Source organism: Podarcis cretensis (assembly GCF_951804945.1).
Source record: "Podarcis cretensis genome assembly, chromosome: 11".
NCBI lineage: Eukaryota > Metazoa > Chordata > Lepidosauria > Squamata > Lacertidae > Podarcis > Podarcis cretensis.
In genome coordinates this window covers 66061778-66304868 of record NC_137180.1, presented here as the reverse complement: position 1 = coordinate 66304868, position 243091 = coordinate 66061778, and the positions used below count along the sequence as shown (strand labels likewise).

The 243091-nt window shown below is 51.0% G+C and overlaps 9 protein-coding genes, 1 long non-coding RNA gene and 1 pseudogene across 17 annotated transcripts; 6 read left to right on the top strand and 5 right to left on the bottom strand.

The window, feature by feature from the left end:
- Nucleotides 1-10099: 10099 nt before the first annotated feature.
- Nucleotides 10100-21976, bottom strand: LOC307226316 (alpha-2-macroglobulin receptor-associated protein-like). The gene is made up of 8 exons (XM_079995054.1): nt 21773-21976; nt 20306-20450; nt 18481-18605; nt 16938-17058; nt 15788-15952; nt 14455-14537; nt 11849-12025; nt 10100-10933 (listed from the first exon to the last, which is right to left on the bottom strand). The coding sequence occupies exons 1-8, from the start codon at nt 21959-21961 to the stop codon at nt 10868-10870; spliced, it is 1071 nt and encodes a 356-aa protein (XP_079851180.1). The 5' UTR covers nt 21962-21976; the 3' UTR covers nt 10100-10867.
- An 11566-nt stretch (nt 21977-33542) lies between these two features.
- On the top strand, nt 33543-38067 carry LOC307226320 (beta-1,3-galactosyltransferase 5-like). Of its 2 annotated transcripts, XM_079995065.1 has the most exons (3): nt 33543-33561; nt 34371-35172; nt 35677-38067. In XM_079995065.1, the coding sequence occupies exons 2-3, from the start codon at nt 34810-34812 to the stop codon at nt 36343-36345; spliced, it is 1032 nt and encodes a 343-aa protein (XP_079851191.1). In that variant the 5' UTR covers nt 33543-33561; nt 34371-34809; the 3' UTR covers nt 36346-38067. The 2 variants fall into 2 exon arrangements, with proteins under 2 accessions (XP_079851191.1, XP_079851190.1); XM_079995064.1 differs by lacking the exon at nt 33543-33561 and having other exon boundaries at nt 34036-35172.
- Nucleotides 38020-43063, bottom strand: LOC307226326 (uncharacterized protein). 2 transcript variants are annotated; one of them, XM_079995073.1, is made up of 5 exons: nt 42994-43063; nt 41565-41936; nt 40196-40345; nt 39117-39266; nt 38020-38548 (listed from the first exon to the last, which is right to left on the bottom strand). In XM_079995073.1, exons 2-5 carry the CDS (start codon nt 41908-41910, stop codon nt 38205-38207), a joined length of 990 nt encoding a protein of 329 aa, XP_079851199.1. In that variant the 5' UTR covers nt 41911-41936; nt 42994-43063; the 3' UTR covers nt 38020-38204. The 2 variants fall into 2 exon arrangements, with proteins under 2 accessions (XP_079851199.1, XP_079851200.1); XM_079995074.1 differs by lacking the exon at nt 42994-43063 and having other exon boundaries at nt 41565-42035.
- Nucleotides 43064-47465: 4402 nt separating this feature from the next.
- Nucleotides 47466-53421, top strand: LOC307226325 (B-cell differentiation antigen CD72-like). 2 transcript variants are annotated; one of them, XR_013843355.1, is made up of 7 exons: nt 47466-47730; nt 48005-48094; nt 48787-49089; nt 50844-51013; nt 51907-51989; nt 52806-53172; nt 53218-53421. XR_013843355.1 is itself a non-coding variant. In XM_079995072.1 (6 exons), the coding sequence occupies exons 1-6, from the start codon at nt 47502-47504 to the stop codon at nt 52927-52929; spliced, it is 999 nt and encodes a 332-aa protein (XP_079851198.1). In that variant the 5' UTR covers nt 47466-47501; the 3' UTR covers nt 52930-53208. The 2 variants fall into 2 exon arrangements, 1 of the variants encoding a protein (XP_079851198.1); XM_079995072.1 differs by lacking the exon at nt 53218-53421 and having other exon boundaries at nt 52806-53208.
- A 4249-nt stretch (nt 53422-57670) lies between these two features.
- On the top strand, nt 57671-76099 carry LOC307226322 (uncharacterized protein). Its single transcript, XM_079995068.1, has 7 exons — nt 57671-57987; nt 58074-58163; nt 69816-69905; nt 70715-71101; nt 71969-72138; nt 72993-73072; nt 73928-76099. The coding sequence occupies exons 1-7, from the start codon at nt 57918-57920 to the stop codon at nt 74064-74066; spliced, it is 1026 nt and encodes a 341-aa protein (XP_079851194.1). The 5' UTR covers nt 57671-57917; the 3' UTR covers nt 74067-76099.
- Nucleotides 76100-79564: 3465 nt separating this feature from the next.
- LOC307226327 (B-cell differentiation antigen CD72-like) lies at nt 79565-92629 on the top strand. Its single transcript, XM_079995075.1, has 8 exons — nt 79565-79984; nt 80072-80182; nt 84637-84726; nt 84998-85303; nt 87702-87883; nt 89073-89158; nt 90166-90307; nt 92216-92629. Exons 1-7 carry the CDS (start codon nt 79915-79917, stop codon nt 90302-90304), a joined length of 984 nt encoding a protein of 327 aa, XP_079851201.1. The 5' UTR covers nt 79565-79914; the 3' UTR covers nt 90305-90307; nt 92216-92629.
- Nucleotides 92630-96198: 3569 nt separating this feature from the next.
- Nucleotides 96199-127452, bottom strand: TESK1 (testis associated actin remodelling kinase 1). The gene is made up of 10 exons (XM_079994866.1): nt 127192-127452; nt 112504-112625; nt 111925-111973; nt 111598-111744; nt 111425-111507; nt 111216-111306; nt 109736-109819; nt 100350-100439; nt 99193-99340; nt 96199-98164 (listed from the first exon to the last, which is right to left on the bottom strand). Exons 1-10 carry the CDS (start codon nt 127435-127437, stop codon nt 97221-97223), a joined length of 2004 nt encoding a protein of 667 aa, XP_079850992.1. The 5' UTR covers nt 127438-127452; the 3' UTR covers nt 96199-97220.
- Nucleotides 127453-137702: 10250 nt separating this feature from the next.
- Nucleotides 137703-143291, top strand: LOC307226397. The gene is made up of 2 exons (XR_013843365.1): nt 137703-138420; nt 141021-143291. It is a non-coding gene; the product is annotated as an uncharacterized lncRNA (long non-coding RNA).
- On the bottom strand, nt 141496-151698 carry LOC307226364 (tubulin polyglutamylase complex subunit 2-like; annotated as a pseudogene). The gene is made up of 6 exons (XR_013843880.1): nt 150291-151698; nt 150121-150190; nt 149107-149238; nt 148795-148906; nt 147660-147817; nt 141496-145542 (listed from the first exon to the last, which is right to left on the bottom strand). The product of XR_013843880.1 is annotated as a tubulin polyglutamylase complex subunit 2-like (transcript).
- Nucleotides 151699-161669: 9971 nt separating this feature from the next.
- On the top strand, nt 161670-172962 carry CIMIP2B (ciliary microtubule inner protein 2B). The gene is made up of 6 exons (XM_079995035.1): nt 161670-162217; nt 165357-165571; nt 166850-167013; nt 168325-168463; nt 169654-169878; nt 170835-172962. Exons 1-6 carry the CDS (start codon nt 161895-161897, stop codon nt 170930-170932), a joined length of 1164 nt encoding a protein of 387 aa, XP_079851161.1. The 5' UTR covers nt 161670-161894; the 3' UTR covers nt 170933-172962.
- Nucleotides 172963-174008: 1046 nt separating this feature from the next.
- RUSC2 (RUN and SH3 domain containing 2) lies at nt 174009-227342 on the bottom strand. Of its 4 annotated transcripts, none has more exons than XM_079994673.1 (12): nt 227200-227342; nt 202770-204758; nt 194982-195746; nt 193989-194174; nt 192374-192517; nt 190528-190604; nt 184255-184429; nt 182771-182876; nt 182144-182190; nt 179908-180889; nt 177041-177208; nt 174009-174328 (listed from the first exon to the last, which is right to left on the bottom strand). In XM_079994673.1, the coding sequence occupies exons 2-12, from the start codon at nt 204652-204654 to the stop codon at nt 174148-174150; spliced, it is 4716 nt and encodes a 1571-aa protein (XP_079850799.1). In that variant the 5' UTR covers nt 204655-204758; nt 227200-227342; the 3' UTR covers nt 174009-174147. The 4 variants fall into 4 exon arrangements, with proteins under 4 accessions (XP_079850799.1, XP_079850798.1, XP_079850800.1 ...); XM_079994672.1 differs by lacking the exon at nt 227200-227342 and adding an exon at nt 214385-214500; XM_079994674.1 differs by lacking the exon at nt 227200-227342 and adding an exon at nt 206598-206863.
- Between the last annotated feature and the right edge of the window lie 15749 nt (nt 227343-243091).

Below are 243091 nucleotides of genomic sequence, written 5' to 3'. Positions count from 1 at the left end.
ATGGAACTGGCCCACTCATGAGGCAGGTGAAGCAGCCTCCTCGGGTGGCAGAAGGACCAGAGGCGGCCCCCCTGCCCACGCTGCTGCTTCCACCCTGCCAGAACGGGAGCAGACAAGCAGCAAGGCTTTGCGAAAGGCCCTCCTCCTTTCAACATTTTCGGGTGGCAGAAGCAGTTGGGTGGGTAGGGCATGGGGAGGAGAAGGTGGCATGTTCCCCTGCTACCTCAGATGGCTTCCAGGTTCCCCTGCTTCCAGGTGCCCAGCTCCCCTCATCCTTGGCCACTGGCTGGGCCTGCAGGGAATGGGAGGGCACCACACTCCCTGCCCCTGAGTGCCACTCTGGCATAGGGCCACCGCTTCCTTTGAGGGTGTTTCTTGTGTCTTTTCTCACAACTGCTTTTCCCCAGCTGACTCGGTTTGCCCCCTTTGCCTTCTCATGGGAGGTCAGCGTCTGCGCACCTGGCTAGGCGGGCATTGGAAATGTACCAGTCAGAGCTGGCTCAGTCAGAGGGGCAGGGTGCGACCATCCAGCCTGCTAAGGACCCTTGCCCACTCCTCCCTGTGCTCACCAGGTGGCACAGGGCATTATGGCCTCCTCTCCACCTCAGCCTGGCTGCCTTCAGAAAGACCCAAACTGTGCCCAGGGGAGCCTTCAGGATGGAGTTCATTTTTTGTTTTGGCAGAAGAAAGGAGAGAGGAAGGAAAGCCTGGCAGACTGGGGAGGAGGAGGAAGAGGAAAAGCCTTGGAAACAGACCCCCAGGGCTGCCCACACAGCATTCGCCTCTGGGGGTCTTGTAGGCTTGTGGGGAGCAGATCTGGGTAGCCATAGGAGGCTGACTCAAGCAGGAGTGTCCCCCGTCCGACCCCCCGCTTGCCTTCTGCTGGGCACTCCTCTTTGCCAAGCATGTCACAAAGCCTTCCACCTTCCCTCTCCAAGGTGCCTTTGGCTACACAGTGAGCTACGCACATGCAACACTCTCACAAATCCTGCCTATGCCTTGGAAAGTGCCTGGCTGGTGGGAGTGCAGGAGGGACCCCCTCCCATGTCCCTCTAGGCCAGTGGTTCTCAACCTGTGGGTCCTCAGATGGGTCCTTGTGGGTCCTTGGACTACAACTCCCATCATCCCTAGCTAGCAAGGCCAGGGCTCAGGGATGATGGGCATTGTAGTCCAACAACATCTGGGGACCCACAGGTTGAGAACCACTGAGCTAGGCATTGAGGGACTCTGATTCCCAGCAGCCAGCAAGGCCAGCAGTTGTGAGTGATGTTTCCTGCCCCTGCGCTGGAAGGTCCCAGGCCAGCAGTCACAGCTGGCACCACAGCAAAAGCTAGAAGCCCCACAGCCCCAGGAAGTCTGCCCCAGGCCATTGCTGCAGACGGATGCTAGATGGACCATTCAGGCCAGCTCCCCACTTTAGAAGCAATGCCAGGAAAGCTATGGGATCCAACCTTCAGGTGAAAAGGAGAGCAGCTGCTTGGAGAGGAGTAAAGGCAACAGAGCGTTGGATGGATTTAGAGAAGTGGGAGAGGATATTTTATTTGGCAATTATACTTCCAAATATCTATTTCAGCAGGGTGAAAAATCACTATCCTTATTTCTAGAAGCTATAAGGACAGGTGGTTGCATAACTTTCCAGAACAATCATGATATCTAGGAAGTCTTAGGTAACTTGGATTATTTTCTCCCATTATGTTTCCCGCTTAACAAAGACATTGCTCTCAGATTGTCTAGCAAACAAGAAAAATGCAAGGTTTACTCACATCAAAAGTCTTGCCAGGGTTCAGCAGATACAGTGGTATAAATAAGACAGGCAATAATCCTGAAATGTTACAAATATCCAGTTCAAAAGGGAGATTTTCTCTCTGGAGGAGGAGCAAAGAAACGTCTCTCCCCATTGCAATTAGGAAAAAGAGCGAATAGTGACAGGAAGAAGTAGAGCAGGCTTCCTCAAACTCGGCCCTCCAGATGTTTTGAGACTACAATTCCCATCATCTCTGACCACTGGTCCTGCTAGCTAGGGATCATGGGAATTGTAGTCTCAAAACATCTGGAGGGCTGAATTTGAGGAAGCCGGGTTTAGAGGCTAGGACATCAAAGAGTCCCCTGTTTGTGACTTTTTGTGATTTGGGCTGCAGATTCTCCCACACGGGTGTGGAGAGTGGCAGCTGCAAGTGGGGATAGAGGCCCCTGAGGGCCACACTGTGACCAGGTTATCTCTCGTTCTAGCAAAGAGGCAAGTGGCAGCTGCCAAGGAGGAGGCAAGAGGCAAGAGAGAGAAAATAGGTTGAAAGCAGCAAGACGTAAGCTGCCTTATAGTGAGTCAGGCCTCTGGTGCATCAAGGCTCTCCAAGATTTCACACAAGGGACCGTCTTAGCCTCACCTGCAGATGCTGAGAATTGAATACCTGGGACACTCCGAGTGCAAGGCACACCCTCTACCCACTGAGTCATGGCCCTTCCCCAAAGCAAGCCTGGTTGTGCCAGGCATGGAGGACAGAGAGGCAGCTGCCCCAAGTGCTGGGTGCAAAAGGGCTCATAGCCCAGAGGCCACTCTGGGCAGCCGGCGCCAAGGGTGCTGCACATTCACCACACCTGCCGTCTCCCCCTCCCTCCCTCCCTCCCGGGCCTCCATCTTCTTCCCCAGGACTCTTGCTGGCACTCACCTGACCCCACCAATTCTCCTCTGGAAGAGGCTTCAGGGCAGGAAGGGACACTGGCAAAGCCCTCCTGCACAGCTGGACATGGCTCTGGCAGCTGCCAGTCACATGGCAAACAGGGAGTGGAAGCAGGGGCAGTGTTTGTAAAGTGCCCCCCCATCCTCTGTGGGACCACAACATCCTACCCAAAAGGCTGAGGGGGCAAGGAGGAGAGTTGCCTGTTGGAAGAATTGGGGGGCCCATCAGTTGAGCAGCTGCTGTTGTGGCATCTCAGGAGCCCACCAGAAGGGCATGTGCCCAGGCAGGAGCCCACTGGGGGCGATGGGGGTGGAAGGAGAGGACAATCACCAGGAGCTTTTCTGCCAGTGACCCCTTTTAGCCTCCACTGGGAGTTCAAGGGGGCTCTCCACTCACAGACACCCACCCATCTGTTCCAAATACCCAGCCAAGGTTGCCCCACCCAGGCTGCCCCCTTCCCTGGGTAAAGGCTGCTCTCTGACCTCTCTGAGGGGCAGTGAAGCAGGCAGCTGTTCTCCCGGTCAGGATGCTGGACTGGGCAGGCCAAAGAGGTGGCTGTGGAAGGCTGCCACCCCCTCACTTCTTCCCCTGCCAGCCCCACTGAGGGAGGGGGGCTCATGTCAGAGCTCAGTGCAGAGCCCACACCACTTCCCAAGCACGGAGGGGGTGTTTATTTTTTATTTTAGAGCTAGATTTGTATCTCACCCAATCCCCAAATAAACCACTAGAACAAAACAGCCACTGAAATGCAAAAACGTGGTCTGTTGGGGTGAAATGTCTCCACAGCAGGAGGAATGCAGGTGCTAAAATCCACATTGTCCGAAGCAAACCAACCCTTGCTCTAGGCCTCTTTCCTTGGGGGCACAGCAGATGGCACCGGACCTGCCCTTTGCCCACGGGAGCAGGCAAAGAGAGCCCCTTCTTTTGCTGATCAGGGCTGTTCCAGCCCCCCAGCAAGTTGGCATCTCATGCAGGGCAGCAGCAGCAGCAGCAGCAGCCCCCTGTCCTTGGATGTAGGAGGGGGTCGCGGTGTGGGCTGCCCTTCCAGGGGGTAGGGGGCTGGGGTAACGTCCACTGGAGCTGGTGCCTCTTGCCCACCTGCAAACTGGAAGAAGACGACCCTTCCTTCAGAATTGTTCCCTTGGCACAAGAGCTACTTCTGGTACAAGAAGATCATGCTGGAGAGAAGTATGGAGGTGGCCCCTTTGTCTTGGGGGGGGGGGAGTGCAATGAAGGCTGGCATCCAGCACAGAGGGCAAAGGAACCACAGACTGTGGTCACAGGAAAGCAAGGCAGAGCTTCTTAAGATCTGCTGGAGAATTCTCCACCGATTAACTTCAAAAACATCTTTTTCCAGTCTGAGCAAAAGACATTTCACAGTCCAAATATTTGCAGGATTCCACCTGGCAACAGAAAGGCCCACATTTATTCCTTCTGGGAGGAGCAGCTGCGCTGTTTCAGGAAGGAGGTTTCAGAGCAGGCAGAAGTGCCTCTCACCAGTTAAAGAAATCTTAACATGTCAATTAAATCCAATGGGTTCCAGCTGATTTATGCATTCAAATGCACCCCTTTCCATGCAAGGAGAAAGACAATTCTAAAGGTTAACTCAGCCCCCTGCCTTCTGTTAGGTCATTTCTCCTCCTGCAGGAGGGCACTCCCCTTCCTTCCTTTCTTTCTTTCTCTCTCACACACCTCAAACAGCTCCTTTCCCACGGAGCCGCCTGCCAACTGCAGTTTTTATAAGCTACTTGTATTTTGATTTTTTTATTTAAAATAAATCTGCTGCCAAAGTAATCGGGGGCACTCACTGTATTAAAATGGAGTCATCAAGTAACTGATCAATTGATTGTACGGAGGGGGGGCGGTAATGCAGGAGACACGCTCGGGAGAGGGGGAAGGAGGTGCTCCTGCTAGCAAGGCAGGTATTAATTCAGCAGGTGCAGCAGCAGCAGAAAGGAAGACTGCACCGCAACTGGGGAAGAAGCACCCCTCACAAAACGGCAAAAAGTCGGCGGTCAAGGGGGGGGGGGTAGGATTTAAGTGGTTGGAGAGATTCCACGGCTGGTGGGAGAGCAACCACATACAGCTGTGCTCTGGGAAGCAGGAGGCTTGTGCCTGTTCCAGTGGGCAGGGTGTGCCCTCCTTCTGACGGGAACCGGATCCAGGCAGGGATGCGGGTGGCGCTGGGGTCTAAACCACTGAGCCTTTTGGGCTTGCCGATCAGAAGGTCAGTGGTTCGAATCCCCGCAACAGAGTGAGTTCCCATTGCTCTGTCCCAGTTCCTGCCAACCTAGCAGATCGAAAGCACGCCAGTGCAATTAGATAAATAGGTACCACTGTGGTGGGAAGGTAAATGGCGTTTCCATGTGCTCTGGCACTCACCACAGTCCTCTGTGCGCCAGTAGTGGTTTAGTCCTGCTGGCCACATGACCCAGAAAGCTGTCTGTGGACAAATGCCAGCTCCCTTGGCCTGAAAGTAAGATGAGTGCCGCAACCCCAGAGTCACCTTGGACTAGACTCAACCGTCCAGGGGTCCTTTACCTTTACCTAAACAACTACCTGACATTCAGAAGACATCTTAAGGCAGCCCTGTTCAGGGAAGTTTTTAATGTGTGACATTTTAGTGTATTTTTGGTCTCTGTGGAAGCCGCCCAGAGTGGCTGGCGAAACCCAGCCAGATGGGCGGGGTACAAATAAATTATTATTATATTATTATTATTATTATTATTATTATTATTATTATTATTATACCTACCAGGCAGGACATGGTGTGGGGCATTCATCAGAGGGTCTCAGCAGAGCAGCTTCCCCCAAGCCACCCAACCTGGGCGGCCCTGACTAGCTTGGCAACCCAGGAGCGCCCAGTTGTTCCACAGCTTCCTCCTCACACCTTCCTGCTAACTTTAGCGTGCGAAGATGAGGAAATCATGTGAAGAGGACAAAAAAGGGGCCTGTGTCACCCTGAAGCATTTCCCCTCCCCTGAGCAGATAACAGAAGCCACTTCCCTCTCCAACACCAGCCGGCTTAAAGGCTTTGGGTGTGTATGAAAGGGACCAAAGAATTCAACAGACACAAGTTTGGGTAGAAGGATGGCGGGGGAAATTACCCCACCAAACCTGACATTCTCTCGGCAAGCTAAAAAGAGGACGTTTGCTTTCAGGCAAATGGTGAAGAGGAAGAACAGAAGAAATATAAAACAATACACTTGTTTTATATTTGAATGTGGTTTGGTTGGTTCTGTGCATAAGGCACATTTTGCAGGGATTATGTCAGTATTGGAGAAGCACGGCAGTAAATGCACCAGAAACCAAGGCTGGGGTCAGGGACTCGTCCAGCTCTGGGCCCAGTCAGCACCTGGGAGGACTTTTGTCTCTGGTCTTCCAAAGAAAGAAAACAGCTGTGCTGTGGCAGAGACCTGGCCTCCCTCTCTCTCTGGCCTCACCAGGTCCCTGGAAGCAGCTGCAGTGACTGCTCTTCCACCCCAGACAACAGAAGAGCCCAGCAGCAGCGGGAGGCTTTTAGCAGGTGCCGATAAACGTACAGGGAGGGCGCCCGCCTGACGTCAATAGGCAGGGAGTTCCCAAGTGTAGGTGCTGCCACACTAAAAGACCAACTTCTTACAAATGCAGCCAAGTGGGCACCTAGGGCGATAGGCAATCTCGTAGGGAAACTGGTCCCAAGTGGCTAATGGTTAATTGAAGCCTGTGCTAAACATTTTAATGGGTTTATTGCTTAATGTTTTTATTGCTGTAAACTGCTTTGGTTTTTTAAAAAATGGCACAGCAGTCTACAAGTATTTTAGTAAATAAATTATGGCGGAATAATCTCACAGGCTGGACGGTGTCTATGCTTTTCTTCCTTGGAAAGAGGGAGAGGTGTCACAGTCAAGGCAACTGTCTGGACTGCACCAGTGCCAACTGCAGCAGCCTCTGCACCCCTTGGGCCCTGGACTGGCAGCCAATTCAGTCTTCCCTGCGGCACAGTAGATCATCTTTCTCTCTCTCTCACGCACAGACGCATACAGCACCCGGCGGGTGGGGGACAATCCATCACTGCAAGCAAGCAAGCTCCTTCTGGCAGTCCAGCAAACCAAGTCTGACAGGAAGCCCATGCACAGTAAATCAGGAGGAGAGAATTAAACGGCAGCCCAGAATCCAGAGGCTCCCTGGGCAGCCATTGCAGGGCTGCAAATGCACAGAGAGTGTGATTAAAGATGTTCTGCGCATCCTGCCAAGGGCCCAGGCAGCTGGGACTTGGATGCCAGCGCCAGCAGCTCCCACAACCCGGCCTTGACCACTGCCACCTCCTCCGTGGGGGTGAAGCTCACACCCAGGAAAACCAGGCCTGTGCCAAATGCAGAGAGGAGAGGACCGAGCGGGTGGTGATCACAAAAGAAGCCCTTTCAGTCAAGGCTCCCTGAGTAGGCAGTGGATCTTTGCAGGTGATGTTTCTCACCCCCAAGCCCAGATTTCAGAAAGGATCTTCAGGCAGGTTTGGATTCTGGACTCAAGTGCATCTTATTACCTTGAATCAAGGGCGGCCCCAGGACTGGCAGACAAAGGGGGTTGGGGTGGGGTGGTCCGCCCCAGGTGCAATCTCTGAGGGGGTGTCAAAAAGGCACCCCACGGGGGGCTTTCCCCGTCGCCTCCGGGCGTGGCGGTGCGAGCCGGTGCCATTGAACCGCCACCACAATCAGATAATCATGCAGCCCCCTCTGCAGCTATGAGCGGAGGATCCTGCTGCCACCGTGCGCGGATTGCCCCGCCCCCATGCAGCGGATCACCTTCCCCCTCTGGTGCACTGCATGGATCCTGCTCTGGGCGCCCATGCAGCTAACTCTGCCACTGGGCCCCAGCCACCTGCAGCTGCTTTCTGAAGAGAGAGCAAACCCTCCTCCACTTCTCCCGGCATGAGGGCACATGTGCCACCCACCTACATCTGCCTTGTGGGAAGAGAGGAGAGCAGATGGAGAAGGCAAGGCAACCCCTCCTGGGCCCAGACTCTAGTCCGGGGGGGGGGCAGTCTGAACAAGCTGGGGGGCCTTTGAGAAACCAAACTGAAAATGGGATGCACTTCAGGTGAGGGAAATGCAAATGACCATTTGCAGGGTGATGCCAATTTGCATGTGTGATAAAAATGCAAGAGGGGGTCCTAAACCGATTGGCAGATGGATAAATACACTAGACAGGAAAGTCCTCCAAATGGAGATGGGGTGGAAATCTGAAGGCAGCCCTATTTAGGGAAGCTTTTAATGTTTGATGTATTATGGTATTTTAATATTTTGTTGGAAGCTGCCCGGAGTGGCTGGGGAAGCCCAGCCAGATTGGGGGGGTATAAATAATAAATTATTATTATTATTATTATTATTATTATTATTATTATTAGGGCAACCCCCCTCGCCTTTTCCACCACGCAGCTGGAGTTCAGTCTCATAGATCTGGTCCTCCTCACCTGTTGTTTCTGAGGTCCTTTTTGCAACAAAACAGCTTTCCCAAAATGAAACTGGACACCCGCCCATCTCAGGCTTCAGCCCAGGGATCAGCATCTGAGAGAAGCGTCCAACCCTCTCTGTGCCAAGGGATGTACCAGTCATACAGCAGGGGGGGGGGGGGGACTCCCTTGTGCCAGGAGTGGGGGAGACTGCAGAGCTCAGCATCTTCAGGGCAACCTGCTTCCCACTCAGAAACAGCCAAGCAATTCACCTAACTTTGTCGCTAAAGCTGTTCCCTGCTGGCGGAAATATGAACCGTAGATCCATTCCTTAATGTTGGCTTTTGATCTTACAGTGGTATCTCAGGTTACAGACGCTTCAGGTTACAGACTCCGCTAACCCAGAAATAGGACCTCGGGTTAAGAACTTTGCTTCAGGATGAGAACAGAAATTGCGCGGCAGCAGCAGGAGGCCCCATTAGTTAAAGTGGTGCTTCAGGTTAAGAATAGTTTCAGGTTAAGAATGGACCTCCAGAACAAATTAAGTTCTGAACCCGAGGTACCACTGGTATCTTGGTTCTTCTGCTGTTTTATTCTTACGTTTGGTTCTTCTGCTGTTTTTTTCTTACGTTTGTATTATTGTAATTCAGTTGTGTTCTGCTTTGGAAATCAATACGACTGAACATCAGGCTAAAAATATAGCCTAAATAAATACAATTAATATATTAAACTGGGGGGGGGGTGAATAATGGCCAAGCCAAGAGGACAGCGGAGAAGAAAACATGTGTGGCTCAGAGCCAGGCTAGCCGCAATTGCTCAAGGCAGCCCACACAAATCCTGGCTTTGCAGAGCAGGAACAGCCAGAAGCCTGCCAGAAGCCAGGCCTTGAGAGGTAAAGAGGGGGAGGCTGAGGTGGTCCCCCCCTCTAAGTTTTGAATTATTGAATAACACTACAGAGAACTGAAGCCCAGTGGAGCAGCCGGCAAGAAGGCTGTGCCCCAGGATGCCCTCTCGCCCGGTTTCTTTTTCTGTCTTCCACAACATCTCCACCCGGAGAGGCGTGAAGCAGGGCGGACTCTTCTTTTTCACGCACACACACCCTTGCACAAAGCAAAAGGAGGGTGCTGTTGAGCAGCTCCCATTCATTGCAAGGCGGCTGGCCTAGAAAAAAAAGGCCCTGGGGAGCCGGTCTGCTGTCATCCCTGCCTTTGTCTGCGCCCCCCCTCCCTCCTGCCCACTTTGCTATTCAAGCGATGGAGACAGAGAGAAATGTCCTTGCACTGGGGGAGAAACAGGCTTCTGTTGCACCAGCAAGACTGTGGCCATTTCATACCCTTCTGTGTATTCACAGCAGTGAGCAACTACTGTATTTTCCCATGTATTAGACGAGGTTTTTTGACTCAAAAATCATGTCAAAAAACTGGGGTCATCCTATACACGGATAGTGGGGGGGGGGGAGCTGTGCGCGGCCAGGCAGCTGGTTAGCAGGCGCACAACTCCCCCCCAAGCCGTTGTGGGAGGTGTGTGTGCTCTAGGGAGCATGCGCGCAATTCCCCCTAAAAAAAAGCTAAACAATTTTGAGCCTCATTTTCTCTAAATTCAGTGCCCCTAAATCGGGGTCATCTTATACCTGGAAAAATACGGTAATCAAAACCACAGAGATGCTAAAACAAATTAATCAATGCAAAAATCACTAGAACGCCAGGACTAGGATCCCATATTGAGTCCCTGCTCAGTATGTGTCTGGCTAAAAGGTACCTGACTGAGCTAGTCTTGATCAAGTATTTTCATCACAGGGGTCTCCTCCAAGCACAGCTTCCTGCTGGGAGGGGCCATCCAGGGACGCTGGTCAGGACCCCCCCCCCAGTCACCTCCCTGTTTCCCCCCAACTGTGTCATCCTGTCAGCTGCTGGGAGATGGAAAGCCCAGAGAAAACGGCAAACACTCCAGCGCAGCGAAGCTCCTGCAGTCATGACAAGACCAAGACCTTAGTTGGACCATTTATTTCGCAAAATGTAACAGAAACACAGAATTAAACGAAAGTGCCCAAGCTACTCAGTGTCATTCCTAGCAGTGCAACTCCCTCCAGTTCCCCACATGCTCTCAAGGGAAACCACCCCACAGGCAGCCTCAGTTTCCCCAGGAGCCGGCCAGCCCCCCTCTTGGAGGAAAAGGTCTACCCTACACTCTCGGCTGGTGAGGAGGGGCAGAGGACCCTGGAGAGAAGAGCAGGACGTGGACTCAGCAGCAACAGGCACCCTCTCCTCCTCCTCTGCTGCCTATTTGGCCGGTCTCTCCAGGGTCCTTTTGCACCGCACACTTTGCACACACAACAACTTGGTCCGTGCAGGTGCCATAGCAAAGGCACACATGATCATGGTTCTTCTAGGCTCAGGGGATCAGGCTCACGGCTATGTCCACATTTTGCTCCTTCAGGAGGAGAAATCAACACAGTGCATGAAAATCTTTAGCAACCTCCCCACCTGCCAACGTGCTTCCCAGCAGTTAAGTGACTTCTCCAAACCTTCCCTTTCCTTCCACACCCCTCTCTCACTTCAGAGCCTTCTGTTCTGCAGTGCTTGGAAGGCTGAACGCCCAGAGTCTTCAAAGATTCACCGATATGAATGATTAGGAGAGAAACTAGGAAGGCGGCGGCTGTACCAAAGACAATTTGCACCAGAATTTTAAGTAATTATATAAACCTTGGGATATACTGATTTTGATCACTGTACAAAGATCCTACGAGAACACGGAAGTTTCAAAGTTCATTGTGCTGAAGGCCTCTGGAAATTCTGGTGGACAAGTCCTGAAGATGTTTCTTGACCTGAGAAGACAAGAGACAGATGCATGTCAGCGTAAAAGAATGGGTTGTTGGGAATCTGAATATGTGCAGCTTCGCACACAGAGTCAATTAGGGTTTGGCAGACAGCCAAGGCAATGTGAAGGAGTAAGTCTGCCTGGTGATACAGAGGAATGGAGACAGCTCCATGATTGGTCAAGCTCTCTCACGGTGAATGATGATTTCTGGCCTACTAACTGGAATGTGAGAGTTTGGGAGTTCTGTGGTTCAGTGTCAGTGTAGGAGTCGTGAGTCGTGTAAGAGAGAGCTAGCAAAAGATCCGTGTTCTATTCCTGTAAATAGTCCACTGTATATAATAAACACCTAACTACAAGTTCCTGGTTCCTGCTTGGTCCATCCTGTCTGCAGCCAAGTTGCCAATTGCTTTTGTGACCTCTGCGTTTACTCTGCTAGGTCTGGCTAAGGTCCTGCAACTTGTCAGAAAGTTGCGAAACACCAGTAGGTTTTGCCAATGTGAGTGCAGCTCAGCAAAGAGGCAAACAGCTGCTTGCTCCTGCTACTTTGAATATGGCTGCCCCAAGGAATCCTGCCCGGACACCTGCAAGCAGTGCAAGGCCAAAGCCATTCTGGAAGGGGGTCTGAGGAAGAGCAGTGAGGTGTTGAGGGGGATTGGGGGAGCAGTTCTTAGGATCTTGGGGTGCTGGAAGGACACTGCCCTGGGACCAGCAGCGCCTGCGCATTTGTGGACAAGAAGATCGCTCAGGAAGGCAGTCGTACACCCCATTGCATCTCCAGCACTGTCTCCCCTCAAACAAGGCAGGCTCAGATTTCCCGCCTCTCCCTGAGACCAGAGAGCACCCCAAGATAAATGTGCAGGGGGGGGTTGAAGAACGGGGGGTCCTGGACCCCCTCTCCCCTCCCAGAGGCTCCCCTGTGCACCTTGTAGCCCAGCTCCTTGGTCTTCTCCTCCAGCATGGCGGTCTTCTCCTTGTTGCGGCTGAGATGCTCCTCGTCTCCCATCCCTTCGATGTGCCTCATCTTCTGGTGCGAAATCTCCAGCTGCTTCTGGTAATGGCTGTGCTTCTCCACCTTCGCTTCAAAGTGTTTGAGCTCTTCCTAGAAAAGCAGGAGATATCGCTTCCTTTTATCAGTAGCTGAAAGAGCTCAAAGGGGTTTATGATAAATACGCAGGGGGGCACAGCGGTGTCCCGTGCCCTCAAGGAGGTCCTCAGCACCCGTGTCACAGCAGACCCCCCCCCGATCCTTTGCACCCTCAACCGCCCAGAGAAACAAGGAAGGACAGAGAGCGCAACCAGGTCATGCGGAAATGTTGTGGATGGCAGGAGAAGATACATTGTTTATTAATATCCTTCCTAACTTGCTCGGGATGCAGGTGGCGCTGTGGGTTAAACCACAGAGCCTAGGACTTGCCGATCAGAAGGTCGGCGGTTCAAACCCCCGTGACAGGGTGAGCTCCCGTTGCTCGGTCCCTGCTCCTGCCAACCTAGCAGTTCGAAAGCACATCAAAGTGCAAGTAGATAAATAGGTGCCGCTCCGTGTGCTGCTCTGGTTCGCCAGAAGCGGCTTAGTCCTGCTGGCCACATGACCCAGAAGCTGTACACCAGCTCCCTCGGCCAGTAAAGCGAGATGAGCGCCGCAAACCCAGAGTCGGTCACGACTGGACCTTATGGTCAGGGGTCCCTTTACCTTTAACTTGTGCTAGCAAGTTCCTTTACTTAGCCGAGTTACATTCCCCTTTTTACACGCACAGCAGATATCTGGTTGCAGGCTTGTGTGAGCCTCTCACTATTATACAATTCAGTCTGTCTCAGATTGAATTGTATGTTCCTGGTAAGATCCCTTGAATCCCTCTTAAAAGAATAGAAGCCACGATCTTAGTCAATAAAAGACGTTTACTTACATCAGTTCAGAATTGGATCCCTGAAGGCAGAGTTACTTACAAATATGTACATGTGGATCTACCCCATATGGGGGAATAGAATCATAGAATCATAGAGTTGGAAGAGACCACAAGGGCCATCGAGTCCAACCCCCTGCCAAGCAGGAAACACCATCAGAGCACTCCTGACATATGGTTGTCAAGCCTCTGCTTAAAGACCTCCAAAGAAGGAGACTCCACCACACTCCTTGGCAGCAAATTCCACTGTCAAACAGCTCTTACTGTCAGGAAGTTCTTCCTAATGTTTAAGTGGAATCTTCTTTCTTGTAGTTTGGATCCATTGCTCCGTGTCCGCTTCTCTGGAGCAGCAGAAAACAACCTTTCTCCCTCCTCTATGTGACATCCTTTTATATATTTGAACATGGCTATCATATCACCCCTTAACCTCCTCTTCTCCAGGCTAAACATGCCCAGCTCCCTTAGCCGTTCCTCATAAGGCATCGTTTCCAGGCCTTCGTTTCCAGGAATCACAAGACAGAGAAACCAGTAGGAGAACACTTCAATCTCCCAGGACATTCTATACAAGATCTCAAAGTAGCTGTTCTATTACAAAGGAATTTCAGAAATAGACTGGAAAGAGAAGCTGCTGAATTGCAACTTATTACCAAACTTAAAACCATGGAGAGACCTGGTCTGAACAAAGACATTGGATTCTTATCTCATTATACATGACAAAGCCATTTTTCACCTTCTCACCCCTTGCTTTTTTCTGTAAGACCTATTGCAGTCGTTAAGAGTCATCAACAGGCTCATCACAGCTATCTGCCAATCATCCAATCCCACCACCCTTCTGAGTAATACCCCTCCCCACCTTCTCACTATTTAGAAGGGTCTGGTGACTTCTGTTTCAGTGTATCTGAAGAAGTGTGCATGCACACGAAAGCTCATACCTAGAACTAACTTAGCTGGTCTTTAAGGTGCTACTGGAAGGAATTTTTTTATTTTGTTCCAGGCCTTTGACCATTTTGGTTGCCCTCAACCAATCCCAGTGCTTCTGCTCACTGAGAGCTAGCAGAGCAGTCCTAGCTAGAAGCTGGTCAAACAAAGAAGGAAGTCAAAAAGAGAGGGGTGTGCTGCGTGACTCCTCCTTTTGTTACCTGGACAGGTGAGGTCACGCCCACCTTCTAGCACATGCAAGGAAGGATGCTCCAGCCAGGAGGAAGAGGAAGTTTCAACTGGCTGGACCAAACATTCTCCTACATGTCCTCTCTAGCATTACAAGGAATGTTGTACTTGACTGCCTCTCATGGATCACATCCCCCAAACACACACACATGATCCTTTGTACCCTCAGCCACCCAGAGAGAACCAAGGAAGGACAAAGAGCATCAGGACCATGTCTTCCTCAAGGAACGCGAAGCATTTCTCAGATGGGAGGCATTTGTTACAAATCAGTCCGGGGCCCCTTCCAAGCTCAGCTCCTCCAGATCCAGCCTCGTTTCTGATTAACGCAGCGCAAGGCCCCCAACCGGAGCCCCTGCTCCCCCCGAATGTTAAAGCAAGAAGGCATTTGTGTCTCGGCCAAGAGGATGATCAGAATTAAGCCAGAAAAGCCCCCAAACCAGAGAGGTTGAAGCCAACATACCCGAAGTGATTCCAGCTCTTTCTCTGTGAAATTGGTGGATTTCGCCAGATCCCACAAGTCAATCACTCGGGGCTCCTCAAATTCTGGAGGGACAAAGGAGATTCCTGTGTGGAAACTCGAACAGCGGCAGCTGGACTGCAAAAAAGGCTTCACTGCTATTTGTTCTGCACTCAGGAAATACTTGTGCACAAAAAGAGAAAGTATCTCCCCTCTGTTAAACTCCAGCTGAGAAGCTCCTGGAGTTCTGTCCATCTTATTTCAATTGTTCAAAGAGTGAGAAAGGGAAAACCTCAGGAGAGCAGTTGGCTGCATCAGGATCAGGCAAAGGGGGTCCATATGGTCCAGCATGCTGGCTCCTACAGTGGGCAACCAGGTGCCCCCAAAGAGATGAAGCCCCCAAGCAAGACAGCAGCCCCACAGTCCCCCTGCTGGGATTTCCGGCCACAGCATCCAGGCACTTCGGCTTCCCTACCCCGTTGCCTTGACAACCACCCTCCCTGCTGCCTCCTTGCCAGCCCAAATGCCGCTCCCCACAGGCACCCAAGCGGGTTCCCCCAACGATCACCTGGAATCACACAGGGCTGCCAGGGAAGGGGGGGGGGTCCAAAGGACATCTTTCTCCAAGGCAAGGGGACCATTGTGGAATTTGTGAAGGCAACGCTGAGGGATTGGCCAAGACCATGCATAGGCAAACTATGGCCTGGGAGCAGGATACGGCCCAATCACCTTCTAAATCTGGCCCACGGACGGTCCGGGAATCAGCGTGTTTTTACATGAGTAGAATGTGTGCTTTTATTTAAAATGCATTTCTGGGTTATTTGTGGGGCATAGGAATTTGTTCATTTTCCCCCAAAATATATATATATATATTTTATAAAATATTTATTAAAGTTTTCAGAGAATTATCTAAAATAGAAAAAACAAGAAAGAAAAGAAAAAAGAAAAAAATACAAAAAATACAAACCACATACAATAACAGGCATAATTTCAATCCCTTATATTCATAAACCTTACTTTCCCGACCTCCTCATACCTCCCCTTCCTGTACTCCAATCTCTAATTCAATTCAGCAAATCCTTCCCCTAATCTCTATTTAATTTTTTAATCTTTCTTTTCTTGATACCTAATCATTACAGCTGAGAACCCCTTAATTTCTAAATCAACATCATTCTATCATTCAATATCCCCCCCCAAAATATAGTCCGGCCCCCCCACAAGGTCTGAGGGACAGTGGGCTGGCCCCCTGCTGAAAAAGTTTGCTGACCCCTGGCCAAGACCCGCCTGCGCCCCAGCCAGATAACCCGCAGGTGCAAGCAAGGGGGGGGGGACCTACCGCTCGAGTCGTCATAGCCCTGGTGAGTGACCCTGCGCAGCCGCTCAAAGCCCTGGTTGATGCTGTGCAGCTTCTCCTTGAGCTCAGAGTGCTTCTGGTGCAGCAGGTCGTGCTTGCGGGGAACCTCCTCCTCTTCCAGGCCAGAGATCATGTTCTTGTGGATGTCTGGGAGGAGCAAAACGGAAAATGCCATCAGCCGGAGGAAGCCGCAGGTGGGAGAAGGCTTCCAAAGCAGGGTGGAATAAAATGAATGTTTTTTTTAAAAAAAATTTAAAAATCTGGTATTTTAAATTTAATTCAGATTTTTAAAATAAAATGTTTTTCAAGGAAAAATCTTTCTAAAGATTTTCTGTTTAACATTATAGTCCAAAGGCTATTCATCAGGAAATAATGATTTGTTTTAAGTTTTTCATGTGTGCTAAAACTCAGTCTAAGGTGTGTGTGTGTTTTAAAAAAATTGTTTAACCACATCAGTTAACAAACATGCATACATATGCTATAATGTTATCGTTTTAGTTAAATAAATTGTTTAAATTGTTATGAAGGAAATAACAATATTCCAAAAAAGCACAGCAGAAAAGTTGTCCAAATATAAATAGTTAACTTATTAAACCTCACAATAATTTCAGAATTCTCTGCCTATGTATTTCAAATCCGTAATTTTTGATGTAACTGTAAAAACTACTCTGAAAATTTATTATTCCAAAAATGAAACCTTCATCTGGTTGTAAATATGCAAGAATGAGTCTTTCCGTAAAAAAAAAAAAAAAAAGGATTTAAATCAAGTCTTACTAACTAGTCATTTAAATCCTGATTTAAATCAAATCCACCCTGTCCCAAAGTGAGGGGTGGGATTACCTAAGGGGGTCAAGGGGGTGGCAGGAGGTGAAAGTCTCACACCAGTGGTTGATAAGATAAAGGATTAAGATCGGAACTATGATATTGGGAATAAACAAAAGAGAAAAAGCAGGAACAAGAACTAAAAATTTTTCTCTTAACCAGCCAGAACAAGGAAAGTCTAACTAAATATATAATTTGGAATGTATAATTGGCTTTATTATTTGTATTACAATGTGGCAAGATATGATATTCTATCAATTGGAGTGTTATTAATGAAAAAAAAAGGGGGTGGCAAGAGGGGTGCAAATACCTTCTGTCCGACTGACGGTCTCCAGCAGGATGTTGTAGTCCTGGACTTTCTCTTTGTGGTGTCTGAACTCCCTCCACAGCTTGTCCAGCTCTTCCTCGGTGAACTTCCCTGAAGATTTGGCCTTGAAGAGAGATCCAAGGAAGAACAGTAGCAGGAGGGTGTTACGGAAATTACGGAGGAGGAGAGCATCTTTAAATGCTACAAATATTATGCCTGAATGTATCCTTTCAAATTGACAGCTCAGGGAAGTTACCTAGCTTTAAAAACAATATAAAATCAACTCCTTTGCCAGTTCCCTCCATTCCAAAGCTATTTTCCCCTTGAAAAAGGACTCCAGGAAGTGCCCAGGGGTGACAATTGCTGAGCTGATTGTTGGCCAAGGAAAGCCTAATCCCATCCAAAGACTTGCCAAGGGGCCAGACATGCAAAGGAACTTCTATTGTACTTTTGGGTGGTGGGTACTTAAGACATATTTGTCTATGCTAATCTTCTACCTGGGTCTTGCCCTGCCATGTCTGCTTAGGCTAATCTTGTACCAAGGACCCCTCTGGACCTGTTTGCCAAGGTTAAACTAGTGTAACCCCTGTCTACCCCTCCCCTTTTGTGACATGTCAGGGATGTAGCAATGATGCTGTATGAACTGTATTCTGGGATATGGTGGGAAAGTTTTAAAAGTCCTTGTCTCCCCATCCTCAGGGTTCAAAATTCCTCTTTGAACCTGATGCGCAATAAACTTTGGTCTACAGCTATTTGCTCCAGTTGGTGGCTGGAATCCTTCCTTTATTCCGCAGGGACCCAAGGGCTCTGCCCGATGAGCTGGGGGACTGAGCAGCCTCCCACCTAGATTTTTCAGTATCAAGGGTAATCCCACACTTTGCCAACTGGGCAGGGATGCAGTGTTTTGTGGAATATCCTGTTTTGGAAGGTGTTGGACTGCAACGTGGGGCACACAAAATTTCTGCTGCTTTGTCCTACAAATTTTCTCTCCCTGGAAATCCTGTTTTGAGGCACCTGATTCTGGGGCGAGGCAATTGCAGGCCAGATGCCTTCAGTTCCCCAGAACAGCCAACAGCAAGAACATAACTGATCAGTGAAGATGTGTGAATTGGAACTGTCACCAGAAAATAGGGGGTGCCCCTTTAATGGATCCACTCCCCTTCTTAAAGGATTCAGCGTCTCCCAATGTCACTATCCGTCAGAGATGTATTTCCCTTGCAAGACTTAGGCTATGAGGCATCTACAGGGCAGAATTAGGGGAGGGCAGAACACTCCAAAAACTGATGGTTCCCCTTGATATCTATCTGTCTGTCTGTCTATCACTACAGCCAAGCTCTGGCATCAGATGTGAGTCTTTCGGGGGGGAGGGGCCTCTGCATTTGCAGGGGGGAAATCTGCAGGTGCACCATTAGGGTTCAATGCCCCCCCCACTGCTGATCACTTCTCCCTGTGCTGGCATTCCTATTAGACTAGCAAATCAGGGGCTGGATCCACACACCTGCTGACATTGTGGACACAATAAGACCACCCCCATTGAAAGACAGACCTTGTTCCAGAGCTTCTCCAGCCGGGGATCATCGAGCACATCGTTCTCCAGGCTGCCTTTGATGTAGTTTGTGTCTCCCAGCTGCGCGTCTTTCTTCCCATCCATCCCATACTTGGCCAGAATCACTGGAGGGGCAACAGAAGGGTGGCACGAATTTCAAGGAACACACACATAGCAAGAAACCCTCCCCCTAAATCCCCCCCCCCCCCGATCCTTCACCCTTCAACAATTTAAGAAATGTTTTCTGGGAAAACAGACACTTTATTTGAGTGTATTAAGACAGTTCAGAGCGCAAAAGCAAGGTCATCTTTAGCCTCCAGCTGGACTGTGAGACCCGCTTCCAAAGAGACAGAAGGAAGAAGTCCTTGCTAAAACCATTCCTCCACAGCCAGCAGTCTTTATATTTGAAAGTCTGAAGCCCTGTTGATAGATAGACATCTTGTTAGGAATGGGACCCAATCTTATGTCAATAGATTCTGTACCTGTGTCTGCAGCATTTCAATAGATGCTCTGGCAAGCCAGGAAAAACAAGGATCTGGTACTGTTCAAATCTCTGAGTGACAGACATGCAAATTTGTTGCAGAAACCTGAGCTCTGAGCTTGGCCTGAGTTACATGTGCAGCCCATTTTTGTGGCGCATGGTGCTTTTGGCTGGTCTTTGGCTAAGGGACTGGGCAATTTATAAAGCCTTTGAAAGTTGCTGCACACCTTTGTTCTGGGTGCTCACCTCCTTGCAAGTTCTGGGGGGGGGGGACTCTGTTGCAACACAAAAATAAAGATCTGCCTTGCTTTCTTCCTTGCTCCTGCCTCCATTCATTCTTCTGACTGATAATGAACTTGGGGGTACCAGGTCCCTTGGTGGGAGTTGGACTTTAAAGGCCAACACCAATTTTTTTGTATGTCAGAAGCAAGACCAAAAAATGCTGAGTGACACTGATCTGCCAGGCCTGTTTGCTCACTTTGCCAGAGGTGTGCAAAGTCAGTGGTCTACTGGTCATTTTCCAGGGGGCAGCTTGTCGCCCCCACAGGCATCTAATGTGCCATTATGGGAGACATAATCCTGGATTAAAGAGACTTTGGTCTGACTAAGCAAAGCAACGCATGCCTGCCCAGGACCACGAGGGCAGTCTTAGGGCCAGATTTCCACCAAGCATCAACTGTTATGGCATCCTGCTTAGGAAAGGTAAGAACATCTTGAGGGACCACGGGGGATGCTGGTGGCAGTTCTAGTGAAAAGTGCAATTTCTTGAAAGTGTATCTTCCATCTAATGGCAGGTGGAGACACCAAAACAGGTCTCCCCAGGCAAATGGCCCCCCTAGCAGCCTGGGAAGCCAGTTTGTTGTGCCCAGAAGCAGCCAGCAAGAAAGACAACAGGACATTTGCCTCCTCCTGGGAAAACCTAGCAGAAAGGAAGCTCAGGCAAGAGCTGAACTTGAAGCAGCTTGGAGCCAGCTCCACAACAGCCAGTGTTTGCAGCAGAGCTTTTCAGGCTCAGGAATTTTTGAAGAACACGGAGCCAGTTAAATTGCAAAACACTTTGCAGGAAGTTCTGCAGTGACTCAGAGGGGAGCTTCCATGCAAAGAACCCAGATGAATGAAAGCTGCTCCCACAGCCTCTTAGAACTCTTGACACCAGATGCATCAGTGAGTTTGTAGCCAACAGTGTTCTCAATTATCACCGCACCACAGCCTGTCTGAACGCATTAGACAGCTAAGGCATGCAGACTTCTAATGGCAAGGGGTGGCTTTCCTATTTATTTGGGGTTTCTTTTAAAAAGCCTCAGTGACCCAAAGCCGGGTCTACAGAACGGAGCAGTTCTTTACCATTTAGATTGCGCCTGAGCTTGGCTTCCTTCTCTCCGTCCTCGTCCAGCCCTTCAGCCTTCAGTTTCTTCCAGCTCAGCTCATCCTTCTCCTGAATTTTTAGATCGCTGTGTAGCTCTGCCAATTTAACAGCAGAGAGGTGGAGCTGCAAAAACAGAAGGCATTTGGGGAGGTGGGGGGAGAGGAGGGTCTGAATCAGTTGCAGTGAGAATCAAACTCAAGTGATGTTCAGCTTCCCTAGAGGGAAGATCTGCTCCATGAAGTGTCTCCTCCATTCTTTGGGTCAGAAACAGCATGAACAAGAGTCCTTTCTGGGGAGGTATTCGGCTGTGGTAGTGGGGAGGGGGACCAGGGAGATGGAGGAAGGAGCCAGACTGCCTTGATGCTGCCTCCCTGCTTCTCCCCTCTCCCATTGACAAGCCCTCTTGCCAAAATCACCCACCAAAGGGATCTGCCCTAAATGGACTAAAAAGATGCAGGCTTTTAAAAAACGAGGGAGGGACCCTACCTACGCCTGTTCAGACTGGATTCCCGCCCCCCTTGAATTCGCCTCCTCACCCCCAGGGAAGAGTCCGTAGGAGGGCGACCAGGCACCTTGGAGAGAGGCGGCTGAAGATTAACCCCTCCGGGCGCCGTCCAGGCGGGATCCGGCTAAAGATTAACCCTGCCCAGTGACCCGCCATTGAGTGGGGCACCAGCCCCGTCCGGCCTCAGCCGCCTGGATCCAGGAGACGTTGCCGGACCCTCTCCCAGCACCCTTCACAGCAGGGGGGGGCGACTCTTTCCCCGCCGGGGTCTTCCAGAGCCGCGCCAAGGAGCCGCCAAGTGGCCCGATGGAGGCCAGCAGGGGCCGCTCCTCCGGGGAGGGTTCCTTGCGAGAATGGAGGCCCCGACTCGACGTTAGGAGTCACTTTCGGAGTACGAAATTGGATTTCTTTTGAATTCCTCAGAGCGGCTTGCAAACGGCCAAGAACCCGAGAGACACAAGCAAGGCGCCCCTTCGACGGCGGGAAGGGGCTGGCCTCCCCTTCCTTGGGGGTTTCCCAGGCGAGGTCGGAGCCCCGCATTTCCAGGGGCTGGACTAGATGGTGGGGGCTCCCTTCCGACGCTCTGGGGGGGGATCCCGTGACGTCGGGGGGGGCAGGAACCTCTGCAGGACGATCTCCGCTGGGAAACCCCCCGAGGAGGAGAGCCCGACGTCAGGGGATCCCCCCTCGCCCCAGAGCGTCGGAACGGAGCCCCCCAAGAACCATCAAGCAACGCCCCCCCCCCCGACGGTGTGAAGGTGCTGGCCTCCCCTTCCTTGGGGGTTTCGCAGGCGAGGTCGGAGCCCCCCCGCATTTCCAGGGGGGTTCCTGGGGGGCTCCCTTCCGAGGGGGGCTCCCGTGACGTCGGGGGGGGGTTTTCCCGGCGGAGCTGGCCCAGCTGAGCTGCCCGCCTGACCCCCGGGGTCCCTTTCCGACTCACCCGCTGCGCCTTCGCCCACACCTGGCTCAGCTTGACCAGGCGGAATTCCGCGGGGGGCGCCGCCGCCGCCGCCGCCGCCGCCTTGGCCTCCTGGTTGGCCTCCCGCGAGTACTTGCCTCCCGCCGCCGCCGCCGCCGCCTGCACGGCCAGCGCCGCCGCCGCCGCCAGGAAGAGCCGCGCCCGGAGCATCGCGGAGGAAGGAGAACTACGCCTCCCGGGACGCACCGCGCGGGCGCACGGCGCGCCGGCGTGACGCAAAAAGACACGCGCGCGCCTCCTCTCGCCCGTCCCGATTGGCCGGCCCAACAGCCGGACACGGGCGGCCTGCTGATTGGTTAAGAAGGGGAAGCGGGGGGGGGGGAGGAAAGGTCCTCCTCCTGCCGTCACCCATAGAGCTATGAAGAGTGCAGAGAGAGGCGCTGCCGACGCCGCCTCCGGCGCGCAGCCGCAGAGTGGGGCGTCTGCCTCTCCCCCCCCCCAATTTTTTTTATTGATTTTCGACATTTATCACGAAAATGCCCTAACAAAAGACTCAACAAAGAAAAACACATTACACAACAATGAATATGAAGAAAAAATGTTTCTTCAGTTACCTAATTCTCATTCCATTGGTAACTGACTTCCTCGAATCCCCTCTAACTGAATCTCACTGTATCTCCTATACAGTATAACAGTTCTCCAAATTCATATTTCTAATCATATTAACTCCTTTCATTTACTAACCTCTTCTCCTTTACTAATATTTTAGTCCTTAATGTTTACTATCATATATTCTTGTTCTACCCCATAGCCTATTTATTATTTCCGAGAATTTTCTCTTTATCTTTTATCACAATATTTAGCTAGATATTCCTTAAATTTCTTCCAATCCTCTTGTATCTCCTTTTCGGGTCTGCGTAAAAGGCGGATCTACACGGATCCTCATGGATCCTCCACTTTTTAAAGAATAATTCCAACAAATGCAATGTCAAATCACACCTAAAAGGCACGCCTACAAACTGGACTATAAAAAACGTGGATCCAACATTTTCCGCGCTGCAGCACCACAAAAACATGGATCCAAGGCACGGATCCTCATGAATTCATATGATTTTTGTATTGAAAAAAAATAAAAACACCATGCTACTGTAGACCACATCTTAGTCTGTAGGAGGAACCAAAAAAATCACGCATCCACTGTTTCGTGGTGCCGCAATGGCGCAAAAACATGGTTAAAAAACACGGATCCTCATGAATCCTAATGATTTTCACACTAGATCATCCCAAACCCACTGTCAAATTACACATCATGTCCAGGGGCACAGCATCCACCACAAAAATCACGGATCCGTGGCTTCCTGGCCATACCGTGGCCCAAAAACGTGGTTTTGAAGCATGGATCCTCATGGATCCTCATGATTTTCGCATTAGGCCAACCCAAAGTCATCATCAGATCAAATATCATGGTCAGGGGCACAGCCTGCACAACAAAAAATTCGGATCCATGGCTTCCTGGCAACACCGTGGCCCAAAAACGTGGTTTTGAAGCACGGATCCTCATGGATCCTCACACTTTTTGCATTGGGCCAGCCCAAACTCACTGTCAAATCACACATCATGTCAAGGGGCGCAGCCTGCACCACAAAAATCACGGATCCACGGCTTCCTGGCAACACCATGGCCCAAAAACGTGGTTTCAAAACACGGATCCTCATGGATCCTTACGCTTTTCGCATTGGACCAGCCCGAACTCACCGTCAAATCACACATCATGTCCAGGGATACAACTTGCACCACAGAAACCTAGGATCCCCAGCTTCCTGGTCATAACACGGCCCAAAAACGTGGTTTTGAAGCATGGATCCTCATGGATCCTCATGCTTTTTGCATTGGGCCAACCCAAACTCACCGACAAATCACACATCATGGCCAGGGGCACAGCCTGCACCATGAAAATCACGGATCCATGGCTACCTGGCCACTCCGTGGTCCAAAAACGTGGTTTTGAAGCACAGATCCTCCTGGATCCTCATGCTTTTTGCATTGGGCCAACCCAAACTCACCGTCAAATCACACATCATGGCCAGGGGCACAGCATGCACCACAAAAAACTCGGATCCACGGCTTCCTGGCCATATTGTGGCACAAAAACGTGGTTTTGAAGCACGGATCCTCATGGATCCTCAAGCTTTTCGCATTGGGCCAAACAAAGGTAAAGGTAAAGATACCCCTGCCCGTACGGGCCAGTCTTGACAGACTCTGGGGTTGTGCGCCCATCTCACTTAAGAGGCCTGGGGCCAGCGCTGTCCGGAGACACTTCCGGGTCACGTGGCCAGCGTGACATCGCTGCTCTGGCCAGAGCCAGAGCCAGAGCCGCACACGGAAACGCCGTTTACCTTCCCGCTGGTAAGCGGTCCCTATTTATCTACTTGCACCCAGAGGTGCTTTCGAACTGCTAGGTTGGCAGGCGCTGGGACCGAGCAGCGGGAGCGCACCCCGCCGCAGGGATTCGAACCGCCGACCTTTCGATCGGCAAGCCCTAGGCGCTGAGGCTTTAACCCACAGCGCCACCTGCGTCCAGGGCCAAACCAAACTCACCATCAAATCACACATCATGTCCAGGGGCACAGCCTGCACCACAAAAGACTAGTATCCACGGTTATCTGGCAACACCACGGCCCCAAAACGTGGTTTTGAAGCTCAGATCCTCACGGATCCTCACGCTTTTTGCATTGGGCCACCACAAACTCACTGTCAAATAACATATCATTGCCAGGGGCACAGCCTACACTACAAAAAATTCGGATCCACGGTTATCTGGCAACGCCAGGGCCCAAAAACGTGGTTCCAAAGCACAGATCCTCATGGATCCTCATTATTTTTGCACAAGATCAGCCCAAAGTCACCATCAGATCAAACATCATGGTCAGGGGCACAGCCTGCACCACAAAAAACTCGGATCCACGGCTTCCTGGTCATACCGTGGCCCAAAAACGTGGTTTTGAATCACGGATCCTCATGGATCCATACGCTTTTCGCATTGGGCGAACCCAAACTCGCTGTCAAATCACATATCATTGCCAGGGGCACAGCATCCACCACAGAAATCACGGATCCACCACTTCCTGGCGAAAAAATGTGGTTTTGAAGCACGGATCCTCATGGATCCTCATGATTTTTGCACAAGATCAGCCCAAAGTCATCATCAGATCAAACATCATGGTCAGGGGCACAGCCTGCACAACAAAAAAATCGGATCCACGGCTTCCTGGCCACTCCACGGCCAAAAAACGTGGTTGTCAGGGGCTCAGGAGCAGAGGCACAGGGAAGAGAGGAGATGGAGAGCGAAGGGGAAGAATCCGAGGGGAGCGTAGGAGAAGAGGACAGTGGACCGAGGGATTCCATGAGCCTCTCCAGCGAATCGGAAGATTCACAGAAGGGGCCCCAGTGGCCAGGGGTAGGGGGTTCCCAAGGGGAACGCCCCAGGAGCAAGGGGGCAGCAGGGACTCCCAGAGCAGTAGCTGGAAATCAGGACCAGCTTCCCCACCAGAGCAGAGTGGGGGGGAAGAGTCCCAAGGATCGGGGCCAGTGCATTCCCCACCAGGGAGAGAAAATAAGGCAGGGCTGACCACGCCTCCATCAGAAAGTCGGACAACGGAGGAGAGGTCAGATCCGGCCAGTGTCCCAGAAGAGGGAAGCAGTGACAGAAGTAGTGTAACGGTCAGGAGGAAGGTCACTGGGTTGGCGCGAGAGGCAAGTTCAAATGTACAGGAGCGCGGGACAGCAGAGAATGAGGATTGGGAACCGGGTCCTAAAGCCCGCAGGAGGGAGGGGGAGGAGCTAAGCGACTCAGCGTCGGAAGAGTCCAGAAAGGGCAATGCCCCAGTGGGCAGGAGGACCCAGAGGAGGAGAGAGCAGCGTAAAAGGTGGAGCAGGGCTAGGATCTTAAACTGGTGTCATAGGGGAGGAGCCTCAGACGGGACTTCGCCGATCTAGGGTTTAAGACGTAGGGCTGCACGCTGTGGCTTTGAAATGGAAACTGAACTTCAATAAAGACTTTTGTACATTACTACAGCCTAGCGTTGGTCCTCTGTGAGCTGGGACCTAGAGGCAGCTCTGACAGTGGTTTTGAAGCACGGATCCTCATGGATCCTCATGCTTTTTGCATTGGGCCAACCCAAACTCATCGTCAAATCACACATCATAGCCAGGGGCACAGCCTGCACCACAAAAAACTAGGATCCACGACTTCCTGGTAACACCATGGACCAAAAACGTGGTTTTGAAGCACGGATCCTCATGGATCCTGACACTGTTTGCACTAGATCAGCCCAAACTCACCATCAAATCACACATCATGGCCAGGGGCACTGCCTGCACCACAAAAATCATGAGTTGCACTACAACAATCACAAAAATGCACTGTTAATTTCACCACTGCAATATTATTATTAGAGCCGATAGAAGAATATATGACTACCGTATTTTTCGCTCTATCGGACACACTTTTTACCCTCAAAAAATTAAGGGGAAATGTGTGTGCGTCCTATGGAGCAAATGCAGGCTCCTTGGCCTCAGCGATAGCAACACAAAGCCTCCGAAGCGCAAAGGGAGCGCTCCCTCCGCACTCCAGAGGCTACGCGTTGCTTTCGCTGAAGCCTGGAGAGCGAGAGGGGTCGGTGCGCACCGACCGCTCTCACTCTCCAGGCTTCAGGGATAGCCGCCTGAAGCCTTTGGAGCGCAGCGCAAGTTCCCGCTGCGCTCCGAAGGCTTGTGGATAGCTGCCTGAAGCCTGGAGAACGAGAGGGGTTGGTGTACACCGATCCCTCTTGCTCTCCAGGCTTTGCTTCGCTGGAGAGGCGCTGCACAGTTTTTCCTCTCTGCGCAGTGCCCCTGCACAGTGAAGAACTGCACCTGGAAATTTTTGACGCTGCTAAACCTCAAGAATATCCAAGGCAGAGATTGTGATGATCTTACCTGTGAATGTAAATTATCAAACCAACTAGATGGAGACCACCAAAGTAACCATGAAAAACAATCACCTGTCTTGCGTCAATTCAGCTACAAATGGTTTTGGGACAAAAGTTGGTTGCTTTGCGGGGGTGGTAATTATAAATGGAGGTTTAACTGCAAGTTTTCTTGCCAACAGATTTTGTCAGTGCAAACTTTGAAATAGGGGGTCTCCAACGTGGTGCCCATGGGCATCATGGTGCCTGCTGACAGCTTTCCTGGAGTCCACCACGTGTTTTTAGAAAAAGAACAGGATTAGTGGTGAATTGTGCCCAGCATGACTTCAGATTGTTCATAGTACATTTGATTGGCTGAAGGGGCATATGAAGGGGCAGCGGGGTGATGGTGCCCCGGGGTGCCATGCTGGGGGGAGAGTGACAGTACGGTCGCTGTACTAGCTGCCGCTTGTGCAGCGTCCGTGTGGGCTGCCGCTCTTGCAGCAACTGTACAGGCAGCCCCTCTCGCAGCGACCGTATGGGCCATACAGGCAGCTGCTCTCACGGCGACTGTACAGGCTGCTGCTCGCGTAGCGACTGTACAGGCTGCTGCTCGCATAGCGTCCGTACAGGCAGCCCCTCTCGCAGCGGCCGTACAGGCTGTATGGGCAGCCGCTTTCCTGGCGACCATACGGGCTGCCGCACACATGGCGTCCATACGGGCTGCCATGCATGCACAGTCCGTACAGGACATTGTGTGCTCACCCATCATCCATATTACCATATTATAGCTGCCACAGAATCTATCGGCATGCCACCAGAACCAGGGAAGCCTTGCCAGTTGCAGCTCACACAGTTGAAGTGAAATAAAAGACAGAAGAGTAGATCGGGAAGAAAGTTCCCTAGACTGCAGGAAAAGATAACAGTAGCTCCAGCATCTGATTCAGTGCAGGCTGCTGAGGGGTTTGACTCCTTAAGATCACCAACTGACTATGAGACACCTGGAAAGCACTCAGCCTCAGATGACCTCCACTCCAAAAAGTGGGAAAGAGGATTTAACAGTGACCAATATTGATTCTTTTGATAGCAGCCCCATATTCTCAACACAAAGTGAGAAGTGTTTGGACAAATCACTGATTTGTACATCAGTTCCCCCATGCCACAACTGTACCTTCCCCACACTCAGTCTACAAACCATGGGACTTGTGGGTTCAGTTGGCAACATCTGTGTGTATGACTATGACATAAACACAATGAAAGGATCAAACTGGATAAATGATTGCATAATAGATGCCTTTCTTGCCTCCAGGGTGATCATGGCCAAAGAGCTAGGTCACAATGGAACCATTTTCCCACTTACCGTACTTGCCACTTCATGCAGATATGTCAAAGATTGTCAGTGCAAGTTCTGAAGAACTGTTTGAGATTTGGAGTGCTAAGGAAAGATGTTTTGATTATTCCAGTAAATGACAAAGTCCACTGGATACTGATAGTAATCATTTTTAAAAAGAAAACCGTGCTCTATCTAGATTCCAAACATGGATTGAACCACTCTGTGATTGGTGCAATAACATGCTTCTTCTGTATGAGCTGGATTCAAAATATCCCTATAGTTTTGCAGCTGGTCATTTTTTGCACCAACTGATATACCCAGGCAAGGTAATTCTAGTGACTACGGTCCTTTCACATATACCATTGCCATCTGATTGCTTCTGCTGCCCAATTACAGTTCATACAAAAGGGTATGGCTGCCATTAGACCCTGGATTGCAAAAGAAATAATACAGTACTGTGGGAAAACCTATTTTGAAGGACAAGACAAATATTGATGCTGTTCCTCCCAAGAAGAGACAAATCTTGAACGAGAGTTACATTACTGTGTCTCGATCATGCCCAGAGGGATGGAAGGATACACTAACCTATTGCTCAGATATTTTACCTTCCTTGTTTGAAGGCTGCTGGTCACTATGTTTCTTGAAGGAAGGGTGCAGGAGGCCAGTGGTGACCTTACTATGGTTTACTGTGAAGGAAACTGCAAGGACTGGTACCACTGCTTTCGCATAGACATTGATTCAAAAGATCTTCCAGAGGTTTTCGTGTGTCCAGACTGTCAATCCACTGTGGCCAAATAGATTTTGAAACTGCGAACTGTCATATTCCACAGGTTGGTATAATACAGCAAAATCCAAACATATAGTTTTCATCATCATGGCAGGGATGGTCCTTTTCCATAGAATTCTTATTTATGGAGTTAGTTTTTATATCCTGCTTTTCTCTACTTGAAGGAGTCTCAAAGTGGCTAAAAATCTCCTTTCCCTTCCACCCCCACAACAGACACCTTGTGAGGTGAGTGGGGCTGAGAGACTTCAGAGAGAAGTGTGACTGGCCCAAGGTCACCCAGCAGCTGCATGTGGAGGAGCGGGGAAGCGAACCCTGCTCACCAGATTAGAGTCCACCGCTCTTAACCACTCCACCACACAAACGTATCTCTTAAAACTCTGGAGCAAGCTGTTCAGTTCAGCCGCATAGTGATACTGATTTGTGGAGGGAAGGTTGGTGATGAGCAAGATCTGTTCCCATTTCCCAACACAGAGACCATAGAGCAGTTTCTTTTGGGGGCTGAACCTGCAGAGTGTTTCTGTTCAGAATTTCTGTGGCAGAAATTGGCTAAGTGCCTTTATAAACATTCAGCTTCTCAAATCGAACCCCATCATGAAACTTTCAGGTGTAGCTGTTGGAGGTGGAGGGCAGAGAAGGTGCTAGTCCTTACCTCCCTCCTCCCAGCCCCATGATCAGTTGCCCAATGGGCTGAATTTCAGGGCTTTTGCATGTAAAGTGCAAGCTTGTTCTTTACTTGTAAAGATTCTTTAAACTTGGGAACAGATATTTGGCTCCATGACCAAAATGACCAAAAGGGTCAGCTTCTAGAGGACTGGAAAGATCATGATTGTACTTCCCCTACCCTCAGCCCTAACCCTGTTGAGTATTTTTTGTTATGAGACTGAGTGTTTGGGGCTGATGCTGTAGCATTCTTGTCTGGGGGTTTGATGGAAAAACAGAAAAGTGGACTTGACTATGCTACCACTCAGTGGATTTGTAACTGGCTGACTGACCGAACCCAAAGGGTGCTCATCAATGGTTCCTCTTCATCCTGGAGAAGAGTGACTAGTGGGGTGCCACAGGGTTCTGTCTTGGGCCCGGTCTTATTCAACATCTTTATCAACGACTTGGATGATGGATGCAAGGGCATCCTGATCAAACTTGCAGATGACACCAAACTGGGAGGGGTGGCTAACACCCCAGAGGACAGGATCACACTTCAAAATGACCTTGACAGATTAGAGAACTGGGCCAAAACAAACAAGATGAATTTTAACAGGGAGAAATGTAAAGTATTGCACTTGGGCAAAAAAAATGAGAGGCACAAATACAAGATGGGTGACACCTGGCTTGAGAGAAGTACATGTGAAAAGGATCTAGGAGTCTTGGTTGACCACAAACTTGACATGAGCCAACAGTGTGACGCGGCAGCTAAAAAAGCCAATGCAATTCTGGGCTGCATCAATAGGAGTATAGCATCTAGATCAAGGGAAGTAATAGTGCCACTGTATTCTGCTCTGGTCAGACCTCACCTGGAGTACTGTGTCCAGTTCTGGGCACCACAGTTCAAGAAGGACACTGACAAACTGGAACGTGTCCAGAGGAGGGCAACCAAAATGGTCAAAGGCCTGGAAACGATGCCTTATGAGGAACGGCTAAGGGAGCTGGGCATGTTTAGCCTGGAGAAGAGGAGGTTAAGGGGTGATATGATTGCCATGTTCAAATATATAAAAGGATGTCACATAGAGGAGGGAGAAAGGTTGTTTTCTGCTGCTCCAGAGAAGCGGACACGGAGCAATGGCTCCAAACTACAAGAAAGAAGATTCCACCTAAACATTAGGAAGAACTTCCTGACAGTAAGAGCTGTTTGACAGTGGAATTTGCTGCCAAGGAGTGTGGTGGAGTCTCCTTCTTTGGAGGTCTTTAAGCAGAGGCTTGACAACCATATGTCAGGAGTGCTCTGATGGTGTTCCTGCTTGGCAGGGGGTGGGACTCGATGGCCCTTGTGGTCTCTTCCAACTCTATGATTCTATTCTATGATCAGTAATTTTTACGGTAATTACAATCCTGCTTTCCCTTGTACCAGCTTACCTTGACTTCAGTAAGGCCTTTGAAAAGGTCCCCCGTGATATTATTGCAAAAAAACTAGTAAAATGTGGGCTAGACAAAGCTACTGTTAGGTGGATTTGTAATTGGTTGACGGGCTGAGCCCAAAGAGTGCTCATCAGTGGCTCACCTTCATCCTGGGAAAAAATGACTATTGGGGTTCCACAAGGTTCTGTCCTGGGCCTGGTGCTATTCAATATTTTTATAAATGATTTGGATGATGGAATAGAGGGCGTGCTAATCAAATTTGCAAATGACTGCAAACTGGGAGGGGTTGCTAATACACCAGCGGACAGGGTCAGAATTCAAAATGACCTGAATAGCCTAGAGAGCTGGGCCAAAACCAACTATATGGAGTTCCATAGGGAGAAATGTAAGGTACTACACCTGGATAGAAAAAATGAAATGCACAGGTGGGGGACACTTGGCTTGACAACAGTACCAGTGAAAGGGATCTGGGAGTCTTGGTCGACCACAAGCTGAATATGAGTCAACAGTGTGATGTGGCAGCTAAGAACACCAATGCAATTCTGGGCTGCATCAATAGGAGTATAGTGTCTAGATCAAGTGAAGGAATGCGACCACACTATTCTGGTTGGTCAGACCACACCTGAAATACTGTGTCCAGTTGAAGAAGGATATTGTCAAGTTGGAGCATGTCCAGAGGAGGGTGACCAAAATGTAAAAGGTCTAGAATCCAAGCCATATGAGGAGAGACTTAGGGAGCTAGATTTGTTTAATCTAGAGAAGAGAAGATTAAGGAGTGACATGATAGCCATGTTTAAATATTTGAAGGGATGTCATGTTGAAGAGGGAGCAAGCTTGTTTTCTGCTGTTCTAGAGACTAGGATGCAGAATAATGGATTCAAACTATGGGAAAAGAGATTCCACCTGGGCGCGGTAATCCAGTCAAGGGAAAAGGGAGGCATACTATGTTTAGGGCACCGTTTCCAGCCCCTTCCCCTTTTCGGGGTGAGCATAGTGGATCCTAAAAGGGGCTGCTCAGTCATGGATACAGCTGCTGAGCTGCTCAACTGCCTCATTCCTTGAGTCAGAATGACTGAATCTGTATCCACCGCCCACGTGTCAGTTCATGACTAGGGGCTTCACATTCCTGCCCCCGTGGCCATTTAGTGATCGCCATGGGGGGACGGTTTGGGGGGGTTGGGTTGGGTTTTTGGAAGATGCCTGTGCGTGAATTTGTTTTATGTGTGTAGATCAGTGCACGCTGACCAACGCACAGCCTTCGCCGTAGGGCTCTGTTCTGATGGCATGAGTAGTCACGACGAACTGGTGGATCCTATCTGCTGCAGCCTTCATCCGCCTTCAGAGCCGCTGTAACACACTGCTTGTTATCACCTGCCTGTTCTGCCGTTGAGGACTTCTTGGATCATTCTTTGTCTAGCTCCTTCCCTGTTATGTACTAAGCTTGGATCCTAGAACAATAGGCAAGTAGGATCCTAGAATGCAAGAAAAGACCAATCAGGTTCCAGGAGGGAAGCAGAATCAGCCAGTCAGACGGGACTCATTGTGTAAATAATGTATATAAAAGCCTCAGGTTTGGGGGGGAATTCAGTCACTGTTTTACAAGCTGCAATAAAGAGCATGAAATCACTACAGGACTCTGAGCATATTTAATTTTCTTTTACCAGGCTGTGCCCCTGGACATGATGTGTGATTTGACGGTGAGTTTGGGTTGGCCCAATGGAAAATGCGTGAGGATCCATGAGCCTCTTCTGACCAGCCGCTTTCCTTTTCTCTCTCCCAACGTGAACATTTGAGAGGGGAGACTGCCTCACAAGCAGCTGGCGCTGCTGCACCTCTACATTCTTATCTCTGCGGCGTCCCTGTCGCTTTCCGATAGGGCGGGATCCCCGCCCGGCGCCCCTCCCTCTCCTCTTCCCGATTGGTCTCTCGCAAGAGCCTCGCGGCAGCTATTGGCCAAAGACCCGTCCATCCGGGCCTGGACGGGAGCGCCAGCCCAGCCAGGGGCCTCTCTCTACCTTCGGAAAGGAGGGGGCGGCGCCGCCTTTTCGTTGCCGGGCAACCAGGTGCGCCGAGGGCGGAGCAAGTGCGCCCCGCCCCCTGCCCTCCCTCGTAAGGCCTCCAAGCCCCGCCCCCGGAGATAGACTGCCTCTGCAGCTGGAGGCTCAACGGGAGACCTAGAAGAGCGTGGCTGCTGGATCGGGGCCAAGGGGCCAAGCAGGGGCCCCCGGAGGAAGCCCCCAGGCGGGAGCCCAGGCTCAGGGGCCGCCAGCAGCCGCGTCTGTCCAGTGGGAAGGAAGTGTCCTCCTTGGGGCAACCTGGCCCTCCTTGTGGTGCAATGGAAGAAGCAGGGCCGGACTGACGTATGAGCGAAACAAGCTCTAGCTTAGGGCCCCACCCTCTTAGGGGCCCTAAAAAAAATTCAAGGAAAAAACCTGAAATTGTTCTTAACCTGAAGCACTACTTTAGCTAATGGGGTCTCCTGCTGCGCCGGGCCTCTGTTCTCATCCTGTTCTCATCCTGAAGCAAAGTTCTTAACCTGAAACACTATTTCTGGGTTAGAGGAGTCTGTAACCTGAAACGTAGGTAACCCGAGGTACCACTGTATACATCTTCCCACTTCGGGCGAACCAGAGCAGCGCACGGAAACTCCGTTTACCTTCCCACCAGAGTGGTACCTATTTATCTACTTGCACTTTGACATGCTTTCGAACTGCTAGGTTGGCAGGAGCAGGGACCGAGCAATGGGAGCTCACCCCGTCATTGCAGGGATTCGAACCGCCGACCTTCTGATCGGCAATCCCTAGGCCCTGTGGTTTAACTCACAGCGCCACCCGCATTCCTATATTATATTAATATACTTCTTCTCAATTATATTTCAGTTCAACAATTACGTTGATAAAATACATATTTTGTTATGTGCGAATGGCTTTAGATCCTATTAGATCGATCAATCATATATAGCACAGGCATAGGCAAACTCGGCCCTCCAGGTCCTTAGCTAGGGGATCATGGGAGCTGTAGTCCCAAAACATCTGGAGAGCCGAGTTTGTCTATGCCTGATATAGCATATATTCAACCCAAAAAACAGTGACAATTTGTTGTTGACAAAGGACAGCTGGACATAGAAAGGGCCCCATGACCTTCAGGAGCTGAGGGCCTCATCCAACCCCAATCAGGCCCTGGTTAGAAGAGCCCTCTGGATCAAGGCAAAGGGGGCCCATCAGGTCCAGCACCCTGTTCTCACAGGGGCCAAGCAGATGCAGTCATGGGGAAATCCGGAGGCAGGATTTGAGTACAAGAACAGCCCCCTTCCCTCCTGGGCTTTCCAGAAGAATTCTGGAATTCCTCCTTCTCCTCCAGGAATGTGTCCCATCCTCTTTTCAAGCCATCCAATTTGCAGGAGGGAGTTCCATAGTTTGACTAGGCGCTGTGCAAGGACGTATCCCTCCTTGTGAGATTTGCCTTTTTTCTTTTGCTTAGGAAATGCAAGAGGAGCAGGAGAGGCCAAGGCCGGGAGCATCGATAACCATCATGGATCTGCTGCCCAGCCGCTGCAAATCTGCCAAAGGCAGCAGGGTCCCCGCGTCCCGCTCTCTGGTTCCCCCACAAAGCGTCCTTCCTATTTGCCCTCCCTCCGGCCAGCCGAAATGAAGGGCCTGCAGGTGGCATTCTGGAGAGCCCCCCTCGCCCTGCCTGTGGCGCTCCAGTCCCCCTTTGGCCTTGGCTGCCGTAGTCAGAGGCCGGGTGGCGCTGGGCCTCGGCCCCTGCAGATCTCCTCCCTCTCGCGGCTGCCCTTTGGCCGGCCAGCCTGCGCCCAACAGCCAAGAGCAAAGGCCAGCACTCTTGCCCAGCTGCGTCTCCTTGCCTCGAGCGGCAGGATGTGACCAGAGGCTGCCGGGACTGCCATGCCCCACTCCCCATGGCCCCCCGGTGCCCCTGGGGCTCAAAGGGTCTGGCCTGCCTCTGTCTCCTGCTCTCCTCCATCCTGCTCTGGTGCCTCCTGCTCCTGGCCGATGGTGCGCAGAAGCTGCTGGGGGCCTCCAGCCCTTTCTTGGCTGCCTGGCAGGAGCCTCCCCAGAGGACCCACTCTGGAGCCGGAAACGCAGCCCGCCCGGGGATGGACTTTGGACCTCTGTTCTCAGAAGCTGGCTGGGAGCCGCACTGTGAGCCTGGACAGGTGCTCTTAATCCTTGTGACGTCGGCCCCAGGAAACGTGGAATCCCGGCAGGTGATACGGAGGACCTGGGCTGCACGAGAGAAGCCCCAGCCTTACCCATGGCAGGTCGTGTTCCTTTTTTTAAAAAAAATATATTAGGAATTTAAACAAAACATTATCTTAAAACATATCATCCTTAATTTCCCCCATTTTCCCTCCTCCCCCTCCCTCCCATAAAACAACCCCCCTCCCCGCCCCCCTTGACTTCCCTCAGTTCCAATCTCTGGTTTCTCTATAAATGCTATTCTCTTCATGTTACAAAATTGTATAAAACCTTAATTTGTCTAACTGGTTATTATCAATAAAAGGTTTGTGAGTGTTATTCAAAACCTGCCAAGGAGTCCAGTTTGCTTTGTTGCATCTTTAGATACTTTCTAAAGGGTTCCCATTCATCTTTAAAGTCACAGTTATCCTTGTCCCGTAGTTTATGTGTCAATTTTGCGAATTCTGCATAGTCCATCAGCTTCTCTTGCCATGATTCTTTAGTCGGGATTTCCTCAATCTTCCATCCTTGTGCTATCAAGACTCTCATGTCACATACATGAAGATATTTTTCAACTTCTTTGGCAGGTTGTGTTCCTGGTAGGCCGAGGCGCAGGTGAGGGGGCCTCTCGGCAGATCCAGCAGGAGCAGGAGGACTTTGGGGATGTCCTGGTGGGGAATTACCTGGACACCTATCGCAACCTCACCTTGAAGGTCCTGCATGGCGTCCGGTGGGCCCTCGCCCGCTGCCGGCCCAGCTACCTCCTCAAGACGGACGACGACTGCTTTGTCAACACGGAGCGGCTGCCGGAGTTCCTGGGCAGGCAAAACACCCTCCGGAGCGGCCTCTATGCAGGCTCCGTCTTTGCCCGGGAGAAGCGGAAAGTCATCCGGCATCCCTCCAGCAAGTGGTACGTGCCAAGGGAAGCCTATTCCCCGGAAGAATACCCGCCGTACGCCAGCGGCATTGGCTACGTCCTGTCCCTGGACGCAGCCGCGAGGATCCTGCAGGTGGCAGAGAGTGTCCCCCCCATCCCGGTGGAAGACGCCTACGTGGGCATCTTGGCTCATCGGGCCGGGCTGCGGCCAAAGTCCAGCGCCCGCTTTGCCAAGCAGAACGCCAGGTGGCGAGTGTGCAACTTCCGCTACCTGATGGTGGTCCACAGCCTCAGGGCGCCAGAGCAGGAGCTGGCCACGCGGAGAATGCGGGAAGCCCGGCACGCCTGCAGAGACAGGCCGGAGGTCACCAGGTGGTGAGCTGGAGAAGGCAGCATTGGGGGGCGGGGGCCTTGCCCTCCTCCTGTTCCGAGTTCGGATCGCAGAAAGAGCCTAGCGCTGTTCTCCTCAGGCTCCTTCCCCAACACCAACCTCCTGCTAGAGAAAGCAAGTCCTGCTGGCATTTTTTGGCTGAAAAGTGGGATGTAAAGGAAACAAACAATATTCTGTAGGCCCAGCAGAACCTGGATGTGCCAAGGGCCTCTTGGCAAAAAAGGGAGCCCCAGGAAGAAACGAGGCTCCACCTTCAAGGCTGCCAGGCACCCTTGGCCCATCTGACCCAACACGGCCCACTCTGATCGGCAGCAGCTTTCCAACATCCCAGGCAGAGGGAAGGCCTTGTCCCTGGACTTGGTCCTGGAGCGTCCCGTACCTGGAGGATGTGATCCAGCACTGGGTGCTTTCTTTGTGCCTGTTGCAGCAGCCGGAATGAGGACTGCGAAGCCTGCAGGAAACTCTGCATCAGTTGGGCAAAGCGCCCTCCCCTCACACATATAGTGGCACTTCAGGGAGCAGAGGGGGCGGCTGTTTTGCCAGGAGCCACTCAGGCAGATGTACACCTGACAGCCCACCTCCGGGCATGTGAGAGAGGGACTGCGAGGCACTGAATAGCTGCAATTCCTGCATTTTAGCTGCAATTCCTGCTTTTTAGCTGCAATTCCTGCATTTTAGCTGCAATAATTCCTGCATTGCAGAGGTCAGACTAAATGGGCCTTTGAGTCCTTTCCCAAACTACAATTTTGAGATTTTGCAAACAGGCATTATTAACAACACATGCTAATCCTAACCCTAATCCTAATCAACAACTAATCCTAATATTACTCATTAGGATTACTAATTTCAACTAGAAACTCATCTCAGCTCCTCCCGGTATTTTATAGCCCATCTGTGGTTTCTGATCTGTAAAGTGGTGCTTTTTGGGTGGAAGGGGAGGACACCCCCACCCCCCCACCCCCACCGCCTGGAAGAGTCAGCTCAGCTTGTTGGTGCTGCAAGCTGGAAATGAATGGGGCAAGATATTCTCTCCCCACGCTGGGGGGCTGGAGGGCAAGCACACACAGCCCTTGGCCCTTCAGAAAGACCCAGAGTCATGAGTCCTAATGGACGGAGGGTTTCTTCCCCCTTGGGGGATGCTATCTGCCTTTTATCTCCTTCAAGGCTTATAATTTTGCAGCAATCAGCTTCTGTTCAGAAATGGTTCTGGTTCTCCTGTGGAATAAGCCTGTGTCACACCACTTCAGACTCTAGGCAAAGGCTTATAAAAGTGAAGTAAAAGCAATACAGTGGCACCTCGGGTTACAAACGCTTCGGGTTACATGTTTTCAGGTTGCGGACCATGGGAAACCCGGAAGTACCGGAAAGGGTTACTTCTGGGTTTTGCCACTCATGCGTGCGCAGAAGCACTAAATCATGCCACGTGCATGCGCAGACACGGTGCTGCAGGTTACGAATGCTGCAGGTTGCGGACGTGCCTCCCTCCCGGATTACGTCCGCAACCCAAGGTTCCACTGTAAATAAATAAATCCCTGCACGTTGAAAGCTAGGATGTCAAGAAGAGTAGAATAACATGTCCCTCCCAAACATGCCAGGATATTCTCAGCCCTCCATTTCTGAACACTGCTCTGAGGTTTCTGCACAGGAAAGAGGCATAATACATTTCCTCATTTTTAAATTTTATTGAAAAAATAAAATTTTACAAAAGTCTGGAGGTTTTTCTCTAAGGATACAAACACTGACCTTGGAAAATGCCCCCCCCCCGGCACAGAGGGGCAAATGGAGTCCCTCGTGCTGCCCCTGTCCAAATCTGATGGAATCTCAAAAACTTGGGAGAGGGAGGTGGCTCAGGGTGGGGCCGAGCCGTGAGGCCGGAAGCCCGCGGCAGGTAGCAGCCAAGCTTCTTCCTTGAGGAGGGGAGAGGCAGGTGGGGCCCCCGGGGAACAGGGCTGGGACGGGGCCCCGTGAAGAGGGGTGCGGATGCCGTACGGATCGGCCGAGTGTGCATGGCTGTGGAGCAGCAACTCGTTCAGAGTCTCGCCCACCTGCACCAGGTTGTCCGAGATGACGTGCAGGTGGGAGACGGTGTCGCTGGCCAGGCTTTCCAGGAGGAGCTGCTGCTGCCGCGACGTGCGCAGGATCTGCACCAGGATCTGCTGCATGCTCTGCAGGAGGCTGACGATGCCGGGCCCTGAGAGGGGAGAGAGGAGGCGGGAGCAAGGGGGGAGGTCAGGGCAGACACCACCCAAGGGGGACCTCTCCAAAAACACCAGAGAGAACGGACACGTTTTCTGTAGATTTCAGAAGGAGATTTGGAAGCCCGGGGGGGGGGGGTTCCTATGCCATTTGTAAATGCATTTCAGGGAAGGCGAGCAAATTGCCTTGTACGAATGCATTCTCTTCCCAGAAGAAATGGAAAGAAGAGGTTCTGAGCTGAGCATCTGCAGACATGAAAAGTAAATAAGGAACTGCAGCAGTTGTTTGCGGGGTCACTTGGGCCCCAGGCAGTTTGTGTACATGGCTTTTTCATTTTTCTCATTCCCTCCAATAGGACCCCAAAATCTGTAAAAACAACAACATAAACTTTTCCCTAGATGGGGCTGAAATGCCACATGTCAAATCGCACCTTGCCACAATCGAGGGATGTTGGGAGAATGTGGAGTTGCAGAAGACGAACACACAAGTGTTGTTCAGTGGTGTTGGGGTGCTTTCAACCTCACCTGTTTTTGGAGCACTCAATCCAAAGAAGTGACGCTCACCTTGACTGTCTGGCCCAGAGGGCTGCCCATTATCCGCTGCTGCCTGTTCCTCTCCCGCAGTCTCAGGCGAGTCCTTCTCTGCAGCGCAGGCTGGCCGGTCCGGGCTCCCTGGCAAGGGCCTCAAGGAGCCCTCGCAGGCAGAGGGGGAATCTGCAAGATTCGGCAAAGGGCTCATGATTCAACTCCTGCAGGCAACCCCCCTCTCCTTAAGAGCAGAAGAAGAGCTTGCTGGATCAGGCCAGGGGCCCATCTAGTCCAACAACCAGCTGCCCCACTGGGAAACCCAGAATCAGGACCCAAGAATAAGAGCGACTCTCCCTTCCTGTGGTTTCCAGTAAATGATACAGTGGTACCTTGGTTCTGAAACAACTTGGAACCCAAACACTGCAAACCTGGAAGTAAGTGTTCCAGTTTGCGAAATTTTTTTGGAAGTCGAACGTGCTCCAGTTTTGAGTGTTATGCTTCTGATTTAAGTGCCACACTTCCGTTTTGAGTGTTACGCTGAGGTCTGTGTTTTTGCTATTTTGCATTTTTGTGGCTCTCTGTGTGTGTGTGTGTGTGTGTGTGTGTGTGACTGTATGGAACCCAGTTCGGCTTCTGATTGATTGATTGATTGATTGATTGCGTGAACTGCATTGTTTATTGCTTTCATTTTTCAGTGTACATTGTTTATTGCTTTCATTTTATGGATCAGTGGTCTCTTTAGATAGTAAAATTCGTGTTAAATTGCTGTTTGGGGTATTGTTTTTAAAAGTCTGAAACGGGTTAATCCATTTTGCATGACTTTCTATGGGAAAGCGAGCCGTGGTTTTGGAACACTTTGGTTTCGGAACGGACTTCTGGAACAGATTCAGTTTGAGAACCAAGGTACCACTGTATTCAGAAGCATTGCCGCCAGTGACCATGGAGGCAGAGCAGAGCCAACACGGCTTCGTAGCCACAGATCTCCCTCTCCTCCTCCAGGAGTTTGTCACTTCCTCTTTTAAAGCCATCCAGATTGGTGGCTGTCACTGCCTCTCCAACAGAGGAGCAGATTCCTTGGTGTGTTCTCCCCTCTCTGCCTTCAGCTATACACCTACCAGCAGCCTGACACGCAGAAGCTGAGCAAGTCAACCGTCTCCCACCACACAGATCCTGGGTTTTGCTGCCTGCCATCTCTTGTGGCAAGGACAGAGATGGCTTGGCCTCTGGGTCGCCCCTGTCCTTGTGGGGAGGCAGCATCCCTAGATCTGGAAGGAAAATGGACTCATAAGGCAACTCTCATAGGACAGCCATTGGCAACCTGGTGTCCTCCTATGTCCTCCCATTGGTTTGGACTACAACTCCCATCAGGCACAGCATGGACGGCCATAGGATACTGGCGGCAGCAGAGCTGTGCTGTCCAGAGCTGATGGGAGCTGTAGTCCAACACAATGGGCCACAGGTAACCAAGCAAGACAGCAGTCGACAAGCACAGATGCAAGCAGCACATTTGATTAGGATGGGCACTCCGTGGTTTTTTAAAAAATACATATTTCAACAAAGGAAGGGGGGGGAATGACAAGCAAACAAAAAAGGGCAAGGAAGAGGTAAAGAGGCAAAAGAACTTCAACAAGAGTGGTCTACAAGGCCAAACAGGAGATTGTTCTTGCAGAGAAAAAGCCCCATGCCAAGCTGAGCAGAAGCAGGGCAGATCTGGGGGGCTGAGGGCAGGATAGCCCCTCCTCCTCCTTGCATGCAAGCCACCAAAGCAGCCCCTCATCCTCACGGATCTGTCTCCACCCAAGGTGGCAAGTGGTGCTTGGATGGAGGAAGAACCACATGACACAGATAGATGCGAGCAGAAGAAAAAGGCTGGAATGGATCTGCCTTGCTGCTGGGAATTGGCGCAGGTCATAGCTCCAGATCCATTCCAGCCTTTTTCTTCTGCTCGCGTCTCTCTCTCTGCCAGCTTCTCTCGATGCCCATTTTTTTAAAAAAGCATTAGGCCTGGGTACGCCCCACACACCCCACATTCACCCCTGTGTTGCCAAGGCACTGGCATTCCCAGTTAGCTTCAGATGGGGCCAGTAAGTAGAGAAATTTTCATGGCTTGAGGCCACACAGCTCCATCCTTTGCAAATCCAGGGCATTTCTGGTCTTTCTCTTTAAAAAAAAAAAATGAGTCCCTCCCTCATTCTTGTGGATAAAATGTTTGAACCTGTACAGGTAACAGCACCTGCTCAAACTGAGAGGGTTTGTTCCTTCCTGTTTCTGACCGAAAAAGCCCCCGGGGGTGGGGTGAGCAAGAGTAGGGAGGCCTCTGCTGCTGCTCTCTCACCCCTCCTCTCCCACCACCTGCCTCTTTCTGCCACCGTACCTGTTCACGTCCCCCCAATCCTGGGTGGTGCAGAGAGGACCGGGGCTCCCCTGAAGCCCACCCAAAGCTGGCTAAGGAAGGGGGGCAGGGGGGAGAGGAGGCTCCCTTACCTGGCAGTCGCCTCTCCCCAAAGACAGGTCTCCCCGCAGCTTCCCAGATCCTCTTCATGGTCTTGTAGTGGGGGGGTGCCTGTGGGGCGCGTCGCCCCCCGGCCTGCTGCCTCTGGGTCTCCCACTCGGAGTAGAAGGCCTGCTTAAGGGCCTTCCACTTGGAGCGGCACTGGGCCACGTTGCGGCTGTAGCCGGCCAGGGCCAGCCGGCGGGAGATTTCTCGCCAGAGGGCCTCGTTGGGGCGCGAGGTGGAGGCCATCAGCAGCGTCACTTGCCGGCAGCCTCCGATGAACGCCAGGAGGCAGGTGATCTCCTGCTGGGTCCAGGCACGGCCCCTGGGCATCATTCAGGGCAGCTCTGTGGGGTGGGCACCTGCAGGGAAGACGGAAAGAAGGGGCTGGCAGAACCAGGGCGGGCACCAGGAAGGAGCCAGATGGGGCACCAGTCCCAGGGTCAGCTGGAAACCAGGGAGCTCTGCTGGGAGGGGGGGTTTCACCAGACTCCCCCTTTGCTGCCGCCATCAGGCTCCCTCATGCAGGCAATGATGAGGCCCCTGCAAGACCTCCTGCTTTGGGCCTCGGCTGCCCCTTGACCCCAAACAGCTCCCTCCTCTGGCAGCCTGCCTGCCTCCCTCTTCAGCATCCCTGAATGTGGCTCCTGGACTCCCCCCACCTCACAATTCCCAATTTCCCAGCAGCTGGTCCTGCTCACTTGCCTCCCACTGGGGTGACAATACTGAGCCAGCTGGACCCAGCCTCTGACTGGCCCTATGGCCATTTCCCACGTAGGGCCCAGCTCAGAGGGTCTCTGCTGGCATCTCCGGGTGGGCTGGGAAGGTGCCCTGCCTGAAACCTGGGAGAGAGCCTCTGCCAGCCAGTGTCAATAATGCTCAGCTGCATGGCTCAGCACAAGGCCAGCCTGGTATGCCCCTCCGTCTCGAGGGAAGGACACCTGTCTGGCATGCAGAAGGACTCGTTCTGAGCTGGAGGGACCAGGCAGACGAATAAGCCCTGCCTAGCTGCATGGGGGAATCGCAGTTCACGGAGAGCGGCGCCGGCAATTGCGGAGGAGATTTCCCCCTGCGACTCTATCTAGGCTAGGCTGGGCGAAGGCAACCTAGGGCCCCCTTCTCTGCCCACCCGACCCCCGGCCAGGCCAGGCCCCCGAAGGGACTGAAGGCCCGAGGCCGCTTCCGGCAGCCCTTTGTTTTTCCAGAGGGCGCAGCAGCTGGCGGGCGCCCCTCTGCACACGCTCAGAGGCCCTGTCTGCGCCGGGGCAGGACCAGGACTCCCGGGCTCCGCCCGCCCGCCCGCCCGCCCGTCCTCCTTCCCTGCCGGGGCTGCAGCTGAGCTGCCCGGCCAAGCGCAAGGCGCGCGCCCGGCGAGGAAGGGAGCGCGAGCCCGCCTCTCCCGGCTCCGGCTCGCCTTACCTGCCGCTGCGCTCGGGGTCCGGCTGGCCAGCGGCGGCTCTGCGGATGCCCGGCCGCGCCCGGTCCCTCGCCCGCCCGCCCGCCCGCCCGCCCGCCCGCGGCGACGAGGCTCGGGGCTCCGCATGGCCGGCCGGGCGAGGCTGCGCAGGAGCAGGGCGCGCGCGGAGGCGGCGAGGGCAGCAGCAGCAGCAGCAACGACGACCCCGCCCGGCCTGTCGGGGGGCTGCACCCGCCAAGCCTCTGCCAGCGAGCAAGCGCGACGGGACCCTTTGCCGGGGAACCCCTTCGGGGGCAGAACGAGGACCCCCTGGCTGCGCCTCTCCCAGCTGCGCAACGCGGCCGCCCTGGCTGGACCCCAACCCTCTCCACCGACTCCTCGGCTTCTGGCTGGACCCCAAGCCTGAGGGAAGAAGCCCCTTTCCTCCCATGCCAGCCTACCGGGACCCCAAGGAAGCTTGGAGAGGGTCCTTCTCCGCGCAGCGCAGCGTTAAACTGCGGAACTCGCCCCCTCGGGAGGCAGCGATGGCCGCCCACCTGGAGCGGGGCATCCCTGGAGGAGGCGGCCAGCTTTGGCTGCAGCCACAATGGCCGGGCTTGGCCTCGCTGGAAAGCAGAGGGGAGGGGCTCTTGCTCTGGGGCGCTGCTTGGGGGCAACTGGCTGGCCACTGGCCACTGGGAGGACAGGACAGGAGGCTGGACTAGAGGGCCTGATCCAGCTGCAGACTCGCTCTTAGGGTGGCAAGAAGGGAGAGGGCCTTTGCGGCTGCCTTGCTCCCTGCTGCTCACCTGGCACCTGGTGGGCTCCAGGGTGGGCTGAACCAAAGGCAGACTGTTCCAGAAGCTCTGCAAACACCATCTTGGTGGTCAAGATAGCCCCACAATTAACTTGTAGTGGTTGCAGCAATGATCTCATCTATATTTATATTTATTTGCTTTGATATTCTTTGTTTTTAATATTCTGTGCGGAGCTGCCCAGAGTGGCTGGGGAAACCCGGCCAGATGGATGGAGATACAAATAATAAATATTATTATTATTATTATTATTATTATTAGCTGACTTTGTCTTATCACTGAGCTTGGGGTGCTGGGCTCTGAGTCCAGAAAGAGGAGCTACCTGTAGGATTGGGCTATTTGGCACCTATCCCCTCATCTGGTCAGGTGAAGCGATGGGAAGTCCTGGCCAAAGCGATGTCTGCTGCTTTGTGTCTAATGAATACCTGCACATTGACTTGGGTGTGGACAAGCCGCCTCCTGGCTTCTGTGGCCGTCCTGCGTCTGTAAAGCCTGGGAGGCCCGGCTGATGTGCTGCAGGTCTGCACCTGTCTTGAATAAAGCACTAGAACTGATCTCTCCAATGTTTCCACATCCCTTTTTGGTATCCCTGCACCCAGCCACTCCCATGAGTCCTCCTTTGGGTCTGGCGAAAGCCCTTTGGGATGTTGTTGCTCCTGCTCTTGGGCCTGGAGTCAGTGGGGGGGTTCTTTAGCAGGGACCCTGTCACGGTCGCCACGTGTGGGGGGTTGGTTTCAGCTGAACCCCATCCCAAAGCCGAAGCTGTGCATTAAGTGGCGCACGCCTGTGGAGCACATCAGAGACACAGGCCTCATATCTGGTGCCAGCACACGCCTTCATTCCAGCCATTACTTTTGTCGAACCAGAGCGATTCCAGCTAAATAGTGACACCCTCCTTGCACTGCAATGCCCCACAGATGAATTGGATCCCAGAGGCACCCACAGATCAGGTGTTCATCCACAGCACAATGCAGCAATGTAACAATTAGACCTCTGCCCCCTCCCCAAATGGGAGGGGGTCCCGACTTGCAATATCACAACTGGCACACTCAGTGAAAGCACAGCCAGCAAAGGCGGCAGGGCAGAAGGCAGCCCTCCTTTCCGGAGGAAGCACCCTCGGGGCAGGTGGAAAAGGAGCCCGCCAGCAAACTTCCTGTTTCAAAAGAGGCAAAGTTGGGGACAGGCAGGGGAGGATCAGCGCTTATCCTAGGGTTACCAGATGTCCCCGTTTCTCAGGGACAGTCCCCAGATTTGTGAATAAGCCCATGGACAAATCCCATCCCCGGAATGTCCCCGGATTTCATTTAATGTCCCCAGCAGCTTCTCAGCAGCCCGGAGCAGTTGGCTCTGGCTGGCTTCAGGAGCTGCTCGGAAGTCCCCATATGATGGTGGCGCAGGGGCTCCAAGATGCAGCTTCTGGGCTGCCTCCACCTTCCCTGACCCCAGCAACCCAGCTGGGAAGGGAGGCTTCATGCTGCCTATCGGAGCTTGTGTGCAAGAAGGAGGGGGCAGGAATCTCTCAGTTAGGCAACGGGAAGCCTCCCTTCCCAGCTGAGGGATCCCCGCCCCTCCTGCTTGCAGCAAGTGGGAATGGGATTGGGGCTTCTCGGATGGGAAGGGAGGCATGGCGCTGCCGGAGCCTCGCCACCACTGCCGCTCTTGGCCCTCCTTCTCCACCTTCCATGCCTGACCCACCACCTCCACCGAAGAACCAACAACTCGGGCGCTGCCCAGGCTCATGGAGAAAGGAGATAGAAGAAGAAGAATAATAAATTTTATTTATATCCCGCCCTCCCCAGCCAAAGCCGGGCTAACAACAATAAACAAGGGCTAACAGCAATCAATTGTTGCCTCAGAGGAAGGGGAAACGTGGCGGTTGAGGTCAAGGCGGTGGCCGCCCCTCTGCCACCCCCATCGCTGCAGCATCAACGTCCTGAACGTGTAGTATTTATTTAATTAGTTAGTTAGTTAGTTAGTTAGTTAAAGTCCCCCAAATTCATTGAAAAAAATCGGGTAACCTTAGCTTATCCGCCATGCAGTTTTTGCAATCAGGATCACTCCCCTTGTTGGCGTCCCACAATCTTCCCCTGCAGGGGGGGCTGGGGGATGTTTTGATCCTGGGGGTGGTGTCCGAGGGCAAAAGAGGCAACCACCTTTCTGAAACGAAGCGCTGGCTCTAGACTTGACGGAGCTCCAGTGAAGGTGAATGGGGGAAGGTTCACGCCGCGCAGTTCAAGTGTGGCACCCCCAGGAGGCAGAGATGGCTCCCAAATTGGGCGGCGAAAAGAGGATGAGAGGAATCCCTGGAGGGGGAGAGAGCTCTGTCCATGGATCCTGGCCGCAGTGGTCACAGCTGGGGGCAGCAGCGCTTCCAAATCCCAGTTGCTGGAAGCCATAGGAAGGGGCTATTCTCTGGTGCTCAAATCCTGCTTGCGGGTTTCCCATAGGAGGCATCTGGATGGCCACGGGGGGGGGGGGGCAGGATGCTGGCCAGGATGGGGCGTTGGCCTGATCCAGCTGCAGGCTCTTCTTATTTTCAGATTTGTTTCTGGCAGCACCTGCCTGGGAGTCACATCTGCAGCGCCTAGGGCTCCAGGATGGAAGGGGGGGGGAGGGGGCAGGAATGAGAGAAAGTGACAAGGGGAAGGAAAACAAACACCCGAGAGGGAGGTTAACAACATTTCCCTTCCCTAGTGCTTGCAGGGGACTACATGTCGGGAGGGGGGCAGCATCCATTCCATAAGGGGTCAAGCCTTTAATGGGGGATGAACTGCAGGCAGAACCATTTTGATTATTTAAAAAAATCATGCCACATGTTGCCTTCAATTTTTTAAGTTCCTTTTGTTAACAGAGAAATCTGAGGGCTCTCTTGGACAAAAAACAAGGACACCAGCCAGGAATCCCAGAGCAAAACAGCAGCCAGGAGGCTTGGTCTTCATTGAAGACTGTCGAGACAGGACTCCCACCTGCCACCAGGTGGAACAAGATGGAGGCCCCAAACAAAAGAGAACCCAAACTTTTATTAGCTGCTCATCCCCATGTTACACCCCCCAAAAACTACATCACTCATACATCATGAAAAGGGAGGTCTGGTGGCAGTAATCTGAGCATCCTGGACCCTGCCCCGTGGTTCCCCTTGCCCTCCACCAAACACCCATCAAGTGGAACAAAAGAGATAATTACATTTCCCTCTTTCCCAGCCAAGTTCATCACACCCTATTAAGTTCAATTAATAATAATACCATATAGCTACTATCATAGGAAACATAGAATTTCAGAGTTGGTAGGGACCCCAAGAATCATGTAGTCCAGCCCCTACAATGCAGGAATTGCACCTAAAGCACCCCTGACAGATGCTCAGGGTTTGAAATATCGCTCTGTACAAAAGCACCACCAACAAATGCAACCAATTGGGGAAGGAAGCAGCTGAGAAAGAGGAAGCCTCACATTCTCTGCAATGCTCTGCTGCTCTGCTGTGCACGGGGGGGGGGGGGGGATGCCTTGGGTCCCTTGACAGGCTTGCATGAAACTTTGACTTTGCATGCCAAATAGACGAGACACCAAGTGCCGTAGGAAGTCTGGTGCTCGTGGTTGGTTGACAGACCCTGTCAGATTTCAGTTTCTTTCACTTACCATCAATTTCATCTCTTCTGAAGACAGCTCAGGAGCAACCAGCCAGCCAGTTCAGGCACAGCAGGGCCTCTCCCCACCCCAGGATGGCACAGGATGTGACCTACGCTGACCTGCAGTTCGTGAAGACCCCTCCGGAGAGGAGCCAGGAGAAAGGCACATGGAGCCAAGTGGAGCAGATCCGGATGCCCCCCTCCATGACTGAGCCCTCGGCTCCTCTTCCAGACCCCGGTGAAGGAGAGCTGACCTATGAGAACGTCCAGGGACCCCCCTGCCAGGGGGAGAGGAATCCCACTGCCACAGAGGGAACAAAAGGTGAGTGCCAGCCAGCTCTTAACCCACCTGGATCCTCCACCTGCAACGAGGAAGAGGAGGAGGACTGGGGGAACTTTGGACATTACTTATCTCTGCAGAGGAGGAGCCAGTCTGTTCCTTCCCCACAACTAAGAAGCTTGGGCCTGACAGGGAATTGGGGGCTGCCTTCAGCTCCCTGTCTCCGCACAGCCCTCCCTCCAGGATCTGGCTTCCTTTGAGGGTTGACCCCATTCCACAGGAACCCCAAACTGACCCCACTGAGGTTCTCTTCCAGAGTCAGACCGTCGGACCTGGTACGCCATCCTGGCATTGTTGGCCGCCTGCCTCTTCCTTCTCACCGCCGCCATAGGACTGGGGGTCCGATGTGAGTAGCGGGTGCCCCCTGCCCAAGCCCATTGAGCTGATAAATGGGGGAGGGGGGAAAGCACCCTTAGATGTTTCAGCCGTTTGATTCAGAGCTTTCCCTGGAGCCTGGGCTCAGAGACAGAGAGCCTGGCACCCTCCAGGCAGAGGGCCTTCTTGGTGGTGGCACCTGCCCTGTGGAACGCCCACCCATCTGATGTCAAGGAAATAAACAACTATCTGACTTTAGCAAGACATCTGAAGGCAGCCCTCTTTAGGGAAGCTTTTAATGTTTGATGTTTCATTGTGCTTCTAATATTTTGTCGGGAGCTACCCAGAGTGGCTGGGAAAACCCAGCCAGATGGGCAGGGTGTAAATAATAATAATAATAATAATAATAATAATAATAGACTCCAGTTCCCATCAGCCCTGGCCAGCATGGCCAGGGTCAAGGGGAGCTGGGGCCCCACATCATCAGGAGCACACCTTATCGTCTCCCCTGTTGTAGGAAATGTCTGTATAATACATAAGACATGCATAGCCCTTGTTTGCATATCTCTGAGCAGCTGTTCCATTGGGCCAAGCCAGCCTGTGTCTCCCCCCATCCAACAGAGGCTGGCTCCTCTCTGCCACACTGCCTGCCTGGCACCTGAAGGTCCCACCTCCTCCTCCTCCTCCTCCTCCTCTCATGTCGCCCCTGCTTGTGCTCTGCAGACTGGCAGGTCTCACGGCAGCTGCAGCAGGCGACTGAAGATGGCAGTGCCCTGGAACGGAGAATGGGCTCCCAGGAGGGCAGGCTGGCCCAGACCCAGGCCCAGCTGGAAGAGGCCCAGGAGGAGCTCCACTCCACCAACGGGAGCCTGTGGAGCTGCCTGGCTGCTGGGAACAGGACGCAGGAGCAGCTGAGGCAAGCCAACCAGAGCCTGATGTTCACGCAGAAGGAGAAGGATGCAGTTCAGCAGCTTCTGGACCAGACCATGAAGAGTATAGAGGACACCAAATCTTGCCAAAACATTGGTATGCCTAAGCCTAACCCAGAGCTGCCCAGAGAGGCTGGGGAAACCCAGCCAGATAGGCAGGGTATAAATTATTATTATTATTATTATTATTATTATTATTATTATTATTATTATGGCAAGGCTGGCAGGACACCCCATGTGTCCCTGCATCCCCTTCCCCTGCGGTGGTGGACTTGGCTGAGAAGCTCATATCTGCTCTGGCAAGAGCTCCAAGCCTGGCCTACATTTTACTTCCATCATCCTTCTCCATCCAATTTTCCTTTAATGATAGTAGATCATTAAATAGTAGATCAGAAGCCGCAATTTGGTTTTCAAATGTTTTGGAAGTTGAACGGACTTCCGGAACGCATTCCGTTCGACTTCCAAGGTACCACTGCACTTTATCTAGGGGGGCAACTATGCCCATGGCAGGATAGGGAGTACCATACGGTACAGCCTTGAGTTCCTTAGAAGAAGGGCAGGGTTTAAAAAAATCTCAAAAACCCACGAGGAGGACCAAGCTACACTCTGTACGCTTTGGCTGCAACTCCATTATGTGCAGAAGAATGCAAGTTGCAATGCTTCCTCCCGGTTAGAGTGAAGCATCTGGGGGAAATATAACAGGAAGGAAGGAAGAAAGGAAGGAAGGAAGGAAGGAAGGAAGGAAGGAAGGAAGGAAGGAAGGAAGGAAGGAAGGAAGGAAGGCTATCTCAGCTACCTCCCTCCGGGCCAAAGAAGACTCAGCTTTTTGTTCATTGTGCTTTCCTTTTGTGCTACTCGAGTGCAATTAGCTGGTGGCTAGGAAGAACCGGTCACTCTTCCCTCTTGCCAGAGGGTATCAGGGAAAGGTCCTTTCACAGCTCTCAGTCTTCTGATGAAGTGGCTGTGGCGATCACACAGGGTCCCCGGACGTTGAACGGTCTATTGATCCCTGTGCCACCACTGTGCTCGCTTCCCCGCTGCCACCAACCCGTTACTCTCGGGTACACACTGAGTCCAGACAGTTTTTTAAATTGAACCAAATAAACAAGGTTATTTTATAAACATTAACAAGTTTATGGTTTCTCAGAAAATATTCCTGTCAGTATCTTAACTTTAGTTTCTTTACGAGCCTATACCTTCCTAACACCTTCCTGACTGATTATCTCAACTGTTTGACTTAACAAATTCTCTCCCTCTCTCACATCAGACTAGCCCAACCCACAGACTTACCCCCTCTCTCTCTTCTCAAAACAAAATAAAAAAATTCCTTCCAGTAGCACCTTAAAGACCAGCTAGGTTAGTACTTGGTATGAGCTTTCGTGTGCATGCACACTTCTTCTTCAGACCAACACGGCTACCTATCTGTAACTCTCTCTTCTCAGACTGACTTCTCAGCCACCCTAACTCTAACTCCTAACTCCTCTCCTTGGGTTCCCATTGGTTATTTATTTTCCAATTAGTTAACCCTTTCCTTATGAACCCAGTATGATGTCACACACCTAGGAGGGCAAACGCTGCAGTGGCGCCAAACACAAGCGGTGCTTGGGGGCAGAACTGATGCCCTCCTTGAACATGGTCAGCTCACCCCATTTCCCACTTTGCCTGAATTAGAAATATAGGCTTGTTTCTGTCTGGGAATGTGTTTGAAAAGGGTTCTCTCCCTGCATCAGCCTGAGGCCTTGTCTCCACTGGGTCCCAGCTGGGTGCCATTTGGGTCCCACCCTAAGCCGGCTTGAAACCACGTGGCTTTCAGCTCAACGCCTTCCTTTGACCTTCTCTTGTCTTCCTTAGGCTGTTGTCCCCGTGGATGGAATCTCTTCAGGTGGAAATGCCTGTGGATTTCACAGGAAATGAAGACTTGGGCGGAAAGCGAGGAAGCCTGTGAGACCATGTCATCTCAGCTTCTTGTTTTAAAGCCCTGGAGTGCAAAACAGCTATGGGGTGCCACATTCATTGATAAGGTAATAACTTTGGGGTGTAAATGCCTCGGACTTTAGGGAATGGGGCTGCTGGTGCTGGGGAGTCAAGTCCAGAGTCTAGCAGATCATGAAGAAATATCCACCAGGACAGGGAGCAAGGGGGAAGACATAACCCCTTGATTTCTCAGTGCACTTGCCAAAGAAACACCATAGAACTGGTGGGGATTCAGTGGGTCACTCTAGCCCCATATGTAGATTGGGAAGAAGAATGTGCACAGGATCTGCTCCTGAAGAAGCTGTGAGCATTTTTGCTCCATATACATAACCTCCAGTGGGCCATTCCTCGCTGAATTGTGTACTTTTGAACTTCTGGGGGAAGGGGAGGTATATATTTGGGAGACTTTGTATACTGACCAGGGAATGTTTATATACTGACCAGGGAATGTCAGGGGTGCTAGACTCCTCTAAATTCAGAGAAAGTCAGAGAGGCCGAGCACAAAGGAATCCAAGGCAGCTGTGGTGAGAAACAAGACACTTTGGGGGTGTTGATGCTGTGAACCCCTCCATCACAGGCTCAGGTTGCATAAAGGTGCACTGCAAATAGACCATATGTCATAAAGACATCACAGTCTCCTCTGTGCCTCATTTCCAAAAGGAGACACAAAGCCTGGGTGAGCGCCTGGAACCCTTGGGATCTCACACCACTCAGAGATTGGGGCTCAGAGATGCAACACTATGCCTTGGCTGCAGATAAGAGCAGCCAACTCTCCAGTCCCAGAGCTGGGAAGGGGTGTTGTGGAGGATTCTGGGACGGGTGTCCTGGGGACTGTTAGTAACTGTATTGGTTCTGCATATATGAGCCTCTTAAAACGGAGGAAGGAGAGATCCATTGGGAAGGAGGTCTTTCCCTGTTAATATTTTATTCTTTCTCCTAGAGTGATCAATACTGGATTGGACTTAAAAGCTGGAGCTCTTTCGAAAGCTTTTGGAAATGGGTTGATGGTTCGGACTTTGGACAGTAAGTGGAATAGAGACTGTCCCTTTGCTCCCCATCAAGTCAGATTTGCTGAACAGAGCAGAGTTCCCCCTGTCAGCCCCCCCCCCCCCCCCCCCCGCATCTGCACCCTGCAGCCTTTCCGCTTCTTTTAGGGCTCCTCCTCACGGAAACACGCTCTTTACCAATGGAAACAATTCTGCAGAAAACCCAGGCTGACATTTGCTCACTGGGCAAAACTGGGCTTTCTGTGGAATTGTTTCCATTGGTATCCCAGGAGAAACTGAAACATTTCTGAGGTTTTCTGGAAAGTCTTATTTTTCCCCCAAAAGTGTGTCCAGCCTACCTATTCAGAACACAACTTTTCCAGGACAATAATTTGGGAGCAAAGCAATAATTCAGATACAAAATCAGTCCAAGTGACCCTGAAGGCTCTGCTCTGCCTCCACGGTCTCTGAATTCCAGGGGCTGGAACCACATGAGGGGAGCCTTGCTTTGGAGTGTCCCGTTGGGGGCGTCCGATGGGCCACTGTGAGACCAGAATGCTGGGCTAGATTTGCCCCCCTCCCTTGCCCTGATCTAGCATGTAAATTGGGCAGTGCGTGTGAGAGTGGATCTGGCTGAGGGACTGGATTAGGCCAAATTTGACCGGTGCCCCCCCACCTGCTGACATCACAGTGACCTCAGGTGAGCTTTTTGGAGCTGTACTTCCATCATCCTCAGTCAGCATGGATGATGGACAGGGTTGGTGGGAGAGCTGAAGCCCAGAAACTCAGATAATGATAAATGGTGAGGAGGGATTGGGGCTTTGTGCCTTGACTGTCATCTTTGTCTTTCTAGAGCTGAAAGTATTTGGACTTGTAGCGGTTCTAGTGGCAACTGCGTTCAAATGAGCCAAGGAGCCCTGCAATGGTGTCACTGTTCAACAAAAAAAAGATACATCTGTGAGAAGAACGCTCAATAACCACAGCCAGTGTGAGCTCAGTAGGGCCAAAATATGTCCAAAGACCCCCGACAGGCAAGGCCTTCTCCTTTTCCCAGCAATGAACCCCCTTCCTGCCATCAGGCCTAACTTTTCTACTACATACACTGAATGTGTGTCTTGTGCTACTTGTAACAGCCATGGTCCCCCCATCCACGAATCCTGCGAACCATAGTTTATTAGGGGTGTGGAGAGACCCCCTTCACAGAGCTACAGTTCCCAACTGTGTTGGCATCGCCGAAGAAGAAGAAGAAGAAGAAGAAGAAGAAGAAGAAGAAGAAGAAGAAGAAGAAGCTGTAGTTGTAGAGACCGATAAGGGAGAGACATGTTTTGTTGCAGGTGGGGCAGAGGAAGGTGCCTGGTTGTGTTGCTGCAGATGCACCAGGGCGTTCCTTCTCTCTTTGCTCCTCCCAGCGGTCATTCCTCCTTTGGTCACTGCTGTGGAGACACACCCTCAGGTTTGCTAGTAAAGATGAATTAGTAAAGGGAACCCTGACCATTAGGTCCAGTCGTGGCCGACTTTGGCCCTCATCTCGCTTTATTGGCTGAGGGAGCCGGCATACAGCTTCCAGGTCATGTGGCCAGCAGGACTAAGCCGCTTCTGGTGAACCAGAGCAGCACACGGAAACGCCATTTACCTTCCCGCTGGAGCAGTACCTATTTATCTACTTGCACTTTGACGTGCTTTCGAACTGCTAGGTTGGCAGGAGCAGGGACCGAGCAATGGAGGCTCACCCTGTCGCGGGGATTCGAACTGCTGACCTTCTGATCGGCAAATCCTGGGCTCTGTGGTTTAAATCGATGCATGTCTAAAAAGTGTGTCACCAACAAGAACAGTTTGGAAAGCTGTGCCTTCCAGTGTCAGGCTCCGAATGGTTCCCTTCAGAGAGGGACCTCCTATCGTCTCCCTCCCCGAGGCCGGAGGGTCAGGGGAACATTTCCAAGGTGACACAGCCTCTAGAGGGCCACTGCTAAAGCCATTTACAGTGGGACCTCTGGTTGCAGACGCTTCAGGTTACAGACACTTCAGGTTACAGACTCCGCTAACCCAGAAATAGGACCTCGGGTTAAGAATTTTGCTTCAGGATGAGAACAGAAATTGCACAGCAGTAGCCGGAGGCCCCATTAGCTAAAGTGGTACCTCAGGTTAAGAACAGTTTCAGGATGAGAACGGATCTCCGGAACAAATTAAGTTCTTAACCCAAGGTACCACTGTATTGGATTTGGAACAGATGAAAGGAAAGGGTGGTTTATGGTGAGCTGGCAAATGGCTTTATTCTCTCTCTACTCACAGAAAAGTCTTGTTCTTTTTGTTTTGTTTCATTCTTCAAATTGTTGCATTTTGTGTTTCTGGTATTGTATTATGGTTTGTTGTTGCTGCTTTTTGCTTTGTAAGACCACTCAGGAAACTGTAACTTTCAGGCAACCGTGTAACAAATTTTATTTATAATTATGAAGATTATACTCTTGTTAAGAATACAAATACTAATACTAGTAATAATAAACATAAGATTGGAAGTGAGTGTGAGCTCATGGCTGGTCCCTCTCCTTGGAGAAATGCTATAACAAATCAATGGACACCCCCCCCCTCTCTCTCTCTCTCTCTCTCACACACACACACACACAGAATGGGAACTTGGCCCTCCCCAGTGACATCCATTTGCTGGAGTCCAGGGCAGGACATGCTTGATGCTTCATGCAACACTGAACCATAATAGGGTGGGATTCAGCTTAGAGTAGACCCCTTGAAATGACTGATTTACGGCTACTATTTCAAGGGCTCATCTCCACTTCCACTGGTGCCAGGCCTGTAGCGTTCCCAAAGCAAAGGAAGGATTGGACTCTGACTAATAGAATACACACGAGGCTTGACCAGCAAGACTCTGGGAGGAGGTGCCAGTAATAAATCCTGTCCATCCCTCGGCCCAGGTCGTTTTATTCACAAAAGAACTTTTTACACAGTGTTTGTAAGAACCAATCATATTTCCTTTGAGCATTTCAAAAACCCCACATGGGACAAAGTCAGATCAGAAGAAATTCTTTTAACTACAAAGAACCTATTTCCTACTTGAGCATGCATATGTAGTTCAGAGTGAATAAAAGCGGAAGCAAGGAGGAATGCTTTTAGGAAAACCCCAGAGCTCATAAACAGCAGTAAACACTATTTACCATCTCCTTGTGAACTCTCTTCCTGGCCCTTAAGATCTATCTAAAGATTAAACTACATCCAGGCTACCTTCTATCTTGATGACCCAGGATGCCTGATGAACAACTGGCCTGTGTTTTAGAATGCTGATAGGTGCCTGTCAGGCAGAGAAATAGGACAGAGATGCAGAGGCATGGATTGGTCAGAAATCAGATCAAAATGGCGCAAACCCAGCCAAGGCCATGCTTTCATGGCGGACACAAATGGCTTGCTCCATATTTTTTATAATTCCTCATAGCAATCCCACCTGATCTCTACATTGCCTAGAAACCACATGAGGATGGAGGGGTTTTATCAGGCAACAAGCTTGGCATGCGTCACCAGTGCGATTCTGCCTTGAGAGACAATGGAGTGCGCCGCTGGGGGAGAAGTCAAACTGCTGCATTAGCAGCAGCAGCAGCAGCCAAGTGACCCCTCTGGGGCGCAAGCCTGGCTGGTGGGTCTGGGGGTCCTTCTCTCTCACCTCACTGACGTGGTCCAGAGGAAGGCAGAGCAAGACGCTGGGCACCAGCCTGGCTGCAGGCATTGCCGGAAAGAGGCGTACAACCATCTTAGGGACTCCACTCCAGATTTGTGAGCCTTTTCTTCCGCCGAAGGTGTCCTGCAAGGCGGCAGAGGTTTAGGATCAGAGTCTTCCTTCTCCTAGATGGGCTCTCTTCCCAGATGGACCAGCCCCACCTGCCCCTCACTTCCCTCTTCAGCACAGGCAGAAATCGCCTTCTTGACCCTGGGACCCCCTCTGGGTCTTGGCCACTCAATTTCCAGAGCCTGTCTTCACATGCAGGGAGATTCAGGTGGTAGCCGTGTTGGTCTCACGCAGTCAAAATTGTCCAGTAGCACCTTAGAGACCAACTAAGTTTGTTCTGGGTATAAGCTTTCGTGTGCATGCACACTTCTTCAGATACACAAAAACAGAAGTCACCAGACCCTTCTATAGAGAGGGAGGGAGGGGTGGGGTTTTTCTCAGAAGGGTAGTGGGAGATGGGTGATTGACTCAGTGGGTATGGTCAACCTGTGGTCTGCAATTAGTCCTACAGGAAAAAGCAAGGGATAGTATGCAAATGACCCAAAATAGCTTTAGCATGTGTAATGAGACAAGAATCCAATATCTGTATTCAGACCAGGGTAAGTCACATGCAGGGTAAGTCCCTAACTCCTCGTGGGTTGGAGACCCATCAGCTCTGTTAGGAGTTCGGCCTACCCTTGAGTAGGACCCTGGCAGAGACACATGCCCGACTGGCATGTTCCCTCCCTCCTGGTCTTTTGTTCGGGAGCTTCAAAAGCTTTCTTCTGCCTGAACGTCACAGCAACTGATGCCAACCGACACCGGCACACTTAGGGATCCGCAGAGTTTGTGCATCATGCGTGACAGACCTCAGCAACACAGCATATTGGCTAATCTACTTTATTTACATATAAACACACACGGAGCACTGCAACATGGCTCCCTCTCTCTCCAGCATCAGGCAGCAAAGAGAGAAAGAACAAAGGACAATAGTCCCACTTCACGGATCACAGGAACACAAACATCCTGTCTCTGTCACTTCCCACTTTGTGGTGTCAAAACATACACCGTCATGTGATAGACAACAATCCCATGATTGCAATCATGGAACAGGAATTCTAACAAGCTTCCCTCACATTGTTTAGCTGGCTGCTTGAAACCATTCCTGGGGTGTAGCCACTGCCACCTGCTGCCAGCTTCTAGGAGCCACAGGTAAGAGCCACTCTTCTAGAGCAGAGTGCAGGGTGGGGACCAAACATGCTCAAACGACCCCAGAAGGAGCAGGATACGTCCCCCACCAGAGGTCCTACCCCTTCCCTAGCACTTCAACAGTAGGATGAAGCAGCAGCAGGGGGGAAAGGCTAATGCTACACTCGGCCGCATCCACAGAAGTCTTGTGTCCTGATCCAAGTAAGTAACAGTACCGCTGTCTCCTGCCTTGGTGAGACCCCGCCTGCATCCCAGTTTAAGGAGAATAAGGACAAGCTGGAAGGTGTGCAGAGGAGGCAACCAAGAGGATCACGGGTCTGGAAACCAAGCCTGATGAGGAACGGTTGAAGGAGCTCGGTCTGCTTAGCCTGGAAAAGAGGAGACTGAGAGGAGATATGAAAGACGTCTCTAAATATCTAAAGGGCTGTCACATGGAAGAGGGAACAAGCTTGTTTCCTGCTGCCCCGGAGGGGGGGACCCGAAGCAATGGGTTCCTAGGACAGAAAAGGAGGTTTTTAAACAGAAGGTGGGTGGCTGTGGTGCCAGCATTGCTGGGGGTCAGACTAGATGATCCTTGGGCTCCCTTCCAAGCCAACAAGACTATGATTCTATGATTCATCTTTGGGCCTCAGAGTAATTCACTGGTCCGGGAGGGGAGGGGGCCTGGATCCGCAGGGGGGCAGCAGTGGGGATGTCCAGGTTCTGCTGACGGGGCAACACACCCTGCAGGGGAAGCCCCTTCCGTCAGCCTGTGACGCTGACTTGCCCGATTACGAGAAGGAGCAAAGGGGAAAGAGGAAGCCATGCTCTGATGCGCCGCGGTGCGCTGAGGGGGCCATGCAGCTGGCCTGGGTCCCTTGAGGAGATTGCAGGGGAGGAGGAAGGTAGGACTTTTATTTTCATACACTGCAGGAAGTCTCTCACATTTCACTTTCTCTAATTTGCCACCACTTTCCTCTTTTTTCTGCAGAGAGCCCAGGAGCTCCCCCCCAGCCCAACATCTCCCGTTGCCACTAGTCCAGGTGAGACAGGACCCCCCCCCCCCCCAGGATGTCACAGGGTGTGACCTACGCTGACCTGCGCTTCGTGAGGACCCCTCCAGAGAAGAGCCAGGAGAAAGGTACACAGAGCCAACTGGCCCCGATCCCCTCACCAGGGTCCCCTCCGGGTCCCCCCCCATGCCTCACCCCTCGGCTCCTCTTCCAGACCCCAGCGAGGGAGAGCTGACCTACGAGAATGTCTGGGGACCCCCCTGCCAGGAAGAGAGGAATCCCACCCCCACCGAGGGCACGAAAGGTGAGTGTCGGCCAGGTCCTTTATATATATATATATATATTGGTTTTACATAAATTTATACATTATAACGTAAACTATTTCAAAACATAAAATAAAAAGGTTCTTTTGCACCTTCGGACTTCCTCCCCTCCCTCCATGGCTTCCATTTCCAAAGAAAATGTTTCTTTTTTTGCATCTTTTTCTGTTATCTATCTGTTGCATATTCATAGTTTCCAAAGTTCATTTCACATTATAAATGTCATTGCATCCTTGCCAGTGATTTTAACTGTTTGCAGTGGTCTTTTTACTAAGTTAAAAATTATTCCAGTCTTTTAGGAATACTTGATCTTCCTGGTTTCTGATCTTTCCCATTAGTCTTGCCATCTCTACATATTCCATCAACTTGGTCTGTCGTTCTTCTCTGGTTGGCCCTTCACTCTCTTTCCATCTCTGGGCTAGAAGCATTCTCCCTGCCGTCCTTGCATACATGAAAAGTCTTTTGTCTTCTTTTGGTATCTCTTCAACTATTATACCTAACAAAAAAGCTTCTGGTTTTTTAAGAAAAGTTTTCTTAAACATTTTCTTTAACTCATTATATATCATTATATACCAGAAAGCTTTTATCACTCCACAGGACCACCACATATGGTAGAAGGTACCCTCTTTCCCTTCACAATTCCAGCCCAAATTTGAGCTACTTCTATACATTTTAGCAATTTTTGTTGTTGTTTATCAGCCTTCTTTTTGGTCCAGCTCTCACTTCCATACATCACTACTGGGAAAACCATAGCTGGAACTATATGGACCTTTGTTGGCAAGGTGATGTCTCTGCTTTTTAAGATGTTGTCTAGGTTTGTCATTGCTTTTCTCCCAAGAAGCAGGAGTCTTTTAATTTTGTAACTGCTGTCACCATCTGCAGTGATCATGGAGCCCAAGAAAGTAAAATCTCTCACTTCCTTTTTTTTTATAATAATATTTATTAAATTTTTGTATAACCAATAAAAAACATACATAATAACAAAGTATTTTCCATTGTCCACATTTCATTCTCAACTTTGGACTTCCTCACATCTCTTGTTCCTGCTTCCTAAACATAGATTTTACCAGCAAATTATTAACTTAATTTAATTCATATAATATAATTTTCCAATATTTAATGTCTCAAATTTTGGAATTTAACATACTCTTATTGAAGCTTAATCATAAAATATTACTTATCCAAAATTTATCTTTTCATCAACCAATTAAATTTAAATTTATAATCTTTATAACTAGTTTGTTGGAGCCGTGTTTTTGCTAATCTTACATCTTTCTTAACATTCATACAATTTACAATATTTTTGTAGATAGTCCTTAAATTTCTTCCAGTCCTCCTCCACCAGTTCTTCTCCCAGGTCTCGGATTCTGCCAGTCATCTCCGCCAGTTCCATATAGTCTATCAGTTGCATCTGCCATTCTTCCAGTGTGGGTAATTCTTGAGTTTTCCAGCTTTTAGCGATGAGTATCCTTGCTGCTGTTGTAGCATACATAAAAAAGGTTCGATCCTTCTTTTGCACACTCTGACCAACAATGCCCAAGAGAAAGGCCTCTGGTTTCTTAAGGAAGGTATACTTAAATACCTTTTTCAGTTCATTATAAATCATTTCCCAGAAAACCTTCACTCTAGGGCAAGTCCACCAGAGGTGAAAGAATGTTCCTTCAGCTTCTTTACACTTCCAACATTTATTATCAGACACATGGTATATCTTTGCAAGCTTGACTGGGGTCATGTACCACCTGTATATCATTTTCATAATATTTTCTTTCAAGGCATTACATGCCGTAAATCTCAAACCTGTGGTCCATAACTTTTCCCAGTCAGCAAACATGATGTTGTACCCTATGTCCTGTGCCCATTTTATCATGGCTGATTTGACCGTTTCATCCTGTGTATTCCATTTTAACAGCAAATTATACATTCTTGAAAGTATCTTAGAGCTGGGTTCTAACAGTTCAGTTTCTAACTTTGATTTTTCCACCTGGAATCCTACCTTTTTATCCAACTTAAAAACTTCTTTAATCTGAGCATAATGTAGCCAATCTCGCACTTTGTCTTTTATTTTCTCCATACTCTGCAACCTCCAGTTATCTCCATCTTTTTCTATTATTTCCCAATATTTCGGCCATTTGGCCTCCATACTGAGTTTTTTCAAGGCCTTAGCCTCCATTGGTGATAACCACCTTGGGGTCTTATTTTCCAATAAGTCTTTATATTTCAACCAGACATTAAATACTGCTTTTCTGACAACATGGTTCTTGAAATTCTTATGTATTTTAGCCTTGTCATACCACAGATATGCATGCCACCCAAACGCATTGTTGAATCCTTCCAAATCTAAAACATCAGTGTTCTCAAGAAGTAGCCAGTCTTTCAACCAGCAGAAAGCTGCTGATTCATAATACAACTTTAGGTCTGGCAGGGCAAATCCCCCTCTTTCTTTAGCGTCAGTTAATATCTTAAACTTAATTCTGGGCTTTTTGCCCTGCCAGACAAATCTTGAAATATATCTCTGCCACCTCCCAAAACACTCCATTTTGTCCACAATCTGCAAAGTTTGAAACAAAAATAACATTTTTGGCAATACATTCATCTTAATTGCAGCAATACGTCCTGTCAAAGAAAGTTTCAGTCTTGACCAAGCATCTAAATCCCTTTTAATTTCAGACCAACATTTTTCATAATTGTCTTTAAATAAATTCCTGTTCTTCGCTGTTATATTTACCCCTAGGTATCTCACTTTTTTAACCACATTTAATTCTGTCTCTTTCTGAAACCTTTCTGATTCTGAAGAAGTCAAATTTTTTCCCAAGACCTTAGTTTTTTGCTTATTAAGCTTAAATCCCGCCACTCGACCAAACTCATAAATCAGTTGTAATACCCTTTTAGTACTGGGCTCTGGCTCCTGTAGGGTCAAAACTAGGTCATCTGCAAATGCTTTCAGTTTGTATTGTTTCGCTCCGACCTGGATACCTTCCACCCACCGGTCTCCTCTGATCATATTCAAGAGCACTTCTAGGACCGATATAAATAACAAAGGGGATATAGGGCAACCTTGTCGTCTTCCTTTTTCAATTCTAAACTCTTCTGTCACCACATTGTTAACTATCAGTTTTGCCTTTTGCTCTGAATAAATTGCCTCTATCCCATTATAAAACCCCCGCCCCACTCCCATTCCTAACAAATTTTTCTTCATAAACTTCAAGGAGATATTATCAAAGGCCTTCTCCGCGTCTATAAATATCAAAACTGCTTTTGTATTAATGTTTGTTTGCAAGAGTTCCAAAATATCAATAATGTTCCTTGTGTTTGCAAACAAATGTCTACCTGGGAGAAAGCCTGCCTGGTCCTTGTGAATTACTTCATTTAAGACTTTTTTAAATCTACTTGCTAAAATGTCTGCAAATATTTTGTAATCCACATTTAGGAGGGAGATGGGGCGGTAATTCTTAAGTTGTGTCTTTTCAGTTTCTAGTTTAGGTATCAATGTGATGAAAGCTTCTTTCCACGACTCCGGTGCCTTCTTCCCCTCCATAATTTCATTGCAAACCTCCATTAATGGATGTATCAAATAGTCTTTCAATGTCTTATAATATTTGGAGGTAAGCCCATCTGGCCCTGGAGACTAGCCCAATTGCATGTTCTGAATGGCCTCCTCGATCTCTAATTGTGTTATTTTATAATTCAGGATTGTTCTATTCCGAAGAGTCAACTTTGGTAAACCATTCTTCTTTAGAAACTGTTCTATCTCTGATTCATTTTGCGGCCCTTGAGTATATAGTTGTTTGAAATATCTCTGGAAGGACTTTCTGATTTCCACTGGGTTCTGAATATTTCTTCCCTCAATTTCTAAATTTGTTACTGTGTTCAGCTTTTGTCTCTTTTTCAGCTGCCATGCTAGCAGCTTTCCACATTTGTTTGCCGATTCAAAGGATCTTTGTTTCATTAACTTAACTTTCCATTCCACTTCCTGGTTTATCAGTTTTGAATATTGTGCTTGATAATGTTTGATTTCTCTTAATATCTCCTTTGATTTCGGTCTCGATCGTAACTTCTTCTCGCCTTCTTTAATTTTCTCCAAGATCTTATCTTTCTTATCATTCTGTACTTTTTTCTTGATAGTATTCTGTTGTATCAGAAACCCCCTCATGACCGCCTTACTTGCGTCCCATACAGTTCTTTTTTCCACCGTAGTATTCAGGTTTATCTCAAAATAGTCCTTCAAAGCTTTTTGGGCCTTTTTAATAATATCCTGATCTCTAAACAAGTTGTCATTCATCCTCCATCTAAAGGAGCCGGTTGGAGTTAATCTCATATCCATCTTCACCGCATTATGGTCGGAGCAAGTCTTTGGGCAGATTTCCACTTTTTTTATCTTGGGTGCCAGGCCTCTGGTTATCCAAATTTGGTCGATTCTTGTCCATGTCAGTTGGGCTTCAGAAAAGAATGTTCCTTCCCTTCCTAGAGGGTTCTTTGTTCTCCAAATGTCAATCAAGTCCATGTTGTCAGTCATGTCAAAGAATGTTTTCGGTAGTCTGCCGTCTTTTGTCACGTTTTGGCTATGTGACTTATCCATATTGGTTGATACCACTCCATTCAAATCTCCCATCATAATGATGTTATCATAGTCCAGATAGTCCAGCATAATCTCATGCAGCTTCTTGTAGAATTCCGATTTTCCCTCATTTGGCGCATAAATTCCTAATAACAAAAACTTTTCTCCTTGGGTCTGGATCTCTATTGCCAAAATTCGTCCTTGTTCATCTTTAAATAAAAATTTTGGTGACAGGCTCTCTTTTGCGTATATCACCACACCTCTTTTCTTTACTCGGTCCGATGAAATAAATTATTGGCCTAATCTTTTGTTTATTAACACTTTTCTATGTAGCCTAGTCACATGTGTTTCTTGCAAGCAAATAACGTCCAATTGTTCTTTTTTCAAGATATGAAATATCCTTCTCCTTTTCTCCGGAATGTTGGCGCCATTTATGTTCCAGCTCAGAAGTTGCAGAGACATCCTGGTCAAATCTGTTATTGTTCTAGTGGTGGTATCTTTTTATCCTGGTCTACCGACCCCAAAGGTGTAGATGTGGGTTCAGGCTGTGGTCCAGCCCCTGAGGGTCTTTCAATCCCTTTCTGAAGGTCCTCTCCGTACGAATTCAAAAAATTATCTCTGTCTTCAGCTGTTTTAATTTTAATCTTCTTCCCCCTGAACGTAAAAGATAGTCCTTGTGGAAATTCCCACCTAAAGATAATCAGGTTGCTCCTCAACAGCTTGACTAATTCAAGGTAGGTGGATCTAAGAACCAAAAGTTGTTTAGGAATATCCTTGTAAATCTCTGCTCTTTTGTCCAAAATTTTGAGTGACTTTCCGTAATGTAGTCCTAATATTTTATCCCTTTCCTCCTTGGATCTCAGGGTAATCAAACAGTCTCTGGGCTTGTCCTTCCTTATAAGTTTTCCAAGTCTGAAAGCAGTCATAATTTTAAAGTCCTTTTCCTCCTCCAAAGGCCACCACTTGGAAAACTCTTTAGTTAAAAACTCAGTTAAGTTCCCTTGTTCAAGTTCAAGTTCTGGTATAAACCTCAATTTTAGGTTGTTTTCCCTGGCCCGAAGTTCAATCATAGACAGATAGGCCTGTTGTTCCCCAGCCTGCTTATGGAGTGGTCTCACCTCCTGCTCCAATACTGCAGTTCTCTGAATGGCTTCCTCTGCCAATCTCCGATTTTCTACAGTGGATTCAGATAAATTGCTAATTGCTTGAGCGTTCGAAATAACTTGTTCAGTTAACTTGTTAACAGAGTCTCTGGTCTGATCAATCTTTGCCGTTTGATCATCCACCTTTTTATCTAAGCCTTCCAATTTTTCAAGAATTTTGTCTAATACTGAAGCAGTTCCACCTGCTGCCATATCTTCACCCGACAGCTGCTCCCTTTCTTCTAGTTCCAAAACAGCAGGGACCGATGATCTGCGCGGCTGGGAAAGTAAATTCAAAGTTGTTTGCTTTTTTGCTTTACCCGCTCTTGTTTGTCTCCCAGTGCCGCTCATTCCACTTCTGTCCACGAGTCAAGGTCAAACTGAGTATGTTCTCATGGGAATCCACAAGCCCATGAGATAAACAACCACATAGGAGGAAAGGAAACCAAAAGAAAAGTCACATATAATTGTAAATCCAAAGATCCTCTAGGGGGAGTCCACTTGTATTGTAAGGAAGAAGTCAAATAATACTTTTAAAAGAATGTCCAAACAGCCTTTAATTTCTTGAAAAACCTTCAGCAGTTGTATTTAGCAGAGTTGGTCTCAATATATAACAATGTCTCAATAAGTGCAAGATGTAACAATTCAAAGCAACAGTTCCTTTTAGGCTCAGCTAATACTAGCTCCAGTAACAAAATATCAAAGTCTTGCAATCTGACAGTTCTAGTGTCTAGGCAGTCCAACTGCCTGGGATTCTTGATCAATTTGTAAATCCAACAGTGGAGGTATCAGGCAGTTCATAAATTAAAATAAAACTTTCAAAAGTTAAGTCCTAAAGTAGCTTAAGTAGATGTAAGAATTGATTGTCCTTTGACACTTCTAAAGGCTCCAAACGTCAAAGCCTTTGCTTTAGATCTTAAGCAGTGGCAAGAGACGGACTTCCTGGTTGCGTCTCTCGTTTTTAGCCAAATTAGCGAAAATTTTGGTCCCAAACCTTATCTTTTCTTGTCTTACTCACGAGTTGTTGGTTCCAAGCCGAATGATTCCAGGAAAAAAGGACAGCGCTCGCCGACAGCAGCTACGCGGCTTCACTCCGCAGAAAGAGCGATTGACTCACAGCACCGCACCCGCTTCTACGTTCCGGAGCCTCTTACGAGGTCCCTTCAACGTTTCGGGGAGCGCTCCTGGTGCCCGCCGAGTCCCACGGCCACAGGCTTACGCTGCCTGTGGTTTTCCGGTGTGGGTCTCCGCTGCGCCGTAGCGGACGACCCGTTCCTGCGGAGCTCCCTCTTCGCAGTTAGAAGAGGGCAGCCATTGCCAGACGCGCCGCCTCCGGAAGTCTGTCTCACTCCTCCATTTCTTCCCCTTCTATTTAAATACCAACGGTGCATCATTTTCATATCATTTTCCTTCAATGAACAGCAAGCAGCAAAATTAAAATCTTCTTTCAATAACTTTTCCCATGATGAAAACTGGATATTGTATCCGAAATCTCTTGCGTGTATCATCATTGCCTTAATTTCTTCATCTTTTGTAAACCATTCTAATAGTAATTTGTACATTTTTGAAAGTACCTTCACGTCATTTGAGTGCTGGCCAAGTCCTAAGCCACCTGCATCCTCCGTTGGAGCCAACAGGCATTTTGAACATATTAGGAAAGGGTTTAAACCTGCCCTCAAGGTCTGTCCCTTAACTCCCACCTGAAGGCCACTTCCCAGTCAGTCCCTCCTCGCTACCTGCCAGATTCCAGCAGGGGAATCTTCTCAGGGTCTTCTGAGCATAATCCCACATTCCCTATGACCTGAGAAGGGAGATTACTGACCCCAACATCAGGCGCCACCAAGCTTCTAGTCGCCTGGGCTCAGTTTTCAACCCAGGGGCTCCTTTTCGCCACTGGTGCCTCTCCCCAGTGGATCCTGGCCACCTTGGGATCTACCAGGAACACACTCCAGTTTTCCTCGTGGCTGGGGGGGGGGGCTTCTCTGAAAGGTCCCTCACTTCTGAAAGGTAAGGGCCCTGTTTCTCTTTCAAAAAAGGACCCCTTTGATAACAACTGGGGGCCTTGCAGCCACAGAACTGACAGAGGTTGGGTTTCTCCCACTGAAGCAAAAACCTCCATCAACCCCAAAGGGCTCTTTCAGGTGTTTTGCAGAAGTTGTGTTTTTTTTTAAACCACACATTTCTCAGAAATCCTCTGAAAATGTAGGCTTCTCAAAACCCCTTTTTTTAAAAAAAAAACATTGGTTTCTTATCTTCCTCATCCTCTGCACTCACGGCAAGGAGCCCATTAATATAGGTTAATAATATTACCCTGTATTGAAACATCACATCTTAGGTAGGACAATTTAAGTGCTCAAAAGAACCTCAGGTGAATTTGTGACTTGAACCAAAGAATTCAAAGGCCTTAATAAAGGGAGTCACAGCAGACCTCAAACAGGCCATGCAGGCGTCATGACTAAAGAACCCCCCAAAAGGTAAAGGTAAAGGTACCCCTGCCCGTACGGGCCAGTCTTGACAGACTCTGGGGTTGTGCGCCCATCTCACTTAAGAGGCCAGGGGCCAGCGCTGTCCGGAGACACTTCTGGGTCACGTGGCCAGCGTGACATCGCTGCTCTGGCGAGCCAGAGCCACACACGGAAACGCCGTTTACCTTCCCGCCACTAAGCGGTCCCTATTTATCTACTTGCACCCGGAGGTGCTTTCGAACTGCTAGGTTGGCAGGCGCTGGGACCGAGCAGCGGGAGCGCACCCCGCCGCAGGGATTCGAACCACCGACCTTTCGATCGGCAAGTCCTAGGCGCTGAGGCTTTAACCCACAGCGCCACCTGCGTCCCTAAAGAACCCCCTACAGATAGCCAACTCCCTGCAATGGAGGAATCTTTTGCCCAGTGTGGGGCTTGAACCCATGACGGTGAGGTTAAGAGCCTCAGGCTCTGCCAACTGAGCTCCCACTACTATTCGGCAGGCGCTGTGCAAAGAAACAGTGACACTCGCTGCCCAGGAAGCTCATAAACTGTGCACCTAATTATATCTTTGCTTCTTTTCCTCCTTGCTGGATTGGGGCCCTCCTTGAGCAGTTTTTACTGCTTAATATTGTTATGAGTTTGTGGAAGGAAGAGTGTAGGCAGTTGTTAAACTAGAAGCCAGGCTAGCTTCCTGTGTCAAGGGATCGCCTGGGTGAGCAGCTATTAGGAGAACAAAGGAAATGGGCTCCGTGCAAGAAGACAACTGGGCGGCCCCATGCCCTCAGTTTTTTTGTTTGTTTTAATTTTATTTAGCCCCACATTTCTATCTTAGCTTCTCTATCCCCTACACCCATTCACCCTCCACTAAAAGCCACAGAGAGGATTCAGGAGTCCTGTTAATGGCAGTTGCTCAATATTCCCACCACCAGGAAGGCAACTTCCCCCTCCACCGCTGCAAGAAACAGTGGGATGAAAAGAAAGAAGACGTTGTTCTCTCCTAACTACCCTTCAATGTTGAGCTGCTTTGAGGAAGGCAGAGTTTGACCGCATCCTGCTTGGGTTATAGTGCCTGAAAAGACACCACTATGCATTGATGTCCTGGCCATTTCACAAAAAGATGGAGTTGCACAGGCTCTCACAACCTCATTGGGAACTTCACTGTCATCATGAACAAGAACAAACTCAAGGAACCGAGTCTCCTCTTCATAACACCTGATGGGCTTAGGACCCTCAGGATCTACTGGGCCAGAAGTGAGGCATCTAATCATAAGCCTGCATTTTTAGCAAGCTTATATTTTGATCAGGGCCTGTATCTTAAAATGAGCTTAAAGATCTTCAAATGTTTCATGCCAGGCAGAAGAGCAGCTGCCTAAGAACCTTGGCAATGTTTTTACTCCTAGACAAGGGGGCCCCCTGATTTATAGCAGAAAACAATTCTCAAAGTCGTAAAAAGGGAATTACAGGCTGACAGCCAAGGTTACACTGACCCTACATATTACAGAAGATAAAAAAGAGATAAACATAATTAAGAGTGGGTAAATAGTAAAATAAAACCATGTGCCTCCCATTAAACTTGAGCCATATTTTCCTAAGGTTGAAAGGTCAAGAGCAGTGAAAAAGGCAACTGGCTTGGCTGGAGAAGAGAGTATTTTGGGAAGTCTTTTTCTAAAGTTGTTTCTTTCTTAAACTGAGATCCTTTTAAGATTTCTTTTCCTTTTAAAAGGTTATCTATGTTATGTATTAAATATATATATTGGCTTAAATGTAATTATGCAAAGGAATTAGAAGCTAAGAAATGTTAAATCCTTATGCTAGATTCTTATTTCATATAGTTGGAAGAGATCACAGGGGCCATCAGCCACCAGCCCAGCCCCCCTTGCTAAGCAGGAAACATCATTAGAGCATTTGTCAAGCTTTTGTTTAGAGACCTCCAAAGGAAGGAGATCTTTCAATGATGATCCTTGACATCTGTTTAAGATAAAAATTTGAGATTAAACCATTTGTTTTGGAGGGCAATAGGGCAAGGAGGGCAAGAGGTGAGCTGGTAATTAAGGTTCCTTGTTGAGACACATGTAAGATATATTACTACTTATTTGTCATTTATAGATAGAAGAATATATAGCTTTTTGTTTCCCATAAAAGGGCATGAGGAAATGGGTGTATCTTTTGTGATTGGTTCTAGCAAACAGCCAATAGGAATTTCAACCAGGCTGATTGGACAGAGGCAGCCACAGGAGGAGCAAGGGGGCTGGATTAAGGAAATAAATGCTGGCCAGAATGGCAAGAGGCCAGGCCAGAGCTTGGTAACCATATACCACTGTGCCTCATATTTATTTGTCTGACAAATAAATTATTATTTTAATTTCTCTATTGCTGCGTTGAATATTTCATTCCAGCTAAGCGTTAACCACAAGCAGGGTGCTACAGAAGCACAAAGGATTGGACCCTGCAGACCATTTAACTCACAAAGTGGAACCAGTAAAACGTCCAAAAGGTTACACATGATACAAACGGTTCAGCTTTCACTAATCAGTGTAATTGGCTGACCCCCCCCCACTCCCTCAGTTCAGAGATAGAAGGACAAAGCCTCAGTTTAGAGTTAAAGGGGGCAGTCGTGTGACTTAGAAGGAAAGCAGCAAACTTGTTGTTGAAAGTTAAGAGCAATAGCTCACAGCTTCTACAGCCTACATATACTGTAGTGGGGGCATTTAAAATGAGAGTTGCCATAGCGATCCATAGTGAAAAGTAGAACTCAATAGGTTTGGAGTCTTCCTAAAAAGAAGTTCAACAACTTTTGGTGTGTCCTGGTTTTTCCTTTTTGAAAGCTGGTTGGCACTCAGTAAGTAAAACTTACAGCCCTTTATAGCATCACGATCACCAACAAACCAGGCAGTTCTAGGGCTGGGGAAATTCCTAGCCTGTTTAAGGGGAGCCTTTGGGGTTCAGGGCCTTCCAGAAAGGAGACAACAGGCACCTCCAAACTGTTCTGGGGTATTGAACAGGCTTCCCATCCTGGGTTTTTCTGTGTTTAGAATGTTTTTCATCCTGAGATTATGCACCTCCAGATTTTCAGACTGAAGAAGGGCTCCCAAAGAGGCTTTAATTTCATGAACTTTTTACTCAAATTATCACTGGATCCTTTTCAACTATGCAGAATATAAATCTGAAGGGAATCTTGGGGTTTCCGCAGCCATTCCACCCGTCTGACTTGGGACAGTGGCTCTCCTCATCTTGGGGTGTTTGGGCTCTGCATGAGAGGGGGGCCCCACCGAACAAGAGGAGAGAGGACCCCAAAGGAGCCTGCTCCTTCCCCCACAAATGAGATTGGCCCCGACTGCAGCAGAGAAGCTTGGGCCTGACAGGGATTTGGGGCTGCCTTCAGTTCCCAGCCCTCCCTCCAGGATCTGGCTTCCTTTGAGGGTTGACCCCATTCCACAGGAACCCCAAACTGACCCCACTGAGTTTCTCTTCCAGAGTCAGACCGTCGGACCTGGTACGCCATCCTGGCATTGTTGGCCACCTGCCTCTTCCTTCTTTCCACCGCCATAGGACTGGGGGTCCGATGTGAGTAGCGGGTGCCCCCTGCCCAAGCCCATTGACCTGATAAATGGGGGAGGGGGAAAATGTCTGTGAACCACCCTGAGACCTTTTGATAAAGGGCAGCATATAAATTTAATAAATAAAATATAATAAGTGTCGCAGGAGCTTACCCTGGAGCCTGGGCTCAGAGAGGGTCTGCCTGGTGCCCTCCAGGTAGTGTTCAACTCCAGTTCCCACCAGTCCCAACCTGCATGGTCAGTGGTCAGGTTCAAGGGGAGCTGGATCCTCACATTGCGAGAGTACCTCACTGTCTCCTAGGATGTGTTGTTGTTGTTGTTGAGTCGTTTAGTGGTGTCCGACACTTTGTGACCCCCTGGACCCGAGCACATCAGGCCCTCCTGTTTTCCACTGCCCTCCTCATGTTGGTAGCCTCAAGAACACGGCCCCACCATCTCATCCCCTTCTCCTTGTGCCCTCCATCTTTCCCAACATCAGGGTCTTTTCCAGGGAGTCTTCTCTTCTCCTGAGGTGGCCAAAGTCTTGGAGCCTCAGCTTCAGGATCTGTCCTTCCAGTGAGCACTCAGGGCTGATTTCCTTCAGAATGGAGAGGTTTGATCTTCTTGCAGTCCATGGGACTCTCAAGCACCATAATTCAAAACTCCTCTGATGTATACCCCCCATTTGTATCTCTCTGAGCAGCCTGCCTTTGGGCACCCGCAGTGGAGACTGGCTCCCCTCTGTCATGCTCTTTCCTGGCACCTGAAGGTGCCTTTTCCTCCTCCTCCTCCTCCTCCTCCTCCTCCTCTCATGTCACCCCTGCTTGTGCTCTGCAGACTGGCAGGTCTCACGGCAGCTGCAGCAGGCGACTGAAGATGGCAGTGCCCTGGAACGGAGAATGGGCTCCCAGGAGGGCAGGCTGGCCCAGACCCAGGCCCAGCTGGAAGAGGCCCAGGAGGAGCTCCACTCCACCAACGGGAGCCTGTGGAGCTGCCTGGCTGCTGGGAACAGGACGCAGGAGCAGCTGAGGGAAGCCAACCAGAGCCTGATGCTCACGCAGGAGGAGAAGGAGAAGCTGCAGCAGGAGAAGGAAGAGCTGGAAAAGTATAAGAAAGAGCTGGAAGAGGAGAAAGAGCAGCAGCAAGAGGACAAAGCAAGGCTGCAGGAGGAGAAGGAGATTGTTCAGCAGCAGTTGGAGGAGATGAGGGGAAAACTGGAACGAGGTATAACTTGCCAACAGAAGGATATGTCCGTTGCATTCAGATCAGGAGGCGGGGCAGGCTCCCTGCGCACCGTATTCTATCACCTGCCTCTCAGGTGGTGGAAGAGGATTGGGATCCTACAGGGCAGGGTGGCCCAACCTCTCAGAGCACGTGGGCTGCAAGAGTACAAACTGAATTAGATTTCCATACTGTATATTAAAGTGTTCACAATACAGTAGTACCTCGGGTTACATACGATTCAGGTTACATACACTTCAGGTTACAGACTCCGCTAACCCAGAAATAGTACCTCAGGTTTGCTTCAGGATAAGAACAGAAATCGTGCTCTGGCGGTGTGGCAGCAGCAGGAGGCCCCATTAGCTAAAGTGGTGCTTCAGGTTCAGAACAGTTTCAGGTTAAGAACGAACCTCCAGAACGAATTAAGTTCTTAACCCGAGGTACCACTGTATTATCAATATTATTTAATGTACACAATTACAGTTGTACCTTGGATCTCTAACGCCTTGGCCCCCGGCCCCAGCCTCTCCACTGGATTCCTGTGCAGGCAGCACTATGTCTCTGATGGCACCTGCAGACACACCCAGGAGCACCTGCAGACTCCCTGGCAGGGGCCCTGACACTCCTTGCCCACCTGCCAAAGCCCTGGGAATACATGTGGAAAGTGTCCCCTCCCCCATCCAGCTTCTCTTTGGTGTGGGCACCATGATCCACGTCACCCACGACACCCCCTCTCCCTCTCATAGACTCTCAGCCCATGGACTGGGGACAGACCAGGGCCCCACCAGAGTGGGTCCCCCCCTAAGCCGGCCTGAGACCAGGTGGCTTTCAGCTGAACACCTTCCCTTGACTTTCCCTTGCCTTCTCCAGCCTACTGTCCCCGAGAATGGAAGTTATTTGGGTGGAAATGCCTGCGGATTTCACAGGAAATGAAGACTTGGGAGGAAAGCCAGAAAGCCTGCATGAGGGAATCATCTCAGCTGCTTGTTTTAAAGTCCTGGAGTGCAAAAGAATTATGGGATGCCACAGTCATTGATGAGGTAATAACTTTGGGGTGCAAATGCCTCAGACTTTAAGGAATGGGGCTGCTGGTGCTGGGGAGTCAAGTCCAGAGTCTAACAGATCTTGCAGAAATATCCACCAGGACAGGGAGCAAGAGGAAAGAGATAACCCATGATTTCTCAGTGCAGATGCAACCCCCCCCATGACCTGGAAGGGGTACCATGGCACATTCTGTGTGGGGTTTGCAGCCATGTTAGCCAAGACTACCAACTTTTATTTTACTGTAGCTTAGAAGTATTTATCAACTTATTATATTTGCTGTAAATGCTGCCTGCACTGAAATGTGAGTAAACAGGGGGTTTTTTATTTAAAAAAATTTACTAAAACATGTAATTCAGTCTCAGAAACAGATGTGAACAAGGGGAAGGTCAGCAGACCACAAATAAAAGGGGAAATAAATGTATAACTGCCTTATTCCTCAACTTCAGTAAGCTGCAAAAACATTTAAGTGTTTTATTCTGCTAAAAAGGCTTCACCTCCCGTTTCCGTTTTTATTTCGCCCACACATGTGGGATAGAAGGTTTTAAATTTCACTTTACAGAATTAATCCTCAATTCACATCTTCTGCATTCTGGACCTGGGTCTTCTTCCAGACCACTTTGCACCAGAGCAAGGTGTGTGCTGGGAAGCCAACCAGGGCACCTGATTTTGGAGTATCTAGTTGCCCCATAGCCAGCTAGAGAAAAAGCAAATTTTCCTGCTACTCTCTAGTTTCCTGTAGACTCTAATTAACTGTATTAGTTTTTTATATATGAGTCTCTTAAAAAGTAAGAAAGGAAAGTCTCATTGGGAAGGAGGTCCTTCTCCATGAACATTTTATTATTTCTCCTAGCATGATCAATACTGGATTGGACTTAAAAAAGTCTGGAGTCCAGAGTCCTGGAAATGGGTTGATGGTACGGGCTATGAAGGGTAAGTGGAAGAGAGGGGGGTCCCTTTGCTACCCATTAAATCAGATTTGCTTGGGCTGAACATAGTTCCTCCTACAGCCACCCCTGGAATCTGCAGCCTTTCCCCTTCTTAGAGGGCTTAGCCTCACAAAAACCTTCCCTTTACCAGTGAAAGCAATTCTGGGAAAACCTGAATTGACCTTTGCTCTGATTCGCTGGTAAAGATCCGATTTTCCTGGGGGAAACGGGAGGGCAAAAAGAGACTTTGCCTGTCCCTGGTTTGGACGGATCTGGATTCTCCTCCCAGAAGATATTTTGCAGCCCCCAAACAGGCTCCTCCTAAACTGGCCACCACTGACAATTCAGATTCTGCAAAACGTGGCTGGTACACGTGGCTGTTGTGTATGTCTGGTGCCTGTGACAATGGTCATTGTCCTGGCCTTAGTTAGAGGCTGTGGTGGGGACTTGGGATTTGGGGAGAGTCGTTTAACTGCCCCCCCCCCGAAGGCCTCAGGGCGGTTCACGTAAAATATCACATATATAAAATCAAAATCAAAACAATAACTCAATAGCCCCCCCCCCAAAAAAAGAGCCAGCATTTTAAAAAGGGTATAGGATGTCAATCAGATCAACCAAAGGCCTGTTTAAAAAGGAACATTTTCGCCTGGCACCTTAAGGTGTATAATGAAGGTGCCAGGCGAACTTCCCTGGGGGGAGCATTCCACAGACAGGGAGCCACCGCAGAGAAGGCCCGTTCCCATGTTGCCACCTTCCAGACCTCTCAAGGAGGAGGCACATGAAGAAGGGCCTTAGATAATGATGAATGGTGAGGAGGGATTGAGTCTTTTTTCCTTGACTGTCATTTTTGTCTTTCTAGAGCTGAAAGTATTGGGACTTGTAGCAGTCCTTGGAACAGCTGCGTTCAAATGAGCCAAGGAGCCCTGCAATGGTGTCACTGTTCAACAAAAACCAGATACATCTGCGAGAAGAACACTCAATATCCACAGCCAGTGTGAGCTCAGTAGGGCCAAAGTACGCACAAAGACCCCCAACAGGCAAGGCCTTCTCTGGAGGAGTCAGCATGGCTTCTTCCAGCAATGAACCCCCTTCTTGCCATCACCAGTAGCTTATTTGTCTCCAGGTGAGCGTGTTACACGAGAACAAACAAAGCACGCTTCCCTCTAATTGTCAATAAAATAAATGTTCAATAATACACAGTGTGGGCACACATACAAACCATATTCTGAAATGGTGCAGGACACCAATCCCGGAGCCACACTCTTAAGTGACCTCAGATCGTTCTCTGCAAAAGCAGAGTATTGGCCGGGGGGGGGAGGGCTTTCCAAATTGCTATTTTTCATGTGTAAATCCTGTAAATAAACAAACTGTTGTAAACTGCTTGGAATGAAGGGGCTTAAAGGTAAAGGGACCCCTGACCATTAGGTCCAGTCGCGGACGACTCTGGGCTTGCGGCGCTCATCTCGCTTTACTGGCCGAAGGAACTGGCGTACAGCTTCCAGGTCATGTGGCCAGCATGACTAAGCCGCTTCTGGCGAAACCAGAGCAGCGCATGGAAACACCATTTACTTTCCCGCCGGAGTGGTACCTATTTATCTACCTGCACTTTGACGTGCTTTCAAACTGCTAGGTGGGCAGGAGCAGGGACCAAGCAACAGGAGCTCACCCTGACCGTCTGATCGGCAAGCCCTAGGCTCTGTGGTTTAGACCACAGCGCCACCCACATCCCACTCTGCAAAAAACGGTCTGGCAAGTATCTGTTAAGCAGAGTGGACCTGTCAACAGAGCATCTTCTGTACATCAATAGGTGTAAAATTGGGGAATGACATTCAGGAATTGAAGTATTTACCATTTCAAAAGAATGGCCCAGACTGGCCAAAACAACCCCTCTGCAGCACCACAAATCCAACTCAATGCTTTAATGTTGGAAAATGTCGATCACTTCTCCAACCTCCAACCTTGTCTTTCCACAAGGGCCAACATTGATGCCAAAATCCAGCATTGCCTGAACTCTGCGAGTGCGGCTTTCTCCTGATTGAAGTGCAGAGTGTTTGAGGACTGGGACATTGGCAGAGAAAACCAAAATGCTTGTTTACAAAGCTATTATACTACCAACCTTACTGTCTGCTTGTGAAACATGGACCACTTACAAACACCATCTCCAACTCCTCAAAAGATTCCATCAACAGTGTCTCTGAAAATTTTTACACATTCACTTGGGAAGACAGGCGAACTAGTGCCAGTGTACTGGAAGAAGCAAAGATCACCAGTGTCGAAACAATAATTCTTCAACATCAACTTCGTTGGACTGGTCATGATGTTCAGATGCCTGATTGTCATCTTCCAAAGCAACTACTCTATTCTGAACTTAAAAATGGAAAGCGTAATGGTGGTGGTCGACAGGTAAAGGCAGTGGAAGACAGGAGTGCCTGGCGTGCTCTGGTCCATGGGGTCACGAAGAGTCGGACACGACTAAACGACTAAACAACAATGGTGGTGGTCAAAAAAAGAGGTTTAAAGGTGCTCTCAAGGTAAATATTTAAAATTGTAGTATAAACACCAACAACTGGGAAACACTGGTCTGTGAGCGCTCCAGTTGGAGAACAGCCTTTACCAAAGGTGTCATGGGCTTTGAAGACACTCGAACTCAGGATGAAAGGGAGAAACATGCTAAGAGGAAGGCACGTTTGGCAAACCTTCACCGTGATCCACTCCCACCTGGAAACCAATGTCCCCACTATGGAAGGACGTGTGGATCCAGAACTGGCCTCCACAGTCACTTAGAGACTCACTGTGAAGACCCTGTTCATGGAAGACAATCTTACTCGGCTATGAGGGATCACCAAAGAAGAAGAAAGAAGAAGAAATTTGATGAATGGGATTCAGGAATTAAGGTACAGTGGTACCTTCGGTTGTGAATGGGATCCGTTCCGGAGGGCCGGCCGGATCCTGAGGTTTTCGCAACCCAAGTGATAGACCACTTCTGTGCATGAGCATGGGGTGAAACACTTCTGGGTTTGCCACTTTCGCAACCCAAAGTTTGCGTTACCTGAGGGTAATGCAAACTGAGGTGCTACTGTATTTATCATTTCAAAAGAATGGCCCAGATAGGACAATCAGCAAACAATTATTGGATATCTTGACAGACAGGAGAAAAGCCACAGACTCAAATTTCTGTTGCAGACCCCCTCTTTATGTGACACAAGTTTGATCCTTTTTGGGTGGCCCTAACTAAGGGGCTGGGCAATTTCTAAAGCCTTTAAAAGTTCCTGCACACCTTTGTTCTGGGTCCTCGCCGCCTACCAAGGAAGTTGAGTACGGTTGTTGCAACAGAATAATAAAGATCTGCCTTGCTTTCACTGGATCCGGCCTTAGTTCATTCTTCTCTGACCAATATCGAACGTGGGGGATTCTTAGTCCCTAAATGGGGAGTTTAGGGATTCCAACCATACTGGGAAGAACAATATGTTGTTAGCCACTCTGAGACCGGCTTCGGCTGGGGAGGGCGGGATAAAAATAAAATTTATTATTATTATTATTATTATTATTATTATTAGCCATTCAGCAGTTGAACAGCCCCCTTTGGACACACGGGACAACTCCTAGGGGGTTATTTGAGGGGGCTGGGCTCCCACAAAGCTGATGGACATCTCCATTCAAATGGGGTGTGTGCACTGCATCATGTGATCGATCGTGTGGGGTGGGGCTTACCTGGGCCCCTACATTATTTTATTAAAGTTGGCACCCCTGCCCTTGGAAGCTGGTGGACCCTCCATTGGAAGTGGTCAAGGAGGGGTTGGGTGGCCGTTTGCCAGGGATTCTTGAGCTGTGGTTCCTGTATTCCCATGCCCCACCAACCTCCGTCTCCCCCCAGCTCCCCACCGGCCTGCCCAAGGGGGTGGTCCTGGCTGTTAGTGTCCTCCTCCTCCTCCTCTGCTCATCCTCAGTGCTGCTCCCTTGCAGAACTCATTGAGGGGGAAGGATGGGGGCTAAATTTCTGTGTTCAGTTTCCATTTCTGTGTTCCATTTCCAGTTAATTTTATTTTTATGTTTATAGGTTTGGTGTTATGTTATTAATAACCTTTTCTGCTGAGAGATAGCAAAGCGGATGAAAATAGAAACAAACCAGAAACGCAAGTTGGGGGAAGTCTTGGAGGGGAGGGAGGGAGGAATATATAGTAAACGTTAAGAATTTGAGATGTATGTAATGAATGAAAATGAAAAATGAATAAAATTTTCAAAAAAATTAATAAATTCTGTGTTCCAGACCCAATGCTAACCTGCAATTGAAGCCTATGAGCTGCAGACCTGCTTTGGCCCAGTGGCACTGAGCATGTCGGAGGCTCCTGGGATTCTCAGTGGCCTCATGAGCCACAAGCGCGTTCCAGGGAACGGCAAAGCCAGATACAATGGGGGGGGGGGGGGAGAGATTTCCATTTGTTTCCATGCCACTTTCCCACAAACCTGGGCCCAAAAGGGATCAAAATGTATCAAATGAGTATCAATAAGTATAACAATTAAGAGAAATTAGGAACAATTTGAAATAATCCTGAAGGCAAGAAGTAACCACATGGAAAGACCAATGCAACATTCTATGACACAATCCAGATAAGCTTACGTAATGTAACAGCTTGGGATCAAACAGGGGTGGGAATAATGCCCGACTCAGAAAGGAAACGGTTGGATCCTATAGAACAGGCATGTCCAAAGTCTGTTTCAGGGGCCTAATCCGGCCCACTGGTCGGTTTAATCCGGCTCCCGTGGCAGTTTATTTCCTGGGGTAAAATCCTTTAAAAACCCCAATAATTTCAATTCTTAAAAGAGGTCAACAACTTTGGTTGGCCTTTTGGTCGGCCCTCACAGCCCTTCACTTCATCAAATCTGGCCCTCTTTGAAAAAAGTTTGGACACCACTGCTGTAGAAGCTCACCCCTGATGGCTTGTTTGCCTTGGGCGGCCGAGGCCACTGCCCGGTGGGCTAATGCTGGGAGACCCCTTCCATCTGAGGCTCAGCTTGCATGTGTGCATGGAAATAATAATAATAAAGATTCTACCAGAGAAAATGCCTACCAGCTCCAAGGACTTTCATTCCAAGAAAAGCAAATCCCAGGTATGTGTTGTTGGGTCCTTCCCACCCCACCCCTCCAAAAAAACCAACCTCAGCTGTCCTGGCTGATGCAGAGGTGGTGCCCAAACTCTGGAACTCCCTCTCTGGGGGAAATATTTAGTAATATTCATTTTCCCCATATACAAAGACAACATCACTCACAGGCCGTCAACCATGTTGCTTAAACATATCAGATTTTTGCAGTTCACACACACACAAATCTTTCCACATTTGACCATGAAATCTTGGGGGGGAGGGTTATAAACACCATCTTTTTGACACATATACAGTGGTACCTCTGGTTGCAAACAGGATCCGTTCTGGAGGCCCGTTCGCAACATGAAAAGAGTGCAACCTGAAGCGCCGTATCTGCGCAGGTGCGCAGTGCAATTTGGTGCTTGTGCGCATGTGCGAAGCGTGATTTAGCGCTTGTGCTGTGTGCATGTGTGAGCGGCGAAACACGGAAGTAACCCTTTCCGGTACTTCTGGGTCGCCACAGGACGCAACCTGAAAAAACGTAACATGAAGCAAACGTAACATGAGGTATGATTGTAATCCAAAAATGGTTACCACACATCATAGAAAAGACAGGGACTAGAATTTCTTTGGCTGCATGATTCTAGCACATCAGCTTTTCAGCCGGGGCTATTGCCTATGCTGAAAGTTCAAGCCCAAGGCAGTGCGCCATTGCATGGCTATTTCCATATCTGCTGCCACAAGGAGGAATCTGCTGCCCCACTTTGTGAGGAAACCAGACCCTGGGTAACCACCAGGAACCCCTGGAATCTCCCACTGCTTGCAGGCTGGAATGGCAGGCAGCAAGACGAAAGTCAGTTCTTAAAACCCAGAATGGGTAAGCGGAATTGCAAAACTACCACATATGTTAGTAAGATCCAGTCTCCCCACATCCCCTCCCACAGGTTGATGTTGCCCCTGGGATCGTGTGGGATATTCGCAAGGGGGAAATATCCAACCTAAGTAAGAGTTTCAGAAGGAATCCCTTCATTGGACCCAAACTGTTTTAAAAGCCCCCAAAGTGTCTTCCGTTTTTTAAATTTTTCAATAGAGATTATTACTTGAAAGTTCATTTCCTAGGGAATATTTGTGGCCGTAAGATGGCCAAATTCTCCCTCAATTAATAGTTTGTATATACCGTATTTTCCCGTGTATAACATGCCCCTGTGTATAAGTATTTTGGGGGGTTCAAAATTAAGAAAATGTGTTGTGCACTATCTGTATATAAGACGATCCCTTATTTGAAACTTCAAAAATTTAGGGGAGGGGGAATAGTCTTATACACAGAAAAATACGGTAGCTCATACTCCTGCCTCTGATATGGCAGGGACATTCACCAGAGTTGTTCTAGAGCAGTCTGCTTGAATGGCTATGCTTTAGAAGAGGAAGGAAATGAACCCACGTCCTCATTCATGCGCACGAGGTCTACACTTAAGCAGTGAACTGTGGGCCCACACTGAGCACACGGCACATGCTTTGCTCTGCAGGGACAGACGGCGAGCACCCCAGGCGCCTGCCCTCTGGGGACCAGGGGAGGGCGTTCCTTTCCAGACCCCACCTGACAGAGCGGGGGCAGCAGGAGTCCGGATCTGATGCTCCGTGGGTCCCATCTGCTCCCAGGGACCAGTGGCCCAGCCCCACTCTCCCCACTCAGAGCATGTGAGGCTCAGGCAACTGCTTCCCACACCCCAGGGGCACATCGAGGACAGGGCTGGAGCTCCCAGGATGTCTCAGGGGGTGACTTACGCTGACCTGAGATTTGTGAAGGTCCCTCGAAGGGAGAGCCAGGAGGAAGGTAGAGGCACAGCCAGCCCAGATCTCCCCCCCCCCCAGCTCCCTCCCCCATGTCACCACCTGTTCCTCATACCACCTTGTCTCCCAGAGCCAAATGATGGGGAGCTCACCTATGAGAACATCCGGGGGCCCAGGACCAGGGGGCAGGAGGAGGAAAAGAAGGAGGAGGAGACCCCCAAGGAACCAGAAGATGCAAGAGGTGAGTCTCTGGTACCCTCCCCACTAGGAAGATGCTACCAGAGAAGGAAGGAGGGAAAGGAAGGGGGGGGGACTCTGGAGATGCTTGTTCTCCTCCACCAAATGGAGGCTCCTCACCAGTGCTGGATTAAACCCTCTGGAGGCCCCCAGGCAGTCAAAACCTCGGGGGAAGAGGGCCTCACAAATCATGTCCTAATACTTTTCTTATTTTACCAACCAACCATTTTAACATTTTAACATTTATTATTTTGCCATGAGCTCCCTAAAAAGCATGGGGGCCATAGGCTGGTGTCTATCTACGCTGCCTACTTAGTGATATTATTATTATTATTATTATTATTATTATTATTATTATTTGTTTTTCTGTTTTATCATATCATCAATGCATAATATGTTAAAGTCAGACCCTTAATAGTAAGAAAGGGGGGAAAGAAATAATAATAATGTATATACGGTAATAATAGATTCAGGTAGGTAACCGTGTTGGTCTGATGCAGTCGAAATAAAAATAACCTGAAGAAGTGTGCATGCACATGAAAAGCTTACACCAGAACAAACTTAGTTGGTCTGTAAGGTGCTACTGGACAATTTTCTATTTGTAAATAATAAATTATAATTTGTAAATAATAATAGCAACATAACTTATCCCTCCAGTTTAATTAACTCTTATAAACCTTAATTTTAACTCCCTGTCCACTCTTTCTCTGGTTTCCTGTTGGTTGTCTTCTTGACTGTGTTTTCTTCTACTACTAAATTATTTCCATTGCCTTACACTGTCCCACTTTGTCACATCCATTGCTGAGAATTCTTTTTTCAGTCTGTTACACTTATTTTCTTGTTAAAATGCTTTTTCCATGTATTCTATATATAATGTCCAGTTTCCTTATAAATTCATAGGGTCTTTACTTCTTAATCTGTTGTGCTGGCAAGTTCTATATATTCTTCTCTTGATGGTACGGCATCTGTTCTCCACTTTCGTGCTACCAGAATTTGGGCAGCTGAAGTCACATCCATAGAGTAGTCAAAGCGATAAACAACTACCTGACATTCAGAAGACATCTTAAGGCAGCCCTGTTCAGGGAAGTTTTTAACGTGTGATATTTTACTGTATTTTTGGTTTCTATGGAAGCCGCCCAGAGTGGCTGGGGAGGCCCAGCCAGATGGGCAGGGTATAAATAATATATTATTATTATTATTATTATTATTATTATTATTATTATTATTATTATACCAGCATGAGTTTGACCAAACTGCGGGAGGCAGTGGAAGACAGGAGTGCCTGGCGTGCTCTGGTCCAGGGGGTCACAAAGAGTTGGACATGGCTAAATGACTAAACAACCATATTGTTATTATTCCCAGAAGGAAAGCTTCTGGATTTTTAGGAAAAGTTCTTTTAAACATTTTCTTAAATTTGTTACAAACCACCTCCCATAATTATTTTATTATCCTATAAGACCACCATGAGTGATAAAATGTGCCAATTGTTTCTTTACATTTCTAGCATAGGGCACTTTTAGTTCTAAACATTTTTAGCTTGTTTACTTGGCATCAAGTACCTCCTGTGGATCATTTTTAAACAGTTTAGACTAGCAGTTTAAATTTAAATTTATTTTCCACAAATGTTCCCACAGGTTCAGATCAATATTATGACCCACATCTTGTGCCCATTTGATCACAGACGATTTCACCATTTTTTATTTAGTTTCCCAATCTAATAATATCCTATACATTTGAGGGGGGAAATTTAACTCTAGATCTTAATATTTCTTTTTCGAATTATGATGGTTTTTCTGCAAATCCTCATTTCTTATTCACCTTATATTTTGAACTGATTTAATGATAGTTTAGCTAGTCTGAAACAAATTCTTTAATCTCTTTATTTTCTCCTGAAAAGTATAACAAATCATTATAGGTACCCCAGTTACCACTCATATATTTCCTTGTCTCAGCTTCTATTGGGGATTACCACCTTGGTGTTTTGTTTTATTTTATTTTTTTGTATTTTCCCCACACCCTAATTAAGTGTTTTCTAATAACATGGTTGGCGAAGCTTTTACGTATTCCTTCTTTGCCATACCAGATACAAGCATGCCAGCCATGTTTGACATCAGGACCCTCCAAATCCAGCAGCTGTGTGTTTTCCAGCAGTATCCAGTCTTTTATCCGACACAGGCAGGCAGCTTCAAAATACAATTCCAAATCTGGGAGTGCGAAACCTCAGCTTTAAAAGTAGGGGCCACATTTCATTCCACACATTGCAGGAGGGGGTAGCCGGTTGTTTCAGGATGACAACTGGCTTTATGCAATATTGTGCTGTTCTGAAGTGCCCTGCTTTACAGAACTCTTCTATGTAAACAAGTGAGCAAAGGAGCCCTCCAGCTTGCCACTGATTTGCAGGTGACATTTAGGTTTGCACAGATTACGGGACTCTGGCACCCAACTGCAGCAAATCCATTTTTTTTAAGGATCAGACTTTAAAGGGGAAAGAAATCCTGTACCACCTGCAAGAATCTGAGTTTTCTTGGTTTGGAAAATGATGGGGAAATGGATTCAAAAGTGTGGGGTGGTGAACAAATGACTAAGGGCAAGCAATCACAAACAATGCAGAACAAATGCTTTACCTCTACCTAAATGCTGAATAAATAAGTCCACCTAAGTTTGGCACAAGTAAATACTCAACAAACAGATTGCCTGGAGTCGCCCAAGCCAGTTTCCCTTTCCACCAAGGGCCACTTTGCTTAGCAAATCAGCACGTCTTGAGACCACTGACATTTAAGATGCAAAGTCTGCATTTTATTTTCCTTATTTACTGTAAGTGGAACTTTTTTTATCAAGCAAATATGACTCATTCTGGTGTTTTGCAGAAGTAAGAAAGCGGCATAGATAAGAAAGGTTCTCCATTTATCTGAGAAACTTAAAATACAAGTTCAAGATGGTGAAAGGGGTATTTATCTCAGAAGAAGAAGAAGAAGAGTTTGGATTTGATATCCCGCTTTATCACTCCCCTTCAGGAGCCTCAAAGCGGCTAACATTCTCCTTTCCCTTCCTCCCTCACAACAAGCACTCTGTGAGGTGAGTGGGGCTGAGAGACTTCAGAGAAGTGTGACTGGCCCAAGGTCACCCAGCAACTGCATGTGGAGGAGCGGAGACGTGAACCCGGTTCCCCAGATTACGAGACTACCGCTCTTAACCACTACACCACACTGGCTCTCAATAGATTTCTGACCTGCCTTGACTTCTGGACAGGTAACACCATTAAAACACCCATCTGCCCAGCTGGTTTTGTCTGCTCAAATAATGAATAATAAGCCAAACAATAATATTCCACATGCATGTGACTTTCAGCATTTGGAGCGATGCTTACAAGACCTTGTAAAGTAAGGCAGTCTGAGTATTGTGGCAGGTATCTAATCACCATCAAATCCCCAGGTCCCAGGCTGAAGTTCTGCTTGCAGCCCCTTGTCCTCCACATCCAGTGACAGCATTACCATCAAGGATCCTTCAGAGACCAGAGTCCTGCTCTTCTGGTCGTTCCACCAGCACAAGCATTTCTGCTTGCCAGACTGAACGACTCTCCCCGCTCTCCTCCCTTTGAATGTTGTCCTGGGGGTTCTCCTGACTTGGGGAGCCCAGGGAGAGGCGAAGGAGGGGGATCCCAGTACAGTCCCCGGAAGCCTTGCGCCTCAGTGTCGGGTTCGTGGGATCCGGGCCTTTATCTTTCCCTCTCCCTTTGCACCACCCAGTCTTCTGGCTTCTCCTCCCTGGGCAATGTGAAGACAGCCGAGGAGATGGAGGGGAAAGACTGGAGTTATCATCGTGGATGCTTGAGAGGTGGGGATCTCTGCCTTTTAGGGGGAGAGCTGTATTCTGAGACTAATGATTTTCCTACTTGGGATCTAGATTCCAGACATCTTCCATACAAGCAAGAATCAGAGCGTTTTGGAGCACAGAGTGTTTGGGAACCCAGCCCAGCCTTGTCTCCACGGGCTGGCAGCAGCCCTCCACGGTTTCAGACTGGGGCCTCTTCCATCCCTCCCTGGAGATGCCACCAGGGACTGAGCCTGGCCCCTTCTGCATGCAGAGCAGCTGTTCTGCCACTCAGCTAACTCTCTTCCCAGTTCCCAGTATAGAACAATGACTGGATGGGCCAAACTCCCCAGAGGATGAGGCTTGTCTGCACCCAGTTCAAAACATGCTCACTCCTTGGCAACTATTCATTCAACATTTTCAGGAAGGCCTTCACAGCGAGGGGCACTGAAGGCAGGATCCATCCCTGCACGAGCGCACCTTCTTGCCTCCTTCCCATGCACAGCACAGACACACAGTCCTGAACATGCCTCGGAGCACCAGCTGTTACAGGGACAAGTGGTCATTTCCCAACGGCAACCGGGCAGCTTTGGGGCTAAAAGCGGTCAGGAAGAACCCCCAGCTGATCCCAGTAAGTTTCTCTTGCAGAGTCAGACCGTCGGACCTGGTTCACCATCCTGGCATTGTTGGCCACCTGCCTCTTCCTTCTTGCCACCGCCATAGGACTGGGGGTCCAATGTGAGTAGCGGGTGCCCCCTGCCCAAAACCATCACCCTGGGAAAAGCCAATCAACTGGGGGGGATCACAGTTGGCTCACAGCTTGCCCTCTCTGCCCTGGGCTCTGAGCATGAAAAGGTGCCTTTGAATAATGTAGTTCATGAGGGTCAGCTTGCAGTGGTCTGGTCCCCTGGGAAAAAGCCACCAAAGGAGACCAGCTGCTTTGGCTGCTCTTGGTGGTCCTTCTGGGGAAGAGCCCAACCTGGTGTCCCTCCCCCCTTCCCCTCTGCAGATGGGCAGCTCTCCCAGCAGCTCCAGAGGGAATCCCAAAACCATGCAGAGCAGAGCAATCTCCTGGCCCAGAGACTCGGCACCTTGGAGGAGAGCCTGTCCGGTTCTCAGGAGCTGCTCCGCAAGGCTGAAAGAGATCTCCTTCTCACCCAGAAGGCCCTGGAGGAAAGCTGGAGGGATGGGAACAGGACACAGCGGCAGCTGGGAGACCAAGTGAGGCAAGCAGACCTCAACCTGACGCATCTGAAGTGGGAGAAGGAGCAAGTCGAGAGAGCGCTGGGCCAAGCCACCTCCTGCCAGCAGATGGGTAGGTCTGTGGTGTGGGAATGTTCAGGGAGGCAGGAGAGGATATATTGTTTGTTAATATCCTTCCTAACTTGGGCTAGCAAGTTCCTTTACTTAGCAGAGTTTCACATTCCCCTTTTAAACGGACAGCAGGTAGCTGGTTGCAGGCTTGTGTGAGCCTCTCACTATCAGGTTCCTGGTAAGTTCCCTTATATCCCTCTTAAAAGAATAAACACACCACAATCTTGTGTAAAGTATATAACAGAAGTTTACTCACATTATCAGTTCACAGTTGGATCCCTGAAGGCAGACTTAGTTACAAAGTGTATATATATGGATCTACCCCATAGAGGGGGTTAATCCCAGTGACTGCAGTCTGGCAGTCACTGCAGTTCACACGACAAAAGGAAGACGGAAAAGAGTGAGGTTTTGCTTTTGTTACCTGCACAGGTAAGGTCACACCCATCTATAGTCACATGCAATAGGAAGTATGTCCCATCAAGGAGGAAACAGGAAGTTCTGACTGGCTGGACCAAACATCTCCCTGCATGTCCACTCTAGGAAAACGAGGAATGTTGTACTTGACTGCTATCTATGTATCACATCCCACATGTGGCTCTTGGCAGCCTGGGGGGCTGGGGGAGCCCTGACCCTGTTCATTGCTTAGACAGATGAGCATTTATTTTAGGGATGTGATCTGTTGATGGACTGGGAGGGGCCTTTGTTGGTGCCACTCTGTGGCAACTGCGCCACACCCTCGGGCACCATCTCTGGGCTCAGTGTGATCCACTCACCACATCCCAGGAACTTACAAAATGAAACTGAAACTCTTGCACAGCCTCTGGGGCGCATCTCCCAGGTCACATGTTGCTTTATGCCCAGCAGCCACCATGCACCACCGATCATCACTCGTTCTCTATAACAGGCACGTCCAGCTCTATAGAGAATGCGATCTACTCCCAGTATAAGAAAACTGGCATTGCCCATAGTTGTTGAGTTTTTTCAGGGGGACAGACCAGAGTTGGCATTAGTTGTTGAGATTTTGGGGGGAAGGATTGAATTAAAACACTTGTCCTACAGTCCGTTGCTCTCCCTCATTCCCCCACTCGGCCGCCGACACAGGGAATACAACATTTCTAAGTGGCATCAGTGGCAACGATGGAATGTAGTGCCAGGGGCGGGGTACGTCGCGAGCACTAAGGAGCAACAGGGGGGTCACTTGAGAGCCAGTGTGGTGTAGTGGTCAAGAGCGGTGGACTCATAATCTGGGGAACCGGGTTCACTTCCCTGCTCCTCCACATGCAGCTGCTGGGTGACCTTGGGCCAGTCACACTTCTCTGAAGTCTCTCAGATTGCTTGTTGTGGGGAAGGAAGGGAAAGGAGAATGTTAGCCGCTTTGACATTCCTTAGGGTAGTGATAAAGTTGGATATCAAATCCAAACTCCTCCTCCTCTTCTTCTTCTTCTTCAGGGAAGTTTTTAACGTGTGATATTTTATTGTATTTTTGCTTTCTATGGAAGCCGCCCAGAGTGGCTGGGGAGGCCCAGCCAGATGGGCGGGGTATAAATAATAAATTATTATTATTATTATTATTATTATTATTATTATTATTATTATTCTCTCCTCCAATCAACCTGGAGCACTCTGGCGATCTACCTGTCTATCGCAGTTGACCAGTTGGACATTACTGCTCTATAATTTCGCATGAACTGGACCTAGCACAGATTCTCTTCTGCAAAGCCACAAAAAAGATTTGTTGCTGATGAGTGCCAAATAATAATGTGCCAGGATGCTAACAACAACATACCACATTTTTTGCTCTATAGGACGCACCAGACCACAAGAAGCACCTAGTTTTTGGAGGAGAAAAACAAGAGAAAAAAAAATTCTGAATCTCAGAAGCCAGAACAGCAAGAGGGATCGCTGTGCAGTGAAAGCAGCAATCCCTCTTGCTGTTCTGGCTTCTGGGATAGCTGCGCAGCCTGCATTCGCTCCATAAGACGCACACACATTTCCCCTTACTTTTTAGGAGGGAAAAAGTGAGTCTTATGGAGTGAAAAATATGGTATTTGTAGCCCACCCACTCTGGGTGGCTCCCAACAGAATATGAAGAAGAAGAAGAAGAAGAAGAAGAAGAAGAAGAAGAAGAAGAAGAAGAAGAGGCAGCGGCAGTGATAAAACATCAAACATTTTAAAAATCCCTAAACAAGGCTGCCTTCAGATGTCTTCTAAAAGTCAGATAGTTGTTTATTATGAATCTCACCGCCCAAATGGTGATACCCTGGAGGGGCACACAGGCTCTCAGCAGATTGGCAGGACACGTCTGTGCCCCACCAGGGCTTGGCTGCCAGCCTGAGGCCACCTGCCAGTCTCAGCCGCTCAGAAGCTGAAAGCCGCTCTCTTGACCTTCTCTCCCCCAGGCTGCTGTCCCCATGGATGGAAGATCTTCAGGTGGAAATGCCTGTGGGTTTCACCTTCGTCAGAAAGGAAGAGCTGGAGAAACAGCAAGGAAGCCTGCCGAGCCAGATTGTCTCAGCTGCTTATTTTAAAGCCCTGGAGCGCAAGGGAATTATGGGATGGTGTAATAGCAAGGGATGAGGAGGTAATAACTGTAGGGTACAAGTAGCTCCAACATAATGCAAGGGGGTGGAAGGTGGGCAGGGGACGTCGAGTCCAGAGTCAAACCTTACTGGCCAGTAAGAGAAACCCAGAAGCAGGTTATTCTCCAGTTCCACCCAAAATGAAACCCATTGATTTCACACTGCTGGGGACCCAAACCATAGAACAGGAAGTCAAAATCACAGAAGTGGAAGCAATGAGATCGCAGGGAGCGAGCGATGTGCTGCGTGGCCCAGTTCACACACTGCTGTGAGCAATGGTTCCTGGCTTGCTGTGAACAAACAGTTTCTTCTGAACCGAGACAGGTATGTTTCACCTGCCCTGAAGAAACCCATATCAGCTGGCAGATGGAGACCCCGGTCCAGACATTGCGCTCAGCTTGGCTTCCTCTCCTGTTGTGAAGCAGGAATGATCTGGCCTGCTGCTCATTCATGGTCAGCCATTACCCACAACTTGCTCTGATGAGGGGCAAAATGGATAGGGACAGGCCACCCCCCCCTGCAGAGCATATCCAGGGGTCTACGAGAAAGGATATTCAGCACTAGGGGTGGGGAACCCGTTTGGCTCCACCTGACCTCACAACGTCCCTGCAAGGCACGGCTAAGCAAAGGTTTCCTCCTCTGTTTTAGCCAGCCTTTTAGTGAAAACCCATCCCTGAATCAGGAAGGACCTTGAATGTAAACCTGCCAAAGTGAGCAGGGTTTAAGCCACACTTGAGGAAAGAGGCATTTTGGCTGATAGGAAGAAAGGAAGGGGAGGGGAAGTCTCAGAGACTAGAAAATGAAATGAGAGCAGGACAAATGCAGTCAAGGGGAGGGGAAACAGCAGCTCCTTAGGACCCCAGGAATAATAATAATAATAATAATAATAATAATAATAATAATAATAAATTCTATACCCCCGTCCATCTGGCTGGGTTTCCCCAGCCACTCTGGTCAGCTTTCAACAGAGCATTAAAAACAGAATAAAACTTCTAACATAAAAAACTTCCCTAAACAGGGCTGCCTTCAGATGTCTTATAAAAGTCAGGTAGTTGTTTATTTCCTTGACATCTGATAGGAGGGCGCTCCTTCAGGGATACTTACAGCCCGTTGTCCAAATAACTCACTCATCCATCACAATTCTGACTCCACTGATTAGCTAAAAACACTCTTTTTGCTCCTACTCAACAGCCAAATGAATACTGGATTGGACTACGAGAAACATGGTTTGGAACGAAGTGGGTTTTCACTTGGGTTGATGGCACCCCCTATGAAGCGTAAGTACACCAGAGAAGGTCCTTTTGCTACCGCCTGGTCCTGTTGGATGACTACAGGATTGGAAGAATCCAATCCCCCCAGAAGGCAAAAGCACAATAGCTCAGGTAGAATTTCCACAGCCTCTCAGGAAAAGAACCATCAGGGCCAAGAGGGTGGCACAAAGACCCCGTCAGAGAAGAAAAAGGATCATAAACTTTGGCAAAAGAAGCAGGCAATACAAAGCAAGAGAAATGAATTACACTGAGCACATTTTTGAAAACAGAGGGCTGTATCCAACTCAGCTTTAATCAAAGCAGAGCCATCAGAAGGAACAGACCTGGGTTAATCCTGCCATCACTTTCAGTGGGGTATCAGTCTCCCTCCAGATCCAAAACAGCCCAGGGTTAATCTCAAGGGGAATCCAGACAAGATCCAAAGAGGCAGGGGAGAGGCTGCCCCAGACCCCTCAGCCAGACCCACCGGCTGGCCCTCCTCCTACTCCTGAGTCTCAATGTGGCCCTTGCATGACTCTGCAGGGAGGAGGATGGGGACCAGAGGAGCCTTCGTTTCCCTTGCCTGCCTCTGGCTCCACCTGCTGTGCACATCTCAGCATCATCTAGCTCTTATCATCCACTTTCCTCCCCATTTGAACTGGACCAGAGAAGAGTCCACCCACAAGTATTTCCATCTGTATACAAGGAGCCATTTCCCTGTTTAGACCAGGAGGCGTCCCCTTCTGTGTTTCTCCCTGATGCCGAAAGCCAAGCATGCACCTTGTCTTTCCCAGCGCAGGAAATGCACAGAAACTCCCAGCCAGGCAACTGTAAATTCTCAGCACAGACTTTTTAGATTGTGGCATGATATCTGCCGTAGAAATTCCAGACCTGTTGCCCCTGTGGGCTTACAACCAGCCCTGGAGATTTGGGTGCCGCCAACAGTAGAGGGAGCAGCCCATTGTGCAGAGAGAGAGAACTAGGGTGGATTTTGTCCCAGAGTTCTTTCATAAATTGCTTTTTGAACCTTTCAGAAGTGAAAGACTTAGTCAGAGATGGGATTATCAGTTTGGAACACTGAAGAGTGGAATCGTCTCAGTAGATATTGAAGAAACGCCACATCCGTACATTTGTGAGAAGGCAGCCAGCCCTGAGCCACCATTTCCTGGTTGAGAGGTAGGAGATGAATTAGGGGAGGCAGAGTTGCTCCAGCCCCTCGGTCATTTTGGCTGCTGTTTTCTGAACCTTTTCCACCTCAGCAATATCCGTTTTGAGGTGTGGCACCAGATTTGTATCATGGCAGTTTCATGACATTGGCAGTTTTGTTTTCAATTCCTTTCCTAATGACCCCCGGCAGAGATTTTGCCTTTTTCGCTGCCACGGCACACTTGGTCTGCATCTTGAACAAGCTCTCTGCTGTGACCCCAAGGTCTCGCTCCTGGTCCAGTTCAGACAACCACCAGCCTGTACATGAAATCAGAATTTTCTGCCTCAAAGTGAATCACTTGACCCTGGCTTGCACTGAACGGCGTTCGCCATTTCCCCTCCCATTCGCGCAGTTTGGACAGGTCTCCTTGCCGCTCTTCGCAATCTCTTTTTCTTTCACCAACCCTGAACAGCTTCCTGTCATTAGCAGACTTGGTCACCTCACTGCTAACTTTGGATCAACTATGAACAAGCCAGAAACCACAGGTCCCAATCCCTGATCCTTGGGGATTTCTAATTCTTACCATTTGCATTTATTCCTACTCTTTGCTTCCTGCGACTCAGGGCCCCCACCTCCCATCACATGTCAAGGAAATATACAACTGAGAGACCTTTATCTCATTATACATGATAAAGCTATTCTTAGCCATCTCACCCCTTGCTTTTTCCTGTAAGACCTATTGCAGTCGTTAAGAGTCGTCAACAGGCTCATCACAGCTATCTGCCAATCACCCATTCCCACCACCCTTCTGAGTAATACCCCTCCCCACCCTCTCACTATATATAAGGGTCTGGTGACCTGTTTCAGTGTATCTGAAGAAGTGTGCATGCACACAAAAGCTCATACCAAGAACAAACTTAGTTGGTCTCCAAGGTACTACTGGAAGGAATTGTTGTATTTTGTTTTGACTTTTAGAAGACATCTAAAGGCAGCCCTGTTTAGGGACGTTTTTAATGTTTGAAGTTTTATTCTGTTTTTAGTGTTCTGTTGGGAGCCGCCCGGAGTGGCTGGGGAAACCCAGCCAGATGGGCAGGGTATAAATAGAGGTATTCGCTCTACGTGGGGCTGCCCTTGAAGCTGTCCCAGAAACTCCAGCGGGTACAGAATGCTGCAGCGAGGCTCCTCACGGGGTCTCTGCCATGGGAGCATATTCACCCAGTGCTTTTCAAGCTGCACTGGCTCCCGGTGGAGTACAGGGTCAGGTTCAAGGTTTGCTTTTGACCTTTAAAGCCCTTCACGGCCTAGGACTCTCGTACCTACGGGACCGACTCTCCTGGTCTGCCCCACGGAGAGCCTCAAGGTCCATAAATAACAACACCCTAGTGGTCCCGGGCCCTAAGGAAGTTAGATTGGCTTCAACCAGAGCCAGGGCCTTTTCAATACTGGCTCCTGCGGTGGAATGCTCTGCCTCATGAGACCAGGGCCCTGCAGGATCTGATTTCTTTCCGCAGGGCCTGTAAGACAGAGTTGTTCCGCCTGGCCTTTGGCTTGGAGCCAATTTGATTCCCTTTCTTTTCCTTCTCCTCCTGCGATGAGGCTACATTTTAATATTTTAATGTTCCATTATTTTAATGTTGTATTTTATTTTTGTTTTTAAGTTTGTAATCATTCATCTTGTTTTTATTATTGCTTGTAAGCCGCTCTGAGCCCGGCCTTGGCTGGGGAGGGCGGGGTATAAATTAAAAATTATTATTATTATTATTATTATTATTAATAATAATAATAATAATAAAATGATGATGATGGTAATGATGTTTCTCCCACGATGTTCAAGTCACGTGTCCAGAAGGTGGGGATTTTTGCTTCTTTTCCTCCTGCTGCTTTTTCTGGCAAAATTCGCTCCTTACTGCTGAACGGGAACAAACGTCAACCCACAGAAAACCCATTTTGTTCTTCTCATTAATGTATTTCTAATAATGTGTTGGGGTCCGTTGTTGTTTGCTTAGCTAGCCAAACAGGAAATGTTCCTCATGGGCATCCATTTAATGCTTGGAATTTGCAGAGGCCACTGCAGGTCCTAGGCGCACGAATTGGGACGTCTCAGGACCTTGAACTGGTGGACTCCGAAGAAGGGACGGCGCTTCTGGAGCTGCTTCGGCCACAGAGTTCTGCTGTGATACGGAAAGGGGGGGGGCATGTCTTCTTTACCTTCTTCTTCGCTACAATCTATCCATTTATTCCCAATTGTCAATGTCAAAAGGGACTAAAATCTATAATCCCTCAAGCAAGGTGTCAAGACCCTAATCCTGTCAAATCGCTCTGATCAGCCTTTCCTCCAGGCAATGTCAGGTGGCAGACTGGACCATTGTCTTCTCATCCCCAATACTCAGGAAGTGTTTATCTGCGCATATCTCCGACTCTGCATATTCCCCCCTCCCTCCTCCATATGTTAATCTGTGTAACCCAACCTCCCTTTAATATATTCATGATGTAATCTGTGTAACCAAACCTCTCTTTGATGTATTCATGACGTGTTTTGCACTGTATTCTGGAACACGGAGGGAGTTTCAAAAACTCATGTCACCCCTTTCTCACTGTTCAATCTCGCCTTGAACCTGTTGCGCAATAAACTTGGGTCTTCTGCAGTTTGCTCCTGTCTCCGGCTGAGCTCATTTTCCTCTGCAGGGACCCACGGACTTAGTCCGATGAGCTGGGTGGCAGAGCAGCCTCGCACTCAGATTTTGCCATAACAGCTGGAATAACTGGACATGAAAAAGGGTCACTTTCCTTCATGAATGTAAATTTCCTCATGGATGAGCTAGTCCCAGGTGGAAGGTCAGCCATGCCAGTTGCTATGATAACAGCCCAGTGCCCCAACTATATTTGTAATTGATGCATGTCAGCTCAGGAGTGTCAGTCTGTGAGTCTGCAGTTTGTCTGTCTGTCTGTTATTTGTGTCGCTTGCCCAATGCTACGTCTCGAATGGCTCAACTTGGAGCAACGGAGATCATTTGTACTTGTAGGTGTATCTGTATCTGCAAAAGCCTACAAGCTGTATCAACATTTGGAACTGTTTGACTGAGCCTTATCTTCTGCAACAGTAAACTATCTGAAACTTTCTCGGCTGCTGCACGGTGACTGGTACTGGGAGCAACTTCCACCGTGTGGGGATCTCACCTGAGATTCCCAACAAGCTCACCTGTCCACACGGGGAGGGGCATCCCTTGTTCACGCTCCTTGGCAGCCTCACCATCACGCTGGCAAGGCAGAGAGAGGCAGCCACCTTGGGCTGCGGATGGGTGGGTGTGTCTGGATTGGGCCGGCCTGTGTGAGCTCCCAGGCCTGAGCCTCTTGGCATGCTGCCATTAGGTGCAGGAAAGGATATGGCGCCACAGGAAGCAGCAAAGTCCAATCCAGCTGTTGGTCCCATCAGATCTTGGGCATGGAAGGAGGTGCCATCTCATCCTCAGGCAGCAAAATTCCTTGAACAGCCCTAATCTTAACACAGGCCTTGACATCGGGACACTGGACCAGCCTGGTCACACCTGGTGGACGTCGCTGCCTCCTGTGGAAGTTCCACAGTTTTAACACTGCACTGCATGAAGAAGGGCTTTCTTTTGCCTGTCCTGGACATGATAATAATAATAATAATAATAATAATAATAATAATAATAATAATAATAATAATAATTTATTATTCATACCCCCGCCCATCTGGCTGGGTTTCCCCAGCCACTCTGGGCGGCTTCCAACAAAAGATTAAAAATACATTAAACCATCAGTCATTAAAAGCTTCCCGAAACCGGGCTGCCTTCAGTTGTCTTCTAAAATTCAGATAGTTGTTTATTTCTTTGACATCCGAAGGAATTGCATTTGCCACCACCGAAAAGGCCCTCTGCCCTGTAACTTGGTTTCCCGGAGCGAGGGAACCGCCAGAAGGCCCTCGGCGCTGAACCTCAGTGTCCGGGCAGAACAATGGGGGTGGAGACACTCCTTCAGGTCTACTGGGCCGAGGTCGTTTAGGGCTTTAAAGTTCAGCATAAACACTTTGAACTGTGCTCGGAAACGTACTGGGAGCCAATGTAGGTCTTTCAAGACCGGTGTTATGTGGTCTCGGCGGCCGCTCCCAGTCCCCAGTCTAGGTGCCGCATTCTGGATTAGTTGTAGTTTCCGGCTCACCTTCAAAGGTAGCCCCACGTAGAGCGCATGGCAGTAGTCCAAGTGGGAGATAACCAGAGCATGCACCACTCTGGCGAGACAGTCGACAGGCAGGGAGGGTCTCATCCTGCGTACCAGATGGAGCTGGTAGACAGCTGCCCTGGACACAGAATTGACCTGCGCCTCCATGGACAGCTGTGAGTCCAGAATGACCCCCAGGCTGCGCACCTGGTCCTTCAGGGGCACAGTTGCCCCATTCAGGACCAGGGAGTCCTCCACACCTGCCTGTCTCCTGTCCCCCCAAAACAGTACTTCAAAACAGTACTTCTTTCTTGTCAGGATTCAACCTCAATCTGTTAGCTGCCATCCATCCTCCAACCACCTCCAGACCATAGCTGTCAACATAGCTGCAGTGTGACGCGGCAGCTAAAAAAGCCAATGCATCAATAGGAGTATAGCATCTAGATCAAGGGAAGGGATAGTGCCACTGTATTCTGCTCTGGTCAGACCTCACCTGGAGTGTTGTGTCCAGTTCTGGGCACCACAGTTCAAGAAGGACACTGACAAACTGGAACGTGTCCAGAGGAGGGCAACCAAAATGGTCAAAGGCCTGGAAACGATGCCTTATGAGGAACGGCTAAGGGAGCTGGGCATGTTTAGCCTGGAGAAGAGGAGGTTAAGGGGTGATATGATAGCCATGTTCAAATATATAAAAGGATGTCACCTAGAGGAGGGAGAAAGGTTGTTTTCTGCTGCTCCAGAGAAGCGGACACGGAGCAATGGATCCAAACTGCAAGAAAGAAGATTCCACCTAAACATTAGGAAGAACTTCCTGACAGTAAGAGCTGTTCGACAGTGGAATTTGCTGCCAAGGAGTGTGGTGGAGTGTCCTTCTTTGGAGGTCTTTAAGCAGAGGCTTGACAACCATATGTCAGGAGTGCTCTGATGGTGTTTCCTGCTTGGCAGGGGGTGGGACTCGATGGCCCTTGTGGTCTCTTCCAACTCTATGATTCTATGAACTTACAGATTTGAAAATAAGGGACCAGCAGCCTCGAAAATAAGGGATCAGCAGCCAAAATAAGGGATTTTCAGAGCACAGGTATGTTCAACTTCTGAGCCCCTCCGAGCCAAAGGCAGAAAGCCCAGCCAGCAGCCAAACAAAGCCTCAAGCGGTGGTTCCCACAGTGCAGCAACCCGGCAAAGAGGAATCAGCAAGGAAAACCACCGTCACCTCTCCGCTGGGCAGCGCTGAGCAAAGGCGAGTCCCCAGGCAACACGGCCGATTGGATCGGCACAAGGCATGCAAGCTCCACCCCCCAGTCGTTCTTAGACTCCTTATTGGGTGAGCAAAGCAGCCAAGCAACACAGTTGGAGCCTCCCTCCTCCCTGGCCGGCAGAGAGGGAGAGGAGCTGCTTCCTTTGAAACCCAGGAAATTTACGGGACATCATCAATAAGGGACAGCAGCAGGACAAGGCCCTGGGATAAGGGACTTTCCCGCCAAATAAGGGACGGTTGACAGCTATGCTCCAGACACTCACACAGGAACTTCCAACATCCAGCTTCACTGCGGGAGGCAAACTTTCTCTCTCCACTCTCACATGCCATGTGGAGTTTATAAACTTCTATTGCGCTGCTTCTTCCTCGCCTTTTCTCTAAAGCAAAAAAGGAAGATGCAGACCAAGCCAAAGACCCAGCCCCCTGCGGAAGCCCCTGACCGGCCAGATCTGAGATCCCAGGACGCTTTGGGCAAAAACAAGGCCGTTTCGACCGTCATCATGTTTTATTTCTCCAACACTTTAAATAAGCTGAATACATAAAGCAGCATTTGTCGTTATTAAAAATGCAGCTGCATCCCACTAGGGCACTGAGTATAGGGGGGCTGGGGGGGGGACACGCTGAGCCTTGCGCAGGAGGGGGGGGCCGAGATGCAGCCAGAAATCAGTACTCATCATTATTGCACATGGGCAGAAGTGCTGGGAACAGAAGCCAGTTTCCACCCCCAACTCCCCCCCCACCTGCCCACCCCCCTCCAACACTCGTACAGCTCAGGAGCACCCAGGGGGGAGGCTGAGCCCCCCCACCAACATTGCAGATCCAAACTTGTGTCTCCCAGTTTCCTAGTCCCCAAATGTGACACGCAAACAAGCACACTTTCCTGCCCCCCCATTTCTGTCTCCTGACCCCACCCCCCGGTCCTTAGAGTCTCTTTCTCCTCTGTTGTCCCCCCCCCCAACAAACAGGGCAAGTATTATGAGGGGCAAGACCCCCTGGTCCCCAGGCCACTATTTCCAGCCCACACCAGGAGGTCTCACCAGGCCTGGGTTTGCAGAGGGAGGCACTGCACTGGGGTGGACGAAGCCCCCCACCCAGAAAGAAACCTTGGGGGGGGTCTCTTGGATGCTGGTGTGTGGCCCCCTCCCCAGTCCAACTGCATGGGGGTCCCTGGGGCAGCCACCTTATTGCACTTCCTCCTGGCTCATGGGAAGGGACCCCCCTTCCTTCCCACAGCTCCTGCCAGGGCTGGGGAGGGGGGTTTCCAGGCACCGGGAAGCCCCTTTGCTACAAAAGGCCACAGGGTGGAATCTTAACCTCCCGCCCCCCAAAAAACATGGCCCCACAGGCTCCTCCGCTTCGCCAGGCCCTGAGAGCCCGCCGATCGCTGGCACCGCCTGTGCCACTTTCAATGCGCTGCGGCACCCTGAGGCTGCCTGAAGGGTCCATCGTGGGTCCGCAGCCCCCCTTTTGCCCCGCCGGGCTCAGGGGGGGCCTCTGTGTGTCCCGCCTTAGGACTGTGCTTCGGGCAGCTTGAGGCTGGGCTCTGCCAGAACCGGGCCCTTGAGGTGCCTCTCTGGGCACAGCAGGCTCTTGGCTTCGCAGTTGAGGTTCTGGTAGGCGGGGGTGCTGGCGGGGGGCCGGGGGCAGACGGAGGCAAAGCTGAAGCCAAAGGGCCCCAGGCAGCAGGCGGGGCAGCTCAGAACCTCCTCCTGCTCCAGCACCCCCACGCTGCCCCCTCCGCTCAGGGCCAGGGCCGACCCCGCGTGCTCCAGCGGGGGCCCCGAGCCGGGCGGGGGCACGCTCAGCTCCGAGAAGCCCCCTCCCCAGCTGGGGGGCTTGCTGTTGTTGTTCAAGAGCAGCCCGTTGGCGGGCCAGGGCTGCATCCCAGAGACGGCCGTGCGGATGAAGCTGCCGTTGGCCACGGAGGGCGCCAGGGGGGCGGCCGGCTCCGCAGGGAGGGCGCTGGGGGGGCTGTCGGGACTGGTGTCCATGAGCTCGCCGGAGGGAGGGGAGCGGAGGGGGCGTTCCAGGCTGCTGCAGTCCAGGGACAGGAGGGGCTGGGGGGGGCGAGGACCCCCCCGGCGGGGCATCTCCGGGGAGGCGGGCAGTGAGCGGCACCTGCGGGTGAGGGCGGCCGACTCGGAGAAGTCGCAGTGGGCCTCCACGGCCGGCTCCGGGGTGACGGGTGTGCCCGGCGGGAAGGGCGAGGGGGGCGGCAGGTCGAAGGTCAGCGAGATCAGAGACTTGCTGGGCGTGTCAAAGAGCTTGATGCGGCCGCCCTGGAGGTCGTGGCGCTGGGAGAAGGGGTTGACTCGCTGCGGGGTGTCCTGGGGCGCCCTGGGCGGGACCATGTCCGACTGGCTGCGCGAGAGGCGCTGGTCCGGGGGCACGAGAGGCTGGTCCAGCAGGCTGGGCGGCATGGCGGGCAGCAGGGGGTCCTGGGTGGCTTTGTCTGGAACAGAGGGAGAAAAAGGTGGTCAGGGGGTCGCCCAGAGGCAGACCTCAAAGCACGATGACTAGATGACCTTTAGGTTCCCCTCCAGCTCTGTCGTTCTCTGATTCTATGACCAAGTGAGGGCTGTTGCTTGGACCCACATCACTCGGGAGCGCAGGAGTCCTTTGGAGCAGGCGTGGCGTTGCCACGACACTACAGTGTTGCCCAGTGGTTAGAGTGCTGGACTAGGAGCTGGGAGAGCTCAGGGTTCGAATCCCCACTCAGCTAGGAAGCTGACCTTGGCAGGCAGGCCCTGGCGCTTAGCCCAACTTACTTCTCAAGCTTGCTGCGGAGGAGGAACATGCAAGCCCCTTTGAACTCCTTGGAATAAAAGGTGATGTATGAATGTAATAAATAAATAGAATACTAATTTGAAAAAAATAATAATAATTATACGCTACTTTCCCCCCTTTCAAGACAAGGCAGTTGGCAGAAAGCTGGTTCAAAAGAATATTTTTTTAGCTGTTGTTTAGAGTCCAGTGCCTCTGTCCCAAAACTATAGAACTGCAGAGCTGAAGACAACACGAAAAGTTAGAGATGATATTAAAAAAGCCAGAAGAAAGAAGGAGGGAAGTCAACTCTTAGGAGCAAGTTCAAATGCAAAATGAAATGTAATATGTGTACAGTGGTACCTTTGGTTACGTACTTAATTCATTCCGGAAGTCCGTTCTTAACCTGAAATTGTTCTTAACCTGAAGCACCACTTTAGCTAATGGGGCCTCCTGCTACTGCCGCACCTCCGGAGCACAATTTCTGTTCTAATCCTGAAGCAAAGTTCTTAACCTGAAGCACTATTTCTGGTTAGCAGAGTCTGTAACCTGAAGCGTATGTAACCCGAGGTACCACTGTATGTACAATATGTAACTAAAAAACGAATAAAGATTATCTTAAAAAAAAGAAGGATTGCAGAGCTGGAAGGGACCTGGGGGTCATCTAGTCCAACCCGCTGTGAGGCAGCAATCGAAATCCAGACTGGGAAGGGTTACCACGGAGGGAGAGTGCCGGGCTCCCCGGGGTGCTGGTCCTGTCGCTCTGCAGGGCGTCTCGGGCGTCTCTGGCTGCCAGCTGCTGCTTCAAGATGCCCTCCAGGCGCTGCGTGATCTCCAGGAAGGAGGGCCTCAAGGTGGGCTCCATCTAGAGGGGGGGGCGGGGGAGAAGGCACCTGGCTCAGCAGCGGTGGGGAGGGGGCAGTTGAAAAACAAAGCCCCAAGGCTCCCTTGCTGGGGTGGGGCTTGCTGGGCTGCTGCCTCCCCTGGAAACAAAAATCTTGGCCAAGAACCAGGGGGGTCTGTGGGACAGAAAGCGGGGGGGTCCAGCCTGCCTCGGGGGGAGGGCTGCCTTCCCCTCAGAGACTGAAGCAGGACAGATTTCTGGGCACGGGACACAGTTCTCACCAACTTCAGTCCCTCCTAAAGGGAAGTACTGTATTTTTCCGTGTATAAGACGCCCCTTATTTCTTTTAACCCGAAATTAAGTTGTGCAGCTTTTGGGGGATGTGGGGGAGGTCACTTCCGCCAATCACTCACCCGCCTGCCCCCCACTGCCAATCACACACCTCACTGGAGCCGCCAATTGCCTGCCCGCCTGGCCACAGCCACCAAACACCCGCCCAGTTGCTGCTGCCAATCTGCTGCTTGCTGCTGCCATTAGTCACACGCGCCCCCCCCCCTCTGCATTCACTATCAGTATATAAGACGACACCCAATTTTTGGTCCCCCCCCCCTTTTTAGCAAAAAGCATTGTCTTATACAAGAACAAATACAGTAGTTCTTTGGGCAACATATAGCTAAACGGTGGAACTCCCTGCCACAGGAGGCTAGAATAGCCACCAAGCTGGATGACTTTAAAAGAAGATCAGACAAATTTGTGAAGCAGAGGACTCTCAAGGGAAGGAAGTAGCCAGGAAAGCTTCCTTTAAATTGAACCCAAAAGCTGCATTCGTGGTCATGGCTGGGGCTGGGGCTCTGTACTCCTCAGGATTTGCCCCCCTCCAGCCCCTGCAAAACCACCACACCCAGCCAGGGCTGATTCTCTCATGGGCATATAGGGCCAGGAGGGGCAAAGAGGCTCCCTTCTGGCAGGTGGGGGGTCTGGCAGCCTGAAGGCTCATTCAGTTCTGGGGGGGTTGGGGGGGGGGTCTTACGCTGCAGCAGTGGAAGGCCAGCTGGAGGAATGTTGCAGGGCAGTCGGCTCCCACCAGGTTGCAGAAAGCGGATACATCCAGCCCAAAGTCCTGCAGGGAAGAAGGGAGAGGGAGGTGAGAACCCCCCCCCCCAATCATTCAGTTTGCACAAACTTCACACACACTCACACTCACACACAACATACGTTACGCTTCTGTTATAAATTCATAGAAAATCAACCATACATCGGATTTGCACTGTTCCACTTTTATTTTACTCCATGAAGGAAGGACTACAAAATGGGGAAGATTTGATACAGGGCAGCCATAATCCCTTCACCATCCCAGCACATCTGCAGGAGCCCTGCCCAGTTATGGTCCTAGACAGAAGACCATCAAGATCACAAAGAACTTGCATATAGGAGTGGATTCAGCAGGGACTGGAACAAAGGACACTGATCAGATCTTCCCTCTGGGGGCAGGAAACTGCAAACTCCCCTCTGTCTCCTGGAAAGTACTCATGGGGAGGGGGAAAGGGGGAACCAGCCAGGTGACAGGACACTCAGGTTACCACCACAACCCCTCCCTCAACCCCTCCTTTCTGTGATGTATGTATGATGCTTCTGGGGGTGGTCTTGATCTACAGGGTGGCAATTTCAAAAGTCTTTATAAGGCTTGCACACCATTTTTTCTGGGTCCTCTCTCTCTCCTGCAAGTGAGGGGAGCACCCTGTTGCAACAGTTCAATAAAGGCCAAGCCTACAGGCTGCTGTTTTGCTCCAAGTTATCCTGGTTGGTGTCTTTGTTTTTGTCCAAGGGAGCCCTCGGATTTCTCCGTTAACATCACTAGGAAAAGAATCGAGAAGAAGACTGTCGATGTCATAATGATGTTATACAAATTTGCAGCCACATCCGGAAGGCTGTGTCCGGTTCTGAACGCCTCGTGCAAAAAAGGGTATTTCTGGGTTGTAAAATGATCAGAAAAGGGCCACCAGAATTTTCCAGAGGGGTGCAGACTCCCCTAAAGGGAAGGTTGCAGCGTTTGGGATTTTTTTAGTTTAGAGAAAAGATCAACAGGTGACATGATAGAAGTTTTTTTAAAAAAAAAATAGCCATGACATGGAGAAAATGAAGAGTTTCTCCTTCCACCCTAGAACTTGTGGACAGTCAAGGAAGGTGAACGTCGGGAGATTCAGGACAGAGAAAAGAAAGTCTTTCTTTAGCCAGCACATACTTAAACTCTGGAACTCACTGCCACTGGAAGCAGTGATGGCCACCAGCCTGGATGGCTTTGAATAGAGGACTAGACAAATTTATGGAGAAGGAGAGAGCTAGCAATGGCTACTAGCCAGGAGGGCTGGACTCGGCCTCTGCGGTTGGAGCCAGCAATGCTTTTGTGCACCAGTCGCTGGAAACCGCAGGAGGGGAGAAACGGGCTCTTGTGTTCAAATCCTGCTTGCTGGTTTCCCACAGGCATTTGGACTAGGTGGGTCCCTTGGCCTGATCCAGCCATCTCTCCTTAAGTTCTTATGACCTTCCTTACCCCAAAATAGCTCAACAACACAGAAAAATACGGTAAATTGCTGTGTTGGCTCTTTGCAAAAAATAAGTGGGTTTTGGGTTGCAGTTCAGGCACTCGATCTCTAAAGGTTTTGCCACTACTGCCCAAAAGCCTGCTGGAGACCGATGATAATAATAATAATAAAATTTTATTTATATCCCGCCCTCCCCAGCCAAAGCCGGGCTCAGAGCGGATAACAACAGTAAAATAACAGAGTTTACATAAAATCACAATCAATTAATTGAAATACATTCTAAAATCAATTCATGAGCCTCTGTCGCCCTTCACCTGTCTGCTTGACCCAAACATGAAATGCATTTGGAGAAGCTAAGCTAAGTGGTCAGTGCAGACCCAGCCAAAAATGATGGGAGGATCACAAGATTTGCTGAGGGGAGGAAACAAATTCGGCTCTGTGCTCATCCTGCCTAGAGGAGCTATTGCAGGCCCCTCCCTCGCCGAGAGAGAGAGAGAGAGAGAGAGAGAGAGAGAGAGAGAGAGAGATCTGTGCAACGCAGCCCCCTGCCGCGAGGGGGCAAGCAGGGCCTTCTCCGCAGGGCCAGAGGGTGGACCAGCCGCTCTCTCCATGCCCCCCTCCAAAAGGGGAAGCACTCAGCTTGGCAGAGGCTACCCCCCCCTCACATCTGGCATTCTCCGGAGGCGGAAGGATGGCAGCCTTTATCTCACAGAGCAGACATCTTTCTGGGATGATGGGGCAGTTCTGGGGACGGGGTATTATCTGCACAATGGCATCCACAGGCAACACTCAAACAAGCATCAAGCGTGGCGGGATGATACTCTAAAATTAGATGACAAGACAGAAGTACTGTTTTTGGGGGACAGGAGGCGGGCAGGTGTGGAGGACTCCCTGGTCCTGAATGGGGCAACTGTGCCCCTGAAGGACCAGGTGCGCAGCCTGGGGGTCATTCTGGACTCACAGCTGTCCATGGAGGCGCAGGCCAATTCTGTGTCCAGGGCGGCTGTTTACCAGCTCCATCTGGTACGCAGGATGAGACCCTCCCTGCCCACAGACTGTCTCGCCGGAGTGGTGCATGCTCTAGTTATCTCTCGCCTGGACTACTGCAATGCGCTCTATGTGGGGCTACCTTTGAAAGTGACCTGGAAACTGCAATTAATCCAGAATGCGGCAGCTAGACTGGTGACTGGGGGCAGCTGCCGAGACCACATAACACCGGTGTTGAAAGACCTACATTGGCTCCCAGTACGTTTCCAAGCACAATTCAAAGTGTTGGTGCTGACCCTGAAAGCCCTAAATGGCCTTGGCCCAGTATACCTGAAGGAGCGTCTCCACCCTGGACACCGGTGTACATCTCCCGAGGGCCTTCTGGCGGCTCCCTCACTGCAAGAAGTGAGGTTACAGGGAACCAGGCAGAGGACCCTCTTGGTAGTGGCACCCGCCCTGTGGAACTCCCTCCCATCAGATGTCAACAACTATCTGACTTTTAGAAGACATCTGAAGGCAGCCCTGTTTAGGGAAGCTTTTACTCTTTGATGTTTTATAGTGTTTTTAATATTCTCTTGGGAGTTGCCCAGGGTGGCTAGGAAAACCAACCAGATGGGGAAGCTATTAATAGCAGCCTAGAACAGGTTGTTCATGGGACCATCTCCTCCAACCAGTCCCCTCAACATGTCCTGAACTGGGGTGAGATGGGGGGCTCAGGTTTCTCTTTGTGGCCACTTCCATCCCCGCTGCCTCTGAGCCAAGGCTTCATCCTCCTCCAGGCAAGAATCTGACCTGCTCATCTGAGACTTGAGCGGCTGAACTCCCTCTTGCTTCCAGAGCGTCACATGTGATACAGGGGAAGGATGGAATATGTATTTGCAATAAACAGATGTAAAGGACTTTCTGGGTGAGTAGAAAGTCAGCCCCAGATCTGGCAACCTTCTCTTCTCCTGCTGAAGTTCTCTGGAAGTGGGGTCCCTCATGGTCAAGAGACAGTCAGGCTCCTGAATCCCAGTTTCTGGAAATTGCAGGAGGGGAGAGGATTGCTGTGCTTGGATCCTGCTTGGGGGTTCCCCCTGTTGGAATTCTGCCTGGGTCAGAGGAATGTGCCACAGCGGAGGCACCGGCAGATATTCCTTGGCGACCTCCCGGCTGCTACTCCCGGCAGATAAGCAGGCGAGGTCTCGGCGATTTTTCTCAGGCTGTGAGAAAAACACACCGTTCCTTCTCTCTCCCCTTTGGTGTCCCCCAGGGAGGGGAAAGAAGCAGACAGAAAACTATTTACATCCTTTATTTCTGTCTCTCACTTCAGTACAGAGAAAACATGTCTGCACTCAACAGCAGTAAGAATAAACTCCACCCATGTACTTCCAGTACGGGTCATATGACACACACACTGAGCTAACATCCGGTGCTCAGAACAGAATGGACTGCCCCTTTGTTCCCATGGCAACAGTCACAAACATCCTGTTTGGCTTTCCAGCCACAAGCAGCTGACTTGGCTGCTATAGCCTTTGCTTGCTGCTGCATTGCTGCTTTATAATAACACCCCCAAGAGGCACCTACTGGGAAAACAGGGTCTTGGACTAGGTGGGCACTGGCCAGCGTTCAAAATCCACCAGGCGTCTTTTGCACCTGGGTCTCAGCCACTTGCGACCAAAGGAAGATGCCCGGATGATGCCTGACATCTTAGGTAGTATTTTGACGTCTTAGGAATTTTGAGGTCTTAGGTATATGTTAAATGTTCCTAAGTGTACCAACCAAACACGTACATAGATCAGCACAGGAAGACCGACCTGGAACTATTTTGATTCCCAAACTGAGCAAATGATTTCTCTGCAAGGTCAAAGTGGGAAACCTCCCCATTGTCTCTTTCCTCACAAATCCTGTCTTAAGGGTATGTCTGTGTTTGAAGAGGGTGTGAGCCTGTGACCTGGCCCAGGAACTATTTATCACTATAAAAGACTGGCCTGGCTCCCCAGGCAATCAATCAAGTGACCATTAAACAGGTAACGTGGCAGACAGGAGGTAAACAAAGCACTCAGATTTCTGCTGTAGACCACCCCTTTCTCTGATGTAGGTATGATGTATCTGGGGGGGGGGTGTCTTGACCTACACCCCTTCTGTGATGTATGTATGATGTTTCTGGGGGTGGTCTTGATCTACAAGGGGGCAATTTCAAAAGTCTATATAAGGGCTTGCACACCATTGTTCTGGGTTCCTCTCCTTCCTCCCTGTTGTGGGGGGAGTGGGGGACCCTGTCACAACACTTTAATAAAGATCAGGCTTACTAGCTGCTTTGCTTCTCAATATTCTCTGGTTGGCCTCTGTTATTTTCTCCTACCAATGGGGAACCTACGTAAGGACTCTATATGGGGTCTTGGGTACCCCATAAGGGGAAAAGGGCAGATTTTCGTTTACAACAAGGCGCACAACCGGGAAACCTTGAATCTGGACCGTTTTCACCCAGTAGCAACACATCCTGCCAAATTCTCTCCAAGATATTTTATCTGCACAATCAGAACAAATTTCAGGAAGCAAAAAGGAGGAAAAGTCTTGCAGAAAACCCTCTCTCTGCAGCCCTCCTGCCTTCTTCACCTTGAAGTCAAGGCTGCTGTGGAATTAGAGGTGGGGAGGGGGCTACCACAACAATGGCTTCCTCCCCCCCAAGCCCATTTCTCTTGCCCGGCATGGCCAGGCAGAAGCTCCTCTCCATCTTGGCACCAGGAGAGGTTCTGGGTCCTGGAGCTGTCATTCCGGAAACGCCCAACCCAGAGGCCGCCTTCCGGGGCAACCTGTTATTAGGACACAGCCCAGGAGAGAGGCAGGCGGCTTCATGGCAACCGAGACGAGAGCGGAGAAGCACCAAGGGCAAAGGGTGGGTGGGGGGCACTGGGCTCCAGGGAAGAAGCCCGTGAGACAAAGCACAGGCTGCTCTCCTAGGAGCAGGTTTTCTTTCCGTGAAATGCAGGAGGGAGGGACTTGGGGGGGCAGACTCCCCCCACCCAGACCTTTTCTCCTTCTTCCTTAAAGTGAACTGCTCAACTGCAGTCAGCAACTAAGTGCCCCCCCCAAAAAAAACCACCTCTTCTGTTGGAAAGAGACAATGCAGCGAGTTGCACAGTTCTCCTCCAGGGGAATCGCTGGAGATGTGCAAAAAAGGGCACCTCCCCCCTTGCAGCTGCTATATCTGGAAGGGAGGGAACAGTGGAAACGCCCCTCTGGGTTCAAAGAGCGGGGGGGGGGGGAGGGATTTCATAGGATCCTGCTAAGAGTTCGACAACTGCAGGGGGAAGCTGTCCTCATTTCCGACACATCTCCTACAATATACTGTTCAAAGTCGTTTTTAAAAATAAATATGCCCCATGATGCCAAACTATGACGTTGAACATAGTGTCTAGTTTGGCCCTCAGTTGTTCCAAAAATATCCAAATTATACAGGCCAGGAAACTGATATTGGGCGTCATCTGTCTCCAAAATGAAGTCCTGCCTTTGCTCTCCCCTCACCATCTGAGGAACAAACCTCCCCAAAGATGCTTTGAAGTCTTTTCCTGCAAAATTCCTGCGCTATGAATCCCACGGGGAAGCCAGGAGAGATGACCCCTGGTGCCCCCCAACCACAAGAGGCCTTGGACTCCGCCTCCCACCAGCCCCAGCCAGCATGGTCACATGACAGCGCTGAGGCTGATGGGAGTTGTAGTCAGAAGCATCTGGAAGGCAGCAGGTGTTGGGAAAGTCCCTGCCTGGGCACCTGAGCTCCACCTTTCCCGGAGAGAAAGCTATTGCGTGAACAGGTTATCCAAAGCAGCCCAGGTGAGCTGGGAGACCAGCATTCCTCAGGGGGTGGAGGAGGAGGGCCAATTATCGCCTCCTTCCTCACCTGCACAGGTAATAGGCGTAATTAAGGGCCTCCCCAAGTCTCCTGGGAGGGAGCCAGGAAGGGATGCATTTGAGCTACAGAGGCTGGGATGGGAATACCTGCCGAGCAACTTCTTGGGGGGGGGGGTTAAAAGGTAAAGGGACCCCTGACCATTAGGTCCAGTCATGGCTGACTGGGGTTGCAGCGCTCATCTCGCTTTACTGGCCGAGGGAACCGGCGTACAGCTTCCGGGTCATGTGGCCAGCAGGACTGAGCCGCTTCTGGCAAACCAGAGCAGCGCACAGAAACGCCGTTTACCTTCCCGCCGGAGTGGTACCTATTTATCTACTTGCACTTTTATGTGCTTTCGAACTGCTAGGTGCGCAGGAGCTGGGACCGAACAACAGGAACTCACCCCATCACAGGGATTTGAACCGCTGACCTTCTGATTGGCAAGTCCTAGGCTCTGTAGTTTAACCCACAGCGCCACCTGCGTCCCATCTCTGGGGAGTTAGGGGGGCTGAATTTAATTAATTAGGAAGAACTTTCTGACAGACAGAGGTGTTTGACAGTGGAATTGCAGCTCCTTTGCAAGGCAGTGAGCTCTTCTTCATTTGAGCTGTTATGGAAATTACGGGGGGGGGCACATATTTAAAGTTGTTAAATGTTACAAATATTATGCCTGAATGTATCCTTTCAACTTGACAGCTCAGGAAAGATGCCTAGCTTTAAAAATCATATAAAAATCAATCCCTTTGCCAGTTTCCTCCATTCCAAAGCTGTTTTGCCCTTGGAAAAGGACTCTTTCCCCTCCACCTCAAACCCCATTCAGGGGTGGCAACTGCTGAGCTGATTGTTGGCCAAGGGAAACCAAATCTCATCACCGGACTTGCAAAGGAAGTTCTATTGTACTTTGGGTGGTGGGTAACTAAGAAGTATTTGCCTTATGCTAATCTCATACTTGGGTCTTGCCCTGACATAGCTGTCTATGCTAATCTTGTGTAACCCTCCCCTTTCTGAGGTTTTAGTGATGTAGCAATGATGTATCGATGATGCTGTACGGACTGTATTCTGGGATGTGGTGGGGAAGTTTTAAAAGTCAGTGTCACCCCATGTTCAGGGTTCTCTCGCTGCTGTTTGAACCTGTTGCGCAACAATGAAGGAGCTAAGTCTGCTGACTGCTGTTTTGCTCCAAATTAAAAAGGTACCCCTGCCCGTACGGGCCAGTCTTGCCAGACTCTAGGGTTGTGCGCTCATCTCACTCTAGAGGCCGGGAGCCAGCGCTGTCCGCAGACACTTCCGGGTCACGTGGCCAGCGTGACAAACTGCATCTGGCGAGCCAGCACAGCACATGGAACGCCGTTTACCTTCCCGCTGGTAAGCGGTCCCTATTTATCTACTTGCACCCGGGGGTGCTTTCAAACTGCTAGGTTGGCAGGCGCTGGGACCGAATGACGGGAGCGCACCCCGCCGCGGGGATTCGAACCGCCGACCATACGATCGGCAAGTCCTAGGTGCTGAGGTTTTACCCACAGCGCCACCCACGTCCCTTTGCTCCAAATTGCTTGGCTGTAATTTCCTTCTTTTACTGAACGCACGGACCCACGGGGGACGTGGACCCCAGGGAGCTGGGTTGTTGAGGAGTCTCTCAACCCAGAATTTTCCTTATAATAGGTTTTAAAACAGAGGTCAGGTGGCCATCTCTCTGGGATTACTTAGCTGTGATACGAGCATTGCAGGGGGTTGCACCATAATAATAATAAATATATCTACCCCCGCCCCCCCCATCTGGCTGGGCTTCCCCAGCCACTCTGGACGGCTCCCAACAAAACATTAAAAACATAATAAAAGATCAGACATTAGACTAGATGACCCTTGGGGATCCCGTCTATGATTCTGTGATTCTGAGGTTTATTTATTTGCCTGTGATGTCTGTGCAAACCCAGCCTTCCTAAACAGAGCAACCAGGGCAGCAAAAACGCAATGGAGCATTTCTGAAAGAGCAGGCAGATCTGGCCAGGAACAGCAAACTGCGTCTCAACAGAACATATTAAGGACAGCAGAAAAGAGGTGAGAGACCCCCAGTGAAGCTGTGGGGTAGTGAGGGTGAAAAATGCCCCCTGTCTGCCCCAAACCATCATCCCTCCTCATGACTGAACAGCTCAGCTAGAGAGAGGAACATGGCAGGCAACACACACGGCGTTGGGCACAGTCATAAACAGATGTCAGGGTGGGGGAGAAAATCCACACAGAGCTCTGAGGTTTTATTTGTGGATTAAGACACATTCTGAGCAGCTAAAGATAAAGGCCAAAGTGCCCGTCTCATGCCCTAATCTAAAGATGACCGTTTTCCACTCTTTTTCTACTCTCCGCTGAGCAAAGAGCCCTGGACGGATCTGGGTATCTGGGGTGGGAGGTCAGCCTTGCCTAAAAAGCAGAGACATCACCTTGCCAACAAAGGTCCGTATAGTAAAAGCTCTGGTTTTCCCAGTAGTGATGTATGGAAGTGAGAGCTGGACCATAAAGAAGGCTGATCGCCGAAGAATGGATGTTTCTGAATTGTGATGCTGGAGGAGACTCTGGAGAGTCCCATGGACTGCAAGAAGATCAAACCTCTCCATTCTGAAGGAAATCAGCCCTGAGGGCTCACTGGAAGGACAGATCCTGAAGCCGAGGCTCCAAGACTTTGGCCACCTCATGAGAAGAGAAGACTCCCTGGAAAAGACCCTGATGTTGGGAAAGATGGAGGGCACAAGGAGAAGGGGGCGGCAGAGGGCGAGATGGTGGGACAGTGTTCTCAAAGCTACAGGAGTGCCTGGCGTGCTCTGGTCCAGGGGGTCACGAAGAGTCAGACACGACTAAACAACTAAACAACAACAACAACAAAACCAGCCTGTCTTGTGCCCATAAGGCCAGGAGGCCTCCAGAAGACCCCCTCGGATGCCCAGAAGAAACACAGCTGTTTGCTCAAAGGAGCGCAGCAGAGCAAGGGGAGGAAGCAGCCCCCGCAGGGAGGGAGGGTCTTACCTCAGTGCGGGGCAGGTAGTCTGGGTCGGCCGGCAGGCGGGCGATGGTCTCGCAGAGGATGATGCCGTAGGCAAAGACATCAGCCTGGCGGGATGGGAGAAGGGAGGCAGTGAGGCAGGAAGGGCACGCAGGGGAGGGGGAGACACCCCCCCACACACACAAAAAGAGGCTCCAGCCCCTCCCTTAGATCCAAAGGGAAACTGGGGACAGAAGAAGAGCCCCCCATACCTCCTGGTATTTGTGATCCAGGCCCACAGTCCCCACACCCACTCACCCTCCTGGCTGACCCTGTGCACCCCACTTGCCCCCTTAATTCTCTGGCTGGGAAAGAGGATCAGAGAAACTCATGGAGGAGGAGGAGGAGGAGGAGGAGGAAGGCTCTCGATGGCTACTAGCCAGGACAGTTCTCCTCTGTGTCCACGGTCAGAGGCAGAGATGCTTCTGAAGACCAGAGGCTGGAAAGCCCAGGGGGAGACAGTGCTGCTGCTGCTGCCCTCAGGCCTGGCTTGAGGCATCTAGTGGGGCACTATGAGAGAGAGCAGGAGGCTGGACTCGAGGGGCCACCCTTGGCCTTCTAACGTCCTGACATTCCTCCATGCAGCACACGGACAAGGGATTTCCCTCTCAGAAGACGTCCTGACTGCCTCTAACTTGGATGGCTTTAAAAGAGTGGCTGGGGAAACCCAACCTATTATTATTATTATTATTATTATTATTATTATTATTATTATTCAGGGAGAGTGAGCCTATTCTTGACCATCAGCCACTAGGGCTGGGTGATATCTGGTTGTCAATCTCGTATTATATATCATCAGCCAGACATCACAATATAAAAGGTAAAAGGTAACGGATCCCTGGACGGTGAAGTCCAGTCAAAGGCAACTATGGGGTTGCAGCACTCATCTCGCTTTTCGGGGAGCCTGTGGCGTTTGTCCACAGACAGCTTTCTGGCTCATGTGGCCAGCAGGACTAAACCGCTTCTGACACAACGGGACACCGTGACGGAAACCAGAGCGCAAGGAAACGCCGTTTACCTAATCATGATGCACTGATATAGCACAATGTCTGGAATAAGGATGGAGCCAAGCAGAGGCATCAGCTGCCTTCATGGTTTCTCCGGCATTGTGGTTTTTGCATAGCAAAATCACACACTGATTCACAATATCTTGCTAGGTCAAAAATTATGAAACCGATATGATATGAGCTTCAAACTGGTTTTGGATGATATATTGCCCAGTCCAACTAGCCACAAGGGCTACTTATCCTCTGAAGATGGTAGAGTCTGAGACTCTTAATCTCAAGAGTTGTGGGTTTGAATCCCGTACTGGGCAGAAGATTCCTGCATCGCAGGGTTGGACTGGATGACCCCGATGGTCCCTTGCAACTCTCCAATTCTGCGATTCTGACTATGCCTGGGAGGGCAGCCCTGTGGCCGTCGTGCGCTGAATGGGCCCCCTCTGCCCCCCCCTTACGGTCCTACCTTCTCGTTGTACAGCTCCCCACGCAGGACCTCCGGGGCCATCCAGTACGGAGAGCCGACGACGGCCAGAGGCTCCTTCTCGCCCCCGTCACTGGGGAGGAAGCAGAAAGGGGGGCAGGACCGGGAGAAAGAGGTCAGCCAAAGCCCAGCAGGACACCCCTCCGGCCCCCGCACGGCTCCCCCTGGCCAGGAAGGGCCACCCGCCTCACCTGTAGGTGGGGATCTTCTCCGCCAGGCCAAAGTCTCCCACGACGGCCGTGTAGCCGTTGTCCTCACTTCTCACAAGGCAGTTCTGAGCAGAGGGAGGAAGAAGAGGCGTCACAGGCATCCGAGGCAGGAGAGGGGAGGGCGGGGAGGGGGCCGGGGGGCACCCCATGCTTACCTTGGAGGTGAGGTCACGGTGGAAGATGCCCTTGCTGTGCAGGTAGCGGAGGCCGCGGGCGATGTCCAGGGCCAGCTTGACGCGGACGGGCCAGGGCAGCGGGGTGGGGCTGTCCAGCAGCTGCTCCAGGTTGCCACCGTTGATGTACTGCGGGGAGGAGGAACAACAGGGGGTGGGTTAGATGGGCTCTGGGGGTCCCTGCCAACTCTACAGTTCTAGGCAGACCCACCCGGCCTCTCTCTCCGGCCCCCAGCCTCCCCTCAAGGGATCGCAGTGGCTCCCCATCCACCTTTCCTGGGCCCAGGCGGGCAGGCAGGTGAGCCTCACCTCCGTCAGCGCGTGAAGCTGGCCTTGGTGGACGCAGACGCCCATGAACCTGGAACGAGAGGGGGAGACAGAAGGACCCGTCAGGATGCCGGGGGACCCTCCCCTCACACACTCTGCCCTGGGGACAGGAGGCATCCACGCCCCTCCGACCCCTTGCCCAGGGCAGAAGAGCAAGCGACCCTCAGCCTCAGGTCCCCGGTCTGTAAAATGGGAACAGCGCCTCTGGCAACCAGGAAGGAGGACACAGAGCTCCAGACTTTTTTGGGGGGGGATAGGAGGAGCCCAGTCCACTCAAACCCCCACTTTCTAACATTGAGATCCACCCTCCTCAATGTACTTCACAAGAGAAGCCCCAACTCTCCAGAGCTCTCCATCTCCTCTGCTGGAACGAAGCGCTGGCTCTTTTGAACTGAAGCCAGAATCTTCCAGGAGATGTTCCTTGAGCTCCCTGCAAAAGACCTAGGGCAGGCGGAGGTTGGGGGGCGGTGCCCGGAACCCCCTCAGGTCAGGCTGAGCACCCCCTTTGGCCAGAGCCCCCCACTCAAATCCAACCCCCGACCCCCACCGAGGCAGCCTCACCGGAGGATGTTGGGGTGGGAGAGGCGGTTCATGAGCTGCACCTCGCGCAGCATGTTGCCGCGGTTACTCATCAGCTTGTTCATCTTCAGCACCATGATCTGCCCCGACTGGCGATGCCTCACCTGCAGGGAGAGCGGAGCCGGTCCTTGAGGGGGGGGAGTAGCTTTTGCATTCAGTGACGGATTTACGTATAAGCAGTGGCGTTGCGGGGGGGGGGGCAGGGTGCCCTGGGTGCCATGTCTGGGGGGTGACAAGAAGGCACCCTGCAGGGGCTCGCAGCGGCATGAGCAGCCATTGCACCACCACAGCCGCATGTGGAAGATCCTCTGTTTGCGGCTGCAGCCGCGAGCAGAGGAGCCCAGCGCCGGCAGCAAACCACTATGTCCAGTGCATGTGTGGCGTCACATGCATGCGCCGTACATAACAACGCCGCACATGTGCTGTACATACGTCCATAACAACTCTGCACATATGCACATGTGTTCGTATGGCGCTCGAGCGACGCTGCTGGCAAACTGCTATGTACAGTGCATGTGCGGCATTAATACATTCGGTGCATGCGCCATACGTAGCGAAGCTGCACATGCGCCATACATAGCGGTTTCCCGCCCTGGTGTCATGACGCCTTCGTTCGCCCCTGAGTATAAGCTAAACAAGCTCTAGCTTAAGGCCCCACTCTCTTGGGGGGCCCCCAAAAAATTTAAAGGAAAAAACAACTGGATGGACATTTCTAAAATGTAAGATAAAAAAAACAAATAAAATAAAACCTACATACAGCAACATTTCAGTTCAACAATTACTTTGATAAAATACGTATAGGCTTGTGGGCTTCTCAGAAGAGGGGGGTCATTGGCCACTGTTGTAAACAAAATCTGCCCTTTTTCACTTATGGGGTATCCAAGAGCCCATATAGAGTCCTTATGTAGGTTCTCTATTGGTAGGAGAAAATAACAGAGGCGAGGCAGAGAATATTGAGAAGCAAGCAGCTAGTAAGCCAGATCTTTATTGAACTGTTGCAGCCGGGTACTCCCCTCACACGCAGGAAAGGAGGAGGAACCCAGAACAATGGCGCGCAAGGCCTTATACTGTATAGACATTTTAAATTCCCTGCCCTGGAGCTCAAGACCACAACTCCATACATTATACATGCAATCTATGTACATGCTTGGCTGGTACACTTATGAACATTTAACACATATCTAAGACCTCAAAATTCCCATCACACCGTTTTGAGGTCATGATGCTGGACTAGTTTCCCTCCCCCCACTGGTGGACGAAGGGGGGCGGGGGGCGGTCCGCCCTGGGTGCCATCTGGGGGGTTGATGTCGCTGCTGCCCCTGCCCCCACCCCCTGGGACGCTCAGTGCTCGCTGCACATTTCCAGGATGCTTGGCACTCGCCGTGCATGCCCCAGGACATGTTGCGGTGTGCTGCGCACCCCCCCCCGACGCACCCACCGCAGATGGCGCGCCACACCCCCCGGGATGCGCAACAGCTATGCCCCCGAATGTACGTCGCTCCCAGTGCCAGAGCAGGTAGTTTTGCCACTGCCCCCCCCCCCACGTTCTGCAGCTCTCCATATGCCATGGAAGCAGCTGGTGAGGGGAGAAGGGCTATGCAAATGGGAGGTTTTCCATGACAGCCCAGCCAGAAGCTGCTCCCATGGAAGACCCCCCCCCCCCGGCTTCCTGGCATGGGGAGGGGAGAGAGGCGTCTGCGCTAGCCCACACCTGCAGGCCTCTGAGACAGCTGGCCCCCCCAGCCGGGCCCAGCAGCTGCTTCTCCCCCCTGCAGGGAGTCCTCCTCCCAGGGGCTGTCTCCCAGATTCCTGGCTGCTGCCGTCAGCTGTTGCTCTTGCCCTTTTTAGTCGATGCTCCAAGGCCCGGCGGCGGGGGAGGCTGCCTGCTCCTCCTGCGCCGCCTCTTGCTGCTTCCCCCCCTGCAACCCCAGGGAAGACGAGGAGGAAGGGGGCAAGGGGGTCTGGGCAGAACAGATTGGGGGGCAGGGGAGACCCAGGGCTGGTGGCTGCAGGACCCCAGAGGGAAGGAAGGAAGGAAGGAAGGAGTCCCCTTGCAAAATGTCTCTAAAGAAGAGCACCATCCAGCTGAATCACAGAACTGCAGAGTTAGAAGGGACCATCAGGGTCATCTAGTCCAACCCCAAAATGCAGGAATCTTTTGCCCCATGTGGGGCTTGAACCCCTGAACCGGAGATGCTTTACTGACTGAGCTATCCTGTACCGAGTGGAAGAGCACATCCTCCACCCACTGTGCCCCCAAATCCCAGGTGCACTCTTCACATGCTCAGGGACCCTCTGCTTCGTGATGCCTTCACATCAGCCTGGAAGCGTTCTGGGGCTGAGTCTGACCCAGCGCAGGGCTGCCTGGTGAGAGAAACTCAAGGTGGGCCAAGGCTCGACCCCAGCATGATTGGCAAGGGCATAACCCCCCCCCAGCTCAGGTCAGGGGATGCTGTGGAGTGGGGCTGGGCATAGGGCTGCCATCAGCCTTTCACAGAGGGACCTTCAAGGGTCCTCTAGTCCAACCCCACAGCTCAAAAACTCCAGACAGGGCTCCCACTTTCCCCATCGCTTCCTGCCACTCAGCACTGGACCCTCTTGCTTCTGATCTCTCACCATGGCACCACCTCTTGACCAAGCTATTGGCCTGCCGGTTGTCACCTTCCACAGATATGCCGGCAAAGATGGCGATAAGACCACCCTAAGCAAGAAGGAATTGAAGGAGCTGGTGCAGAAGGAGCTCACCGTTGGACCGAAACTGCAGGACGCAGAGATACAGGCATTAATGAAAGATCTGGACCGCAATGGGGACCAAGTGGTGAACATTTATGAACTCAAAGCTTCGCTGTAAATCATTGTCGTGGCACCCAGGAAAGTGACGTATTCCTGGGTGCCACAGCAATGATTTACAGCGAAGCTTTGAGTTCATAAATGTACACCCCGGTGGGGCAAGGTATCGTGGTTCAGGATTATACCTCTGTAGGCGGTTGGTTTCACATCCAATAAAATTTAAGTTTTGTAATAATAATAATAATAATAATAATAATAATAATAATAATAAAAAAACTCCTGACAGGGGCCCCTCCCACCTCTGTTTAAGAACCTCCAAGGAAGGAGAGTTTGCCGCCTGCATTTATTCCTGCATTGCGAGGGGTAGGTCTAGATGACCCCTGGGGTCCCTTCCAACTCAGCCATTCTGTGCTTCCACAATGATTTTCTGTGCCCAGGACAGACAGACCCCCAAGACTCTCCTTGGCCATGCCACCTCTTCCCACCATTGTCCTGCAAGGGACCAGAGCTCAGCAGGGCAGACGCTCTCAGGTGCCAGGCAAGGAGTGTTTGTCTCACCAACTGCTGCCAAGGCCCGGTGTGTGAAAGGCGATAGCCCAGCCTCACTAATGCATCCCTTCCGCCAAGACCTTCAATTACTGAGCTCTCTCGCACCAAATGGTGGCCCAGAGATCACCTGTCACAGGTGTCACCTTCCATCAGAAGCACCTCAGGGCCGGCAGGGACTCCCTGCAAGACGGAGGACCAAGAAGGCTGCCAGCCCCACAGATGCTCCAGCCGTTGGGTCTGGCCAAAGGAAAAGCCACGCAGCAGCCTTCTAGTCCTCAGGGTTGGAGCAGAACTACCTTCTAACATTTTGCCAGCAGCATGGAAGGAAACTCCACCCCAAACTCATGTCTGGCGCTTTCCCCCTAAACTCAAATGCAAGCGCCTTGCAAGAGTTAAGGCCTTCTTCCCAGCCTGTTTATTCAGGCAGGATGTCCAATTTTGGAGCCTGACATTTATGCAGCAGAGACTTCTCCAGAACACCCCCTCTGCCAGCTCCCTTCGGAGGAAGGGCCCGTCCTCTGGGCTTACAGAAATGAATAGAAAAACCGTAAATCACATTCCAGGATTTGCTCCAAAGTGCAGGGCTGATAAACCAAGCATGTTCCAGAATCCAGCCTGACTGATCAGGCTCCAGATAACAGAGTTAATGTTCGTGGATCGCAGACACTTTGATCTGGCTCGTCCTTCCAATCATAGAATTGTAGAGCTGGAAGGGACCCCCAGGGGTCATCTAGCCCAACCCGCACAGCCCCTTGCTGTGCCAAAGCCAGGCCAGAAGCTAGCCAGCAGGACCAGAGGTCAAGCCCCCGCCAGCCATAAAAGCCCAGGCAGGGATGATCCAGCAGGTTGGCTTGGGTTCGTTTTCTGAAACGCAAAGGGTTGTTCCCAGATGACCTTGTGCGTCTCCCTTCCTACAATTCTATGGCCCCACTTTTCTCCAAGGAGCTCAAGGTGGAATATAAATGCAGAAAAAAGAATCGATAAATGCAGCAGAGCAGGCTCAGAACAGCAGCGGGAGAACTTCACCTACGGAAGTCAAGAATGCGAGCTGACCCAAACTCTAGCCGTAGCAGAACCTCAGAAGAAGAGCCCGGCAGCAGGATCAGGCCAGAGGGAGCCCTCCTCGCCCTGCTCTCTAATCCTGCAGTGGCAAAGCAGATGCCCCAAAGGGAAACCCGGAAGCAGGATTTGAACCCAAGAGCAAGTCCTGTGGTTTCCAGCAATGGATATTCAGCCATGGAGACAGAGCTATCAGTAGCCCTCTCCCCTATCAATTGGTCTAATCCTCTTTAAAGCCACCCAAGTCAGCAGCCATCCCCGTCTCCTGTGGGAGGGAGTTCCGCAGTTCAACTCTGCACTATGTGCAAAAGGACTGTCTTTTCTCTGTCCTGAATCCTCCAGCATTCGGACGCAGGAGGAAAGGCCTGTTTACCAGACAGAGAGATAGATAAACTTTATTCGCATTAGCCAACGGCCATAGCAACATATACCGTATATACAATTAAAAAGACAACAAAGGGTAAAAAGGGCAATGAAATGACCAAGATTATCGTTCAGATACAGAGAGATGGACCTGCCGCCTCCTGACCTCCCTGCATCCCTGACCCTTTCCCCTCCTCGGTCCCATTTCAAGGTCGTCCGAAGCCAGCGCCACCCAGGGACCCAGGTGAGCACCAAGGAACACAAAAGCATCCGAGGGAAAGGCCAGAACGGAGGGACGTGATGCAAGAGGGAACAATTGGGGCCTCTGTTTACGTCTAAACAAGGCGGCATCACGGGCAGCGGAGAAGGAACCTGCTCCAGTTTGTGGCCCCCTCTGTCCCAGCCAGGCACCAGGGAGGCACCAGGGAGGCAGATCTGGCCCAGATAAGTTCCAGCCTGGGAGCCAGGCAAGCCTCCTAATGAGGTTGTGGTGGCTGCCCAACGCTCACTTAGGGAAGTCCTCCCCAGCTGGAGCTGAGCGTCAGCACTTCTGGGCTGGGGCCTGCGAGGATTGCAAAAGGATTGGGCCACAATGCCCTTTCCCTCGCAGCTGGGGGGAGATTTCAAAATAGTCGGAAGAGGAGAATTTTAAACCTACTGATGTGCTTATTACATGTTAGCGCTTACATTTCTGGGAGAATTTCAGTGCAAACCAGAGTTAGGAACTCAGATACAGAACTGATGGGCAGAATCTGGAACCAGCGAGATCAAGCATTCCAAAAAGACTGGAATAAATTTATATTATGTTTGAAGGACAACTGTAAGCAATTAACATCACTAGCAGGGTTATCTGAAGATTTGTAAGATAAAATTGCTACCTATTCAGGATGAGCAATGTAATAACTTAGGTAATAAGAATAAGAATAAGAATAAGAAAGGAAGTGAAATGCAAAGATGCAAAATTTAAGTTTGTAAACTATTAGGCGGGAGGAAAGCCATTAAGCTCAGTTGAGCCAAAAAGATTTAATAAGAAGATACGATGTTACGCAATGTGATTATATGTAAAACTAATAAAAATGATTATACAAAAATAGAAACTCAGATATAGAAACTAGGTGCCAAATGGCTCCTCAAACCAGGGTTACAGCTGCCAAAACGGAGTGCCCGGGGGCCATTTGGGGGCCAGATGACATGAAAGTTGTAATTTTCAATACATTCGTTCTGATTCTGCAGATAATGTATAACTGATAGAATTCGACAGGATGTGTTGCTAGTGTATGAGAGCAGATCCAAGGATCCCCTGGCCTGCGCCTCCAGATGGGGGAGACGTCAGGCACCATCCAGGCAAATGGGCATCTTCTCTTGGTCGCAAGCAAGAGCCGGGTGCAGCATGTGCCTGGCTAATTTTGAACATTGGTGCAAATACTTTGAATATCCAGAACATAGTGCACAGCAGCATATGGGAAAGAGATGGGTTCGCATCCAGGAAGCATTAAGTGAAAACCGTTTGTTTGGGAGGAGTGGGTATGCTGTGGTGCAGGTATTTTCAATTGTGTCCCTCTCTAGGTGCATCCATTGTTTTGTCTCATCTTCTAGTATATATGGGATTATATGGCGTATTTGGTTGGCAATGTAATATGCTTCTATGTTGGGGATTCCCCATCCTCCTTCTGAGGTGGGGAGGTGCAGGTATTTGGGGCTTATCCTTGGTTTTTAATGTGAGAAGATAAAAGAGTGTAGTTTTCTCTGCCAACTGCGGAGTTGGGTTGGGGGGATATAAGTGAAAACTGTTCAGGCAGGCCAGCTCTCAGCCGGGAGAGCCTCTGTTGGTTGGTTGGTTGATTTTACTTCTACGCTGCTTTTCCAAAATGAGCTCTGCTCAAAGCAGCTGACAGCAGACATTCAAAACATCAAAACACAAAAATAGAGCATGTTAGTAAACTCAAAAACCAACAATTTAGCAAACAAAGAATAAATTCAACATTACAAAAAAAAGGGAAAGAAACCAATCTAGGTTTAAGTACACAAATACAAAACAAAGCGAGAGTTATGGCAATAAAGTTACTGTTTTCTTCTGCTCCTACAATAGAAGGGGCCTGGCCTTACTGGGTTGTTGTTTGAGGACAAACCAGGAAAAGATGACAAGACACTAAAAAAATATGCTGTCGATAAGAGGCAACAGTCTGAAAGACGCTTCAAACTTGTCCCTGGTGTTTCTCCAGGCCTGGTGGCAAAATAAGGAGATCAGAAGAGGCCTGAGTCTGGATCAGGCCAGAAGAGGCCCATCTGGTCCAGCACCCTGTTCTCACAGGGGCCAACCAGATCCCTCCAAAGGGATCCCACAAGCAGGATCTGAGCGGAAGCAGCTCTCTCCAGCCATGTGATTCCCAGGGAATGGCATAATTGGCAGAGTTTGACTTCCTCCAGCCGGGGAGGTGCAACATAGGCATTGTGGGCAGTAGCCTCTGGAGAGACCGGCTGATTCATTTATTTGTGTAAAAAAAACTATATACTGCTACATCATAAAAAAAAATCAAAGAGGCTTATAGCAACGGTATTTATATGCAATAAAAACCGCAGAGGAAAATTAAAACCAAGAGATCATCAACTTGCCATGACAGAGAAAAGTTTTGCTAGCAGCCTACATAAGATTATGGGAAACGGGTCTTGTCATGTGAAGCTCTGGCCACAAGGACAGTGAGGGAAAAGCCCCCATTAAAGAGGCCTAGAACAACAGAGCTGGAAGGGACCCCAGGGGGCATGCAACCCACCCCTGAAATGCAGAAATGACAGCTCAAGAATCGCCCACAGGCGGCCCTCCGAGCTCTGCTTAAAAACCTCCGCCACCCTTTGCCACCGCTGGCCCAAGCTCCAGCCTGCATTGACCTGATTACGGCCACACTGGCGTTGGCAAGAGCAGACAAATACCGGCACAGCCCAGCCTGTTTCTGAAACCAGGACGTGGCAGAACCTGATGAGCAGCTGGCTTGATCCAGCCGCTGATAGACGCGGAGGGTGGCAAGGACAGGGCAGAGCCTCCCTCAGCTGGCACACCACTTGGGCCCTGGCAGCATCTCCAGCTGGCGAAGGGTGTCTCTTGTTCCCCAGGGGGCCCTGCAAAGCCACTGCTGCCAGCCAGAGCAGGAGGTGCCTGGGCTAAGGGGGCCAGCGGCCAGACTGTGCCTCGGAGGGCAGCTCAAGGACCCTAGGCCAGAAAGAGAGTCTCTGCTTTGCCCGCAGAAGGGCCCCAGGTGCAACCCTCACCACCACCAGAAGGAAAAGATGCCCGGCTCGTTGGCCTCTGGCTGCCAGAGGAGGGGCTGCTGGGCAGGGGGTGGGCAGGGCAAGGCAGCCTCCTGCGTCTAGTCATTCTGCCTTTATTTCATGAAATCTATACACTGCTTGTTTGTTCAAGAAAGCCTCCGTTTACCAAAAAAAGATTAAGCAATAAAATTATCAATAACAACCGACAGCTATAATTTAAGACTTTCATAAAGCTAAAATAACAATGGAATAAAAATGGATTAAAACTGGCAGCAACCTTCTCAATCTCTAGGTAGGCTTGTCAAAACAAAACCTGTTTCTAGCAGGCGCCGAAAAAGAGGGTGCAGCGAAATCGCCTCCCTGAAGTCAAGAAGCAGGGAGTTCCAAAGGGCACAGGGGGCCACATTTACAAGATTCCTGCCTTGTGGTCCCTCCCAGCGCTATGCTTCTCTTACAAAGACGTTCACACGCTGCCACCCCCACCCCTTCGGAGGCTGTGCTTCCCCACATGCTCCAGCCCTCCCCACCACCCACCACTGCTCTTGCACCCCCCAGGGGCCGGGCCCAGGCTGCAGCAGCTAACAGAGGAGGGCTGGGCTCAGGAAGAGCAGTGTGGAAGCCCCTGCCCTGGCTGGGAGCCTGGGGCCCCTCCCCAGTCTGGCTGGCCCTCGGCCAAGACCCACGGCCACCCCCCAACCCCACAGCCTCTCCCCTCCTGCTGCTTGCTCAGAACTCCTCCTGGCTCAGGAAGGGCTTCCCGCCCCCAGCAAGGCCTTCTGTGCCCCTGCAGGCTTTGGCACCTCGCTAGTGGGGCAAGCCAGCCCCAGAGGCAAAGGGGCAGCACGGAAGGAGCTGGGGGTGGCAGGAGGAATCCCCAGAAAAAGTGACCCCCAGATGAGGGGAACAACTGGCAGGAGCTGCAAAAGCCACCCATGTCTCCCCCCCCCCCCCCGCTTTCTTCCGTCTGGTCCTGCTGTCAGCAGAGATCCTAGAATGGCAGCGCTGGAAGGGGACCCCCAGGGTCATCCGGACCAACCCCCTGCAAGGCAGGAATCACAGCTGAAAAGCCCAAGGCAGGCCCCACAAACTGCAAAAAGGTGTGCGCACGCACACACACAGAACCTCCCTGCAGAGTGGGCCAGAGATCACAAAGGGTTGTTTCTACACACACACACCCCACTCCAAAATCCATGCCTCTTGCTGTGCTCAAAGTCCCCCCCTGGGTGCCTCTGTGTGGGTGGGCACCCTCTGAGTCGCTTCGGCTGCCCGCCAGGGCAAAGCAGGGGCAAACCCAGATTAGCCGGCTTCTAATTCCCCTCTAATGAGCCCTGGGCTGGGTGCGGCACCTAATGACCCTAATAATCCCTCGGCACAAGCCGGGAAGGAGATGAGAGGCGGCAGGCCAGGCTGGGAGAGTCTGCCTGGGGGAGGGGAGAGTGCGGGAGGGTGCCCCCCCCCCAAGAGGGCAGAGGCAGGGGCACCTCGCACACAAGGCTCAGAGGGCAGTGCTCACTCCTCAAAGAGGCCCCTGGCACAGAAGAGGGCAGGGCCCCTGCCAAGACACTCCAAACGGGGGGGGGGGGGATCCGAAATGGCACCCGGTCTGGGGACACCCTGGCTGGCTGGCAGGCAGGAGTCACGAGCTGGCCTGCTCCTCCTCTGTGCATGGCTGGGGGGGGGGGCCTGTTAATGTTCTCCAGCAGGCAGAGATTCCTGCAGCAATGCCACCCACTCCTGGCACGGGGCCTGCAATCCGGGCACATTCCCAGAGCCAAGCTCCGCCACTCTGCTGCTGCTGCGGCCGCCCACCTCCCTCCCGGCAGCAGCTGGGGCCCAGCTGGGCCTCCCCACCCACCCCACTGGCTTCTGAGCCCACTCCTCGCGGCCGGCAGGTGGGTGGGCAGCCTTCAAGGCGGCAGAGGCTGTGCCAGGCCTTGCCCTCCTCCAGACCAAACTCCAGACCATGCCTGGGCAACTTGGGGCACCCCTCCCAGTCGGAGGCAGCAACCGAGGAAAATTTGGGGCCCCAGGGGCCCCAAAACTCTGGCCCAGGCACCGAGGGGGGCAGGGGGGCCTAGGGGGTCAGAGGCTGTGCAGTGCATGTGTGTTTGTGAATGCCTTTCTCTGTCGGGAGCCTCCTTTGACTACTCAGAATCATGAGCTTGTTGGAAGGGACCCCAAGGGTCATCTAGTCCAACCCGCCACAATACAGGAATCACAATTTGATTTTTCTGTCTTTCTTGGATGGTTTTGCTTCTGCTCCAGTTTTCCAAATCCAGAGGAGGAGGGCTGAGCCCTTGCTGTTCCTTGTGGGGTAACGCCAGCCTTGTGAGGCAGGCAGGGCTGCAGGGCAGCGCCTCCAAGCCCCACAGCGTCCCTTCAGCAAATGCCGCTGTCAACATGTGCAACACACACAGACGCAAATCCACAAATGCAAACCCTGCACACAGCTTGCGCAGAAAACCTCCAGGCAGAAATGTGGGCTCCCCACTGTATGTAGTTGGGGGTGGGCGAGAGAGACCACAAGCCCCCCCCCCGCTCCCAAGGCAGGGTCTGCCCCCCCCCCATCGCTGCAAGCCACCCAGAGCAAGCAGAGGCAGAGACCTCCAGGTGACTCGAGCGAGCAAGTCAAGCCGCGAGGGGCCGGGAAAGGCCCAGGATTGGAGCTCAGCCAATTCCAGCGGCGGAAAAGCTCCTTCCTGACTCCCAAGGCAGCCGCCAGACCCCAAACACAGGCCAGGTCTCCTGAGCATCTCTTCCAATATTTACAAAATACTTTAGCAAGCTGGGACTGGCCCAGAGACACAGAGCAGCCCAGGCATGGGGGGTCCAGCACCCCGCACTCCGTGGGGGAAGGGCAAGCGGCCAAGGAGAGACCCAGCGAGGGACGGAAGGAAGGGAGGCTCCTGGAAACAAGCGCTGGCCGGCCGGCAGGAGCCCAGGCGGAGGCGCTCAGGATCAGTGCCAGGAGACACAGGGGCCGGGGACCCAATCAGACCAAAGAGCCCCCTTGGGCTGGCAAGCGCAATGCAGGCAGGGGCAGGCCGGCCTCTCGTGGGACCCAGGATGAGGGGGACCTGAGCGGTCATCTAGTCCAGCCTCCTCTTAGGGGTCTGCCCCAGAATGCCCTCCTCAGTGCCAGGATTATGCAGCCAACGAGCAAAGGGACTTGGCTCAGAGAGGCCCAAGAGAGGAATGTGCCCTGCACCCAGCGCCTCTGCCAACTGGGCGCCCTGCCGCTGTTTTGGACTACAAATCCCATCAGGTGGGGGGCTGCAGTCCCAGACACTTGGAGGGCACCAGGCTTGCGAATCCTGCTCTGCGCCACTGAGCGGCTGCTCTCACTTTACAGGCCTGGTGGCTCAGCGTCTCTGGTTAGGGGGCTTTCTACGGGGCCTTTGCAGCCCTGAAGAACTTTTCCTCGTTTCAGCTGCCCCCCAAAATACACAACACACAATCCTGTATCTGCCGCTTTAATTTGCATGTGACACTTTTAGCTGCTCCTGGAATTGCAGAGGATAAGTCCTTTTTTGCGGAAGAGAAGCAGACAAGGCCTTTGCTCAGCCGCAGCTGCCTTTGTGGGGACAGTGGGGCAAATCTGGGGGATTGGAGGCTGGAAAAGGCCAAAGGATCAGCAGCAGCTGTTGCTGCATCTGTCCTGGTGACTGGAGACCCTCCTGGGCTGCCCCCCTTGCCCTCCTCCCCTGCCTGAGGGCCAGTTCCCTGCAAAGGGCAGGACCCCACAAAGCCGCCAGCCCCATGGGGTGATCAGCCCACCCTGGGTCAAAATCCCCCGAGGGAGACCAGCTGCAAGAATCTCCGGGGCAGCCCAAACACACCCAGGAGTTCAGGGCGCCAGGAGTTGCACAGAGTGGCACCCTAGCTTGCCCTCTTGGCAGAGATGAGCTCAAGGGTCAAAAGGCCTTTGGCTGGCCCTGGCAAGAACCGACAGGGGGAACCACCTGCCCTATGGCAGCAGAGCAAGGCTATTCTGAGGAATGCGCAGCACATGTGGCCCGCTCTGTCCTTGGCCCAAAAGCAGGTGGCATCTGCCTGGCAGAGGAGAAGCTGGAAAGGCCAGGCCGGATGACTCAGGAGCCAAGGCAAAGCCCTGGCCGGCCCAACTGGCCCTGCCTGGGATCCTGCATGCCACACACACACACATGCAGAGTGCAATCTCCCGGCGCCTGCACCTTGCCCCTTGGCCCTTCCCCGCAGCCCAGCTGCCAGGGCTAATTGAGAGCCCTCCCACTTCCTCCCCTGCCCGGGCACCGAAGGGGACTTTGCCGCTCTGCCGTTCCCTCTGCTCCTTCCCAAAGTCCTGCCAAGAACTGGCAGCCGGCCGCGGGCATGGCAGGATCCCAGCATGCACTGCTCCCTCCGGAGAACAAGAACTGGGACACCTTCAGGGCTGAGTGCCAAGAGCCCGGCCAGGAGAGGCCTGGGAAGGGGGGGAGGGAGGGTGGCTCTTGGCCAAGCGCCCTCCTTAGCCTCTCCGGGGGGCCCTGCAAAGGGAGGGGCCTCCTGGGCACCGGGGCTGGCAGCCACAGGGCAAGCGAGTGGCATTGGCAGGCGGGCAAGGAGGGCTCCCTAAGACCTTGGGTCAGGCCAAAGGGGACTCACCCAGGCCAGCCCCCTGTTCTCACTGTGGCCCAAACCAGCAGGCAGGATCTGAGGACCAGAAGCCTCGCCCCTCATCAGGTTTCGAGAAACTGGGATTCAGAAGAGGCCTGGCTGCCCCCGTGGAGGCACAGCAGAGCCATCCTGGCTGGCAACCACTGAGAGCTGGGTCCCCCTCCCTGAGTTCATCGAAATCCTCTTTCAAAGCCACCCAACTTGGTGGCCGTCCCTGTCTCCAGTGGGAGGGAGTTCCAAAGTTCAGCGATGCCCTGTGTGAAGAAGGGCTTTCTTTTCCCTGTCCTGAATCTCTCCTGGAAGTCTGCACATGGGCAGAGGGCGGGCTGACTGGCAGGAGGCCGGACGGTGCTCAGGATCAGGTCTCAGCCTGCATTGAGGCCTTTTGCGATGGACGTGGCCAGTCCAGAACACAGGGGGCCACCACTCCCGAGTCAGGATGTGTCCCTCAGCCCCTGCCTGGCTTGCCTTGCCGTTAGCGCAGGAGCACCAAGCCCCAAGCAGGCAGCTGCCAAGGGGGTGAAAGTGTGGGGAGAGGGTTTTGATGCCACCCAGGCTGCAGCAGCTGTCAGCCAGGACCCTCTTTGTGCTCAAAACCTCGTGGGTGACTCTGGAGGAGCCCCAGGGCCAGAGGGATGGATCTACCAGGCAGAGTTTATCCAGTCACCTGGGGGCCCACACCAAAGGGGTGCAGAGAAGAGCGGGCACAGCAGAAACTCTGGCTATTCTGGAAGAGGGAGCGCTGGACGGAGCCTGACCCTGGCACATTACCCCACCCTGCCCCACTCTCCTTCTCCGCCGGGGCAGGACAGACCCCCTGGCTCCCCCAGGCCCACTCGCTGCCCCCTTCAGCTCCCCCCTCAGAGAACAACAGCATTTCACACGCAAACGACCTCAGGAGATGTTCCAAGAAGCCTGCAAGGTAGGCCAGCCTCAGATGAGAGAGAAGGGCTCAGGCACAGAGTCAAAGCAACAGCCCACAAGGCTGAGTATTGCAAGCACTGGCTGGCAGCATCAGCTCGCCATGTTTTTCTCCTGGGGACGGAAGTTGTCCCTTCTGCACGCCAGGCAGATGCTCTGAGCCGCGTGGCAGAGTGAGTTCCCGAGGAAGGGGAGATGCGGGCGGAAGGTATTTTGACCCCCCGAGCAGTGGCACTGCGCCAGCTACTTCGTGCCAGGAGCCCACAAGTGTGAGGCTGAACCCCGGGAGCCTCGCCCACCCTCAGGACTGAGAAGTTCTCTGCAAGCCAAAGGACCCACGGAGGGGCACCCCTCCTGCTGCCAGCCAGCGGGCACCAACATGCCACCTGTTCCAAGCCTGCCTTCCTGTCTCTCGTGGGGGCCTCAACCTTCTGGCCCCCTCAAAATCCTTGCCCAGCTCACCCAGGCCACAAGCTTGCTGCCCCAGGTGGCTGGCCGCCGCCTCCTCTCTGCCCCAGGGCACCCCAGCCTCCACATCTGGGGCTAGAGGGCAGTGCCCACATGGTCACTCTCATAGAGGGGGTGCTGGTTCTCCAAGGGTGCCCCAGCTGTGCCCTCCGGAGTGGCCGAAAAATGCCAGCCCTGCCCCCTGGCACCATCCCCTCCCACCTCACCCAGGCTGTCAACAGAGAGCTGGACCCTCCCACTCGCACACTGACAGAGGAGAACAGGCACGGGGTGGGGGCGCCCAGAAGGGACACCCTCTCCCCACCCCAAAGAACAAAGCACCCCGTGCCAGGGCGCCGTGCCAGGCCCCAGGACAACAACACGCCTCCCAGCTGTCATGACAGGGCCTGGCCCAGACCACGAGCATGCGTGCCAAGTGCCCGAGCAGGCCGGGGGGGGGGGCGACACACAAGTGGTACAGCGCCCCCCCCCCAGCCTGGGGACCCCAAGGGCTGGACAGAGCTGGCTCTGAAGGAGCTGCCCCCCCCACCAGGAGGACACCCCGCCCCCGCCCGGGGCTGTCAGATTTCCCCCGGCCCCCGCCAGCCTCCCGCGCGGCCCGCCGCCGCCGCCGCCGCTCACCTTGAAGACCTCGGAGAAGAAGCCGGCGCCGATCTTCTCGCAGTAGAAGTCGTCGATGCGCGCCAGCGTGGAGACGGCGCTGCGCAGGGCCCGGTACGAGGAGGGCCGCAGCCGCCCCCCGCCCGCCCAGCCGCCGCCCCCGCCGCCCCCGCCGGCCGCCCCCTCGCCGCCCTCGCCCGCCTCGTCCAGCCGCAGAGAGAGCGCCGGACGGCGCGCCCCCGACACCGCCGCCTTCTCGCGCTCCATCGCCGGGGCGGCCCGCAGCACCCCCGGCCCCCTTCACATGGCGGGCGGGCGGCGGCGGGGGGAGCGGGGAGAGCGGGGCGGGGCCCCCGGGCCGGACGGGAGGAGCAGCGGGCCGGAGGGCGCGGGCGGGCAGCGAGGGCGGCGGCGGCGGCGTCGGGGCTCCGGGCGCGGCGTGGCGATCGCGGCTGGTCTGCGGCGGCCCCGGAGCGAGCGGAGGCACCGGCGGAGGCGGAGCCGCGGCGGCGCGGGCGGGCGGGGCCACCCTTAACTCCTCGCCTGCCGCCGCGCGGGCACGAGCCGCGCAGCCCCGACGGACCGGCCGCCCTGCAGCGCCCCGGACGGACGCGCCCCGCAGCGGCGGCGCATCGCTCTCCCCGTCGCCCGGCGGTGCCAGCGCGCTGCCCCTCCGCCTTCCCCTCGTCTGACCCCCCCGAAGACCGACGGGGCCTGATGCAGTGCCCCCCCCCCAGCCCGCCTGCGCCCCGCTTCCCACCAGCAGCAGCAGAGGAAGCGCAATCCCGCAAAAAGAAAGACGGGGGCCAGAAGGAGCTGCCCCCCCCCGACGGCTGCGCGGGGAGGGAGGCGACGCCAAGGAAATGCCCCGCTGGGCTGCCGCGCCCGCCTCTGTCTCTGGGGTAGACTGCGCAGGGACAGGGAGGCTTCTCTGAGCCTTTTGCGCCTTCCCCGGGTCAGGGCCCGCGGAGAGTATCCCACCCCAGCCCCTCTCCTCCTCCTCCTCCTCGTGCTCCCCCTGGCATTTTTAACATTTCAACCTCCTTATAGTTTTATTGCTGTATACCAGTTTGATATGATGCCGCGGTATGCACATATATTTTAAGGAATAGATGCAGAATTCCTGCCTTGCAGGGGGTTGGACTAGATGACCCTCAGGGTCCCTTCCCACTATACAAGTCTCGGATTCTAAGTAAATAAATGTGCTGTGGGGTGGGGTGGGGCTGGAGCAGGGGAAGGAAGGAACCTTCTGAAGAATGCCTGAGATGCAGTGAGGCATAGGGGCCAACTACCGGGGGCTGTGGCGGCTTCGGCCCCCACAATAAAATATTTGAGGGGGTGGGCCCCCACCAAGTGGATGTGGATTCCCATTCACATGGTGTGTGCACACATCAATGTCATGTGATCGATTATGCAGGGTGGGGCTTACCTGAGCCTCCACAATATGTAAGTCATGGGCCCCACCTGCTAGCCTGCTCCCTAAAATTGTACAGTATTTCAGTTCAACAATTACTTTGATAAAATACCTATTTTGTTATGTGCAAATGGCTTGAGATACCTATTAGGTCCATAAATGACCATATAGCATACATTCAGCACAAAAAACAGTGACAATTTGTTGTTGACAAAGGACAGCTGGACATGTAAAAGGGCCCCATTCCCTTCAGGAGCTACTGCCTCATGAAGCCTAAATCTGGCCCTGATGGGAAGCTGCCTTAGCAGAATCAGACCATTGGTCTTCTTGCGCAGTGATGTCTACACTGGCTGGCAGCAATGCCTCTGGGATTCGAGAAAGGAGCCTCTCACAGCCCCACATGGAGATGCTGCCAAGCAGGTACTGCCCCTGGGACATTCTGCACCCAAAGCAGGTGCTCTACCTCTCAGCTATGGCCCTTCCCCAAACTTCTGCAACTCACAGGTTGTCCAATCTAAATCCAATTTAAAGACAATGAACCATAAAAGGGGGAGAGCGGGGGAGGCCCAGGGAGCAGAGAGGTGGCCTGGTGTCGACCCCACTGTGTTGAGCTGTACTGTATTTCTATTTAAATTACAGCAATTATTTCTCAATTGGTGCCTGTTGTTTGTTGTTGTTTAGTCGTTTAGTGGTGTCCGCCTCTCCGTGACCCCCTGGACCAGAGCACGCCAGGCACTCCTGTCTTCCACTGCCTCCCTCATGCTGGTAGCTTCAAGAACACTGTCCAACCATCTTGTCCTCTGTCATCCCCTTCTCCTTGTGCCCTCCATCTTTCCCAACATCAGGGTCTTTTCCAGGGAGTTTTCTCTTCTCCTGTGGTGGCCAAAGTAATTTCCTGACTGCTGTCACCATCTGCAGTGATCATGGAGCCCAAGAAAGTAAAATCTCTCACTGCCTCCATTTCTTCCCCTTCTATTTGCCCGGAGGTGATGGGACCAGTGGCCAGGATCTTCGTTTTTTTGATGTTGAGCTTCAGACCATATTTTGCGCTCTCCTCTTTCACCCTCATTAAAAGGTTCTTTAATTCCTCCTCACTTTCTGCCATCAAGGTTGTGTCATCTGCATATCTGAGGTTGTTGATATTTCTTCCGGCAATCTTAATTCCGGCTTGGGATTCATCCAGCCCAGCCTTTCGCATGATGAATTCTGCATATAAGTTTAATAAGCAGGGAGACAATATACAGCCTTGCCGTACTCCTTTCCCAGTTTTGAACAATTGGTGCCTATGCACATAAATATACATACACATTCCCTTATGTAGATAGGTGTCTCTCTTCCAGCCTGGAAAATACATTCCTAGAAAGGCCACGCAATGCAGGAGCCATGTGGAGGCCCATGCCCCCTTTGCTGCAGCCTCTCCCTTGGCAATGCCAGCCCCCTCCCCCCCCCCGAGGCTCCTTCCAAGCCAAGGGCTGCCTGTTCCACCCCATTAAGCCGCAAGCGCTGGGACAGGGCTGCCTGTGGGAGATTTACGACTGCCCTTCACCCGCTGCTGACACTCGGCCATTTCGCCTGACAGAGGCAATTGTCCTCACGGCCCAAGAGAAAGGTCTTCTCAGGCGCCGCAATAAAGCTTCAGCCTGGGCTTGGCGATGGGTGCTCTGCACCCAGCGAGGAGCGCTCTGCCCACGTCCCAGTCAGAGGCCTCATGCCCTGCGTCTCGTTCTCGGGTGCACACAATTGGCAAGGCTGCCTACTTGGAAAGGGTAAAGGTCAAGGGACCCCTGACCATTAGGTCCAGTCGCAGACAACTCTGGGGTTGCAGCGCTCATCGTGCTTTACTGGCCGAGGGAGCCGGCGTACAGCTTCCGGGTCATGTGGCCAGCACGACTAAGCCACTTCTGGAGAACCAGAGCAGTGCACGGAAACACCATTTACCTTCTTGCCAGAGCGATACCTATTTATCTACTTGCACTTTGACGTGCTTTCGAACTGCTAGGTTGGCAGGAGCAGGGACCGAGCAATGGGAGCTCATCCCGTCGCGGGGATTTGAACCGCCAACCTTCTGATCAGCAAGTCCTAGACTCTGTGGTTTAACCCACAGCGCCACCCGCATCCCGCCTACTTGGAAAAGGGTGGTCAAATTCTCTCTGGAAAGTGGGCACTCTGGAGTCCAGCAGTTGCACTTGTGGGGGGGGGGGAGCAACTGCTCACCAAGGTAAATAGGCCAGAGAAACTCCTCACAACGGAGGTTTGGAGCATTTGCTCCCCATTTCTCATCTGTGTGTCCACCCCCCCTCCCCAGGCTGAGTTTTGTGACCCAAGGTGCCAGTTCCTCACTGTGATCCTTCTGGCAAGGTGAGCTCTGCACCTGTTAGCCCAGAAGAGTACCTGGGCACTCGATCTCACAAGGGAACATTGACTCCTGTGCTTTGTAGTGCCCATTTCAAGAGCTGATTTTATCATCTTGTGTTTCGTAATCACAACAAAAGCTTTTAAGAAACAACTCTGGGATCAGTCCTGGAACCATTTCGCTGCTCTGGCTGTTCCAGCAAGTGGCCCTGGAGGGTGTGATGAGACTCCCATTGTGAGCAGCGGGTGATGTGAGCCGTATCTGGGACTCCCAGGGCAGAGAGGTCCATCTCTACGCCACCCATGCAGACCCTCCAAGGGTCCCTGTTTTCCAGGGATGTCCCTGACTTAGAGAAGCTGTCCCAGTTTCTGATTTGATCCCAGAATGTCCCACTTTCCCTTAGGATGTCCTTATTTTCATTGGAGACATGTTGGAGGGGATGGAGTTCTCTGACCCCCGAGCCATCTGAAGGTGATCCTGTATAGGGACTTTAAAAAACATATAAATATATTTTTATATATATTGGAAGCTGCCCAGAGTGGCTGGGGCAACCCAGTCCGATGGGTGGGGTATAGTCGAACTATCAGGATGGAATGGGACATCCCTATTTCCCCAGGAGAAATGTTGGAGGGCATGCGCATGGCAGCTTCGCTTGCGCCTCAGCACCACTTCCCAAAGGGCTGCCTCTCCTCACCCTCTGCACCAGCCCACTGCAGACAGACTCCTCCAGGCTCTCCACACAGCCTTCCTTCTCCACCAAGGCAGCTTCCATGACCTTTCTGGGCCTGGAAATATCAGAGGCGTCATGCGCAGCTGGGCCCATGTGCTGACTCAGCAAGCCTGGGGTCCTGGCTGCAGCGTGGGGGTGGGGGTGGGTAAATGGATGGATGGTCAGTTTAATCTTCACCCTGCTAGTGCTTCTTCCAGCCAAGGTTCATTTAGACCCAAGCAGGGTCTGGGCACAGAATCTCTCCCGACATTTTCATCTCCTTAGCAGGCAAAGGAGGGGGGCAAGGGGGGCACTGGGCTCTGCAGCACTGAGCAGGCGGCATCATCTGGAGCTCAGCCCAGATGCCAGTCAGGCCAGGAAGAGGCAGGAGAAATGATGACGACGACGATGCTGGTGGTGATTTATTAAATTTGTACACCTCCCTATACAGTGGTACCTCAGGTTCAGTACTTAATTCGTTCCGGAGGTCCGTTCTTAACCTGAAACTGTTTTTAACCTGAGGTACCACTTTAGCTAATGGGGCCTCCCACTGCTACCGTGCCGCTGCTGCACAATTTCTGTTCTCATCCTGAAGCAAAGTTCTTAACCTGAAGCACTATTTCTGGGTTAGCGGAGTCTGTAACCTGAAGTGTATGTAACCCGAGGTACCACTGTATTGATATTGATGTATTGATACAGCATCCCAAATTGGTTTGAAGTCCACATCGTGATAACAGTTTCATAATATCGGACATGGCGATATACAGGTACTTGCAGATCTCAGGGCGGTTCACGACATACAATTACAAAATAAAAAACACAACACTAGATTGCGGGTCACACTTCTTCGCAGGAGATAGAAGGAGGCCCATCTTTTCCAACTGTACAATTCCAGGATCATGAGAGGCATTTTCGTAAACAGCCAGGACTCTGACTTGCCTTTTACAGGTTTCATTAAGTGCACAACTATGTACAGTGCAGGAACCCAAAGTTCATGTCTGTCTCAGTCACTTGCAGATTCCGGGAGTGGGTTCTTCCGGTCCCCCCCCCCTCCCCAGCATAAGAACTTAGACACTCCAGGTCTCCGCCTCCTATCTTTACATTTGACCTCCTTGCGAAAACTGGGTGATGGAAGCTGCATGTCTGTTTCCCTTCAGCCTGGCTGGAAGCGGGGCCAGGGCTCACAGTAACCTCTGAGAGCTTTTGCTCCACTTCGCCCCTCCGTTTCGCCGGAAGTGTCACTCTCCCCAGTCCCGGACAAAGTGCTACTGCTGAGCAACGTTGGAGATTCCCCTTCCCCCCTTTCGATGGCAGTACCCTGACAGTTATCAATAAATATATCTGTATTAGGATAATAAGCTTAGACACATCTGTATATTAACATATGAGATTTCTTTCTCTTCTTCACTTTCACTCCTATCTTTTTCTCCATGAAATTCCTCCTTCTATGATGTACCCTATGTATGATGTTTTTGGAGTGGTCTTGAGCTACAGGGTGGGCAATCTCAAAAGTCTATATAAGGGCTTGTGCTCCATTTTTCAGGGTTCTCCCTCCTGCATGTGGTGAGTGGGGACCCTGTTGCAATAGTTTATTTCCTTTAATAAAGATCAGGCTTACTAGCCGCTTTGCTTCTCAATATACTCTGCTTGGCCTCTGTTATTTTCTCCTACTGATAGGGAACCCGCTTAAGGACTCTATATGGGCTCTTGGGTACCCCATAAGGGAAAAGGAGCAGTTTTTTTCTTATAAGAGCTGGGAGAGAGCTCTGCCTGGAGAGCTGCTGCCAGTCAGTGCAGGCAACACACTCTCCGTAGCCTCGCTTTCCCTCTTCCAAAACCACACAGAACACATGTGAGCACTGAATCTGCCTGGAGCTGCTCCTCTTCTGTCAATGCCCACAAAGGCCTCTTAGACCCAGCCCAAAGGATGCCAGTCTGGGGGCCCGCCATGTTTCCAAGGTCAGAATGTGCACAGTCATGGCACTGACAGCCCGGACAGGACCCACAGCCTCTGAACTTGTAGGGTAAGAAGATAAGAACCACCTGCTGGATCCGGCCAGTGCTCCATCTGGTCCAGCCTTCTGGCCCCCGTGAGAACAGGATGCTGGACTCAATGAGCCATTGGCTTCATCCAGCAGGCTCTTCTGAGGCCCTCTGATTAAAAAAAAAAGGTAAAGGACCCCTGGATGGTTAAGTCCAGTCAAAGGCGACTCTGGAGTTGCAGTGCTCATCTCGCAGACAGCTTTCCAGGTCATGTGGCCACCAGGACTAAAAAACTTCTGGCACAACGGGACACCATGACGGAAACCAGAGCAGTGCACGGAAATGCCGTTTAACTTCCCACCAGAGCGGTACCTATTTATCTACTTGCACTTTGACGTGCTTTCGAACTGCTAGGTTGGCAGGAGCTGGGACAGAGCAACAGGAGCTTACTCCATTGCGGGGATTCAAACCGCCGGCCTTCTGATTGGCAAGAGGCTCAGTGGTTTAGAGCACAGCACCACCCGCAGCACCACAGCTAATCCCCTCGCAGACATCCCTGCCACCTGGGGTAAAGAACTTTCCTTTTCTGAAACTCCTGGGTGGTCCTGGTGTGACTCCCGCAGGGCTGAGTGCCAAAGATGCTGCCAAGCAGCCAGCCAGCCACTTGCGCCCCCATCTCCCTGCAGAGCATCTGGGGCTGCGTCTGTTGCAATATTTCCTTCCTTCTTCAATCTGCTTCCTTCTCAGCCCAGATATTTTTGGCCACTTCCCTGTTCCTACCACCGAGGAGGAGTCGGGCATATTGTCCTATATTTATAACAACATGTTTCAAGGCTGGCGTTTCTGAAGCAGAGTCTCCTCCCTCGACCTCAAGGAATGGAAGCTATTTTGCAGAGTTTGCCCACCAGCTTCCTTTTGACTCCGGTCCTGCGCTCTGCCTCTCCCTTCCTCAGGGCAGCAGCCCAGGCAGGAGAGCTCTGCCACGGCTCCCAAGGGCTCCTGGCCAGCATGGCTCTCCTCTGCCTCCAGCTTCTGGATCCCAGTTGCTGGAAAGCTGCTCTTGGGCTCGACTCCTACTGGTTGGCCACTGTGGGAACAGGAGGCTGGACTAGATGGGCGACTGGCCGGACCCAGCAGACTCTCCTTATGTTCTTGCAGCTGCTGCGCCGCCAGAGCTTGCAGGAGGGCGGTCTCGTTGGTTGGAGAGTTGCAACAGGGTCTTCTTCCCTTGCAGCAAGAGCTTCCCCTTCAAGAAATGCAATTCTATCCATTCGGGCATAAACCACAGAGCCTGGGGCTTGCCGATCAGAAGGTCGGTGGTTCGAATCCCCGCAACGGACTGAGCTCCCGCTGCTCGGTCCCTGCTCCTGCCAACCTAGCATTCGAAAGCATGTCAAAGTGCAAGGAGATAAATAGGTACCACTCAGGCAGGATGGTAAACAGCGTTTCCGTGCACTGCTCTGGTTTGCCAGAAGCGGCTTAGTCATGCTGGCCACATGACCTGGAAAAACTATCTGCGGACAAATGCCGGCTCCTCGGCTTATAGAGCAAGATGAGCGCACAACCCCAGAGTCGTCTGCGACTGGACCTAACAGTCAGGGATACCTTTACCTTTACCTTTAAGAAATTATGGCTTCCAGTGCCTGTACTGGTTGGACAGTGTTCTCGAAAGTACCAGCATGAGTTTGACCAAATTGCGGGAGGCAGTGGAAGACAGGAGTGCCTAGCGTGCTCTGGTCCAGGGGGTCACAAAGAGGCGGACACAACTAAACAACAAGATTTATCTGGCAGGGGAAGAAACCTAGAATTAAGTATAAACTTCTAACAGATAAGAAAGAGGCGGATTCTCGCTGCCAGATCTAAAGTTATACTATGAAGCCTCTTGTTTGACGTGGCTAAGGGACTGGATGAAACTAGAAAACACAGAATTGGATTTAGAAGGTTATGGAAATAGATATGGTTGGCATGCATACTTATAGTATGACAAAGTTAAAGTACACAGAGGTTTCAAGAACCATGCTATAAGAAAACCACTTTGGATGAGGTATAAAGATATATTAGAATGTAAAACTCCTTGGTGGGTCTCCCCAGCAGAAGCTATTTCTGTGAAAAGATTAAATATGAAAGGTAATTGGGCAACATATAAAGAGTTATTAACAGAAAACTGACAGATGTTAAAAATGAAAACATGATAAAATAGGGGACAGATTAACAGGTTGGCTTCACTATCACCAGATTGATGACATTTTCAAAAAAGATAAAATTAAGAATGGCTTTGAAATTTCTAAATCAAAGCTAGAAAATAAAACCAAAATCTTATTTAAAATTTATGATTTACTTTTAGAATGGCATACAAAAGATGAAGAAATTAAGGAAGTTATGTCTAAATGGGCAATAGATATTGGACATAATATTCAATATGATGCATTGACAAGGTTATGGAATGTGGGGATGAAGTTTACTGCATGCATGGCAGTGAAAGAAAATTTAATGAAAATGATGTATAGATGGTATCTGACCCCAACTAAATTAGTAAAAATGTGTAGAATGAGAGATAAGAGTTGTTGTCTGCAGCCCCTCTTATTTCTCTGAGTCCCCGTCATAGAATAGGGCAGGGTAAAAACAAACAATCAGAAAACACACTTGGCCACGAAGTTCACTGGGTGAGACCTTAGGCGAGGCAGTCAGTCACCCTGGCCTCCCTCACAGGGCTGTTGTGAGGCTGAAAACAGGAAAAGATCAGGGAGGTGGGTGACAGTTTCTGCCTCTCACCCTGGCCTACCTCACAGGGCTGTTGTGCGAATAAAAAAAGGAAGAGATCAGGGGGGTGGGCTGGCAGTCCCTGCCTCTCAGCCTGGCCTACATGGCAGGGCTGTTGTGAGGGGGAAGCACCATGCAATGAACAAGAGAGGGAAGAAAGGCTCTTTGTGACTCCATCCCTTGGCCGTTTCCATGCCAACCAGGGATACCACCTCCACCTCCACTATACTCAGGTTGCCAGTCACCCCCAGGGTGAGCTTCTCCAGAGGGAGAGGACCAGGTGAATGTCTTTTGCCTCTTCTCGCAACCCGTAGCTCAGAATCTGCACTGCGGTGGCTTTTGGGAAACACAGTTCTCCCTTTCATACATTTCTTTTCGGTGGTTGTTCTGTAGGGGGAATGGACAGCAGGCACTACGACTCCCAGAAGGCAATGGGAGAGCTGGCTCCTCCTCCTCCTCCTCCCTTTCTCCCCACCTCTTCTGAGTCCTCCCCATTGGCCGGCTCCTCCACTATGCAGTCAGGAAATCAAAAGACGCCTGCTTCTTGGGAGAAAAGCAATGACAAACCTAGACAGCATCTCAAAAAGCAGAGACATCCCCTTGCCAACAAAGGTCCGTATAGTTCAAGCTCTGGTTTTCCCAGTAGTGATGTATGGAAGTGAGAGCTGGACCATAAAGAAGGCTGATCGCCGAAGAATTGATGCTTTTGAGTTATGGTGCTGGAGGAGACTCTTGAGAGTCCCATGGACTGCAAGAAGATCAAACCTCTCCATTCTGAAGGAAACCAGCCCTGAGTGCTCACTGGAAGGACAGATCCTGAAGCTGAGGCTCCAATACTTTGGCCACCTCATGAGAAGAGAAGACTCCCTGGAGAAGACCCTGATGTTGGGAAAGATGGAGGGCGCAAGGAGAAGGGGGCGACAGAGGACGAGATGGTTGGATAGTGTTTTTGAGGTTACCAGCATGAGTCTGACCAAGCTGCGGGGGGCTGTGGAGGACAGGAGTGCCTGGCGTGCTCTGGTCCATGGGGTCACGAAGAGTCGGACACGACTAAACGACTAAACAACAACAAGTGGTACTGGAGATCAGGCACTACAACTCCCAGAAGGCAATGGGAGAGCGGGCTCCTCCTCCTCCTCCCTTTCTCCTCCCCCCCCGCCCGTTCCGAGCTCTCCCCATTGGCCGTCTCCTCCGATCTGGGCGAAGCCCGGGCCCCGTCAGCCAATGGGAGCCGAGAGTCGGGCGGGGGCGTGGCTGGCGGAGAGCCTTGCCTGGCTTGGCGGTTGCTTCAAGATGGCGGGAGGAGGGGCGTCTCTTTCCCTCAGGCGGGGCTGGCGGGCCCGAGGCCGAGGGGGCTCCTGAGCATGGGCAGAGAGCCGCCTCCGTCGCCAGGCCCCTTGGCCCCCCCCTCTCTCTCGCCCCTCGCCCTCCTCGCCCGGCTCCCCTTCCAAGTCTCCATTCCGGGCGCAGCCTTGAACTCGGGGCCTCCCGCTTCCCCCGCCAACCCGGAGCCACTGATTTCAGGCGTTGCTTGGGGTTCCCTTTGGGGGAAGTCCGGGCGACTTGGGGGTCTGCCGTCCCGGGGAAGAAGGGGCTGGCGGGGGGGGGGCGGAGACGTACCTTGCCCGGCCCTTGAGGCAGCGGAAGACCGGCGGGCCTGGCCTGCTCTGCTCCAGGGGGTCCCAGAGAGTCGGACGCGACTAAACAGCAGCTTGATATTGTGCACCAGCTTGTGTAAATCTGCTCTGGTGCGAAAGGCATTATAGCGCAGCTTGGGCACAAAGCCCAGTCCCAGCTGGAAGACCTGCTCTTCCTCCAATGTTGAGGTGCAGGATGAGTTGTGGACTATTAATCTCTCTTCCTTTGCCAGGGATGTCTGCGCCCTCCAAAATCCCCTTTCTCATTTTCAAATCCCTGTTTCTGGGGTAAAGGACCTCGAGTGGGATATCGTTCCTCTACGTCCGACTATGATGTGATGCTCGAGTCACTCGCAGACCTGGTTACATTAAAAGACTTGGGCTAGAGTTCAGGGTGAGTTCTTTTGGCTGAGTTGCCCTTCTGGGGGCCTAACGTCCAAAGGGGCTCCAAATAAACAAAATGAACCGGACTCCGTGGCAGGTTTGGAATAAACATTCACAAACTTTTTATTGGTAATAGACAGATAGATAAACTAAGGATCATTACAACTTTATAATATGCAGAGAATAACATGTACTGAAAAACCAGAGAGAGGAGCTGAGGGGAGGGTGGGTATTTCTTTATGGCAGGAGGGGGAAAATGGGGGGGAAGAGAAGGGAGGATGATGTATTTTTAATAAATTGTAATGTTGAAATTCCTAATTAAAAAAAACACACACAAAACCCACACACAAAGAAAAGTTCATCAAAAGTATTTCCAGCAACTGTGGAGGCCAGGGAGAATAAGCTGGAAGGTCTTCCCAATACTGGTGAAGCCATCCCCATCGCCTGCAGCGGCCTGGACAGAGACTCAGGGGCAGCTGGTTCCCTTCCCTGGTCCAGCACCAGCAGCCAACCACCAGCCGGCTAGACACAAAGCAGCAGTTCCCCGTGGCCAAAAAGATCGGCCCAGAGGATTCCAGTCCAAATTTTTTATCTTAAAAAACGTAAGTGCTCCCACTCACGGTGGCCACATTGGAGTTTCCAATTCATGCAGTGCCAAGCACTCAGGGCCCCCACATTTGGTCAGAGAGACAGTTAACGGACAATCTGCCAGTCAAAGTTCACCCTCTCCCCCCCGGGGGGGGGTCACAAGAATAATTACTCTCATATTATCCTTAATTAACTGCACGGTCCCCTGTATGCTATGGCAGTCTGTGCCGGAAAGTGTGTTATGCAAATGTGACACTAGATGGCAACGGTGAGCTTATGGCAAATTCAATATATTCTTTAAAAAGCTGCTTTTAAAAAGCATTTTCACAGCATTTTTTTATATGTGTCTAGATTCTACCACTCACACAGGGTCAACAGAACTGTTGCCCATCCAAAGATTACAAGGCCTTTTTTGCCTAAATCCCTCAGGTGGAAAAAACAAAGAAGTACAAAATATTCTGCAATAAAAAAAAAAAGAATTCCAACAATCTGAGGAGCCTTTGCTGTAAGGCTGCAGGGATCTCTACCCATTTACCTGGGTATAAACTCACTGAACTTTAAAGAACTTCTGAGTCGATGTGTATAGGATTGCACTATAAAGGCCTAAAATTTTGAACAAGGCTCCAGCTCAGTTTATAGAACACGTGACTCGTAATCTCAGGGTCATGGGTTTGCATTGCAGGGGGCTGGACTGGGTGACCCTCAAGGTCCCTTCTGACTCAACAATTCAATGGTAAGCAAAGTATGCATGAATATTTAAAAAAATGCTTTTAATGAAAGGGCCTGTGCTGTGCTGTTTTTATTGCAATTATTTGTATGGTAAAATATTTTAATTTGTATGCAGTGGAAGACAGGAGTGCCTGGCATGCTCTGGTCCATGGGGTCATGAAGCGTCAGACATGAATAAATGACTAAACAACACCACCACCACAGTTTTAATTCTATCAGTGTTTAATTGCTTTTAAATTGTAGATTTCCCAAACAAGCATATGATCCTCAGATGAAGGGTGTCATAGAAATTTGATAAATTTACTTTAATAAATATAATATTGCCTTGACCTGCTTGGCTGAAAAATTTTGCACAGCTTTTGGATTCAGCAAAACCCAATGGAGGCCGCAGGGAAACTGGGAAGCCACACCTGCACACACCTGGCCCATTGTCCCAGGCCAGGTGAGCAAGAGGTCTCCTTTCTACTGACATCATTTCACCCCTGAAGCTGCCATAAATAATGTTCATCTTGATTGCCACAATTCTTCCTAATAATGATAAATTCATCCTACTCCATATTTCTGGATTCCTTTTTATTCCATTCCAGATTTTTTCATAATTATCTTTATAAATATTAATTGAAATTACTTCTAATGGAGATAAAGACCAAAGGGGGGGGGGCTCTTTTCAAGTTTGTCTAGATCACGGAGCACCAATTGGTGGAACAGCGTGATAGATGGGTTGGAATTAGGTGGAATGAAGGAAGATTTGGGTTTAAACTGCTGTAACGGCTGATCATTAGATCCAATTGAAACAACACACAAACCTAATAGGCTGTATAATAACAACTGCAGAGTCGTTTACTAGAAACTACTTCTGATAAAGTCAAAACCAACACCAGGAACATAACATATTAAAATGAAGCTTATTTGGTGAGTTCTTTTTGCTGAGTTGCTTATGTGGGCCATTTCCTTTCTTGCAGGATGGCTTTCTTTCTTAAAAAGAAAAATTCATCCAGAGAAGGAGAAGGGGCAGCGGGATGACCAGCAGCCTAGTGTTGCCCAGCCCCCTGCTGGCCAAATCCTGCCAGTGCTGGTGAGGCCAGAGATGCAAACAGTGGCCCAAAATAACAAAGTAGAGCCGGTAGTACTGTCAGGGTTGGTACAGCAGCAAGCAAGACTCAAGACAGAGTCATTTACGAGAAACTACTTTTGATAAGGTCAAAACCAACACTAGGGACATAACATATTAAAATGTAGCTTATTTGGCGAGTTCTTTTTGCTGAGTTGCTCTTCTGATGTCTTTTCTTGCAGGATGGCTTCTTTTCTGAAGGAAAAAAAACAAAATCTACCCATCATACGAGGATGAGGCCCCTGCAGGCAGTATGCTGCCAGCATTGGTGAGGCCAGAGATCTGCACAGTGGCCCGAAATAAGAAGGTAAAGCTGGTAGTCTTCCCAGAGTTTGGAAAAAAGAACAAAATTTATCCAATGGAGCAGGATGAAGAGGAGGCCCCTGCTGGCAATATCCTGCCAGTGCTGGTGGGGCCAGAGATGTGAACAGTGGCCCGAAATGACAAAGTAGAGCCGGTAATATTGCCAGGGTTGGTACAGCAGCAGGCAAGACGCGAGGCTGTATGATAACAATTGCAGAGTCATTTACTAGAAACTACTTCTGATAATGTCAAAACCAACACTAGGGACATAACATATTAAAATGTAGCTTATTTGGTGAGTTCTTTTTGCTGAGTTGCTCTTATGTCCTTTCTTGCAGGATGGCTTTTTTTCTAAAAAAACAAAAACAAAATCTACCCATCATACGAGGATGAGGCCCCTGCAGGCAGTATGCTGCCAGCATTGGTGAGGCCAGAGATGCGAGCAGTGGCCCGAAATAATAAGGTAGAGCCGGTAGTCTTCCCAGAGTTTGGAAAAAAGAACAAAATTTATCCAGTGGACTGGGATGAAGAGGAGGCCCCTGCTGGCAATATCCTGCCAGTGCTGGTGAGGCCAGAGATGCGAATAGTGGCCCAAAATAATAAGGCAGAGCCGGTAGTCTTCTCAGTGGTTGGAAAAAAAAAAACAAAATTGATCCAACGGAGTAGGAGGGGCAGCAGTGGGATGAGCCAGAGGCCCAGCAGTCTAGTTACCAACCCAGTGTTAACCAGGCCCCTGCTGGCCAAATAATTTCCCAACTCCTGCCGGTGCTTGTGAGGCCACAGATGCATGCAGAGGTCCAGAGGAACAAGGTCCAGCCAATTGTTCTCCCAGATTTAAAAATACAGCACCTAATATACACAACACCAGCAATACAGATAACAGCAACACTTACAACTGCAAACCCAAACCTGGAATTACACAAAACAATTTAGGTCTAGTTCAGTGTTTAAACCTTTGGGGTGTTAGGATTTAAAAAAGGAAAATCAACCTGGCTTCTTGCTGATGTAACAGTTTGACAAAGTCCTTCCTCATCCCAGGTTTCTTCTGGCTGACCCATAAAACTATAAAGCAAGTCTGTGTCAGCAGGATTGTGCTTCACAAAGTGATCCACCATGGGAGCCTCCATCACTTTGTTTCTAATACGGGAGCGATGCTCCCCAACACGGGCGCTGACAGAGCATACAGTGGAACCAATATGAAACAAGTTAGAGGGACATCGTATTAGAGACACTCCATCTCTGGTTTGGCAAGTGTTCAGATTGTGAAGGGTGAATCTAAAGCCCGAGTTGACACCATAAATTTCTTTTGCCTGTAATGTGAGAGTGCAAGACAAATATCTGCCTCATCTATAATGACTGAGGAACTGGTGGGTGTGGGAACCGATATCAGATCAGTATGAACTAAGAAATCTTTGACAGAGAAAGTTTTTTTTTAAGGCCAATGAGAGGAAAATCAGCACAGCCTTGAATGTTCCACAGTGAATGTCAGTGTTTCCTGAGGATCCTGATAATCCTATTGGAATGAGTAGAAAATTCTCAGCAGCCTGTAATGCGTTCCTGGACTGAGTACGATGAATGGGGAGAAATAGTGAAGGGTGTTCCTCAGCCAGAGACCTGCTTCTTGCCTGAGAAATGACACGCTCCGGGTGCCCCCTAGCTGACAGGGAATTAGAAAGTGTTTCAGCCACAGTGCAAAAATCACTATTCAGTGAGGAATTCCTCTTGATCCTCAACAATTGCCCATATGGTAAATTGTCCTTAAGATGCTTAGGATGAAGAGTAGTGAAGTAAGGAGTTACAGTCAGTGGGTTTATGAAAGGGTTTAACACCTAAGTACCCGTCATGTTTCACCACTTCCACATCTAAAAATGTACAAAGGTTGGTGCCATGTTGTCCTGAAAAGGAGAGGGAGGGTTTTATGGAGTTAATTCAGGGGACAAACTGTAAAAAGTCATGTTCATTGCTGATCAAAAAAACCAACAGATCATCTATATACCTGCAATAATGCAGCAGAGACTCAGAATATGGATTGTTATTCAATATACGCGTTTTTCCAAATGAAATCATAAAGATGTTCGCCACAAAAGGGGCTATAGGAGAGCCCATGACTACACCTTGAGATTGAAAATAAAAGTGATAAAAAAAAAGTATTTCCCCCAAAAACCTGTATCTAATAAATCTAGAAAAAACTCTAGAGGGCGGATGCGGATCCTGCCTGGATTCCCACAATTGTTGAATAAGATGGCGTCTTTCTTCCAGAGGAATATTAGTATACAGTGAAGCCACCCCCAAAGAAGCAAAAATAGTGGCTTCAGGTATTTGTAGTTGTTCAACCTGTTGGATGAAATGTGCTGTATCTTGAATATCTGCTAGGGTGTCTTTAGCATATTTTGGTAAGAACGAGTCTAAGTATTTAGCAACGGGCTCCAAGATAGACCCTGAGTCCGAAACTCTGGGTCTGCCCGGGGGGGGAGCGCCAATAATCTTATGTATTTTAAGCAGACAATAGAAAACCGGGATGTGGGGATAAGGTGGAATGAGGAATGGAAATGTGTTTGTTTAGGAAGTCCATTGTGTCTGCATGTTGGAGTGCTGTTTGGAGAAGTGTGGCTCTTGAGCCTGTAGGGTCTTTTGCGGTTTTCAGGGAAAACAGAGAGTCTGAAAGTTAGCCTTGGCCTCATCTAGATAATCTTGTCTATTCAGAATTACAATGGCCCCACCCTTGTCAGCTGGTTTTATAATGATATTAGTATCTTTGGACAAGCCATTCAAACAGTTACATCGAGACTCAGTTAAATCCTTTCCACTGACATCATTTCACCATGTTGTCATAGTGCTGTGACCTCATGTCTCCAGGGGCTTGGGGGCCCTTAGAAACGCTGGTACACAGCGACCTTCCGAGAGAGTGAGTGTGTTTTCTTTTCCCCCCAAAGTCAGTGTGATATATTTAGTTTTAAGTTGGCATTTGTGTTCCCTCTTAATAATAATAACAAATTTTTATTTGTATATCGCCCTCCCCAGCTGGGGCCAGGCTCAGAGCGGCTAACATCATAAAAACAACACAATATGCATAAAAACAGATACCAATTAATTAAAATACACTAGCGTTGCTAGTGGCCCCCAAGCCCCTTGAGAAACGAGGTCACATTATTTATGGCAACATCAGGGGTGAAATGATGTCAGTAGAAAGGAGACCTCTTGCTCACCTGGCCTGGGACAACCGGCCAGGTGTGTGCAGGTGTGGCCTCCCAGTTTCCCTGCGGCCTCCACTGGGTTTTGCTGAATCCAAAAGCTGTGTGAGATTTTTCAGCTGATATTTAACAAAACAAAACCCCAGACATGTAAAATACAATTGCTCAGGTTAAGAGTCTAACCCTCGGATACCTGACATTTCCCTGCTGTGAGCTGCATTAAATGCTAATACCTTTAGGTTGCGGATCAGCCTTGGTCCCTGCTATGTCTTTGTGAAATGAATTTCTTTCACCCTCAATTTATGAATTAATTACAAGTGCTTATATACCACTTTTTATCTACAACATTCAAAATATAGTTATTTAAAAGAACTGTTTTTCTCCCCCAACCCTCTTTTTAGGTTTGTGTGGTAGAATTCCAAAGTGCCTTCAGAGACAAACAATAGAATTGTTGACAACGAAAGCCTATGGAATCTTGTCCACTCTTCCACCTGGCTTGGGGGGGGGGGGGAGCTGACAGGCCCTAGGAAGGACTGCTGCTGCTGCTGCTGCTACCGCTGCCACCCAGGACTGCCTGCCAGGAGCCTGAGGGCCCTGCCCTGCCTCTCTCCACCTGGCTGGGGGGCTGACAGGCTTCACAAGGACTGCGGCTGCTACTTGGCAGAGAGAGCTCTTCTTTTTAATAGTTTTTAAATTATATTTTATCTGTGGCGTTTTAAATTGTGCTTTTTTGGTATGTTCTTTTGTTTGTGTGTTTCTTTCTCTGTTGGGGGTGGGCGGGTGTTGGGTTGTGGATAGGTATAGTTTTGTATAGTTCTGTTCTTAAGGGGAGAGGCTCAGGGCTGCCTGGGTGTGGGCCCCAGCCAAGAAAATGGCTGGGGCATGTTCCACGGTGTGTGGGTGTGTTGTGTGTCCTGGGACATCTGATCTCAGTGATCACAGGCAGCAGGAGTTACGCTAAGTCCAGACCATGTCATTACAGAGGAGGCAGGTTTAGTCGTTGTTTGAAGACTATCCCTGCCTCCAGGTCTGGTCTTGACCAGAAGGATACTGGAATCAGCAAGGGAGACCCACATGACTTTAAGGTTTCTGGTTTCTGTGCAATGTCAAGAAGACCTTGTTTGGGTCCAGCTTGTTCACGAAGGAATTGGCCTCCTCAGAGAGCTGCTCGGTGTTGACAGTGGATGGGCTTGTACATGTTGAACCTTTGCTGGAAAAGGAAAAGGGAAAGTGAGGAGCAGCAAAAGGCACTCCCTGCAGGGCAGGCGCGTTGGAAAAAGATCAGAAAAGGGCAACCAAAATTATCAAGGGGGTGGAGCGAATCCCCTATGAAGGAAGGTGGCTGAGGTTAGGACTTTTTGGTCAGGAGAAAAGGTAAGAAAGAGGCAGCACGATAGAAGTTCACGAAGTTGGGCATGGCACAGAGGAAGTGGAGGGAGTCTCTTGTTGGGAGATGCAGGACAGGTAAAAGAAAGGTAAACCAGGGAACCCAGAGGATCCCAAACAGGCATGGCTCTGGAACGCAAAGGTCGCCCTGACGCAGAGGACTTTAGGCTCCTAGCCCTGTCTGTCAAATCGTCCATCTGATAACTATCAAAATTGGCGATAAAAATAATGCTGCACATAGCAGAGAAGGAAGGTGAGCGATGGAAGGGTGGGGGTGTCTCCAGGCCTGGCTCCTGGCTTATTATCTGCTGGCTGTGGACCGGAGGCCTCAGACAGGAATCCCACTAGATGGGCTCAGGGACAGAAGGGGGTCTGCTTGGGATAGAGCAGATCTCTTAATTCAATCCCTGGATGACCTGCTAAATTATTATTATTATTAATATTACTACTACCCTTTGCGAGGCTTTCTTGGCACAGAGCTGCAGAAGAGATATCACACCACAGCATGGCAATATCCTAAGCTCATGTTGCATGGTGTATTTGAGGGAAGAATCGTGCTTCAGTGTCAGAATGTGTGCGTTGGATGCAGAGTTCAATCCCTGGGGGTCTCCAAGTGGGGCTGGGAACAGCTGCTGCCCCCCAAATCCCAGAGTCAGTGTCCAAATGCCTCTCTGGGAAAGTGGAAGTGATGCAGAACAGAGCAAGGGAATGGAAGAACTTCAGCCCTGGGTCAAAAGGATGAGTTCAGAAGCAAGAGTATTTATGTTGCATGCAAATCCCCACTGGTATCTCCAAGGAGGGCTGGGAGAGACCCCCACCATGCCACCTGAAGCCCTGGAGAGCAGCAGCCAGTCAGTGTAGAGGTGGTGTGGTATAGTGGTATAATATTTTATAATTATTATTATTATTATTATTATTATTATTATTATTATTTATACCCCGTCCATCTGGCTGGGTTTTCTCAGCCACTCTGGGCGGCTTCCAACGGAATATTAAAATACAATAACCTATTAAACATTAAAAACTTCCCTAAACAGGGCTGTCTTCTGATGTCTTCTAAAAGTGTGGTAGTTGTTTTTCTCTTTGACATCTGATGGGAGGGCATTCCACAGGGCGGGCACCACCACCGAGAAGGTCCTCCGCCTGGTTCCCTGTAACTTGGCTTCTCAGAGCAAGGGAACCGCCAGAAGGCCCTCAGCGCTGGACCTCAGTGTCTGGGCAGAACACTGGGGGTGGAAACGCTCCTTCAGGTATACTGGACCGAGGCCGTTTAGGGCTTTCAAGGTCAGCACCAACACTTTGAATTGTGCTCGGAAACGTACTGGGAGCCAATGTAGGTCTTTCAAGACCGGTGTTATATGGTCTTGGCGGCCGCTCCCAGTCCCCAGTCTAGCTGCCGTGTTCTGGATTAGTTGTAGTTTCCGGGTCACCTTCAAAGGTAGCCCCACGTAGAGCGCATGGCAGTAGTCCAAGCGGAAGATAACCAGAGCATGCACCACTCTGGTGAGACAGTCTGCGGGAAGGAAGGGTCTCATCCTGCTTACCAGAAGGAGCTGGTAGACAGCTGCCCTGGACACAGAATTGACCTGCACCTCCATGGACAGCTGTGAGTCCAAAATGGCTCCCAGGCTGTGCACCTGGTCCTTCAGGGGCACAGTTAGCCCATTCAGGACCAGAGAGTCCTCCACACCTACAGTGTTTCTCAAAATTGGGTCCAGACAACAGCTGGGGACCCAAGTTTGAGACACACTTGATTAGAATGTCGGTCTAGGGCCTGGGATGCTGGGGTTCAAATTCCCATTTGGCCATGAAGCTCACTGGGTGACCTTGGGCCAATCACTCACTCACAGCCCGACCTCCTTCGCAGGGCTTTTGTGAAGGCAGAATGGGGAGGAGCGACAGACCCTAGAAAAAGGGACGGGCCGTTTGTCGTTCTCTCACCTTTGCCTGGGGGCTGATGCCATAGCTGGTGAAGGCATACTGCCAATGCGGCAGTCCCAGGTGGGTGATCAGGAGCAGGTAGTACCGGTGAACGTTTTGGTGAGGAAATGCCAGTAGAGCTCAGTCCAGAAGCCAGATCTCAGAATCCGGGGTGACACCTAGAAGTGAGGAGACTATTAGGCCACAGGATGAGAAGAATGGTCCACCCCACCTTTCAAGGGGGTTTAATAAGGAACTCTGAGGCCTAGGGATGACGAACTGGGCCTCGGTGCTTTCTACAAAGGATAAAGGCATTTCCAAGGGAAATTGATCCTCTGAGGCCCTTCTTCAGGTGCCTCCTCCACAAGAGGTCCAGAGAGTAGCCACACGAGAACAGGCCTTTTCTGCAGTGGCTCCGTTTGTGAAAGGCCCTCTCCAGGAAGGCTTTCGCTACCTATCTTTAGGCGCCAGGTGAAAACGTTCCTCTTCAACCAAGCCTTTGGCTGATTGATCTCTGATATCTTTCTAAATGTGCTGGGTGAGGGGGATGTTTGCTTTTCTTCTCATTTTTATTATGCATATATATAGATACAGTGGTACCTCAGGTTAAGTACTTTATTCTTTCCGGAGATCCGTTCTTAACCTGAAACTGTTCTTAACCTCAAGCACCACTTTAGCTAATGGGGCCTCCTGCTGCCACCGCACCACCGGAGCACGATTTCTGTTCTCATCCTGAAGCAAAGTTCTTAACCTGAAGCATTATTTCTGGATTAGCGGCATCTGTAACCTGAAGCGTATGTAACCTGAAGCGTATGTAACCCGAGGTACCACTGTATAGTAATTTTATGTGGTGAACCGCCCTGAGATCTGTGGATGAAGGGCGGTATACAAATTTTAATAATAATATTAACAACAACAAAGCATAGCTTGCTTCAGGAAAACTTCATCACAGGCCATCATAGATGACAGCCTTTGTCAACCTGGTTCCCTCCAGATGTTCTGGACTACAAAGCCCATAACTCTCAGCCAGCACAACTGTATGGTGCTAGGAACAGTAGTCCAAAACATCTCCCACAAAGACAAAAGCTAACTGGGGTTTGCAGATGGGGTCGATTAGTGAAGACAGCTCTTGGGCTGCTGGTATCACACAACATACCTGGCTGTGTTCTTGTACACAAGGCAGACCTTCCCATTCCCTCTGCACGGGTCCAGTTCAAACACCAGGCTCCATGAGTCCAAGTGAGGTTTCTCCGGCTGACCCCCATTACCTTTGGGGAGAAAGAAAAGGCTGAGCGAGGCAGGCAGGCATTCTTGTCGGGTGCAGGGCAAGGAAAACTCAAACCAGGTAGAGCTTGAGAAGCTAGGCATCAGTGGGGCTTGTGTATAAGGTACACTTGGTGGGGTAGCAGGTGGGGCAGAGAGGAGGACCAAGGTCGCCCATGGACAAAGGGGTGAGGTGGGGCAGTACCTCCTTCATTGTCGGTGTCTTCCAAGTCAGCCAGCATGGGGGGATTGGGCAAGGCGTAGACGGGCGACGCTATGACTCGGTTTAGCTAGGAGATGCTGTTGATGGTCACAGAGCCAAGGGGCATCGGTTTGTCTGGAAGAAAGGCAGCCATTACTAGGTTGCTGGCATAGATGCCACAATTCTGTAGGAGCACAGAAGGCTCACAGAACATGGTGCCCTCTGGGGAAGAATCTCAGCTTGCTTGCTTGCTTTTTGCAAAAAGCAAGCGCCTATCTGTCACAGCAGCAAAGATGGGATTGGCAGCACGAGGAGTACTGCTGCTGAAAAAGGAATCTTTCTGCTGCTGAACAGCTCCCGTTTCATTGCCCCACTTCCCAAATTAAAGACAGAACAGAACTTAAGCAATGGAAATGGGTGTGTGGATGCAATTGTTGATCGGAGAATAATGTATTTATTTCGTGTGTGTTTCATAGCATTTATATACTGTTTGACTGTGAGAAAAACTCTCAGAGCGGATATCGGTAAAATTATTTTTAAAAAGTTAAAAACAGCTATTTAAAAACATTCAAAAGTTATTTATTTATTTGTATACTGCCCATCATCTGAAGATCATAGCATGGTTCACAGCACAAAAACACAAGGTACAAACACAAAATACCCAGTAAAAACAGGAACAAAAACACAACAAACCAATGACATCCTCTCCATTCATTAAAACCGGTAAGCTAAAATTAAAATACATGTCATACTTTTTTGTTACTGGATAGGCTTGCCTGAACAATAATGTTTTTAGCAGGCTCTGAAAAGAGTACAGTGAAGGCACCTGCCTGTTTGTCAACAAGCAGGGAGTTCTAAAGTGTGGGCACTGCTGCACTAAAATAGTGATTTATTACATATACAGAATGAGTATTATGGGGTGTTTGTAACGGTGTCGGTTATGCAGATCAAAGTGGCTGAGTGGGGAAGGCAACCTTGAGACTAAACTGGTCCCAAGTGTGGAAGGCTTATTCTTACCGTCAAACTTCACACTCCAAGTCATCAGATAGAAATGCTTTAAATCCTCGGGCAAGACGCAGGCATTCTTCTGCAAGGAGAGGCGAGGGCAGGAGAAAAAGAGAATCAAGCAGCAGCCACTTAATAAAGTTTTATAATTCCATGTGCAATTAGCTTATGCTCCTCCCTACCATTTCTTTGACAATCATGAAGTTCACAAGTCTTATTCCAAACCATGTTTCAGTGGCTAGAACAGGGAACAATCACAACACAGAACCAAAGACCAGGGAGAGGACCAGAGAGGAGCCAAGCATAATTTTTGCTGCCTTGTTCCTAGACTCTTCACAAGGCAATTAGAGCAAGTTCCCTTCTGTCATTTGGGGCTGGAACATCCTATAGTATGTAATTCACTACATATCAATGTGGGGTGGCTGCTTTGGCATAGCCCCAGCTTTTCTCTGGATTTGAAGGACCCAGCCAGCACCCAAGGAGTGAGTGGCAACAATTCTATGGAATCATCTGCCTGAAAAAAAGAACTGCTTGTAGATGAAACATGAAGGAAATTAGTCATAGAAAACTCATCTACCTTCAAGAGACATATGTTTCTTGACATGGCACTAACTTCTACTTCTAAAGGCCAATACAGAGAACATGTTTTCACACAAATGGGAATCCTTCCTGGGTCTGACAAAAAAGTAACAATTCATGAGAGCAGAGAGCCCAAGTTGGACTCACTGTCAGGTGGGTTAAGCTGTTAAAATTATCCATGAAAGTGTTTCTTTCTTTTTTCAGTAAAAACAGTCAGAATATAAAAGCAGGCCAACAAAACTCTGTCTCACCTTCTCTGATACCTCTGAGTAAGGAAGGGTCAATAGGGAGTTGGCTAGGCAGGCAAATGAAACTCAAAAGCCCGGATGTAATTTGTCAGGAAGTCAGTGCGTGTAATGAAATTATTCACTGTTTGATCTACTCTCAGGGTAGGGCCAGAAGGAACACGATGCCACGACCTTTGGGCAGCTGGTGCAGGAAGAGTTACGTGCACCCAGAATATGACCATACGGAGTTATTGGAAGCTGCTCATCCAGCTCTTTTAAGCTGGAGATGCAAGATATGCCCCCCCCCCGAGCCTTGAAGATGTTAGAATCCTAGAACTACAGAGCTGGAAGGAATCCTAAGGGTCATCTAGCCCAGCCCCCTGAAATGCAGGAAAATGAAGGTGTCCCTTTTTATGAGGATCAAACCTGCAACCGTGCTATTATGAGCACCACGCTCTAACCAACCGAGGGAACTAGTGCAGGGTGGTCTTTTGGAGAACTGTGATCCCAGGTTTCCAAGAACTGGCTAACGTTCCCTCTGGAACCCTGGAGGGCTGAGCCTCCATTTCGAGCTCTACACAGAGTGGGACACCTCCTTCTGGTGCTAAGGAGGGAGGGACGCATAGGCTCTGGGTCTGTTTATTATAATAATAATTTATTATTTATACCCTGCCCATCTGGCTGAGTTTCCCCAGCCACTCTGGGCGACTCCCAATTGAGTGTTAAAAACAATACAGCATTAAATATTAAAAACTTCCCCAAACAGGGCTGCCTTCAGATGTATTTTAAAGATAAGACAGCTGCTTATTTCCTTCACATATGATGGCAGGGCGTTCCACAGGGCCACCACCGAGAAGGCCCTCTGTCTGGTTCCCTGTAACCTCACTTCTCGCAATGAGGGACCCGCCAGAAGGCCCTCGGAGCTGGACCTCAGTGTCCGGGCAGAACGATGGGGGAGGAGACGCTGCTTCAGGTATCCTGGACCGAGGCCGTTTAGGGCTTTCAAGGTCAGAACCAACACTTTGAATTGTGCTCGGAAACGTACTGGGAGCCAATGCAGATCTCTCAGAACTGGTGTCATGTGGTCCCGGCAGCCACTCCCAGTCCCCAGTCTAGCTGCCGCATTCTGGATTAGTTGTAGTTTCCGAGTCACCTTCAAAGGTAGCCCCACGTAGAGCGCATGGCAGTAGTCCAAGTGGGAGATAACCAGAGCATGCACCACTCTGGCGAGACAGTCTGCGGGCAGATAGGGTCTCAGCCTATGTACCAGATGGAGCTGGTAAACAGCTGCCCTGGACCCAGAATTGACCTGCGCCTCCATGGACAGCTGTGAGTCCAGAATGACTCCCAGGTTGTGCTCCTGGTCCTTTAGGGACACAGTTGCCCCATTCAGGACCAGGAAGTCCTCCACCCTCGCCTACACCCCCCCCAAAAAAAATAGTACTTCTGTCTTGTCAGGATTCAACCTCCATCTGCTGGCCGCCATTCATCCTCCAAGCGCCTCCAGACACTCCCCCGGGACTTTTGCAGGGTCCCCAGCTCTGGGGTCACTTGGGGAAGGGGAGGCTCTGGAGGGAAGCGAGAGTTCGGAAACCGGAGCCCTCAAGGGCCGGGCAAGGTACGTCTCCCCCCCCCCGCCAGCCCCTTCTTCCCCGGGACGGCAGACCCCCAAGTCGCCCAGACTCCCCCCAAAGGGAACCCCAAGCAACGCCTGAAATGAGTGGCTCCGGGTTGGCGGGGGAAGCGGGAGGCCCCGAGTTCGAGGCTCCGCTGCGCTGCGCTGCGCCCGGAATGGAGACTTGGAAGGGGAGCCGGGCGAGGAGGGCGAGGGGCGAGAGAGAGAGAGAGGGGGGGCCGAAGGGGCCTGGCGAGGGAGGCGGCTCTCTGCCCATGCTCAGGAGCCCCCTCGGCCTCGGGCCCGCCAGCCCCGCCTGAGGGAAAGAGACGCCCCTCCTCCGCCATCTTGAAGCAACCGCCAAGCCAGGCAAGGCTCTCCGCCAGCCACGCCCCCCGCCCGACTCTCGGCTCCCATTGGCTGACGGGGCCCGGGCTTCGCCCAGATACCGAGTCGGAGGAGACGGCCAATGGGGAGGAGCCGGCTCTCCCATTGCCTTCTGGGAGTCGTAGTGCCTGCTCTCCGTTCCCCCTACAGGATTGACAACGTAGGGCAGGCAGAGGCAACCTCGGCCCTCCAGCTGTTTTGGGACTACAATCCCCATCATCCCTGGCCACTGAGCCTGTTAGCTAGGGATGATGGGAGTTGTAGGCCAAAAGCATCTGGAGGGCTGAGGTTGCCTCTGCCTGCCATAGTGCTTGCTGGCCTCTTTGTGCCCCCTGGACCAGAGCCCGCCCGGCCCTCCTCTCTTCCACTGCCTCCCTCATGCTGGTAGCCTCCAGAACACGGCCCCACCATCTCGTCCTCTGAGGAAAGTGACCCCTTCTTGTGTCCAGTTGTTCCAGCAAAACTCTGGGGCCAGAGCAGCACCAGAAGCGCCGTCCCTTCTTCGGAGTCAGGGCTAGGTCCACCAGTTCAAGGTCCTGAGACATCCCGATTTGTGTGGCTAGGACCTGCAGTGGCCTCTGCAAATTCCAAACATTAAATGGATGCCCATGAGGAAGATTTCCTAGGCGGCTAGCTAAGCAAACAACAATGGAGCCCAACACAATATTAGAAATACATTCATGAGAAGAACAAAATGGGTTTTCTGTGGGTTGACGTTTGTTCCCGTTCAGCAGTAAATTTCCCAGAAAAAGCAGCAGGAGAAAATAAACAAAAATCCCCACCTTCTGGACCCGTGACTTGAATATCGTGGACAAACATTACCATCATCATCTTTTTATTGTTTATACCCTTCCCATCTGGCTGGGTTTCCCCAGCCACTCTAGGCGGCTCCCAACAGAAAACTAAAAACAATAAAACTTCAAACATTAAAAACTTCCCTAAACAGGGCTGCCTTTAGATGTCTTCTAAAAGTCAAAACAAAATTTAAAAATTCCTTCCAGTAGCACCTTTGTTGTTATTGTTGTTGAGTCATTTAGTCGTGTCCGACTCTTCGGCACCCCATGGACCAGAGCACGCCAGGCACTCCTGTCTTCCGCTGCCTCCCTCAATTTGGTCAAACTCATGCTAGTAGCTTCGAGAACACTGTCCCACCATCTCGTCCTCTGTCGTCCCCTTTTCCTTGTGCCCTCCATCTTTCCCACCATCAGGGTCTTTTCCAGGGAGTCTTCTCTTCTCATGAGGTGGCCAAAGTCTTGGAGCCCCAGCTTCAGGATCTGTCCTTCCAGTGAGCACTCAGGGCTGATTTCCTTCAGAATGGAGAGGCTGGATCTTCTTGCAGTCCATGGGACCCTCCAGAGTCTCCTCCAGCACCAGAATTCAAAAGCATCCATTCTTTGGCGATCAGCCTTCTTCATGGTCCAGCTCTCACTTCCATACATCACTACTGGGAAAACCATGGCTTGAACTATATGGACCTTTGTGGCAAGGCAATGTCTCTGCTTTTTAAGATGCTGTCTAGGTTTGTCATTGCTTTTCTCCCAAGAAGGAAAGATGCTAGCATGGTTAATAAAGAAAATACAAAAGGGCAAAACAATAGGGAAAATAATAGATGAAGGGGAAGTGATAGAAGAACCAGGGGAAAAAAGATATATTAAGTAAAATAGAAACATTGCCACCCCACCCCACCCCCACTCACCTGTTATAAAATCTTAATTGGCTCCTGGCTAATTGCTTTATGGTCCCAATTAGCCCCAGTTTATTGCGGTCCGGCACACTTCTTAGCCAAGCTGCGCCGACCTTCTTCTCTCCGGTTTCGCCTTGCAGAGTAAAAAACACAGCAGAAAAAACTGTTGCTGTTTGCTTAGATCCAAACACACCAAGCACTTGTGAGTCCAAATTTATCAGTTCTTTATTGCAGCAAAATATTTACAGCTCAGCATTTCTCAGATTCTCCTGGACTGCTAGCATTCATGGCTGCCTCCTGCCTCCGTCTCTCTCAGGCAGCAGACACACAACAGTGAGGAACGACTCCTCCCTCTTTCTGAATCACGTGACAGGAATTGAGGGACATCACACAGAACTCTTTAACCCTATGAGTTCTGAAAACACTAACACCCCCTCTTCCCTCCATTCCTGAGGTGATTTGTGGATGTACCTTTGCAGACCTCTGTGAGATCAATCCACTCCCCAATGCCTTGCGCCCTCTCTTGGCATCCCTGTCAGGCATCTGTGGAACATCCTCACAACTCTCAGATTCGCACTGTGCGAAACTTACCCACGCACCTGTGGCCTGATACCTCTCAGGTGGAATACCCTTCGTTGTGCGACTGGACCGCCTGGGCACAAACTCAGGCACTTCCTCTGACTCACTGCGGTCAGCAGGTGTGTCCTCTGCATCCCGGGATTCCCCCTCTGACTTAAAGCGTCTTCGAATCCTTTGCATTACCCTCACAGGAGAACTAGGCTCACTCTTGGGCTCTCTTTTTACAACTTGTGGAGATGCCCCATCCTGCTCCTGACTTTGGTCAGTGAGCTGATCGTCATCAGCAGACTCAGCCTCTCCTTCCTCCTCATCAGAACCTTCCTGCTCTGAATCAGAAAGACATTCTGAAAGAACATCATGCCTGGCAGGAGTCTTTGACCTTTCATCCTGCTTATAGAACTCAGCGTGTTTACTGATCAGCAGCTTACTCTGATCACCTGACGGGTATGCAAACCTCCATGCACGAGCCGCTGGCTCATACCCACAGAAGATCATTTTCTGGAACTTGGGTTCACCTGGCCCTCGCAAAGCTTCAGGCACCGGCACCGAGGCCATTGATCCAAACGCACGGAGAAAGTGAACCTGAGGTTTCCTCCCATGAAGCATGAAAAACGGGGTGTCTCCCACCACTGAATTGTAGGACCGATTCCAGGTGAAGCTCACATATTTAACTGACTCCATCCAAAACCTTGGAGGTAACCCAGAGTCTGACAGCATCACCTGTGCAGCCTTAACCAGAGCCTCACTTCTGAGCTCTGCCACCTCCCTCTGTTGAGGAGAAGTAACTGTGTGACTTATCCCTTTCTCGTGAAAGAACTTCTGCAAAGCAGACCCAGTAAACCGTATACCTCTGTCACAAGCAACTGCCTGCACTTTCGTGGAGAACCTTAGTTCCACCCCCTCAATCCAACTTCTAATCAGCTGTGCTGCATCTTCCTTGGATTTGAGACCATGTGTCCAGGTGTTCTGCGAAAAATCATCCTGCAGCGTCAGCAGAAACCTGGCCCCTCCCAAACTTGGTTCCTTCATGGGACCCAACAGATCTATGTGAACAAGATCAAAAGGTTTTGTGGTTACCCTGTCCACCCTGGGGTAACTGCACCCTTTTACCTTCGCCTGTCTGCAAGCCTGACAATCTAGGACTCTTGCACATTCCTCAATTCTACAGCCTTTGCTAACCTCAGGTAGTTCTTCAAGAGAACTATGAGCTGTCTTCTTATGCCACGCACAAGCACATGAAACATGAGTGGGAACTGTAGCACGCAGGGCTTGTGCTTTCTCAACCTTCCCCTCACCCTCCAGAGACGTTTTAAGAATGAAGAGATCATTCTGTCCCTTTGCAACTCTAACCAGTTGCTTCCCTCCTTTGGAGATTGTACAAAAATCGTGTTCAAAGCAAACCTTAAACCCCTTTTTCAACAAATAAGGCACAGATAAAATACAGTGTTGCATTCCTGGCACAATGCAAACTTCCATCTGCTCCTGCAAAACAGAAAAAAAGACATTTGCAACGTTAGTTACATTTTTTTTTGCCCCACTAGCGAACTGAACAGTTTTTCCAGCCGGAATTGCTGTGCAATTCCACATCTCGACTGCAGGGGTCTCTGGAATCAGATTTCGGTTAGCTCCTGAGTTGATGACAAAGCATAAGTCATTGTCTCTCTCAGAGCTGTTCTCAAACAACGCCATAGCAACAAACGTCTCGCTGCCCCCTCTCTTTGGGCTTCTGCAGCTGTTCTCTCTGGTTGTCTCGGCAACCAACTCCCCCTTGCTCAGGACCTTGGCAGCTTCCGTAGAAGTAGCCTCCTCCGTTGCCTTGGAGACCGGACTGGCCTCTGCGTTCCCACGCAACTCTTTAGGCCTTATCTTCACTTTGTCCAGGTGGCCGACCTTGAAGCGTCTAGCTCTCCGCAGCTTTCCAGACTTTGGCTGACGACGATCGCCAGTGGAAAAACACTGCCCAGGGCTCCTTTCAGCTGGCCTGGCCCCCCTTCTTCCGGAAGAGTACTCTGTGCCAGCCCTGCCCTCGTTAAAACTGCGTTTCACTTCAGCACTCACAGTGGAAAACTTTTGAAACTTGCCTTTGGAATTCTCAGCCCCCCCGACTTGCACCTCAGGGACTGGGGCTTCAGCCATCTCCAGGCTCTTCATGACTTCTCCAGGGCCCTGGCCTCCTGCTGAAGTTTCACACAAACTTCTCAGCACCTCCCAGGCAGCCCTTGCTGACTTTACGCCCTCCAAACTGGGCAAGAGCGATGCGTGTACGCATGCTTTTAGCATAGCAAGCTCTCTTTGCATTCTCTGCTGGCTATCTTCAGGCAACGCAGCCTCAAAGCCTGCAATGTCTGTCCCTTCAGGACCTGGATTCAGGGGAAGTGGCTCTTTCTGGCTTACATCCCAAAGCCCAGTAACCAGAAACCAACCCCTTACTCTTCTGGACCAGGTTGCCCAACTTCTTAAAGTGAGCTTTTCAAGCGGAACGTCCTCAAGGACCTGGCTGTCTGCCATTCTCTCCTCTTCCCCGGGGCCCCAGCTGTTACTCACGTAAAACCAGTCAGCTCTCCGGCACCCGATTTTTCAGCTGCTTTCCCAGCTCTCTGCCTCTCAGCATCAGGCAAAACACAGAACGCAGACCTCCGCTTCGGTAGCGTCTTCCCAGCTGATCAAGCTGACTTCAAAGCACACCGGCAGACTTTCAGCAACAGTTTTTACAAGCGGTAATTAGTCTCCATAACCTGTTATAAAATCTTAATTGGCTCCTGGCTAATTGCTTTATGGTCCCAATTAGCCCCAGTTTATTGCGGTCCGGCACACTTCTTAGCCAAGCTGCGCCGACCTTCTTCTCTCCGGTTTCGCCTTGCAGAGTAAAAAACACAGCGGAAAAAACTGTTGCTGTTTGCTTAGATCCAAACACACCAAGCACTTGTGAGTCCAAATTTATCAGTTCTTTATTGCAGCAAAATATTTACAGCTCAGCATTTCTCAGATTCTCCTGGACTGCTAGCATTCATGGCTGCCTCCTGCCTCCGTCTCTCTCAGGCAGCAGACACACAACAGTGAGGAACGACTCCTCCCTCTTTCTGAATCACGTGACAGGAATTGAGGGACATCACACAGAACTCTTTAACCCTATGAGTTCTGAAAACACTAACATCACCTTCCCCCCCCTTTCCCCCTTTTCTTCCTAATGTCTCAACAAATGAAACCGATTTGTAAAAAAAGTTACATGGGGGGGGGAATACGAGAGAGGGAGAGAGATTGCACATACCTTTGTAAATCAAGAAAATCTTTAATAAAAATACATTTTTAAAAAACAAACTAAAAAGTCCCAAATGCTGCAACCTTTCTTTAGAGTTTTTCCATCCCCAGGATCATTTTGGCTGAACCTTCTCCAACTCAGCCATATCCCTTTTGAGGTGGGGAGACCAGAATTGTACATGGCGCTCCCAATGCAGTCGCACTAGAGATTTGTAACGGCATTATGATATTGGCAGCCTTATTTTCAATTCCTCCCCTAATGATCCCTAGTGTGGCATTTGCTCTTTTCGTGGCCCCCCCAACACACAGCCAACATCTTCATTGAGCTCTCTACTATGAATGACCCCAAGGTCTCATTCCTCGTCAGTCACTGCCTGTCCAGACCGCAGGCGCATAGATGTGAAATTGGTATTTATTTGTTTGTCGTCCCCCCCATGTATCACTTTGTGTTTTCTTATGCTGAGTTCAATGTGCTATAATTGAATGCTCGCTCCTTATGTGGAGAGATTTTCCCAGAGTTTACAATTGCTTTACCACAACCCTGAGCTTGGGGTGTCAGCCGGCTTGGCTGCCTCCCTGCTCACCCAAAACTCCTACTCCTTTGTGAACTTTTTAAAGAAATGCACAGCGACGCTATGGCTGCTCATCTGTAGGGTGCTACAAGCCGCTGATCCTACAAGCCATTGATCCTGCTGGCTGCTCCTGGCATCCTGTTTCCGGCGGTGGGAAATGGCGGACTCCCACAAGATCGGACCCCAGCCGTTCTGATAACTCAGGGCTGATATGGGGGTAATTAGCCCTGGCAGCCTCAAAGACCCGCGAATTGTCCGAGATTGCCAGCGTGCACTAAGGTGCAGCTGGCAGGACACTGGGTTAACGAGCACAGAACGACTGGCACTCCTTCGATGTCATTCTCATAGCCGGCAGCATCTGTTTGGGAATATTAATAGATTTGGACAATAAACTGACACGGCTGGATCGAAAGAGCGTGAGGAAAAACCTGCAGAAGTGGACAGTTCCTGGGGGTTAAGTTCGGACTTCAAAGAGATTCTCATCATGGTGTTTGGATTACGTTTGGTATGTTTTTCCCCCTCTCTCTACTCAACAATTATAATTGGTCTTTTATGCCAAGCCTCATGAAGAATTTAAACTAAAAAAAAGAAAAGAGTACAGATGGACTTTTATTTATAATTAGGCATTTAACCGCTCAGCTTCATTTCGGATTTGAGAGATCTGACGGAGATGCAGGAAGAGACAAGGTGGTTTCCACTAGTTTCTACTAGTGACGCAGCATGAAATTTTATACCTCTTCCTTTCTTTGAGACAAGAGGAGCTGTGTGCTGACTGTGATGAATCAAGATAACAACTTGGAACAATATACAGTGCAGCTGTTTGCAGAAGCTTTTTATATTCATTATGAGTGGAAGAGAAGGCTAAGGGATGTCTAGCAGCCCCCCTCTCTAGGGCCCAGAGAGGGGAGAGTGCGGTTTCCAAAGGCCGATTGATCGCCAAATGACTGATACTGTGGAACACAGTTTAATATTGCAAACAGTTTTGCCTAATAACTTAATTTGGAAGGTACTAGTTTAACAAAGTTCAAAAGGAAGGTTGGACAATTAAGGAGTTGCTGCGCCATCAAAGATAACAGACTTGGACAACATCCTGGAATTGGAACGGAATCAGATGAAGCTGAGCTGAGAAAAAGGCAGTTGGAAAAAATTTATATTAACAAAGTTGTATTCGGACGATGAAAGTATATGGTGTTTGACATGAATGAGAATTCGGGACCCAGGGACAAAAAATGATCAAGCGTTAATATTGAGATGTGGAAAATATGGAAACGACAAGGAAAAGCAGGACTAAGATACGGAGATATGCTCCAGAGATCCAGACTGTGGGGAGCCCCAAGAAATTAATAAATACAATTTGGATTATAATTTGATCTTTTTTATTTTTTAATTGAAGTTGGATATTTAATTGGATATTTTCTATTAGAAAATCAATAAAAATGATTTAAAATATATATTAAGAAATCCTGCTGGCCTCTCCCAATATGACATTGCTGGCCTCGGGCACAGAGCAGTCCCAACATCCCTTGCTTTGTGAAGCTGCTACCCATTTAAAGCATATAGAATCATAGAATCATAGAGTTGGAAGAGACCACAAGGGCCATCGAGTCCAACCCCCTGCCAAGCAGGAAACACCATCAGAGCACTGATGGTGTTTTCCCCACGTTATTTCCCCCCTGCTGCTGCATTAGTTTGGTCTGCAAGGATCAGAATGCATGCATCCATCCTTGAGTTTCCAAACCACAAGGAGGATTCAGGTAGGTAGGCGGGTTGGGCACACTGCCCAGCTGAGCACAAGGGAGGTGCCTGGAAAGACCCTGAGACTGGTCCTGGGTGGAAATGGTGCCTAAATCTGGAAGGGGTCCATGGGGCACAGCTTGTGCTGCACCTATGGAAAGGAACCAGGCTTGGTGGGGGAGTTAGAGGGAGAGGGAGAGATGGGGAGCCTCTGGCTCACAAAGCCGGAGTGTAGTGGTTAGAGTGTGGGGCTCAGGTTCTTCTTGGAATAACAGGTTTGGAATTGCCCAAAAAAGATGTTAGATTGTTTTTGTACGCCACAACTGCAGCTAGAATTTTATTAGCTAAGAATTGGAAAACACAAGAAGTGCCAACAGTGGAGGAATGGCAGATGAAAATGATGGACTTTTCGGAGCTAGCCAACCTGACCGGAAGAGTCTGCGACCAGAAGGAGGAGGAGTACCAGGAGGAATGGATGAAATTCAAAGACTATTTAGTTAAATATGCTAAGGTAATTTAAATAGAAATACTTGCAAATAACAGATAGGCTTAGGATTTAAATATGTGATGTTATAGAATAATATATTTAAAGTAAAGATGAAAAGAAAGAAAGACGTTAAGTGATTAAGTAAATTTTATGAGAAACTTGTTTTGGAAAATTGTTACAATGATATATATTGAAATTCAGCCAGGGGGATTTGAGGAAGTCACTTAACAATGTTACTAAGAGTGGACTAAGTACAGTCAGGATTTATGTTTGTTTGTTTATAAATTTTGGAAAATCAATAAAAATTGGGGGGGGGATAGAGTGTGGGGCCCAGGACCTGGGAGAGACCAGCGTTCCAATCCTCCCACGGGGCCAGGATGAAGCCAGGCCAGCCACCTCCTTACTTGCCCGAGATTTGCTGTTCAGAGGTGGCTGTGCCAGGCAGTTCCCTGTCACTGCCACTTTTCCCTTGAAAAAGATCAGCGTGAGAACAGAGGGCATTTTAATCAGCCTCCTTCTGCTCAGGGCCATAGGAGGAGTCCAGGGCCCAGATGGCTGGGGTGGTGGGCACTCAGAGCCCTGCCTGGCACCTTGCCCACTGTGTGCCACCGGCGCCCGTTCCCCTTCCGCACAGAGCTCTAGCAGTTGCTGCGCCTGAGCTGAAATGACGCAAAGACCAAGGGGCCAAGGAGGCTCCCCTGCTGCCCTTTCTCCTCCTCCTCCTCCCCCCAAGTTGGAGGGGGGGTTGCTTGGTTTTGTCCCTCTGCCTGGCAGGCCGGCTGTGTTTCTCTGCGCTTCAAGTTTCCCTGGGCACAGGCTCCACCTCTCCGCCTCCTGCCCTTCCAGATCACACCGCGAGCACCTTCCCGTCCTGGCTCTGCGCTCCTTCCTGAGCAGACACGGACAGCCGACACGGGTCATGGCCACAGCTTTCGCCCCCAAGGCTAGCCAGATTCTGATGACCCCGGAGCCGCACTACATCCCCGGGTAAGTGCAGAGGTTGCAGCCGGCAGAAGAACTTCCTGGCAGCCCAGGGAGTCGGGGCACTGCCCTTGCTCCAGCGGCTCTTTTCCTGCGCGTGAGGATCAGGCTAGATACCTGTGTCTCTTCACACCCTTGCGGGTCGGGGGGGGGGGCAGGAGTGCCAACTTGGCCCTGCGACCGTGGGTGCCGGGGGCGCCATGAAGCGTGCATTGAAATTTGTGGGTGCCTGGCCCCTTCATGGGGAGTTTTGTGGGTGCTTGGGCACCCAGGGAGTTGACACCTATGTGTAGGTGTGTGGAATCGGTGCGCAGGTGTGCTGAGCGCTCTCGGCTTCTTCCCGACACCAGGAGAGGGAGAGGGTCCCCTTTGGCAGGATTTCTGCTCGGTGGGGGCAGGAATCACAATGCGAGGGGGGGGGAGCTGGCAGCACAGCAACCCTTCTCTCCTCCCCCCACCCCGTTCCTCATCCGCGCAGCTCCATCAGGCTGCGCTTCTCTCGCTACCCTCTCTGTGTACAGCAGCTGCTATAGCAACCCGGCAGGAAACCTGGGGAGGGGAAGTCACCCAGGAACCGAAAGAGCTGTGGGTGGCCTGATCCAGCAACAGTCTTGTGTTTTGTTGTTGTTGTTTAGTCGTTTAGTCATGTCCTGCTCTTCGTGACCCCCTGGACCAGAGCACGCCAGGCACTTCTGTCTTCCACTGCCTCCCACAGTTTGGCCAAACTCACGCTGGTAGCTTCGAGAACACTGTCCCACCATCTCGTCCTCTGTGCTCCCCTTCTCCTTGTGCCCTCCATCTTTCCCAACATCAGGGTCTTTTCCAGGGAGTCTTCTCTTCTCATGAGGTGGCCAAAGTCTTGGAGCCTCAGCTTCGGGATTCTGTCCTTCCAGTGAGCACTCAGGGCTGATTTCCTTCAGAATGGAGGTTTGATCTTCTTGCAGTCCATGGGACTCTCAAGAGTCTCCTCCAGCACCAGAATTCAAAAGCATCCATTCTTCTGCAATCAGCCTTCCTGATGGTCCAGCGCTCACTTCCATACATCCCTACTGGGAAAACCGTAGCTTGAACTATACGGACCATTGTCGGCAAGGTGATGTCTCTGCTTTTTAAGATGCTGTCTAGGTTTGTCATCGCTTTTCTCCCAAGAAGCAGGCGTCTTTTAATTTCGTGACTGCTGTCACCATCTGCAATGATCATGGAACCCAAGAAAGTAAAATCTCTCGCTGCCTCCATTTCTTCCCCTTCTATTTGCCAGGAGGTGATGGGACCAGTGGCCATGATCTTCGTTTTTTTGATGTTGAGCTTCAGACCATATTTTGCGCTCTCCTCTTTCACCCTCAATAAAAGGTTCTTTAATTCCTCCTCACTTTCTGCCATCAAGGTTGTGTCATCTGCATATCTGAGGTTGTTGATATTTCTTCCGGCGATCTTAATTCCGGTTTGGGATTCATCCAGCCCAGCCTTTCGCATGATGAATTCTGCTTATAAGTTAAATACGGTAAGCAGGGAGACAAAATACAGCCTTGCCGTACTCCTTTCCCAATTTTGAACCAATCAATTGTTCCATATCCAGTTCTAACTGTAGCTTCTTGTCCCTCAGGAGACCGATGAGGTGATCAGGCACTCCCATTTCTTTAAGAACTTGCCATAGTTTGTTGTGGTCGACACAGTCAAAGGCTTTTGTGTAGTCAATGAAGCAGAAGTAGATGTCTTTCTGGAACTCTCTAGCTTTCTCCATAATCCAGCGCATGTTTGCAATTTGGTCTCTGGTTCCTCTGCCTCTTCTAAATCCAGCTTGCACTTCTGGGAGTTCTCGGTCCACGTACAGCTTGAGCCTACCTTGTAGAATTTTAAGCATAACCTTGCTAGCGTGTGAAATGAGTGCAATTGTGCGGTAGTTGGAACATTCTTTGGCACTGCCCTTCTTTGGGATTGGGATGTAGACTGATCTTCTCCAATCCTCTGGCTACTGCTGAGTTTTCCAAACTTGCTGGCATATTGAGTGTAGCACCTTAACAGCATCATCTTTTAAAATTTTAAATAGTTCAGCTGGAATACCATCACTTCCACTGGCCTTGTTATTTGCAGTGCTTTCTAAGGCCCATTTGACTTCACTCTCTAGGATGTCTGCCTCAAGGTCAGCAACCCCACTACCTGGGGTGTACGAGCCATCCATTTCTTTCTGGTATAATTCCTCTGTGTATTCTTGCCACCTCTTCTTGATGTCTTCTGCTTCTGTTAGGTCCTTACCACTTTTGTCCTTTATTATGGTAATCTTTGTACGAAATGTTCCTTTCATATTTCCGATTTTCTTGAACAGATCTCTGGTTCTTCCCATTCTGTTGTTTTCCTCTATTTCTTTGCATTGCTCATTTAAGAAGGCCTCCTTGTCTCTCCTTGCTATTTTTTGGAAATCTGCATTCAATTTCCTGTATCTTTCACCATCTCCTTCGCATTTTGCTTGACTTCTCTCCTCCGCTATTTGTAAGGCCTCATTGGACAGCTACTTTGCTTTCTTGCATTTCCTTTTCATTGGGATGGTTTTAGTTGCTGCCTCCTGCATAATGTTATGAGCCTCCATCCCTAGTTCTTCAGGCACTCTGTCCACCAAATCTAAATCCTTAAACCTGTTCCTCACTTCCACTGTGTATTCATAAGGGATTTGACTTAGATTGTATCTTACCGGCCCAGTGGTTTTTCCTACTTTCTTCAGTTTAAGCTTGAATTTTGCTATAAGAAGCTGATGATCTGAGCCACAGTCAGCTCCAGGTCTTGTTTTTGATGACTGTATAGAGCTTCTCCATCTTTGGCTGCAGAGAATATAATCAATCTGATTTTGATGCTGCCCATCTGGTGATGTCCATGTGTAGAGTCGTCTCTTGTGTTGTTGGAAAAGCGTGTTTTTGATGACCAGCTTGTTCTCTTGACAGAACTCTATTAGCCTTTGCCCTGCTTCGTTTTGATCTCCAAGGCCAAACTTGCCAGTTGTTCCTTTTATCTCTTGACTCCCTACTTTAGCATTCCAATCCCCTATAATGAGTTGTTCCATATCCAGTTCTAATTGTAGCTTCTTGTCCCACATTCTTGTCTTCCATGATTGCTACGTTCCCTTGCCCCTGACGCTCTCCTGCCCCCCTTGCAGCTACGGCGGGTACTGCCCCCGTTACAAGTTCATGCTGGGCCAGACTTATGGGAAACTGACCTCGCAGCTGCTCACTAGCCCCGAGGCGGATCACTCTGGCCGGCTGCTCCTGCAGCCCAACTGCTCCCCCAGAGATGCAGAGGAGCCTCCGGAGCAGAACGAGAGCGGAGGAAAGCTCCCCCTGCTTGGCTGCAGAACCATCCCAGGTTACACAGGTAAACTCCGGGGGGGGGGGAGCAGGAGGGCCCCTCAGTCAGGTCTGGGCTGCAGCAGCGGCTGGCACCTGATTTGGGCAGGAGAGGCTCAAAGGGGCCAGAGGCAGACGGCTGTGGCCCCCGAGGGGGTGGAGGGCAGGCCCTGGATTACCACCCTGGTCTCCTCTGGGGGGAAGGGTGGGATGGAAAAATCAGGCAGGAGGTTTCACTGTACTGTTCTTGACTCCTGCTAAAAACGATTTTCGTTTAGGGATTATGCCCACTTAACTCTCCTCTGCACTTTCCCCTCGAAAACCCTTTCCCACTGAATCGGAGCGAGGGGTAAGGAGTGCAAAACCCAGATTTTCGTTGGTTGTGCTTCTGCTTTAAAGAGCGGGTTTTGGCAGGGGAAATTCCAGGGGGGAACAAAGAACACAGCTTGGACACAGAGCTTTAAAGCTCAGAAATCTCTCTGGTAAGAGCGGGGTGAAAGTTAAGTGGGAAGAAGCCCCGAGAAGAGCCTAGCCAGATACTCAGAAAGTTGACGAGCGTATTAGGGTGGATCTAAGCACAGGAGGAAAACCCTATAAATAAGTCAGGAAACAGATGGTTTTAACAAAAGAAAAAAATATCTATGAAAAACTGTGTTTTAAAATTTCCTGCTCTCTGGCACCATCTGGTGTTGCATGTATATAGTGCATTCAAATACCTGTTTCCTTACTAATGTAGCCAAGTCCTTAATCTGTTTTTAGCCCTTTGTAATTCTGTCATTAATTTTTCTCATTGATTATTTTATTGCTTTGTCGTTTTCGTAAGCCCCTTTGAGGTCGCTGCTTTTTTTACAAACAAGCAGTGCACATATTTTATGAAATAAGCAGCCCGAGGGCCAGAGAGAGACAAGGGTCAGAGGTGCCAGCGACTCTTCGCACCCCGTAGCTCAGGCTGAATCCTTGGTCAGTCCCTCACACATATTCATAGATAAAGCAAAGCAGAGAATGGAGCACATTCTCCCCCAGAATACTTCCCAAGACCAGGAAAATGCAGCAGGGGCACTGGAGAGCTTCCTTTCTCATGAGGAGGCTGCATATTTTTCTTGAGGCTACTTGTATCTTGCCCTTAATCTGCAGGTCTCAGTGTGAGTGTCTGTCTGTCTCGGGAGACAATAAAGATTAAATGCTAGGGGCTCCCACACCTGACCAAAGCCCCCTCCTTTTACATCGCTCTCCCCCCCCCCCAGGACACCCTCTCCCTTCACCCTATGCTGCATGGGCTGTTCAAACCCGTCTTGTGTCCCGGCAGGATTCATCCCTCGTGCCCAAAACCACTTTGCCAAGACCTACAGTGAGATCTGCAAGGAGGCCAGGAGCGAGTTTGCCCGGCAGCTGCTGAGGGGAGCTGGGCAGCGGGAGGCCTGGAAGACGGCCGGAGGGGAGTCTCCGAAGGACACCAAGCCGGAGTCTCACGTACGTGGCACACCTGAGGGTCAAGTCCTTTCGTGGGCAAGCGTGGCAGCGGGGGGGTGGCACCTACATGTCACCAAAAAAACCTACATGAGATTTGCATGTGCTAGCACTTGTATGCAGGCACAAATTTAGAAAGAAGGGATGTTTTGAACTCCACCAGCCCCACACACCTGGAGGGCACCAGGTGGGCACCCTCTGGCCTAGACTGACTGGCATCACCTCTCCAGGGTCTCCAGTGGGTCGGGGGCTGCTGACTGATCTGCCAGCACGTGCATCTCATTTGCAACTTAGGACCAGTTTACCTATGAGGTTGCCTCCCCCCCCCCCACACGTGCACAATAAAATGTGGCTCTTTTGGTGGGGGGGTTATTGAGTTATTGTTCTTATTTTGATTTTATATATTGTGATCTTTTCTGTGAATTGCCCTGAGACCTCCAGGTATAGGGTGGTATATAAATTCAATCAATCAGTCACAGACCCCCCCCCAAGTGTCCCCCTTTTCCAGGGACGTCCCCAATTTAGAGAAGCCATCCTGGAATTTGATCCCAGAATGTCCCGCTTTTCCTTAGGATGCCCCTGATTTTCATCAGAGAAATGCTGGAGGGTATAGACTCGGCCCCTCTGATTGGCGGAATGGGCACCACCGCAGGTGCCACATAATGCCCGTTCCATATTTGTAAGAACTTGACACCTGCACTTTGGAACTCCCTGCCTCTTGATACCGAGCAGGTGCCTTGTCTGGCCCCTATGAGGCATCTGCTGAGAACATTCTTGATTAGACAAGCCAATCCAGATACTTAGAAAGCTGGTGTGCATTTTAATCTGTTTTTAGCATTTTAACTCTTTTTACAGTATTGTTGCATTCCCACCCCCTTCATTTTCTTGGCTTGTCTGTTCATAAACTGCTTTAAGGCTTTCTTCTTTACAATCAAGCAGTATATAATTTTTTTAAAAAAATTAGTAAGTGAATAAATAAGTGGGTAGGAAAGTCTGGGGCCCCCACATCCCTCTTGAATCTGCCAGGGCCATGTCTGTGAGGCTCCCAGGTTGCCCTCGCCCTTGAATCAATCTATCATCTATCTATCTATCTATCTATCTATCTATCTATCTATCTATCTATCTATCTATCTATCATCTATCATCTATCTATCTATCTATCTATCTATCATCTATGGAGGGGCCTTAAAGTCCCCCCCCCCCCGTCTCCTATGCCCTGGTGTTTCTTTGAAATGGAAAGTGGCTGCATTTTTTAATAAAATCGGCAAAGAGACGCCTGCCTGGGCCTGACTCTGACCCTCCTGGTGCCCACAGAGCCTCACCCCCAAGTGCAAGATGCCCCTGGCCGCCGTGTCAAAAGCTGCCGCCCCATATGTGTCTCGCTACACCTTCCGGCCCCAGGGATCGCCCTACTCTCTGGAAGACAGCAACCCACAGAGGCCCTTCATCTCAGGTGAGGCTCACTGCCCTGCCCCCATCCAGGCTGAGGGATCTTCTCCCAATGCAAGAAGCACCTCTGGCAGATGTGGGGGTGGGGGGTGGGTGAATTAGGGGTACCTTCCCCCTCCAGGTGTACCGTGACCTTGCTCATTCTCCTCCACCCCCCTCACCTGTTGCTATTTTCATCCTTCAAAAAAACAGAACAAGCCCCTGTAAAGTAAATGGAGCAATGCTTTTAAGGTCACGTTTAGCCCTTGGATCAGGGATGCGGGTGGGGCTGTGGTTTAAACCACAGAGCTTAGGGCTTGCCGATCAGAAGGTCGGCGGTTTGAATCCCCGCGACGGGGTGAGCTCCCGTTGCTCGGTCCCTGCTCCTGCCAACCTAGCAGTTCGAAAGCACGTCCAAGTGCAAGTAGATAAATAGGTACCGCTCCAGCGGGAAGGTAAACGGCGTTTCCATGCGCTGCTCTGGTTCGCCAGAAGCGGCATAGTCATGCTGGCCACATGACCCAGAAGCTGTACGCCAGCTCCCTTGGCCAGTAAAGTGAGATGAGCGCCACAACCCCAGAGTCGGCCACGACTGGACCTAATGGTCAGGGGTCCCTTTACCTTTACCTTTAGCCCTTGGATCAGGGCTGGATCAGAATCTCTCTTGGCCTGCACACCTCCAGTTGGACAGGTGGGTTGGGCTGCAAAGGAACACCTCTGGCCAAAGGGTCCGAGTTCAAAACCTGCTGCCTTGGGCAGGGATTGGCTGCTCTCGGGGTCTCTGACTGGGAGCTCTCAAGTGGAAGCAAACCCCATGGGGCGGGCATCTGGTGCCCAATTTGAAAGGCTCTCTCCTTGCCAAGGAGCAGCTGGGAAGAACCTTCAAGCCCTTCAGTTGATACTTGGCAACTAGGAGGTTACACACCGGAAGTCACATTGGGCTCCATTTGTAGTAATCTCTCCCCAGGGGGCTCACCAGGCGCCTTCCTTGCAGATCTTTAGATGCAGGTGAAAACTTTCCTCTATAACAAAGCCTTGAGCTGATGAAACAATCCATGGCCATTTAAATATGACTGGAGAGGGGTAGTCTTTTTAGTATTAAGTTACGCATCTTGTGTTTTCATGTTGTAAAATAATAATAATAATACACCCCACCAGCTCTGGAGGGGGGTGGCTTCTGTGGTGGGTCTAACTCTCTCAACTCCTGCAACGCAGGCTTCACTGGATTCGTCCCTCGCGCCCAGTATCTGATTGGGGCAAGCTACCCAGTCATCACCCACCGGGCTCTGGCAGAGTTTGACCGGATGCGATGGAGGCAGAGGCAAGGGCCTTCTGGAAGCAGCTGCGATGCCCAGAAAGGGGGTGATGCCCTCCCTCCGCTGACAAAGACCTACCCCACAGACACGGGCCTCCTGCCCCACTACAGGGGCTACGTTCCAGGTGAGCTGGGGGGCTGCCCCACCTGTTCATGCTCTTCTCCTCTGTGGGAGCTGCAACCCACGGAGACCTGGCTTGACTGTGGAGACACCTGAGGAAGAGGAGCTGCCACAAAGGCTTGGACCAGTCCAGGAAGGAAAGTTATTCCAGGGCCGCTGGCCATGAGGACTAGCCTCTTGCCTCCACAGAGGAGAGGTCTGCTCTTGGGCTCAAGTCCTGCTTGTGGGTTTCCTATAACGGGCATCTGTTTGGCCCCTGTGAGAACAGGAGGCTGGAGTGGATGGGCCCTTGGCATATTCTTATGGAATCTCATATTTGCTAGGATTTGGGGGGGGGGGTCTTCTTTAAAATATGCTCATTGCAGGGAGAGGTAAATTTTCCGCGCGCTGCTCTGGTTCGCCAGAAGCGGCTTAGTCATGCTGGCCACATGACCCGGAAGCTGTACGCTGGCTCCCTCGGCCAATAAAGCGAGATGAGCGCTGCAACCCCAGAGTCGGCCATGACTAGACCTAATGGTCAGGGGTCCCTTTACTTTTTTATGGAGTTATCTGACCCCCAAGCCACCTGAAGGCAATCCTGTATAGGGAAGGTTTTTTTAAATGTTTGATGTTTTATGGTGTTTTTATATATGTTGGAAGCTGCCTAGAGTGGCTGGGGCAAGCCAGTCAGATGGGTGGGGTATAAATAGTCAAATTACCCTTATGGAATGGGATGTCCCTATTTTCACTGGAGAAATGTTGAGAGGCTCTGCAGGCCTGGAGGGGTCTCACCTTCTGCTCCAGCTTCCTGAAAGCCCTTGCCACTCTTCCTCAAATGCTCTGGTCTAGAGGAGGAGGCGTCAGCAGACACTGCAGAGTGGGAAGGGATCCCCAAGGCGCATCCAGCCCAACCCCGAAAGGCAGGAATCGCAGTGAAGGCGCCCCCTTTCTCCATTCAGGCTTTTGTGTGTCTCCTTGCAGGTTACAAGTTCCAGTTTGGTCACACCTACGGCCAGCTCACCTTTGACGCCCTGGGCCAGAGCACCCTGGAGAAGCAGGTGCTGGATGGGCAGCCATGATGCCCCGCCCTCTCTGGGACTCCCCCCCCCCCCTCCAGGAGCCGCTTCTGCCCCCTTGCTTTGTGTGTGTGGTGTAAGGAAGGGAAACTGACAGCCAGGATGGAAAAGGACCCCTTCAACTCCCCCTCTTCCTCAGACAAAGGATCCCTGGTGGGACTTTTTTGGGGTGGGGGTGGAGATGAAAGGATGGGTGGGCAGCTCCCCATTCTGGACTGGGGGTGTGTGTGGACCGGACAGCCTTCTGGTTCCCCCAGCTCTTTGAATCTATGGGGTCTGTGTCTCAGGAAGGTCCCAGTTGTTCCAGAGGGTTCAGTCATGTTCTGGGAAGCCCAGAAACACCCTTTGGAGAAGCTTTTTCACCCGCCAACCTTCCTCTTGCCAGAGGCCCAGCTGGAGATCAGCTGCCTCTCTGGGAGAGTACCACCCTGGGCCAGGCAATCTTAAGAAGAGGGTCCGTCCTGCGCAGTTTGGGAGAGGGGAATGTGGCATGTGGGGCAGAGGCCTACAGGGCATCTATAAGACTTAGATAATATCAACCAGGGCATGTTCAACCTGAAAACAAGAGGAAACGGTCTACATTTTTTGCTTCACTTTGGGATGTGGAAGCTGCACATGTCAACCCTCCCACGAAACAGGAGGGACTTAAAAGTGACAAGAAAACCCCTTAATTCAGGATTATTTTTCTGAGCTGGAAAATGCACAAAATGTCTCTGATTCTAGCTACACATTTTCCAGCCGTGCTCAGGATTTAGTTGCCACTTGCTAGGAATGAGCAGAACCGCTTTGAAATCATCCTCCAGAGAAAACATCCCAAATGCATCCCATTTTTCACCTCTGGCTTCCAGGTAGCTCCATTTGGATGGAGCAGACATAAAGGTAAGAGGAAGTCATAGGTGCTGCTGGGATACGACCCCAGATGACCGAAATTAAGTAGCTGGGGAAATGCAAGTGGCGGGTGGGGAGTGGTGGTCCCATGAAATGATGAGGGCCCACCTGAGATCAGTCCTCTCCTGCGCAGCCCTGGGGATTTCCTCCCCTTTAGCAGAATCTTCTGTAACTCTGGGATTCAGTAGGCAACAGCTCCACCTTCTGCAGCAAGGCAAAAACTCTGCCGCAGACATTTGAAGAGGAGCCAGTGCTCAGTGAAGACCCTGCATGTCATAGGAACGAAGCGCCAGGTCCAAGCCCTGGGGGAGAGGGGGATCACAGAACCATGGGATCTGAAAGCTGGGAGCGTCATGTAGCCCAACCCTCCTGCAACACAGAAACCACAGCAAAAGCCTCTCTGATTCTTCTCGCCTTCCAGAAGTCTGCTCCAGAAGCACTGGTCAAGAGTTGCTTCTCCCACAACTCAGGGTAGGGGCAAGAAACGCTGGCTTTGCCCCGAAAAATGGAGGAAGACTTCCTTTTTCCCTCTTACTTTTTGACAATAAGAGCTGTTGGACAGTGGAAGAGTCTCTTTCAGAAGGTGGGGGCCTCTCCTTCCTTGGAGGTTTTCAAGCAGAGGTTGGGTGGCCATCCATGATGGATTCTTGAGTTGAGATTCCTGCCTTGCAGGGGCTGGGCTAGAGGACCTTTCACGGTCCCTCTAACTCTACGATTCTCTGATTCTATGCCAAGGGCATCACTTGGGTGCTGGGCAAAGGGCAGCTGCTGCCCCCCAGCCCACTTTGTCCCTGCCTTTTTGTCTTCAACCTTCTTTTTCTCTATCCTCCAATGGATCGCCAATTAATCTTTTATTCTACCACCTCAAGGAGTTGCGTCAAGGCCTCCAATATCCAGAACTTCCCTGCAGGCTCCGCCAGGTGGAGGAGCCAGCCCATAGCTTTCCTCCACTCCTGGCTTCAGCGTCCATCGGGGTGGGGGTCCCAATCCTGAGGTCCCTGCGCAGGAAGTGGGTGGGTGTATCGACCGTCTCTGCAGCAGAGAGGAGCTCTTTAATCAGCACCTTTTTTTATTAATATGCGTCATAAATAAAGAAATAAATAAAGGCGAGACACCCTGTTCTAACGCCGGAAGTACAAATTAAACATGGCGCCTTTTTCCGCAGGAGCCTCTGACTTCGCAACAGCAGCCACCGCTTGGGGGGAGGGCAAGGAGGGAACCCCCAGCCCAGCCCCTCAATACTGACCGACCGACTAGCTGGTCTTGGCAATAACACTGCCCTCTGGGAGGACACGGGAGACCAGGACCCCCATCCCGCCCCGCCCCCCAACGGAAAGGGAGAATGGCGAGGAGCCCCTAACCCCAGAGAAAACCCTTCTCCCACCCACCCTGTTACAGACACGGGCAGGCAGTTTTACCAGCACCGCCTGGATGTCCTCTGGGGACCCCAGTAGTGCCCTTCTGCTGCTGGGTCAGGACCCTGGACCCTGGAGGGGGGGGCAGCCCCTTGTGGGTGGAAGGGCCGCCCTCTGCCCACCACCCTTGATTCCCCTTTGTGGGCATCACCCACCATCGAGCCTATTTCTAACACAGAACGGCTGTGGACCCCTACCAAACCACTACACAGACACACAGACACATGGGCGGGATTATTTTCCCTCGGGGGGGGACCCCACCCCCTCCCTCCCTCCCTCCCTCCCTCCTTCTGAAGCTAGATGCCCCTTCCCCGGGGCACAGGTCCCTTTCCACCGGCTGCCCCTGCGGTGTGGCGGGGGCCACAAGATGCAACGGGGGTGTTAATATATGTTAGCACACAGTTCTAGAGGGGGCATGTCTAGGGCAGGGCCGCCTGCAATGCCGCCTGCCGTCACCGGGGGCAGCTTGCAGGAAAGCCCCCCCCCCCCGAGATGGAGGCGGAGCAATGCATGCTGGGTGTTGGCTGCACCGCCCTATTTAGGAAGGGGGCTCCAAGGGCCATCCAGTCCACCCCCTGCAACACAAAAGCGGCAGTCCTGGCGGCCGAAGGTCTATGCCGGACGAGCCCTGGAGGCGAAGCAGGTGAAGAGTTCCTTGTGGGGGGGGGAGGGGGCGAGAGAGGAGAGGAGCATGCACAGCAATGACACTTGGCAACAGGAGACCCCTGGCAGGACAGGGGGCAAAGGCGGAGAGCAGCAGTGATTTCTGAGATTCCTTCACAGCGAGGAGATCGGGAGACGGGATCAGGAGGAGGAGGAGGCGCCTGTGTGCCCCACACTGTCTTGCTGGGGGGGCACGGCCGGGCTCCGTGGGTCTGTGCTTCTCTGGGCTTCCCCGGCCGCCCCCGGCCCCCGTCAGTAGTCCTCGTCCTCCATGTGGGTGACGTACATGATGGGCACCAGACCGCTCTCTGCCCCTCGCCTGCAGCGCAGCCAGTCGGCGTCCACCTTGCCCACCACGCGCAGGACGTCGCCCTTCTGGAAGCTCAGCTGCCCGGCCTCCGTGGCAATGTGGTGGCACAGGGCCTTGACCTCGCTGTGGAGGGAAGGAGGGGGTCGTGAGGGGGGAACAACAACAACAACAATGTCACAGCTAAAAAATTGGCTGCTGTTTCTTGAACGCTAAATGAACTAAGTCCACAGGAGTCAGCAACCGACAATGTCTCATGCAACCGCTCACCAAATTGTACTTGTATATACAGAGTGGTCAATGTTAGTGTGGTGTGGGTTGGTTGGAGCGTAGAAGGCTGGTTGTGTTTGGTGTTTATAAAAGCTGTCGGTCGTGGTTGGAGAAGACTTTTAAGAATAAAAGCAGCTTTCTGCAAAGTACTCTTTCTTAAGGACTCTTTGTGCCAATTAAGGTCTGAGGACAAGGCAAAGGAGCAAAGAGGAGGTCAGAACCTTTTCTTTTTTCAAACACTGACAAACAATTGATTATTTATACCCTGCCAATCTGGCTGGGTTTCCCCAGCCACTCTGGGCAGCTCCCAACAAAATATTAAAGGTAAAGGGACCCCTGACCGTTAGGTCCAGTCACGGACGACTCTGGGGTTGTGGCACTCATCTCGCTTTATTGGCTGAGGGAGCCGGCGTACAGCTTCCGGGTCATGTGGCCAGCATGACTAAGCTGCTTCTGGCGAACCAGAGCAGCGCACGGAAACGCCGTTTACCTTCCCGCCGGAGCGGTACCTATTTAGCTACTTGCACTTGGACGTGCTTTCGAACTGCTAGGTTGGCAGGAGCTGGGACCGAGCAATGGGAGCTCACCCTGTTGCGAGGATTTGAACCACCGACCTTCTGATCAGCAAGTCCTAGGCTCTGTGGTTTAACCCACAGCGCCACCCGCGTCCCAACAAAATATTAAAAACACAATAAAGCACCAGACATAAAAAACTTCCCTAAACAAGGCAGGCAGGGGTTGAGAGCCCTCCTGGGGGCAGCGGGGGAACCCCTCCCTGCCCAGGCAAGGCATTTGTAGAATCACAGCCCTGCCGAGGGGAACCCCAGGGTCCTCTAGTCGAGCCCTCTGCAAGGCAGGACTCCCAGCTCAAGAATCCCTGGCGGAAAGACACCCAACCCCTTTTGGGAAACCTCCAAGGAATCCTAGAATCCTATAGCCATAGATGGAAGATCCCCCCCCCCCCCGCCGCCATGGCAGAAATCACAGACAGAGACGGCCACCCAATCTCTGCTTACGCCGCCAGTGAAGGAGATTCTCCCTCAAAGACCCTAGCAGGCAGGAGATCTGGGGTGCTGTGGGGGAGGAGAAAGGGTAGCTGCCCCCCCCCCAGACCTCTTCTTCAGTGGAAGCCAATAATAATAATAATAATAATAATAATAATAATAATAATAATAACAACATTTATTTGTACCCCGCTAATCTGGCTGGGTTTCCGCTGCCACTCTGGGCGGCTCCCAACAGAATATGAAAAATAGAATCAAACATTAAAAATTCCCTAAACAGGGCTGCCTTCAGATGTCTTCTAAAAGTCAGGTAGTTGCTTATTTCCTTGACATCTGGTTGGAGGGCATTCCACAGGGCGGGTGCCACCACTGACCAGGCCCTCTGCCTGGTTCCCTGTAGCTTTGCTTCTCGCAGTGAGAAGGCCCTCAGCAATGGACCTCAGTGTCCGGGCTGAGTGATGGGGGTGGAGACACTCCTTCAGGTCTACTGGACCGAGGCTGTTTAGGGCTTTAAAGGTCAGCACCAACACTTTGAATTGTGCTCGGAAACGTACTGGGAGCCAATGTAGGTCTTTCAAGACCGGTGTTATGTGGTCTCGGCAGCCGCTCCCAGTCCCCAGTCTAGCTGCCGCATTCTGGATTAATTGTAGTTTCCGGGTCACCTTCAAAGGTAGCCCCACGTAGAGTGCATGGCAGTAGTCCAAGCGGGAGATAACCAGAGCATGAACCACTCTAGGCAGACAGCCTGCGGGCAGGGAGGGTCTCATCCTGCGTATCAGATGGAGCTGATAGACAGCTGTCCTGGACACAGATTTGACCTGTGCCTCCATGGACAGCTGTGAGTCCGAAATGACTCAGGGGCTGGAAAGGTGAAGTGGCCGTATTTCAGCTGATTTCTGCCTGGCAGGGGGCTGGACTAGATGTTCCCCGGGGCTCCCTTCCAACTGCGACGTTCCAGGATTGCATGGTCACCATTGCTGCTGGAGGAGGGGTGGTGGGGGAGCAGCATGAGGCAGGGTCTCCACAGAGGAGGGGCCCTCCTCTCCCACAGGGCACAATGGCCGCAGCCCACCAGCTGCCTCTGGGGGCTACCTCCATCGGCCGCAAGGACTGGGGGCAAACCCTAAAGGAAGCTTGTCAGAGAGAAGGACTATGATGGGCTGAGCAACCTCAAGCATCTCTGCACTCTCACTCTCACTAGACTCCTGGCTTCATGGGGGGGGGTCTATCAGCACCCCGAGGGCCACAGATGCTCTCCATCCCTCACCTGAGGTTGCTTTTGAGCCCAGCCCCCTCACACTCCCCCCCCCAAGAGATCCAGGCCTCTGCTTCCTGCCCAGGCCAGGGGCTCAGATCTCACCCCCACAGGGCTTTCCATGAGACCCCCTTGGACTGGTTACCAGGACTCCAAGCTTGAGGGGTCCCAGGGGGGGGGGAGGTCCTGGGCCTCTGGGAAACTCCCCCGAAAAGCCTTCTAGCCTGAGCTTCCTTGAGACAGACCCTGCCCCCCCAGCCCTGTGGCTGCCCCCACCCCAACCCCCTATTGCCCCGCAGTATCCCTCACCAGGGTGTCTCGGGGGAGCCTCCCCTGTCTGGCAGTGGATGTGCGGGAGGAGGGTCCGGCGCCAGCCGCTCAGGCTCCGAGGAAGCCTCTCTCCACACCGTGGCCCCCACTGTCTGTGCCATCAGCTGCAGCACAGAGCGGTCCAGGCTCAGCCAGCCAGAGGGCAGCCTGGAAGGGGAGAAGGAAGTCAAGACCAGTGGGCGGATCAGAGAACGACAGAAAAAACATGAGAGGCAGCTATCGGGGTACAGCAGGGCTGGATTAACCATTCAGCAAAAGAAGCTTGTGCTTGGGTCATCAAAGGAAGGGGGCACCACAGAAATTTCCCATTGCCGGATTTTCAACATTAATGGTCACAATTGCTGTACATTAAAAATCCCAACAGAAGAACTCTGCAACGAGGCAGACTAGGTGCCTCATCTCTACTAATTACAGAAGCGGATGTGTGACATAAGGTTAGTTTTGAGGATCTGAGCACAGGCTTTGCAATTAGAAAAAGTAGGAGGAAATGCTTCCTAGCTGCCATAAGTGCCACCCAATTATCTCTTCCAGCAGGACTGCAGAGAAGAGGCTGCTAGCACACCGCCAGAGCTCACCGGAAGTGGGACTTCCAGCTATACAGTTAGAAAAGGTCTCTGGAGCTTTGCTTCAATTCTGCGGGCGAGACTTTATATGCACAGAGATGGAAGGACTCGTCACTACCAGCAATGGGAGAATGGCTGAGCTGGAAAAACCGGCATGCTTAAGCAGAGAAAAGTCATTCTTAACATTTATGGGAGATTGGAAACTTCTCATAGATGTTTTGAAATAATGGCATTTGGATTTGAGGATGGAAGATAATATTTGCTTATAGAAAGTAGCTTTGTAGGGATGTGAATACAGTGGATGCTCAGATTGCGAACGTGCTCTGTGCAGGATGCACGTTCGCAACCTGCAGCATTCGCAATCTGTGTCTGCGCGTCTGTGCATGCACAGGTTGCGCTTCTGTGCTTCTGCAAAGCGCAATTTAGCGCTTCTGTGCATGCGTGACTGCCGAAACCCGGAAGTAACCTGTTCTGGTACTTTCAGGTTTTGGCAGTCCGCAACCCGAAAAAATGCAACCTGAAGCGGACACAACATGAGGTATGACTGTATTGCTTATATGCAGCAGTCAAATGAAGAATCGGAAGTTCTTTAACTTTTGAACTTTATTATTCTCCCACCTTTTAAATCTCTTGTCTATTTCTTCTTTATCTCCCTCTCTGCCTTTCTATATTTCCTGCATTTCTTTTTCTCTACGAGTTTTATTGAATCCAAATCAATATTTTGATATGGACCAAAAACCCCAGAGATATGATATTAAGTTTTGTATTTCCCTGTATAAATCCTAATAACATCTATTCATAAACAACAAGAGAAAAGTTTTCAAATACAAATGCACGGAAATGAACATTATTTTCCATCTCACTGTAGGTTTTGTTTCATTTCAAAAAATAAAATTTTATTTGAGGGTTTGTTCTTGTTTGTATTTTGAATTAGATATATGGGGGGGGCAACAAAATCTTTTACGTGCTTAGGGCCTTTGAAGGTCTTAATCCAGTGCTGCTTGATGAAGACACAGAAGCATCTATAGTTTTAAGCATTCCCACCTTTGCCTGCTTAACCTTCTTTTCCGTTTCCATTCTGAAATGTCCCAGGTGCAAAAGATACACCTGGGTCTGCCCCCCCCCAGGCCTTTGCACCAGCAGCCCTGAACTGGGATGGCTCAGGAGAGCAGCTGCAGGGAGGGAGGCTGCCCGTGGGGGGGCACGGCCATCCCAGGGCGGTGCCAGGGCAGCAATCGGGCTCCTTCGAAGGACAAGCGGCAATGTGGCGCAGTGGTGAGAGCGCTGGACTAGGACCTGGGAGAGAGCAGGGTGCAAATCCCCACTCAGCCACGAAACTCGCTGGGTGACCTCAGGGTAGCCTAGCCTACCTCTCAGGCTTGTTGTGAGGATAAAACAGGAAGGCGGAAAGCAATGCCTGCCTCCTTGAAGGAGAAGCGGGAGATAAACACACCAGAGAAAAGAAGAGCAGACTGTGCCCTTGTTTGGAGTGACATTCACCCTGCTTCCTCCTCTGTTTCAGCCTCGTCATTATTGCCAGAGATATTGGCACAGTGGGGGGGGCAGTGTTCTTGGGGCTCCCTTTCTGCACCCCACAATCTCAGATTGGTTCTCAAATGCCTTGGTACTCAAACAGATTGGGACCCAAACACTGCAAACCTGGAAGTAAGTGTTCCGGTTTGCGAACTTTTTTCGGAAGTCAAATGTGACCTGTTTTGAGTGTTACACTTCTGTTTTGAGTGCTATGCTGAGGTCTGTCTGTTTTTACTATTTATTTTGTGTTTCTGTTTTTGCAGCTCTTTGTTTTTTGTGTGCGACTGTGTTGAACTCAGTTCAGCTACTGATTGATGGATTGTGTGACTGCAGTAAATTGTTTATTGCTTTCATTTTATGAATCAATGGTCTCATTATATTGTAAAATTCATGTTAAATTGCTGTTTTAGGGCTTGTTTTTAAAAGTCTGGATTAATTCATTTTGCATTGCTTTCTATGGGAAAGCAGCACGCCTTGGTTTTGGAATTCTTTGGTTTTGGAACAGGCTTCCGGAACGGATTAAGTTTGAGAACCAAGGGAGCACTGTACTATCAACTCAAAGACCTCCAGGCCAGTGGCACCTTCTTTGCAAAAAGCCTGAGGTCAAAGTGCCACGGAGACCCCCTCCTCCTCCTCCTCCTATTCCCAGCCTTTGGGGTCTCTGCCCATCCCATGCCGCTCTAGGGTGCACCCAAACCGCCAGCACCCTCCTGCACCCCCAGGTTGCTGCCCCCACCCCACCCCACCTACCTGTTGGCCTGCTTGGGCTCCTTGGGCGCCTTTCGGGAACCAAAGAGGTGCCCCCACTTGGGGGTGCCGTTGTCCTCCTGGGGACCCCCCTGGTCTGGGGCTGGCACTGCGTCCTTCTCCCTGGTGTGCTTCAGCTCAGTCAGCACCGAGTCTGGGGGGCTGCCCATCCAGAACGGCCGGAGGGTCTTCTCCTTCGCTGCCTCCCAGGCAGGGGGGGTCTCTGCCTTCCACTGAGGCTCAGTCCCTGTTGCTGCTACGTCTGCCGGGGGTCTGTCTTGGAGGGGTACCTCCGCGATGGGGCAGGCCTCCGCCCCTTCCACCACCCCCTCCCGTGGAGGAGGCCCCTTCTTGGGCTCGGCTGGCCGGGGCATCCCCCCCGCCACCCCCTTCTTCCTGCGCTCGTAGCGGGCCAAGCGAGCCCCTTCCGCCGACCCTTCGATGTAGACCTGGGAGCTCTGCATCAGCTGGTACCACCAGCTGGCCTGCTTGTCCTTCTTGGGCTCGGGGGGGCCCTTCCACCGTGCCGACTCTGCTTCCCTCTCGGGGCGCGCCACCGATGGGGCCCCCTCGCCTTTGACCCTTTCTTCTGCTGCCTTCACCGGGGGTGCCCCATGGCTCTCTCGGCCGCGGTCCTGCTCCGCCGACGCCCAGCCGCCGACGCTCCTCTCCAGGCTGCTGCTGGTGGTGCTGCTGGTGCCGCCGCCGGCCCCCATGGCTGCTGCTGCTGCTGCCCCCCGGCTCCTCATCAGCTGGAGGGTGGAGTGGGCCGAGAGGACCAGGCCCTGCTGGACGCGGAGCATCTCCTTCTGCTGCTGCTGCTCCTTGCCCATCTGCAGCAGGTGGTGCTCAAAGAGGAGGTCCAGGCTGAAGGGGAGCAGCGAGAGGGGCTGGAGGAGGAGGAGCAGCTCCTCAAAGAGGCCCTGGCACACGCCGTGCGACAGCGAGAGGAAGCCCACCGGCTGGTAGTGCACCTGCACAATGTCTGCAGGGAGAGGGAGACAGCGAGAGGGAGAACCGCGGGTTGTCATTCAGTCCACATGTGGTGGAGTTGTAAAACATAAATAAAGAGCTTCTGGGAACTTATATACCATGAATTTAAAAAGATGCTCAAATTAACATTTACCAAAAAACCCCGAAGCCTTTCTCCTACCCTGTTTCCCCGAAAATTAGACATCCCCCGAATATAAGACCTACTTCCAGTTTTGCCTCTCACTGTAATACCCGAATATTATTTTTTGCTCCCAAAGGTGAGCTAGGTCTTATTTTACAGCGAGAGGCAAAACTGGAAGTAAGTCTTATTTTGGGGAAACAGGGCATTAGGCATCCCCCCCAAAATAAGACCTCCCCGATAATAAGCCCCCCCCCCGAACATAAGGCCTCCTGGGAATATAAGGCCCCCGAAGCTACCATGAGGCGTCTGACTCCTCTGGACCGTAGTGGCGGGCACCGCCGTGCAGCTCACTGATTGGCCGCAGCGCAGCCGGAGCTATTTAGGCCGTGCGAGGTCTCTTTAAATCAGAGAGCCCGTGCCGCGGCCAGGACAAGCTGCCGCCTGCTGCTCGCTCTGCCCTGACGGAGTCTGACTGACTCACAATTAGACAATAAATGTGTACCGTATTCTTCTTCATGGAAAAATAAGACACCCCCGAAAATAAGACCTAGTGCATCTTTGGGAGCAAAAATTAATAGAAGACACTGTCTTATTTTCGGGGAAACAGGGTAGGTATCATGGCATCAGACATTCCAAGGGACAAAATGACCCCCCCCCCCACGGCACAAGCAGGTGGGTGGGTGGTGCAGCAGAGCCCTGCTTGGGTCTTAGGGGGCACTTCTGCAGCATCGGTGGCTTCCCTGCCCCGGTCACTGGCAACCCCTGCTACACCACTGCCTCCACAATCTGGCCTGATCCTCTTTTAATGGCATCCAAGTTGGTGGCCATCCCTGCCTCCTGGGGGAGCTGTGGAGAACGGGTGCCTGGCTCCCTCCCCAGTTCCGCTCACCCCCAAAATGCTCAAAGCACCCTTCACAATGCCAGAATGAGGCCGTTTCTCCGTGGCTCATCTTGCCCCATTTCTCGGACCTGACCGGGGCTTTCTCCTGCTTCCCCCGGCAAGGTGCTTGACTCAAGGTGGGCAGCTCTGCAGAATCTTCCTTCCAGCTATTGGCCAAGATCCCAACCACTACATTCGGATGCAGGCCACCTGCCCCCCCCCACCTCCCAGCTACCTCTTCTTACCTTCGTGGTTGTAGAGGTGGTTAAACCAGAACTCCAGGGACCGGATGCTGTTGGAGGAGAAAGTAGAGAGAGGGGGGGGGGCTGAGAATCGGTCAGTCTCATTTCCAGGACCCACAAGTGTGGGCCTGGCACGAAGGGCACCCCAGCTGCCAAACTCAGAAGCAAGGCAGGCTGATGGCAGAAGTTTCTGGCGTCACAGGAGCCCCCAAGGAAAGCCCCGCTGCCATGTGGGGACCAGCACTGTGGGGAAAGGCCCCCATGGGAGTTTTGGCTGGCCAGAAAGTTATGCAAGAATCAGACCCGAGTTCCAGTTTGTGAGGTGGCAGAAAAGGCTTTAAAGCACAAAAGTCCCCTATGAGGCAGCGGCCAAGGGGTGGGGCGGGGGCTCCATGGAACCCCTTGCTTTCATCCCTTGGAATCACATATTTGTGGAGCTGCAAGGGACCCCAAGGCGCAACCCCTGCAATGCAGAAACCACAGGTAAACCACAGACTTTGGGAGCGTTTAGGTTTATTGTGGGGGGTGGCGCCCTGGAGATTTGCTCATCTCCCTCACATTCTCCCCACCGCCCGCCCCCCTTGGGCCCACCCCAAAGGGCTGGTGTGAGACAGTGGAAGCAGCGCTTACTTGAGGAGGCCGAGGATGAAGGCGTTGAAGCGCATGGAGTGGCTGGTGAGCTCTGGATATTGGCTGACTTTGCTGCAGAGGCCGTGCAGGACCTTGGTGGAGGGGCCTGTGGAGGAACGGGAGAATCACAGAAGTGCAGCATTGGAGGGGACCCCGAGGGTCATCCAGTCCAACCCCCTGCAACATCCCCAAGAGACAGTCAGCTGGGGGTCAGGCAGAGCACCCAGCCTGAGAGGGAACCCAGGGGAAGGGCTGGGAGGGGCTGGCACCCGGGGAGAGCTTCCCACCTCCCAGAGACCTGCCAGGGAGGGAGGGGCTGGCAAGGATGCCCCCACAGGCCTGGAAGGGGGTGACTCTCGGCTTAAAGGGGACGCCAGTTTTAATCTGTTTTCAGCTTATTGCTATTTCAACTTTTCGAAAGTCTTAAATAGTTTCTGCTAATTTTTCTCATCAGTTTATTGTTTAAACTTTTTCTGTAAATCACTCTGAGGTTTGGGTTTTCTTTTGCGTAAAGGTAAAGGGACCCCTGACCCTTAGGTCCAGTCGTGACTGACTCTGGGGTTGCGGCGTCATCTCGCTTGATTGGCCGAGGGAGCCGGGTTTCAGCTTCCAGGTCAGGTGGCCAGGGGCGGAGCAAGGTGGACGCAGTGGGGGCAGTCCACCCCGGGTGCCACCTCTTACGCCCGCTGCCTCCCTCAACAACTTTTGCTAGATCACTGCCAATTTTTTATAGTGGGAGTAGATCGCAGTCTCTTGGGACCTGCCTGCTATAAATAAAACAACACAAGCCAAAACACAATCCATCCTGTAGATTTACCATATTCTTCGCTCCATAAGACACACTTTTTTCCTCCTAAAAAGTAAGGGGAAATGTCTGTGTGTCTTATGGAGTGAATGTGTGGTCGATTGCTAGCTCCCTTTCCGCCCCCTGCCTTGCTTGAATGTTCTGCGGACGGAGACTGTTTGTTTCCCCAGTGACATGTGACTGGCTGATCAGACTATCTGTCTGGGAACTGTAGAAATTGCTCCCTTTCCTTTCCTAAAGAAGCTGCAGAATTGTGAGTTGAACCCCATAAAAACAGAATTTTTTCCCTTTGCAAAGTAAGCTCAACAACTTTGAGCTGATCCTCCAAAAACGGGGCTTTTCCCCTTTGCAAAAGAAGCTGCACATCTGTGAGCTGACCTCCCTCCAAAATGGGGCTTTTCCCCTTTCCTCCTCTAAAAACTAGGTGCGTTTTATGGTCAGGTGCATCTTATGGAGCGAAAAATGCGGTGAGTATCTGTCCACAGTTGCCTACTTGTTATCAGAGGCCTAGAATCCACATTTCTTGGTAAGCAAATATGAAATAAAGTGAAATAAAGTCAAACCATTTTTGCAGGCAAAAAAATTCAAAAATTCAATGGAGACCAGAAATTTTCTGCACCGGGTACCACCTGACCTTGCTATGCCACTGCCCCCCCCCCCGGACCCCTGCGCTGCCTACCCAGCTGGGTGGAGGCCTCCACCACGCTCCAGGGGATGTTCCTCCTCTGGCCGATGATGACGTCCAGGACGTAGGCCTTGAGCCCGTCGCTCAGCACGTCCCGGATGGCCGGGCACAGGTACTTCAGGATGAGATGCCCCACGTTGGGGCTGACGGAGCTGTTCCCCAGTTTGGCCTGAGAAAGGAGGGGAGAGAGTCAGAGGACGGCAGAGAAAGAAGGTTCCTTTGACCATATGGGGTGGTCTTGTAGGAAGGTTAAAGCTAACTGGGAAACGCTGGAAAGAAGAAGGTGTCTCAGCTAAAGGAGACTGGCAAGTGAAATTAATGGAATATGCTGAAATGGAAAAATTGACTTTGAAATTAAGAGGAAGAGATGACAATGAATTTAAAGAAAGGACTTTACTGCATATCTACAGAAGCAGTGTACACAGGTTAATACATTAGCAGGATTTTAAAAATACTTGTAAAGACATTATGGCTGGACAATAACTAATTTTAATGATTTTATAATTAAATAATTTTTATAATTTTAAATGGACATGTGGTATGATGATAAACAATAGAACCAGGGAAAGGAATAGGGGGGAAGTCAACTCTATTTTTTTCTGTGTTTGAATATGTATTGTTGTTTTTTACTTTTTGTTGTTTTTGGAAAATTAGTAAAAAAATGTTTTTTAAAAAAGCTTGCTGGGAAATGATATACAATGAATTGAAAAGGATGTTCAAAATAACTTTTATTAAAAAAACAACAACACTCAGAAGCTTTTCTTTGGGGAATCATAGGGACAGAACTACCTAAATTGTATATAAAATTATTTATATGTGCTACTACAGCAGTAAGAATGCTACTTGCCCAAAAGTGGAAAGAAGCAGAAGTCCCAGCAAAGGAAGAATGGATACAAAAACTTATGAAATATGCAGAAATGGTGAAACTTACCAGAAGAATAAGAAATCAAGATAACAAACTTTTTCTAAAAGAATGGAAATGGTTTACGTCTTGAATATTTACAGATAAAAGCATTAGCAGGATTATTGTAATAACCTGCAGTTTCATAAGTGTATATATTTAAAGCAGATAATTAAATGAGCAAACTAAATGAATTTGGATATGCAGAAAATAATAAAATAAATAAATTTAAGGAACAGCAGCAAGCAGGATTCGAACCCAGGGTGTTCTCTTAACCCCCTTTTAAAGTCCCATAGTGGGTTGAAGCCCAGATAAGACAAAGGGGTCTATTTGACTTGACTCAGGGACCAGGGAACCGTAAATACAGTGGTGCCTCGCAAGATGAAATTAATCCGTTCCGTGAGGCTCTTCGTATAGCGGTTTTTTCGTCTTGTGAAGCAAGCCCATTGACAGCTTAGCGGATTAGCGCTATTAGCGGTTTAGCGGCTTTTAGCGGATCAGCTGATAAGCGGCTTATCAGCGGATCAGCTGATAAGCGGCTTAGGGCTTAGGAAAAGGGGGGGGGGAACCCCGCAGGAACTCGCAAGACATTTTCGTCTTGCGAAGCAAGCCCATAGGGAAATTCGTTTTGCGAAGCGCCTCCAAAACGGAAAACCCTTTCGTCTAGCGGGTTTTCCGTCTTGTGAGGCGTTCGTTTTGCGGGGCACCACTGTACTTTCCTTTGTACTTTGATGGAGTAAGCCTGAAAGACTGTATTTGAGTGACTTGGGCCTGCCTGGATCTCAGGTTCTACCTGAGACCACACCTTTTCTGTGACATGTCTTGATGATGCTTCTGGAAATGTATTATGGGAAACTTTGGGGAACTTTTAAAAACTGACATAACTCACTGTTTGGGGCTACTCTCCGCTTCTTCTATGGTGTAGTTTGGAATTTTGTTGCAACAATAAAGATCAGGCCTTCCAGCCGCTGGTTTGCTTCAATTTCTTGGCTGTAGTCTTGTTTGACCTTCCGAACCTAAGCCTGCGGAACTCACTGCTGCAGGTTGGACTAGAGGAGAATTAGGGGTCCCCCAATTCTGTGATTCTATGATCTCTGGTTTAAAGGTGAGAAAGAGTCAGAGAGACAAAGTGTTCCTGCAGTAGGCAGGTCAATAAATCTGACCAGGCTCAGATTCATCCTGTTTGATGCTCTCTAATGATGCTCCAGCCCAGAGAGGACAAACTGTCTCCTTAAGAGATAGTTTCAGGTGTAGGTTACTTTTCTAGGCTAAGTCTGCCTTCTAGGATCCTATTGTGAACAGAATGATGTGTGAGTAAACCTTTTTATACTTTGATAGAAGACTGTGTCGTGTCTTATCTTTTATGAGGGAATAAGGGGAAAATACCAGAACAGTTATTATAGAGGCTTTAGCGAGCCTGAGCAAACGCATCCGCCGCGAGTTTAAAAAGGGGAATGTTACTCTGCTAAATTGTGAACTTGTTAACACAAGTTGGAAAGGCTATAATCAGACAACATATCCTTTCCTGCATCCCTGAACATTCCCACGGATGCACCCCAGAGCACTTTCCCCCCGGCCGATGACGCACAACACCCCTGCAGAGGAGGCCCCCATCCTTTCCCTTTAGCAAGCGCAAACTTTGAGAAGCGACTTGGCCAAGGCCACGCAATGAGTCAAGGGGGGTCTGGAGCAACGCCCCCCCCCCCCGCCCAGCCTGTTTGGTCAGTGTGCTCGATTCCTTGCGTCTCCTTGCAAGCTCTCTCTCCCCCAGGTCAGGGTTTCCGCCCCCACCAGATAAGGCGGGATTAGAGCAGTAAGATTAAGGAGAAACCAGACTTAAACTCGGCTCAGACCAAACTGCAGAAGCCTCAAGCTCCGCAGCATTAAGAGATGCTCAAGGCTGTGACCTGTCTTGGCTGCAAATCCTCAGGATTACTATAAATAAGCAATACATAAACCCTGGGGGGGGGGGCAGCTGGAGGCAGTTTGAGGAACAGGGCAGGGTCACGCGGCTGCAGATGTCTCAGCCTTTCCAGGAACAGGCGAGGCTCCCTTGCCAAACACACCCGTCTCTGGGAAACAAAACCCTCCTGCTGCAAGACACATTTCCCACTGGCAGAGGGGGGTGGTCATAGAATAACAGAATTGCAGAACTGGATTGCAGAGTTTTGAGAAACTAAAAAACAAAGTGCGAGACTGGCTTCATTATTATCAGATAATGGAGGCTTATAAATTGGACAAGAAAATTGGATTCCAGGTGGAAAAATCAAAATTAGAAACAGAATTGTTAGAACCCAAAACTAAGATTTTGTCAAAGATGTATAACTTGCTGCTGAAATGGAACACTCAGGATGAAACGGTGAAGTCTGCTATGATTAAATGGGCACAGGATGTTGGGCATAACATTATGTTTGCTGACTGGGAACAGTTATGGACCACCGGTTTGAAATTTACGGCATGTAATGCCTTAAGAGAGAATATAATGAAAATGATATATAGGTGGTACATGACCCCAGTCAAGCTTGCAAAAATTTATCATTTGCCCGATAACAAATGTTGGAAATGTAAAGAGACTGAAGGTACATTCTTTCACCTTTGGTGGACGTGCCCAAAGATTAAGGCTTTCTGGGAAATGATTTATAATGAACTGAAAAAGGTATTTAAATATACCTTCCCTAAGAAACCAGAGGCCTTTCTTCTGGGCATGGTTAGCCAATTGGTGCTAAAGAAGGACAGAACTTTTTTTATGTATGCGACAACAGCAGCAAGAATACTCATCGCGAAGTATTGGAAGACACAAGATTTACCCACTCTGGAAGAATGGCAGATGAAGGTGATAGACTACATGGGACTAGCAGAAATGACCGGCAGAATCCGAGACCAGGGAGAAGAGTCGGCGGAAGAAGACTGGAAGAAATTTAAAGGCTATTTCCAGAGGCATTGCAAAATTAATGGACATTAGAGGGATGTTGGACAGAAATTAAGTGGTTGCCACCTGTAATGTAAAGGTTGAGCAATAAGTTATAATAAGTTATAATAAGGATTTGCTGAGTTAAGAATTTGAACTGGAATACAAAAGGGGGAGGTGAGAGGAGGTCTAGGAAATAAGTTAATGGAAATAAGTAATGGAAACTATATTTGTTTTAACTGTTTTTTAATTTTGTATCTTTGTATTTTTGTTACTTTTTTCTTCTTTTTTCTTTTTTTTTCTTCTTTGTATTAATTTGGAAACTCTAATAAATATTTATATATATATATAAAAAAAACAGAATTGCAGAACTGGAAGGGTCCCAGGGGTCATGCAGGCCAATCCCCTGCATCGCAGGGATCTTTGGGCCAAAGGGGACCTCGAACCCGTGTCCCTGAGATTAAGTCTCATGCTCTACTGACTGATCTATCTGGTCCTCAAGCCCAACCCCCTGCAGTGCAGGAATTGCAGCTAAAGCATCTCTGACAGATGGCCAGCCAAGCTCTGTTTTAAAAACCTCCAGTGGAGGAAAGTCCACCCCACTGGTTCTGGTGCTACCGTACAGAGCAGGAGAAAAGAAGCTGGCTCCATCTTCCCTGTGGCAGCCCCTGAGATCTCCTCTCAGGACTCAGCAAAGACACAACTGTTTGAATGTGCTATAAACATGCGCACACCAGATGGTGCCAGAGAGCAGAGAATTTTTATACGTGTTTTTCCATAGGGTTTCCCCCCCTTTTGTTATAACGATCTAATTTCTGATTTGTTTATAGCATTTCCCGCCCGTGTGTTGTCCCACCTTCAGTCTCCTCTTCCCCAAGCTAAACATCTCCAACTCCCTGAGGGAGCTACAGTACAGTGGTAACTCTGGTTGCAAACGAAATCCGTTCCGGATCCCCATTCACAACCTGAAAGGAACGCACCCCGTGTCTGCACATGCATGGGTCGCAATTCGCCGCTTCTGCACATGCGCATGACGTCATTTTGCGCGTCTGTGCATGAGCGAGTGGCGAAACCCAGAAGTAACCCTTTCCGGTTCTTCCGGGTTGCCGTGAGACACAACCTGAAAACGCGCAGCCTGAAGCAAACGTAACAAGAGGTATGAGTGTATTCTTTTTCAAGATTCTGCAGAGTCCCCTTGCACCCGCAGCCTGGGATTCAATAGGCTTGGGTTCCTACACTCCTGCCAGGTTTTCCTATGAAGCTTTGCCTAGGATTGCTGCAAGAAAGGCTTCTCCTCAAGGAGAGGGAGGGGTCCAGATCCTGACTCACAAAGGGCTCCTTTTGGGGAGCTGACCTGGGACCTGGCAAACCATGGGGCGCCCTGGCCTCGTCTCCCCACTTGCCCACTGCTCTCCTGATCATTAACGAAGCTGAGCGTTGGAATACTTGGGAGGGAGAAACGGAAGCACTTTGCCAGCAGGAACAACTGCTTCACGCAACACAGAGTGAAGCTATGGAACTCCCTCCCGCTGGAGGCAGTGATGGCTTTAAAAGAGGGTTAAGAGAACACCCTGGATTTGAATCCTGCTTGCTGGTTCTGTGGGATGTGAAACACAAGAGCAGTCAAGTACAACATTCCTAGAGTGAGCATGTTTACACATGGGGAGGAATGTTTGTCCAGCCAGCAGGTCAACTTCCTGTTTCCTTCTGGGCTGGGACAGACTTCCTCTGCATGTGACTAGAGGTGGGCGTGGCCTCACCTGTGCAGGTAACAACAAAAGCACAGGGCAGGGCAGCCATCTCTCTCTCTTTCACTACATGCATCAAAGAAGCAACATCTGCTTAGCCAAAGATGCTCTCTTGGCCTCCAGCCCAGAGAGGACAAAGGGACGGTCTCCTTATGAGATAGTTTCCAGGTGTATGTTACTTTTCTAAGCTAAGTCTGCCTTCTGGGATCCGATTGTGAACAGAATGATGTGTGAGTAAACCTTTTTATACTTTTAGAGAAGACTGTGTCGTGTCTTATCTTTTATGAGGGAATAAGGGGAAAATACCAGAGCAGTTATTATAGAGGCTTTAGCGAGCCTGACCAAACACATCCACTGCAAGTTTATAAAGGGGAATGTTACTCCTAAATTGTGAAACTTGTTAACACAAGTTGGAAAGGCTATAATCAGACAATATATCCTCTCCTGCATCCCTGAACATTCCCACAGGTTCCTGACGGGCAACTGTAAGAAGAGGATGCTGGGCTAGGTGGGCCGTTGGCCTGATCCAGGACAGGCTCTTTCTACTTGCGTTAAAGGGACAAGGGCTGTGGGGGCCGCAAGCGATGGTGGTGGCAATGTCTTGAAAGGCAGGGAAGGGCTTTGGGAGCCCCTGGAGGATCCTGGCTGCTCTTGGTGACCTAGACCCAAGGAAGGGGAGGGGAGGCAGAGGAAGAAAAGGAGGATCTCACCTTCACCCCAGGATCCCTGCTGGTCCCAAAATGCGCCACAATCAAATCCACAGCCATGTTGATCGCCTTGACAAGACCTGGGGGGTGAAAAAAGAGGGCAGGTGGGTGAGGGCCCTCGCCATGCATCCCTCGCCTGCCCCACACTGCAGAGAAGGTCCCAGGAAGTCCATCCCCAGAAATTTCCTTCTTGGATAAAACTCCAAGAATCCTAGAATTGCAGAGCTCCATCTGGTGTGTCCCTAGGCCCCCTGAAATGCAGGAAACCTGGAGATCTGAGGGTGTAATCCTGCTGCCTCTATTATCTTTCTGAACTCTGGGAGAATCCCGGTTCCAGGAGCCAGCAGGAATTCCTGCCCAGTTGCAACAGAAGAGGTGGCCTGCCTGTCCCCTAGGCTTTAGGAGAGAGAGAGTGAGAGCCCAGATTGGGGGTGAGGTTCAGCCCCCAAATGTGTTCAAGAGCTTCAGTGCCCGAGTGAGGCTGCTGCTATCTGCAACATGCAAAGATGGACCACTCAGATAAACTAGAAAGGACCAAATTTCCCAAAGACTCGTTCTCTGCCGGGAGGGGAGGAAGTGACTGGATCTGGCCCATGCGCTGGAGCGCTAACTCTCCCCACACAAGCCCCACAACTGCTGGTAGCTGAAGCGGGAGGCAGGGGGAGAGATTATAATTTTACTCAATTATTTGTTTCTCATCTCTTTCTCCCAGGAGCTCAAGGAAGTGCTCCCCCTTGGGATAGGAATTTGGAGGTCTTAGATATATGTTAAATATTCATAAGTGTACCAACCAAGCACATACATAGATCAGCACAGGAAGACCAACCTGAAACCATTTTTATTCCTAAACTGAGCAAATGTTTTCTCTGCAAGGTCAAACTGGAAATGCCTCCCCATTGTCTTTTCCTTCACAAATCCTGTCTTAAGGGTGTGTCTGTGTATGAACAGGGTGAGCCTGTGACCTGGCTCAGGAACTAAGTATTTATCATTACAAAAGACTGGCCAGGCTCCCCAGGGAATCCAGTCAAGAGACCATTAAACAGGTAACCTGGCAGACAGGAGGTAAACAAAGCACTCAGATTTCTGCTGTAGACCGCCCTTTCTGCCATGTAGGTATGTAGGGGGTGGTCTTGGGTTACACCCTTTCTGTGATGTAGGTATGATGTATCGTGGGGGGGGGGGGGTCTTGAGCTCCAGGGCAGGGAATTTAAAATGTCTATATAAGTGCTTGCACACCATTGTTCAGGGTTCTCCTCCCTCCTGTGTGTGGTGAGTGGGGGACCCTGTTGCAACAGATCAATAAAGATCAGGCTTACTAGCTGCTTTGTTTCTCAATATTCTCTGGTTGGCCTCTGTTATTTTCTCCAACCAATGGGGAACCTATGTAAGGACTCTATATGGGCTCTTGGGTACCCCAGAAGGGAAAAAGGGCAGATTTTCATTTACAACATCCTCCTCAACAACAACCCTGCGAGGCAGGTTGGGCTGAGAGAGGCAGCGACTGGCCCAAGGTCGCCCAGTGAGCTTCATGTGGCTGGAAGGAGATTCGAACCCTGGTCTCTCCCAGGTCCTTGTTGTTGCGACGCAGCAAAAAACGTGCATGCAGGAGGAGCCCCCCAGCCCCTTATATGATGCTCAGTGGGTAGCCCCCTCTTCCCCACACTCTCCTTCCTTTATCTGGGCTCCTCATGCACTTTGGGGACACTTTTGGGGTGTTGTGTGTCCATCGCCACTCAAACTGAGCCCCCAAGCCCTTTGCTCAGCTGTGTTTGGCTGAAGGGCAAGGTGGTGGGGAGCAGACAGCCCCACTTCCCTGCCTGCCACCCCACAGATGTTGCCAGGACCTTACCCTTCTTCTGCAGCAGATCGATGGAGATGGACTCTGTGTTGCCGTCTGGAGAGAGGCAGAATTCAGCCGGGGGCTTTTCTGCCAAGGAGAAATAGTCTGGGAAGAAGTCGGAGTAGTTGAGCTGCGGCTGCTTCAGGGAATGTCCTGCAGGGACAGAGGAGGGGAAGGAGACGGGCAGGGTCAGATCCGGCTCCTCTGTGACACGTGGGGGGGCTGGCACAACCTAGCCAGATGGGAAGGGTATGATTATTATTATTATTACAGTGGTACCTCTGGATGTGAACGAGATCCGTTCTGGAGCCCCGTTCGCATCCTGAAGTGAACGCAACCCACGTCTGCGCGTCTGCAGGTTGTGATTCGCTGTTTCCGCGCATGCGCGTGATGTCATTTTGAGTGTCTGCGCATGCGCGAGTGCCGAAACCCAGAAGTAACACACTCCATTACTTCCGGGTCACTGTGGAGTGCAATCCAAAAATGATTAACCCGAAGCTACTTAAACCCGAGGTATGAATGTATTATTGTTGTTGTTATTGTAAGAGCAAAAGAAAGGCCCTGTTTCTGGATCAGGCCAAAGGGGGCCCATTTAATCCAGCCTCCTGTCCCCACGGTGGCCACCCAGATGCCCCCATGGGAATCCCGCAAGCTGGATTCGAACCCCCTCTAGGGTTTCCAGCAGCCGGGATCCAGAAGCAAAGCTGCCTCTGATTGTTGGCCGAGTATGGTCTTCATAGCTCGTAGCCACTGGGAGAGATTGATCCTCCATGAATTTGTCCAATTCTCTTTTAAATCCACCCAAGTGGGTGGCCATACCTGTGGCAGGGAGTTCCATAGTTCAACACTGCACTGCGTGAAGAAGGCCTTTCTTTTAGGTGGGAAAAGGTGGGATATACGTGGAATAAATACCGTATTTTTCACTCCATAAGACGCACTTTTTTCCTCCTAAAAAGTATGGGGAAGTGTGCGTGTGCGTCTTACGGAGCGTATGCAGGATGTGCAGCTATCCCAGAAGCCAGAACAGCAAGAGGGAGAACTGCGCAGTACTTCTGGGTCGCTGGCTTTCCAGCGAAGCAGGATGAGAGACGGAAGGGGCTCCGTAAGGGCTCCTTCCCATCCCGCAGACCAAGAGGCGCTGTGCAGCTCTCCCTCTTGCTGTGCTGGCTGAAGAGGCTTTGCGCAGCTATCGCTGAAGCCAGCACAGCTCTTGGTCTGCTGGCTTCAGCTTGCTCTGCCTTTTCCGGGAGGTGGGAGAAGGGATGGAGGGCAGATCGTCAGTCCCTTCTCCCACCTCCTGGAAAAACCAGCAAGAGCTGCTCTATCTTTAAACAGCCGCACCGAGCGAGCGTCTCTGCGGCTCTTGCTGGCTTTTCTTGTTTTCCTCTTCCAAAAACTAGGTGCGTCTTATGGCCAGGAGCATCTTATAGAGCGAAAAATACGGTATATGATTTCAGAGACAGGGGGTTGGCATTCATGGCCCGCCGCTGAGTCCTCCCCTTCCTTCCTGCCCTTTTAGCGGGTCCCTCCAAGGCCCCCTTTCGGCCCCCCTCCCCACCCAGAGGGAAGAGGGGAGGAGAGCTGCTCGCTGGCTGCCTCAGGCCCACGGGAGGAGGGGGCCCACCGTTGAGTCTGCAGCTGGCGCGGCCCGTGCTCAAGGGGAGCTCGAAGATGGGGTTCCTCCAGGGCAGCCTGCCCTCCGGCTGCTTCCAGTCCAGGCTGCCGGCCAGCCCCGATATGCGGTCCAGGCCCAGGGGGTTCCTCCGCCGGTACTCCCGCCACTTGAGGGCTTGCGGAGAGAGGTGGTTGGCTGGGGGGGGCAGCCGGGATGGGGCAGGGGGCAGCCGGAAGGAGATACGGGGAAGAAGGAGAGGGGCAGAAAAGCAGGGGGGGCAAAGGGGAGGAGGCAGGAACAGAGACAGGCAGTTAGTAGCAGCAGCAGCAGCATCGGGGTGTTCAAGCGGTGGAGCCCCCAAAAAGGTGCAGGGGAAACACACCTGGAGGGCACACCTGAGCTGGGCAGGTGGGGCAGGAGGCAGCTGGGCAGAGGAGGTTGCAGGGACGCCCGACCATCTGATGCTTCAGAGGCCTTTCGCACACATGCACACAGGCATATTCTGCAGAATCCTAGAACTATAAGCTGGAAAGGGGCCCCTAAAGTCATCTAGCCCACCCCTACAATGCAAGATGCGTCTCAGTTCCGGCACAGCCTGGCTTTCCCAGGGAGGGGAGTTGGAGAGACGTGAAAGGACAGGAGTCAGTGCACCCCCAGAATTGGAGCCAGTCATTGGCCAAAGACAGGCACACCCAACCCCTGCCCTCCACCGGCTGCTCCCCAGGGGGAGGTTACAGGGGGGTACCCTCACTCGCAGGCAGTGGGCCCCTTGGCCCAGAGATGGTGCCTTGGCATGCGTTCCCCAAAAGCAGGGCCCACCCGGGCTGGCGCTGGCAGCCTGACAATGGCAGCCTATATCTCCCCCCAACACCCAGTGTTTTTGGGTCCCCTGCAATGAAGGAAAATGGCATAGCCCCCCCCCCAACCCCATGTAGACTCCCAGATCTTTCCCCAAACACCCCAAGGCTCTGCTGCATGGCCATCTCTGGACCAGCTACCCACCATTGAGAGGCCGAGGGCCCAGCGATCCTGCGCCCAGAGCCTCGCTGCAGCCGAGGGGCCACTGGGGCTCCCCATGGTCGCCTGGCCTGGCCAGGATCAGCCCGGGGGGCATCAGGGGAGGCAGGGCGGTGCTGCGGTGGAGCTGGCGCTCGGGTGCGGGGGCATCCAGTTCCGGCAGCAGCACGGGAGCCTTCGTAGGCGCAGGCGGGGGGCTCTCCTTCTTGGCCAGCAGGGCGGTGCCGTTGGCGTTGCTGCTGAGATTGGCAGCCTGGCTTCCTGTGGGAGGGGAAGTCCCGGCGGGCAGGAGGTTGGCAGAGACCGGGCAAGACCTGCTCCGGGGCGGGTGGCTCTCGTTGCCCGGCGAGCAGGAGGAGGAGGAGGAGGAGTCCGCGCTCTGGAAAAAAGGCACGTTGTTTCGCACGGGGGAGTAGCTGCCCAGCGGGGACGGGCGCGTGGTCTCTGGCACGGGCTTCCTGGCACAGCCGTCCCCCAGGGAGGCCGCCCCGTCCGCCGAGCGCTGGCCGTGCCCCTGGGCCGCCGCCTGGACCACCATCTCGGCTGAGGACTGGGAGGCAGAGGAGAGAGTCTGGCTGGTGGCCGAGCGGCTGTAGAGCTGGGAGAGGCTGGCGGCAAAGTGGCTGTGCAAGGCCCGCGCCTTGGGCTGCTTGGCAAAGTGGTGCTGGAACACAAAGGGCTGGATGGGCAGGGTGGTCGGGCGCTGGGCCTTGCTGTAGCGCACCACCGACTTGCTGTCCGCTGCGCCGCCTGCAGAGGGAGAGAGAGACAGCGTGAAAGGACACCAGGGGACCCGGGCTCCTCTTCTCCCAGTGCCCAGATGCCCCATAGAAGATTGGACTGCAGATAGACTGCCTCTGGAGCTGGAAGCTCCATAAGAGCATGAGGAGAGACGGCTGGGTCAGGCCAAAGGGGGCTAAGGATATCTCTAAGGACAAATATCTCTAAGGATGTAGTTTTATAAGAATTCTAAGGTCTCATATAAAACATAAATGTTCATAAATGTACAAGGCAAACACATACATAAGTATGTAAACCACGTGTCTGAAATAGTACAGGAGAACAATCCTGAAGCCATTTTGACTCTCCCAAATGGACCTCAACTATTTCTCTGCAAGGAGGAAGGAAATGGGAAAAGCTTTCCAGTGGTCTTTGGACTGTAGGGGCTGCTTACACCTCCCTTTTCAGATACAGCCTGGCAAGTATCACTCTCAATATGCGGAAGAGATTCAGGAAGTATTTACCATCTCCAAGGAATGGCCAGGCTACCCAGAAAATGCAGCCAAGTAAGGCCTTATCAGGTATCCTGGCAGACAGGAGAGAAGCAACACTCTCAAATTTCTGCTGGAGACCGCCTCCTTCTGTGATGTATGGATGATGTTTTGGGGGGTGGTCTTGAGCTACAGGGTGGGCAATCTCAAAAGTCTATATAGGGCTTGTGCTCCATTTTTCAGGGTTCTCCCTCCTGCATGTGGTGAGTGGGGACCCTGTTGCAATAGTTTATTTCCTTTAATAAAGATCAGGCTTACTAGCTGCTTTGCGTCTCAATATTCTCTGGTTGGCCTCTGTTATTTTCTCCTACTGACAGAGAACCCACATAAGGACTTTATACGGTCTCTGGAATATCCCATAAGGAAAAGGGAGCAGTTTTTCTTATAGCAGTTGGAACCCTCACAGACTGCCTCTGGGTGGCACAGCAGCCTTAAGAGCATGAGAAGAGCCTCTTGGATCAGGCCCAAGGGGCCCCATCTCACCCAGCATCCTGCTCTCCTGGAAACAAGCAAGCACAAGAGCCACTTTTCCCTCCTGTGGTTTCCAGAAGAGTGAATTAAAAAGCCACTCTCTCCTCACCCCTCTGCACATAAATCAGGATGGACGCTCAATGAACGGTTAGCTGGAAGCATCCACTGCGCATGGGAGCCAACTCCATGGATCCGAGGGCTCTTCAACCCCCCAATAAAGTATTAGAGGGAGCCAGCCCCCCCTCAAGTTGATGGGCATTGCCATTCATGTGGTGTGCGTGCGCCATGCCATGTAATCGATTATGAGGGTGAGGGCTTACCTGAGCCCCCCCCCAATATTTTATTCAAGTTGGTGCCCCTGCGTGTGTGTTACTTTTTGCAGTGAAAGGCTCCGTCTTTGGCATAAATGTCTGTGAAATGATGCCCAAAACAGACACTGTCTAGTCTAAGTGCCTCCATCAATCTGGAAACCTGAGTCAGAGGCAGCCTGGCAGGTGCTGCTCTGGGCATCTCCCCAGGTTGGCGTGACCCTCCCAGGAGAATCACACAGGCAGCCCCTTTCGGAGCCTCTGGGTCAGTGTGTCCTTTGGAGCAAAAGGGAGGCAGAGAAGGGCAGGGCAGTGTGATAAGAATTTTAAGGTCTTAGATATGTAATAAATGTTCATAAACGTACCAAGCAAACACGTACATAAAGGTAAAGGTAAAGGTACCCCTGCCCGTATGGGCCAGTCGTGTCTGACTCTAGGGTTGTGCGCCCATCTCACTTAAGAGGCCGGGGGCCAGTGCTGTCCGCAGACACTTCTGGGTCACGTGGCCAGCGTGACGAAGCTGCTCTGGCGAGCCGGCACCAGCGCAGCACACGGAAACGCCGTTTACCTTCCCGCTGTAAAGCGGTACCTATTTATCTACTTGCACTTAGGGGTGCTTTCGAACTGCTAGGTGGGCAGGAGCTGGGACCGAAAGACGGGCGCTCACCCCGCCGCGGGGATTCGAACCACCGACCATACGATCGGCAAGTCCTAGGCACTGAGGTTTTACCCACAGCACCACCCGCGTCCCATCAAACACGTACATAAATATATATAAACCACATGTCTGAAAACCCCACAGAAAAAAGTCCTGAACAATTTGACCTCAATTATTTCTCTGCAAGGTCAAAGTGGGAAACCTCCCCATTGTCTTTTCCTTCTTAATCCTGCTTAAGGGCACATTTAAGATATGAATAGGGTGTGAGCCTGTGACCTGGCTCAGGAACTAAGTATTTATCATTACAAAAGACTGGCCAGGCTCCCCAGGCAATCCAATCAAGTGACCATTAAACAGGTAACCTGTCAGATGAAATAAACAAGGCACTCAGATTTCTGCTGTAGACCGCCCTTTCTGTGATGTAGGTATGATGTATCTGGGGTGTGTGTGTCTTGAGCTACACCCCTTCTGCGATGTATGTATGATGTTTCTAGGGGTGGTCTTGATCTACAGGGTGGCAATTTCAAAAGTCCATATAAGGGCTTGCGCGCCATTGTTCTGGGTTCCTCCTCCTCCTCCTGCGTGTGGTGAGTGAGGACCCTGTTGCAACAGATCAATAAAGATCAGGCTTACAAGCTGCTTTGCTTCTCAATATTCTCTGGTTGGCCTCTGTTACTTCCTCCTACCAATAGGGAAGCTACGTAAGGACTCTATATGGGCTCTTGGATACCCCACAAGGGGGGAAAGGGCAGATTTTTGTTTACAACATCATCTAGTTCAACCCTCTGCAATTCAGTTTCCCTCTCCTGCCCCTGCCTTGAAACATGCCCCCCTTCATATTTGCTTCAGCCTTCCTAGGGATGTGGTGGCAGAGCCCTGCCTGGTCCTCTGGCTCAGGGGCAGCAGCACCCTAGCCCCCAACCCTGGGAACGAAAATCATCCCTCCGCTATGCCCTCACTTCCAGCAGAGCTCTACAGCTAAGAAGGATGCAAGCAAAATCTCCCCCTGCCCTCCATTCCTCTTCATGGCCAACGGATCCCTGCTCTGCCCCAGCAAGGTGGGCAAGTGGCCCCTGCTGGCACTACATGCCCTACCTTTATGTGGAGCTGGCACCTCAGCCAGGACTAGCTCCTTGCCCCAGGGCAGCACAGCACAGGTCAAGAATCTCACTGGGACGGCCCCCACCCACCACGCCAGGCCAGTGCCAAGCCCAGGAGGGATCACCCAGGTGCCCGATAAATGAAAACCAGCAAGGCAACAAACCAGGGTGCACTGCTGGCTCTCATTCAGTTGGAGGCATGGCTGAATCTTCCCAGTTTATTTATTATTAAATGTACCCCCCATCCTTCCTCCCAGAGGAGCCCACAAAGTGAGAAAGCAACCAAAGCACCTTACAAACAACTTCAAAGCAGATGGAGAGCAGGAAAGATCTCAAAAGGCTAGCTGGGAGAGGAAGGGCTTCAGCAGGTGCCCAAAAGGCGACAAAGGCTGCCTAATATCCCAGCGGAGGGAAAATGCCCCAGAAAATGCCAGGCAAAGCAGGATGAGGGCTCAACCGGCAGCTCCTGTGGGAGCCACAAGTCTGGCCGCCCCGGAAGGACTTTGGCATCTGCCTGGGCAAGCAAGCCTCGCTCAGACTCAGAGAATGGTGCAGGCCAGCCAACCTGGCAGGGCCGTTGTACGGGTTTCGAGGTTGCCGTCGTGTGTGCCAAGTAGTCAGAGCCCTCAGAAGCTGCTGGGCAAGTCATTAGTGGTGCTAATTGGAATATCTGAAGGCCTTTTTGGGACCAAGCTGTGGTCAAAAGGGAAACCTGCTAAGATCACCAGATCCTTGGATCCAATCAGCATTTCATACAAGCATCTGAAAAGGGGAGAACAGCTTCTCTGAGGCTGTGCTGGACGAGGCCCTGGAAAAACCGTGTCAAGCTGGAAGGATGGAGCAGGGAGGCTCTAAAAGGGTCCCATGGGTGGGTGAGCAGGAGTCAGCAGTGGGGTGTGGGGTGGCAGGACCAGGGCCCTCCCTTCCTCCACCCACCCCAATTCACAGCCCCCTTCCCCCCTTGAAGCATCTATGTGTAGGGGGGGCTGTGGGGGTTTTAGCCTCTGCCCTGGACCCTCTTGGAAGGGGGTCCATCTGAACCAGCAAGGGCCAGCAAGAGAACCCCACCCACACCCCTCGATGGGGGCTGCAAGGGCAGAATCTGCCCCTCTGGTGGCCAGGCATGTTTGCCTCCTCCTCCTCATGCAAGAGGGGCTCCCCCAGCACCCCCCAATCCCTCCAGACCTTTTTATTTCACTTGGGATGTCCTGGGCTGGCGCTCCCTGCAGCTGGAGGTGTTTTGCTTCCCCGGGAGAGGAAGGAGGAGAGCAGCTGCCTTGGCCCCTCCCCGAAATGGGAGCCCAGCTGCGCAACACGAGGGTCTCCTCCCTCCCGCCGCTGCCCAACACAAGACCAGCTTCTCCCCTTTCAGCTCTGCTCCTCCAGGCCAGCGGCTGCTCCCACTTGGGAGGCGACTCTGAGCTGCTTCGCTTTGGGCAGAGATCTCTCCAAGGGGGACAATTCCTGCCTCCAAGCAGGGTCTCTGGTCCTGCCAGGAGCCCCAGGAAGGTAGGGAATTGGGGAGTCCCACTAGCAGCCTCCCCATAGGAAACTGGGTGGCAGCCGCAAGGAGACCAAGGGGGGGGGGGAGGGTTATTAGGTGTTATGCTGGAGTGGATGAAGAAAATGATATATATAGCGGACAGACCAAGAACCGCAAGTTCTTTAGCTTCTTAACTTCTCTCTCTCTCTCTCTCTCTCTCTCTCTCTTTTCTAAATCTTTTTCTATTCCTTTTTCTTTATCTCTTCCTTCATTCCTCCTCTCCTCTCCTCTCTCCACTTTCTCTTTTTTTGTCTTTAGATTAATGTTTTAGTTTGGCCAAAAATGAGAGAGAATATTCAACTGCGGGACTTGACATCTTTCCGCAGGGCCTGCAGGACAGAGCTGTTCCGCCTGGCCTTTGGTTTGGACTCAGTCTGACCCTTGTGTTTTCCCTCCCCTTGCGGCTCTGATCTACAGGCTACTTTTAAAATGAGGCTGCATTTTAAATTGCATTTTAACCTGCATTTTAAATTGGGGTCCCCCCCATTATGTTTTTATTGTAATTTTACCGGTGTTAGCCGCCCTGAGCCCGGCTCTGTCAGGGGAGGGCAGGGTATAAATAAATTATTATCATCATCATCATCATCATCATCATCATCAATAATCTTTGTATTCTTCCTTATAAAAAGAGAAAAGACACAGCAGGCCAAGGGGGGGGGGGTGCCAGGGCCCCAACCTGAAGGGAGTGCAGAGAAGAGTGGAGGCAAAGCTGCCCTTGAGGCCAGGAAGGGCCAGGGAGCATCTTTGAGGCCAGGACCCTTCCTGGTCCGGGGTGCAAAAGGGCAGTGGGAATGTCCAGGCAGTGGTGGGTGGACTGAGGAAACTCTGGTCTACGTGCTCCTGAGCATGGATCTCCCTGGCAGGGGATCGGGGGGGGGGGGGACTGGACAAGCCACCTTCTCGAGAGTAAAGGATTTGAGAGTTGTAAAACAAATGCTGGGCAGGCTTTAGGATCAGGGCCCGTTTCTGCCGCAGGAGGGTGCTGTGCAGCTTCCGAGCAAAGCCTGCCCCCCCTCTTCCTCTCCCAAGGAGGCTCTTTGCCCCCCCCCCCCCAGAGCCACCCTTTCCCTTCCTTCCCTGCTCACCTGCCATTAGACGGCAAGACCAGCCAGGGATCCGGCCCTTGTGGGCACATTCCAGCTCCTCCGCAAACAAAGTCACGCAGTGGCAACAAGCAGGCGACAGAAATCAGGAGAAAGGTTTCGCTGCAAACCTCTGGGAGATGTTTCTCGAGAAGAGAGGCTGCCCTTTGGGCAGGGTGTTGTCGAAAGAGAGCTAGGAATCTCCTCCTTGTTCCAATGCTGGTGGCCCAGGATGGCTGAGCCAAGAGGAGAGAGGGAGCACAGCACCCCGGGGCCAACACACAGCCTGCCAAGTGCCCTGCCAGGCCACACATCCATGGGCGAGAGGGCTCTCAAGGGCCACTCTTTGCCTCCCCAGTCAGAGGCCGCAGTGCTGGCATAACCAGAGAGGAAAGTTGTCTTCTCCTCAAATCCTGTTTGCGTCTGGTCAGCCATTGTGAACTAGAGGGGCCACAGGCCTGATCCAGTGGGCTCTTCATTTGTTCTAATTTGAAAAGGGCATTCTGGCCATCGCCCCTGTATTTTCCCCATTGATCTTTGGGCATTTGGAGTTTTTGCTTTGCATTTTAGGTTTCTGAGGCTTGCCTCAGAGCGGAGAGTTGGCTCCCCTCCCCAAACCGCCACACATAAAAAGACAAGGCCCTTTAATTCAGACCAAATGGCTGCAGCTGCCGCCTCACTGCTGGTTCCGCCTCTGGGGCATTGTCTGCTGTGTGGTGGCTGCACCCAGAGGCAGTGGGGTGCGTCCACAGCTCCCCACGTGGTCCAGCCCCACTGCATGCAAAGTCTTCCCCTCAGCACTGGGCCTCCCTCAGGCTCTTTGGGGAGCCACGAACAAGCCGTGCTGTCCCTCCCAGACACCCCAATACCCCCCATCAGACAAGAAGTGGCCCCAATCCAGACCAGGACCCCCAGTTCACCCACAAGGATGTTCTGGCCTGGGAGGAAATGTCCCCTGCTGGCCCCGAGGGCTGGTCCCCTGCAGGTAGCCTGCCTGAAAAGCGCCATCCTGCCCATCATCACCCTTTGGGGGAAGCCATGTTTACAGAATTACATAATTCTGGAGTTATAATGGGCCCCCAAAGGCCATCTAGTCCAACTCCCCTGACAGGGGGCCACCCAACCTCTCTTTAAAAGCCTCAGCTGAATCACAGAATCCTAGAATTGTTGAGCTGGAGGAGACCCCAAGGGCCATCTAGACTGACCCCCCTGCAATGCAGGAATCCCAGGAGGAGGAGACATTGAGCCGACTGCCCCCCTTCCAGCATTCAGACAAACACGCACAATCCACCAGCTGCGAGAGAGAAGCAGCGCGCCAGTCACCCAGGGCAGTGGCTTACCATCAGCTCGGGCACGAATGTCTTTCTGGCCAAGGCCGCTGGCAGACCCCTGCTCCATCAAGGTGGAGAAGAACGGCTGTGCGGGCCCCTCCTGCCCGCAGGAAGGCATCTCCCTGGAGCCCAGGCCCTTCCTGGGGGCCCTCAGCCCCCTCTCGGCGCCACGGTGGCCCTCGCAGCTGCGGTTGAGGGCGTGGGACGGGAGGCTCTGGCTGTGCCTGGCCTGGCCCTCAAGGAAGACGGATCCGTCCCTCTGGTACTCGGGGATGGGGGAGAACTCCAGGGAAGAGTCCCTGCTGGTGCGCAGCGGGGGGGAGGAGCCCGTCTTCTTGCGGCCCTTGGCCAGCTCCGCAAAGGATGTGACCCGCTTGGGCGGGGAGCCCTGGGAGGGCATCGCGGGGCCGTCGCTCAGCTGGACCGGGCAGCTCATCATGCGCTCCAGGGAGCCCAGCCGCCCGGTGGGGCTGCGGTCCAGGCTGCGGTCATAGCTGCGGGACCGCTGCCTCCGCGGGCCAGCCAGGGTGGGCGGCGAGACGTTGACGTACACCTGCCCCTCGATGGCGCCCTTCTCGGCTTCCCCCTGCGACTCCTCCCGCGAGCAGTCGGTGTCGCTGTCGGGCCTCTGGAACAGGTAATACTCAGTGGGCTGCAGGGGGCTGCCCCGCGGCTGCTCCTCCGAGCAGCTGGTGATGGACGAGCCGGCCGGGCTGGGCGAGGACTGGGAGGACAGGTCGCAGGTGACCAGCTTGTAGTAGTTCTGGGTGGCCACCACCAGCCTCGCCTGGCTCTGGAAGCAGGCCGTCAGGTCGGAGGCCTCGGAGGCGCAGGGGTCACACAGGGCGGGGTAGGAGTTGCAGTTGGCATCCAAGACTGGGGAGGAGGCGTGGTGGCACCCGCAGGCCTGGTGCGGCTCGCCGGGCGCCTTGGGCTCGCCAGGCGAGGAGTGCAAGTCCAGGTAGAAGGCCCCCGAGTCTGAGTGGCTTCCGGAGGAGGAGTCGTCGCAAGAGTGGGCCCCCGAGTTGAGGTTGGGGTGCGCGTGCCCGTTCATCTTGTTGTAGAGGGCGCTGAAGTTGACCAGGACGCCGTCGGAGCTGTTGCAGGAGGAGTCGCTGACGTAGCCCATCGGCTGGTCGGGGGCCTCCGACTGGCTGGAGAGGCTGTAGCAGCAGCAGCGCTGCAGCTCCGCGCTGGAGCAGCTGCACGTCCGGCTGCGGGGAGCGTCCCGGCTGTGCGCCAGCTCCTCGCCGTCGCTGGCCCACTCCTGCTCGAAGGAGAAGCTGGAGGGCTCGGCCCGGTGGCAGCCGTACTCGTCCAGCTCCATCAGCTCAGGCGCCAGGCGGCTCCTCTTGCGGGCATCTTCGTGGGACAGCTCGTCCTCCTCTTGGCCCTCCACCACATCCGCCCGGGGGCTGGCGCTCCAGGGCTTCACGACGGGGCTGGTGTCGTGCAGGCGGAAGGGCGGCAGGGCCAGCTCATGCAGGCGGAAGGGCGGCAGGGCCAGCTCGTGCAGGTGGAAGGAGGCCTTGCCCAGCTCATCTTCGCAGAGGTCCTGGGTCTCGCTGCCCCCCAGCAGGAAGGGGTTCTGCCGCTTGTTGGCACCGGGGGCAGGCGGGTCCCTGCGCGGGGCCTCCTTCTCTTCGGGCGTCTCCCCTGGGGCCAGGGTCGCTTCTGGAGCCTGGAGCAAGCTGCTGTAGAGCAGGGAGTCGGCCTGTGAGAGGTCCCGCTCCGGGAGGGAGCCGGTCCGCAGGGCACCTGAGTCGGCCTGCCCAAAGGGGTTGGCCCGTTTGCTGGTGGTGCCGCAGCACGGCCGGTCGGGGACCTGGCAGTGCACCAGGGGGATGTGGTGGACAATCAGCGTCTCGCCGGCCAGCTTGGGGGGGCTATCCATCGTCGTCGCTCTCCAGGACCCCCGCAGTCCCCAAGCTACCCATGGAAGGATTCAGGTGAGGAGGGAGCACAGAAGCGCATCTCATCGAAGCATCCAAGGAACACCTGGAGGGAGACAAAGAGCACGGAGTCAGCAGCCTGGAAACAAACGGAACCGCCTGAGGGTCCCGCTGCTGGCTCCAGCATGGACCACCTGGGGAGACCCCTGCTCAGAACTCAGCAAGAGACTTAGGGCCCCCCCAGGGGTGAAAAGACTCAAGACCAGGGAGGGGGAGGGGAAGGGAGGAAGGTGGCTCATCACTGCAACAGAGAGACCATCACAATCACTGGTAAATCAGTCTTTCTCAGAAAAGTCCTCGGCAGACTTCTAAAAGCCTATAGACACTAAAACAGAGGTTTTCAACCTTTTTGAGTCCATGTTTCCCTTGACCAGGAGGCCAGTTAGGTCTCCCCCTTGCCTGCAGAGCTGGCAGCCCCTCACCCCTTTTTGAACCCCCTCCTCAGCCTCCTCTCCCCTCTCCTTGGGAGTCCTCTGGGCAGGCACTGCTGCCGCCCCTGGTCTCTGAGCTGCCCCCCTGCCCCCAAGAGAGGGGCCTCCTCACACTGCCCCTCAGTGGCCTGGGAAGAGGATGTCCCCAGCCTTAGTGGTCCAACGGAGACTGGCCAAAGGTGAACATGAGGCCAACGCCTTGCCTTGGGTGGCAGCAGCGGGCACTGCCAGGCCTGCATGGCAGAAAGGCTCTCCTTCAGCACTGGGCACTCAGCTCCCGGGCAAGCATTGCACACAGCAAGCCCAAGAAAGGCCATTGTGGCCCTTGCCTGCCTGCCTGGCCTCCCAGAGACGCAAGAGGGCATCAGGAGAGGGAGGGAAGGAAAGGAGGCCAGAGGCCAGGGTTGCCCATGGCCCTCTGACCATCATCCAAGGGGGCACCCCAGGGGGCCACGGCACACTGGTTCAAAACCACTACAGTGGATGCTCGGGTTGCAAACGTCATCTATGCGGGAGGCACATTCGCAACCCGCAGCAGCACATCTGCGCACACACGGGTTGCGATTCGGTGCTTCTGCGCATGCGCAAAGCACGATTTAGTGCTTCTGTGCATGTGTGACCCCCGAAACCCGGAAGTAACCCATTCCGGTACTTCTGGGTTTCAGCGAGTCCATAACCCAAAAAAAACGCAAGTGAAGCACCTGTAACCTGAGGTAGGACTGTCCACTAAAAGAAATTAGAGCAAATTAAAAGAGGAAGTAAATTTGTTGCTACTGAAGAGGAACCTGGGGTCGTGCATTCCCCACCTGCACCCCAGCCTTATCTGCACTTGTTCGCACTTCCTTTCCCTGCATACACAGAGCACAAAACAGCCCCCCCCACACCCCAGTTCTCCAGTCACCACTCACGTCACCCCAAGGCCTTGAGGGGGTGTCTCTCTCCTTTGCCTTCCCAGGACACGCAACATCCCATGACAACAGCCGAGCCGATGTTCCCCCTGGGTGCTTCTGCACCAAAACCACCCTCTTCCTGTCCAGGCCACGGATATGCGTCCGACCCCCAAGAGCCAGAAGCTGTGGGACTGGAGGCAAGAGCTTCTCCCTCGCGTGGACAGTCTCCCGAGGCAACGGAAGCAAAGAGCATTTTCCTGGAGCAGCCCACTGCCTGCCACTCCTGCCAACCGCCCACTCCTGGCCTCTGGACAGAAGAGCGGTTCTGAGTGCCCAACTTGCAGCCGGACCCCTTGGCAAACGGACCTTCCTGGAACAAGCTGATATTGCGCCCCCTCCCTGAGGGAAGATGCCTACCTGCGCGGTGACCCCCTGCCCCCGCCAGAAATTAGGTTAATGGGATGCCGTGGGAACCTAGCAAGACCGTGTGGCGCAAGGGAGCCAGAGAGAGCCTTGGTTTCCTTGAAGGAAAGAAGAGAGGTGGAGGGGGCCCAATCCACTCACCCAGAGTCCTCCTTTCTCAGGAGTCTGGGGCTGGTGCCCTTGGGAAATGGGGGAGGAACTGTGTTCCCTCTGGAAGGGAACCCCAAGGCAGCAGCTGCCCACTGGCTGCCTTGTCCTTGCTTTCCTAATAGCATTTGATAAATTATTCCTGGCTCTGCTTGGAAATTCATAGGCTCCTGCCCCATTCTTAGAAATGTCTCCTAGTCTGTGGTTCACCACCTGTCAGTTTGGGATGGATGGATGAAGCTCTCAGCTGAGGTGTGGGGAACCCCGTGGCCTGGGTCAAACACCCCACGGGCATCTGTGATAGGCATTTAAAGAAAAAATTGTGATTTGTGGCTTCAGGAATCTCAGCCAAAGCATCCATGGCTTGGTGGGGGAACGGCGGGGGGGGGGAGCACTGCCATGGGCTGACTCACTCCTAAGCAGGATGAGGTCATGAAGCCCAGAAGAGCCATTGTGGGGTGTGGGGGGGGGGTGGACAGGCTCCATAAAGGACTGCTGCTGATGTTGATGCCCAGGTCTTGTTTGTTTTTATTTTTTATTTATGTCATTTTAAATTGTAATTGATAATAATGTTGTCTTTTTAGTTTTAGATTTTATGATTTATGTAGGAATTGTTTCCCATTTGGTTGTGTACCTTTTGACATGTTTTATTTATTGTTTATGACTTTTGTTATGTGGGTAATTATGCAAATCTTGTCATGTTGTAAGCCGCCTTGAGCAATGTTTTAACTATGGAAAGGCGGCATACAAATAAAGTGACGATGGTCTGGCCCCTCCTCATTGGACACCAGAGGAGTCCAGCCAAAGGTTAGCCCTCAAACACTGCTCTGCCCCCTCCCCTCTATCCCTGTCTAGCAGTGCATCAAAATCATGCGCACACAGCTGAGAAGCCTTTGCTGCGGCAGAACCAAACGGCGACTCACTGCAGCAGGTAAAAAAGCAAAATGGGTAAAAAAATCAATTAAAATGCAGCTAAAGGCCCAAGAGCAATAAAACACGTAGGACAGCTTTTCACCCAAAAAATAATCCACGTAGGTCCCTGAAGGCATCTAGGCCATGTGCTGTCCGCCCCCAAAATGGCCACTTCCCCCATCACCATCTCCGCAGGAAAGGGAGCCCAAAGGTTGGTCTCAGCAGCTGATCACGAGGCACAAGAGGGTCCTCCTTGCTTATGCTAGTTATTTATTAAATTTGCACCCTGCCTTTCCTTCGAGTTCACTGTGGCACACACACTTTTCCTCACAAAGGCCTTGCAAGGTAGGTCAGGCTAAGAGATGGTGCCTCCCAGTGGGCTTCATGTGGCTGCCCCCTGGTTGAGCCCACACTCTAACCACTGCACCACACTGCCTCTGAAGCGTTAGCTACTACATCAAGGGCCCTGCATAAAAAATGGAATCTGTTGTCTCACAGGCAGCAAGGAAAACGGGAATGAACTTTGGCGGCCATCAGGCAGACAGGAGAGGATTTGGCCATCTTGCAAGATCATGCACCGCTTTCAAGACTGGAGCAACCGTATTCCTCAGCTAAGCAACCACCAGGCTCTGAAATTGCAACCGCCAATAGGGTGACAAATTGGAAGCCATAAACAGGGATTGGGGGCCAACCAGATTAATGAAGTGGCAAGATCTCCACCGATTATTATCTTTTTAGGCAGCAGTTTAGGGGTGATTTGGATCAGGGCCAGCTTGTTGCACTTAAAATATATATGAAGTGCAGCATGCTGGCCCTCATCCAAGTCAGCCCTAAACTGCTACCTAAAAAATAAATAAATGGTGGAGATAGACAGGGCTATTTTTCTAGAAAAAGAGGTTCTGGAACTCACCCTGAACACCTCCTTTGTTCTTTTAGAATGGCCATGGGGCACACCTGAGAGGGACCAGAAGGGAGTTCTGGTGAATTCTGGCTGGAAAAAAGCCCTGCATACATAGATCATTTTGTTTGCATGCCCACCTTTCCCTGGTTAAAACCATGCTCAAGGCGGCTTACAAGACGGAAAAATATTAGATAATTACAAACGTAATAAAAGCAGTCACAAACAAATAAAACATCAAGAAGTACACAACCAAAATGAACAATACTCCTCCCTCCCCCCCCCTCTCACACACACAATTTTGCCAACACAAAACTCAGAAACACACACCTGAAAGCTATCTGCTAATTGCCCCACTAGGGGAAAACAGGTGAGCAGGTGAAATTTTCCTTTTTAGCAACGCTCAGCATCTGTCACTGTGCGGAAGTGAAAGAGATTCCAACTAAACATCAGGAAGAACTTTCTGACAGTAAGAGCTGTTTGACAGTGGAATGAACTGGGAGACGGGATCCTCTCCTCCCTTGGAGGTTTTTAAGCAGAGGTCGGGTAGCCATCCATCATGGATGCTTCAGTGGAGATTCCTGCATCGCAGGGGGTGGACTAGAGGGCCTTTGAGATTCCATCAAACTCTACAATTTTATGATTAAGGGACTGTTCAAAATGTCACACAATTCTGAGCAGGTGTAATTCACTCCCCCCCCAAAACCAATACTCCTCCAGGAGCACTTCAGAGGGACGTTTGGCTCAGAATCCCACCCTCCCCCCAGGAGAGGGTGAGTTAGCAGAGAATCCAGCAGCGTTTGGGTGAAGCAAGAAATCCCCCAGCCCTGCCGCCTGAATGCATTTCTTGAAATGCCACTGGGCCTTCAGAAGGCAGAGCAACTGCTGAAGGCAGGGTTCAGTGGAGAAAGCAGGCAGGCAGGCTGGGGAATGCACTGTGCGCATGTGCTCGCCTGTGTGCTCTGCGCACTGGGACCAGGAGAAGGGGGAGGGCGGCCGCAGCTGCAGCAGCAACAGCACCGAGCTGTCAAGGCTGCGGCTGCCGCTCAGGCGAGGCTGATCCAAAGCTCCCCCGACGGCCGCTGGAGGGAAGCCCAGCCTGCAACCGCGCATGGATGGCTGCATGTGTGCATGGATGGCACAGAAGAGTGTCCCTGTGTGGGCTGCTGGCACGCTCCCTTCCAGCAGCTTCCTAGCCTTGACAGCGGTGCCTCTCCAAGCGGCCGTTCCCAGAGCAGCCGCCATCGCTCTTGACTGCCACTGCAAAAAGCTCTCATCCTCGTCCTTGGAGCCAGAGGCTCTGCCAAGCCCAGAGTGGTGGCGGGGGGGGGGTCTGTATGCTCAGAAGCAGGGTGGGAGGGGGAAAAGGGTCTCAGGGGCTTCGGAAGAGGGGTGCCGCCTCCGGAGGGGGGTCCTGCTTCTGGTATGGGGAGGGATGGCAGCAAGAGGGAACAGCCTGTGCAAAACGCCCTCATTTAGAAAGATCACAGGGTCATGCAAGAGGAGTCAGTGTGGTGCAGCTGTTAAAAGTGTCAGACTAGGACCTGGGGGACCAGGGTTCAAATCCCCCCTTGGCCATGAAGCTCACGAAGGTGGTTTTGAGCTCAGCCACTGCCTCTCAGCCTAGCCTGCCTCACAGGGCTGTCGTTGTGGGGATTAAATGAGGAGGGAGAGAACAGAAATGCGGCAAAGATATTAATCAGAGCCAGAGGCACATGGGCGACCTGTTTGCAGGAAGGAAAAGGCCAGGCCTCAGGCTGCAGGAACCTCAAGGAGGCCAGCCGGGGAGGGACTGTTGGCCTTGGAGCCCCAGCAAATCCACGATCAGGGTGCCAGGGGACTTACCCCGGGGCAGAAGGCTTTGCATTTATTTGGGAGGGCAGGACGGAACACATCCTTTGATCGGCTCCAGCGCATATTGCAGACTAGTCTTATTCTTTGAGCTGGAAGAGTCTACATTGAGGAATCCTGCTGAAAGCCTTTATTTCACGCAGGTCAAAGACCCAGTTTGCCAAAAAACAAACCAACAACCCACACACATTTGCATACACACACAGGCTGGCAGCCTCAACGGGCACCTCTGGAGGCTTCACCTGGGGCAAAAAAAGCAGGCTGCGCCCCCCACCCCTGTACCTACAGCTCTGCCTGCCAACAGCCATCCCTGGATGGGCTCGAACCACCAACCTTCTGGTTAACACACTTAACAGAGAAAGTCTCCAGCTGGCACCCAAAATGCCACATCTTCCTGGCACACCCCACCCTAAGCAGGCCTGTCCCCAACAGGGACCTGCTGTACCTCACATAGCATGGGACCTGGGAGCAGAGAGCACCTTGCCTGAGCAGCAGCAGGCCTTGCAGGACCGTTGTGAAGAGGTATGAGACCAGGAGATGCCACTACCTGCCCAGGCTCCCTACGGCAGCTGTGCCCAATCCAACACACCACATTTCCCCTGGAGAATGGCAGCCTCTAGACATGCAGTCCAGCTGCTGCTGAGACCACTGGCCCAGCTGGCCCAGTGCTGCTGGCTCTGACTGGCAGTGTCTCTGGGAGAGAAAGCAGAAAGGGAACTTGGCACCTCAGCCACAAAACCGGCAAGCTGAGTTCCTGAACCGTATCCAAGGGGGTAGGCCCTGGGTCAGCAGTAGCTCATCTGCTTTGCATGCCAATAGTCCCAGGCTCAACCGCACAGCTCAAGAGAGCTGCTGCCAGTCAGTGTAGACAACATCTGCCTCCTGCCAATGACTGTGCCAACGCAGCTGCCAGCCTTGGCTAAACACAAGCAGGTTCACCTGGAGTCAAGCAGCTGCCCAGCTGCCAGGTAAGCCTGTCCATGAGTGGAAGGAGAAGGCTGGCAGCATCCAATGAAGCTGGACTCCTCCACGGAGCACAGTTAAACTGCGGAACTCCCTCCCACAGGAGGCAGCGATGGCTTTAATGTGGGAATGTTCAGGGATGCAGGAGAGGATATATTGTTTGATTACAGCCTTTCCAACTTCTGTTAACAAGTTCACAGTTTAGCAGAGTAACATTCTCCTTTTTAAACTTGCAGCAGATGCATTTGCTCAGGCTCGCTAAAGCCTCTATAATAACTGTTTTGGTATTTTCTCCTTATTCCTTCATGAAAGATAAGACACAACAGAGTCTTCTATAAAAAGTATAAAAAGGTTTACTCACACATCATTCTGTTCACAATCGGATCCCAGAAGGCAAACTTAGCTTAGAAAAGTAACATACACCTGGAAACTATCTCATAAGGAGACCGTCCCTTTGTCCTCTCTGGGCTGGAGGCCAAGAGAGAATCTTTGGCTAAGCAGATGTTGCTTCTTCGATGCATGTAGTCAAAAGGGGGAGAGATGGCTGCCCTGCCCTGTGCTTTTGTTGTTACCTGCACAGGTGAGGCCACGCCCACCTCTAGTCACATGCAGAGGAAGTCTGTAAGTCTGTCTCAGCCCAGAAGGAAACAGGAAGTTGACCTGCTGGCTGGACAAACATTCCTCCCCAGGTGTAAACATGCTCACTCTAGGAATGTTCTGCTTGACTGCTCTTGTGTTTCACATCCCACATTTAAGAGAGGATTGGACTAATTCCTGGAGGAAGAGAGGGCTATCGGTGGCTCCTGGCCAGGATGCCTATACTCTGCCTTCCAGAGTTGGAGGCAAGGATGCTTCTGAACCCAGTTGCTGGAAACTGTGGGAGGGGAGAGGCCTCTGGTGGTTGGATCCTGCTCGCTTGCAGGTTTCCCACTGGGGCATTTGGTTGGCCACTGTGAGAACAGGATCCTGGACTCAATGGGCTACCATTGGCCTGATGCAGCTGCAGGCTCGTCTTTTGTTCTTACATGGCAAGAGCGGATTTGCTGCTGGGATCCCGGAGTGGGGCTGGGTGCTAGGGGGAGCAGTCAAGACATCATCCCCAGTAGGTCCCGCCAGAGGGTTCACATCCCCACTGGGGGCAGTCACTGCCTCTCAGCCTAAGCTCCCTCGCAGGGCTGTTGTGGGGGGTAAATGAGGAGGGAGAGAACCATGGATGCCTGGGAGAGAAAAAGGGGGGGGGCATAAAAGAACCAGGCAGAGGGCCTTCTGGGTAGTGGCACCCCCCGCCCGTGAAACACCCTCCCATTCGATAGCCAGGAGATAAGTAACTCTGCAACCTTTAGAAGACGTCTGAAGACAGCCCTGCATCGGGTTTTTAAATATTTAATTTTTTCTTATGTTTTTATATATGCTGGAAGCCGCCCAGAATGGCTGGGGCAACTCAGTCCAATGGGCGAGGTACAAATAATAAAATGATGATGACGATGAAGGAAATCAGCTCCTTGCTATGGAAAGTGTTGAGCTCAGCTCTCTGGCATCAAACAACTGTGAACATCTGCAAAATGCGAGCCCTAGGAGGAGACTGTTGCGTCTGTAAAAAGTGACCCGGGCTGAGAAGGAAGCTGAAGGAGAGGCCTTCATCAATAATAAACAGAGGCCTTTCGACTTGCCCAAGTGCCATGCAAATCCTCAGGGGTCCTGAATAACAGGCCTCTCTGTTGTGTCCATTTCACAGACAGACAGACCCCCCCCCCTTCCAGACCAAGACCGGTGCTCTACGCCACACTCTTTCAAGGGTCACGGGCGTTATTTTTATTCACAAAAGCGTTTCTCTGCTACTGCCTTAGCATAAAATCTCAGGGTGGGGAACAACAACACAGCACGAGACCCCATCGGAAAAGAAGCAAATCATCACTAACGCGATTGGGGGAGGGCGGTCGATTTTACAGAACTGCACATTTTGGGAAAGTAAGAGCCCGGCTCCACGCTCGCCCCCGTGGGAGGGGAAGGAGCCCTTCCCAGCTGGGGGCCTGCAAGCCCCCACCCAGGCCGGCCCCTGTTCCCCCTCTCCTCCTGCCCACCGAGACCCTCCCCTGCCGGGAAGAGGCGACAACAGCCACCCGGAGGAGGGCATCCCTGGACCCCCCCCCCATACAACCCGAGGAGGCAACATGGGAAGAGGCTCACCCAGGCCTGCCGCCCCCTCCCCAGCCCCAAATCTCCTTTCCCCTCCATTTGTCATCTCATGATGCTGCTCCCCACTCTGGAGAAGAAAAAAAGACGCACCGGAGAGACCCCTCGGCCAAAGCGCCCCCTCCCCTCCCGCGTCAAGCTCCAGTCGGCGCGCCCGCACTGCCAGCACCCCCCCCCGCGCCCCCCCCCCGCTCTTCCCAGGCCGCGCTCCCGGAATTTGCGAGAAGAAAATGGTGCCTGCAGAGGACGGCGAGCGGCCGCCGCCCCCCCTTTCCCTGGCGAGGATGCCCCGGGGAGGGCGAGGAGGCGCTGCATTGCACCTGCTGCAGACCCCGCGCGGTCCCTGGGGGGGGGGTCTCCAGCTGCCCCGGGGTGGGCGGAGGGCATCCCTCAAGCTGCGCGGCGAAGCAACTGTCAAAACTCCCGGCGCGGGGTGGGGGGTCGGAGGGCTGCAGCAGGTAGGGGCTCCAGGAGGAGGCGGTCCCCCCCCATCCTCGCCCTCCATCCCTCCGCATCCTCCCTGCCTCCATTGTCTCCTCTCCCGCCCCCCCCCCCTTCCAGGCAGCATCTCTCGCTCGCTTTGTCTGGCGGCAGCGCCGCTCCCTTTGCAGGTGAGCCTGGCCCGGAGCAGGGAGGGCCAAACCCCAAGGCACCACCCCCTCCAAACCAAAAAAAGCCCCCCTCTCACTAAATAACCACCCTCCCCCCCCCCGCCGCCGATTGCAGCAGCAGCAGCAGCAGCCACACCCCGAGTGGCGGCGCACAAAGGCGAGGATGCCCGCCGCCACTACCCTCGGGGCTCCGGGCAGCCAGGCGGCAGGACGCCTGGGTCCGGGTCCAGGGAGGCGCCTGGTGCCCGGAGGAGCGAGAGAGGCCAGGGCCGGCTCCGGTGGCCCCGCGGGCCGAGTGAAGACGTGGCACGGGCCACCTGCGCCCCCGGGGACCCCCGCGCTGCCCGGCTCACCTGGGGCGCCGCTCCTGGGCGGGCGGGCGGGCGGGCGGGCGTCGTCCGTGGTGCTGCTATCGCTGCCTCCCCCGTCGCCGCCGCCGCCGCCGCCGGGCTCCGCGCTGCATCCCTGGCAATGCGGCGGCGCTGCGCAATGCCCGCTCCGCCTCCCGCGCCCGTGACGTCGCGCCCGGGACCGCGGGACCAGAGGGGGCGGCGGCAGGAGGGCAGCGGGGGGCACAGCCCGGGCCAGGAATCGCCGGCCCCCCGCCCCCACCGCCTGCCCAACGGGGCCAGGCGCGCTCCTGCCCTGCCGGGCGCGCGCTGTCGCCTGGGAAAGCGAGAAGCGGCCGCCAGCGCGGGAGAGGATTCCCTTTGGGGCACCTGGGGGGGGGGCGCTGAGAGGAGGGCCCCCACCGCACCCCCGCCGTCGCGCGTCCCATCAGTCAGGATGTCAGAAGTGCCCAGGGTGAGGCCCCTCCAGCGCAGCCTCCTGCTGTCAAAGGGGCCAAATATCCCCCGGCATCTGGGTAGACTGCCCCTGGAGCTGGTGGTTCCACCAGAAGCTAAGAAGCGCCTGCCGGGTCAGCCCAAGGGCCCCCCTAGTCTGGCATCCGCACCTCGCAGGGGGCAACCAGCAAGCAGGATTGGGGCACAAGGGAAGGAGAAGCGAAGAAAAGCCGCCTGGATGAGGCCCTCACCATGGTCAGCCAGATGCTCTTAAGGGATCTGAGCACAAAGGATCATAGACTGTCCAGCTGAAAGGGACCCCAAAGGTCATCCAGTCCAACCCCCCTGCAATGCAGGGGTCCAGCTGCAGGACTGGCCTGATGTTGATAGATGGTGCATAAAGAACCGCGAGAGGAGGGGCCCCCTGCTGGAAAGGACCAAGCAGGGCCATTTGCTTGCAACATCAACAACAATATTCCCCAGCCACTCTGGGCAGCTCCCAAAAGAATATACTAAAAACAAGATAAAACATCAAGCATTAAAAACTTCCCTAAACAGGGCTGCCTCCAGATGTCTTCTAAAAGTCAGATAGTTGTTTATTTCCTTGACATCAGATGGGAGGACGTTCCACAGGGAGGGTGCCACCACGGAGAAGGCCCTCTGCTCCCTCCCCCCCCCCCAGGCTACACAGACCCAGAGGCCTCTCAGGCAGCCCCAGGAGGTGCCTGACCCCCCCCCCGGGCTCCCCCAGCAGCCTCTTCCTCTTCCTCAGACTCTGGGAGGGGTGGGGGTAAATGTGTAAGTGGGCACAGAGGGGTGAGCGCCATGAGGGGTCGGCTTCAGGAGGAAGAGCCCCAGGAAGCTCTCTCCAGCCCCAGGGCTGTGGGCAGTGGTGGCCTTGGGAGGGGAGGGGTGGCAACAGATCTTCCAGGGGTTATTTTTAACACTCCCTCACATGTGAATGTCTGTTGCATTCAGGGAATGAAAATAGCCTGGTGTGGCACACCCTATTTATGCCCTGGCGCAGCAGAGTCCTGCATTCACTGGGGCGGGGGGAGGAAGATAATAATAAAAACAATTATTTTATTATTATCCCCCATCTGACTGGGTTGCCTCAGCCACTCTGGACAGCTTCCAACACATATAAAAACATGACAGCTTCCCTATACACTGCAGAACCCCCCCCCCAGCAACCCCCCACAAAAGCACAGGGGATGGGCTGGAAGGGGCCATCAGGGGAGATTTCCAGGGGGCAGCCAAAAACTCTGCCTGCAGGACTGAAACAACTGAGCTGCTAGGAGAGAGAGCAAACCGGAACTTTTGCAGAGGGGTGGGGACCTGTGCTAGCTGGTGCCCATTGGGAGGGTGGAAGGAGGGAAGGAGGCCAAGAGCAGGGGGAGCAGCCAGAGGGTGGCATTCAAATAAGTTTGACTCAGAGTAGGCCCACTGAAATGAATGAGCACAACTATGCGATGTCTCACGGGTGAGTGAAAATCTACATCAGGAACCAGCATAAGGAACCAGCAGGGAGTCAATATCTACATCCCTGCCTGTGGATCCTGCTGCCTGAGGTGCCTTGGGGCAGCCAGCGAGGAACCCTTTTCTGTGGGGAGGGGCTCAGGCTCAGTAAAGAGACATTCTGCCTCTGCCTCTGTGTCTGAGCCCCCACCCCCCAACCCCCGCTGTGGAGGGCAGAGCTGACTACTGCTGCCACCTGCCAGCTTTCTTCATTGAGTTTGTGGCTGCCCAGACCCCACAATTCTATTTTTCTGGGTGCCCAAGCACCCATGGCCCCCCACTGGGGTTGGCTCCTATGGCCAGCCCTGCCACCCAGAGGCAACTAATTCTAGTTTTGCCCCTATCGTCCTCTTCCCTGCTAAGTTGCACAAGGACAACCCTGGAATTCGGGAGGAAGCTGGTGGGCTCTCACTGGCTGGCTGTAAGGAAGAGGGCAGGATGGGGGGCTGGCTAAGGGCGCCAGGGCAGTGCCTAATGGAGCAGCCGTCACTGATCATGGCACACAGCTTTCCGGAGTGTGATGTGCTGAGATCCGGTGTGGTTCAGGGGATGAAGAGCTGGGAGTGGATCTTGGGAATCTGGGTCCACAACACTGAAATGTGCAGATCAGGCCAATGGCCCCTCACCCTCACCTCACAGTGGGCAACCAGATTCAACAAAGAGAAGCCCACAAGCAGGATTTGGGCACAGCGGTCCTCTCCACGCCTGCATTTTCTGGCAACCACAGAGGCTCTCTCTTCCAATGGGAAGAAGAGTGAGCCACCTCCCATGTCGGAGACGCCAAACACTATCAAGGCCGCACGAATGACAAGCAAGAGTTTGCTCACGTGCGCGACAAGTACTGGCTGAGTCCTAAGATTCTTGTAATGAATTCTATGATCCAGGGGAGTTGTCGCCAAGGAAACGAGCAACAAAGCACCAAAACCTCACAAAATATCAACAAAACAGTAAGGAGGTGAGCAGAGCTCTGCAGCAGCAGGTGGATCAAGCCAAAGATGCTCATCTGGTCTGGCATCTTGATCTGGCCACGGCCAACCAGGTGCCCATCCTGGGCATCCTACAGGAGGAACAGGAGCAAAACAATAGTCCTCAGCCCTCTTGCATCAGCAAGCATTCATTTTTTTTTTTAATAAAATTTTTATTAATTTCCAATTTTTAACAAACACAAAAATAACATAAAAACAAACACAAAAAATCATAATTTCTTTACCTTATTTCCATAAACCTCTTTTCCCGGACTTCCCCATGCCTTCCCCTTTTTGCATCCTTTATTTTAACAATTGTTCAGCAACCCTTTTTAGCCAATTAAATATAAATTCATTCTCCTTTTCAATTTCACCCTAAACCAAACACAATTTACCGCTGCAATTCTACGTCTTCCTCTCCCTCAGCATTTTAGCACTCCTCAATTTTATAGTAGCTCTTAAGATATATTTTAAACTTCTTCCAATCTTCTTCCACAGTCTCTTTCTCTTGGTCGCGGATTCTGCCGGTCATTTCTGCCAGTCCCATAAAGTCGATCACTTTTGCCTGCCATTCCTCCAGCGTGGGTAGCTCTTGTGTCTTCCAATACTTTGCTAGGAGAATCCTTGCTGCCGTAGTAGCGTACAAAAAGAAATTCTTATCCTTCTTCGGCACCAACTGGCCGACCATACCCAAGAGAAATGCCTCTGGTTTCTTGTGAAAGGTGCATTTAAATACTTTCTGCATCAGCAAGCATTCAGAGGCAAGCAGACTCCGAGAATGGAGATGACTAGTAGCTCCTCCTGAGTAAATCACCGTGAGAAAACAGCTCCTCCTGACACAGAGAGGTTCTCTTTTACACACAGGGGCTTTGCAACCTGCAGACCAGCCGAGATCCTTACCTAGTTTTTCAGTCTGCCTACCAGACAGTTGATATCAAGCAGGCAACAGAAGCAGCAGGCACCGATTCTCCTCGCGTGGCATGTTGTTTGTGAAACCTTCAAGGGCCTTGAAGATGCCACCTCCTCAGAGGAAGAGCAACACAGCAAGCGCAAGGGAAGAGACAGAGGCAGCTGCCAGGAAAGAGGAAAACTTGACCAGGAATGCCCCAGAGATGGGCGTCTCTCCTTGCTTCAAATATAAATACCCCCACACACTAAGAATGTCCTTTAGGATATAAGTGACAGAAGGCAGAACCTGCTTTCCAGGTGGCACCCATCACTCCTGCTCTCCTGCTTGCAGGTAGCAGCCCCTGAGGGAGCCCTCAGTCCATGCCTCACACGAGCCTCCAGATGCCACCTGCCTGACCCACAGAAGCACCTTGGGGGTGAATGAGGGGGGCGTGTTCTGCTTGGTTCAGAGGAGCAGACCAGATATAACCAAGGGAGGTGCTATGCACGGTTCTGCAGCCAGCTTTCCTCTTCTCTTGGGTGCCTCCCCTTTGCAGTCTGCAGAGCCTCTGCTGGGGAGGTGGAGAGAGCGGCTGGCCACCCAGGGAGCAAAGCCTGGGCTGCTGAATGAAAAGGCCCAGTGTCCATGCAAATAAAAGCTCCAAGGAGGGGCCTGGCACAGACACAGCTTGGGTCACGATCCCAGGGGAAAGGGCCAGGGCAGATCTGCTCTGCAGGCTTGGGCTGAATCCACCAGCTGGCAAAGCACCACCTCTGGCAAGACAATTTCCCTGGCGGAGCGAGGGCTGGGCTAGTGCTCCTGTGCATTCTCCCCAGTGCTGTGTGGCCACCAAGCCAGAGATCTCCATGGCCCAAGAGAGAGACACGGCTGGTGTGCACAGACTCATCTTGGCTCCAGGCTCTGGCTTCCAGCCCTTGGCCTGGGCTCCTCCATCTATCTTTTGCCCACCTGCAAGTGGCTCCACCTGATTCCCGGAGGCGCCAAGGGAGAAGAGAAGGCCTGCCTGCGCCAGAGCTTGGCTGGAACAAACTCCCTTTGCAAAGCCCAAAGCACCACGCTCTTCTTTTCCATAATGGTGCATCAAAGAGGGGGGAGCTCCAAGTTATCCAAGGTGAAATATCTCCCTTTCCTCCTGACCCTACAACTCTTCCAGGAAGGCACACACTCTTGACCCAGGGGCTGAGATGAGGCCTTCACCTCCTGAACCCTTTCAAACAGACGGGATTCCTTTCCGCTGAAATTCCTCAACTAATTTCTCTGTTCCAAAGTGTTGCTTCTTGTCCACAAAGAATCATTAACATGGTTTAACCCCCTCATAAAACGATTTCCTAAGAGCTTCTATTCAGAATTCGAAGCCATTGTGTTTATTATTCGACCAAGGTATCTTCTAACTTAATTGTTATTTAATAAATATGTTAGCAGCTTCTCAAGATAAAGTATTGGTGCAAGCCGTCATATCATGTCTGCAAATCTGCTAAAGGCATACGCAATATTGCAATAAAACACTTGTGCCATAACAAGTAGGAACAACAAAAATCACAGCAGTCATTTAAACAGCCCCCCCACCAAATCAAAAGCAATCTGGAGAAATCACCCCCTTTTTTCTTTTCCTTCTTTCTTTTCCTTTTTCTCTTTCTCTATTTCCTCCCTCCTCCTCACCTCTCTTTTCCCCACAACCCCACATTGCCTATAACAAAAATGTCTCAGACAGACAGTAACTGACCTATATGAAGGACTCTATGATTTGAAAACAGAGATGCAGAATGTGCTTTTGTTACTTATGGGAAATCTTTCATTAAAAATGTATTTAAATTAATAATAGTAATAATAACGACCCCTAAAGTCCAGGGCCAAAACATGTCCCGCTGCATGTGTTGGATGGAAACATTATCTGAGACAGGTTCATGGGTGCCCTGAAGGCTCCAGAGGACTGAACCCCCTCCAGACCACAAGTATTGGGGAGCTGAGGGAGGGAATGCATTTGGGAGCAGGGCGGATGGTACCTTAACAGAATCCCTGTCGTCTCAGAGGTACTCAGCACTGGGTAGAGAGACACCCCAAATCCGCTGACTGCTGGACTTGCCCCTGGCCAGGCAGATGCACCTGGAGAGGTCCGAGGCCCCTGCTCCTACTGCTTCTCAAGGTGCACAGATATTCCAAGGAAACCCTGCACATCCCCGCCCCCCCCCCAATCACCCTGCCAGGTTTCCGTCACACCAGCTAGGCTGCTGTGTTCTTGCCCAAGGCCTTTCCATTTGATAACTGGCTTCCAGCAGAATATTAAAATACAATGATTCATGAAATGTTAAAAGCTTCCCTAAACAGGGCTGCATTCAGATGTCTTCTAAAAGTCAGATAGTTGTTTCTTTCTTTGGCATCTGGTGGGAGGGCGTTCCACAGGGCAGGTGCCACCACCGAGAAGGCCCTCTGCCTGGTTCCCTGTAACCTCACTTCTCGCAGTGAGGGAACCGGCAGAAGGCCCTCAGATCTGGACCTCAGTGTCCGGGCAGAACGATGGGGGTGGTGACGCTGCTTCACTGGACAGAGGCAGTTTAGGGCTTTAAAGGTCAGTACCAACACTTTGAATTGTGCTCAGAAACGTACTGGGAGCCAATGTTGGTCTTTCAAGACTGGTGTTATGTGGTCTCAGCGGCCGCTCCCAGTCCCCAGTCTAGCTGCCACATTCTGGATTAGTTGTAGTTTCCGGGTCACCTTCAAAGGTAGCCCCACGTAGAGCGCATTGCAGTAGTCCAAGTGGGAGATAACTAGAGCATGCACCACTCTGGCCAGACAGTCCATGGGAGGGTCTCATCCTGCGTACCAGATGGAGCTGGTAGACAGCTGCCCTGGACACAGAATTGACCTGCGCCTGCATCACATTGCATCTCAGCCTAACCTACCTCACAGTGTTGTTGTGGGGATTAAAGAAGAATTAAAGAATGACTCCCAGGCTGCGCACCTGGTCTTTCAGGGGCACAGTCACACCTCACCTTATTCTCCAAGGAGCTTGGGGTGGCATATATGGTTTTCTCCCCTTCCTTCTTTAATCCCCACAACAACCCTGTGAGGTAGGTTAGGCTGAGAGGCAATGTGAGTGGCCTCCAAGGGAGATTCATGGCTGACTATGGGGTTTGAATTCTGGTCTCTTCTGGGTCCTGGCCCACCACTCCTGGAATCCCAGAATGGTAGAGCTGGAAGGGACCCCGAGGGTCCTCTAGTCCAACCCCCTGCAGCGCAGAAATCCCAACTCAAGCTTTCTCGGGCAAACAGTCACCCAACCTCTGCTTAAAAGACTCCAAGCAAAGTGATTCCACCACCTTCCAAGGGAGTCCATTCTGCTATGAACATCGCTTACTGCCAGAAAGTTCTCACACCTCCCTGCCCCCTGAAATAAAAGAATTAAGGTCTTATATATATAATCATGTAATATATATATATATATATATAATATGTCTTATTTATATAATGTCTTTTATATATAAAATAATGTATTTTATTGTTCTGTTGGAAGCTGCCCAGAGTGGCTGGGGAAACCCAGCCAGATGGGCGGGGTATAAATAATAAATTATTATTATTATTATTATTATTATTATTATTATTATATGTTTGTAAATGTACCAAGCAAACACGTACACAAATATATAAACCACATGTCTGATGCAGCACAGGAAAACAGCCCAGAAACCATTTTGACTCCCAAACTGACCAAATGTTTTCTCTGCAAGGTCAAGGAAAATGGAAAAGCCTCCCCATTGTCTTTTCCTTCACAAATCCTGTCTTAAGGGTGTGTCTGTGTATGAATAGGGTGAGCCTGTGACCTGGCTCAGGAACTAAGTATTTATCATTACAAAAGACTGGCCAGGCTCCTCAGGGTATCCAATCAAGCAAGCATTAACAGGTGACCTGCCAGACAGGAGGTAAACAAAGCACTCAGATTTCTGGCAAAAAATGTGCTCAGATTTCTGTTGTAGACCACCCTTTCTGTGATGTAGGTATGATGTTTCTGGGGGTGGTCTTGGACTCCAAGGCAGGGAATTTAAAATGTCTATATAAGGGTGGGCACACCTTTGTTTGGGGTCCTCCTCCTTTCCTGCGTGTGAGGGGAGCACCCTGTTGCAACAGATCACTAAAGATCAGGCTTATGAGCTGCTTTGCTTCTCAATATTCTCTGCTTGACCTCTGTTCTTTTCTCTGACTGATGGAGAACCTACAAAGAACTCTATAAGGGCTCTTGTGTCCCCCATAAGGGAATAAAGGCAGATTTTCGTTTCTTACACCCACTTCAAGCTAAAGGGGGTGGGTGTCTGTGTGATAGGAATTTTATGGTCTTAAATATATGGCAATGTTCATAACCGCACATACATAGATCAACACAGGAGGGTCGGCCTGGAACCATTTTGATTCCTAAACTGACCAAATGTTTTCTCTGCAAGGTCAAACTGGAAAAGTCTCCCCACTGTCTCTTTCCTCACAAATCCTGTCTTAAGGATACATTTAAGATATGAATAAGGTGTGAGCCTGTGACCTGGCCCAGGAAATAAGTATTTTACCACTACAAAAGAATGGCCAGGCTCCTCAGGAAATCCAATCAAGTAACCTGCCAGACAGGAGATAAACAAGGACAAGAGAAAAACAACATTTAAATTTCTGTGATGTAGGTGGGATGTATCTGAGGGGTGGTCTTAGGTTACACCCCTTCTGTGATGTATGCATAATGTTTCTGCGGGTGGTCTTGATCTAGAGAATGGGAATTTCAAAAGTCTTTATAAGCCTTTGCACAGCATTTTTGTGGGTCCTCTTCCTCTCCTGCGTGTGAGGGGAGCACCCTGTTGCAACAGATCAATAAAGATCAAGCTTACTAGCTGCTTTGCTTCTCAATATTCTCTGGTTGGTCTCTGTTATCTTCTCCTACCAATAAGGAACCTATGTAAGGACTCTATATGGGCTCTTGGATACCCTATAAGGGGAAAAGGGCAGATTTTTATTTACAACTTCTGCGAGGCAGGCTGGGAAAGGGTGAATGGAAGGATGAAGTCCAAGAGGAAAGGAGCCTTGGAGGGTGTGGCGAGTGTCTGTTGCCGATGATTGGGGGGGGGGGGCTGGGAGCTGGTGTGCCTGGGAGGGACAGAGAGATAGTGGTGGGTTTGCAGCTCTTCTGCATCTCAGAATAGCCTGTTATGCGCGGCCAAGGAACTGGAACAGCTCTGCCTATAAGGACCACTTTTTCTGGCCCATTAAACATCCCAAAGCAGTGGAGTAAAACAAGGGGAGGAAGGCTTGACTCACTCACAATTTGGGTGAACGGGAATCTAGAGGGAGCAGGCCCTGAACAAGGCGTCATTATATGCAGAGCTTCGGGAGTTCTTGTTTCCTGACCTCAGCTCACCCCACGCTGCCCTGCCAGTTTGCATCCTTTCCAAATTGGCTCAGACAATGACCAGCTTGTTTCGCCTTTCCTGTTCTGGTCAGGATCAAACAGTAATGAAGATTTGGGGGGAAGCAGTTAGGCGGAGGGTCTAGTTTAGGGCTGGTGATGAATCTCAGGCATCCCAAGGGCTGAATGTGGTGCCCGGACCTCACACTGGCTCTCCTCTGCAGTTTCCTTGAGTGCTTCGTATTGCAGGCTTCGTATTGTATGTTTTAAAACACTGCTGTACGTTTCCCCTCATTTTCTTGTTTTATTTTTTTGCAATCGGCTTTGGGTTTGTTTGGGGGGGTTGTTTGTTTGTTACAATCAAGCTGTGTATAAATTTTATGAGAGAGATAGACGATAGATAGAAAAATATCACATCCAGTTCTGCCTCTGCCCTTGACCACCAAGGTGCCCAGGGGGGAATTGCAGCCTTTGGGCTGGCAAAAGTTCCCTGCCTCAGTTCATTCTCTTTGCTCTTTCCCTCCGTCCTCCAGTTAAGTGCTGGGCCTGCTCAGCCTGGGAGCCTCCCTTCCTTGGGGTGAGCAGCATCCTTGAGACTACATTGCCCAGCATGCAGTGCTTTGGAGGAATCAAAACAACGCTCCCTGCTCATGCGTGAGCCCCGTTGCATGCTGGGTTATGTAGTTTCCAAAAGGCAAACCAACCTCTGTAGAAGCAGCCAGAAGCTGGTGGATAAGGATGGGAGCCTCATTTCCATGGCTTTCCCACTGGAGGGGGCGAGTGGGGAGCAAGGCGTTGCCATGGCATCCCATTTTTCCGCCTCTAGCTCTCCACCCAGCTCCAGCTGATGCACATCTGCAAAGCTCTGACTCAGCTGAGCAGCTCAGGCAGAAGAAGCACAGGAGAGGAACTGGGCCAGTGTGAAAGCAAGCCGCCTTCCCAGGCCTGGCAGCCAGTCAGTCTCTCCTCTCTCTCAGCCACGTGCAGCCACATGTGATCCTGGCTGGCTGGACCCGCCGGACTAGCAGGAGCCATGCAAAGATCAGCCAGCCAGAAGGGCCATCTGCATCTCTCTGACAAAAACTGGAAGACGGTTCATAGAATTCTAGAACTGTAGAGTTGGAAGGGAACCCCAGAGGTCCTCTAGTCCAACCCCCCGCAGTGCAGAAATCTCAGCTACAGCATCCATGGCAGACGGTCATCCAACCAGTGAAGGGGAGTCCACCACCTCCCGAGGGAATCCACAGCTCTCACCTGCCCAAAAGTTATTCCTGAAATTTAGTCGGAATCTCCTTTCTGGCCACTGGAATCCAGTTGTGGGCAAGAGGTAATGTGCAGCTGCACATGGCCTCTGGCCTGTCCCTCTGGCTTTACCAGTGCCAGATTTACGCATAAGCTACACAAGCTCTAGCTTAGGCCCCACTCTCTTGGGGGCCCCCCAAAATTTTTTAAGGAAAAAAACCTGGATGTACATTTCCAAAATATAAGATAAAAAACAAATAAAATAAAACATACATACAGTTAGAGCTTAGTAATTATTTCACTATTAATATACTTCTTAATTGTATTTCATTATTAATATACTGCTTCTTAATTATATTTCAGTTCAACAATTACTTTGATAAAATACATATTTTGTTATGTGCAAATGGTTAGATACCCATTACGTCCATAAATTACCATATAGCATATACAGTGGACCTTCAGCTTATGTTACCTTCAGGTAACATAACTTTCAGGTTGCGAACATGGCAAACCCGGAAGTGTATACTTCCGGGTTTCGCTGTGTGCACATGCGCAGAAGCGCTCTATCATGCCGCGCATGTGCACAGAAGCAGCACCTCTTCTTACGAAATTTTGGGGTGCGCATGGACCCCCGGAACAAATTAAATTTATATCCGGAGTGCCCACTGTATTCAATACAGAAAACAGCGACAATTTGTTGTTGACAAAGGACAGCTGGACATAGAAAGGGCCCCATGACCTTCAGGAGCTGAGGGCCTCATCTAACCTCAATCCGGCCCTGGGGTCTACTCACCCCACACCTTGACTTTCCCATGCAGACCTGGTCAGGCTTGCATGCCAGAAGACTGGTGAGGAAGTGGCACTCTGCACCTGCTCAGAAACACACTCTCAGTACTGACCTCACCTGCTCCAAGGCTAAACCATCCTGAGTCAATCCCAGCTCTGGCCTGAGTCACTTCCTCCTGCCGACTCCCTGTAACTGGCTCTGCTGAGTCACATGGAGGACTCAGACACATTTGGTCCTTTCCAGGGTCTGCCTCAAGATGCTGGAGGTGGAAGCTGGGAGCTTCTGCCTGCCAAGAGGAGGTCCTTCCACAGAGCTGAGGCCCTTCCTTGCCGGATTCCAGAAACTCAGAAATCTACCAGTCTGCTCCTGGCTTCAGGTAGACTGGCCCTGAACACAGAGGCTCCATAGCCGCTGATAAATCCATCACACATGAAAGTCTGTTTGGTAACAAATGTGCATGTGCTTATTGCTCATCGCCCACACTTCTCTTCGGGTGACACAACCTTAATCCCATTGTTGGCCTAACAGGTTCCCCCAGCGCTCAGGCAGCAATATTCAGTGCCTGTGAAAATGGCAAACCTTCCTTTGGACGCACTGGGCTGCCAGGATTACTAGGCAGCACATGCCTGGCGTGGATCTCCTTTGCCATAGGAGGCTTGTGCACTGATCAGTGGTGAGTGTCGGACCAGGGAGAGAGTTCAAATCCCCACTCACCTATGACCTTGGCAAGTCACCACCTCTCAGCTAACCTACTTTGCTGCAGAATAGACTCCCTTGGGAAGTTGTGGACCCTCCTTCCCTGGAGGTCTTTAAGCAGAGGTTGGGTGGCCACTTGTCAGGAATGCTTTAGATGTCCAGCTTACAAGAGACTATGATCAACTCCCACTATAACAAAACTGCCACCAGTGATCTACCCATTGGATTGACAAAAGTTGTTGAGCTTTTTTTAGGAATTTAGGATTGGACATCCCTGCTTTAGTTGATATTCCTGCACTGCAGGGGGGTGGACTAGAGGACCTTTGGGAGACCCTTCCAACTATGAAAGGGAAAGGGAAAGGGAAAGGGAAAGGGAAAGGGAAAGGAAGAGAGAGAGAGAGAGAGAACCATGTACACCACCATGAGCTCCTCCTTGGAGAAAAAAATGGGAGATAGATAGACACAGACAGATAAACAGCTCCCACCTACCTGCCCTCCCTGAAACACCACGCTTCTTTCTCCGCCATTCTGCTGACTTTTTAAAGATTTAAAAACCATTTAATTATTGGAAGGCTGACACATGTAGCCTCGGTTTTTAATTGGGGCGCGTTGGGGTGGAGAAGAGAAACATGGCCGCGCCCTCCCGCCTACATACAGATCCGTAAAGGGCCCTTGCCAGAAATATCCCTGGCAAAGGCTCAGCCAGTCGCGATCCTGTGGGAAGGTGCGCGCCTCCACCTGCGAGACTCGTGACGCTTCCCTTTTGCTGCGCTTCTTAGTCAACGCTCGGCGCACATGGGCAGCAGCTGAGCCAGGCAAGGGCCGCCTCCCCCCGTCCTCCCCCCCCCCCGGGCTCAGGACTCCAGGATCCCCCCCCCCGCCACTTACCCGGGGTCAGCCTCCTGCCCGGAGACCCTCCGCGATTCGGCCCCCGCGCGCAGCCCCGAGCACAGCTCCCTCCAGCCTCCGAAGGCTGTCCTGGACGGGCGCGGCGAGCGCAGCGCTGCGCCCTGGAATGCCAGCAATGCATGCTATGCCCGAAATATGAGGAGGCGCATCGGGAGCATCAAAACAAGACACTCCCCGGCGGCTGCAGGCGGCGCGCAGCTTCGGAGCGCGCAGACAGCCGACGGCCCGGCTGCGCTTCACACGCCAGCCGGTTTGTTTGGCTGCATTTGGAGACGCGGCGGGGTCTCCTAAAATTAGGCACGCGGTGGAGAGAGAGAGAGAATTTCCCCCTCGCTCGTAGCATATCCCGGAGCTCACAGTCGCCCCACGAAATGAAGCAAGAGGCCAGAAACGAGGGATTTGCGCGGCGCGTAAAACCGTGGCCACCTGCAGCCCTTCCATCAGATGGCATCAGGATGGCAGCGAAGCCCTTCCTTCTCCTGGCCCAGTGCCGGATTTACGCATAAGCTAAACAAGCTATAGCTTAGGGCCCCACTCTAGGGGGGGGGGCAAAAAAATTTATGTGGACAGTGTGGATTACTATGGTGATACTGATATTATATAAAATTGCATTTTATTAACTACAGTTGCATTGTACAGGTTATAACACTTAATTTCATATTAATAAAGCTATTTACAATTATTAGCAGTTTGCATCATATATTTACACCAATTATTATTTCATGTTATAGCAAGTTTCTAGAGACGAGATTATGAGTCTTTGTAAACTGTGTTTCTAAAGGAACTTTTGTTATTGCCAAATGCCAATGTGTTTGCATTATTAAGTTTTTTTATGAATAAAAAATCATTTAAAGTTAGAGCTTAATAATTATTTCACTATTAATATAAAGGTAAAGGGACCCCTGACCATTAGGTCCAGTCGTGACCGACTCTGGGGTTGCGGTGCTCATCTTGCTTTATTGGCTGAGGGAGCCGGCATACAGCTTCTGGGTCATGTTGCCAGCATGACTAAGCTGCTTCTGGCGAACCAGAGCAGCGCACAGAAACACCGTTTGCCTTCCTGTAGAGCGGCACCTATTAAATCTACTTACACTTTGATGTGCTTTCAAACTGCTAGGTTGGCAGGAGCTGGGACCGAGCAACGGGAGCTCACCCTGTCGTGGGGATTCGAACCGCCAACCTTCTGATCGGGAAGTCCTAGGCTCTGTGGTTTAACCCACAGCGCCACCCACGTCCCTCACTATTAATATACTTATTCTTAATTGTATTTCAGTTCGACAATTACTTTGATAAAATACATATTTTGTGATGTGCAAATGGCTTGAGATACCTATGAGGTCCATAAATTACCATATAGCATATATTCAACAGAAAAAAGCAGCGACCGTTTGTTGTTGACAAAGGACAGCTGGACATAGAAAGGGCCCCATTACCTTCAGGAGCTGACGGCCTCATCTAACCTCAATCCAGCCCTGTCCTGGCTCCCTCCTGCACCGACCAGGGCTTTGCATGAGAAGAGCCCACCCAGTCCAGCCTCTTGTTCTCAAAGTGGCTGACTAGATGCCTCACTGGGAATCCAGCAAGCAGAATCTGAGCTCATGAGTTGGACTCAGGGATATTAGTCCAAAAACAATGTTTCGAATGCGTTATAAACATGCAAAGACAGATGGGGCTAGAGAGCAAAAAAATAATGCGATTTCCCATAGTGGTTTTTTTCCTTTTGGTATAATGATTTAATTTCTGACTTATTTATAGCGCCCCCCCCCCCCTTTGGGATTCAGAAGCCTGACTACCTCTGGTGGTGAAACCAGAGCACCGCCATCTTGGCTGTTAGCCACTGTTAGCCCTCTTCTCCATGAATTTGCCCAATCTTCATTTAAAGCTTTCTGGGTTGGTGTTGTTACGGAAGGGGGGGGGCATGACCTCTTCACCTTCTTGCTACAATATATTTGCTCAATTTCTCTAGGACTCCATCACCCCTCCCCTGTCCTCCATAATCCCTCAAGGTGTCAAGACCCTAATCCTGTCAAATCGCTCTGATCAGCCTTTCCTCCAGGCAATGTCAGGTGGCAGACTATGCATATTTGGGACCATTGTTTTCTCATCCCCAGGAAGTGTTTATCTGTGCATATCTCCAGCTCTGCATATTCCCCCCTCCCTCCTCCATATGTTAATCTGTGTAACCCAACCTCCCTTTAATATATTCATGATGTAATCTGTGTAACCAAACCTCTCTTTAATGTATTCATGACGTGTTTTGCACTGTATTCTGGGACATGGAGGGAGTTTCAAAAACTCATGTCACCCCTTTCTCACTGTTCAATCTCGCCTTGAACCTGTTGCGCAATAAACTTGGATCTTCTGCAGTTTGCTCCTGTCTACGGCTGAGCTCATTTTCCTCCGCAGGGACCCACGGACTTAGTCCGATGAGCTGGGTGGCAGAGCAGCCTCGCACTCAGATTTTGCCGTAACAGTTGGCGCCCAACGTGGGGTATGCAGTTCTCCCGCGTTGCTGACCGGGGGCCCCGAAATCTTCAGCCGGCACCAGGCCATTTTGCCTGGGAAGATCCTTTGGACCCCCGGCCATCTTCCGGGCGGTAATCGAAAGCCCCAGGAGTTCAGCCGGGGAGCAAAGAGGGATCCAGCCGGCTTATTCATCGATCCCGGGATCATCATAGAAGACGCATGAGTATAAGGAAAAGGAAAATCCAGTGCACTGGTGGGAAAGGGGTGGAAATCTCCTGGCAACTGAATTCTCTGCCCTCCTCTCTATCGCTCCTTCTCGTCTGTCTCTTGGTCCAATTGGTGAGAGAGACCGTGGACTGCTGCTCGACCCAAAAGGGGGGTTCTGAGTTCTATCTCTTTCTCTATAATTCTCCAGCCAGCCGCACCAATTGGGAGCCTGAAAGTAAGACGGAGAGACCCGACTTGAAAGATAGCCGAATCTCCGCAACGGGTATCCCAGTTGAAAGCAAGGGGTTGGAGTTCTTTTTCCGAACTTCCCGAGCGTCCTTGCTAGGGGGCAGGAAGTGGTCTTGCTTTCTATCAATTAATCCCAGCCGCACTGGTCGGTGCCACGTAACACGTTTATCATGCGTGAGCCCGCTTCCAAAAGCAAGGGGGATTTTCGGTTCAAAACTCTATCCAGGGATCACCCGATCTGGCACCGCACGGCGCGGGCGTTCAGTAGGGCCCCTTTTCCTGAGATTGTGGCGATAGGTAGGAGGTTGCCAGGAGGGATAGCCCATGAGGAATTGGGCAGGATCGGCAGATAGGAAAAGACCCCAGGTTATTGACTAAGGAAATAGGAAGCAAATATAAGGAACCAGATAGCTAGAGCTCTTTAAAAACCCACTAAGGAAGTCGCCAAGCGACGAAAGACCCCTCTTTACTATAGCCCCCTGTACAAGTTACCCAAATCCTAATCAACCCCTCTCCTTCTCCCTTCTCTATCCCCCCCAAAAAAGAAAACAACAACAAAAGCAACAACAACAATGCATGCTTATACAAAGGGGTACCCAGTCAACTAAAGGGGTACCCAGTCAACTAAGCATTGTGAGCCCTGCCAGTTTGGTTAACTGGTGGTGTTTGAAGAGGCAAGGAGGCTCTTAAAACCATGTGGGACCTTCCTACTAATTTCACTTAATGAAGCTAAAGGAAGCAGCCCAACTCCTTGCAATAACCAACTAAAGGATGAGAGTATATATGTTTACATGTTGTCTGTTATGTGTGTTGTGTGTTAATACATATATGAGAATATGTATGTTTACATGTTGTCTGTTATGTGTGTTGTCTGTTCCTTCTGTCTCTGACAGACTGCCTTTCTTAAGCGCGCATAGTTTAAACTGCAAGCTTGCTTCAAAATTTAAATCTAAGGAAGCCATGCTGGACCTTATCAGTCCTAAATAAGACAAAATGAGAATGAAGGGTGCAAATGTTTACCCCACCTCTTGCTTTATTTGAGTGGTTATATCAACTGAAATAACCCTATGCTTATAAAATATTCTCTCCCAGATTCTCTTCCTATCTTATCTTAGGAAACTGTTCTTCCTTTAGAGGGTTCTGTATAAAGCTGGATACTTTTATTTTCCTCTTCCTTAGTACATGATAGGAGCATTGATTGTGCTCTCTTCCCCAGTAGTGCCTGTGTACATAAGTATGTGTGTGTCTCTTTGGTAGTACAAATCTTGCTGTGAAATCTTGCTGTTGTTACGGAAAATTCCGGGTGCGAGGCTGCTCTGCCACCCAGCTCGTCGGACGATGTCCGCGGGTCCTAGCAGAAGAAATGAGCTCAGCCGGAGACAGGAGCAATAAACGGGGATCCAAAGTTTATTGCGCAACAGGTTCAAAATGGAATTGAACCCCGAGCATGGGGTGACATAAACTTTTAAAAGTTCCCTCCAAGTCCCAGAATACAGTGCAACAAACGTCACGAATACATCACAAGAGGTGGGATTACACAGATCAGTACTTCAGGAAAGTGGGTGGGGGTTTACACAGATCATCACTTCAGTAAGGTAGGGGTTGCATAGATCAGCACTTCAGTAAGGTAGGGGTCGCGCAGATCAGCACTTCAGTAAGGTAGGGGTTGCATAGATCAGCACTTCAGTAAGGTAGGGGTTGCATAGAGTAAAGAGATATGCACAAACGTTTCCTGAGTACAGGTGATGGCAAGACAATGGCACAAATATGCATCGCCCGTTACCTAGCATTGCCCGGAGGAAGGGCTTGACTGGACCATCTGACAGGATTAAGGTTTTCCTGGGTACGTGACCTGTCGGTTCGAGGATTATGGAAGTGGGACAGCAACATGGAGTCCGAAGGGAATCGAGTAGAATGACGTTAAAATGGAGAAGATCGGAGCTTTGGCTGATTTTATATTATTTTCTGAAGTTTTCGGCTTCTTGCTGGTCAAGTGTATATTGTATATTAAAAGCGGAAACAAATGGATACAATGTAACAAGACTTTGACAGTTTTACGAGGTCGCTAGTTTTGGTTCCATTGTTCTCGCAGAGGGGAGCCGTCAACAGCTTGTCAGGAGGTCAAATGAGCCGTGCAAGAGCTCCCTGAGCTAACTCCTGCAGGGGAATGCACGCTCTTGATTGGCTAAGGCGCAGCCATTATAGTCAATGGGGAAAACAGTATGATACGGTCTACTCATGTTAGAAATAGGGCGAAAGTTAGGCTTAAGAAGGAAGGGCTTATTTCGCCCGTATATAGAAGGAAAGGATATTATTTCTAAAGTCAAGGGGTATAGTGTGGTGCTTGTGCAACAGTGTGGGGGTTCAGGAGTCACGGCAGAGCTGGGCGCCGTCGAGGTCATCGCCTCGGGCCCCTTACTCAGGAGGAGGAGGAGTGAGGAAAGGTACCCCCCCCTCCTTCCGTATCACTGTGAACCCTATATTTTGGAGGGTTGGACTAGATGACCCCAGGGTCCCTTTCAACTCTCCCAATTTGTGGCTGTGTGGAAGGACATGTGTCCGCAAGCATTGCAGGGTAATTCTTAATTCTGGTGTGGTGATGGAGTTGAAATTCAGCCTAGCTTTGCTCTTTAGTTTTAAAAGGTGAGAGGTGAAGCTGTGATGTTTTGAAGCACAACTGGTAATATCAAGCATTTGAGTGATTACAGTGTTTATCATTTTGTCTACTATTTAAAAATCAGACTTCAAAGTCAATTCAAAGTTTAAACACATACAAATACATATGGGCCTTGACCAATCCTGTAAATAAAGGGGCAGGAAAAATTTTGTCTGCAAATGGGAAGGCCGAAATAACTTAGAATGTTAAAAAATCCTATGAATTCTGACTCTCTGGCCATTTTTTCCATATATAAGGGCGTGACATTGTTCCGCGAATGGCCAGAGGGATATTAGCCCTTTCCTGTACATAAAGGAAGCAGTCGCTTTGCTTGGGCTGAAATTGCTAGCTTTTGTTGGTGAATACTTCAATTGCTGAGTTTCTCTTTTTTGTTTTAAATCTAACCCTCTTTTAAAATCTACTCCTTACCCTTCCCTTATTCAAATTCTAATTTTGCCAAAAGATGCAACATTTCGATAGTATAAAAGATTTGCTGAGACATGAACTCCACACATGCACAGAGACTAGATCAGCTAAAAAAAAAAAAGATAGGAAAAGGAGAGAGAGAGAGAGGAAGGAGGGGGGAACTGTAGAGGGGGGGAGAGGAGGTTTATGTAAAACTTGGAACCATTGAGAGAAATCACCCTTAATGTGCCCCAAGTTTGAAATCTTAACATGCCAAATTCTTTTCACAGGTAAATATCAAAGCATTCCACCCCTCAATGGGATTTAAGTCACAGACTTTGTTTATGTGCAATTTTAGGAACAGCATTTCCTGACAGGCTTCTCACGTGAAATAATTTTCCCTTTTAACAGGATATGTGAACCCCGATAACAAAGTGTTTGTCCCTTTTTCCTCCCACAACAACTTTCTTTCTGTTCTGTGAAATCCCTGCTGTATTAGTGACTTCCATCTCTTTGTGGCTTTGACACTTTTAAAGTTACAAATAATCTGTTTCCATTTATTTAATCCGTTTTTCCATGGTCTATGAAATTAATCGAAGCATAACCAAACATTGTTTGTGGAATGGTATTTGTTTACCTTTTGCCTGAGCATTTCTTATTAATTCTGTCATTTGGCTAGTTCAAGGTACTTGCACAACTTTAAATTGCCATTAAGTCATTTTCCAGTATTTTGCTATTAACATTCTAGCCAATGTTGTCACATCAAGAAACACTCTTTTATTTTCATTGTTACTTCAGATTTCTTAAAATTCTGTGTCTTAGCATTTATTTATTTTGGTTCCTCATAGGTCATTGTGTGTGTGTTTGTGTGTGTGTTTTATTATTTTAACTGTGTCTTTTAAGTCCACCCTGCCCTTACAGGATATCACTTCTACAAGTGTGTTACTACAGATCCAATGAAAAGCTTCGCCACCACAACAACAGACACCAAAGTTTTCAAAGTGGCCACAGCTATCTCTTTCAAAGGATATAGACTGCCGGGGGAGTGGGGCTGACAAAGGGGGGTGGAGTTGAATTACAAGGACATTTTCTGACTTTTGAACCTCAAGATACATATATAAAATATCCCAATTGTCTCAAGATATGCAACTGATATTTAATTAGTTTGTTTTGTATTGTGTGTCATTACGTAGGAATGTTGAAATGTGTCTGACAGTGTGTCATTTCCACAAATGGGGGGGGCTATTTTTGTGGTTATTTTTGTGTGTAAGTGTTTTATGTCTAATGTCTTATTCCTTACACCCCAGTGGAGGATCCTCATACATTTTATGCCTTTTAACAGATCAGGCTATTATGTAGTCCAATGTTTAGACTTAGATAAATTTATAACTATATTTCGTTGTTTCACCTGGCACTCTGCCAACTTCCCTACCCATTTTAAAAATGTGCTAAAACTCACGTTACCAAGGAGAAGCTTCAGGAAGGTATATATGCTTTGGTTTAGCAGGAATAATCCCTTATAGAGTTAAATTGACTTATTTGGACGAGTGCCCTTTAAGAGTGGTTTTATTTTAACTGATTGGTTTGGGAAGTTGAGAACCATGGGGCAAGATAAATTCAAATTGGACTCAGTTTGAATTGGGCAAGTGTATCCAGGCTGCAATTAGCTTTTGGTCCTTAATGTGCAAGTGAGCAACTTCCCATGACTGCAAGACCAGAGCCTATAATAATAAAATCCCATGGAATGGCCAAGGCTAGGATATTTCTCTCATGACGTATCCAAACCTGTGCCAGCTGTGATGGATGTCAGGCAACATGGTTAATATAAAAGCCCTAAGTGGATTCACCAGGGATTGCCACTACTGTGAGACCACAGAAGAGCTACCTTGACACCTGAGAACACAAAAATGGCGGGGGACAAAGCAAACTGCATTTTTTTTCAGTCAGTAGTGGACCTTCCTGCTAAATGTAAAGCATAGACCACTATTAAACAAAATACAACAGGTGTCCTTTTATGCGATATCCTATATCCAGCTATCTGCACTACTATACTTGCAAATGGCCTTAAGAGGCATGATTTGCAAGTCCCTTTCAGGTTTGCATAAACCCACACATCTGGTACGGTAGATACCAAGTTATTAGTTAGCGCATATCTATAACACGCATGTACATTGTATTGGTCAGTGTTGCTCCCTCCTTTGCTGCCCTGCTCAACCCACCTCCTTTTCCATTAGGGCCTATTCCCACTCACACGGCACCCCTACCTTCACCGAGATTTAGGGTGCGGAGAAAAGATTTGCAAGTTCTTACAGAACTTTAATGCAAATCTATCTCCGAATGGGAGGGATGCAGGTGGCGCTGTGGGTTAAAGCCTCAGCGCCTAGGGCTTGCCGATCGAAAGGTCGGCGGTTCGAATCCCTGCGGCGGGGTGCGCTCCCGCTGCTCGGTCCCAGCGCCTGCCAACCTAGCAGTTCGAAAGCACCTCCGGGTGCAAGTAGATAAATAGGGACCGCTTACCAGCGGGAAGGTAAACAGTGTTTCCGTGTGCGGCTCTGGCTCGCCAGAGCAGCGATGTCACGCTGGCCACGTGACCCGGAAGTGTCTCCGGACAGCGCTGGCCCCTGGCCTCTTAAGTGAGATGGGCGCACAACCCCAGAGTCTGTCAAGACTGGCCCGTACGGGCAGGGGTACCTTTACCTTTTATCTCCAAATGGGGGACTGTTACGGAAAGGGGGGGGCATGTCTTCTCCACCTTCTTGCTACAATATATTTGCTCAATTTCTCTAGGACTCCATCACCCCTCCCCTGTCCTCCATAATCCCTCAAGGTGTCAAGACCCTAATCCTGTCAAATCGCTCTGATCAGCCTTTCCTCCAGGCAATGTCAGGTGACAGACTATGCATATTTGGGACCATTGTTTTCTCATCCCCAGGAAGTGTTTATCTGTGCATATCTCCAGCTCTGCATATTCCCCCCTCCCTCCTCCATATGTTAATCTGTGTAACCCAACCTCCCTTTAATATATTCATGATGTAATCTGTGTAACCAAACCTCTCTTTAATGTATTCATGACGTGTTTTGCACTGTATTCTGGGACATGGTAAAGGTAAAGGTAAAGGTACCCCTGCCCGTACGGGCCAGTCTTGACAGACTCTGGGGTTGTGCGCCCATCTCACTTAAGAGGCCAGGGGCCAGCGCTGTCTGGAGACACTTCCGGGTCACGTGGCCAGCGTGACATCGCTGCTCTGGCGAGCCAGAGCCGCACACGGAAACGCCGTTTACCTTCCCGCTGGTAAGCGGTCCCTATTTATCTACTTGCACCCGGAGGTGCTTTCGAACTGCTAGGTTGGCAGGCGCTGGGACCGAGCAGCGGGAGCGCACCCCGCCGCAGGGATTCGAACCGCCGACCTTTCGATCGGCAAGGCGCTGAGGCTTTAACCCACAGCGCCACCTGCGTCCCTCTGGGACATGGAGGGAGTTTCAAAAACTCATGTCACCCCTTTCTCACTGTTCAATCTCGCCTTGAACCTGTTGCGCAATAAACTTGGATCTTCTGCAATTTGCTCCTGTCTACGGCTGAGCTCATTTTCCTCCGCAGGGACCCACGGACTTAGTCCGATGAGCTGGGTGGCAGAGCAGCCTCGCACTCAGATTTTGCCATAAAAGTGTCCATTTCTGCCTCCAGTGGGAGGGAGTTCCACAGGTGAACTCTTTGCGAAGAAGGGCTGCTTTCTTTTGTCTGGCCTTCAGCTAACCAAAAACCCTACCCAAAACCATGCTAAATTATCACATGCTGCCCCACACCTCACCCCCCCCCCCCGTGGCTGAGTGGTGCTCGTCATTTGGCAACAAACTTGTCCAGAGATGATGGTTTCCCCCCACTCTGCCCTGAGGTTCGGCTGGCCTTTATTTAGTATAGCATTATTACTATTATATTTTGATTTATACTCCACCTTTCCCCCCTGACAGGACTCAAGGCAACTTACAGATAAAAATAAAAACCACCCAAAATCTATTAAAGCCATCCAAATATTTGCCGTAAAACAAAGTGGTACCAGCCCTTTTTGGCTCCTAGCCGGGATGGCTCTTCTGCAGTTGGAGACAGACCTGCTTCTGAATCCCACTTGCTGGAAACTGTAGGAAGAGAATTGCGTTCGAATTCTCCTTGCAGGTTTCCCATCGGGGCATTTGGTTGACTGCTGCAAGAGCAGGAGGCTGGACCACATGGGCCATTGGCCGGATCCTGCAGGTTCTTTTATGCTCTTATGAGCCAGAGAGTCTGGAGAAGAGGATCTGGAGAGGCTCCTGGGCAGCCTTTTGGCCGGAAAGGACAAAAAGCCTCTTGTTGGCTGAAATGTGCCGGGAGAGCAAATGCTTCCTTCCTCTTGCTGGGATGGAACTGGGCCACACCATGGTTGTCATGGTGACCACAGAACCACAAGCCTGGCCTGCAAGCCCCAGTCAGCTTGTGCCAAGTGTTGTCCCGGCTCATCAAGCAGAACTGCTCCCACAGGCAGGGCAGCCAGCCCAGTGTTACCAGAAAAATACTGCTCCCTTTCCCTTATGGGGTACCCAAGAGCCCGTACAGAGTTCTTATGCGGGTTCACTATTGGTAGGAGAAAATAACAGAGGCCAAGCAGAGAATATTGAGGAGCAAAGCAGCTAGTAAGCCTGATCTTTATTGATCTGTTGCCGCAGGCTCCCCCACTCACCCCATGGAGGGAGAGAGGAGAGGAACCCATAACATTGGTGTGGAAGCTCTTATATAGACATTTGAAAATTGCCTTCCCTTTAGCTCAAGACCCCCCCCCCCCAAACTTCATACATATATCACAGAAGGGGCAGTCTACAGCAGAAAACCTGTCTGCCAGGATACCTCATAATGGTCGCTGATTGCTTTTACCTGGGCATCCTGGCCATTCTTTTGTGATGGTAAATACTTAGTTCCTGAATCCAGGTCACAGGCTCACCCTATTCATAGACAGATACGCCCTTAAGACAGGATCTGTCAGCAAAGAGACAATGGGGAGGTTTTTCCCATTTCCTTCCTCCTTGCAGAGAAACATTTGAGGTCAATTTGGGAGTCAAAATGCTTTCAGGATTGCTCTCCTGTACTATTTCAGACCATAGTTTATATATTTATGTATGTGTTTGCCTTGTAAGTTTATGAATATATGATATATATGATGAGATATATGATGAGACTTTAGAATTCCTATAACCCCAGGGAGTTGTGCCTTTTCCCTGAGCAAGTCAAGAATGCTCTGCTTCCAGGCCTGCCCCCCCCCCCCGGCACAGGCAGAGCCTCTGTTGCTGCCCACCCCCCACCCCACCCCCCCAGGGAGGAAGCAAATTGTCCTCCCTCCTGCCGTCCCCTTGACTTCTGCACCCTCCTCTTCCAGGCAGAGAAAGCGGCTTTCAGGGGGTTGGACTAGATGAGCCCTGGGATCCCTTCCAAATCTGCAGGTCTCTGAAAGTGAGAGGTGGGCTGGCGGCTGCCTGGAGGCCTCCTTTGAAAGGAGTGCTTGGCTAGGCCACCCTTTGCCCCTCCCCCAGTTTTAAAGACTCTCCTGTCCTGGGTGGAGTAGCTTCTTTTGTGACATTTATCAGACTGACTATTCTTAGTAAGGGAACAGGCTTACTCTCAGGTTACCCTTTGCTGCACAATACCAAATGTAAGAATTCACTGATAAATATCTCTGTGTACTGACTCACTGGGAAAACCTCAGAAATTCCTATAGACCGGTGAGCTCAGCTCCTCAGCAGCCCCTCTGCCTGAGTGATAATTCCTGGCATCCTGATACCTGAGTGCCAGACAGGTAGCCATTCCAGAAATAACAAACCCAGATGAAGACGAAAGGGTGCGATGAACTTGGCTGGGAAACAGGGAAATGTAAATATCTCTTTTGTTCCACTTGATGGGTGTTTGGTGGAGGGCAAGGGGAGCCATGGGGCAGGGTCCAGGATGCTCAGATTCCTGCCACCAGACCTCCCCTTTCATGATGTAAATGTGATGTATGAGTGATGTAGTTGGGGGGGTGTAACATGGGGATTAGCAGAAAGGTTTGGGTTCTCTTTTGTTTGGGGCCTCCATCTTGTTCCACCTGGTGGCAGGTGGGAGTCCTGTCGCGACAGTCTTCAGTCAAGACCAAGCCTCCTGGCTGCTGTTTTGCTCTGGGATTCTTGGCTGGTCTCCTTGTTTTTTGTCCAAGGGAGCCCTCAGATTTCTCCGTTAACAGTTCAAAACATTTTCACCCTGCCTCTTTATAGCTCGAGGCAGCAGCGTCAAGCATCACCCAAACGAATTTTTAAATCCTAAAGAGTCTGCTGCATATCTAGAACTGCATAATTTGGGGTGCCAAAAGATCAACAGGGCCTATCCAAAGCTAATAATAGCAGCCAATTCACAGCTAGAGAGACTGCAAAGCTGGTTACCAACAAACCTATTTTAAGAAGAGTGTCTGTTGAATCAGCTTTTGGCCTTGCGGAAAAAGCAGCGGCAAGGAAGCTGACCGGCTAATTAAAAAGTTGCATGTTCTTAAAGGGACATGCTCAGGAACAGCTGCAGCGGCCAAGTCAAGACATAAAAACAGGCGCGTTGGTGGTGAGTCTGCCTCACGCCCAGGAGAATGACAGGCTCACGTCACAATATCAGAATCAAGTATCATAGCAGCACAGAAGGAGCGCCACCCAAACTCCCAGGCACCAGTTATGTCCAGAATCCAGGGGAAGAGGATGGGACACACACGAGGGGGTGCAGTTGGAAGTGGGGGCTCTTCAAACCCACCCACACTCCAGGCAGAGCTGCCAGACTTCAGATGAGCCAGACAGGAAGGCTATTTTAGGCCAAGAATGAGCTGCTGACACCCCCCCCCCCAAAGATGAGGAGGGGGCTGCCGTCACCCTGGTGTTAATTTTGCATAAAGACACACAAGAAGTCAAACTCTCTCATTAAGTAAGTGATGCACCAACTAATTCCAGAGCATGCCAAGCGGGCTAAAGGGTTCCTTAGTTTGTGGCCCATGAACTGGCTCCTGGAAACTCCCTGTGGGAGGAGAATCCCAGAATTTTAGAGTCGGAAGGGACCCCCAGAGTCATCTAGTCCATCCCCTGCAATGCAGGAATCTCAGCTCAAGCATCCCAGACTGGTGGCCACCCAGGCTCTGCTGAAAAACCTCACAGGAGGTTGGCTGCTACAGAGACATTCCATTCTTTTATGCTTAAGTCCGTTTCACGGTCGATCAGCTCTTTACGGCCTGTGGATCTGCGGTTGAAGGCGGCACATCCATCATATTCACATTTGTTTTTAATTGCTCCTTTAATTTCTTATATATTGCATGGAATTCAGATTGAAATACAAAAAATTACAATATATAAAATTGTATGAATATCCTAACTGATTTATAATGGTTTTTACTGCTTCTTTTATTTCTTGTGACACCATTTCAGTTCTAGAGAATTCAAATCATGATACAATAAAATGCAAGATGAAAGCAATATGGGAAGCAATAAAATTAGAGTTTGAAATTATGATCTCTAGTCCAGCACATCCCACTTGCTCCAACAAGACCCCCAGCAACTGCCAATTACTTGTGCTGTCCCCTTTTGACACAGCCACAGTTCAAAACCATTGATTATTGAACTAACCTTGATCAATAATGGTTTCTGAAGAGGAAGAGAACAGCCATAGCCCTGTTCCAAGAATGTTTTGCAAAACAGTCAGCAGCCTATTTGCTTGGCCTGAAAATAACCTTTTCTCTCAGCTAAATATATCCAGTTCTTCAGCCTCTTATTACAGGATTTGATCCCTTCCTGCCTCTTTGTCCGTCTCTGGAGAGCCTTTTCCAATTCACCAACATCCTCCTTGAACTCTGGGCTCCAGAAACGGAGTTCTCCCATGACCTCCACCCAGCATCACACGCAGCAGTTCCTCTTGGCAGCCTGGGATGCTGCAAAGAGCAGCCAAGACAGAAGACGGGGGCCAAACTCCACCCCATCCGGACCCCGACAACAAAGGCCCATCATGCAGCAAGTGGCAGCTGGCATGGGGACAGTAATGTGGGCGATGTCTCCGTGGGACTCTGCAGGGGGCAAAGTGGGCCACATCCATTTTGGGGCCAGGAAAGTGAGAACCAGATTAGAGATGTAAGGGCCTCGGGGACAGGGGGGTTGAATAAAGGGGGTATCCCTGTTGCCCCCACCCCTCCGCAAAGCCTTTGTTTATCTCCCCCCAATGGAAAAAAAATAGAAAAAAATGTTAGATTATGGCATATGAAAGGGTAGATAAGTTTGTTTTGATCTGGGCAAACCTTCCGTTTTCAAAAGTCCAGGATGCTTTTGATGAAAAATATGAAGAATCAGAAACTCACTGCTCAGAACTGAAATAGACTAAACTGAACAGTGTCGCCCTCGCGTCTTGGCTCCCCATGCCTTTTTTGTGGCTCTTTTGATGGAAACGAGCACTTTCTGCCTTCTTGACCGAAATATACTCGGAGTCGAGAGTGGATTTCCTGCTCTTCCTTCAGCTCACAGTGGTGAGGAGGAATGGAAGTTCCCCCAGAATGTCTGCTTTATATACATTATTTACACAATGGGCCTCATGTGATTGGCTAATTCCGGGATTCTCCTGTAGGCCAATCAGGTTGCGGATTCACTTTCACCTGGAGCTGGATTGGGTGGCTCCTGTGGACCAATCAGACTGCTGCATTCTGAATCCTATTGTTCTAGGACCAATCAGACTGCTGCATTCTGAATCCTATTGTTCTAGGACCAATCAGACTGCTGCATTTTTGGATCCTATTCAACTCAGTACATAACATTGATACATTGAGGGAGACATAGGGTTGTGCTTAAGTGCTAGTCCTATGCAGAGTAGACCCACCGAAGTTAATAGACATGGCTTGTGGATGAGGAGCAGCAGTGGAGACGGTCTGGCCAAGAGGCTCCCAGGGAGAGGGCAGAAGAGGGCAGCCTGGACCCAGGTTCATGGTGGGGGAAAACAGGTTGCACCCCAGAGGAGGAGGAGGAGGAGGAGAGCTGGGAAATGTTGGTGTCTGGGAGTCGGAGGGCCTGAGCAAGGACAGGAATCAGGGTGAATAGAGGCAGCGCCAGCTGAGAGTGGACAGTCTGCCAGACCCCCTCCCACCCTCAGGACTCAGCTACATTAGTCAAAAAAACCCAGCAATTTGTATGTGTTATATTTTTTTTAATAGAATATTTATTAAAGTTTTCAAAAAATAATACAATGTGAAATAAAAAATAAAAAATAACAAAAATACAAAAAATACAAAAATAATTAAAAACACATAGAATTTCCATTACTTATTTTCTTTTAACTTATTTTCCAGACCTCCTCATACCTCCCTTTCTTGTATTCCAATTCAAATTGTTAGTTCAGCAAATCCTCACCATTAGTTTTTACTTATTTCTAAACCTTTTTTTTTCATGTCTCTTAAGCATTACAGCTGGAAACCACTTAATTTCTGTCCAACATTGTTCTAACATTCATTAATTTTACAATATTTCTGTAATTAGTCTTTAAATTTCTTCCAGTCTTCTTCCGCCGACTCTTCTCCCTGGTCTTGGATTCTGCCGGTCATTTCTGCCAGTCCCATATAGTCCATCATCTTCATCTGCCATTCTTCCAGAGTGGGTAGATCTTGTGTCTTCCAGTATTTTGCACTAAGTATTCTTGCTGCTGTTGTAGCATACATAAAAAAAGTTCTGTCCTTCTTTGGCACCAATTGGCCAACCATGCCCAGGAGAAAAGCCTCTGGTTTCTTCAGGAAGGTATATTTAAATACCTTTTTCATTTCACTATAAATCATTTCCCAGAAAGCCTTAATCCTTGGGCACATCCACCAGAGGTGAAAGAATGTACCTTCAGTC

Bases quoted from the DNA above. Each gene is read 5' to 3' on its own strand.
- RUSC2 (XM_079994673.1), bottom strand. From the start codon at position 204,654: ATGGATAGCCCCCCCAAGCTGGCCGGCGAGACGCTGATTGTCCACCAC. The intron at 182,191-182,770 runs GTAAGCGCTGCT...CTCCTCCAACAG, and splicing joins TTCATCCTCGGCCTCCTCAA to CATCCGGTCCCTGGAGTTCT. The intron at 177,209-179,907 runs GTAGGTGGGGTG...CTCCCCTTCCAG, and splicing joins GAGCCCAAGCAGGCCAACAG to GCTGCCCTCTGGCTGGCTGA.
- LOC307226327 (XM_079995075.1), top strand. From the start codon at position 79,915: ATGTCTCAGGGGGTGACTTACGCTGACCTGAGATTTGTGAAGGTCCCT. The intron at 84,727-84,997 runs GTGAGTAGCGGG...TCCCCTCTGCAG, and splicing joins CATAGGACTGGGGGTCCAAT to ATGGGCAGCTCTCCCAGCAG. The intron at 85,304-87,701 runs GTAGGTCTGTGG...TCTCTCCCCCAG, and splicing joins CACCTCCTGCCAGCAGATGG to GCTGCTGTCCCCATGGATGG.
- LOC307226326 (XM_079995073.1), bottom strand. From the start codon at position 41,910: ATGATGCCCAGGGGCCGTGCCTGGACCCAGCAGGAGATCACCTGCCTC. The intron at 39,267-40,195 runs GTAGGTGTATAG...CGAATCTTGCAG, and splicing joins TTCTGCGTGTCAGGCTGCTG to ATTCCCCCTCTGCCTGCGAG. The intron at 38,549-39,116 runs GTGAGCGTCACT...CTCCCCTCTCAG, and splicing joins CTCTGGGCCAGACAGTCAAG to GGCCCGGCATCGTCAGCCTC.
- LOC307226325 (XM_079995072.1), top strand. From the start codon at position 47,502: ATGGCACAGGATGTGACCTACGCTGACCTGCAGTTCGTGAAGACCCCT. The intron at 47,731-48,004 runs GTGAGTGCCAGC...GTTCTCTTCCAG, and splicing joins TGCCACAGAGGGAACAAAAG to AGTCAGACCGTCGGACCTGG. The intron at 51,014-51,906 runs GTAATAACTTTG...TCTTTCTCCTAG, and splicing joins GTGCCACATTCATTGATAAG to AGTGATCAATACTGGATTGG.
- LOC307226316 (XM_079995054.1), bottom strand. From the start codon at position 21,961: ATGCTCCGGGCGCGGCTCTTCCTGGCGGCGGCGGCGGCGCTGGCCGTG. The intron at 20,451-21,772 runs GTGAGTCGGAAA...CTGTTTTTGCAG, and splicing joins TGTGGGCGAAGGCGCAGCGG to CTCCACCTCTCTGCTGTTAA. The intron at 14,538-15,787 runs GTAGGTCCCCCC...TTGTCCCTCCAG, and splicing joins GGGCTATGACGACTCGAGCG to AATTTGAGGAGCCCCGAGTG.
- LOC307226320 (XM_079995065.1), top strand. From the start codon at position 34,810: ATGGCCCCCCGGTGCCCCTGGGGCTCAAAGGGTCTGGCCTGCCTCTGT. The intron at 35,173-35,676 runs GTCGTGTTCCTT...CTTCTTTGGCAG, and splicing joins CCCAGCCTTACCCATGGCAG to GTTGTGTTCCTGGTAGGCCG.
- LOC307226322 (XM_079995068.1), top strand. From the start codon at position 57,918: ATGTCACAGGGTGTGACCTACGCTGACCTGCGCTTCGTGAGGACCCCT. The intron at 58,164-69,815 runs GTGAGTGTCGGC...TTTCTCTTCCAG, and splicing joins CCCCACCGAGGGCACGAAAG to AGTCAGACCGTCGGACCTGG. The intron at 69,906-70,714 runs GTGAGTAGCGGG...TGTGCTCTGCAG, and splicing joins CATAGGACTGGGGGTCCGAT to ACTGGCAGGTCTCACGGCAG.
- CIMIP2B (XM_079995035.1), top strand. From the start codon at position 161,895: ATGACGCAAAGACCAAGGGGCCAAGGAGGCTCCCCTGCTGCCCTTTCT. The intron at 162,218-165,356 runs GTAAGTGCAGAG...CCCCCCTTGCAG, and splicing joins GAGCCGCACTACATCCCCGG to CTACGGCGGGTACTGCCCCC. The intron at 169,879-170,834 runs GTGAGCTGGGGG...GTCTCCTTGCAG, and splicing joins CTACAGGGGCTACGTTCCAG to GTTACAAGTTCCAGTTTGGT.
- TESK1 (XM_079994866.1), bottom strand. From the start codon at position 127,437: ATGGAGCGCGAGAAGGCGGCGGTGTCGGGGGCGCGCCGTCCGGCGCTC. The intron at 109,820-111,215 runs GTAGGACCGTAA...CCATCCCGCCAG, and splicing joins GGGAGCTGTACAACGAGAAG to GCTGATGTCTTTGCCTACGG. The intron at 99,341-100,349 runs GTAAGACCCCCC...CCCCCCCTCTAG, and splicing joins TGGCCTTCCACTGCTGCAGC to ATGGAGCCCACCTTGAGGCC.